General features: G+C 39.2%; 20 protein-coding genes, 1 long non-coding RNA gene and 1 pseudogene across 26 annotated transcripts; 11 read left to right on the top strand and 11 right to left on the bottom strand.

Moving 5' to 3' along the window:
- Positions 1–15,941: 15,941 nt before the first annotated feature.
- On the top strand, positions 15,942–17,200 carry LOC135946386 (uncharacterized; annotated as a pseudogene).
- An 18,341-nt stretch (positions 17,201–35,541) lies between these two features.
- Positions 35,542–45,831, bottom strand: LOC135946385 (uncharacterized). Its single transcript, XM_065494596.1, is given in 5 exon segments — positions 35,542–35,988; positions 38,226–38,480; positions 39,777–40,148; positions 40,714–41,160; positions 45,754–45,831. Coding segments are annotated over 5 exon segments (1,599 nt in total).
- Positions 45,832–51,652: 5,821 nt separating this feature from the next.
- On the top strand, positions 51,653–76,729 carry LOC135945839 (neurogenic differentiation factor 1-like). The gene is made up of 3 exons (XM_065493749.1): positions 51,653–51,763; positions 51,828–51,954; positions 76,388–76,729. The coding sequence occupies exons 2-3, from the start codon at positions 51,833–51,835 to the stop codon at positions 76,716–76,718; spliced, it is 453 nt and encodes a 150-aa protein (XP_065349821.1). The 5' UTR covers positions 51,653–51,763; positions 51,828–51,832; the 3' UTR covers positions 76,719–76,729.
- Positions 76,214–88,556, bottom strand: LOC135945837 (uncharacterized). The gene is made up of 12 exons (XM_065493747.1): positions 88,324–88,556; positions 84,281–84,371; positions 84,039–84,201; positions 82,827–83,008; positions 82,605–82,769; positions 82,304–82,552; positions 80,823–81,018; positions 80,612–80,770; positions 80,400–80,541; positions 78,841–79,075; positions 78,524–78,664; positions 76,214–76,913 (listed from the first exon to the last, which is right to left on the bottom strand). Exons 1-12 carry the CDS (start codon positions 88,441–88,443, stop codon positions 76,852–76,854), a joined length of 1,905 nt encoding a protein of 634 aa, XP_065349819.1. The 5' UTR covers positions 88,444–88,556; the 3' UTR covers positions 76,214–76,851.
- LOC135945838 (T-cell immunomodulatory protein) lies at positions 84,787–88,324 on the bottom strand. The gene is made up of 2 exons (XM_065493748.1): positions 87,037–88,324; positions 84,787–85,601 (listed from the first exon to the last, which is right to left on the bottom strand). The coding sequence occupies exons 1-2, from the start codon at positions 88,273–88,275 to the stop codon at positions 85,116–85,118; spliced, it is 1,725 nt and encodes a 574-aa protein (XP_065349820.1). The 5' UTR covers positions 88,276–88,324; the 3' UTR covers positions 84,787–85,115.
- A 669-nt stretch (positions 88,557–89,225) lies between the features above and the next one.
- Ubr3 (Ubr3 ubiquitin ligase) lies at positions 89,226–115,447 on the top strand. Of its 2 annotated transcripts, XR_010575433.1 has the most exons (25): positions 89,226–89,857; positions 89,912–90,125; positions 91,035–91,169; positions 91,288–91,523; positions 92,797–92,930; positions 92,994–93,228; positions 95,761–95,940; positions 96,193–96,419; positions 97,249–97,401; positions 103,587–103,768; positions 103,895–104,174; positions 104,242–104,408; positions 104,467–104,707; positions 104,814–105,039; positions 105,160–105,350; positions 105,730–106,147; positions 106,760–107,037; positions 107,096–107,241; positions 107,533–107,909; positions 108,176–108,367; positions 108,777–109,250; positions 109,961–110,220; positions 110,712–110,851; positions 110,911–111,214; positions 111,299–115,447. XR_010575433.1 is itself a non-coding variant. In XM_065493271.1 (24 exons), the coding sequence occupies exons 1-24, from the start codon at positions 89,644–89,646 to the stop codon at positions 111,026–111,028; spliced, it is 5,418 nt and encodes a 1,805-aa protein (XP_065349343.1). In that variant the 5' UTR covers positions 89,226–89,643; the 3' UTR covers positions 111,029–115,447. The 2 variants fall into 2 exon arrangements, 1 of the variants encoding a protein (XP_065349343.1); XM_065493271.1 differs by having other exon boundaries at positions 110,911–115,447.
- On the bottom strand, positions 97,539–100,299 carry orion. The gene is made up of 7 exons (XM_065493272.1): positions 99,773–100,299; positions 99,328–99,469; positions 99,021–99,271; positions 98,676–98,953; positions 98,515–98,611; positions 98,053–98,414; positions 97,539–97,887 (listed from the first exon to the last, which is right to left on the bottom strand). Exons 1-7 carry the CDS (start codon positions 100,277–100,279, stop codon positions 97,623–97,625), a joined length of 1,902 nt encoding a protein of 633 aa, XP_065349344.1. The 5' UTR covers positions 100,280–100,299; the 3' UTR covers positions 97,539–97,622.
- A 708-nt stretch (positions 115,448–116,155) lies between the features above and the next one.
- On the bottom strand, positions 116,156–117,205 carry LOC135945436 (small ubiquitin-related modifier-like). Its single transcript, XM_065493124.1, has 5 exons — positions 117,056–117,205; positions 116,873–116,941; positions 116,737–116,814; positions 116,609–116,680; positions 116,156–116,553 (listed from the first exon to the last, which is right to left on the bottom strand). The coding sequence occupies exons 1-5, from the start codon at positions 117,068–117,070 to the stop codon at positions 116,488–116,490; spliced, it is 300 nt and encodes a 99-aa protein (XP_065349196.1). The 5' UTR covers positions 117,071–117,205; the 3' UTR covers positions 116,156–116,487.
- Positions 117,206–117,835: 630 nt separating this feature from the next.
- On the top strand, positions 117,836–128,403 carry LOC135945487 (forkhead box protein J2-like). 2 transcript variants are annotated; one of them, XM_065493216.1, is made up of 6 exons: positions 117,836–117,940; positions 118,477–118,709; positions 118,863–118,986; positions 119,048–119,203; positions 119,263–119,310; positions 123,230–128,403. In XM_065493216.1, the coding sequence occupies exons 2-6, from the start codon at positions 118,552–118,554 to the stop codon at positions 123,872–123,874; spliced, it is 1,131 nt and encodes a 376-aa protein (XP_065349288.1). In that variant the 5' UTR covers positions 117,836–117,940; positions 118,477–118,551; the 3' UTR covers positions 123,875–128,403. The 2 variants fall into 2 exon arrangements, with proteins under 2 accessions (XP_065349288.1, XP_065349289.1); XM_065493217.1 differs by lacking the exon at positions 119,263–119,310.
- A 1,256-nt stretch (positions 128,404–129,659) lies between these two features.
- LOC135946055 (phosphotriesterase-related protein) lies at positions 129,660–133,044 on the top strand. The gene is made up of 6 exons (XM_065494093.1): positions 129,660–129,830; positions 130,158–130,338; positions 130,402–130,592; positions 130,820–130,981; positions 132,021–132,403; positions 132,724–133,044. The coding sequence occupies exons 1-6, from the start codon at positions 129,797–129,799 to the stop codon at positions 132,889–132,891; spliced, it is 1,119 nt and encodes a 372-aa protein (XP_065350165.1). The 5' UTR covers positions 129,660–129,796; the 3' UTR covers positions 132,892–133,044.
- A 621-nt stretch (positions 133,045–133,665) lies between these two features.
- On the top strand, positions 133,666–140,364 carry LOC135946054 (tRNA endonuclease ANKZF1-like). The gene is made up of 11 exons (XM_065494092.1): positions 133,666–133,881; positions 134,285–134,527; positions 134,586–134,758; positions 135,543–135,657; positions 135,719–135,873; positions 136,886–137,108; positions 137,512–137,880; positions 138,246–138,453; positions 138,627–138,768; positions 139,099–139,305; positions 139,951–140,364. Exons 1-11 carry the CDS (start codon positions 133,725–133,727, stop codon positions 140,116–140,118), a joined length of 2,160 nt encoding a protein of 719 aa, XP_065350164.1. The 5' UTR covers positions 133,666–133,724; the 3' UTR covers positions 140,119–140,364.
- A 3,843-nt stretch (positions 140,365–144,207) lies between these two features.
- Myo31DF (Unconventional myosin ID) lies at positions 144,208–156,848 on the top strand. 2 transcript variants are annotated; one of them, XM_065493358.1, is made up of 14 exons: positions 144,208–144,376; positions 152,028–152,134; positions 152,196–152,391; positions 152,615–152,834; positions 153,054–153,269; positions 153,324–153,732; positions 153,794–153,963; positions 154,028–154,137; positions 154,194–154,491; positions 154,569–154,996; positions 155,052–155,072; positions 155,137–155,458; positions 155,515–155,804; positions 156,193–156,848. In XM_065493358.1, exons 1-14 carry the CDS (start codon positions 144,288–144,290, stop codon positions 156,389–156,391), a joined length of 3,075 nt encoding a protein of 1,024 aa, XP_065349430.1. In that variant the 5' UTR covers positions 144,208–144,287; the 3' UTR covers positions 156,392–156,848. The 2 variants fall into 2 exon arrangements, with proteins under 2 accessions (XP_065349430.1, XP_065349431.1); XM_065493359.1 differs by lacking the exon at positions 155,052–155,072.
- A 304-nt stretch (positions 156,849–157,152) lies between these two features.
- Positions 157,153–159,453, top strand: LOC135946384 (tektin-B1). Its single transcript, XM_065494595.1, has 6 exons — positions 157,153–157,364; positions 157,711–157,930; positions 157,986–158,200; positions 158,439–158,661; positions 158,771–158,997; positions 159,043–159,453. Exons 1-6 carry the CDS (start codon positions 157,153–157,155, stop codon positions 159,200–159,202), a joined length of 1,257 nt encoding a protein of 418 aa, XP_065350667.1. The 3' UTR covers positions 159,203–159,453.
- A 751-nt stretch (positions 159,454–160,204) lies between these two features.
- On the bottom strand, positions 160,205–161,232 carry LOC135945153 (transmembrane protein 170A). The gene is made up of 4 exons (XM_065492622.1): positions 161,074–161,232; positions 160,854–160,961; positions 160,691–160,796; positions 160,205–160,604 (listed from the first exon to the last, which is right to left on the bottom strand). The coding sequence occupies exons 2-4, from the start codon at positions 160,888–160,890 to the stop codon at positions 160,409–160,411; spliced, it is 339 nt and encodes a 112-aa protein (XP_065348694.1). The 5' UTR covers positions 160,891–160,961; positions 161,074–161,232; the 3' UTR covers positions 160,205–160,408.
- A 250-nt stretch (positions 161,233–161,482) lies between these two features.
- nonC (serine/threonine-protein kinase Smg1) lies at positions 161,483–185,163 on the top strand. The gene is made up of 46 exons (XM_065492621.1): positions 161,483–161,638; positions 161,954–162,090; positions 162,142–162,280; positions 162,416–162,698; positions 162,897–162,978; positions 163,033–163,080; positions 163,229–163,360; positions 163,417–163,587; positions 163,847–163,920; positions 163,978–164,135; positions 164,191–164,336; positions 164,463–164,638; positions 165,272–165,574; positions 165,630–165,753; positions 165,894–166,118; positions 166,168–166,332; positions 166,387–166,508; positions 167,011–167,216; positions 167,269–167,618; positions 168,019–168,357; positions 168,407–168,588; positions 168,645–168,831; positions 168,892–168,983; positions 169,039–169,218; positions 169,695–169,945; positions 170,001–170,323; positions 171,108–171,495; positions 171,880–172,061; positions 172,425–172,805; positions 173,406–173,717; positions 174,072–174,590; positions 174,818–174,937; positions 174,987–175,122; positions 175,182–175,320; positions 175,662–175,938; positions 176,396–176,548; positions 177,459–177,890; positions 178,377–178,616; positions 178,679–178,864; positions 178,920–179,171; positions 180,203–180,719; positions 182,063–182,226; positions 182,359–182,835; positions 183,755–183,914; positions 183,982–184,122; positions 184,549–185,163. Exons 2-46 carry the CDS (start codon positions 161,974–161,976, stop codon positions 184,737–184,739), a joined length of 9,942 nt encoding a protein of 3,313 aa, XP_065348693.1. The 5' UTR covers positions 161,483–161,638; positions 161,954–161,973; the 3' UTR covers positions 184,740–185,163.
- A 5,542-nt stretch (positions 185,164–190,705) lies between these two features.
- Positions 190,706–191,723, top strand: LOC135946383 (gastrula zinc finger protein XlCGF8.2DB-like). The gene is made up of 2 exons (XM_065494594.1): positions 190,706–191,554; positions 191,628–191,723. Exons 1-2 carry the CDS (start codon positions 190,706–190,708, stop codon positions 191,721–191,723), a joined length of 945 nt encoding a protein of 314 aa, XP_065350666.1.
- Positions 191,724–216,569: 24,846 nt separating this feature from the next.
- On the top strand, positions 216,570–217,073 carry LOC135946382 (gastrula zinc finger protein XlCGF58.1-like). Its single transcript, XM_065494591.1, has one exon. The coding sequence runs from the start codon at positions 216,570–216,572 to the stop codon at positions 217,071–217,073; it is 504 nt and encodes a 167-aa protein (XP_065350663.1).
- Positions 217,074–251,148: 34,075 nt separating this feature from the next.
- LOC135946050 (uncharacterized) lies at positions 251,149–256,872 on the bottom strand. Of its 2 annotated transcripts, none has more exons than XM_065494082.1 (6): positions 256,822–256,872; positions 256,599–256,666; positions 255,143–255,249; positions 254,729–254,930; positions 254,550–254,675; positions 251,149–251,394 (listed from the first exon to the last, which is right to left on the bottom strand). In XM_065494082.1, exons 1-6 carry the CDS (start codon positions 256,862–256,864, stop codon positions 251,212–251,214), a joined length of 729 nt encoding a protein of 242 aa, XP_065350154.1. In that variant the 5' UTR covers positions 256,865–256,872; the 3' UTR covers positions 251,149–251,211. The 2 variants fall into 2 exon arrangements, with proteins under 2 accessions (XP_065350154.1, XP_065350155.1); XM_065494083.1 differs by lacking the exon at positions 251,149–251,394 and adding an exon at positions 254,261–254,495.
- Positions 256,873–264,431: 7,559 nt separating this feature from the next.
- Positions 264,432–265,348, bottom strand: LOC135944868 (uncharacterized). Its single transcript, XR_010575377.1, has 4 exons — positions 265,232–265,348; positions 264,922–265,123; positions 264,744–264,869; positions 264,432–264,685 (listed from the first exon to the last, which is right to left on the bottom strand). It is a non-coding gene; the product is annotated as an uncharacterized LOC135944868 (long non-coding RNA).
- A 3,456-nt stretch (positions 265,349–268,804) lies between these two features.
- On the bottom strand, positions 268,805–271,481 carry LOC135946839 (uncharacterized). 2 transcript variants are annotated; one of them, XR_010575546.1, is made up of 5 exons: positions 271,405–271,481; positions 271,155–271,219; positions 269,287–269,660; positions 269,106–269,231; positions 268,805–269,049 (listed from the first exon to the last, which is right to left on the bottom strand). XR_010575546.1 is itself a non-coding variant. In XM_065495258.1 (5 exons), the coding sequence occupies exons 1-5, from the start codon at positions 271,457–271,459 to the stop codon at positions 268,867–268,869; spliced, it is 603 nt and encodes a 200-aa protein (XP_065351330.1). In that variant the 5' UTR covers positions 271,460–271,475; the 3' UTR covers positions 268,805–268,866. The 2 variants fall into 2 exon arrangements, 1 of the variants encoding a protein (XP_065351330.1); XM_065495258.1 differs by having other exon boundaries at positions 269,287–269,460; positions 271,405–271,475.
- Positions 271,482–273,055: 1,574 nt separating this feature from the next.
- Positions 273,056–274,764, bottom strand: LOC135944870 (uncharacterized). The gene is made up of 6 exons (XM_065492077.1): positions 274,709–274,764; positions 274,493–274,554; positions 273,813–273,919; positions 273,533–273,734; positions 273,355–273,480; positions 273,056–273,298 (listed from the first exon to the last, which is right to left on the bottom strand). Exons 1-6 carry the CDS (start codon positions 274,761–274,763, stop codon positions 273,107–273,109), a joined length of 744 nt encoding a protein of 247 aa, XP_065348149.1. The 5' UTR covers position 274,764; the 3' UTR covers positions 273,056–273,106.
- A 3,142-nt stretch (positions 274,765–277,906) lies between these two features.
- Positions 277,907–279,635, bottom strand: LOC135947203 (uncharacterized). The gene is made up of 6 exons (XM_065495866.1): positions 279,575–279,635; positions 279,333–279,397; positions 278,709–278,815; positions 278,403–278,604; positions 278,219–278,344; positions 277,907–278,168 (listed from the first exon to the last, which is right to left on the bottom strand). The coding sequence occupies exons 1-6, from the start codon at positions 279,633–279,635 to the stop codon at positions 277,977–277,979; spliced, it is 753 nt and encodes a 250-aa protein (XP_065351938.1). The 3' UTR covers positions 277,907–277,976.
- Positions 279,636–284,551: the final 4,916 nt, after the last annotated feature.

Below are 284,551 nucleotides of genomic sequence, written 5' to 3'. Positions count from 1 at the left end.
CCGATCGGGTCGAATTCGGTCTTAAAATGTTCGGAGATATATTCCGCATCGACTATAGAGCCATTTTTTTGAATTTTTTGCCCAGGTCCGAAGTTATGCCTGCCGAAAGGTACGGAAAGGAAAATGGGCAAAATTTGCCCGTTTAATAACTTGAATTGGTGGTTGTCTAGATAGATCTAGATAGATATTATAGCCAAAACACAGAATTTAACTTGTGTTGCCTCCAGCCCCAGTTCCAACACGGAAAATCCACTAAAAAATTATGGGCCGCGACAGCCACAAACGTGGGCCGCTTGACAGTCTTGGCAATATTGGACGGTCTGGGCAGCCCACTTTTGCAATGCAGTGGGCTTTTCGGAAAAAAATGTGGGTTTTGCGAACCCTGATCTTATCAGCGTTTGCCAATTTTTCAACGCGCAAAAATGCGTAAAAAAAACAGCTGAAAAAACCTACCAGTTTTTTAGTTTTTCCTCATTTTTCCAAATTTAACACAAAAAAGTCTTATTTAGCGCCAAAAAAAAACAGAAATTTGGAAAATTACGACGAGAGATAAGATTTTCGACCTTTTGGTGAAACCAGAAGCCATTTAAATGATTTGTAGGAATCTCCATCTTTTTCATCCATCATGAGAATTTTTGATTTTCCATCAATGGATTAGACTGCATGTGTGTTTCGGAAAAGTGCGCAAAATTGCTGGAAAATTCCACTTTGCAATTCAGTGGATTTTTCCGGAAAATGCGGTTTTTGTGCATTTTTTACCCTGGATAATAAGAGAAGAACAAAGAGAGAGCAAACATTCGTCGCGGATTTATAATAAGCGTAGATTTGTAACGACAATGCATGATGTCGATCTGTTGAGCAGGTCGCGTGCGCATCGAATGCTACTTCTGGCCTCCTTTGTAAGTGTATAACAGGTGCCTGAGCAGTGCTTCCAAGTAGTGTGGAACAACCTGTCACCGAATCTGTGCATTGAACCAGAACTCTAGTGCATTCAAACAAAAAGTGAGCCAAATTTTCCTTGCCAAATACTGAATTTACTGACTCCTTTTCTTATTTCCCTCTGTTATAAAAAAAAATAAATAAATGTTTTGTATTTTTATCTGTTGTGTTCTGAATGTGGGGAGAAGTGGAGCATATTTGCTCTACTGATCCGCATTAAAATCCCTTTGAAAATAAAAAAAGGTAATTTTTAGAAACACGGCGGCACACGCTATAAGGAAGAGACCACCAACAACCTTTAAGCCACCCTTGGGTGATAGATATGAATGAATGTAGTAGTCTCTGAATAAAGTGGTTTTCTTTATTAACCTTTTCTTTGTATAAGCAATAGTAGAGTTATTTGAGCAGCTCTCCCAGTCGGAGCAAGAGAGCAGGTTCTTTACCCGAAATGCTCAAATGCACGATACCTCAAAGGGTTGAGTGGGTTTCCAAAGGCTTTGTTATGTACAAACATTTCAATTAAAAATCTTGGTGCGGGGAGGCGAAAAAAGGCCACATATTTGGGCACAAGCTCCGCCGCGGCCACTCGGGCCCCTTTTCATCCGCTTTGGTGGTGTTATTGATACTACCCAGAGAGCTCATAGATGATCACGGCCAGTTCTAAAGAAAATCAACCCTTTAAATGTTACCGACGTATGTTTTTCATGTACTTTTGACCAAGAGTGCCCCAAAATTTAATTTCTCGAATTTTTCTGGTTACGCCCTCTTTTTTGAGCAAACGAAATTAATTGCTTCCGGAATATGAAAAGTTATGAAAATTTTATAGTAAGAAGATAAAGAGTCTTGTAAGATTTTTTTATTTTTTTTTTTTTAAAAATTGCAGATTTTTGAAATGGATCTGTGTTTAGCTTTACTAAAATTCACCAGTTCATAGCAGCGTCAAAAACTGCCTAAATTCAGAAAGCTGATTAAATTTCCAGATTTTTTCCTTTTGAACCGAATTTTCGCAAAAAAACCGACTGAAAATTTCAGCTGGCCGCTAAAGAACGTTTAATTTGTTTCATTTTTTTTGGGGGGGGGAATCAAAATACCCAAAATAAAGTTAATTTTTTTAAGAATCATCTAAAAATACCAGCCCGTTGGCTCGCATTGTTCAGCGGCACTCTCAGGAGTGTCAAAGCAATGAGAGGTATTTGAGCAGTTCGGAGATCTAATACTGGCTACCCAATGTCAGAAATGGTAAAAAGTGGTTAGTTTAGTGACTCGAATTGCTCAAATTGCTCAACGGGCTGCTTTGCACCTTTCCAGCATGCGTGATTTGGCTTCACGGGACGAATGCCTAGCGTTTCAATGCAGTCCTCGGTGCGGAGGCAAGAGGCCCATGAGTGGGCTGGGTCCCTGTGCGGCCTGGGGCGCCCATTCAATCCGTTCGAGGTGTTATTGGGACCCGGGTTTCAGCATTCGTGCTAGCACAGTGCGGTCCCTTCCCCCTCCTCGGACAGGGATAAAAAGAGCAAAAAAAATGTATTTTTCATTTAAATAATTTCTATGATTTTCTGAGGCATGCTCGGACCCTTATTGCTATCGGAGACTGCGTAAAATACAAAGAAAATCTTATTAATTTTCAAGTACGGATTTATTGTTTACCACATGCGAAAATTTCAAATTTTTCAGACAGTGAAAACATAATTAAAATGATAACTGGGCGAAGTTGAGTTGCGCGCCGGCCATCTTCTGTATGAGATCCAGAAGCGAAAGCGTGAAACACGCCCCTCTGTTGGTTTGTTGGCCAGCAGCGCTGGGCGCTGACCAATCAGATGGTTTTTGCCAATTTTCTCCTTAATGTACAGTGCAAGACTCGTTCTCCCACCAATATATACTCAATAATAGTGGAGAAAATAGATCATCGCGACACACGCGCTCTACTAAATCTTTTACTAAAGCAAATTTCGAATAGCTTTTTATTTCCAATCAGCACTGACTGGTGAATATTACGCTTTCAGAAATAATCGGGAATTTGAATATTTCGGGACATTTATTTTAAATATTTTTGTGAATAATCAAAATTTTATTACGATAAAAATGCGTATTTGTTAAGGAAAAAATATAATAATTTTTGATTTTTCTCTCGTGCCACATTGACCCGTGATTGCGTGAAAAAGTTAATCATGTTCTGTACGAACATGGTGCACAACAATATTTCAACGATGGCCAATGCAGGCATAACATTGTTCGAGTGTGGTATAAATTTCAGGCAGGACGACATGCGCATAGACGAGCAGAAAATGTATACGATATAAATTACGTATTTTAATATTTTCTTCAAGTGAAATGTGTTATTAATAAAAAACAATAAGACATTTCACCCTCTGAATAGCAATGTGATTGAAAATAATTGGATGCAACGAATATAATTGAACTTATGCAACCTGTGCTGCATTTTTGGGGGTTTACTGCTGCAAAAGTTCCAGTCATCCCTTGTATTTATTGGAGTGAAAAGTTATCAGAAAAAATCCAGGGGTGCACTTGTCGTTCAGGAGAAATCGCCTGTTTATTTATCAGGGAGGTGACCGGGAAAAATTGAGGCATTGTGGAGAAATTGAGGGCACACGTGTTCGGCCAGGGTTGAATGAGAAGGGGAGGGAGCAAGGCTTTGAAAAGAGAGCCACACGCTTCCTCACCCGCTCAGCAACTTTTCGAATAAAATGCTCTTTCCAGACTCTGAGCATTTTTGCTGTCGCACGCGTTATATTTTGAAGATTAATTATTTTTAATTCAAATTTGATAAAAGTTGCCCAATTTGGAACACATTAAAAACTAGAGAAAATTCACTCCTTTGCCCTGATATATTTTGCAATGTGAATATCAAATTCAGACATTAGTAAATTCAATTATTTAAATGAGAAAAAATATTTTGCCGATTTTTTTATTGCTGCATTCGCTAGAACTTATGATCCTGAGTTTAATTGTGTTTGTTTGATTGAATTTGAGCTAACAGAAGGCAAGTTATAAGCTTCAATAGGTTGGGATGAATTTTGTACTTTTGGTTATTTCTAATATTTTATTAAATCACACGCTTTATTTCTGGTTTCATGAACATGACAGCCAATTACCCCAACATGAAATCTAAAGTAAGGGCTTGTTGCACTTGCTGGTGCATTAGAAAGCGTTCTTAAAATACGCGCACAATGGTCGTCTTTGTGTTGTGCCGCGCGTATCGCCTCTCTGTCCCACACGTGTGAGACATCCTAGAATTTTATTCTAAATCTATCTATTTAATTTCACCTCAATAAATGCACTTTTATAAAAAAATTATGCATTTTTGACGATTTTTTTGTCATATGGCAACCATTTAAAATTATTCTTGAGCCACAAAAGTCTGGTATGTTTATAGAAAAATTTTGTTTGAAAAGGTCAGGTTTGTGGTAATTACCATGTTTTAAATAAACTTAATTTCGATTTTGCAGCCAACGCCTTCTTTTAGTTAGAGAGGGGTCGCGGAGACGGGTTTTTGGTCCCGCCCCTGTCCCGTTCCAGAGAAAATAATCCCGTCCCTGTCCCATTTTTGTTTTTCGGGTTCGTCCCTGTCCCGTCCCTGTCCCTGTTAGCTCTTAACCTTGTCCCTCTTTAGTCCCGCCCCCTCAACCCCTTATACCAGATTCGTAAATTTTCAAAATTTTACTTTTTTATTTTTAAAATTGGTCATTTTTGTCAGTAAATAAAAATTGTATACATTTATATGTAAATTGTAACCTCGCAGGAGTGCTCAATTTTAAAAATAGGTCGGTGGAGACAGTTAATTTTCACTAGTCCTGGTCGCAGTAAAATTGCTCAACAACCACCCAAATTTTATCTGTCGAATTGATTGTTGCCCTTTTCTTGCAAACAAGGAAATTCGCGTTCGGTTGTTGAAAGTTGCGCCATTTTCCACGACCAGGGAAATTAATTGCTTCCACGGTTCCCAAAAACCTGAATTAATTTTTTCGGAAGAAGCCAACGCATTACAAAAAAATGTTTTGCTTTTTTTCCTGCAATTTTGAGCATTTGTCAGAAACACTTGCATTTTTGTAGAAGATTAAATATTCTCACGATGGATGACCAAATATTGGGATCTTACAAAACCTTTAAAAAAATCAGTGGTTCAGAGTTCGCCAATTTTGCAATGCGCTAAAATGCACCACTGGATTTTTTGCGCACATAAAAGTTAAAAAACCACCAGTTCTGGGTTTTTTACATTTTTTTTACTTTACCCCGAAAAGGTCACATTTTGCGCTAAAAAAGGTTGGAAATTTTGGAAAATTGCGATTTATGTTACAATTGTCTGTCTTTTGTGGAAACCAGTGGCATTTTAATGAATTTTAAAAATCCCATTTTTTGACCATCCATCATGTGAATTTTTATTTTCAATAAAAATGCATGTTTTTCGGAAAAAAATACATAAAAACCCATAAAAAAGTTAATGCAACGCAGTAGGATTTTTCTGTAAAAATGCGGGTTCTTGCGAACGCTGTACTGGTCACCAAGAAACCAAAAACTTTAACTCTCCATTCAACATTTTCCAAAATATTAACTTTTTTGGCACGGAATATTTAACTTTTTTGAGGTTAAATTCAAAAAAATTCGTATAAAACCAAAATTATTAGTGTTTTCTAGCTGCTTTTTTGCGCAAAAAACCAGTGGTGCATTTTTGCGTATTGCAAATTTGGCGAACTCTGATTGCTTCCTTTCCTCCTCAGACTGACAAACAGAGAATCTTTGGCCTTTTAATTTTAATGCTGCCATTTCTGCCGATAAAACTGTCCCTCGTCGCGCTGCAGTTTGTCCCTGTCCCGAAATTCAAAATTCGTCCCGTCCCTCAGGGAATCCATCAGGGACGGGACGGGAATCCCGTAATCCCTGTCCCTGGTCCCCTCTCTACTTTTACTGACGCGTTAAAGTAACTGCAAGAAAATTTGACGCAAAATTGGCGATAATTATATTAAATAACTTTGGTCTCGATAGACTTAAGAAGCTCATTTTTTCAATACTTGAATTTTTTATTTTTTAGAGCATGATGTGCTAAGAAAATCTATCCCTCCATTGGCAAAACTTGGCAAAAAGTTCAGAAAATTAAATAATTGTTCGAAAAAATTCATGATTATTAACAAAAATTAATATCTTTTGGTATTTTTCAAAAAATGTTTCAAAATTTGCAATTTGAGCGGAGATATGAAATATTGAAAATCAACCACTCATGAAATTTTTAAACGCCTCTAAGCATTAGTAGACGTTCACGCTGGTTTTTAGCTCCACAGACATTCCGTATGAAAAAATGGTTTAACTCACATAATTTAAAATCTGTAAGCTTTGGAGGCACGAATCATTGAAACTTGGCTTCGAAACTCTTAAAACTTAATTTATTTTCTGACAATCATTTTTCTAATTTTAACATTTCAGGCATAACACGCCAAAAGCAGATAATTTATAATACATAAATGGCAATTTTATTTAATAATTTAATTCTGATAATTAACAACGCTGCAAGCTGCAACGTCTCTCAAATGCTTCGATGCTACAACTTTCAGCACGTGTGCGTATGAGAGAGGGTTTTGCAACCCTGTGCGCCCAGCAAAAACATGTTGCTGGCAGGGAGTGGAAAAATAGTTATTTATAAATAAATATGGCTGCCAAATATGTGCTTCAGAGTGCTTTGAAAATAGAACGCAATACAGGAACAAGCACCCTTTGGGGAGCGGATTCTAAGAAGTTCCGGAAACAGACCGCCGCGCTGAGGGGTTTAGGATTATTTTTAATAATGACTGCATTCCAGTAGAACAAATTGAAAAAAATAACAAACAATAACACCAACAAATAAAAGGAGTTTCTTTAAGCTCGATCTAAAGGGCTGAGCTTGCGTGCACATTTGAAAAGAGGACAAAAATAGGGTGCATTTTGCTTCTGCACAAACACCCCTGACACGCAATTGCATAATATACTGTCGAACAATATTACAAAAATTTAATGGCGAAATACGGCTTTTAAAATGGACTCTTTCCAACTAGAGGGAGGGGTTATCTGGTGACAATTATTCGTCCACAGTGATTGGTCACATGTTTGTGCGTACAAAAATTGTTACAACACATTTCAAGCGTCATTCCTCATAAGCGATATCAGATCATTATGATATTGCTGCATTATTATACTCACGAACAAAAGAACCACAGAATAATGAAGTTAACACGCACCGATTTTATACACACTTAAACGCATATTTTTTGCCACGATGTGAGGATAAAAACAACCACAGCAAAACTTTAATTAATTGTGCCATGTGCCATGTTAATAAAAACCACAAAATGAGCAAACACGGTCCGACAGCAGAAGCATATTTTACCGAAGCGAAAAGGTGGATTACGCTTGCACTTGAAGCACTAATCAAATAACGTGATAGACTATTTAGGAGATCAAAAAGTATAACATGATGAGCATTACACAGGACCAAATTAATATAACAAATTTCGTATTAAAGTCAACCAAAACTAGAGTGTATTTCAATACCGAACTTTTGTATTGTCTGGAACTTTTCTTGACGAAACTGGTATTGTTCCGGTATTGTTTCTGAAAGGAATATTTAAAATTTGCTTGTCTTGTATTGTTTTTCAAACCTTCTTGTTTAGGTATTGCTTTTCTGAAAAAAAATCTTGTTTCGGTATTGTTTTTTTTTTTTTGGAAAAATTCCTGTTTTTGTGATTTTTTCTGAAAGACATCTTTTTTAAGTCTTATATTACCAAACCATGCTTTGGAATTTTAATAAAATTGTTATTTTGCTTGATTATATATATTTTAAAATTGAAAGTAGAGAGGAGACCAGGGACAGAGAGAAAAAGACTTTCAATCGCGAAATTGGCCATAATTACGTTGCTGAAGTTAATATGTTAACGCGGACAAGACTTACAAAATAAAAGATAAATTCTTACTGTGACTGGCAAGGCAAAAGAGGGGCAACTAGTAGGCAGAGGCGCAGGAGAGATGATGTTCAGCAGAGGCCAGCAAACCGTCTGCGGACCGAGCCGGCGAAAGCTCGAAGCTCGGGGGGGGGGGGGGGGTGTTACACCGCTTGGGGTGTCACGTGCTAGTTAGAGCTAAAATACGGTTAATTATGAAAGGGCATTATATTGTGCACAAAAAGTAAAAAAGTCTTTCTGCCTGCCCGAATGTCAATGCATACCTTCAAGGCAACCCCCTCCCCCACGAGCATAGAATGTTATTGTTATATGCTGTCATGTACCTGCCTGATGGATCGCTTCTAGGCAGGGGTTGTTTTTTATAATAAACAATACTACCCATCAAAGTTGAGACCACCGTGGAGCTGGCTTTGGGCAAACAGAGTATTTTAACAGAACATTTTTCATCTTTCTGGGTATATATCTTTAATTACTGCGTCGATAAAAAAACGGAGCGAGTTTCATCTGTGGTTATAGTGGCAATCGGACCAAAAGTTTAAACACCATAAAAATGGAAGGAAATGGAGGGTTTCGTCCTTAGGGAGGGTCCTTTGAGGGTGGTTGTGGCCTATAAATAATGCTACTTTAAATGAAATAAATTAAATTACCACTGTTTTTGCGCAAGAAAACAGCTGGAAAAATCCCAACAGATTTGGCTTTTCCCGCATTTTTCCATATTCAACCCAAAAAAAGTCACATTTTGCGACAAAACCTTTGGAAAATTACGACGAGAGTTATTAAGGTTTTCGGTCTTTTGGTGAAACCAGAGCTTTTAATACTGATTTTTAAAAAATCCCTATTTTTGGTCAACCATTATGGGAGTTTTTGATCATTAGAATGCACGAGTTTCGAAAAAATGTGCAAAATTGCAGAACGCCCCGCAAAAAATCAGATTTTTGGAATGCAGTGGATTTTTACCGGAAAAATCGGGTTTTTGCGAACCCTGGTGACAACTAACTGTGACAAAAGTGTATAAGTGAGACAATTAAGCTCACAAACGCCACACCCTCCGTTTGAGAGCGTTCGAGGGTTATTAGCCCACATGCACATATTGGGGTTGTTCAGCACAAGATGGCGTGGTGATTCACAATTGAAAAATTGGTCTGCTGGATGGTCAAGGTTGCATACCTTCGCATGCCGACCGCGCTTGTGTATAGCTTAACAGTGGCACGATTCTGGGGGAGCGAGAAAACTCACGATCTTCTCTTCAATTCTCACCCACAAAACATCCATCGTCGAACATAAAGCGAGGGAGAATTTTCTAAAATCTTAAATTCTTGTGTGTTAATTCTCTCTTGTCCTACTGACGAACCAGCAGCATTATTAAAGGAGCTATAAACCGAACTGAATATTAAATTATTATTTTAAAGGCTCGTTAAGGAGTAGCTTCTTTCTGTCTTAAGCTCAATATTTCAATATAAATTTAGGGCTCGCTGAGGAGCACCCTTTAACTGCCTTAAAGCTCATAGAAAATTACCTAGATTGATAACCGCTGCACATCCTGCTTATTCTCGGCTTTTGGCCTCGCGTGGCTCTCGACGTAATAATCAAGATCAAGTAGGACAAGAGAGAATTAACACACAAGAATTTAAGATTTTAGAAAATTGGTTGAGTTTGGTTTATTGGTTCTAAATGGCTCTAACAGAAAAGAAAGACTTGCGATCGCCAAGTTGGCCGTAAATTAAGTTACTGAGGTTGAATTTAGCGTGGGCGAGACTTAGACAAATAAAGGGGAACGGTTTTTTTTTGCTCTTTTTTATCCCTGTCCGAGGACCGGGAAGGGCGCGCACTGCACTAGCACGAATGCTGAAACCCGGGTCCCAATAACACCGCGAACGGATAACATAGGCGCACTGGGCCGCACAGGGACCCAGACCACTGAAGGGCCACTTTCCTCCGCACCGAGGACTGCATTGAAACGCTAGACATTCGTCCCGTGAAGCTAAATCACGCATGCTGGAAAGATGCAAAGCAGCCCGTTGAGCAATTTGAGCATTTCGAGTCACTCTCTGACGCATTGGGTAGCCAGTATTAGATCTCCGAATTGCTCAAATACCTCTCATTGCTTTGACACTCCTGAGAGTGCCTTAACAATGCGAGCCAACGGGCTGGTTTTATTACATTTTAAATTTATTTAAATTCAACCAACAACTGAGGGGGAAAATCGACGGTTGAACTAACTTCCGGAATGTCTGAGTTGTGTGCAGTATTTTTTCATTAACTCTTACATCAACAAAAAGCGATTGCAGTGCAGCCCGTTTCAGACTTTTAAAAAAGCGCTATTATATTGGTTTTACAGCTGGAGCAGAAAGCAATGTACGTGTATTATATTTGTGTTTTCTCTGAACACCAAAATCGCCATCAAAATACTTAACACTCAGCAAATTCTATTGGTAAATTTTGTCAACAGAGGTACAATAAATTCCAAAATTGAAAGGAACCCTCCACGTTTTGTCGGTCTTTTTTTAAAGCAAATCTTGCATACTAAACTTTCCCTTGAAATTTCAGCAAAAGGCGTCAAGCTGACGCGGCCCCCCACGCGGCTGTGCCATTATTCAAGTTTCAAGGAGGAATATGCAAGAGAGGAATACAAAATTATTCTCCCGCTGTAAGGCATGGCCTTTAAATAATTGAATTCACATACAATTTTACAAAGCTTTTTAGAAACATGTTGAAGATGAGTCTTCAAATTAAATTCTTGGTCAACTAGCACTCCTAAATACTTTTTTTGCAACAGTTTCCTGCAGTTACAACCAATATTGTCGTGAGTCGTGAGTTATTGTGGCACAAACTTTTGGGGGCCCCCTCGCGATCTGCTCGTCGGGCAGTGTGCTAGCTGCGGCCGCTCGTCGGTGTGTGGGCGTGCGGCTGGCTGATCGTCGGCTGTTGCTGCTGCGGCTTGGCGCGCGCTTGTCACACCACCCCCGAGCTTCAAGGCAGCTTTCACCGGCTCGGTCCGCTGACGGTTTCCTGGCCTCTGCCTATTAGTTGCCCCTCTTTTGCCTTGCCAGCCACAGAGTAAGAATTCATCTTTTATTTTCAAAGTCTCGCCCGCGTAACTTAACTTCAGTAACGTAATTATGGCCAATTTCGCGATTGAAAGGTTTTTTCTCTCTATTAGAGTCACTCTGAATAATAAACCAAACAACCTAATTTCTAAGCCCAATTCTCCGCTGTTTGTCTTGGTATAGTGTAACCGCGATTTTCTCTGAAATTCCGCATTTCCCCAACAAAAAGACTCTGGCTGTCCGATAGATCTCGATGAGAGGATTCCAAATCATGTGAGAAAACATAGTCAAGCACTGTAAATTTCGGAGAAAATTGGCAAAAACAATCTGATTTGTCAGCGCCCAGCGCTGCTGGCCAACAGAGGGGGGCGTTTCACGCCTCGCTTCTGGTTGCATTACAGAAGGTGGCCGGCGCGCAACTCAATTATCATTTTAATTACGTTTTCATTATCAGAAAAATTTGAAATTTTCGCACATGGTAACCAATGAGTCTGTCCTTGAAAATCAATAAAAAATTTATTTATATTATACGCAGTCTATGATAGCCATAAGGGTCCGAGTTTGCCTTTGAAAATCATTAAAATTATTAAAATGAAAGAAACATTTTTTCTGAGGTGATTCTTGAATAAATTAACTTAATTTTGGGTATTTTGATTTTTCCCGAAACAATTTTAAACGTTCTTTAACGGGCATCTAAAATTTTCAGACGAATATTTTTCGAAAATTTTATATTTGAGAAAATTTTGCTGAGTGAGGGAAAACTGGAAATTTAATCAGCTTTCTGAATTTAGGCAGTATTTAACGCTATTATGAACTAGTGAATTTTAATGAAGCCAAACACAGACCCCTTTTGAAAATCTGCAATTTTTGAAAATATAATATACTTTTTCCTTGTATAGTTGCTGAACAAGACAACTCTTTACGAATCAAATACATGCCATTCGATGCAGATTTGGCCCAAAAATCGTGGGACGTCGTGGAACAAAACGAAAATTCTACAACAAAGGCCGACAGATACAGATACAGTCGCATGGTCTATTTAATCGGAAAATAAAATACCGTATGAGCGTGTCAAGAGTTTTTTTTTACGATCCAAAAGATACAATCTACGCAATTATGAAGCTAATTTTCGGGGGTAAAATTTTACCACAGAAAAATACAGTCAATAAGTAAAAATACGGCATTTTGTCTGCTTGTAAGCTGGAGAGTTCCGTTCAGAGCGAGAGCGCGTTCCCATCTCGGAGGGGTAGTTTTGAACCTGAAACTCTCCCTCCATTCTCCCCTAAGGGCGCCCAAATAGTTAACATCGATGGCATCGGAACCAATATTTATTGATCGTAATGTCGTCAGGTAAAACCCACCTTTATCTCTGCTTGCAACAGATATCTTTAATTACTGCGTCAATAAAAAAAAACGGAGCGAGTTTCATCTGTGGTTATAGTGGCAATCGGACCAAAAGTTTAAACACCATAAAAATGGAAGGAAATCGAGGGTTTCGTCCTTAGGGAGGGTCCTTTGGGGGTGGTTGTGGCCTATAAATAATGCTACTTTAAATAAAATAAATTAAATAACCTCTGTTTTTTGCGCAAGAAAACAGCTGGAAAAAACCCAACAGATTTGGCTTTTCCCGCATTTTTCCATATTTAACCCAAAAAAAGTCACATTTTGCGACAAAACCTTTGGAAAATTACGACGAGAGTTATTTAAGGTTTTCGGTCTTTTGGTGAAACCAGAGCTTCTAATACTGATTTTTAAAAATCCCTATTTTTGGTCAACCATTATGGGAGTTTTTGATCATTCATTAGAATGCACGAGTCTCGAAAAAATGTGCAAAATTGCAGAACGCCCCGCAAAAAATCAGATTTTTGCAATGCAGTGGATTTTTACCGGAAAAATCGGGTTTTTGCGAACCCTGGTGACAAACAACTAACTGTGACAAAAGTGTATAACTGAGACAATTACTAAGCTCACAAACGCCACACCCTCCGTTTGAGAGCGTTCGAGGATTATTAGCCCACATGCACATATTGGGGTTGTTCAGCACAAGATGGCGTGGTGATTCACAATTGAAAAATTGGTCTGCTGGATGGTCAAGGTTGCATACCTTCGCATGCCGACCGCGCTTTTGTATGCTTGACAATGGCACGATACTGGGGGAGCGAGAAAACTCACGATCTGCTCTTCAATTCTCACCCACAAAACATCCATCGTCGAACATAAAGCGAGGGAGAATTTTCTAAAATCTTAAATTCTTGTGTGTTAATTCTCTCTTGTCCTACTGACGAACCAGCAGCATTATTAAAGGAGCTATAAACCGAACTGAATATTAAATTATTATTTTAAAGGCTCGTTAAGGAGTAGCTTCTTTCTGTCTTAAGCTCAATATTTCAATATAAATTTAGGGCTCGCTGAGGAGCACCCTTTAACTGCCTTAAAGCTCATAGAAAATTACCTAGATTGATAACCGCTGCACATCCTGCTTATTCTCGGCTTTTGGCCTCGCGTGGCTCTCGACGTAATAATCAAGATCAAGTAGGACAAGAGAGAATTAACACACAAGAGTTGAATATTTTAGAAAATTGGTTGAGTTTGGTTTATTGGTTCTAAATGGCTCTAACAGAAAAGAAAGACTTGCGACCGCGAAGTTGGCCGTAAATTAAATTACTGACGTGCCAAACAAAGCTCGCTGCCGCGGCGGCCGCCTCTCACGCTCATTCGTCTTTCGTGTTAAATATTGCTATTTCTCTCTTAATTCCTTCGGCGGCCCTTAGGCCCAAGCTAGCTCAATTGGACTAGGTTTCTCGCTAACAATTTGAAAAATCCCGAGCAGATTTTGATTATTCAACGTCGAGATTTTAGAAAATTGGTTGAGTTTGGTTTATTGGTTATAAATGGCTCTAACAGAAAAGAAATACTTGCGATCGCGAAGTTGGCCGTAATATAAGTTACTGAGGTTGAATTTAGTGTGGGCGAGACTTAGACAAATAAAGGGGAACGTTTTTATTACATTTTAAATTTATTTATATTCAACCAACAACTGAGGGGGAAAATCGACGGTTGAACTAACTTCCGGAATGTCTCAGTTGTGTGCAGTATTTTTTCATTAACTCTTACATCAACAAAAAGCGATTGCAGTGCAGCCCGTTTCAGAATTTTAAAAAAGCGCTATTATATTGGTTTCACAGCTGGAGCAGAAAGCAGTGTACGTGTATTATATTTGTGTTTTCTCTGAACACCAAAATCGCCATCAAAATATTTATCACTCAGCAAATTCTATTGGTATATTTTGTCAACAGAGGTATAATAAATTCCAAAATTGAAAGAAACCCTCCACGTTTTGTCGGTCTTTTTTAAAGCAAATCTTGCATAATAAACTTTCCCTTGAAATTTCAGCAAAAGGCGTCAAGCTGACGCGACCCCCCACGCGGCTATGCCATTATTCAAGTTTCAAGGAGGAATATGCAAGAGAGGAATACAAAATTATTCTCCCGCTGTAAGGCATGGCCTTTAAATAATTGAATTCACATACAATTTTACAAAGCTTTTTAGAAACATGTTGAATATGAAACTTTAAATTAAATTCTTGGTCAACTAGCACTCCTAAATACTTTTTTTGCAACAGTTTCCTGCAGTTACAACCAATATTGTCGTGAGTCGTGAGTTATTGTGGCACAAACTTTTAGGGGCCCCCTCGCGATCTGCTTGCCGGGCGGCGTGCTAGCTGCGGCCGCTCGTCGGTGTGTGTGCGTGCGGCTGGCTGAAGCCGCGCCTGCCAGCCAGCCACCAATAATTTTTATTTTTATCATTTTTTCATTTCACAAGTTAAAAAATTTCGCGCCGTGCTCTGATTCATGGAAATTTATTCTTAAGTGGTCCATACTCAATAAGTCGATTGTCTTAAAGAGGAATGATAGTGAATATCCCTGTAAATCCTTTAAGACACATATTATTACAGATTAGTTCCTAAGAATCATGGATGGTTAAAAAATAAATAGGGAAGCACTGTCAATTTTCGAAAAGATCGGCCTCGTAGTTAGCATTGTTTTAAATGGAGAATTTTCAACGGTATAGTGTAACCGCGATTTTCTCTGAAATTCCGCATTTCCCCAACAAAAAGACTCTGGCTGTCCGATAGATCTCGATGAGAGGATTCCAAATCATGTGAGAAAACATAGTCAAGCACTGTAAATTTCGGAGAAAATTGGCAAAAACAATCTGATTTGTCAGCGCCCAGCGCTGCTGGACAACAGAAAAGGGGAGCGTTTCATGCTGTCGCTTCTGGTTCTAATACTGAAGATGATGCAACTTAACTTCGCTCAATTATCAACGCAACTTTTATAGCTGTCAGCAGGGCCGATTTCTCGCGAGTTCTGAGCCTGAGCTTAGCCATAACTACGGAAAGGCTTTGACTGCCTTATTTAGCAAGTCAATAAAGGAAAGAAGGGTCGGTGGTCCATACCTTTGGCGGTTTATTGATGTAAGAGAGATGCGCTTTGAGTATTACACTGCAGCTACCCAAGGGATGAGCAGGGGAGAGAGCAAGATGTCTTGTCCGGTACGCCGCTAGCAGAAATAAGAGAGATAGAGAGAGTCTTCGCGGGTCTGTGAGCGAGCGCTCCCCTCCATGGTGGGGGGGGGGGGTGGTTTTATGGCCTGAGACTCTCCCTCCACGCTCCCCTTTGGGTGCCTGAACATTTTACATTGATTGCCTCGTTACAAATATTATTGATCGTAATATCGTCAGGTAAAACCCTGACAATAGCTTACCAGGGTTCCCCACTTTTGCACTGTGCAAAAATTAACCACTGCTTTTGCGTCCACCAGTTTTAGGTTTCTCTGCATTTTTCCGAAAACCCCCAAAAAGGTCATAATAAAATATGACCCAAAAAGTATTTCGCGTCAAACGCCAACGACCACATTGGTTAGACACTGGCCTCGAGCTCGGCAGAGAAGGCTGCGTAGTACGTGCTTGGCTCAAACTCAACGTGTCTTTCATCTCTCGCTCCCAAGAATGGGCGTGTCCTGGGGGGCCGGCCGGGACAATGCTCTCTGCTCTCGCGGTACCACCAAGGTGGACAGCTGGTGGCGTTGGCTTTTTTGGCACTGCTTCTGCACTTGCGATGATGACGGACCCAACTCAGACAGGTGAGCATATTTATTTTTTTTTAATTCATGGTGAGAACAATTTTTAATTCCAGATACTTCAGTCTGCGTCCGTCCCTGGCTAACGTTTCGGCCGGCTATACTACGCGGTTATAGGAATGCGTTTCGTCAAGCTGAAGCGAGTGGTGCACGTGCAGGTGCGTAATAATTAAAAAAAGGGTGGAAAATCCTGCCGGGACGAATTCAATCAGTCAACTAAATAATTTCTTAATAATTTCAGGTTCGTCAGGCGCGAGTGGGGCCCAGGGGCGTGGTGGAGGCGGCTTCTGCGGAGTGGCTGCCGCTGGAGGCATTCGACGTGGCGGCGACGGCGCCGGTACGCGACTACCACAAAATGGATTACGAACAACGCTCCATGGACCTCGACGACCTGACGGCGCCGCCGGGCTACGTGTTAACCGGAGTCAGGTTCAGGCGCATCGGCACCCACCTCAACCCCGAGATCCTCGCCACGCCCATGGACATGGCCGCCGGCACGCTCAACGCCGACGCCAGCCTTTGGATCGGCAACGACAACACCGACGCCGCCGTCGACGAACCTCGCACCGGAGTCCCACTCACGCTGCCGGACGTGTCCACCAGGTGATTAAGAGAATTTTTTTTTAATTATATTGGTTATTCAAATTCATCGCAAATAATTTTTCAATCATATATCTTAGACCTTGTGAAGGCTTTTAATTTCAGAAAATCAAATATTGAGAATCGAATTTATTTTAAAATAATTAAATTAAAGTGAAATTATTTTAAAATTCTGACAGGCCTGTGGCATTGTCCGAGCCGGACTCGAAGCACGATCAGTTCGTCACTTTCACGCATACGGACGTTAGCAAGGACGCGGCGCAGACAACAGTACCGTTTCTGGACGCGCAGCCGGTGGCACCGGAGCCGCCGGTGCTGCTGTCCGGCGCCGGAATTTACCACAAGGGCCGCAGAGGCTACGGCGGTTTTGTCGGCCTTCGGCTGATCACCTACGACTTCAGTGATCTCCTCGGCGCCAATCGCACCGACGCTCCGCTCAACTGACTGCTACCATTTTTCCATAATTTAACCGCGCGTAATTAATTGTAAATATAGATTAATAAAATATTTTGTAAGGAAAGACAATAAGTCCCTGACTTTCAATTGAATATCAAAAAGTAAACAGCCCGGATGATATTACTTTCGGTTGTTGAACGGATTTTAGGGTCAAAGCATGAAAAACCAAGTTTCACATTCGACAGAAAACGAAAGTGAAATTCCCTTACCTGGGTGCGGAGCGGGTGCGTCATGATGAGCTTCAGGGTATCACTTGAAGGCATGATTTCGTGGAGTTGTGCCCCCTGCTTCAATGCCTGGCATAAAAACGCGGCGTAGAATCGGTGCAGGGGCCAGTGGAACGAAATTTGCAGGCTGTTGATCTGTAACAATTCAATCGGGATAAATTAATGACAATATATATAATATATATTCAAATTAAAATTTGATTGATTCATTTAACAAGCAATATTAACTTGAGACATATTTGGCTATTATTTCTGCGCAGTAGACTTCATAGATAAATTTGTTTGAAATAAATTTTAAAACAATACGTGATGCAAACAACACATTCCAGCCATTTGGAGCGAGTCAAAAAATTAAGATAAATGATATGAAAGGCGGAATTGAGTGTAATTATTTCTAGGTGCGATTAACATCGCAATTGACAACGACAGGCAAAATTACAACTCATGCTCTGGCGGGTTTAATGCGCGAAATAATTGCCAGGTGTTGAAGATTGCGTTGCCAGGCGCAGAAAATCCAGCGCTGGCAAGACGGCAATCTGCGTTTTTCTGTCGCACAGCAGTTATAACCGAAGCTCACAAGAACAGCGGATGATCATCTGTGCTTTTCATGGAATATTTGAAACAGGAAAATTAAGGTTTGCACTGTTTAAGACAAATAAAAACTCAATAATTTAACAGATGCAAATAACAGTTAATTTTTAAAACCTCTGCTCAACCCAATAACACCCCTGAGTGGCCGCAGAGGCGCAGAGGGGCTTGGGCCCAATTTGGCCATCTTTTTGCCTCCTCCCACAAGACAATTGTCCGTAAAACCAACCTGTTGGGCTATTTGAGCATCTCAAGACACTTAAATAACCGTCTTTTGCAATCTCTGACATTGGGCAGCCAGTATTAAACCCTCGAACTGCTCAAATATCTCCAACGAGCCTCGGAAACAAATTACAAGAAATTGGGCATGGGGCTTACTTCGGAGTCGACAGTGAATCCTATTGCAGCTTTTAATAATCTTACCTTGCATCAAGGAGAGAAGGTCCAGCCACTCACTCAAAAGATTTGGATCCTCCAAGAATGTGAACGCAACGTCCTTGTGAGAGAGGACGTTGTTCAAATCGGACACAAGCGGCCAGTAGCAGTGGTCCTTCATCACCCGCGTTTCGCAATCAATCACTTTATGTGGGTTTTGTTTTCCCTCTGTCAACAAAAATTATGAATGTTATTTTAGTTCAAAGAATTCAAATTATCTGAGGACATTTTACTTGGCATGTAAATTTTATTCCAATTCGTGTCGAGGTGAAAATTTATGAAGGATTTGTATTTTTAATTAATTAATTAATTATGCATTAAAAAGAATAACAGAACCAATTGTTTAAAACCTGACGATGTAGGCGCCACCTTTTCACCCACTATCACCTTTTGTAAAACGCGACCCCTCTGAGCGCTAGCGAGCGGCAAGGAGCCGGAGGAGATCATTGTAAGCTAGGCCGTCGCAAGCGGTAGTCGTCGTTTCTGATAATAAATAATCAAGTGCTCAAATGATGAGAGTTGTATAATTGTTTGAGATCACCTGAAGGAAAGTAAGTTGACTTAAAGCAATTCATTTAAATAACGTAAATCTCCGTGTTTGAGCACTGTCCGTCTGACAGTGACGGAGTTAGCCATTTGAAATTCCTCTCCTTTTTTAAAATTAGTTTATAGAACAACAAGTACAAAATATTAATTCTTCGGGGGATATTGTAGTGACTGGTCTCGCCGCGAATCGATATTCTTAACAAGATATATGAGGCTGAATAGAAGCAAGCAAGGCAGCTTTTGACAATATTTGTCGTGACACAAATCACTACGCACAAAACAATTTCAGGGAAATCTGCTTCCTCAGAGGGAAAACCTGACAAAGGGCGGCTTTTAGGTTGTGCGTGGCCATGAATATGCAATTTTTTCTAGTAGCATGCCGGCGTGTTTCAAAGAGTTATTTTATTATTTCTGCCTTCCTTTCTTAAGAGTTTTTTCACGCTCTCAATAATAACCTCAGGAATCGGGCAACCATGTGCCGCAGGGGAGAGAATATGAAACGAAATATCATGGCTTTAGCAGGGGGGTCGGTCACCTGAATAGGCAATTCTTCCATTAGCTGAGTAGCGTCTATCGGGAATCGGGAGTGAATAACATGACCTTAAAATGTACCCTGGTGTGTTCAAGAACATGATTTATTTTTCATATTGCATCATGGGTAAAATTATAGCTCAAAATTTGACGCATACGAGGGAGTTGACCGCCAATAAATTGCGTAATCAGTAAAAGAATAAAAAGAAAGCTGAATTGATTCAAGAAGTGCTCTAGAATTTTTCGGAACTTTTTAACAAATAAAAAAACATGACAAGCGAAATTGAATTTTTATGGCAAAAGTTCAAGCTCAGATTTACCCTTTTTAATATTATTAATAAGATTAAAATCATCTCTAATGTTTTCCAAAAAGTTAATTTATTTTTAAAATATTTCAGTAAAAAATTTACCAGAATTCAAGAAAACCAAATTGCTAGATTTTTTTGCCCCTCATTGTCGCTTTATAAAATAACCATTACATATTTAAATATTAGTCATATTATTATTTTGAAAATAACTAGTTTTGACTTTTCTTGAGGGATGAGAGCCACTGAACCCCTTCCTTTCCTCGAACAAAAATTTCTTGACAAGAAAGGAACAATTATAGACTTTGTAGAGCTTTTGAGTGAGCACGGTCAAGGATTCGGGCGATATTTTTCTTCAGGAGAAAAAATATGAAGCCTTTATTTTGGAGGATGATCTGGAGGAGTGGACAAGAGTGTGATTAATGGTCAACACAAGAAGAGCAAAACCTCAACCAACCCTTGCTGCTGTTCAGCCTAAAATACCGAATTGAGGCGATTGAGGTGCATGCGGTGGTAGTCTCTCTAAATTCGTAGGATAAAGGGAGCGCGGGAAATATAGCCATTGCATTCAATAAATAGTTTTGCGGGGGTGGAATAAAGAAGACAAGTGCAGCAGGTCCAGGGTTATATTGTGCCGGTTATATATGTTTTGATCAACGCACACCTGCAGTCTGTTAGTGTAGTTTGAGGGAATTGTGCAAGCATTTTTCGGTGATGTTACGAAAAAAAAATCCAACAAATGTACCCCACAATTTTATGCATTTACGCTGCTCGTAAATCTTTAGCCCTAAATTAAACAAAGTAAACAATTCATTCTAAAAAAAGCAAAAGTTTAAGCTAAGTTTGTTGCAAGAAAGGTGAGAAATGAGGAAATTTAATAGTATGTACTTTTAGGAAATCACCATTTTTTAAGACTTCCCGCGGCTGTAGCTAAAGGGGTTTATCGGCATTTCAAAGAAAATTTATTACTTTTAAAGTTTCCATTGACATTAGTTGCATTTCTCTTGTTTCCCCCGTGAGCGACATTCCTTGGCATTTGTCGCTTCAATAGCAAAACAATAAAGTAAAATAAAGCTTTGTAGAGTGAATATAGCTTTTGAGAGTTGATAAATTGAAGGTTCATAAAAGGGATTGAAAAGTTTTTGTAGAGAAATGCGTCAAGAAATATTTTCGAGCTCGAGAGAAGGAAAAACTCGCAACACCTAACGCGATTTTTTAATCAATCAGGCTGAAAATTAGAGCACTGTGCGGTTGCGGTTGTGGTACAAAAAAACCGCAAACCGCACACCACAACCGCAGATGCGGTCATAATTTTGCGGTTGCGGTTTTGTTTTTGCGGTTGTTGTGGAACCGCAAAAAACCGCAAATCTTAAGAATCAAAATTTACCATTTTTATTCTGCGACTGTTTTTTATGTATTAGTATTAAGTCAGGGTTCGCCAAGTTTACAATGCGCAAAAATGCAGCATTTTTTTTAACCAGTCGGATTACATACCGCGATTTTTTCTCATTTTCCAGCAAGTAAATTATAAAATTAGAATTAAAATCATAAAAAACAATATTAATTTTCAAGGGAACGCTGCAAAACATCGTCGAAATGTCTTCAAGGAAGATAGAACAGTAGATGTGTAACGCTGTTGTAATATCTGGGAATAGGCATTTTATAACAATACAAAAATATAAAAAAACTCCTTTCTTTCAATAAATTACGTGTTAAATATAATATCAAGCCAATCAACTTCTACAACACGTTATTGATGCATCATAAATGCAATTATGGGCTTCTTTTAGTGGACGCAAGTTGATTGGATCAAGAGCCGCCACTGAAATGTGTGCCCGCAATAAAGAACCAGGTCAAAATTTTCAGAATGACGTTATTTTTAAGATATGTTGATAAATATTTCATAAATTAATATAAATTACATTTTTCCACTTTTTGGGTTCTTTGAACCTCCAAATCTCAGGTTCTAACCATTAGAATATTGCAAAAATTTCCCATCGTTAGACTCGCCTTGACCTCCGCTAAACAGCCAAAGTGCGTTTAGGGGGAGTTTACCCTCATCCCCTTTCAACCCCATTGCTACAATTTTAATAAAAAAAATTAACCTGCTTCCATTTGCATCGACTTGGTTTCAAAACATTTAAAATCATCCTATATTCCTTCTGAATTACCAACCCTTGAATTCAACCAAAAATAAAAAAAATGTTTTTAATAAAATATAAAATAATAAAATTATCCAGAGCTATAAAATGTTATTCTTTTTCGAGGGGTTTGAGGGGTGGAGGGTAAGAACCCCTTAACACTTCAGCTGCTCAGGGGAGGACAAGACCATGAGTCTAATGGTGGGAAGTTTTTGCAATTATGAATGGTTAAAAACCGAGATTTGGAGTTGCACGCAGAAAAATAATGAAATTTAAAGCCTTGCCAAAACAAAACTATTTTGTTCTATTACATTAAATAAATTGCGGTTTTGCGGTAATATTGCGGTTACCGCAACTGCGGTTTTGGTCAAGACCGATGCGGTTGTGGTGCGGTTGCGGTTTTTGATTTTAAAAAATGCGGTTACCATATGGTAATAAAAGTTGACACCGCGGTGCTCTACTGAAAATGTGAAAATACTAAACTACATAAACTGACCTCGGCAGTTAATGGCGCTGTCGATGTGGAGGTCTCCCAGCATGTGTCTGAGGCCAATGATCATGACGTGCAGCAAGTGGTACTCCTTGGTCATTTTCTTGGCGAAATTTTCGTTGGAGAAGACCTGCACACTGACGTGAACGACCCTGTTGGAAAGAGGGTCAGGTTCGGCGCTTCGCGCAAGAATCACAGCAATTCGACTATAATGAATTATGAACGCCTCTGTCATCGCCTCCTAAAGGGGAAAAAGGGTAGAAATTTGTTATTTTACGATTCATGATGATGAATGAAGACGCACCTTGAACACCGCGTCCGTAAAGAGATTGAGAAGCAGACACTATTCTCTGTGGGAATTCCATCTTCACGATCCAGAAGTTGAGTTCCTCAAGGAACGTCAAGTGCCCCTGACGTTCGAGCTTCTGCCTCATTGCTGAAACATACGGAGGGAGAGTTGTCGTTAATGATCTAATTTAATAACATTCAAGGTAAATTTAGTTGACAATGAATGAGGATCTCTCTAACACGGAAAAACCACGCTACTTCCGCGCTAGTGCGTTCAAACACACATTTAAAAAAGCAGATAAAATGCGAATGATTTTATTAACCTCAACCACATAAATGTTGTAGCTAATCGCTGATTAGGTACAAATTAGCCGACAAACTCGATTCGCTATTTTCTATTCAATATTTTTTGCCTGATAAATATGCTGAATACTTTCTTAAGTGTAAAATAATTCAATTGAAAACTGTCAGAACAGAAAAATGTTAATGCCATGATCGTCTAATTATGAGACAGTAGCCAGAATTATTACATATTACATCACACTTTTTATTGGCTGATGAAACAATTGGAAAATTCATAAACGACTGCCTGATATTTCACACTTTCACTTTCAAAGTTTTTCGGGGCGTACGAATCGCATATTTTTTATGCGCAAGCCTATTTTATAGTTGATAACTTGATAATTAAACTAAACTCTTAATAAATATGAATGTTTAGGGTTGTGCAAAACCGGTTAGCGATTATTTGTTCTTTTGCGTTTATGATGTCCGGACTATCAAATGAGTACGAATCATCAATTTTTTTAGCATTTTGACAGATTTTCAAAATCGATTATTTCATCCAAACCGACTATTTGTCGATTGACACCCATTTAAAGAGGAATGATACTGCAAAAGCCTGGAAATGCTTGTTGCCAATGCATAAACTCATCCCTTAGGAGTCAGTTAAAGCCTAAATTGATCTAAGAAGTACTGTAATTTTTTTGAGAAAATTGGCTGGAAAGTTTTAGCATGCTTTTCAAATGGTAATGGCTGTCTCCTTACTTGAAATCCGATTTAATTTCAAAGCCAAGAGTTTCCCCAATAAATTAGACAGATCTCGCCGAGAGGAATCGAAATATGCCAAGAAAATATGTTCAAGCACTGTACATTTTGGAGAAAATTGGCAAAATTTGAATTTTTATTGAAAATTGTAAATTGTTGAACAAATTGTTAATCGATCAATTGTTTATGGCATCCAACACTTAAAATAATTTTCAATTGTTGCCCAGTATCATTCCACTTTAAAGCGCTTATAGTCTGATTTTGAAAAAAAATGGAGATTTTCTCGATTTTCTCATTATTTCGTCAAAAAACCGCTCAGCGCGATTCAATGTTTTAAGCAGCAGAGAGAATGCCAAAACCAATTTATCAAAGAATAATTGATTAATACCATTTTTTTAATTCTAAAACGGGATGCACTGCTCCCTCCATTTCAGTTTTTTTTTAAATTTACCGATTAAGATAGATTAATAACGTTGTTTTACATTCTGAAACGGGGTGCACTGCACCCCATTTCAGTTTTTTTTATATATAATACTGAGTATTCTTGAATAATTTTTTTTTTTTGCTCTTTTTATCCCTGTCCGAGGACCGGAGGACCGGGAAGGGCGGGCACTGCACTAGCACGAATGCTGAATTCCGAGTGCCAATAACACCGCGAACGGATTGAATGGGCGCACCAGGCCGCACAGGGACCCAGCCCACTCAAGGGCCACTTGCCTCCGCACCGAGGACTGCATTGAAACGCTAGACATTCGTCCCGTGAAGCCAAATCACGCATGCTGCAAAGGTGCAAACCAGCCCGTCGAGCAATTTGAGCAATTCGAGTCACTAAACTAACCACTTTTTGCCATTTCTGACATTGGGTAGCCATGCAGTATTAGATCTCCGAACTGCTCTAATACCTCTCATTGCTTTGACACTCCTGAGAATGCCTTAACAATGCGAGCCAACGGGCTGGTTCAGTAGCCTTTTTTAAATAAAAATATTTGTAATCTTTAGCGGACTGTTAAGTTCTACTTTAACTAACACTCAATCGATGATTTTTAAATGTATTTTGACGTACATATAAAATTAATTAAAATTATTAAATTTTAACTGTCTAAAATACTTAAAACACGTGTACAACATTCCACAAGAGCTAATATTGATCTAAAAATTAAAAATGCTTTCATCAAAATTTTATCAAATTTGGTATCCTTAACCTAATCCTTTTGCTTAAAAAAATTGATTTTTTGCCTTTAGGATCATATGAAACCTATTATTTGATAGATTATTTGCCTAGAAACCTATTATAAAACCGATTATTTGCATCTAAATTTCCGACTGTAATAATCGTAATAATCGACTATTTTTGCACATCCCTATTTATTTTCATCGCTATACTCCAAAGGCAAATATTAACTAAAAATATAAAACCCTCTCCTGGCATGGCCAAGTTTCGCGAATTTTTCAAAGAGTTTACGGCACCTTAAAAAACTTACAAAAATTTAGAAGCGTAACCCCAGAGAAAATAAGAGTGCAACTTGTTAAGAGCTTAATCCTGCCCCATTTTGACTATGGCGATATTGTGTGTTGTAATCTCAGTACCTGTCAATTAAATAAGCTACAAATACTGCAGAATAATGTAATTCGTTAAATTTATAATGTTAAACGTGGCCAAAAACTGTCTGATCTCTATAAAAAATGTCAAATATTAAATGTAGTCGATAGGAGAAATCTGCACGTGTTAGTGCAGACACACAGATATTGTAAGCGAATTTTTGTATTTAAAGTAGCATTATATTTAGGCCACCACCACCCTCGAAAGACCCTCCCTAAAGACGGAACCCTGATGCCACACTCCTCCTCTTCCCACCATTTTAACTTAGGGCACAGTTGCCGCGGGTCACAGTTGCCTGTCACTCGTTTTTATTGTGAGCGTGAAAAACTTTTAAGAAAGGAAGGCAGAAATAATAAAATAACTTTTTGAAACACGCCGGCACGCTATTAGGAAAAATTATGTAATCATGGCCACCCACAACCTAAAAGCCGCCCTTTGTCAGGTTTTCCCTCTGAGGAAGCAGATTTCCCTGAAATAGTTTTGTGCGTAATGATTTGTGTCACGACAAATATTGTCAAAAGCTGCCTTGCTTACTTCTATTCGGCCTCATACATCTTGAAAGAATATCGATTCGCGGCGAGATCAGATATTCTTTTTATTGCATAGTTAATTAATTAATTAGAAATACATACAACTCCATCATAAATTTTCACCTCGATACGAATTGGAATAAAATTTACATGCAAAGTAAAATTTCCTCAGATAATTTGTATTCTCTGAACCAAAATAACATTGACAATTTTTGTTGACAGAGGGAAAACAAAACCCACATAAAGTGATTGATTGCGAAACGCGGGTGATGAAGGACCACTGCTACTGGCCGCTTGTGTCCGATTTGAACAACGTCCTCTCTCACAAGGACGTTGCGTTCACATTCTTGGAGGATCCAAATCTTTTGAGTGGCTGGACCTTCTCTCCTTGATGCAAGGTAAGATTATTGAGGGATTCGAACGGGTTAAAAAGCACTTTAATGTTCAGCCTGTCCACTTGTGTGTTTCTGGCTAGTAAAATGTGCTAAATCAAAGCAAGGGACCAAAGTTGAAGCTCGCACTTATTGCTAGCGACTCCATTTTGGGAAGTTGTGACATTCTTTAAAAATTATTTTAAGCTTGAAATAATAAAAAGTTTGCAAATTGATTTAAATTTTGAGATGTATGTGATCTAAAATCTGTTACTTTTTGAAAATGCTTGTTGCCAATGCATAAACTCGTCCCTTAGGATTCAGTTAAAGCCTTAATTGACATAAGAAGCGCTGCAATTTTTTGAGAAAATTGGCTGGAAAGTGACCGCGCTTCTCAAATGGTAATGGCTGTCTCCTTACTTGAAATCCGATTTATTTTCAAAAGCAAGAGTTTCCCCAATAAGTGGCATGCATCGTTGGACAGATCTCGACGAGAGGAATCGAAATGTGCCAAGAAAATGTTTTCGAGCACTCTAAATTTTGGAGAAAATTGGCAAAATTTGAATTTTAACTGTAGGAATGTCCTTTTTTATTATTGCAAATTGTTGAACAAATTGTTTATCGGTCAATTGTTTAAGGCATCCAACAATTTAAATAATTTTCAATTGTTGCCCAGTATCATTCCACTTTAATGGCAAACAAATCGCGTACAAATACTATAGATTGTAGTCTAAGTCTAGATCTTTGCTTTTTTCGGCAAACTCGTAATTAACTTTTGTATCAACAATTGTGATTTTTATCTTGTGTAAAATAATCATTGCTTTAATTGTATTAGGGAGCGAATTAATGAGAAAAAATGCAATTTTATACCGACTTTGGTCTTCTCGTACAAGCCCGCGTCGATTCATTCAAGAGTGCGGCCGGATTTTATTTTGCGTCAGATCGATCTATTTTTTCGTTTCTAATTGGCGTAAACGCTTTGGTCTTGAAAAAATATAGTTCAATTCTTAGTTTAGAAATTAATTGAACATGAACAATTTTCCGCTAAACTGATTATAAACCGAGATATTAATTAAAAACACCAATTTTACAATATTTAAAATATTAAATCAACTTAAAATACGACAGTTGATTAACTAGTAAAAATATATTGCCTTCATTGGTCTGGAAATTACCAATGTCAAAAGAATATTTTGATCTAAATGTTACCATTTTTTATTTTAACTTCGAACGCAAGAATATCAGTTCCTTCCTGATATTTTTACGGTTCAGATGTCGCCATTCCACTGCGTTTTACAAAAAATATAAATAAATGTATACTCAATTATCGTTTCCTATGATTGCTAACTTTTTAAGAACGATTTTAATTTAGAATACTGGTGTACGGCACAAATTTTCCCGCGCTTGATATTCGATTTTTGTGGATGAGAATCCAAGTGCGGTGCTTTCGTGATTTTTCACGCACCCCCAGCATCGCGCCAGTCAATGCATTATTGTCAAGCACACAAAAGCGGTCGGCTGCAAAGGAAAAGTTTGACTTGCGAGCGACTTTTTTAATTGTGAAGCAGCGCGCCCACTTTTGATGCACAGCCTAAATATGTGCACGGGCTAAACACCCTGGATCGGAGGGTGCTGCGGTGCAAGCTCGTCTCGCGGTCTCATTTGAAGCGAGTGAACGGCAACTGTGACTCGCGGCAATCGTGCCCAAAGTAAAATTTTCAGAATTTAATTAACTAGGAGCAGACTCGATTGTCATGTTATTATCTTGATCTCAACACACACATTTTGAATATATACGATGCGAATTAAGCAGGAAATCAACGATATTGTAAGCAAATTTTTGTATTTAAAGTAGCATTATATTTAGGCCACCACCACCACCCTCGAAAGACCCTCCCTAAAGACGAAACCCTGATGCCACACTCCTCCTCTTCCCACCATTTTAACTTAGGGCACAGTTGCCGTGGGTCACAGTTGCCTGTCACTCGTATGGGAGTGTGCTATAGTATGATATTTACGTTTCAATCGTGTGTGTTTACCTTGCATAACGTTACAAAAATTGCACTCGACTTTTTTACATTTTGAGGTATACGGAAAAACCAAAATAAAATATCATTCATATTTATTAAGAGTTTAGTTTATTATCAAGTATAAAACAGGCTTGCGCATAGTAAATATGCGATTCGTACGCTCCGAAAAACGTTAAAAGTGAAAGTATGAAATATCATACATTTATTTATGATCTATATACAAGTCGTTTATAAATTTTCCAATTTTTTCATCAGCAAGTAAAATGCGTGATGTAGTAATAATTCTGATTATGTACTGTATAATAATTATACGGTCATGGCATTAACATTTTTCTGTTCTGAAAGTTTTCAATTCAATTATTTTACACTTAAACATTCAGCATAGTTAGGAAGGCAAAAAATATTGAATACAAAATAACGAATCGAGTATGTCGGCTAATTTGAACCTAATCAGCGATCAACTACAAAATTTTTGAGGTTGAGGTGAATAAATCTTTTGATTTGAAAATATATTTGATGTTTTTACACTATTCTAAATACTCTAGGAATTATAAATGCTATTCCTGGTTAATAGCTTTGTAGTTTAGATTGGCGACTCCTCCATGACAGCATGTACTCTTGTCTCTTTTTATAAATTGCGCATGGTCATCTGTCATTTGTAACATTGATACAAAGTTAAATGTCCAAAATTTTCCCATCATCAAGGTTTTCAAAGAACGACCGTTCAAGAAGGCATGTTCAATCTGAGCCTGCAGTTTTGGCTCGTGAAGATACCAACAGCCCCTGCTAAAATAAAACCAAGCGAAATTTGTTGATGGCTTCGGCAGTGAGCCAACAACATACTTGTCAGGCTCTCTTATGAAACCCTTTGGGTATGGTTCCCGACACAACGCACAGTTGAGCGATACAAATGCTACTCCCATGGCACAAGTGAAACAGAATACGTGGCTGCAGGGAAGTCTCACGGGCAACTCAACATTTGAGAGGCAAATCGAACAATCGTCCAATTTTTCAGAGCAGGCGGCTGGGCTTGATTTGTCTGCATCTGCACTGTCTCCGATGCCAACTGCTGGGATGTTGGAGCAAAGTTTTTTCGCGTTCATTTCTTCCAAGAGTTTATGACAAAGCGGAACTTTAACCGTGACATTAGAATTTAATGAGTCAATTGCTTCGGTAATTCTGGTGTTATTTTTATCGCTGCCTGGTGCGAGGTTTTCCAAGTCTAAATCAATGACTGACTCGTTTGTGTCTTCGCTTGCGTTGCTGCTTGTTTCGTTTGTGTCTTCGCTTGTGTTGCTGCTTGTTTCATCATCACTGGATGAGTCTGAGTCGCTGGAGCTTGATTCTTCGTTGTCACTGCCTGAATCAGAATGAATCGATTCGATATTTTGCACGTTCAGAATCTCATTAATGCTGGCAAAATCGGAATCAAGTAGCACATTATTTGACTCTGTGGTGCCCGAATCTGAAACACGGTCACACGAAACAATTTCACTATCAAGGTTATATGCAAGATTGTTATTTTCTCCTAGATTACTAGCTGTATCAGAGGAGTCGCTCGATGCTTCATTGTCTCCAAAGTTACGTTCACTGATAACTACGGAGTAATTGGCTGAATCAGAGTCAATATTGCTTTCGGGGAAATTGTCATTTGCAGAAATTTCTAATCCACCAGTGTACGCATCTTGTCCACTTTCACAAGCGTCCTTTTCATTCTCCATGCTGTCAAATTTGATAGCTATTGATCTATGGCACCAGATGTGGGATGTTTTCCGTTGCCCGCTCTGAAACAGATCCCATTCAAAATTTAATTAATTTCAGTTGTAAATAGTTTTTCTTCTTTAGGAGGCATAGTTCTCCCCAATAGTGAGCGACACTTATTTATCTGAGCCTACTTATATAATATTTAATTTCAGGTTACACCCTATGAAACGCCTCTAACAACAGTAACATTCAGGATGGGCAAATAAAGTCGGTAAAAATTGACAATTACCCTTAATCCTATCGCGAAATCGTCCTGTTCAATAAATCGTCGGTCTTAATTTATTCTGTAAATTGGCTCTGTAAAATAAAATGTATAAAACAAAAGAATATGTGTGAAATATATGAAATATTTAATAAAACGCGAAGGCTTTTCAATATCTTTGTGGCGGACTTGCCCGACGCCGTGAAAAACTGCACCTTGGTGCAGTACGCTGACGATGCAACCATCTATAAAAATATTGCAACACAAGAGGAAGCTGACGAATTTCAGGGCGATCTCAACAATATTGATATATGGTGTGCAAACAATGGCATGGAACTGAACGCGAAGAAATGTAAAATTATAGACATAACGCGCGCGCGACTGCCCCTTCAATTCGAATACACCCTCGGTGACACACCGCTGCAATACGTGGACTCACAACGGATGCTCGGCGTGCACATCGCGCGTGATCTCCGCTGGCGAATGCACACAGACATCGTGCGAGCAAGAGCGGCGCAGCGCCTTAGTTTTGCAGCGCGCAATTTGCGAGGGTGTACGCCGCGTGTAAAGAGAATTGCATACCTGACCATGGTAAAGCCAGTTATGACCTTCGGCCTTCCCGCCTGGCACCCAACGACGCAGGAAAACATCACCAAGTTAAGCAGAGTGCAAAACAGGGCGATGCACTTTGTTTACGGAAAAATCCTGCCAGAGCCGAAGTTGCAAAAAGTGGTGCCTTTCGACATGCACCTGCAGCACACTGACCTCGTGTTCTTTCATAGATGCCGGAGCGGACACACTGATTTTGATGTTAGAGCGAGAATCATCCAGGGGCGCGCACTGCGAGGTGACAGCATGGCACATCCCCGCCTTCAGCCGCCCCCCGCGAGGACAGCTTTTGGCCGAAGTGCCTTTTCATACAGGGTCTGTAAACCCTGGAACGACCTGCCACCGTTGTTGAAAGACTGCGACGCGTCAAGATTTCCCTCCCTGTGCGAGCAGTACTTGTGGTGTAAATTTTAATGTGTTGTGATGTGATACTTGACTTATTGATATTTAGTGCGGCACGTGACAACGTCGTTACAATTTATTGTTTCGGTCGGTTTTGCAGTTCCTGCTTGTTCACTTTTGCCATTGTTCATGTGACTTAATTTAAATTGACTTATGTAATGTACATGAATAAAGAAACAGATATATAAGGAACCAACGAAAAATAAAACCGTCCAAATTTACAAAAATCGTCTAAAACTGGCTATTTTGCTCCTAGAAAAAGTCTAAAAATAGTCGACCATTTTGGCCAAAACTTCGTCTAAAATTCACAGCCCTAGAAATCACTCTCTGCCAAACTCGTGAGTTTAAGTCTCCCACACTACTTGCCCGTTGTAAACATGTGGAAAAAAACAAGTGATTCGAGGCATCCGCGCCATGAGCCAAATGGAAAACATTGCCGATGGTATTGTGAGTGAGCAATGGTTTCGCCAAACTTTTGCAATGAATTAAAACAAAAATCATACTATTGGGACCCGGGGGTTTCAGCATTCGTGCTAGTGCAGTGCGCGCCCTTCCCGCTCCGAGAGGCCAGGGATAAAAAGAGAAAAAAAATAAATGCGCACTGTTTGCCAGAGATGAAAAGCAGGTACAGCCGATTGTACAAAAGGCTGCCATGGGTCTGGTTTTCTGATGGGTGGTTTTCCTCGAAAACCCTCCCCTCTGCCTCTATAGCGCGATCCATCAAACGGCAGGGAGTCCATTCAGGCACAAAATAACAATATAACATTCTCTGCTCGCGGGGGGCAGGCCATAAAAGAAGGTGCATACTTGTGAACAATAACATACAGAGGTTTCCCCTTTGGACCCGAGAAGAATCCTAAGCAAATCGTTTTCCTAAATATGGCAGAATTAATTAATTTTTATGATATGCTATTCTCTTCGATTCTGGTTGGACTGTAAGCCAATTTTGTCCTCTAGCCCGTGAAACTTCTAAATAGTAAGCAAAATACTGCCCAGCAGTATGATGATTGAATCTATCATTATTGGGGTTTATATGATTAAATTTTACTTAAAAATAAAAAATAAATCTGACGGAATCTACTCCTGTACGCCGGGCGGGGCACGGCGCCGCAACTGGAAATGAATCGCGGATAATTAGCTGTAGTTTAGCTCTAATAATCGTTAGGTTTCGGCGACGCCTTAAAACAAGGCTCTATTTCCGGATGGGTCGGAGGAATTGTCTGTATCTTTAGTCTCTTTGGGAAAATTATTAGCTTTTGGCCACCGTCCGCACCCGGTAAATGAAAGGACTTGTTATAATATCATGCTTACGCAACGCAAATTGTACTTACACGACTGCTGCTAAAGAATTGCTCTTGAGAGAGAACTGAAACCACTGATGTTCGGGGAAGGAATGACTCCGTGAAGGGAGGAGATGCACTGCACTGATGACGCTGGCGGGCCGAGGGCATCTCTGGCCGCTGCTTATTGGTCAATCACATTTTCATTGATGCACATTGCCAACGTTCGTGAAACCCCGTCGAGTGAAGCGTGTATAGGCAACCTGACAAACCTTCTTGCAACACATCATAACCAGAGATGCGCCTACAGATTAGAGGCGCGGCCGCCACGGCATAAGCAAATATGATTTTTTTAATGAAAACCAACGATCCTGTACACACCGCTTTGACTTGTTAGAGAGCAGAGCTAGATTACTTTTGCTGCAAACCAAAAATTTCATAATTACGGTGCTAATTGGCGTAGAATAATCGAATTTGATTTCTTTGATTTATTTTGGATTTAGGATTTTTTTAGTTATATTCAGAACTAAGCTTAACCCAACAGGAGCAGAGATATTAATTAATTGCGTTATATTTACAACAATTTGAATATCAAATCATATAAAATAGACTGTGAGCGGTTTGATAAAAAATTTGTTTCTTTAAATACATAGCACAATATTGTTGTCTGTTATCAGCTTAATTTTTTTAAAAGTTCACCTAATTTTAATCAATCAATTTAACCTTGAATATTTTTTTGGATTAGTGCAAAACAAAATATTTAGAGATTAAAAATTGTTTTAATTATTCATGAGTTAACAAACATATTTTTAAGCTTTTAAGCCAATTGCAAATCCTAATTGCAAGCTTCTATTTCTGAATTTGAATTGGGACTTTGGTGCGGCGTAATACTTCCACGGTTTCTTAAAACGAGAGGCTACCGTGGTGAAGCCGATGCATGCGATGGTTTAATCTTGACCGGTCTTCATTAAATAACCTCCGCAATGCCAATTTTCCAAAAAATATTGTTTACCAATAGAACCGCTTTCGGTAAAACCGAAATTAATTCAAATAACCCAAATAACACAAGACAATATTAAAAAGGGATCTAATTATTTCCACAGAGGCTCTCAGAGAACTTAAAGTAATCTTTCAACCAATTCATTTCATATTATTTAATCAATTAAATTAAAGATATCATATTAATAATTAATGCTATGAATTATAATTCAATATTTGCCAGTGCTTCATGAAATGAAAAATAAACTTTGTATGGGATAGATACCAACGCAGGGGGAAGCACTCTGCCACATATTCAAAGTTAATAAAAAAATTTAAGAGTTCGCGCTAAGCAGAGCGCCGATGATACACTCGAGGGTGTCATGATGTTCAGTTGATATCTCGCTGTGCACCAAGGAAGTTGATTTTATTTCAACTGAGCATCATTTTCCTTTTTTTTTGCTCTTTTTATCTCTGTCCGAGGACCGGAGGACCGGGAAGGGCGCGCACTGCACTGGCACGAATGCTGAATTCCGAGTGCGAATAACACCGCGAACGGATAACATGGGCGCATCGGGCCGCACAGGGACCCAACCCACTCAAGGGTCACTTGCCTCCGCACCGAGGACTGCATTGAAACGCTAGACATTTGTACCGTGAAGCCAAATCACGCATGCTGGAAAGGTGCAAACCAGCCCGTTGAGCTATTTGAGCATTTCGAGTCACTAAACCAACCACTTTTTGCCATCTCTGACATTGGGTAGCCAGTATTTTAGATCTCCGAACTGCTCAAATACCGCCCATTGCTGCATGACACTCCTGAGAGTGCCTTAACAATGCGAGCCAACGGGCTGGTACAAATTTATCCTATATCATTTCAAATTTTACAAATTGCTAGGAAATTTCCTTTTGTCAAATCGATTTAATTCCTCCTCTGCTACACTCCGAACAAATGCCAACCAAACGTGGAAGAATATTAACCTCTGGAGAGCTCAACGCCCGCAACAATTTTGTTATTTCACTTTTAGGTGCCAAGAGAGACGAATAAGGACGAAAAAATTCACATTTTTGTAGCTGGTACGTTTCTCATTTTTTCTTTGGCAGAGAGAGATGATTAAAAAATATTCATTCGTTTCAAAGTTAAGGGTTTCTAGAAAAAGAGGAAAGCACTCTTTTACCATGGACTACTCCTGTTTTCAACTCTTTTCGCTGACTTCCACCTCGGATACTAACCGGAAGAGAAAATTATCAATAAAAATTCCTGAGCAACCCTGCTTTTTATTGCAATTTAAAACATTACATACTTTTCCCCTGTATAGTTGCTGAACAAGACATTGGGGACGAGTCAAATACATATCATTCGATGCAGATTTGGCCCAAAAATCGTGGGACGTTGTGGAACAAAACGAAAATTCTACAACAGAGGCCGACAGATACAGTCGCATGGTACATTTAATCGGAAAATAAAATACCGTATGAGCGTGTCAAGAGTTTGTTTTTACGATCCAAAAGATACAATCTACGCAATTATGAAGCTAATTTTCTGGGGTAAAATTTTACCACAGAAAAATACAGTCAATAAGTAAAAATACGGCATTTTGTCTGCTTGTAATATTGTTTGTATTTCACAAGCTTTCAGAATATGTTTAGTTTTAATCCACATTAAAAACTTACAAATCTCAATACAGTATTCAAGAGGAAATTTCAGATCCTCTTCCTCTTATAATGTTTAAATTGACACATCAAATAATGGTTTTAAAACAAATTCATCAAAAACTGTATTTTTAAAATAATATTTAAGTCGGTGAAATAGTCAAATTGAAATATTTTGACCACATATATCCGATGAAATGGAACAATAAAAAAGTCAAGAATTCTACAAGTTTCCTTGCCAGGAATTTGGCATTCAATTGAGATATAAAATGAGTATGTTTTATTTTTTGGATAAATAATTATCTAATTTTGTGCTTCTTGACACCAAAAACTTTAAAATCATTTGTTAAAGAGGAAAAATTGTTAACTTTTTCCCAGAGTCAACCAAAAAAAAAAAACTCAATTGAAGCGACCCTTTTTCATCTTAGCAGCCTTGACGAATTCGCCTGCACTGAGTGGTTTCGAAGTCGAAGAATCAGCCGCACCTTCAGGCAGGCCGAGTGCGAGCAGCTGTCCAAAGTCGTAGGTGACGACGCGGAGGCCGACGAATCCGGCAGAGCCCTTGGCGCCCCTGTGCACCGTGCCGGCGCCAGAGAGCAGCACCGGCGGCCGAGGCGCCACCGACTGCGCGTCCACGAATGGCACCGTCGACTGAGCGGCGTCCGAGTACACGTCCGAGTGTTCGAAGTAGAGGAAGCGGTCTGAGTCGAGGTGGGCCCGGCTGCGCCACGCGGCCCTCGAAGGCAGGTCCAGGGACGGAAGCTCCAGACGCGTTCGCGGCAGTTGCACGGCGCTCGCCGTGTTGTCGTTGCCGAACCAGATCGACATGCTCGCGCTCAGGATTCCCTGAAAAACAATTTTCACTTTTAACAAACTTTTCTCAGATGGTTCAATTGACAAATTGGAAAATTTTAAATTGAAAATTATTTAAATTGTTAGATGTCATAAAAAATTTGTTCAACAATTTGCAATAATAAAAAAGGACCTTTGTACATTAAAAATTCAAATTTTGCCGATTTTCTCCAAAATGTAGAGTGGTTGAACATATTTTCTTGGCATATTCCGATTCCTCTCGTCGAGATCTGTCCAACGGTGTATGCCACTTATTGGGGAAACTCTTGCTTTTGAAATTAAATCGGATTTCAAGTAAGGAGACAGCCATTACCATTTAAAAAGCACGGTAACTTTCCAGCCAATTTTCTCGAAAAATTACAGCGCTTCTTATGTCAATTTAGGCTTTAACTGAATCATAAGGGGCGAATTTATGCATTGGCAACAAGCATTTTCCAGGCTTTTGCAGTATCATTCCTGGACCAATTCTTCGTAGTAGTGGAAAAATACAATTTGAATTGTTGGATACAATAAACAACTTGTTCTACAATTTGCAATAATAAAAAATGGACTTTGCTACTGTAATAATTAAATTTTCCAAAATTTACAGTGCTTGACCCCATTTTCTTGCAGATTTTGATTCCTCTCGTCGAGATCTGTCCAACAGCGTTTTAGGGAAATGCTTTGTTGTGAAATAAAATAGGATTTCAAGTAAGGAGACAGTCCTCGCCATTTAAAAAGCAAGTTAATTTTGCAGCCGCATTTCTCAAAAAATTTACACGGCTGCTTAGGTCAATTTTGGCTTCAACGCTACAAAAAGGGATGAGTTCATGCAGTGAAAACAAGGATTTCCAAGATCGATTTATCATACGTGTCGTTGAAGAAATTATTAGCAAATTTTCCCATTTATCACTGATACTTTTTTACTAAGATTAAAATTGACCCAAATTGATCTCCAATTTTTTATGAATTTAATTGGACCTCAGATTTTAATCTAGGGTGAAATCTGGCGTAGAACTGTTATCGATCAATTTTACCATCGCCAAAAAATGCTGGAGTTTTCCGCGGCACAAATTAAATATTGTAAGGCTCGATAAGAGGTTTTCCAGACACTGAAATATGGCGCTACATTTATTTGCATTTTTCAAACGACTTTTTTATTTTAGAAAATCAGCGATAACTCCGTTCTTATGATTTATGATAGCTACAGAGATAGAAATGCGGTAAGAAACAAAAAAACTTGTGGAAACATCCTCTAAAAGTTTTCAGTTTGGATCAAAGTATTTATTGGATTTTTATTCATGGGTTTTTCCGTAACACATGCATTTTTATTGAAGATAAAAAACTCTCATGATGAATGACCAAAAAAGGGAGTACAATAAAATCAGTTTAAAAGCCCAACATTTTAAACTCTTTCTGTCATCATCGCATTTTTATGGCGCAAAATGTGACCTTTTCGCGGTTGAATTTGGAAAAAAGGCGAAGAAAAAAATCCAAAATTGGTTGTTTTTCCCAGCTGGTGATTAGTGCTTTGGCGAACCCTGATAATAATACCACCAATAATTTTGACAGATCAGTATAAATAGCAGAGAACGGCGTCCTCATTTTGGGTCTACAACATTTATCTCAAGAGTTCCAACAGCAAAGCATTGCTTCGCGTTAAATAAATGCAAAGGAAACATTTGCAAATCTAAGATTGATTTTATAATTATGGAAATATTGACCACATCTATGCAAGAGAAATTATTTTCAAAAAGTAAAATAATCAAAATTAATACAATTAAAACCATTTTAGCTTCTAGACGTGCACAGACCTAGCCAAGTGCATAGGCAAAGAATGGCATTTCACATATGCTGCGTAGATTGCACGAACAGGAACTGTGTTGTATGAACACTCCCTGTCGTGAAAATCTACAAAAAAATTTAATTTTATGGAATCGTAATGTAAAAGACTAATTATTTTGTGTAAATGGGAATTATTTTTTTTTAATTTTATTTCAGCAAAACCATCCAAAAATTTCAAGTTGAAATTAGAAATTTATTCCTCGGTATGTACATTGAGATTTCATTTTTCCATATTTATATTTAAGTAACTAGGTGATGCCACATTCTAACAACCTGAAATAAAAATAAAAATACCACCCGAGGACGTTGCTTCTAAATTTTAACTTGAAAATATCTCCAGTTTATAACTTGCTATTTTTGATAAATTTTTCAGTAAAGAATTGAATTAAGAAAAAATTCTCATCTACCTGCCGCAGGTCGATGGGCGTCACCCTGATTTCAGGATTGAGGTGGGTGCCGATGCGCCGGAAGCGGATGCCCGTGAGCACGTATCCGGGCGGCGCCACCAACACGTCGAGGTCGAAGGCGCGATCAAAGAAGCCCATTTGGTGGAAGTCGACGTTCTTTTTTGCACTCTCCAAGCTGAACGCCTCGACTGGCGCCCACTCCGCACTGCTCACGTTGACCAACAGCCCTGAAACCTCCACCTTAGCCTGCTGTACCTGAAACCAAAAATTTTTTGTTCGGTTTTTTGTATTGCAATCAATTTATTAAAAACAAAAGGGGCGGCGAGCCGTCGGAAAAATCGTGAAAAGTGGACCCGGGACCGATCTCAGGGTGGAGAGGACCCTGAAAAAGGTAGTCAGGGTAAGTCAGGTGGTAGGGCTCGTTGAGACTATTCGTTTGAGACCTCGTGACTAACATCCATTAATCTGTCGAATTTTATTAAAAATAAAAACATTTTCGGATGTGCACTTTCCGGGAAACCGAAAAAAAATGAAATTTAATTTTTCTACGTGCGCCAATAACCTCAAAATCGGTTGCCAGACCAGCGTCAGGCCTGCATTTGCGGTGGAACAGCGAAGATCGCAGTCTGGATCCCTCTGCGGGAAAAGTGGCGAATTTTCAATTTCCCATTATGAGAAACGTGAAAAAAACACGTTTTAAAATCTTAAAATTAAGATGGAGCCGGGGGTTTTGATTGGATCGGCTCGTAATTGGTCTCGAAATGATTCCAGATCAAATTCACATTAGGTTTTTTCGCATTTTTGTCCTGGACCGAAGATATGTCTATTTGGAGGTCAAAATAATGAGTCGAAAAACATGCAAAATCCCACTTCTGTAGAAAAAAACCTTGAGAAACGATAAATTGTGACAAAAATTTTACAAAATGATCTTCATTCGATGCATAGCAAAGATGTCTAGGCGTTAAACACAATTAAAATCTTTTTCGAGGTGAAATGAAAATTTCGAGTTCTCCGAAATTTAAAAATTAATAAAATCCCAGTAATTCTAAAAAAATCGGATGTTGGAAAACCGCATACGGAGGGGACTTGCACCACCGAGGGGCATCGATTTTTATAACAACCGTGTGTCTAAGGCCCATAGGGCCCCCACTGGACCCCGAAAACCAAAATTTAGTAATGTCACTAAATGTTTTTTCACATTATAAAATTAATAACTCGGCTCCTATAGGTCGTACATCCAAAAGCCAATGTTTGTTGGACTCGTGCTGAAATTCCACGTCGAATGGATTATAAAGTGATCCCCATTCTTCCCCGCAGCTCAAAAAGCCCCCACAAAAAATGCCCTGAAAAGTAATTTTTTTACTTTTCCGAAAAAATTTTCAAACCGAAGCGTGTTAAGTATTTGAAGCTGTCCACAAATATTTTTTAAAAATTTTTTTCCTTCTTGAAATAATTAAAATTGGTAACGAAATCTTTTTAAAGATTAAACTTTAAAATTAATTATAAAAACTGTTCTTAAATAAATCATAGTAAAAGAACGGCTTTCCTCACCTGGAGGTGGAGGACCCTGTTGAGCTTAACGATCCTAACTCCAATGACGACAAAACCGGCGTCGACGTCGGACACGGCGGGCCTCAAGCTGAAGTGCCTGTCCGAGTAGGGTCCGTCCTCGTCGCACACGCAGAAGCAGTAGCTGCACTTCTTGAGCAGCAGCAACTGGTACCAACTATTTAGAAGCACGGCCGGCGTAGAGCACTTGGGCACCGAGCCTCTCGTGTCCGAGAACACGAGCCGGTCGTAACGCCGGTGGCGCTGCTCGGACAGACACACGCTGCCGGACATGCCCAGCGGCTCGCACTTGACCACCTTGCCTCTGCACAAACGCTGTCTGTAACACAACTCGGCATCGCTGCAGCTGAAGACCTGGATGGATTATTTAATTGTATCAGATTTCACTGATTTACGATTATTTGAAATAAATAATTGCTTTAGTAAAGCGATCAGAAAGTTGAATTTTATTTTATGTTAGCATTAAATTTATTTTAAATAATTTTATTTTTTGGTGTTCTATGTCATAGGTGGAACAGAAATTATTGCTAAAATTATTATATTTAAAAAAAGTAAATCACATTAAAGAATAACAAAACAATACCTTTATAAATAAATAAAAAGTTATTAACTCTCTTTCCTTTCTAACAGCGGGGTCCAGATGTGCGATAAAATTGGTTCGCACTGCGCAGATCCAAGATGCCGTCTGAATTTTGGAAACAAAAAGCTCTCTTCGGATTGCCGTACGAGTGTCAAGAGTTTGTTTTCACGATCCAAAAGACAAATGCAAATTATGTCACAGTGTTAACCAAAATTTGCTTCTTTTTGCGCATTTTCACGTGACCGTTACTCCACCAGACGCCATATCTGCGCGTCGCACGAATCTGGCCCCCGCTGCTATCTCATATAAAAATGTTCCAAAATCATGATTATTGTCCACCTTAGTGTAGGTGTAATATCCACAGGTGCTCGTGCACGCCTGATCAGAGTTGAGGTCGCGCTCGTTCTGCACGTAACCCTGCAGCAGCTCGGTCAGCTGGACGAAGGTCTCGTTTTCCACGTGTTTCTCAGGGTCGCATCGCCACACTTGGCGACCAGAAGTCTTCATCGCCGCGATCGTCGCCGCCACCTTTTCCATCGATCTCTGCTCCGTCGTCTCGCGTAGCAACTCTTCCTCCGCGTGAAAAGTCTCTGGAAAATTATTATTACCTAATTTTCTTATTTTTATTCAAGAAAAGTGTATACCATTCGTGAAATAGCGTTGCAAAGTGAGCGAGTACTGCATCATTGCGTATCCTTTGAGCTCGGCAAGAGCGACCAGCGTGTATATGTTGTGAATCACCTGTTGCGGCGACATTCGCAAGTTGCACACGATGCTCTCGTAATTCTACAACAATGCAATGGAAAAATAAAAGTAATTATTTTTGTGTCGAGCAAGTACATGCAGTGCATGATTAAATTTCTATACGATTTGAATTTGAGAGAGGAAGAACGGGAAAAACTTAAACATTCAAATTTTTTTCCATTGCCTGAAAACTACAATTCAAATTGAAACAAAGAGTAGGAAGTAAAGTTTGGTTTGGAAGTGGAAAAGAAAGTGGGTTTTCCCGAAAATGAAAAAAATAATTTTTCTGAGATTGTTCTCGAATAAATTAACTAATTTTTTGGTATTTCGATTTTTCCTAAAAAAAAATTGAAGGTTCTCTGACAACCAGTTGGAATTTTCAGACGAATTTTGTGAGAAAAATGTTGCTGAATATAAAAAACTGGAAATTAAAATCAGCTTTCTGAATATCTTAACGATATTAAAATGGTATAAAAACTAGAGAAGTAGTATAAATTAAGCCTCAAGTCGATTTTCTCTGCTCTATTTCCGGTTCTTGTCGCTGGGGCCACTCCATCAATTGACCTTCTCCGCTACGTACGCTTTTATCTTTTGCAACTTTTCTAATTATGTTGTAGTTGGCTTTACTGTTCTTTCACCTGACAGGCCTTAAAAAATTCACTCTGTGTTGCAAGAAGGTATGTCAGGTTGCCTAATATATACATTTCACTCGCAGGGGTTTCACGATTTTCGGCAATGTGCATGAATGAAACGTGACTGACCAATAAACGCAGCGGCCAGCGCGATGCCCGCAGCCCCCAGCGTGTCAGTGCCGTCTCTCCCGGATTCATTCTTCCAGCGGACTTCGGAGATTTCAGTTTTCTCTCTCAAGTGCAACACTATGGCTTCAGCTTTGTAAGTAAAATTTATTGCGTATAGCGTGTAATCATGATATATCAAGCCCTTTTATTTACCGCGTATGCACAGAGTGGCCAAAAGCTAATAATTTTCCCAAAGAGACCAAAGATACTATAACCATTCCTCCGACCCATTATTTTAAGGTGCCACGCCAACCAATCGATTATTGTAGAGCTAAAATATAGCTTATTATATCCGCGGTTAATTTCCAGTTGAAGCGCCCTTACCGCGCCCGGCACTCGGACTAGATTCCGTCGGATTTATTTTATTTTAAAATAAAATTTAATCATACAAACCCCAATAATTATAAATTCGACTATCAAACTGGGCATTATTTTTTCTTGCGTACTGTTAAGAAGTTTTACGAGCTAGAGGATTAAATTGGCTCACTGATCAAGCAGAATTGACGAGAATAGCATCATAAAAATTAAGTCTGCCATTTATTTGGCTGACTCCACATGGAGTCAGTAAAAATGGGAAACTTCTGTTGGGAAAGGCATTTTACAGTGCACAGCAAGTATAAACGTCCTTGTGCCTGCTAAAGCACCCTCCCTCCCGCGAGCAAAGAATGTTATTGTTATTTGCCCCCATGCCCCATGAATGGACTTCCTGTTTATCTGAAGGTTCTCGCTAGGCACGGGATGGGGGGTTTCAAGGGAAACAATATAATCCATCAAACCAGAGACCCAAAAGGCAGCCGTTTTTTTTCAAGAATTGCTTGCAGTGTGCAAGCGTTTCTACCCAATTTCCTTGCTTTCCAAGCTCTCTCTTGTCCTTTCTCTAAAGCGCTTTTTTTCGCTTTTTCTTCTCGCTCTAGCCGCTTTTTTCCAAAAGTTGCTTGCAGTGCTTGCTTTTTTCCAAATTTTCAAAATTGGTTGAAAGCAGGGAAGTGCGGGTGCATTACCTGCTATAAAAAACAAGCCATAATAGAGGGGAATTGCAGCAGCAGCTGAAGACAAAAAAAAAGAGGGGAACAATACTCTTTTTTCCACTTTTTACTATCATACACTTTTGTTAGATAATAAATAAATATAAGTAAAATAATAAATTTATTGTTTGATAAAAAAAGCAAAAAATGTAAGATATAAAGCGTGTAAAAAGGGTGTATTTTCGAGCAAGAAAATTGCCGAAAGCCAAAAAAGCAACTAATAATGACTAAAAAAGCAGCCGCGAAACCCCATAGAAAAGTAAGAAACAGTATGCACCGTATACGCGTCATCCAGCCAGCCACAGAAATAAGCATTTTTGTTCTTGATATTGGGCGCCTGGTCATGGCGTCTCTAAGCAAGGTCACTAACAGGCCAGAGAGGGTGTTACAACAATTTCACTGAGCCTTATGTATTTTATTGTCAAGTATTCATTCCGATAAAAAAACTCATTCAATTAGTTTACTCCGTTCCTACTTGCATATCAGTTATTTCAATAGTGTTCAAGAGTCAATGATTTTGAGGGAAATGAGGGAAAAAACTACACACAACTCAGACATTCCGGAAGCTATAGTTCAACCGTCGATTTTCCCCCTCAGTTGTTGGTTGAATTTAAATAAATTTAAAATGTAATAAAACCGTTCCCCTTTATTTGTCTAAGTCTCGCCTACGCTAAATTCAACCTCAGTAACTTATATTACGGCCAACTTCACGATCGCAAGTCTTTCTTTTCTGTTAGAGCCATTCAGAACTGTGGTGGCTCTGACTCTCTCTGACTCTCTCCCACACTTTGTGCTAGTGCGCCCTGTGCTCGTGTGACTTCTCACCCCCACTTAAGATGGTGCTGAAAACCTCCAGAAGTTTCCCCCATATCTCCTATCTCAAAATGTACTTAAATTAACAACATTAATTAGCTGACTAATTGTGTCCTCAATTCATCGATATTACAATTTAGAAGTTGCGCGAGCCAGGGTGCACTAGCACAAAGTGTGGGAGAGAGTCAGAGCCACCACAGAACCAATAAACCAAACTCAACCAATTTTCTAAAATCTTAAATTCTTGTGTGTTAATTCTCTCTTGTCCTACTTGATCTTGATTATTACGTCGAGAGCCACGCGAGGCCACAAGCCGAGAATAAGCAGGATGTGCAGCGGTTATCAATCTAGGAAATTTTCTATGAGCTTTAAAACAGTTAAAGGATGATCCTCGTCCTGCGGCCAGAGTTAAAGCCTGCGGACGCGAAAGATAATTTGTATTTTCACGTTGACAAATAAACAGTTGTCCGCCCAAACAAAGTTGCGCGAATCTTTTTAAATAAATTTATTAACGGCAATGAATGAATTGTTTTGTTTTTATTTCAGACAGTCCCAATTTTTCGTATTTAAATCAGTCCAATTGTCACAGTTACACAAGAAGGCCAAAAATAACACTGGTTTAATTTAAAATATAAAAATCTGAAACACATAACACGCAGCACATAATATAGGAATGGACCCTGCACAAATATTTGCTGCTTTATCTTGATTGTACATCAACATAGATTTTCGTTGCCTCGAAAGACACTCTGTGTGGAAATTGCTGTCAATCTCACTATACAGATCTGGAAAAATTAAAGCGTTGAACATTGAACCTAATCATTCGTGATTTGGTGCTCATCACAAGCATTTTAATTGCATCGCGTCTCGATAAAAACCTTTGTGCACCCGAATCTCGAGTTGTATTGGTCTTATTTACAAAAAATACGTACCATTTGACTCGTCTTGAAGTGAACTAAGGAACTGAGTTGGTCTGAAGAAGACAATTACTCGTCAACGTCGTGCTAATGTGTTGAAACTTTGAAACGGACGAAAAATGCTAAATTTCCCGTTATTAAGGGAGTTAAAAGGGGGGTTGTGGGATGGCGGGTCTCATACCGCCCCTTTAGTACACTTGGGGACGTCGAGGCGAGTCTAACAGTATGCGGTTTTCTTAAAATCAGATGATTGGAAGTTGATATTTGGTCGATCATCGTTTTTTACTTATCAAAACCTCAAAAACAAGGGTTTTCGAAGTTTTCATTTTTTTTTTTATTAAATAAACGAAGCAAAACACTATTCCAAATTTTAACGTATATGACTTATTTTTGTGCTTTAAAAAATGGCTATGAAAAAAATAAAAAATTTCAATACATTCCTTTTCAAATTTTGAGTTTAAAATCAAAAAACAATTTTGATGACCGTGGCCTTTGACCTACCACTTTGAAATCTGCATAAAAGTTGTTTGCCTTGTTAAGGAGAGTTAAATGGTTTTTTAATTTTTGTTCTAGGACCACCCTGAGCAAAGTTACGAAGTGCTAAAAATTCTCAGATTTTTCTTTGATCGACCGCAAAACCCGCAGAAACCGGAAAGTCGGAGTTTTCTCATTTGTTTTGTCGGTCAATTAAGGCAAAAAAGCTTATGCACAAAATTTGTCTTCAGATTCTATCTACCCCTGGACAACAATTTGTTACTTTTTAACAGTTTTTAACGCTACTATCAACTGGTTAATTTTAATGAAGACCAAACACATACAGACCTATTTCGAAAATCCACAATTTAAAAAAAAAAATAGGAAAAACTTTCAAGTCTCAAAAGTACTATTTTTTATCTTCTCATCATTAAATTTTCATAATTTTTCTACCCCCGGAAGCAATTAATTTCCCATTTTTTACTTATTAACCGGTAAAATTCGAAAAATTGGATTTTGGGGCACTTTTAGTCAGAAGTAAATGAAATAAATTGGTTGCTAAGGGTTAAATTTTTCATGTAAATTAAAACATCATTAAAAATGTACCTGGACGGCCCTGAGAACGAGCTGGAGGATGCCCTCCCTGCCGTGCGTTTCGACGGTGTCGAGGAGGTCGTGGTGCATGACCTGCAGTTGCTCGGAAAGCGAGCCGGGCCCGTGCGAGAGCACGTCCTGCGCAAATCGGCGCAGCGTGTGCTCCGACCAGCCGCTGCCTTTCATGAGACTCGACATCTTCCTGAACATGGCGTCCACCTCGTGCACGGCGGTCACCATCCTGTCCAGTCGCAGACCGAACCGCAGCTGACCAGGCAGACGCTGCTGTGCCACGTGCAAAGCCTGCAATTATGCAATTTTATTAATTATAAATAATCGCATTTTTCTGTTTCGAAATAGACAAATTATTGGATGATTCAAATTTTAAAATAAAAGTGGATCGATGCAGGGTGACAATTGAAAATTATTTCAATGTTGGATGCGATAAAACATTATTTGTCCTAATCAAAAAATAAGGATCTTGCTACAGTAAAATTTCCAATTTTTCCAATTTTCTCCGAAATTTCCAACGCTTGACCACATTTTCTTGGTGTATTTCGATTCCTCTGGTCAAAATCTGTCCAAAAGCGTGTGAAAACTTTTAGGGAAACTCTTTTTTAGTGAAATAAAATAGAATTGCAAGTAAGGAGACAGTCCTCGACAGTTGAAAATTCAAAAGCGCATGATAACTTTGAAAACATTTTTCTAAAAAAATTATTCGACTACTTGGGTCAATTTTGGCTTCAACTGAATCCTATAATGAATCAGTACATGCATAGGCAACAAGGACTTTCCAGGATTTTGGAGTCTGGAGTTTATTGTTTGCGAAAATTAGCAGCAATTTGTCTCATCAGGACTGAGCGGAACAGTTAAATTTCAGATTGCCGAATTTCTCGAAAAATTAAACGGTTTTCGATGATTTTTCGTTTTTATTCAATCCCTCTCATCCCGATCTATCCAATGGTGTGTGAAATTTGAGCTAAATTTCTTTTCTGGGGAAACAAATAATTATGGTTTCCATGGAGACAATTTATGCTCGCCGCTTGGTTGGCATGCAAACCTTTGATCTGATTTTCTCCAAAGATAAAAATGGCAACTTAGTAAGTTTAAGGGAAATTCCAAAATTGATTTTTTTATCCTGTGGAGCAACGAAAGTCAGCTGCTGACTGACAGAGAGCTAGGAAAAAATTTAAAACCTCGAAAAATCCAAATTTTCATCGAAAATAATCGAATTTTGCAAGTGGAACCGATATTAGAGGTCATTTTTTGAAGCTAAAATCATTGAAAATAATTTCAACCCCCCAAAAAGTGATGTCATATGTAAGAAAATTGTGATGGGGAAATTTTAAATATTAAAAAACCATATTTCATCTAAAATTATCACCACAAATTAATTTCCAAGCTTCAGATAATTTATTTAACTTTATAAATAAATTCGGGAAATAAAGATTAGCATTCTCTTGCAACAAAAACCAATGTGAAAATCTATAAAATGTAGATAAATAATTAAAAAATGTCTGAACATACCATCAAGCACTGAATTGAACCGAAAAGTGAACATGAATTTTATTTCTTTCCATACCAGCACCCTCACCCTGACTGTTGCAGAATGCTAATAATTTATTTTTATTTTAAAAATTAATTTTTGGTACTTCTTTTATGACATGGACATTTTCTCCTCGATTTTTAATTTTTTAAGTGCGAGAGTTAATTCAGATCTATTTAGATTTAACGAATTTTATTCTGTTTAAAATTTTGTATTTGAATTTAATATTCGACCTGCAAGTTCTTCTCGACCTGCTGCAGTTCGCGGTTGACGTCTCGACTGAGCTCGTCCATGCCTTCGAGGATGCGCTGGGTGAAACTGTGTATTTCCCAGGCGAGCAGCTCGGTCGTGGTGCGCCGGCGGCGGGGCCTGGCGTCAGGGTGCTGCGCCCTGAACTCGGTGCTGGGCGCGGCAGCCTCGGTCACCGGCGCGCGGCTGCTTCGCAGGTCGGTCAGGTGGTTGCGCAGCTGCCTGATGCGCTCGACCACGCTGAACGGGACAGCCGGACGCTCGTCCTGCGCGGACAAGGCCAAAAAGAGCGACGCGAACACCAGCAACACGGCTCTCATCGCGGCCACGATCCAAACTCGACTGCCTGCGTCACGGAATGAGATGACACACACACATGCACTCTTGGGTTCTATGATCTTTATCTACCCCTCGTACCTCTCAAAGCCCTGAGTCGGTTTTTTATTTCGTGTCGGCAAGATAATTCGAGCCTTTTCTTTTCTGGCAGGTGCAAAAGTGGGAATGATGCACTCGCCCCTCTCGGGATTTTTTTAACGACAATAAAATCATCTTGAGAAAATCACTCCTCTATTGAAATTAAAGATTTTTTTAAATTTTGGTGTAGCTAAATGCCGCAAACACCGATTACACACATGTTCTTCGTGTGTTTTTTTTTTATTATTAAAGTGCATCAGAATTTAATTCAAAACATCTCTAAAAATAATACTCTGTCCAAAATGCAATTACATTTTTGTTTCGGATACTAAACTAGCATTAAATCATGAAAATTTGTAAAATCTTAAATTTATTTAGAAATTTGTATTTTTTTCTCAAATATATTAATAGATAATTAAGGAATAAATAGATAATATTTTTGACATCTTAAATTTAAACAATAATTTCAATGAAAATTAAATCATTCTCCGGATATTGTGTATATTATTGTGTGAAATGCTGTGAGTGAGATGCTGCTGATTGCAGGATTTTCTACCTGCTGCGACCGCTTTTACTTTCGTCAGACAAGCAACGGCCGCGGGGAGCGACCTCTAGACGCACAATTATTTCAGGATATTGAACCAAAGCACCTAAAGTGGATTGATACAGGGTGAAAATTGAAAATTATTTGGATTATTGAATGCATTAAGCAGTTGATCGATAAAGAATTTGTTCTAATCAAAAATGAACCAATTACTACATTTAAAGTTCAAATTATGCAAATTTTCCCCAAAACTTCCAGCGCTTGAACATATTTTCTTGTCAGATTTCGATTCCTCTCGTCGAGATCTGTTCAACAGCGTGCGAAACGCTTTGTTGTGAAATAAAATAGGATTTCAACTATAAAGAGACAGTCCTCGCTATTTGAAAAGCATGCTATTTTTGCAACCACTTTAGTTTATGCATTGGAAACAAGGAATTTCCAGGATTTCCTCTATAAACAATTTAAGATTTTTTTAACCGATTTTTTCATTTTCACAGTGTCGTGATATGACTCAGTCTCATTCGCCCTGGCTTTCTTTCGCCCTGCAGATGAAACGGCTGCCACCCAAGAGCCACACCGTTTTATGTATAAAATTGGCCGTTATTTATTTATTTTTCCTTCAACGCGAAGCGAGCACTGTGTAACTTAAAATAGCGGTTGCGCCCCCCAAACTGTATTCCTCCAATCCCTGACTGGCACGTGACACCCCAAGCGGTGTCACATCCACCCCTTCCCCCGAGCTTCGAGGCAACTCTCGCCGGCTCAGATCGGAGACGGTTTCCTGACCAAGTGACCACTGCCGAGCAGCATCACTCCTGCCTTCCACCAGTTAACGGCCCTTTTTGCCTTGCCAGTTACAGTAAGAATTTTCCTTTTTATTTGTCTAATTATCACCCGCGCTAAATTCAATCTCAGTAACTTAAATAACGGCCAACTTCGCGATCGCAAGTCTTTCTTTTCTGTTAGAGCCATTTAGAACCAATAAACCAAGCTCAACCAATTTTCTAAAATCGTAAATTCTTGTGTGTTAATTCTCTCTTGTCCTACTGACGAACCAGCAGCATTATTAAAGGAGCTATAAACCGAACTGAATATTTATTTATTACTTTAAAGGCTCATTTCAATATTTCAATATTAATTCAAGGCTCGCTGAGAAGCACCCTTTAACTGTCTTAAAGCTCATAGAAAATTACCTAGATTGATAACCGCTGCACATCCTGCTTATTCTCGGCTTGTGGCCTCGCGTGGCTCTCGACGCTGAATAATCAAGATATGTGCTCGGGATTTTACAAATTGATAGCGAGAAACCTAGTCCAATTGAGCGTGCTTGGGCCTAAGGACCGCCGAAAGAATTAAGAGAGAAGTAGCAATATTTAACACGAAAGACGAACGAGCGTGAGAGGCGGCCGCCGCGGCAGCGAGCTCTGCGTTTGGCACTTCAGGAGGCCTCCCAGTTCTGCAAGCTGTAAGTTAGAGGGTCGGAGGGCACTAATAATATTCTCTGGTTTCTCTGTGTTGCAGCCATTCGCGACCCACAGGGTTGCAGCAATTGTACATTGATGTAGCCTTGTTCGCATCTTAAAAGAATTTTAATATCGATTATCACGATTGCGAATTGCTCTTGGTTTAATGTATCAGAAAATGGCTCGTAAAAAAATCAATCTAAAAAAGTACCCCTAAATCACCTTTAAACCACAAATATTTTAGCCAGGCTCAGCTAGCCCGCCCGCCCGTTTTTAATTAAACTTTAGCAATGATTTCATCAATATCAAATTAATTACAATAAATTGCTAAAATAATTCAATTAATTTTAATTTTTGCGTTAACCCTGTAAACGCGGCCCAGTTGGGCGACGGCGCAGTCCTAGAAATGGTAGCAAAAATATATTGTTATAGATATTTTTTGTAGCCGCAACTTAAAAATTTAATATCTTCTGAAGAAATGCACGGGGCTCCAAAAATGCTAAAAATTGCAAAACACGCCAGTAATAGAATTTTATTAATTGCAAAAAAATTGTTTTTTTTCTGAAAAAATGTGATATGTTACAAAACCTGGAGTTACCTTGTTGTTAAAAAATTTCAACAGACTATTAGATAAAAGTTTGCGATATAAATTTAAAATTAAATTAATAATGAATGAATGAAATCTTTTATCAGACACAAAAGGTGTACATGAGACATAATATACATAATTAAATCACAGATCAACGCTCGATTTTGCTTTGGCGGCTTGGCACAGCGTCAAATTGTTCTTATCGCATTCGAGGAAATGGCAGAAACTGATTGCTTTATCACAGAATTTGCTCTCACAGTCAGCCTCACTCGCGCAGGAGTGATAATAGGTCAATTTTTACAAATCAAATAGTGAAAACCGTGACAAGCGTGTCTGTTAATAAAAATATATCCCTTTCAATTAGGTAGATCTCAGAGGCCTTAAAATCCTGGTTAGCCATGAACCTTTTAAATGAGTCAGTCTCCGGCAGTGTAAATCTAGTTTGCAATTCTTTTACAAATAAATCAGTGTCTGCTAATTTGTATGTCAGCCTGGATTTCATTAATTCTGATACGGAAAGAGCTCTTTTTAGGAATCTTGGTCATTTGTGAGTGCAAATTCTAATTAATAATGTGACCGTAAATACAAACGACAAGATTTCAAGCAGATTTTTCGCACAACATTTTGGCCAACAAAAATTCCGGATCAGTAAAACGCCTTTGATTTAAAGAACCACGCCACCCGCTTCGAAGCTTTGTACGACGGCACAGTTTCCCCTGACCGCCAGGCGTACTCCTCCAATCCTCTCCAAACAAATTATAATTAAAACAAAATTTCGTCGCTTCTAATTCCAAAATGGTTTAAAAAGATTTAGTAAGCAAATAAGAATCTACCCTTTTGGGGTGGTGGTGTCACTTGTCGCGGGTGCAGACGGCTGTCAGGTGCGTGTTTCGGCTCTAATTGCTGGCCAAATATTGGAAGAAGCGCGTTGTTTGCACAGATCAGTGCTATCTGGGTGGGTGTCTCGCGGGGCACGTGCCATTACACCCTGATAACGCTGCCGCGGCATATGGCGGGCGGGCGAGTGCCAACCCCGAAAGCCAGAGAGTTGTGTCAATATATAGCATTCAGCGATAAGCGTTTTCACCCCTTTGGCCGGCCGGCGCTAACAAACAGCAAATACAGATGCGGCCAGCCCTCGGCGTTGAACGCATCTGTGTCGACGAAACGAAAAGGAGAGCAGACAGCCAGGCACCTGTTGCACGGCACGCGCGCAGGTGAGTGACTCGGTTTTCCACGCGCCGGGGTTTCTCTCACAATCAGTCGGCGCGATGCTTTCAGGACGCATGGAGCAGCACGGAGCAGGAGTTAGGACGAACGGAAAGCTCCGCACCAGGAGGAGCAAGGCCAACGCCCGCGAGAGGCACAGGATGCACGCCCTCAACGCAGCCCTCGACAGACTACGCAGGTATGCACCGGGGGTTTTCTCCCTAGAGACACTAGAGAGAATTTTCTTCGTAAATCGGATTAAAATCTGATTTTTTTTTCGTCGGCTTGGCTGCCGGCTGGCTTGCTTTTAAAGAATGCATAACTCAAGAGTCGCAACTTAAAGAGGAATGATACTGCAAAATCCTGGAAAATGCCTGGTGCCAATGCATAAACTCATCCCTTAGGATTCAGTTAAAGCCTAAATTGACCTAAGGAGCGCTGTAATTTGTTGAGAAAATTGGCTGGAAAGTTACCGTGCTTTTCAAATGGTAATGGCTGTCTCCTTACTTGAAATCCGATTTAATTTCAAAACCAAGAGTTTCCCCAATAAGTGGCATACACCGTTGGACAGATCTCGACGAGAGGAATCGGAATATGCCAAGAAAAAATGTTCACGCACTTTAAATTTTGGAGGAAATTGGCAAAATTTGAATTTATAATGTAGGAAGGTCCTTTTTTATTATTGCAAATTGTTTGTGGCATCCAACAATTCAAATAATTTCAATTGTTGCCCTGAAAAATTCTACTTTAAGTGTAACAGTAACACGCTCTAAACTGTAGAGATCGCCAAAAGCAGCATTTTTTTTTAAAAAAAAAACGCTGCATTGCATAAAACTTTTCTGTTTTTTTACGCACTTTTGCAAATTGTTACGAAACACGTGCATTTTTAATGGCGATAAAAATTTTTCATGATGCTGGACGACCAAATAATATAGGGATTTTCACAATTTCGGTAAACGAGCTGCTGATTTGAAAGAAAAATGAAACACTAGGCGGTCGCCATATTTTCTAAAATTCCTTTTTCTGTGCAAAATGTGACCTTTTTAGGTTTATTTTTCTCGGAAAAATGCAGAAAATCCTAAAACTGGGGGTTTTCTAGCTGGTTTTATTAAGAAAAAAAAACTCGTGGTCCATTTTTGAGCATTGTAAAATTGGCTTAGCCTTAATTGGTAACAGATCGAAATTCCCGTGCCTATCAGGTTTTGATTTGATGTCTCGAGTCTCGATATTTAACAATAAACAATAAAGGAAATAAAATAGGTCTACAATTTGAACTAAAAACACAATAATGAATGATAAAAGAAGGGTGGTGGTCATTTCCATTCCGTTTTTTTATTATCCTGGCAATAAAAGCGGCGATGTACAATACAACACATAGTGGCTACCCAAGGGAAGAGCAGGGGGAGAGGAGGAAAGGTGGCTCATACTGACCGGTCAGCTGGAGAGTTCCGTTCAGAGCGAGAGCGCGTTCCTCTCTCGGAGGGGTAGTTTTAAACCTGAGACTCCCTCCATTCTCTCCTTTGGGTGCCCAAATAGTTAACATCGATGGCATCGGAACCAATATTTATTGATCGTAATGTCGTCAGGTAAAACCCATCTTTTATCTCTGCTTGCAACATATATCTTTAATTACTGCGTCGATAAAAAAACGGAGCGAGTTTCATCTGTGGTTATGTGGCAATCGGACCAAAAGTTTAAACACCATAAAAATGGAAGGAAATGGAGGGTTTCGTCCTTAGGGAGGGTCCTTTGAGGGTGGTTGTGGCCTATAAATAATGCTACTTTAAATAAAATAAATTAAATTACCACTGTTTTTGCGCAAGAAAACAGCTGGAAAAATCCCAACAGATTTGGGTTCTCCCGCATTTTTCCAAATTTAACCCGAAAAAAGTCACATTTTGCGCCAAACATTTTAGAAAATTACGACGAGAGTTATTTAAGGTTTTCGGTCTTTTGGTGAAACCAGAGCTTCTAATACTGATTTTTAAAAATCCCTATTTTTGGTCAACCATTATGGGAGTTTTTGATCTTTCATTAGAATGCACGAGTTTCGAAAAAATCAGATTTTTGCAATGCAGTGGATTTTTACCGGAAAATTTGGGTTTTTGCGAACCCTGGTGACAACTAACTGTGACAAGTGTATAAGTTTTTTTTAAAGAAATATATTTATTTTGAAAGCTACAGAAGTCCAGCCAATTCCGGAGAATTAACGGCTGATGCTTATTCTGCTACACAAGAGGCAGCATAATTTTAGTACATTAGTGTGCAAATAACATCAATAAATTATTTTTTAATGCAGTGTCGTCATTGAGAGTCCATTCGATTTTTAATAAGCCACTTTTTGATGTTTCGCTTCACAACACATTTGTCAGTTAAATTTTTAAGTTCACTTGGTAACATGTTCCAAAGTCTTGGTAAGATACATTCAGATGTTCGGTTAAAATATTTGTTCACATGCATTGGTTCCACAACTGGGGCAGAAAGCAATATTCGAGTATTATACTGGTGTGTTCTCTGAACACCAAAATCGCCATCAAAATATTTAACACTCAGTAAATTCAGCTGGTAAGTGAGACAATTATTAAGCTCACAAACGCCACACCCTCCGTTAGAGAGCGTTCGAGGCCCATGCACATATTATTCGTTCGTGCCGCAGAAAAAGTCCGATCTCCAACTTGCCACTTTGTAGCAAAAGTCCGACGGACTTTTTCACCAATGGTAAAATTGTCCGATCAAAGGTATTCCAAATTTTACAAGAGTTAATAAAAACTTAACAGCCAAGTTACATTTTGTTTATCCATGGTATTCCTTCAAGATTTTGTTATTTTAAACCTTCATTTTCATAATGTGACTGTAATTTATTACTCTTACATTTACTAATAAATCAAAGGTTTTTGAGTCACTTGATAGATTTTGGAGGTGGTAGAACACATTTTCAGCATAAAAAAACTCCTGTCGGAAGTTGCATTCGGACAATTTTACCTTTGGCGAAAAAGTCCGTCGGACTTTTGCTACAAAGTTGCTAGTTGGAGATCGGACTTTTTTCCGCGGCATGAACGATATTGGGGTTGTTCAGCACAAGATGGCGTGGTGATTCACAATTGAAAAATTGGTCTGCTGGATGGTCAAGGTTGCATACCTTCGCATGCCGACCGCGCTTGTGTATTAACAGTGGCACGATACTGGGGGGAGCAAGAAAAATCTCGAACTGCTCTTAAATTCTCATCCACAAAACATCCATCATCGAACATAAAGCGAGGGAGAATTTTCTAAAATCTTAAATTCTTGTGTGTTAATTCTCTCTTGTCCTATACTGAACTGACGAACCAGCAGCATTATTGAAGGAGCTATAAACCGAACTGAATATTTAGTTATTAATTTTAGAATAGAATAGAATTTTATTAAACGCCAACGGCGTACAACTATTTCCAGCATTTATATGAGGCTTCTTTGGTTAAAGTCAAAGGTTTCAGAGGACAATCAAGAATATGGTACATACTATACAGATCAGCATTACAATAACTACATTTACATTTGTCAGTAGCATCCAGGTGAAAACAAGAATTTATGCAAATAAGAAAATGATATCCATGAAAAGAATATCTGGTTAACATGCAACGATCCTTACAATTCGTTTTCTTCCAATCGGTATTTAACATTGCGGGAGTATAATAGAATTTTGGATCAATATTTTGCTTTTTAATATTCATATTACTTACAAACTTGACAAAAGCTTCGGAACAAGTGAGAGAGAATTTTGATTTTAGCTCATTTACGAATAGGTCGGTCTGTACAAGTTCATAAACTAATCTAGAACGCATTCGTTTATCAACGCCCAGCGCCTTTTTAAAGAATCTAGATTTAGCACTTTCTAATTTATTGTTTTCATTTAAATTTAAATATGGCCATGTAGTGGTTGCGGAGCCGAGCTCCCACTCCTTTTTCATTTTTAGTCTAGGGTATTGTTATTCATGATTGTTAGAAATTCGTTAATGCAACAGAGAGAGAGATTTTTAATTTAAATTAGTTTTCGCCGGACACACGAGCCAACAAGTCGCATCTTAAGTGTTCCGAGCGTTTAATTGTGAAGGACCCGGCTCAATCGGGTAAATTCTTTTCTAATTTTAAATTGTTCTTCAAGACGAATCTCTTAAAATTGTCAATTCTAAAGTCGTTTATCAATTTTGTTTAAAAGTCCTTGTATTCTGTTAGACTAAGTCGCCAAGTGACTGACGTTTATAAAAGAGAAGAATTCGTTGAAAATCCCGCAAGGTTTAATTTCCACCTCCTACCCCCCAAAGCCATATAGCTTCAATACCGTAGACAGGCGAGATTGCTAAATTAAATAACTTTGTGGCCGTATCAATAGAGGACTTTCACAGATTTTTTATTTTTAATGTTGCGAAAATAGAGGCCTTAACCCTTCGATCAATGTGTTGACTAAAACAAGTGCCAGATGCTTGAAAAGTTACGCCTAGATAGTTGACTGAAGAGGAAAATTTTAAGTTATTTTCAGATTCCCGTGATTTTTCAATTTTACTAAATCTACCAAGACCTTTATTTCTAAATTTTATAATTTGACATTTATCCCAATTTAAATGTAGAGACATTTTGCCTAAATAGGTTTTAATATCGCGAATGAGATCTTGGAAAACGAGCAAATTTTCACTATACAAAACAATATCGTCCGCATACATTATTGCCTTAACATCAGGATAGTCTACTAGCAGATCGTTGAAGTCGCTGATGGCAAAAATGAACAAAAAAGGGGATAAACTGCCTCCTTGTTTAACACCGTTACTCTGAATGATTTTCTTAGAAGTTGTGATCCCATTGTCGATTTGTAAAAAATTTATATCTAAAATGTCAGCCATTAAATTTAATTCATGAAAAGTTAACTTCTTACTATCGATAATTTTGCGGTAAATGTATTTTCGATCAATGTGGGATCAAAAGCTTTTTTCATGTCAAGAAATAGACCATAAAGAGGCTTTCTGTTTGTGTTCTAAAGGCTCTAACAGAAAAGAAAGACTTGCGATCGCGAAGTTGGACATAATTTAAGTTACTGACGTTGAATTTTGCGTGGGCGAGACTTACACAAATAAAGAGGAACGGTTTTATTACATTTTAAATTTATTTTAATTCAACCAACAACTGAGAGGGAAAATCGACGGTTGAACTAACTTCCGGAATGTCTGAGTTTTGTGCAGTATTTTTCAATAGCTCTTGCATCAACAAAAAGCTATTGCATGCAGTGCAGCCAGTTTCGGATTTTTTTTTAAACGCTATTATATTGGTTTCACAGCTGGAGCAGGAAGCAGTGTGTTTTCTCTGAACACCAACATTGCCATCAAAATATTTAACACTCAGCAAATTCTATTGTTATATTTTGTCAACAGAGGTATAATAAATTCCAAAAGTGAAAGAAACCCTCCACGTTTTGTCAGTCTTTTTTAAAGCATATCTTTATAAAATACTTTCACTTGGAACTTCAACAAAAGGCGTCAAGCTGACGCGGCCCCCCACGCGGCTATGCCATTGTTCAAGTTTCAAGGAGGAATATGCAAGAAAGGAATAAAAAACTATTCTCTCCCTGTAAGGCATTGCCTTTAAATAATTGAATTCACATACAATTTTACGAAGCTTTTTAGAAACATGTTGAATATTTGAGTCTGAAAATTAAATTCTTGGTCAACTAGCACTCCTAAATACTTTTTTTGCGACAGTTCCCTGCAGCTACAACCAATATTGTCGTGAGTCGTGAGTTATTGTGGCACAAACTTTTGGGGGCCCCCTCGCGATCTGCTCGCCGGGCGGCGTGCTAGCTGCGGCCGCTCGTCGGTGTGTGCGTGCGCGGGCGGGCCGGCAGGCTGCACGTCGGCTGCTGCTGCTGGGGCCTGGCGCGCGCTATAGATCGTATTCAAAAAAGGTTTTTCTGTTCCTGTCCTGACCTGTTCCCGGAAAAAATTTCCTGTTCTGTCCTGTTCCAAATTTGGATTTCCGGTCTTGTCTTGTTCCTGTTTTTTTCCCTTAAATTTAATTCCATTGAACAAAATGGTTTTTTATTAATTTTTACGCCTTGTTTGTTTTCTTTTAATTATTTGAAACTTTCCGTTCAGACAGATTTTCGAAGTTTTTGAATTGTGTCTATTGGTAGTTATATAATTTCTAATTCCCCTGAATGAACTAAACGGAAAAGTATTATGCAACCCGCACAGAATTTAGTATTCAACAAAGATTTCAAAAAGTGCTTAAAATGAAAAAATTGCAGAACACCCCGAAAAAAGGTTATTTTTGATGCAGTAGATTGCTTTGGTAAAAAGCTTGTTTTGTTCAAACACCACTGACTATGATTTTGAAAAGTTGTGCTTTTTAAAAAAAATATAGAGCAAAATTTTTAATAATTTTTAGGCTAAATGTTTAGTTACATGAAAGAAAGTAAGCGTTGCAAAGCAGTATCAAAAATTAAAAGTTGTGCATTCTTTATATGAGATATTTGATATAAAAGAACAAGAATGGAATAAAATTGTTTTGAAGCAAAATTCCTGTCCTGAATATTTTCCTGTCCTGCCGGAATTCCAGGAAAAAGCAGGAATTCTTGTTTCCTGTTTCCATTTCCTGTCTTGGAATACGCTCTTTTGGAGCTGCAAAGATCCAAAGAATTCGAAAAATTTCATGTTTTTTTAAATTTTTTAATTGGAATTTCAAAGAGAGTTAACACCACTCTGAAAATGAAGAAATTATCAGCCTTTTTTATATCTTCAGGCCATAATTATTTTTATTGTTAAAAAAGACCGGAATTTTTTGATAAATAAATGGAAATCTTGTCCGGTCCTGTTCCGGATAAAATACTTCCGGTTTCGTGTGAAACACCGGAACATGACAAGATTCCGGTTCCGGTTTCTTGTCTTGGAATGCGCTCTATTTTCAAGCGTGACACCTGTGTGCTGTAAATCGTGCAATTCGTACACAGAAACATCGTCAACTCCCGGGCTTTTGTTTTTATTAAGAGTAGCAATGATCGCAGCACCTATTTGCGTGTGTGTCGCTCTCTGGAGCCGCATATGATGCTCTGCTGTTCTGCTGGTGACCTCTTGTTCTTGGTGCAGTTTTCTTGTGGTTGCTTATTGTTGAAAACAATGATTGTCTGCTTCACTTGAATGTACTTTTCCAAGTGCAAGTTTTTTAGCAGGCGCGTCTGCAAAGTGCTTGCTAAAGCCACATAGAATTGCGGGCAAATCTTAAGTACGAGTCATGTATCGCAAAATTGTATCTTCGAGAGAGTCGGCTGTTCGGCCCAAAAGACAATTATTTAACTTAGTCCACGTTAATTTAATGTCGCACCTTGACACGATTTAAAAACTTTTAGGTTATAATTTTTCTCTTCGAGTTTAAGTTTTTGCTTGACTTTAATACGAAATTTGTTATAATAATTTTTGGTCCTGTATAATGTTTGTCTTGTTACTTTGATTTCCTAAGTAATCTATCACGTTATTCAAGTGCAAGCGTAATCCACATTTTCGCTTTGGCAAAATATGCTTCTGCTGTCGGACCGTGTTTGCTCATTTTGTGCTTTTTACTAACATGGCACAATTAATTAAAGTTTTGCTGTGGTTGTTTTTATCCTCACATCGTGACAAAAAATATGTGTATGCATTGCGTTAAAATCAGTGCGTGTTAACTTCATTACTCTGCGGTGCTTTTGTTCGTGAGTATAATAATGCAGCAATAACATAATGATCTGATATCGCTTATGAGGAATGACGCTTGAAATGTGTTGTAACAATTTTTGTACGCACAACGCACAAGCATGTGACCAATCACTGTGGACGAATAATTGTCACCAGATAACGCCTCCCTCTAGTTGGAAAGAGTCCATTTTAAAAGCTGTATTGCGCCATTGAATTTTGTAATATTGTTCGACAATATTATGCAATTGCGTGTCAGGGGTGTTTGTACAGTAACAAAATGCACCCTATTTTTGTCCTCTTTTCAAATGTGCACGCAAGATCATCCCTTTAGATCGAGCTTAAAGAAATTCCTTTTATTTGTTGTTGTTATTGTTTGTTATTTTTTTCAATTTGTTCTACTGGAATGCAGTCATTATTAAAAATAATCCTAAACCCCTCAGCGCGGTGGTCTGTTTCCGGAACTTCTTATAATCCGCTCCCCAAAGGGTGCTTGTTCCTGTATTGCGTTCTATTTTCAAAGCACTCTGAAGCACATATTTGGCAGCCATATTTATTTATAAATAACTATTTTTCCACTCCCTGCCAGCAACATGTTTTTGCTGGGCGCACAGGGTTGCAAAACCCTCTCTCATACGCACACGTGCTGAAAGTTGCAACATAGAAGCATTTGAGAGACGTTGCAGCTTGCAGCGTTGTTAATTATCAGAATTAAATTATTAAAAAAAATTGCCATTTATGTATTATAAATTATCTGCTTTTGGCGTGTTATGCCTGAAATATTAAAATTAGAAAAATGATTCTCTTATCTGAAACTAAATTTTGTTTTAAGTTTCGAAGCCAAGTTTCAATGATTCGTGCCTCCAAAGCTTACATATTTTAAATTATGTGAGTTAAAACATTTTTTCACACGGAATATCTGCGGAACTAAAAACCAAAAACCAACGTGAACGTCTACTAGTGCTTAGAGGCGTTTAAAAATTTCATGAGTTGTTGATTTTCAATATTTCATATCTCCACTCCAATTGCAAATTTTGAAACATTTTTTGAAAAATAACAAAAGACATAAATTATTGTTAATAATCATGAATTTTTTCGAACAATTATTAATTTTCTGAACTTTTTGCCAATTTTTGAAAATGGAGGGATAGATTTTCTTAGCACATCATGCTCTAAAAAATATAAAATTCGAGTATTGAAAAAATTAGCTTCTCTATTTTGCGTCAAATTTTCTTGCAGTTACTTTAACGCGTCAGTAAAAGTAGAGAGGGGACCAGGGACAGGGATTACGGGATTCCCGTCCCGTCCCTGATGGATTCCCTGAGGGACGGGACGAATTTTGAATTTCGGGACAGGGACAAACTACAGCAGGACGAGGGACAGTTTTATCGGCAGCAATGGCAGCATTAAAATTAAAAGGCCAAAGATTCTCAGTTTGTCAGTCTGAGGAGGAACGGAAGCAATCAGAGTTCGCCAAATTTGCAATACGGAAAAATGCACCACTGGTTTTTTGCGCAAAAAGGCAGCTGGAAAACACTAATTTTGGTTTTATACGAATTTTTCCGAATTTAACCTCAAAAAAGTTAAATATTCCGTGCCAAAAAGTCAATATTTTGGAAAATGTTGAATGGAGAGTTAAAGTTTTTGGTATCTTGGTGACCAGCACAGCGTTCGCAAGAACCCGCATTTTTACAGTAAAATCCCACTGCATTGCACAAACTTTTTTACAGGTTTTTATGTATTTTTTCCGAAAAACATGCATTTTTATTGAAAATAAAAAATTCACATGGTGGATGACCAAAAAATGGGATTTTTAAAATTCAGTAAAATGCCACTGGTTTCCACAAAGACAGACGATTGTAACATAAATCGCAAGTTTCCAAAATTTCCAACCTTTTTTAGCGCAAAATGTGACCTTTTCGGGGTAAAGTAAAAAAATGTAGAAAACCCAGAACTGGTGGGTTTTTTAACTCTTATGTGCGCAAAAAAATCCAGTGGTGCATTTTAGCGCATTGCAAAATTGGCGAACTCTGAACCACTGGCTTTTATACAGATTTTGTAAAATCCCAATATTTGGTCATCCATCGTGAGAATATTTTATCTTCTACAAAAAATGCACGTGTTTCTGACAAATGCTCAAAATTGCAGGAAAAAAAGCAAAACATTTTTTTTGTAATGCGTTGGCTTCTTCCGAAAAAATTCAGGTTTTTGGGAACCGTGGAAGCAATTATTTCCCTGGTCGTGGAAAATGGCGCAACTTTCAACAACCGAACGCGAATTTCCTTGTTGCAAGAAAAGGGCAACAATCAATTCGACAAATAAAATTTGGGTGGTTGTTGAGCAATGCGCAATTTATTTACTGCGACCAGGACTAGTGAAAATTCATTGTCTCCACCGACCTATTTTTAAAATTGAGCACTCCTTCGAGGTTACAATTTACATGTAAATGTATACAATTTTTACTTACTGACAAAAATGACCAATTTTAAAAGTTCAGTAAAATTTTGAAAACTCACGAATCTGGTATAAGGGGTTGAGGGGGCGGGACTAAACAGGGACAAGGTTAAGAGCTAACAGGGACAGGGACGAACCCGAAAAACAAAAATGGGACAGGGACGGGATTATTTTCTCTGGGACGGGACAGGGGCGGGACCAAAAATCCGTCCCGGGTCCCCTCTCTAACTAAAAGAAGGCGTTGGCTGCAAAATCAAATTTAAGTTTATTTAAAACATGGTAATTACCACAAACTTGACCTTTTCAAACACAATTTTCTTATAAACATACCAGACTTTTGTGGCTCAAGAATAATTTTAAATGGTTGCCATATGACAAAAAATCGTCAAAAATGCATATTTTTTTTTATAAAAGTGCATTTATTGAGGTGAAATTAAATAGATAAATTTACAATAAAATTCTAGGATGTCTCACACGTGTGGGACCGAGAGGCGATACGCGCGGCCCAACACAAAGACGACCATTGTGCGCGTATTTTAAGAACGCTTTCTAATGCACCAGCAAGTGCAACAAGCCCTTACTTTAGATTTCATGTTGGGGTAATTGGTTGTCATGTTCATCAAACCAGAAATAAAGCGTGTGATTTAATAAAATATTAGAAATAACCAAAAGTACAAAATTCACCCCAACCTATTGAGGCTTATATCTTGCCTTCTGTTAGCCCAAATTCAATCAAACAAACACAATTAAACTCAGGATCATAAGTTCTAGCGAATGCAGCAATAAAAAAATCGGCAAAATATTTTTTCTCATTTAAATAATTAAATTTATTAATGTCAGAATTTGATATTCACATTGCAAAATATATCAGGACAAAGAAGTGAATTTTCTCTATTTTTTAATGTTTTCCAAAATTAGCCAACTTTTATCAAATTTGAATTAAAAATAATTAATCTCCAAAATAAAGCGCGCGACTGCGAAATGTTCAGAATCTGGAAAGAGCATTTTATTCGAAAAGTTGCAGAGCGGGCGAGGAAGCATGCGGCCTATTGTCTCTTTTTCAAAGCCTTGCTCCCTCCCCTTCTCATTCAACCCTGGCTGAACACATGTATGTATGTGTTCTCTCTGCCTCAATGCCTCAATTTTTCACGGTCACCACCCTCCTCCCTGATAAATAAACAGGCGATTTCTCCTGAACGACAAGTGCATCCCTGGATTTTTTCTGATAACTTTAGACTCCAATAAATACAAGGAATGACTGGAACTTTTGCAACAGTAAACCCCCAAAAATGCAGCTCAGGTTGCATAAGTTCAATTATATCCGTTGCACCCAATTATTTTCAATCACGTTGCTATTCAGAGGGTGAAATGTCATAATGTTTTTTATTAATAACACATTTCACTTGAAGAAAATGTTAAAATACGTAATTTATATCGTATACATTTTCTGCTCGTCTATGCATGTCGTCCTGCCTGAAATATATACCACACTTGAGCAATGTTACGCCTGCATTGACCATCGTTAAAATATTGTTCGTACAGGAACATGCATGATTAACTTTTTCGCGCAATCACGGGTCAATGCGGCACGAGTTAAAAATCACATATTATTAATTTTTTCCTTATAAAATACGCTTTTTTACCGTAGTAAAATTTTGATTTATCACTGAAATATTTAAAATAAATGTCCCGAAATAATATTCAAATATCCGATTATTGCTGAAAGCGTAATATTCGCCGGTGAGTGCTAATTGGAAATAAAAAGCTTTTGTAAAAGATTTAGTAGAGCGCGTGTGTCGCGATGATCTATTTTCTCCACTATTATTGAGTATTTTATTGGTGGGAGAACGAGTCTTGCACTGTACATTACGGAGAAAATTGGCAAAAACCATCTGATTGGTCAGCGCCCAGCGCTGCTGGCCAACAGACCAACAGAGGGGCGTGTTTCACGCTGTCGCTTCTGGTTCTAATACAAAAGATGGCCGGCGCGCAACTCAACTTCGCTCAATTATCATTTTAATTATGTTTTCACTGTCTGAAAATTTTGAAATTTTCGCATGTGGTAAACAATAAATCCGTTCTTGAAAATCAATAAAATTTTCTTTGCATTTTACGCAGTCTCCCATAGCCATAAAAGGGTCCGAGCATGCCTCTGAAAATCATAGAAATTATTTAAATGATTCTTAAAAAGTTAACTTTATTTTAGGTATTTTGATTTTCCCCCCCCCCAAAAAAATAAAACAAAATAAACGTTCTTTAGCGGCCAGCTGAAATTTTCAGACGATTTTTTAGTAAATTTCAGAAAATTCGGTTCAAAAGGAAAAAATCTGGAAATTTAATCAGCTTTCTGAATTTAGGCAGTTTTTTACGCTGGTGAATTTTAATGAAGCTAAACACAGATCCATTTCGAAAATCTGCAATTTAAAAAAATTAAAAATCTTGCAAGACTCAAAAGTGTTATTTTTTATCTTCTTTTACTTTCAAATTTCATAATTTTTCTTTTCCCCGGAAGCAATTAATTTCGTTTGCTCAAAAAAGAAGGCGTAACCAGAAAAATTCGAGAAATTAGATTTTGGGGCACTCTTGGTCAGAAGTACATGAAAAACATACGTCGGTAACATTTAAAGGGTTGATTTTATTTAGACTTGCCATGATCATCTCTGTGAGCTCTCTGGGTAGTATCAATATCACCGGAGCGGATTAAAAGGGGCCCGAGTGGCCGCGGCGGAGCTTGTGCCCAAATATGTGGCCTTCTTTTCGCCTCCCCGAACAAAGATTTTTAATTGAAATGTTTGTACATAATAAAGCCTTTGGAAACCCACTCAACCATTTGAGTTATCGTGCATTTGAGCATTTCGGGTAAAGCACCTGCTCTCTTGCTCCGACTGGGAAAACTGCTCAAATAACTCTACTATTGCTTATACAAAGAAAAGGTTAATAAAGAAAACCACTTTATTCAGAGACTACTACATTCATTCATATCTATCACCCAGGGTGCCTTAAAGGTTGTTGGTGGTCTCTTCCTTATAGCGTGCTGGCGTGTTTCTAAAAATGTCCTTTTTGTTTTAGATTCAAAGGGATTTTATTGCGCATCAGAGCAACTATGCTCCACCGTCTCCCCACATTCAGAACACAACAGATAAAAATACAAAACATTTATTTTTGTTACTTTTTTATAACAGAGGGAAATAAGAAAATGAGTCAGTAAATTCAGTATTTGGCAAGGAAAATTTGGCTCACTTTTTGTTTGAATCATGCACTAGAGTTCTGGTTCAATGCACAGATTCGGTGACAGGTTGTTCCACACTACTTGGAAGCACTGCTCAGGCACCTGTTACACTTACAAAGGGGGCCAGTAGTCGCATTCGATGCGCACGCGACCTGCCCAATAGATCGACATCATGCATTGTCGTTACAAATCTACGCTTATTATATATCCGCGACGAATGTTTGCTCTCTCTTGGTTCTTCTCTTATGTTATCCAGGGTAAAAAATGCACAAAAACCGCATTTTCCGGAAAAATCCACTGAATTGCAAAGTGGAATTTTCCAGCAATTTTGCGCACTTTTCCGAAACACACATATGCATTCCAATGGAAAATCAAAAATTCTCATGATGGATGAAAAAGATGAAGATTCCTACAAAGTCAGGGAACGATTGTGTCGATTGTGCATGAGTCGTCATGAAAGAAGCCAGTGCGGCAACAGTTGATCTCCTTTTAACGAAAACACGATAAGCGCTGCTTATAGACCTGCGAGCCCTACAAAACCAAGAGGAGAGAGCATTGAGCGGGTAGTGCAGCCACCACGCAATTTAATTTCATGTAATATTTAAGACAATTTTTGGTATTTTTCCTTACGATCACAGGAGAGGATCGCTAGAGCAAACAATCCGCATATTGTACCATTGCCTGACTTAAGTATAAAATTATTTTCAATGCGACAAAATGTCAAGGGACTTCTTGTGAAACTATGAGTTTTTTTTAACTGCTCAGATGCTTGATTTCGGCAAAATTGAATACAAATTTGCCTAATAAAATCAAAACCAATTATTTTGGCATTTCATATTATATTGCTTTTTAATTGAAAACAAAATAAAAATTTGAAGCGTTAGATTAACATAATAAAAAATATTGCTAGGTGCGTAAGAATTTTATTACTTACTCTCCAATTCAATAGAAACCACGCGGTTTAAACATGGGCTAGAGAGTGCAAAATAATTCATAACTTGTGCAACCTGAGCTGCGTCTGGGGGTGCACTGCTGCATATTTATGTTCAATTCACTCCGATGAATTTAAGGAAATAAAAATACATATGCGATTTGAAGCACAAAATACGGCGAGGCAGTGATTGCTCGTCGTCGTCGCTCAAGCCCTGTACGCTCAATTTTCAATTTTTAACAATCAGGCTCGCTGTGCTCTCTGTTGTGATATTAAAATATTTTTAATTAAAATTCTCTCAAAGCATACCAATTCAGAAGGGCAGCAAAATATAAAGAAAAATCTATCCGTTTGCTAGTGAAAAATTTTTAATATTAAATTTAAATTAGAATATATATCAGAAATTTATTTACTTCATAATAAAAAAATTGGTTCATGTTCAGTGCATTCGCTAGAACATACATTTTTGAGTGTTTAGTTGTAACTCTGGTAAAAAAGACCCAACAAAAGCGGAAATTTAAACTCCAACACGAGTGGTTAATCTGAATTTAAGATTTCATTTAATCTAACAAAGATTTTAAAGGTTCCGATTTATTCCCAAAGGAAATATGATGGTCCAATAAATTATTATCAAACATTTGGTCATATATATGAGCAGAAAATATCCAAAAGGGCCAGCTTCGCCTGCTGCATAATTCTTATCCCTCATACCGGGAAAAAAGTTAAAGAATTAAGGCAGCAACCAGCAGTTGAGGACTAAAAGATGCGCTCGATGCGAAGGATAGTGGAAATACACTTGTCCCATTGACAGCTTTACAAAACGTTTTGTATACGTCTCCTCTGTCCAGTCAATTCTCCCATTTATCAAGCCCCTTGCACATGCAGTGAGTTAAAGTGAGAACCCATGCGCACTGAACAAAGAAAGCAGAATTCTTAACAAAAAGCCAAGAGGATAAAGCAGCAGCCGCACCACTACATAATACAATTTCATTTAATAATTAAGACACTTTTTGGATTACAAATGAAGTGATTTCAAAAAGAGTAGCATATTTAGAATGAGTAAAAAATATGTTCATTTTGGTGCCAGTTTCAAACGAATGCAATGAATTTATCAAGAAGGCAGCGGCTGACATTGACCTCGGAGGAGGCTAAAACTACTTAAAGTTGTTAGCAAATGAAATTCCAATCCCTAATTTTCTAAAATGGTGTCAATCGAACAGTTTGTTGCTCAACAGTTTCTCTTGTTCCTCCCATTTTCAGTGTGATTTCAATTAATTTTGAGTCTATAAGCAAAATGCTTTAGAAAGTGACACCTGAACTTTGTTCGTACACATTACAGCTATTTCTTAAAATATTTATATTTTATTACATGAGTCAGAACAGCAATTATATTGACTTCAAAATAATAAATTAGGATTTCATCGAAAAAATCCATAATAACTTTGAGATAGAGAATTTAGATTTTAATCGTATTTGTAAAACATCATTTTATTCAATGAAATAAAGAACGAGTCAATGAGCAAATATGATTTTTTTAATGCAAACCAACGATCCTGTACACACCGCTTTGACTTGTTAGAGAGCAGAGCTAGATTACTTTTGCTGCAAACCAAAAATTTCATAATTCCGGTGCTAATTGGCGTAGAATCTTCGAATTTGATTTATTTGCTTTATTTTGGATTTTTTTAGTTATATTCAGCACCAAGCTTAACCCAACAGGAGCAGAGATATTAATTAATTACGTTATATTTACAACAATTGAAACATAAAATGTGAGCGGTTTGATAAAAAATTTGTTTCTTTAAATAGCACAGTATTATTGCTGTCTGTTATCAGCTTATTTTTTTAAAAGTTCACCTAATTTTAATCAATCAATTTAATATTTGAAAAGTGCGACCACTCGAGGTTGTTTTCATGTTGAATTTAATTAAAACCAGGCTTCATCCTCGTTGTCAATTAAAGAGAAATTCGTCTTCTTTATTTCTCGACCAGTTTCGACGTCATCAAGTACGTCCTAATCATGAGTTACAATTACAATCCAATACAATGGCGTGAGAGATTTCTATGCGGGCGCGCGTTTGATGGCTGGTCCTGTGCAGGAGGGTGACGGGCGTCTGCTGCCACCTCCGGTGAGAACTCTTTTCGGTCAGCGAGCCTTTTCATTCAGGATCGCTAGGCTATGGAATAGTTTGCCTCAGCCACTTCAAGATCGGCAATTTTCACATTTCCCATCGGAGCTAAAAGATTTTTTGTGGCGGGAGTTTTAACGTGTTTGTGAGTGTTTTTTAGCTTAGGCTGTGTACGACTCGACGATTCTTTGATTGCCGACGTTTCAGTGACCTGATCACTTTGTACATGGCCTTTTTACTCTTTTTGATATATGTAAATGACATAGCAGAGAAATAAACTATTAATTAACAAACAATGCAATAATATCACATCTAAAATCATATAAATTCCATACAATTCTTAAAAACACCTATTCATGAGGCACTTGACGCAAGCTCCAAAGACCAAAAGTAACAAATTCTAAGCCACCCCTTTGTTAAATAACACGCACATCTCACAGGTGGTAGGGAACCTTTTTGTTCCGTGAGCTAAATTTTCCCCTTTCAGCGCGTAAAATATTTTTCCACACATCACAAAGCAGGTGGCTTGGGTTACTAATAACGTTTTCTGAGCATTCCATTGCAACCGCCTCCAAAACTACCCTCTTCCACAAATTTGTTTCTTGCTTCAAAATTTCCACATTCTTCCAATCAAACGTATGTCCTTTTTCCTGTGCATGCCGCGCTAACTGGAGACCATTGTGAGATGTGCGTGTTATTTAACAAAGCGGTGGCTTAGAATTTGTTACTTTTGGTCTTTGGAGCTTGCGTCAAGTGCCTCATGAATAGGTAGGTGTTTTTAAGAATTGTATGGAATTTATATGATTTTAGATGTAATATTATTGCATTGTTTGTATTTGATTGTAATTGTAACTCATGATTAGGACGTACTTGATGACGTCGAAACTGGTCGAGAAATAAAGAAGACGAATTTCTCTTTAATTGACAACGAGGATGAAGCCTGGTTTTAATTATATTCAACAATCAATTTAACCTTGAATATTTTTTTGGATTAGTGCAAAACAAAATATTTACAGATTAAAAATTGTTTTAATTATTCATAAGTAACAAACACATTTTTAAGCTTTTAAGCCAATTGCAAATAAATAACCACCACGATGCCAAACTGAAGGTCAATTTTCCAAAAAATGTTTTCTACCGATAGAACCGCTTTCGGTAAAACCGATATTAATTCAAATAACCCAAAAAAAGGGATCTAACTATTTCCACAGAGGCTCTCAGAGAACTTAAAGAAATCTTTGAACCAATCAATTTCATATTATTTAATCAATTAAATTAAAGATATCATATTAATAATTAGTGCTATGAATTATAATTCAATATTTGCCAGTGCTTCATGAAATGAAAAATAAACTTTGTATGGGATAACCAATGCAGGGGGATGCACTCTGCTACACATTATTCAAAGTTAACAAGCGCTTCGCACTTGAGCTCCGAGTTGGGGGCCAACTCGGGGGCGGGGGCCAACTCGGATTCGCCCCCAAACCAGTCCGCGGGCGGCACCGTCGGGCGGCGGCGGCGCGCTGGCGCCGGAAACGCCGAGAAGGCCGGCTCTGAGAGATATCGGCGCGGCCACCCTGAGAAAGGTCGCCGGGGCGGTTGGGGGGTGCGCGCGCCGGCGAGACGCCTCCGGGGAGGAGTCGCGCGGTCGTCGGGTGGGAAGCACCGTGGCACTCTGTTTCGAGGGTTATAGGTCGGGGGACCCTGAGAAAGGTCGGCCGGTCGCTGCAAGTTAAAGCGCTCGGCGGGCACTTTCGAATGAGGGGTCGCGGTCGACGCTGCGGCGAATACTCGAATTTCGGCAAAAAATGATTTAAATTGTGTCTTTTGCGCCGGGCGAAATGCGGCTGCAGTGCACGCTGCGCCGCTCTCGCGAATTCGAAACGCACTTGCACGCACTCTAAATGAGACGAAGGAAGCGAAATGAGTCGTTGCCGCCGGCAAAATAGCGCAGTAAAAGTGCTCATGGTGGGCGACCTGAGGAAGGTTGGTGGTTCGAAGTGCGGCTAGTCAACGCAATGCAGCGTCAAACTTGCTGGAAAACGCCGAAATCGCGATTAAATTCGGCCTGCGAAAGGGTCTCAGGTCGGGGACCCTGGGGAAGGTCGTTTGGGCACGGCAGGTTGAAGCGCTCAGCGAGCACTTTCGAATGAGGGGTCGCGGTCGACCCTACGGCGAAAACTCGAATTTTGGCAAAAATAAATCTGTGTGGCTCGGTGCCGCGCCGCACGCTCCTTCTGCCGTGCACGCGTTCCTCATCCCCCCGCCCCCGCCCCTTGCGGCCGCCCCCTGTCGATGGGTATTGTATAAGTAGGTTCCATCTGTTATAAAACTTCCCAAAAAATATCAAACACTTGATATTTTTTAATGAAATGAAAATCATCATTTTTCGCCAAAAGTCTACAACAGACATACGTATAATAAATGAATCACATATCAATGCTCGTTTTTTGCTTTGGCGAGATATTTTAATAATATTAAATTATATCTAACTTAATCTGTAATTTTGTAGAATAAATCTTTTTAGCGTTTCTATCTAGAGGAATTGACTACATTTACATATAGTGGGAGTGCTAAAATGTCATGTCAATTAGCGATAAGGTTTAAAAGAAGAACGTTTCAAAATTTCCTGATTATGAGTTATGTGATGAATACAGCACACTAAAACCACTCTGCTCTCCGCTACCTAAAAAGAGCGGGCAATTACGCGGCGGTGCAGTCTTTGAAGCACTGCTGGAAATTTGTTTATAAATAAGTCGTTTGCCGCTGAGACGCTGCATGCTTCAATTTCTTACTCGTAATTAACAGCAAAACTTAAAAATCTCATAAATAATTAAATAATTCAAAACACTCGTGACTAAAAGAAGATTCTCATCTGAGTGATTTAATGTTTAAAATCAATATTGCAATTACAATGCAAGTTGAACTGAAAAATTAAGCACTTTTCACTCTGTGATAATAATTTTAAAATATTCTATCAGCTTATTTTTAAACTCGGCTATGGCCGAGGCAAATTGTAATGCTGTCCCGTGCACCCCCGCAGCTCACACATGTGTGGTCAATGAATCGTGCTGCAGGGTGCACTCTTTTGTTAGCGCTTGCCTTTGCTTTAAAAGGAGCCTTACACACAGTTGCCGCTCTAGCTCCTTTCATGACGACTCGCATGCACAATCGTTCCCTGACAAATCGTTACGGGAAAAGTGCATGGTACTTCTTGATGATACCACTTTTTATAATAAGAATTAAATCCCTTTTTAGAAATCAAATTTAAAAATTATTGTAAACTGTAGATTACCAAAGATATTTGTTGATATCTTGGTCACCTTGATAAGTAGTGCAAGTTGCCAATTAGAGCGAATATGAAAGCAATTAAATGGAAGCCCGACGAGATCCTCTCTAAAACCCCTACCATCAATAAACCCTCCCTGATCTATACTCCTCCTACTTCCCCCATCTTTAGGACGTTTACATTTCATGCAGAAAGGTTCTCTGACCACTCCATGCATTCTTATCGGAGATCATAAATTCTCATGATATAGATGACCAAAATTATTGATTTTAAAAAATCAGTGTTAAATTAGCCACTGGTTTCACAAAAATACCGAAAATTTTAAATCTCAACGCAATTTTCTAAAATATCTGAATTTTCCGAAGCAAAATCTGACTCATTTTGGGTTAAATTTGGAAAAACCCAAAACTGGTGGGCCGTTTTTTTGCGCACAAAAAACAGTGGTGCATTTTTGCGCGTTGAAAAATTGCAAAAATTGCAAAATCGGCAAACGCTTATTAGATAACCTAAAATTTTTGTTCATATTCCACCATGGGTAACACTAAAGCTCAAAATTTGACGCGTACGAGCGCATTGACTGCCAGTAAATTACGTAGCCTGTAAAATAATAAAAAGAAAGCTGAATTGATTCGAAGTGATCCAGAATTTTCCTGAACATTGTGACAAATAAAAAACATAACTTTCCAAAAAACTTGACAAGCGAAATCGAATTTTTATGGCAAAAGTCCAAGCTGAGATTTACCCTTTTTAATATTAATAAAATTAAAATTACCTGTGACGTTTTCCAAAAAAGTTAAAATTTATTTTTAAAATGCTTCAGTAAAAGATTTACCAGAATGGCGTGAGTTCTTGCCCCTCATTGTCGCTTTAGAATAACCATGCGCGTGGTATTCAGCAGCAAAAAGATTAACACTCAAACAAGTATGACAATGACCATTGACCATTGAGCTTCCGCGGCAAGTATAAAGAGCAAAGAGAATATCTCAAAGCTGATAAGCTCCTCTATATATGATTAGAGGAGGATAAGCCCCTTTTCAAGCTCTTCCTCGCAGGTTAGCGTTTGGCAGGCGCCGACAAAAAGGTGCCGCCTCTTTTGATCAAATTTTGAGCCAGCCGCAGCCGTTAGTTGTTGCGAGCACTTTAGCTGGTCAGTGGAGATTGAGATGAGTCTAACGGTTGGTAGTTTTTTTTTGCTCTTTTGATCCCTGTCCTTGGAGCGGGAATGGCGCGCACTGCACTAACACGAATGCTGAAACCCTGGTGCGGAATAACACCGCGAACGGATTGAATGGGCGCACCAGGCCGCACATTTCAGGGACCCAGCCCACTCAAGCGCCTCTTGCCTCCGCACCGAGGACTGCATTGAAACGCTAGACATTCGTTCCGTGAAGCCAAATCACGCATGCTGGAAAGATGCAAAGCAGCCCGTTGAGCAATTTGAGCAGTTCGAGTCACTAAACTAACCACTTTTTGCCATCTCTGACATTGGGTAGCCAGTATTAGATCTCCGAATTGCTCAAATACCTCTCATTGCTTTGACACTCCTGAGAGTGCCGCTGAACAATGCGAGCCAACGGGCTGGTTGCAATTCTGATAATTAGAACCCGAGATTTGGAGGTGCAAATAACCCCAAAAATTCGAAAAATGCCTTGTTTTTTTATTTTTTTTTTTCAAAACTAATTATAAAACAAGTCTAAAATTTTCAACCTGCTTTTTTGCTGCTGCAAGATTTCTTCTTATTATTTTTAACTGACAAAAAAAACGAAAATATTTGTGGTGTTTATACCTGTCCAGTTTAAATGTTTCTGGTTCCGCGTGAAAAACCGGAAAAAGATCGGATTCTGGTTCCCTGTATAGGAAGGAATTATGATGCGCAGTATTTTCCTATATTATGAATTTTATTAAAGTTGATGATGTTGGCTGCGTGTGTGGACTGCGACTTATTGTGGTAGATGGGACGACATCGGAAATTAGTAGACTGGGCTGCGTGGCTGAATGTGTAGTGGTAGTGAGGCTCGGAGAGTGGGACGGAATAAAGACTCGGGACGCGTCCGAGTGGGTTCGTCAGGGACTTCGGTGAAGCGGGGCGCAGCATCCGAAGTGTGGTACCGCTGAAGCCCAGGCGTGCGATCGACAACATCGGGGACGGAAGCTACATCGTCTCGCTGCGATGGCGATCTTACGTCTTACAGGGTCCTCGTCCAGTTTGTCCTCAGGGTTGGCCCGGTCGTCTAGGCTGCTGCAGGAATTCTCTATCTTTTGAATTGGGTCGCGTCGGTTTATATATGATCGTCAAACAATGTGATTTGTCTGTTGTGTGAATTTATGTGTTGAAGAATGGTCATTGTTTGACGGAATATGTAGGTACCCTGCAGGTTCAACCTGAAAACCGGAAAAAGACCGGATTCCGGTTCCCTGCATACGATCTTTTTGACTGATATAGAAAGTGCAAATAAGTTAATTAATTCGTGAAACCTAATAACCCTCTTAAAAAACAATTTTGGGAAAAATTGCTAGAAAAATTCAATTCACAGAAACGTGATTTATTTGAGAGTTGGAGCCGCGCCGCGAGCCACGCCGTTAGCCAGAAGCAGTCTATTTGAGGCGAGCCGCTGGAAGATTAGGCGGATTATTAACTCAGGTTTATCCATCAGCCGAAAAAAATGAGTCTCTAGAGATTTTATCTTGGTCGCATCTGAAAGGAAGCTGATGGATGTTTGTGCAGGTGCAATGAAATGGAAAATAGGAATGAGATTAATGGCCGCTCTCACAAAAAAGGCGATCTCAACACTTTGTTGATTTTTCCGGCTCACTGAGCCCCCGTGGACTTTTTTCCTAGAATTTCCCGTTGAATTTCCCAGTGTTACAAACCCTTCGTACAGGTGCACAGGATATTGCGTAATTCGGGGTTGTTATATTGTTTGGGGATGAAGTATTGTCAAACGCATTTTTGTGCAGAGGATGCGACGCTTGCGGTCGTCTTGACATATCATTCCAAAGCTCTCTCCGATTTAACGCATTTATGCTGCTCAAAAATTGTTACCTCTTAAGTAGTCTAACTTTGAATTATAGAGAGTTTAAAATAGGTTTAAAAAATAATGAACAAATGATTAAAACTATTGGATGTGTCTCTGTCATGCCATCCTTCTCTACGAAATTATTGACGAAAGTGTGATTTTTATTTAAATCCTTTTAAAGCCACAACTTGTAGAGGAAGAATAAACAATAGTATTTTATAAAGAAAAAATCTGTTAACGATAAATCATTAAAAATATGAACAAAAATGTACAATTTATCAATTTTCTTGTCTTTATTTAATTGATTTCAAAGTAGTAAACTCAATAAATCTAATAAAGAGTGAACTGAATTTAATTTTACCGGCAACAACTTAATATTTTACAGAATTTCTACGCCAACTCAATAATGACAAATAGGTCGGAAGGGTTGCTTTTGCTTATCACCCGGTTTTTACCGCTCAATGTGTATCAATGTTTTGTGAATGAATTTAATTCATTTTTCCACTGTGAAAATTTAAATAAGCGCTCGAAGTGGTCAAAATTTCCTCTGCTGTGCACATTTTATCTTTTAAAGAGGAATGATACTGCAAAAGCCTGGAAAATGCTTGTTGCCAATGCATAAACTCGTCCAATAAATTGCGCCGCGCGTACAACGAGTTCATTCATCAAGTATTATGATTCGATTGAGAACCATTTATCTTGTTGAATCTCGAAAGATATTTGACCAGGAAAATGGGAATTGGGAAAATTCTTGTTTGAGAGAAAATGCGCATCGATCATCGTGACACTGTCACGTATTTTTTATTGTGGCCTGCTATGTACTGTATTTTTCAACAAGCAGGCAAAAATAAAATTTAAGTTTAGTTTGTGAAAAAGGCATGATACTGCAAAAGCCTGGAAAATGCTTGTTGCCAATGCAATAAAAACTCATCCCTTAGGATTCAGTTAAAGCCTAAATTGACCTAAGGAGCGCTGTAATTTTTTTTTTTTAGAAAATTGGCTGGAAAGTTAGCGTGCTTTTCAAATGGTAATGGCTGTCTCCTTACTTGAAATCCGATTTAATTTCAAAACCAAGAGTTTCCCAATAAGTGGCATACACAATTGGACAGATCTCGACGAGAGGAATCGGAATATGCCGAGAAAATATGTTCAAGCACTGCACATTTTGGAGAAAAATTTGCAAATTTTGAATTTTTACTGTAGGAAGGTCCTTTTTATTATTGCAAATTGTTGAACAAATTGTTTCTCGATTAATTATTTATGGCATCCAACAATTTAAATAATTTTCAATTGTTGCCCTGCATCATTCCACTTTAAATTGCCTTCAAAAATTGATCTCTGACAATTTATCGAGTCGAGGTCAGGAGAAAATTATTTAAAACTGAGGTGCAAAAAATATTGACCGCAAGAAACTGGTAAAAATTGAATAAAATATCGGCTTTTAACACTGCACAATTTTAATGCGGGTATTTGGCAACCCTGCAAATCGGCATTTGGCATGGTTTGTTACTCTTTTATCTCTACTTGCGACGGTTATCTTTAATTGCGCTGTCAATAAAATAACGTATTATTTGATACCAAAGTACCAGAAATCAATAAAATATGTCATTTTAGGAAATTATCAAGAATCCGAAGTTGAAAAATTACCAGGGGTCATAAAACTTAAATTTTCCTCACCCCCATAAACAACATTTTGGACATTTTTAATTAAAACACGAATATTATTGGTATACAAAACATTTTATTGTAAAAAATGCACTTCATCTTAATCACTTCACACTTCACAAAGAAAATAACAGTCTCGTCAGTTCATAGAACTGCTGGTCCATTTCACAGATCAAAACACTTCTTTCAAATGCAGCTTTATTGAACAAAAACCGTTAAATTTGTTTCAGTTGCATGCCGGTGCAGTGCAAGTCTCACAAGCTGTCCAAGATCGAGACGCTGCGTCTGGCGCGCAACTACATCGTGGCGCTCTGGGCGGTGGTGCAGGGCGCCGACGACCCGCTGACATTCGCACGCACCCTTTCGCAGGGCATCAGTCAGTCAACGTGCAACCTGATTGCCAATTCGCTGCACGCCAGCCTGCGACACCTGCGCCTCAACGACCGGGAGGACGCCCCCCTGCTCATTGTCAGCAGTCTTGATGAGCCGCAGGACAAGCAGGATTTGCCCGCGCCCTTCTGCGCCAACCCTTTGGACGCCTTCATGTACGACTGGTCGTGATCTATTTTTGTTTTTAATAGGAATACAGCCGAATATCTAGTCAGCATGTTTTCTAGTTGTTTAGCGAAATGTACAGATATTTTCTGATGTGAATAATAAAATTGAAATTGGAAAAATTGAATTGTTGGTATGCCTAAAACGTCTCTTCTTCCATCATCTCGTTGCAAAACACACACCGTGGTTCAGCATCAAAATCTGTAAGAAAAAAAATCATTTTGTAAATTGAAAGTCTGCATTATTATTGATTTGCAGAGTTGCACGCTTGTAATTTAGTAATCCGCGCAAGGCCGATTTGAGCGCGCGTGTTAGGCACAAACGATTGTTACCCGACTACAGGGTTCAATTAATTCTGTCTACCTGGCTAAATTAAAGTCATCGCTCAAACACGAATTGTTGGGAAGCTTAAATTCCACGCAGCGCAACACCCACAGACTAATAAACAAATTTTTAGAAATTTTAGCTTTCAGAAACAAACAAATAGCTCAATTTGCTAAATTTTGACAGCAGCAAACGTTTGAAAATTTCCAAATTTTTATAAAATTTTCAACAATAAATTGAAACGTTTTTTAGCTGCCAAAATTGAAATTTTAAATTTAATTTCGTCAAAAACAGTGGGCGTAACCGTAAAAAATCTTGATATGAAACATTTTCGCTCTTTATTAATCTTCAAATTTTAAAAATTTCTTGTCAAATGTGAAGTTTGCGTTGCAAAACTATTGTAAGTCTAATAAATTATAGATTATTATTCCTCAAAAAGTTGATTTCAAAATTTAAAGGTTCCTGAACGGCCACTTGAAATTTTCAAACGAATTTTGTGCGAAACTAGTAGGAAAAAAGCTCAGTAGGAAAAAAATTGGAAATTTAATCAGCTTGCTGAATGTAGGCTGTTTTTGACTGGTGAATTTTAAAATCCGCAATTTAGAAGAAAATAAAAATAAACTTCCAAGACTCAAAAGTCCTACTTTTTATCTGTCCACTACTAAATTTTCAGTTTTCCTCAACCCGCGGAAGCTATTAATTTCCTTTGCTCAAGAAAAGGGCGTGGCGTAACCGGTAATTTTCTAAAAATTGAATTTGGGCCACTTTTGGTCAGAAGTATAACTATAAAATATGTTCATTTAGAAGAAAAATTGGCATAAAAATGGCGTGAAAATAATCTTCCAAAAATTCTAACCAATATTTCAATAAAATGGAATAAAAATATAAACAAAAATAAATAAAAACACTAAAATCACTTCACCAACATAGTCAGTAAAAGTACCTCAATTGTTGAATTCCCACCGAGAGAGTTAAGAAATGCACATGTGACTGTTCGACCGCTGCAAGGCAATAATTGCGTAATATGTTACCGTGCAGCGACGAGGGCGGAGCAAATGTAACCTGCACGGCGCTCCCCCACACGCGCGAAGGTAATAACCCGCCGTGCAGGTTGCATACCCTGCACGGCGCTCCCCATAAGTCAAAAATTTAGCCACAATCGGTTTTACAGGAAAAATGATTGAAATTTTAGTTTTAAAAAACGCACAGAAATGTATTGAAAAAAATTCAAAAGCAGAAAAATCACCCAGAAAATTAAATTAAATTCTTTTAAGTGAAATTTAAGGTTGAAGAGCTAGGAGTATCATCCAGTTTAAAATTTATTACTCTAGATTAGATATATTTTAAATTAAAAAACACTTCACATTTGTAAATAGATTTAACCTTGGTAAACATATAACCAATTCAAGGAGGCAGTGTTCTGGACAAATTTACAGATTCTAGAAGAGCTAGGAAATTATTAAACATAGAGTTGATTTGGTACTTACAAGGATTGAGGAGGCAGCACTGATGGCAAGTTTGACAGATCCTGTAAGGTGTTTCACAGCATTGCGTCATGGTGAGGCAGCATCTGGGCAGCGTGTGCCCACGCACACACTTCATCTCCATCAGTTCTGGGGTAATCACATGTGCACACATGGTCAAGGAAATTAAATTGGAAAATGCCTGATTTTCAAAGAACGTGAGACGCAAAAATTATTGTTAAAAATGTTTCATACACTGATTTTATAGAAATCATAGTAATTATTTCGTTCCTTATAGTTATTCGAATTAAAATTTGGCTTTGAAAAGGTGAAAAGGATATCATCAGCGCAGATGGTGCACTTCTCAACCGCTTCAATTTTGGGAAGGTTGTTGATGATCTCCATTTCTTGGCTAGTGAATATCCAGGGGTTTCCTGAACGCAGATTTTTCAGGAAACACGTCATCAGTTGCAGACTAACAAGCTCGGCGAGCGTTGGCTCCTCCGGCACGTGAGTCACTCGTTTTAAGAAGCTGTGGGCTAGAATACTCTTGTCCAGTTTGTCCAAGGCTCGTTTCTGCAAACATCAAATTCAAGTTAAAGTCTAATGAGATTTTATTTTAATTTTTGGTAGCAGATTTTCTTCAAAATCCGCCTGTTGCATATATAGTGTTCGAAGCCGTCAAAAGATGGCGCCACCCTATACTTTCGTAATAAATTTATTTTTAAGGAGAGAAAAAAAGAGAGAATATTAAGTGTAGAATACACAGTGGCAGGATTGAGTCTGAAATCGCAGTGGAAGTGCCTTAAAATTAAATTAATACGAAAATAGACAGCGGTGCCATTTGTTGGCGGCTTCAAACACTAAGTAAGGGTTTATAGTGTTTATACAACTGGTCAATTCCACAAAATGTCCTTCATTTAAAACCTATCCGAGATGGCTAGGCGGCATTACCGGCTAAACCTTGGGTCATGGTTAAATAAATTTTGGCGTCTTCTCGCCACTACTTTGAATTTCAACCTAGTGGTCAAAGACAACCGAATAGCTATAAACCGGAGATTTTCCATAAGCGTATATATGTTAAATTTTAGCACCGAAAACCGATTTTCTCCGATGGAAAACCGGAGGTTGGGACGTTGGGAGAACAATTAAGCAGCTGTGTATCGCGCCAGGTGGCAGTGAAAAGGTGCACCTTCCCTCCCACAGCATCTTCATCCTCGCACGACAGCAGTCGAAAAAAAATGTTCTTGTTCTCTCTCAGGCTTTGTGATTTCGGGCGAGAAAATTATAAAAGAGCTATTTCTTATGGGGGTAAGCTGTAATAAATATTTCTATTCGAATGTCATGTTTTCATTGTTAAAGTTATTTATTGTTTATAATTTAAATTTTTTATTGCCCTTTTTATCCCTTACTACATAAAATAAGACGCATTTCTGTCGCGGCTCGTCGATCCCACAGAATATTTGAGTTTTTTCCAAAATTCAGGCATCCAAAAAATTGTAGTAATTCGAAATATGGTCAGATATTGGAAATCCGCACACGGGAGAACATGACTTAGCCAAGGGGCATCGACTGGTGATAGAATCAACCTCTTAAAGCCCATAGGGCCCCGGCTAGGCTCCAGAAACCACAATTTTGTAATGTCCAAATCAATTTAAATTCACCTATGGGCTGGAGGGTGAGTTTGACTTCATTTCGGTTCATTTGGCATCAAAAGGCGTCAATTGGCCGATTTGGCGCCAAAATTCGCGTGTTTTTGGAGTTTTTTTTTATAACACGGGAAGCGGTTGGGTCGCGGAGCTTCGAAAAACGTTGTTGTCAGCGGATTTTTTTTTAATAAAAACCCTCACGTGACGCATAATAGTATTTGAAGAAGTAAAAAAAAAAAATTTGTCCTTACCAATCGGGCAACCTCGTCCTCTTGCTCCTGCATTACCGCAGTTTCAAGACTCACTGCTAGCAACTTCCTGTGCAAAACAGGGATTTTCTCCACCAGTTCAATGCGCTCTTTGTCTTGCCAGTAAGCCACTCCACCAGTGAGTCTGAAATTTAAAATTTAATATAAAACAAAAAAATCATTTCTGAAACATTTTTTTTTCATTTTTAAAGAACCTGATAATTTCAAATATGTCCCATATCCGGGAAAACTGCAGCTTTTCCACAGACTCGAGGCTTCCGAGCAGCGGCCACACCCTCTCAGCGCTGCTGAACGTGAAGAAAGTGAGGGTCGTCGGATCTCTCAGCAGCAAATGATCGTGAAGGGCAAAAACACTGGAATTTAATTAATAAAGAAATCGATTAAGAAATTATTTCTCTTTTATACCTCTGGGTCACGGCGTAAATGATCCGATTGCGCGAGACAGCGATGCCGTGAGTGTTAACGTAGCTTGAGTTGAGTTTGTGATTCAGCGGGTGCGATATGAACTCGATCGACGATTTGCTCGGCATAAGTGTCACCATTTCTATCGAGCCGCAGAGATGCGAGATCAAAAACTTGTTGTCCTTGATGTGAATCAGTCCTGAAAATAGAAAATCAAAAGCTTTAGAAACAGTTGTAAAGCAAATAATAATTTAAATAAAGTAAAAAATAATTTCCATGCGTTTAAAGAGGAATGATACTGCAAAAGCCTGGAAAATGCTTGTTGCCAATGCATAAACTCGTCCCTTAGAATTCAGTTAAAGTCTAAATTGAACTAAGAAGTACTGTAATTTGTTGATAAAATTGGCTGGAAAGTTAGCGTGCTTTTCAAATGGTAATGGCTGTCTCTTACTTGAAATCCAATTTAATTTAAAAAAATCGGCAAAATTTGATTTTTTACTGTAGGAAGGTCCTTCTTTATTTATGGAAATAGTTTATCGATCAATTGTTTATGCGCTTATGTGCATAATATTGCAGCACCTTATTGGTATATTATACCAATAAGGTAATGTTTGAGTGAATAAGGTGCGCTCGCCGCGCGTTTGTACAACATTTTGTTTCTATAGGTAAAGAGTCTCTTCAAATTTCTTTAGTGTGGTTTTCTTGTGCTTGAAAATATATACAATTGAGCGTGTGCTTCTTGTCGTTGAAAAATGCATTGTGATTTAGCAAGAATCCAAAATAATTGACCTCACACACACACAGCAAAAACTCTGCTGTGAAAGTAGAAGAAAATAATCTATTTGTCAGAATGAAAAGAAAGCGACGTATTTTTATCAAATTCTAAAGAATGCATGCTTTCTTGTTTACGCGTACTGCGACGTTACTTGTGATCAAGCAGGGATATGCAAATAATAGATTTATTGGCAAAGAAATAAACGACTATCAAATTATCATAATCGGTCCCATGTCAGATAATCGATTTCCCAGGCATATAATTAAGTCAGTGTGTGCAGTCTTTTCAATAATTTGGGCATATTTTTTTGGAAGTCAAAAAAGGGGTGTTGCGGTTTATTAAAAACACAAAATTCTATCCATTTTTGGCGCAAACTATTTTTTTATAAAGCCCTGAAGTGGACGCAAGACTCGGAGTGGTCATGGTGGGACCGTCGAGCGGCCCACGAATTGAGGGCGAAGGCGGGGATTGATCCATAGTCTTGTTGCAAATTATGTTAAATTATTGGTCGAGAGAGATTGATATTTAAAGTAGAAATTTACAGGATGACAATTAAGAGCATTAGGTTTTTTGTCTTGGTGAAAACAGTGCAGGGTGATTAAACAGAGACAAGGTTAAGAGCTAACAGGGACAGAAGCGGGATTTTTTTCTGGGATGGGACCAAAAACCCGTCCCGGTTGCCCTCTCAAGTTAAAGTGCCTTGAAATACCTGAAACTCCAAGACTGCCAAAGTTCTTGGCCCCAATTTGCTTGGCGTCTCCGTCCTCGTTGACAGCGGCGGCGACCAAGCAGCTGCCTTTCACCACGACCACGAAGCAGCAGCCTTCAGGTTGAATAGAGACGCTCAGGGATGAATCAACAGCAATGTCGTCTTCGTGCGGCCACAGCTCGGAAATATTCCCACTCGAAGTATTCACCAGGTACACTTTTCCATTATTCTCTCCAACAATCAGGCGTTCTGCAATTTGAGAAAATTAATTTAAGTAAAATTTCAGGAGCAAATAATCAACCTTTCCAGAAAGAAAGGTGGGAAATCCTCGAAATGCACTTGAGCTCAATGCAATGCTGCATTTCAGCACCGACTGAGTCGATCTTCCACATAACCACCGAGCCATCCGCGTAGGCTATCCACAAGAACGGCTCCTCAGAGTTCTCCATCTCGGCCCAACAGAGAGCTAAAATTAGGAAACAAATAATCAATTGAGTGAGAATAACGGGTTAAAATCTATTACCAGTGGCCAACAGCTGATTGATTCTGGATTTTAAAAGCTGGAAGCTGAGCTCCGATTGTGTCCAATTTTGAGAGACGACTGCACGCCGTACTTCCGTAATGTCGCACAGCTCCAGCCAGTTCTGCATTTTACTGCAGTGGACGTAAACGCCTCCTGAACTCGATCGCACAGCAAGCACGCAACTGCAAAGAAAAATTACAGAAGAATATTATTTATATTTTATATTGCGGTCGTGGGTTATTTATTTATCATTTTTTTCAAAAGCTAATACACAAGTTGAGTAGAAGCCGCCAACAGATGGCACCTATGTATACTTTAAATTTTAAAGTCACTTCCGCTGCAATTTAAGACTTAATCCTGCTACTGTGTATTCTGCTTCTAGAATTATTTCTTTAGACGTGCTGAAAACAAAAATCAGTCCAGCCACTCGTCGTAGAAACGTCGGAAAAGATTTTATATTTAAAAAAATAGTTTTTCACGATTCTACGGCGATTGGCTAAGCAAATTTGGGTTTTCAGCACGTCAAAAGAAAATATATTAAGAGAAGAAATCACAGCGGCAGGATTGAGTCTGAAATCACAGCAGAATTAAGTGCTCCGAGACTGCCCAGAAAAGGGCATTTAATACTTTGATAGCACCCCCACAACATTCTGAAGGAGCCACCTTTACCCCCACTATCACCTTATGTAAAACGCGAGCCCTCTGCGCGGTAGCGAGTGGGGAGGAGATCATTGTAAGCTAGGCCGTCGCGAGCGGCGGTCGTCGTCGTTTCTGATAATAAATACTAAAATGATAAGAGGAGTTGTGTAATTGTTTGAGATCACCTGAAGGAAAGTAAGTCGACTTAAAGCAATTCATTTAAATAACGTAAATCTCCGTATTTGAGCACTGTCCGTCTGACAGTGACGGAGTTCGAGGACACCGCATGTCGACCGCGAGATCGACCAAGGCGAGTGGCCGGCACTGGGTGCCGCAGACTGGCCGAAAGAGTCCAAATTCAGTTTAATCGTGGGAACTCCCCCGCAGCCCAAAGCAGAACAGGCTAATAGATCTGGTCGCTGGCTCCTCAAGCCGCGCCAGATATAGTAACGCGGAGCGCAAATTCCCCTAAATTGCACTAAATTAACGTTAATTTTTCCCGTCTACATTTTAAGCGTGCAAAATTTTTAATTTAAATCGCCTATAATCATGCAAAAAAATAATTTTGGTTACCTTTCGAGTCCAGGAATCCGATTTGGTGACCATTCTGCCTGCAACGGATACGGTGGTTGGTTTTCTGTCTGTTTGACACCCCTGAAGAGTAGAGGGTCCAGCATCATCTCATAGACGTCCCATTTTTCATCTGTGGTCTGGAACAGTTCATCTGCATCGAGACCTGAAAGATGAGAATAATTTTTGACACACATAATCTCAATTAATTTTTGTTGATTTTAATATTTGTGTATTATTTTAACCTGTGTAGTGCGTTGGATACTCATTCTTCACTTCGACCAGGCTGGACAGCAACTGCAGTTCTTTCGCTCCGGAGCAGGTCTTGGACGGCGTCTGGTGAAAAATTCGAATCAGGTTCCAGAATGGAATATTTTTACAGTAAAATATCTAAAAATATGTTTGGTGTCGAGGAATAAAAAACTCTTTATTAAGGTTCAAGTGAGATATGATTTATTTAAATAGACTTAACATAGTTTAATTACAAATCACAGTGCAGACTAAAAGCAAATAAAGGGTTCAAATCTTACATGTCAGCCTTACTTGGTACAACAATGCGATTCAAAGTCTTTCACATCACGAAAAAAAATTAAACTTCATGAATTTTCGAAGCAAACTGTTCACTTTGGCTCATTTTTCAAAGGAATTATGTGTGTTTTGAGAGAAACTAAGAAAATTGCAAGCTTTGGGTTAATTAATAATTTTTTTTTTAATTCGCTTGATCGAGAAGTTAAAAGTCCAGAACCACAAACAAATGGCACCAATTTTGCGGCTTAGTGATGCAAATTCTAATTTAATTGAGCTACGAAATGTTTAATTAAACGTGCTGAAAATCAAAATCGGTTCTTTCAGATTGTTTTACTGATTTTTAACTTAAACTAAACCAAATTTTGGGTTTAAACACGTCATAATGGGAAGTCTTTTACGCCAAGGACGGTCATTGGCTTTCCCAATTTAGTTTAAAAATTTATTCACCTAAAAAAAATTATCTGAGCAGAGCCAAAGACTTGTAACGAAAAATCAGCGTCTCAAAACACAAATAATTCACGCGAAGCGGCAAGACACGAGTATGCCGTGAAATCACATGGCATCAAAATGAAAGCGGTGCGCCTCTTGCAGCTTCTCCAACCGATCCTCTCGCTTCTCCTTGAGGTGCAGCCCACCGATGATGAGGACATTGAGGACACAGGTGCCGAGCAGCACGGCCATGGTCTCGAGAATAGTGCGGCTGGGCGTGACAAAGAGTTGCATGCGCCAGTGCTGTTGGGGCTGCGTGGCTGGCGGCGGCACAACTACCATCTGCGAATTAGGGATCACCAGCAGCCAGTCCCGCGTGTGGCCCGCGTAGCCGGTGGTCATGCGGTCCACGAAGTTGGGCGTCCGGCCCAGTCCGAAGATCGAGTAGGGCAGTTGGAGGGCGAAGTGGGCGCTCTGCGACAGCTGCGCCGCGCAACCGTAACGCTCTGATCCGTCCTGCGTTACTGTGAAGTACGAGATGCGCGGACCGGCCAGGTTCGTGCCGTACGAAAGGGACCCGGATGCGCCAAGGCCCGTCAGCACCATCACCTAGAATAAGAGAGCGAAATTAGTAATGTTTTCTGCATTTCTTCTTATTTGCAAGGAAAGCGAACCGTTTATTTTTAAAATTCAAATGTTTAAAAATGCAGTGCAGAGGTAAAAAGTTTAAATTAATTTAAAATTAAATTAAATTAAATTAAATTTTAACCATTTTCTTGCAGACAATGTTTTTATAATAGCTCATGACCTCAAATTTTTGGAGAAAATGGCAATTTAAAAGAAAAAATCTGCACAGTAGAGGAAATTTTGACCACTCTGACCGCAAATTTTAGATTTTCAAACGAGAAATATGGAATAATTTAATAAATGCATTTCTTGCGCAAGAAATAGTTAAAAATTGAGTAGTAAAAAGCGAATTTCCCGTTATGAGTCACCAGAAAGAAATATGTACGGTCAAAAAATTGCCAATCGGAACGTCTGCAGTCCTTTGCAGCGTCAAATAGATCGATTTAGGACCGCGATTAATTTGCTGATTTTTCATAACGGTAAAGTTCTTTAGGGAAGATAATAGAAATTTTCATTTCCTGTATTGCTTTTCAAAATAAAAGAACATTCCATAATTTATTATTGTCACGCGTTCAAATTACCAAACAATTTACTCCTGCCTCTTTATCATACCAAATCGTTTAAAATATTTGAAAAATAAAAACACAATATCACAGCAAATAAGCAATTTATATTCAAAATATTATTATTTTATAGATAGAAAATTATCAAAATGAAACTTGTTTTTAAAGGGCTGAACAATCGTCAACATAATAATAGTTGCTATTAACTAAAAGCATTTGAAACGCAAGATTTATTAAGGATTTAACATTTATTTAATGCTAGCCCTGTGGATAAAGTTGATCAATCATTTGAAAAATTGACTGCAGCTCATTTTGAGTTGCTAAAAGAAAATTTTGCCGCAGTAAAATGATAAATTTTTGGCCCATAAAAAGATTTTGAGGCAAATACCTCAGTGCAGTAGTTTTGCAAATTTTTGTCAGGAAAAGTTACCTGAAATCTGATATTTTATTGATATGGGACAACGAATCTTTGTCTTAATTTGTCAAAATAAGAGGACACTTTCAAAATTGTATTTTCTTATCTGTGGTATATGAGTGCTTTTGGTAGTTTTAGAGATAATTTAAGAAATAGAAGAATGACTAGATTTCGATTTTTAAGGACAGTGAAAACTGAAATCAATCTATTGCTGAAATTAAATCGTATATTTTTAAGTTGAGGTTTGAAAAATTGCTGATGTTAAAATTTAAAAATAATAAAAATTGAACATTAATAATATTTTGAATACTGTGCCACATGACGAAATTAATATTCAGAATTTAGACAAAGCAATTAACCAACATTAAATCGTACAAAAATTAAAATTCAATTATCATTAGGATTTGATTTAAATGCGGCTGGACTAAATTATTTATACCTTCATGAAATTGGCATCGTAGTCAAGTCCATTCTTGAAGGCCTTCATGGCCGTGGAGCCGTTGGCGGCGCGCCGTACGAGCAGGACGTCCAGGACGCCCTTCTGGTAGAAATCAAAAAAGGCGCCGGCGACTGTGTCGTTGGCGGCGCCGAGCGAGCGCCACTGAACGGCAAACGAGCGTCCGTCGGCGACCTCCACGTTCTCCAGGATGACCGTGCGGACGGTGTCCCTGCAGCTGAGGGTGGCCAGCAGGTCAGGGTAGCCGTCCAGGTTGAAGTCCCCGGCCCTCAGGGTGATCACGTCCGTGTACTTGCGTCCGTCCGGCCGCACGAAGCCCCACGCGTTGCCCTGCGGATCCTTGAGGTCGGGCCGCAAATCGCGCCACCTGACGCCGTCGTGCACGAACAGGGTGCTGTTGTCGGCGCAGTGGGCGTGGCCGCCGAAGCACACCGGCAGCACCAGCTGCAGCCTCTCGTCCAGCGAGGCGTCCACGAACACGTTCTGTCCGGCCGCCTCGGCGTCCACGCCTGCGGGGTAGCGGATGGTGCGGTTGAAGCGGAAGCCCTCGCCGCCGCCCACGCCGCGCCACACCTCCAGGCCCTCGTCGGTGGTGAGCACCAGGTCGGACACGAAGTCGCCGTCCAGGTCGAGGAAGGAGTGCGAGTGCGGATAGCGCAGGGGGGCGAGCCTCTCGCCGTCCATGCGCTGGACAGTGGGGGCCGTGCGGTTCGGGCCGAAGATCCAGAAGACCCGCTCTTTGTGCGGATTCTGCCCGAAGAGGTCCGAGATCATGTCGTCGTTGACGTCCAGCACGAGCGGCTGGTCCCACGTGACGGCCAGCGGCTGCTGCTCGTCCGGACAGAGGAGGCTGTTCTCGGCGCCCCACAGCACGTAGACCGAGGTGTTGCCCTTCTCTTGCGTCGTGGTGACCAGCAGGTCCATCTTGGCGTCGCCGTCGAAGTCGCCAGGCACCACGCTGGTCACCTTGCGCTCGAAGCGGCACGTCAGGTTGGACGCGCTCATCACCGGCTCCTTGGGGCCCGCCAGCAGCACTCTGACGGTGCGCCCGTCGTCGCTGATGACCAAAATGTCCGTTAACTTGTCCGAGTTGAAGTCGCCGAACGCGGCCGGCACGTTGCCGCGGCTCGCGTTGCCGAAGATGGCCTCGGTGATGTCGTTGGCCGCCGACAGACGCGCCAGGAACAAAAGAAACACCGCCACAGCGCGCAGACACGACATTATTTATGTATTTTTGCTTAAAATTCTCTGTCTCTCGGTTTAACCTACCACGACGTGTACGCCCTTGCGAGTCACCACGGCGATTTTATCGTCCGAAGACCACTTGAGGTTGTTCTTCGCGTCAGACAGCCCCGCCAACTTCAGGCAGCCCAGCTGCTCATATTCCATTGATGGAAATTAAATTCGACCTTCCTTGTTTGCAGCTGAAATATATAAGCGATGCGAATGACCTTTACGAAATATTCAGAGAATAAATACAGCAAAAACAACAGACTAGCGTTTTAGACAATGCTACCACCAACACAATGACGAAACAAGAACGAATAATAAGCCATTACTTGGATTTAAATGCATACAACAGTCAGTTTGTTCTCAACAGTGAATTTGACAGATTTTTAAATAATTTCGGATAGTATTTCCAGCTAATTTGAAAAAAATACTCAATGTCAGGCGTTGTGATCCCTTTCTCAAGTTGGTAGTTGGTACACGCCCCTCGATGTTTCGTGGCTTTAGCCCCACCCACGTTCATATCCCACGAAGAGGAGGATACGACAGCAATTCACGTGCAAGTTTCCCCGCTATTCTCACGTTGCTTTTTATCGCCCTGTTGCCAATGGCAAACTGGATGAATTCGCTGTCCATTAAGTGTGCATCTGACCCAGGAATGTCGTCCGGTGGTGGAATACTCTCTTGGAAACATGGACACAACATTAACACTGTTGTACTACCATAGTATTCCGTCAACAGCAGGACAGGCACGACGGCCTATTTTCCCTATTTGCACTGTTTCGTTCCCGTAGCAACAGGGCGGTAGATAAAACGTGCGTATAACGATACACACCAGAAACACTGTCGTATCCTTTTGCCTCTTACTCCTACCCCCCCGACATAATTTTTTGGCTGCGCCAGCGCCGCCTGCCTCACAACTGCGAAAGTTTGAAATACAATGACGGAGCAGACGAAGCTTGAGTGTTAGTAGTGCTCACTGTCACGAAGGAATAAGAGGATCCAACTGCCCCAGCGGCGGACTAAATTACACCTCCATTTCCTTCAGATCAGTCACGGTCGGCACAGATCGAAATGCCTAAAAAATGTTCACCGATCTTTCGTTCGTGAGTCTAGTCGACTAGTTACGGGCGAGCCACATTTGCCGTGTTGAACGCGGAATGTTGATTACTGCTTGCAGCCTGCGATTTTCAAAACGCCTGGATACGCATCCCTTAGTGCGCCTAAGAGTCCGTTACCTGCCGAGCACAAAGTGATATCCGTGTGATACATAGTGAGAGTCCGTGTGATAGCGACGAAGGCCTCGTTTGCCTGGTTTGCCTGAACTTTCAAGTCCAAGTGACATTTTAAATTTCTTCAGCCATGGCTGTACCATCTGACGTGGAAGAACTAATGAGTTTGGGCAAAGAGGAGGCATCTCGCTTTCTGGCAGATGAGTGCCATGAAGGAAATACGGCGAGACTGTTCGCTGTTATTGATGTAGTGCTGACGTTTAAAAGACCCTTCGGCGATACGATCGCGTGGTGCAGAAGTCTCGTGTGTTGTGGCGACGATGTAGAAAACTTCAAAAAACAACGTGAGTACTTGCTTATATATTTTTCCCAACCCTGATTTTAACGTGCCCCCGCAGTTAAAGAATTCGACGACGGCAAAATTTGCGGCCTAGTCTGGACAGCGGACTACGTCGCCTTCAGATGCAGAACGTGCAGCATCTCACCGTGCATGAGTCTTTGCGAACCCTGCTTCCGATTGGGCGACCACACAAACCACGACTGGAATTTTTTCTTCAGTCAGGCCGGCGGAGCATGCGATTGCGGTGATGTTTACGTGATGAAAGAGTCGGGGTAAATATATAACCTACCCTTCTGATGGCGCCACCGTAGACTTTCGATTTTAAGGCACTTCCGCTGCGATTTCAGACTCAATCTAGCTACTGTGCATTCTTAAATTAATTTGCTATTTTTTGACGTGCTGAAAACCAAAATCGGTTCAGCCAATCGCCGTAGAATCGTGAAAAACTATTTTTTGAAATAAAAAAATCTTTTCCAACGTTTCTACGGCGAATGGCTGAACCGATTTTGGTTTTCAGCACGTCAAAAAATAGCAAATTAATTAAAAAAAGTTAAATAGCTAGATTGAGTCTGAAATCGCAGCGGAAATGCCTTAAAACCGCTTAAAACAAAATTTTTAAAAAAGTCTGTGGTCGCGCCATATGTTGGTTAATAACTAAGGGTTTATGCAACTGGTCAATTTGTCAGTTATTTTATTAGTAGCAAATTTATTTCACTTGGGTTTTCTGATGATAACTATGGAAATCCATTATTAACCTTAAAACCTCAAACGTGCCTTGCAAGATATCAGAAAGCGTCCTAAAAAAGGACCATTTATTTACTTTTCGCAACGTATAACAGAGATGCAGAATGCGTTGCCATCAGATCTATAAAATTTAAGGTCGCCAAACGCATTGGGGAGCAACTGCCACGTGCGCTAAGATTTTCTTCGGATAAAAAATTAAAAATATAAAAAATTCCTGTGTCATCTCGATTTATATATTTTTTTTATATTTCTATCATTACGAGCTTCTTTCGTCAGATAATAGTCACATTAAAATTCCAAAATTATCAGAAATTCATTCCTCGAGATAAACTGATTGTTATTATGGGCAATTAATAGTTTTTTTTTGTTTTTAATATTTATTTTCTAGCTTTTCTTAATCCATATTGAGAACGGTTATTTATTTATTTCATTTTCAGCTTCTGCAAGGACCATGGACATCATGCAGGGGATAAAAACGGTACAAAGTCAGTGCCAAAAAAATTGATCTGCGTTGCCGAGGCAATAATGCCAAAACTCATCCTGTGGCTCATTCAGCTACTCCGGCTACACAAGTGAGACAAAATCTACAAAAATTGAAACCCTATTAATATGTCAATTAAAACAAAGAGTGTTTTCTTATCACTCATTTTTAATTTGAAAGCGATATTCATGCGAGCCGTATTTTTATAGCAACACACCTGACGCCAAGCCCGCTATAGACAAGTTCATTGAATTTCTGCATGAGTTGAGCAGTATGGGATCTGTGATGCGACGAGTGATGGCTGCCGCACTTATCGACCAGGCAGTCTACAAGCACCTGGTCGATCCTGACAGAGAAGACAACGAATTGCTCCGACAGAGTCACCAAGGCTACCTGGAAGCCGTCCACTCGCTTCCCTTCCCTGAAGTACCTCCCAGATTTCAAGGTAGGAAAAGTCTGCAAAAATTTTGGCTAGCCGCAAAAATGCATGTTTTAGGGTATATGAATTATTCCATTTTCTTATCATCAAAATTGATTGGTCAGAGAAATTTTTATTTAAATGTTGTTTGCTTGGAATTAAAATTTGATAGCTTTATGCAAAAATTGCTCGCTTCTCAAATGGCGAGGAGTGTCTAATTTTTTTACACGTCAATGAGTTATCCTAAAAGCTTTTGGCCAAAATTTGGAGAAAATTTAAATTTCCTTTTTAAAGTTTTGAAATTTGTAGAACAGATTTTTTATTGCTTATATCAATTCAAATAATCTCTAATTCGCTTGAACCCGATTTTTTAACTCATCTTATTGCTTGAGCGCGCCTAGACCCGATATTCAGGGCACGAGTGCGCCCGCCCACGGTGTCAAAAACAATTTTAAAAATTTTCTTTTATTTTCAATGCATTTAAATATCCACGGTATTTAAAATTAACTCATATTCTGCAAAATAAATCTGACTTGCGGTAATTTTGCCCACCCCGACCGCAAATTTCCTAATTTTCATTACTTTTTGCTGCCTTAATTTTTAAAAAAAAATACTTTTCAAAATTTTTTGAAGTCGAAGTTAGAAAATTATTGAAAACTGAGGTGCAAACATTGCCTGCTAGAATCTGGTTAAAAATAAACAAAAAAATTCTTTTGCGTAGTTCTCATTGTAGTAATTCGTCTTTTATTCATGTCTCGTGGTTTAGTAATTAAGATCAAGATCAGGACCAAGATCAGGACTGTGAAATTACTTAGATAATCAACAATCACAAATACAATAAATGATCATAACAATAAAAACATCAGATTCAAATACAAACAATTATTACACTTACCCCGTAGTTCGGGTCTTATTAATTCGAGATCAAATTTTCTAGAACATTCTCGCACGAAAACTCATCCTAGCCGGAGAGAGAATATTGTGTTGCGACTGCTGTCGTGCGAGGCTTAAGGTGCAGTGGGGAGAAGGTGCAGTAAGGGTGCACTGTTTGTTGCACTCCTTTGTACTGCCACCTGGCGATACATACAGGTTAAATGCAAAGTAGTAGGACAGTAGTGGCGAGAAGGCGCCACAAACCAATATAATAATACACTCCATTTCTTTTAAAAAATGTGGATTCGAACGGACTCGCGTGGTTTTTATTCCGTGTTAGAGAAATCCTCATTCATTATCATCTAAATTTACCTTAAATATTATTAAATTAGATCATTAACGACAACTCTCCCTCCCTATGTTTCAGCAATGAGGCAGAAGCTCGAACGTAAGGTGCACTTGACGTTCCTTGAGGAACTCAACTTCTGGATCGTGAAGATGGAATTCCCACAGAGAATAGTGTGTCTGCTTCTCAATCTATTTACAGACGCGGTGTTCAAGGTGCGTCTTCATTCATCATCATGAATCGTAAAATAACAAATTTCTACCCTTTTTCCTTTTTAGGAGGCGATGACAGAGGCGTTCATAATTCATTATAGTCGAATTGCTGTGATTCTTGCGCGAAGCGCCGAACCCGACCCTCTCTCCAACAGGGTCGTTCACGTCAGTGTGCAGGTCTTCTCCAACGAAAATTTCGCCAAGAAAATGACCAAGGAGTACCACTTGCTGCACGTCATGATTATTGGTCTTAGACACATGCTGGGAGACCTCCACATCGACAGCGCCATCAACTACCGAGGTCAGTTTATGCAGTTTAGTATTTTCACATTTTCAGCCTGATTAATTAAAAAATCGCGTTAGGTGTTGCGAGCTTTTCCTTCTCTCGAGCTCGAAAATATTTCCTGGTGCATTTCTCTACAAAAACTTTTCAACCCCTTTTATGAACCTTCAATTTATCAACTCTCAACAAAAGCTATATTCACTCTACAAAGCTTTATTTTACTTTGTTGTTTTGCTATTGAAGCGACAAATGCCAAGGAATGTCGCTCACGGGGGAAACAAGAGAAATGCAACTAATGTCAATGGAAACTTTAAAAGTAATAAATTTTCTTTGAAATGCCGATAAACCCCTTTAGTTACAGCCGCGGGAAGTCTTAAAAAATGGTGATTTCCTAAAAGTACTATTAAATTCCTCATTTCTCATCTTTGTTGCAACAAACTTAGCTTAAACTTTTGTTTTTTTTAGGATGAATTGTTTACTTTGTTTCATTTCAATTGGAGCCAACAATATAGACAAAAATACTTGTTCAGGCCTTTTAGGGATAAAGATTTACGAGCAGCGTAAATTCGTAGTCTTGAGGGATATATATTATATTGGATTTATTTTTTTTCGTAACATCACGGACCGGTCGTCCATCTAATGCTTGCACAATTCCCTCAAACAACACTCACATTTTGCAGGTGGTGTACGTTGATCAAAACATATAGTGCACAATAACCCTGCACCTGCTGCATTATTTGTCTTCTTTATACCACCCCCGCAAAACTATTTATTGAATGCAATGGCTATATTTCCCGCGCTCCCTTTATCCTACGAATTTACGAATCCCATTTCTACCACCGCATGCACCTCAATCGCCTCAATTCGGTATTTTTGGCTGAACAGTAGCAAGGGTTGGTTGAGGTTTTGCTCTTCTTGTGTTGACCATTAATCACACTCTTGTCCACTCCTTCAGATCATCCTCCAAAATAAAGGCTTCATATTTTTTCTCCTGAAGAAAAATATCGCCCGAATCCTTCACCGTACTCACTCAAAGCTCTACAAAGTCTATAATTGTTCCTTTCTTGTCAAGAAATTTTTATTCGAGGAAAGGGAGGGGTTCAGTGGCTCTCATCCCTCAAGAAAAGTCAAAACTATTTATTTTCAAAATAATAATATGACTAATATTTAATGGTTATTTTATAAAGCGACAATGAGGGGTAAAAAATCTAGCAATTTGGTTTTCTTCAATTCTGGTAAATTTTTTACTGAAATATTTTAAAAATAAATTAACTTTTTGGAAAACATTAGAGATGATTTTAATCTTATTATTAATAATAATAAAAAGGGTAAATCTGAGCTTGAACTTTTGCCATAAAAATTCAATTTCGCTTGTCATGTTTTTTTATTTGCTAAAAAGTTCCGAAAAATTCTAGAGCACTTGAATCAATTCAGCTTTCTTTTTATTCTTTTACTGATTACGCAATTTATTGGCGGTCAACTCCCTCGTATGCGTCAAATTTTGAGCTATAATTTTACCCATGATGCAATATGAAAAATAAATCATGTTCTTGAACACACCAGGGTACATTTTAAGGTCATGTTATTCACTCCCGATTCCCGATAGACGCTACTCAGCTAATGGAAGAATTGCCTATTCAGGTGACCGACCCCCCTGCTAAAGCCATGATATTTCGTTTCATATTCTCTCCCCTGCGGCACATGCTTGCCCGATTCCTGAGGCTATTATTGAGAGCGTGAAAAAACTTTTAAGAAAGGAAGGCAGAAATAATAAAATAACTTTTTGAAACACGCCGGAACGCTTTTAGGAAAAATTGCATATTCATGGCCACCCACAACCTAAAAGCCGCCCTTTGTCAGGGTTTCCCCTCTGAGGAAGCAGGTCTCCCTGAAATTGTTTTGTGCGTAATGATTTGTGTCACGACAAATATTGTCAAAAGCGTCCTTGCTTGCTTCTATTCAGCCTCATATATCTTGTTAAGAATATCGATTCGCGGCGAGACCAGTCACTGCAATATCCCCCGAAGAATTAATATTTTGTACTTGTTGTTCTATAAACTAATTTTAAAAAAGGAGAGGAATTTCAAATGGCTAACTCCGTCACTGTCAGACGGACAATGCTCAAACACGGAGATTTACGTTATTTAAATGAATTGCTTTAAGTCAACTTACTTTCCTTCAGGTGATCTCAAACAATTACACAACTCCTCTTATCATTTGAGTATTTATTATCAGAAACGACGCCCGCCGCTCGCGACGGCCTAGCTTACAATGATCTCCTCCGGCTCCTTGCCGCTCGCTAGCGCTCAGAGGGGTCGCGTTTTACAAAAGGTGATAGTGGGGGAAAAGGTGGCGCCTACATTGTCGGGAATTGAACAATTGGTTCTGTTATTCTTTTTAATGCATAATTAATTAATTATTTAAAAATACAAATCCTTCATAAATTTTCACCTCGACACGAATTGGAATAAAATGTACATGCAAAGTAAAATGTCCTCAGATAATTTGAATTCTTTGAACTAAAATAACATTCATAATTTTTGTTGACAGAGGGAAAACAAAACCCACATAAAGTGATTGATTGCGAAACGCGGGTGATGAAGGACCACTGCTACTGGCCGCTTGTGTCCGATTTGAACAACGTCCTCTCTCACAAGGACGTTGCGTTCACATTCTTGGAGGATCCAAATCTTTTGAGTGAGTGGCTGGACCTTCTCTCCTTGATGCAAGGTAAGATTATTGAGGGATTCGAACGGGTTAAAAAGCACTTTAATGTTCAGCCTGTCCACTTATGTGTTTCTGGCTAGTAAAATGTGCTAAATCGAAGCAAGGGACCAAAGTTGAAGCTCGCACTTATTGCTAGCGACTACGTTTTGGGAAGTTGTGACATTCTTTAAAAATTATATTATGCTTGAAACAATAAATAGTTTGCTAATTGATTTAAATTTTGAGATGTGATCTAAAATCTGTCACTTTTTGCAGGAATGAACTTGAACAAGCGAGAGATGGAAAGACACGTTGAGTTTGAGCCAAGCACGTATTACGCAGCCTTCTCTGCCGAGCTCGAGGCCAGTGCCTACCCAATGTGGTCGTTGGTGTCGCACCTCACCGACGCAGGAGATATCGACCTGACAAAAAGAGTGCTCAGGAGCTGTCTGGACGCCTTGGAGAGGTGGTTCGCAGCAATAGGACTCACTGTCGACTCCGAAGTAAGCCCCATTTCGTGTAATTTGTTTCCCTGAACTTTTAAAAAGCCCGTTGGAGATATTTGAGCAGTTCAGGGGTTTAATACTGGCTGCCCAATGTCAGAGATTGCAAAAGATGGTTAGTTAAGTGTCTTGAGATGCTCAAATAGCCCAACAGGTTGGTTTTACAGACAATTGTCTTGTGGGAGGAGGCAAAAAGATGGCCAAATTGGGCCCAAGCCCCTTTGCGCCTCTGCGGCCACTCAGGGGTGTTATTGGGTTGAGCAGAGGTTTTAAAAATTAACTGTTATTTGCATCTGTTAAATTATTGAGTTTTTATTTGCATCAAACAGTGCAAACCTTAATTTTCCTGTTTCGAATATTCCATGAAAAGCACAGATGATCATCCGCTGTTCTTGTGAGCTTTGGTTATAACTGCTGTGCGACAGAAAAACGCAGATTGCCGTCTTGCCAGCGCTGGATTTTTTGCGCCTGGCAACGCAATCTTCAACACCTGGCAATTATTTCGCGCATTAAACCCGCCAGAGCATGAGTTGTAATTTTGCCTGTCGTTGTCAATTGCGATGTTAATCGCACCTAGAAATAATTACACTCAATTCCGCCTTTCATATCATTTATCTTAATTTTTTGACTCGCTTCAAATGGCTGGAATGTGTTGTTTGCATCACGTATTGTTTTAAAATTTCTTTTAAACAAATTTATCTATGAAGTCTACTGCGCAGAAAAAATAGCCAATTATATCTCAAGTTAATATTGCTTGTTAAATGAATCAATCAAATTTTAATTTGAATATATAAATTGTCATTAATTTATCCCGATTGAATTGTTACAGATCGACAGCCTGCAAATGTCGTTCCACTGGCCCCTGCACCGATTCTACGCCGCGTTTTTATGCCAGGCATTGAAGCAGGGGGCACAACTCCACGAAATCATGCCTTCAAGTGATACCCTGAAGCTCATCATGACGCACCCGCTCCGCACCCAGGTAAGGGAATTTCACTTTCGTTTTCTGTCGAATGTGAAACTTGGTTTTTCATGCTTTGACCCTAAAATCCGTTCAACAACCGAAAGTAATATCATCCGGGCTGTTTACTTTTTGGTATTCAATTGAAAGTCAGGGACTTATTGTCTTTCCTTACAAAATATTTTATTAATCTATATTTACAATTAATTACGCGCGGTTAAATTATGGAAAAATGGTAGCAGTCAGTTGAGCGGAGCGTCGGTGCGATTGGCGCCGAGGAGATCACTGAAGTCGTAGGTGATCAGCCGAAGGCCGACAAAACCGCCGTAGCCTCTGCGGCCCTTGTGGTAAATTCCGGCGCCGGACAGCAGCACCGGCGGCTCCGGTGCCACCGGCTGCGCGTCCAGAAACGGTACTGTTGTCTGCGCCGCGTCCTTGCTAACATCCGTATGCGTGAAAGTTACGAACTGATCGTGCTTCGAGTCCGGCTCGGACAATGCCACAGACCTGTCAGAATTTCAAAATTAATTTAACTTTAATTTAATTTTATTTTTAATATTAGATTCTTTTCATATACTAAAAAGCCTTAACAGGGTGTAAATTATATAATTGAAAAATTAGTTACAATAAACTTAAATAACCAATATAATTAAAATAATTTCTCTTAATCACCTGGTGGGCACATCCGGCAGCGTGAGTGGGACTCCGGTGCGAGGTTCGTCGACGGCGGCGTCGGTGTTGTCGTTGCCGATCCAAAGGCTGGCGTCGGCGTTGAGCGTGCCGGCGGCCATGTCCATGGGCGTGGCGAGGATCTCGGGGTTGAGGTGGGTGCCGATGCGCCTGAACCTGACTCCGGTTAGCACGTAGCCCGGCGGCGCCGTCAGGTCGTCGAGGTCCATGGAGCGTTGTTCGTAATCCATTTTGTGGTAGTCGCGTCCCGGCGCCGTCGCCGCCACGTCGAATGCCTCCAGCGGCAGCCACTCCGCAGAAGCCGCCTCCACCACGCCCCTGGGCCCCACTCGCGCCTGACGAACCTGAAATTATTTAAGAAATTATTTAGTTGACTGATTGAATTGGTCCCTTTGCGCCGGATGTCTCACCCATTCTAGTTTAATTTTTTTAATTATTACGCACCTGCACGTGCACCACTCTCTTCAGCTTGACGAAACGCATTCCTATAACCGCGTAGCCAGCGGAAACGTTAGCCAGGGACGGACGCAGACTAATGTATCTGGAATTAAAAAAATTATTTAATTTTTTTGTGTCAACATGAATTAAAAAATAAATATTCCCACCTGTCTGAGTTGGGTCCGTCATCATCGCAAGTGCAGAAGCAGTAGGAGCAGTGCCAAAAGAGCCAACGCCACCAGCTGTCCACCTTGGTGGTACCGCGGGAGCAGTGTCCCGGCCGGCCCAGGACACGCCCATTCTCAAACTCGATATAGTCGTAACGCCGACTTGGCTGCTCGGAAGGGCAGACCCAACTATCAGAGTCGACGAACTGACAGTCGAACACGCGTCCGGCGCACTTTCGTTGCTTGCTACAATACTGGTTGTGGTAGCAACCGTGTACCTGAAATCATAATCAGAAATGTGGATTTAATTACAACAAAAAATTATCTTGACTTGGCTTTGCTCACCTTGGCGTAGGTGTAGTAAGCGCAGTTTTCGCCGCAGGAGGCCTTGGGATTGAGGTCCACTTCGTTCTGCACATAACCCTGTAGCAGCTCGGTCAGCTGGACGTAGGTCTCGTTTTCGACGTGCTGCTTGGGGTCGCAGCGCCACACGAATCGGCTGGCCTCTTTCATGGCCTCGCTGGCCGCCGCGGCTTTTTCTGCCGATCGCAGTTCAGTCTTGGCTTGCAGCAGCTCCGCCTCACGCGTGAAATTTCCTGCAATTTTCCTCAGTTAAATTTTAATTTAAAAATTTCTGTTATTTATTGTTTACCCTTTTCGTACTGCTTGAGAATCATCCACGAGAATTGCATCAGCGCGTATCCTCTGAGCTCAGCGAGTGCCACCAGGTTGTACAGATTGTAGATAAGTTGCTGCGGCGACTGCTCCAGGGCACACACTTTACTTCCCGACTCCTGCAACAACAAAGACCGAAAGCTGATTCACGCCGCCGCTCACTCTCGCCAAACGGAACTGAGTTTTCGTCATTCTAGCTCTGCGATAACCCGACTTCTGTTTCACTTCAGGGTCAAACTGTACCGAGCGTAATGTGCTATCAGTTTCCTCGCTGCTGATCGCTCCAATTACGCCATTTCTAAATTTAAATCTGGCCGAAGTAAAAATTCCGATTTAATTCTGTAATTTTGTTCAAAGGATCAATTAAAGAAATCTAGCACAACGCAGTTTGGAAACAATCACGCTTGTAACGGTTTGTTCACCTCGGTCGCGGCCTCGGCCACACCCTTGAAGAGTCCCTTTGCGTCCGGCCGGACGACCACCTCGTGCAGCCTTAGCATTGCCGCGTCGATTGCCTTGTCGGACTGCTTGGGAGCGGCCACGGCGGCCGCCGTGTCTTCCAGGCCGTCGCCGGCGCCGCGGAACACGTCGCGCACCTTCTGGTACCACGCGTCGGTCGTCCGCACTTCGGACAGGGCGCTCGCCCACGGCCAGAGACCGTCCAACATGAGCTGGACGCCCGTCGCGGCGTCCGGCAACGGCTGAGCGTCAACGCGGGACAACTCGTCGTCCACGGACTGGAAGGCTTTGGTCACATCGCGCACTGAGAAGCTCGGCTCGGATTCCGATCGACGCCGCAGGTCGGACACAGTGTCCAGCAGCTGACGGCGCGCTTCTGCCACGGACACGTCAGTCGTACGCGGCAGCAGCGAACCGGACGCAACTCCAAACGCGAGAAGCAGCGCCAGTAACACACGTTGCCACTCCATCGCTACTCTTCACCGACTGACTGACAACTCGCTCGCTGGTTCGCTCTCCCCGCACTTTCTATATCGATATTTCTGTATCGATACCCCTTCTTTAAACCCGTTTTAATTCTCTGGGTTTTGAACCTTATTTTGGTTTGGAAAATTTAAACATCGCTGCTGTATATTAATCTATTATTTTCATTGGAACAATATTTCGTCATTTTTAATTATTCACGTCTCTTTTATTTATTTATTTATTTATTTAACTTAGTATCGATATCGTTTTTTCTCGCACATGCGTAGCCTCTCTCGCTGTCGGCAAGGTCGGTGCGTTGTTTCTCATGTCATTATATTTATATATGTTGACGGAAATTAGTGTCGTTAATCAGAGGGATGGAAATGGAAACTCGTGATTCAACCCGATGATAAGTGAAATAATCAATCTACTGTAATTACCAAGAACTGATTGGGAAACCTCAACTCACGCAATGACTACATTTTCTATAGAAAACCATTCCGTTATATAAAATTCTTAGAATGCGTAGAAAAATTCGGGCGACACAACATTTCATTTTCTTGCTTTGCGAGCGATTCGCTTTGCACGCATTCCTTCCGACCTAGTCAATTGTTGGTCAACGATCTGATTGAGAGCAATAAAATGCAGTTAGACTCGATTGCTGGCGCGTGACTCACTCCGGGGACGAGCTAATACATATTAGTTTGCCAGCCGTTCTTTCTTCTTCTCCTGCGCGGCTGCTCTCGGTATAAATTTCGCAACAACCGCGTCCTGACTAATCGAAAACCTAGAATAATTGCCATGTTTGCATTGTTCGGACACAGTTTCTCTTCTCGCGGCCTGAATATAGTGGCTCGCCAGCCAGAGGAAAGTCGTCGCCGCCGCCGTCTCTCTCTCTCTCGATAATCGTGGCCGCGTGTGTAATATTCATAAAAAATACGTGCGCCACGAGGAGCAGTTTCTTTCACTCGTTGAGTACGCTCACGTGACCCGCAGCATCCTGTGCTTTTGATACGGCCACGGATATTTGAACCGAATTCTCTTCCGCCGCAGATTTACATTACAATAAAATCAATGTTTCACTTTCAAACGCTCTGAGGCCGAATTTGCTGGTCAAACGCAGTCTGTGAACTCGAGATAAACTTAATGACCGCGCACTGTGCGTCAGAAAAACGCCAATTAAAGTTCTTCTGTAAAGAGCTGACGCAGTGTTGTCGTTTTGCAAGGTCGCGCGCTTCGCGGAAAGCATTTCAACGCAGCAGCTCTGACTTTTCCGAGAGCACAACTGTTCTAAAGCGTATTAAACGGCTCTCGGGGGATATCAGATGCATTATTTGTAATGTAGCGTCGAGCCAGACCGATTGTTACACTGTTCAAGGCCGAATTCGTCACGCCACCCCTGCTTTCAGAGCCTCGCTCCAACGCTTTTGCTCAATTCTAAATTCGGTGTGTTTGGTGTTTGGTGACAGCAGCTGTTGTCGTAATTGGCTAGAAAAAGCACCGTCTTTTTGTTTCAAATAGTCGAGTCAGGGCTGCGAAGTCTAAGCCGACTTGTTTTTATTACCGTTTCGGTGGTTTGAATGTGAAATGAGCGCAAAAAGTATCTAACATTAAAGGCAAGGACTTTCAGATGAGCTTCCTTTCACTCAAAATCAATTGGTTGAGTCGTAAACTGGTGGCGTATTAATGGACTTAATAAAGTAACGTGGTTTTCTTGGATAAACAAGAAAGCCAAAAAATTAAATTAAAACAAAAATCCTTCCTGTCGTTTCTCTCGCAATTGGCTGTTCATGTAAAAGAAAATGATTAGTGGTGCCATCTGTTGACCGCTTTCAAAAAAACATTGATCGTCGTTACCTTTACGGCCTTGCGAAAAAGGTCTAGAAGTCCAGCGTCCAGCCCTTTGGCAGCCGGCTGTCCGAGGAGGGCGTGGTGCAAACTTGCGAGCTTGCTGCGGACGGAGCCGTGTCCGTGGGACACAACAGAATGAGCCAAGTCCTCCAAGGTGTGCCTCTCGATCTGGCCTTTGGTGTAGTGCGCCATCTGCCGGAAAAGGCCGTCCACGTGTCCGACCGTGTCCAGCAGCGCGTCCAGGCGCCGATGCGAGCGCACCAGCGTCGGTAGGCTGAGGTGCGCGGACGCCACGGACTCGGCAGCCGCTTCGGAACGGCTCGCCGCTGCGTCCACCTGGACACTGAGTCGCTCGACGCTGTTCAAAAGATGTTGCTCCTTGGCGTCCGACTCCTCGTACACCTCCACTGCCTTGGCCACCTCCTTTCCCAGGTCCCGCACCAAAGAGATCACCTGAATTAAAAATTTCGGTAATATTAAATTGATTTTAATAAAATTATTTCAATAAGACAGCTAGTATTTTTATTAAAAAGACATATTTTAAACATCTCCCATGAAATTTTGCACCTGACCCTAATTAAAAAAATCAACCTGAAAAGCTTAAAAATTAGAAAATTAAATATTCCGTGCCTGTAGAGTGAGTCGGACCTCTTCGACGGCCGCGTGGCCGCCCTCGGAGGCGGCCAGTAGCAGCAGAACGGTGACGATCAGCGCCATGCGTGTTGTGCGCCCACCGACTGCAGCCCGCGTTGGCAGCAAGCGGTCTTCAGGCGCGGCCGGCGTGGCCACGTGACCGAGGCCGAAGCACAACGACCTGCTCATTCGCGGATTCAGTTCTTTCTTTCCTCCGGGCGGAAGCTGCTGAGAATCAGAAAACAGATGCTGAAGTGAAAGAAAGGGCGCCTGATTGCGGCCGAAATTTTAAATCGTCGTATTTAATTTAATTTAAATTTTGTTGCTCCTAACCTGGCTGATGCAAATTACTTAGACATTTAGGGATCGAATTTTGCAATGATTGTTTTATTTTTATGGAGAGGACATATTCAGCAAACGGCATTGACAAATTAAATGAATTCAGAGAGGCCTCTCGGAGTGGAAATTTTTTTATTATTAAATTAAAAATTATTTAAACACAATTTCAGCGAGGAGGAATGTCTAAACATTCCTCATCTAAAAAAATAGTTGAATTTAGGACAAAATGCGGAGACCCGAGCATTTCGCACGTGTGTGTATTAACAGTGAGTCAGGGAGATAGGCCCGTTTGTTTTGAACCATGAATCATGACTAAATATGGACTGGCTTTTTCCCCGTTTGCTTTTACTCTTTCATCGCTGCCGGAAAATTAGAACAAAAATAATAAAACTTTGCTCTCAAAGTCAACATATATTTAATCTTAATAAATTCAGTTTGTTGTGAATAAATAGATCTTTGGTAACGGAATGTTTCTTTTATGTCCTGCAGGTCGCTTACTACGAAATAGTGAACAACCTCTGGGTGCGAAACGGATTGCAGATCAAGGGCCAAGCCATGACATACGCCCAGTGCAACTTCTGCAATTCTATGGTGGACGCAGACATATTTTTGCTGCAAGTTTGCGCCTCCCAGCTCGATCCCTCGACTGTTCTGGAGATATTTCTCAAAAAGTAAGTACAGTTTTTGTTAGTCTAGAATAAAATTATTGCTCCTAAAATGTTACCATTTTTATAATTGCAGCACAGCATTATTTATTCAGCAAACTGATTAGTATAATTATGTGAATTTCTTTACAGCTTCCGTGTGCACGAGTGGCTTAGTCTGTCGCCGAAAAAGGAGAACGACATCTTCACACAAAGCGACGAACACCGAGTGATGATGGAGGGCTTCTTCACCTTCCTCGGCATCGTGTTTTGCACTCGGGCATCACTGCGTCCGTCCGACGACGAGTCGTCGCAGCGAGAGTTGGTCACTCTGCTCTGCATGGGCGATAAAACGCACAGCCAGCTGATGGACCTGATGCCAGAACGCTGCATCTCCAATACTTGCAAGGACTTGGAGAGCGAAATTGTCCTGGTGAGATACAATAAAGAGAAGAATGAAATAATTTAATATCAATCAACTTTATTTCGTTCATGTGCAGATTGCGGAGTATAAAGAGCCAGTCGCGGATCCGAGTGGAGCCTTACAGCACGGAATTTTCACCCCAAAGGCATTTGTGTGGGAAGACAAATTCGACCCCCTGCACATCGCCCTCAGAGCCATCCAGAAAAAAGATGTCCAGACTGCTATGGACAATTTTACTAAATAGTAGGAACCATTTTATCTCAAATATTCACAGTATTTTTAAACCATTCAATTTTCGCAGTACGGAGCAGACTTATAAAATTAAAAATCCGTGGCCGCCGTACCGTCTGCCGCAAGCATTTCCTGAACTTTTCCTTGACCCGCGCGTACTCGTGGGGAGTAAAACAATGCACGCCACCCTCTTCGCATCGATGTTCCACGCTCTTAAATCGGAAAATATTCCAGAACATATACTTTCTCTAGTTATTTTTATTTTGGAAATGGCTGTCGAACATGCGATGGCGCAAAAATCCGGTAACGAGGTATGTAGTTTGCAATTTGATTTATCCACGAGATATTTTTGTTGTGTCGACAGAAATCAAACATAATATTGCTCAGATACTAATTTCTGCACCTTTTATTTCGCAGATTTGTCAGCAATTTACTCAGCCGTCGGGGGTAGTCTTCGACCTCGACGTAAAGAACTGGTTCCAAACTGATAATCTTTCAGCCAACTTAAAAACATATATCGAATACGTTGTAATACCTGAGGTAGTCCCACCAGGCATAGTGAGTGTCGTTAGCGATTGCCGCGACACCGAAATGCTCGCCCTCGACAATGCTCCTGAATGCCACATGGCCGTCGTTCCTGCTGGTAATGCTAAATTCAAAATCATTTCTTGAGGCTGTTAGGAAAAATTTACCCCTTGATTTTTTTTTAAACTAAATAGTTTAAATTTCTAATAGGTTCTAATTACCAAATTAATGTGTTTAGGCTATTCGCACTTCGGGGCCGGGGCTGGAGACGAGCTTGTTCCAGTGACGGCAATGAAGGTGTTCAATCCACCTGAGCCTACTTCCAAGATGAGAGCGCTGGTGGCAGCTGAGTCCAGCCAGAACATGATTGTTGATGTTGCTTCTTCTTCTTCTTCCTCTTCTTCTTCGGAAGAAGAAGCTAGAGCACTGGTTCGTGTTTCACAATTACTTATTTCATTAGAAAAATCATATCTTTTTTGAGGGGCATAAATTGGTATTTTTTATATCGGTTCTATGTTAAATGTTAAATTTAAAATATTAAAATTTAAGGTAGGATGTGTTTTATACTAGAATTATTTTATTTTATAAATTCTAAATTCCCTAATTTTTGGCGTTTTTCGAACACTGATTTTTTTCCATCTATGAGAGTTTTTAATCTTCAATTTACATGCCAATGGTTCGGAAAATTGCAGAAAAAACCGCAATGCAGTGTTTTTTATTCGGGAAAAAAATGCGAGTTTTGGCGAACATGCTTAAAATGTCACAACTCAATTTTAATCGAATAAATGGTTAAAACCAATCTCAACAGCCTCCAAAAGAAAAGTTCAAGTCGGTGCGTGTGGGCGAAAACATGCTGACGATACTGCTGAAGCTTCTATCACGCGCTAGCGGCAAGAGCGACTCTTTCAACCCAGACGACTGCAAACCTCAATCAAGGGGGCCGGACGAAAAGCCGCACCCGGCCAGCGACAGCCGCGTCGGTGACATGGCCTTTCACATCGAGAAAGTGCTGCACAAGATTTGCAAGCTGGACCCCTCGTGCCGGGACTTCATCCTGCAGATGAAGCGCAAGTTGTGGCCTGAAGAGGCGAGGCAGAAAGCCACCGAGGAAGAACATAGGAAAGAACGCGCAATTTTAGCCCAAAAGCGTCGCTCAAAGATGTTGGAAGAATTGGCCAAAAGTTCTCAAAAGTTTAAGCAAATAGTAGAAGAATCGGCCCCAACAGGTGAGAAATTCATATTTCAAATTGAATTATTGCATTATTCACTTAAATGTCGTGTTTTGGAAATTTGCCGCTAAAAAGCAGCTTCCTCGGATTATTTGTTCTAAAGAAATATCCGATTTGGCCCCAGATTTGTGGTCGGAACGTCTCAATGAAGATGGCACCACCGTATACTTTAGTGATAAATTTAATTTTCCAACTCTAAATCATTTCCGACGTTTGAACGGCTGGATTGATTTTGGTTTTCAGCTCGTAAAAAGAAAGCAAATTAAGTGAAGAATGTTAAGTAGAAGGATGGAGTGTGAAATCGCAGCGGATGTGCTTTAAAATTAAATTTATTATAAAAGTATATGGTGGCGCCATCTGTTGGACGCTTCAAACACTAAGTAAGGGTTTATGCAACTGGTGAATTTCTAAAACAATTTATCTCTGATAATTTTTAAAGTCGAGATCATTATTAGAAAATTATTGAAAACAATGTCTGCGAGCAACTGTGCTGTTTTTTTCACTGCACTGCATTTTTTTAAAATTGTACCAAATTAATTAATGAATTAAAAAATGCGGGTTAATTGCAACTCTATGTCTATTAATATTTTTTACTTTCTTGTTGCACAGAAGAAGACATGGAGTTAGATCAGCAGACATCAAGCGCGAATCTGTACATTTGCACGATTTGCTCAAAAACAAGTGCAAGCACAGAAGAGGAGCCGATGGGCCTAGTTGCTTTAGTGCAAACCACCATAGCTCTGGGATTCAGTAAGAATTGCAACGCTAAGCAGGACAGCCTGCCTTTGTGCGAAGAAGAATGCGCCGCCCTACAAAAATCCTTGGGGAACAACTTGATGAAGGACTTCGGCAACCGCTTTGAACAGCTTAAATCGATCTTTGGTTCCGTGAGTACCACTTTTTAGTTTCAATAAATCAAAACTCCTTTTGTCAATAAAATTGCAGGAATGCGAATTGACCATGGACTTGAGAGGCAAGGGCGGTGTGCACGTGCTGACTTGCGGCCACCACATCCACGTTAAATGCCTCAGGGAATACCTCGACTCGTTAAAGGCGTCCACTAACAAGCCTACCAATTTAAATATAGAGAAGTAAGTTTGTTGCACTATTGAATTTAAATGAGATCAAAACATCTACATCTCCCTGTGATAAGAAAAATCCTTTCTTTCTTATTATGCGAGGGCATATTTCTACAAAAATGTGTATTAATTCACCATTTGTCCGAAGCAGCATCTCCGTTCTTGCATTTGACAATTTTTTGTGCTGCAGAAATTTGGTCCAAATTTCCGCGGCACAAACAGTTTCCTTTCGGGCAACTTGTTGAATGAAAGACCCAAATTATCAACAAGTCGTTTAACCCTTGAATTTTATTTCTATTTCAGAGGCGAGTTCGCGTGTCCATTGTGCCGTCAGCTGTGCAACACAGTTGTGCCATTGGCAGTGGAGTCTGATGAGAACTATCTGAAAGATTCGCTCAGGGTGTCGAAGTCTGTCGAAATCTCGATGTATTTGCAGGACATTCCGCCCGTGCCGGAGAGGAAAAGCGCGATGGACGATGCCATGCAGCGCGCAATGCATGACGTGATAAACTGCTCGAGTGAAACCTGGAACTTAGCGAAACTGGACGAGCCGTCGCTCTTGGCTTTGACAAATTCGGCGCTGCGCACCAATCTCGAAATCCAAGTTGCTCAGCGAGGCGACACCCTGCGCATGCCTGACGAATCCGACAGTGCCGCTGAGGCGAGGAGAGCTTGCTTTGGTGAGTAGTAATTCGACACTGAAACGTGCTCTTTACTTAATTCTCCTTATTAAATTAATCGAGCCGCGGAAATATTTCTGATCCGTGCCCCGCCCATCGTTCTTTGTCGCACGCAACATCAGTCAGATGATCAGAGTGAAGTTAGCTCCACTTCAATTGGCCGACTCGTGTGGGACGTTTTTTTTATCAACGATCACTTTTAATTTATTTTTTAACTTCCAGAAAAATTCCAGGAAATTCTATAAATCCAATTTCTCTCTTTTCAGTTCCATTCATGCAGGTGCTATCACATTGCACGAAAACCGTGGCAACCAGTCCTGTGTGGCCTGTTTGGCACAGAGTGGCCGGTCTGGATCCCATGGTCGGACACTTGCATAATGGAGTTCCTATCCTGCTGAGAAACCCAACTGCCCTTCTGGTGCAGTTTCTTCTGCTGCTTCCCCCGCGTCTTGAGCAATGTAAGTAGTTGTCCTTATGAATTAACCAACCCTGAAGCAGGGTTCCGAGTTTTATCTACCAGGGTTAAACCAGGTTAAAAAACCCGAGCCTTTTGGGTTTTTCATTTCTCCGAAATTTACGGTGCTTGGCTATGTTTTCTCACATGATTTGGAATCCTCTCATCGAGATCTATCGGACAGCCAGAGTCTTTTTTGGGGAAATGCGGAAGTTCAGCGAAAACCGCGACTGAAAAAATCCTTTGAGAATTCTCCGTTTAAAAGAATGCTAACTTTGAGGCCGATTTTCTCTAAATTTTACACCGTTACCTATGTATTTTTTTAACTGTTCATGATCCTTAGGACCTAATTTAGGATTTTGCGGGGAAATTCACGATCAATCCTCTTTAAAAATTTGTCGTGGTGATTTCAGCACACTTCACTTGCATCATCAGGGCGTTGTACAACCTGCAGTACTTCGAGTGCCTGTTGCAACTGTTGTGCTCGCTGTCCATGGAGGAGATATCGAGCTTCAATTTTAATATGGCTGGGTGGTCGTCGGACTTGACGACCCTCTATGGTTGCGCATCGCTGCTGATGTTCCATTTCCCCCCAGACTGCGGCCTGTTGAACAACACGGCGAAGCGCTTCTCTGACAAAATCTCGCATCTCTCAGACTTGGAGGCAGAGGTGCAGAAGCTTTGCCTGCCCTTCCTGCGCGTAGCCGCCCTGCTGCGCCACGACCTCTACAGACAGCCCATTCCGGAGATTCCCCCTGGAACTGGCGGCTTCGTCCAACTCGTCCATTTCCTCGAACTCTGCACGAACAGCATGAATCTCGACACGTTCAACGCAGCCACTGCTCTCAATTGGGAGCATCATGTTAATCCCCCCGTCCGTGTCATGGGTAAGTGTATTTTTGTTTCTTTTTGGATTGCATTATTTGCTTACCACCCGGTTTTTTTCACCACTGGTTTTTACCACTCAATTTTTACCAATTTCTTGCGCGAGAATTGCAAGAAATGAAATTTTCCTGTTTTTCTTCTGTGAAAATCTAAAATTTCGGTCGGACAGCTTAAAATACCCTCTTTACTGCAGATTTTTTCAGTTTAATTAGTAAATTATTGAAAAATGAAGTGAAAATATTGCCTGCAAGAAAAACAACCGCAATTTACCACTGCCCTTTATTTTTTTTATTTAAATGCGGGTTTTTTGCAACTCTGGCCGCCATTGAAGAGGTGTCGAAAATTAGAAAGTGTAGGAGAAAAAAATGTATTTCGTTAAGCACTATACAACGGGAGTTTGGGGGGTGTCAGGGGCGGACGGGGTCGCTTTTTGGACCATTCAACGCAGAATTTTACGCAAATTGCAACAAGCATTGGATTTTGACTCTACGCCGCATAGAAGCCGAGTTATAAACTTTTAAATGTGGAAAAACAAATTAGTTCGACTTTTGGTTAAAGTCAAAATTTTCTGAAAATTTAAATTACGCTTGATAGCTAATTTTTGCTTCAGGCTAATCGGTTTCAAGGTTTCACACTACTTTCGGCCACTCTTCGAATTATTTCAGTTTGATAAAAATATTTATGAATTCAATTTTTATCTTAAATTTCTCAGAATGGCTCCATGAGTTGTTGACTCTGGTGTTCGAGGGCAAGTCTGAGATGCGCGACCTGGTGCACCAACACAAGCTGTGGAACCCTCCGCGCCTGCTGCAGATGCCGATTACATACGACCCAGTGTTTCAATTCTATCACAAGAGGGAGTGCACTACGTGCGGTACGGTGCCACACGAGTTGAGTCTCTGCCTTTTCTGCGCCAAGACCATCTGTCTGAAAGGACCCTGCTGCAAAAAAACTAAATTCGAAACCGTCGAGGTACGTAACTCGAATGCTTAAAGAGGAATGATACTGCAAAAGCCTGGAAAACGCTTGTTGCCAATGCATAAACTCGTCCCTTAGGATTCAGTTAAAGCCTAATTTGACCTAAGAAGCACAGTAATTTTTTGAGAAAATTGGCTGGAAAGTTACCATGCTTTTCAAATGGTACTGGCTGTCTCCTTACTTGAAATGCGATTTAATTTCAAAACCAAGAGTTTCCCCAATACACCGTTGGACAGATCTCGACGAGAGGAATCGAAATATGCCAAGAAAATATGTTCAAGAACTTTAAATTTTGGAGAAAATTGGCAAATTTGAATTTTTACTCTAGGAAGTTCCTTTTTATTATTGCAAATTGCTGAACAAATTGTTTATGGCATCCAAGAATTCAAATAATTTTGCATTGTTGCCCTGTATCATTCCACTTTAATTTTTCACTGATTTAAAACGTTTAAATTTTGTTCCTAAATTGTGATATTTGGTTTCAGCATTCGTTTACATGCGGCGGTGGTACCGGCATCTTCCTAGTCGTTCCCTCTTCCTACATCATCGTCGTCCGAGGGAGCCGTGCGTGCCTCTGGGGCTCGGTTTACCTAGACACCTACGGAGAGGAGGATCGCGATCTGAAGTACGTTTCCTTTAATTTTTTTATTCCCACCTTTTAACCCATTTATTTAACTCCTTTAGGAGAGGGAGACCCTTATACTTGAGTGAAGCGCGGATGAACCTCCTGGAACAGCAGTGGTTGATGCACAAGTTTGACCACATTAACAAGAAGTGGGTGTATCATCGAGATTCGCTATGAAGACTCAGGTTTACGAGTGGCTGGCAATCAATTCTCACCAACCTCTCCTCCCCCTATGCGACTGATTACACGATAAGATGCAAATCAGACATTAACTCTACGTCGCTCTTGCTCAACTCTTTTAACCACAGAATTAATGAAGAAAATAAATATTTGAAAAATGCGACCACTCGAGATTGTTTTCATGTTGAATATAAAGAAAACCAGGCTTCATCCTCGCTGTCAAAAAAAAGGAATAATGACAATGAATTTCTCTTTTTTGACAACGAGGATGAAGCCTGGTCATTATATTCAACAAGAAAATAAATGTTGTAAAAATAGTGTACGATTCTCCCAATAGAGTGACGTGTTTCCGGAACTCTTCGACTGTATAGTGCGGGTTGCCAACAGACGCTATAGTTTAGCCCAGTCCAGTGATTAGTGCAGAGGCAAACCGCGACAGAGTCCGTCACTTATACTGTATATAACTTTAAATTCGTCCTGGTCCCGGCATAATTGTGCAACGTTCAACAAACACCCAAATTTTCACTGACGAATTGATCGCTCACCTTTTCTTACAAGGAAAATCACGTTTGGTTGTTGAAAGTTGCGCAATTTTACCAGGACGAATTGTAAGAACTGACCTGTCGGAATCTTCTAATTGCGCAGCGACAAACGTACAACCTGAAATGTGAAAGTACGATTTCTTTGTACGTAATACCAGATCTAGTTTTTGTCACCAGCTAAAATAGGTTTAGTTAGTATTATTTTGTCAAAACGCTTACAACAGATGACGCAACATAATGCTAACTGAGGAAATTGATCCTTTCGGTGTGCGTTCTTTCTCTGTTAATCATATTAATTTCTCATCATTGTGCTTTGTGATTCTTCTGAAGGTAAATTGAATTCATCGCTATTTGACAGGCTATTTTGATAGGCTCTTATTAGCAGGGTTCGCAAAAACCCGCATTTTTCCGGAAAAAACCACTGCATTGCAAAAAACTGTTTTTTGCGGGTTTTTCTGCAATTTTGCGCATTTTTCTAAAACTCATGCATTCTTATGGGAAATAAAAAATTCTCATGATCCGGATGACCAAAAGTAGGATTTTTCAAAATCCCCAAAATCAGTATTAGATTCCTTCAAGAGACAGAAAATTTTAACTCTACACGTAATTTTATGAAATTTCATACTGATTTGGAGCAAAAATTGACTATTTTTGGGATAAATTCGGAAAAATCCAGCCGTTTTTTTGCGCATTGCAAAATTGGCGAACCCTGCTTATTAGTCGTCAGATATATATTTATTCCTGCAAACGCATAGTACTCAACGTTTTCAAAGCAGTATTTGAAAATTCCCAATATGTATGGAAAAGTCACAGTTTTCGCCGCCGAGTTACAGTTTTCGCAACCCCTACTTTAACGTGGGATTGTCATTATCACTGGCGAGATGTGTAACCCGGCAGAAACTGTAACTTTACCATATTTTTTTTTGCTCTTTTTATCCCTGTCCTCGGACCGGGAAGTGCGCGCACTGCACTGGCACGAATGCTGAATTCCGGGTCCCAATAACACCGCGAACGGATTGAATGGGCGCACCAGGCCGCACAGGGACCCAGCCCACTCAAGGGCCTCTTGCCTCCGCACCGAGGACTTTTTTGAAACGCTAGACATTTGTCCCCTGACGCTAAATCACGCATGCTGGAAAGGTGCAAACCAGCCCGTGGAGCAATTTGAGCATTTCGAGTCACTAAACTAACCACTTTTTACCTTTTCTGACATTGGGCAGCCAGTATTAGATCTCCGAACTGCTCAAATACCTCCCCCATGGCTTTGACACTCCTGAGAGTGCCGCTGAACAATGCGAGCCAACGGGCTGGTTTTAAAAATGCACAGTCGGTACTTTCGTTAAACTTTATAAATTAAATGTGTAAAGACAAGCCAGACTGCTCTGACTATTATTCTATTTTTAGTCACATTCGTGGACTTTGTACCGTGCTTGTTAACCAAAAGTCCCGCTCTTGCTCATTGTTGAAATTAATTTAATCGTTGATTGGGCAGTCAATTAATAATTTGTATTCGTCGCGACTGTGATTGTACAGAAAAAATGTATCCTTCGATTAAAATCATGTTGAGAACATGACGAAGTGTGTGTAGCCAGTTGCCAGCATCCCCAACCAAAAGGGTAGATTTTCCATTTTTTCGCTGATGAACAACTTTAGCAAAAATTGAAATCCCTTTTGTTGGGGATACTGGCAATGGGCGCTGCCGCAGCCGCAGCATGTCAATCAAAGGTAAATTGTATGGCCAAAATTTCCACCCCGCTGTGAAGAAAACCCACTATTTATTGCACGTAAACTTGCACTTGAATTTCGTTTGAATTTCGTTGCTCATCTATATCTACATTAATTTATCGTTTGAACTCGCTGCTGAGTTTTGAAAACACTACTTGAGCGGCTAACATGTGGCCCGAGTGGCTGCAGAGAAACTGTGGCCTTTTTATGAACATAAAAATTTAACGGCCCCTGTACATACCAGCCCGTTGAGCTAGTTGAGCATTTCGAGACACCCCAACTCCCCTGCTTTATAACACATCTGGGAATGTCTTAACAATGCGAGCCAGCGGGATAATTTTTGTTGCGAAATTGCGTTAACGCATCTTTGGCTTAAATATTCGTAGGTTACTTTAGAATTTTGGCGAGAATATTTTGAAATGCTGGATAATTTTTAGAGAGAGAAAGAAAATGAAAGATGAAATTTCAGAATGGATTTTTTCTCTCAAATTTCATGTATACACCCAATGCTTACACATATTTATGGTACTGAAAATATTTTTCAGCAAAGGAGATTATTGTTAATCGCACATTTAAAATATAATTTTGTATATATACTTGGTTAAAAACAATTTCATGTTTTAACGTAATTGATGTAGTAGTGGCGATTACCAGTGAGGTCCAACAAAGGGTTGAATTATGATTGGGATAATTTTACTGTTGTTGGAGGTATTCACCGCTACCACAGCAATCTAAATGCGCTGTGACTCTGCACCAGTTTTTAGGCGAGTGATCTCTCAAAAACAGGTAGCACCAAACTTCATAATTTATTTCCAAAAAAATGAAAGCGCAGTAAGTAAATTTCAGTGGGTTTCACAAAATTAAAAAGAGAAATTCGTCCTGGTCCCGGTAAAATTGCGCAACGCTCAACAAACAGCCAAATTTTCATTGCCGAATTGATTTTTGACCTTTTCTTGCAACAAGGAAATTCTCGTTTGGTTGTTGAAAGTTGCGCAATTTTACCGGGACCAGGACGAATTCATGAAATCTTTATAGTTTTTGGTTTTTTGCACCGCTAAATCTTAAGTTCTGAATGTCAGAATTTTGAAAACTAAACCCACCGTTGGACTTGTCACAACTTCCCTTTTTATAATATTATTATTTAGTTTTAATGGGGTTGAAAGGGGCACCCCTAAACACTCTTGCTGGATAGGGGAGGTCGAGACGAGTCCAACGGAGGTTAGTTCTTGCAATTTTGATTTTTAGATCTCGAGTTTTGGAGGTTGAAAAGTTCAAAATTATAAAAAATTTCATGTTTTTTTTTAATTTTGGAAGAGGAATTTCTCTAAACCAAAATTAACACTGCGGGTCTGCAGCACATAACCAAAACTTAATTTTCCAACTTGGAAGTTGCCGAGATGATTCCGTTAAAGTGCTAGAAAAACGCGCTTTGATGACTGTTTTTGAGACTCATTTCGTCATTTAACTGGTCGCCATAAAATAAGGCAAAAAGTAAACATCAGAAACTGACCACACTACTAACACTAGTTGTTACGATTATATGTACACATATTGTATTAATTAACCTTAGATTGTAATTAATGCAACGTTTTTTACGGCATATTTAATATGATAATTCTAGTTTGCATAAGAAACTGATTTCAATTATTCGACGGTGGTAATGCCGCGCAATCGTCTCATTTTAAAGAGGATTGATACTGCAAAATCCGGGAAAATGCTTGTTGCCAATGCAACTCTTCCCTTAGGATTCAGTTGAAGCCTAAATTGACCCTAGAAGAACTGAAATATTTTGAGAAAATTGGCTGGAAAGTTAGCGTGCTTTTCAAATGGCAATGGCTGTCTCCTTACTTGAAATCCGATTTGATTTCAAAACCAAGAGTTTCCCCAATAAGTGGCATACACAGTTGGACAGATCGCGACGAGGGGAATCGGAATAGGACAGGAAAATGTTTTCAAGCGCTGTAAATTTTGGAGATAATAGGCAATAATTTATGAATTGGTTTTGTAAGGTTCTTTTTTATTATTGTAAAATAATGTAAAAATAATATTCAATTGTTGCCCTGTATCATATTACTTTAATCGAAAAATATTTTGTAACCACGAATAGTACGAATAAACGTATTGTTAGGTACAATGGAAATAACTTAAATGTTTTTTGTTTAATTAAACCAACGAGTCCCCTTAACTATAAAAACGAGGATCAATTAATGTAATTAGAATTAAATGTCGGCATTGCTTGAGTATCATGCCAAAATCAAAAGCGGAAAAAATTAAAATCCAATTTTTGTTAATTGGTATATAAAATATATTGTATTTTTTCTAGACGAATCGATGGTGGGCAATTTTAAATTTCCGAAAGGCCTCGTAATTACTACAAAAATCTCTTTTCCGGCCATGGAAACGTAATTAAAATAAGTGATTACTTTTAAATCATTTTTGTTTTTGTGAACTGAAAAATCTAATTTATTTTTATCTTTAATTTTTTAAATAACATATATTTAGGGCAGTAAATATAAAAATGAAATTTTAATTTAATAAATATATTTTCGGCTGTAGGGGGCGAGCTGAACTAAAAAATAAGTCGTTATTAAGTGAAAAATTTCAACAAACAATTTTACAATTGATAAATCATATCAATTTAATTTTGTTTTTTAATAATACTAGCCGTTCGATTCGGAATGTATGAAAATTCTTTGAAGAATTTACAGAAGAATCAGTATTTAACGAATTATTATTAAAATTAATGCACCAGAAAAAATTAACTTGAGGAATTTTTGGTTGATTTGCATTTGATATCAACTTAGGTACGTGAAATTATCTGATGTTGTTTGATCGTTTATTTAATTAAACCAGCGAGTTCCCTTAACTATAAAAACGAGGACCAATTTATTTATTTAATTAGAATACAATGTCGGCATTGCTCGAGTGTCATGCCAAAATCAAAATCTGCTTTAAGAGAACATAGATCATTAGAGACATTAAACGTAATGCAAGTCTTGGGCTGATTTTAGAGTAGAAACTGCACTTGGATTTTTTGGTATGGAAATTTGTGGGAATTTTGAGAAACACTGTGAAGTGTGAGTCGTCTTGAATCAGCGTAATTATAAATAGACACTTAGTCCGGCTGTATTCCTCGGCCGAAATCTCTTTCCTGCCTGAGGAGAAGCACAACACCAGCTTTTTGCCGTTTCAAGCCAGCCTGCCGCCAGTCTGCTCTTGGTACACCTCGATCACATCATCATTCTCCATCTCGAGCTGAAGACAGAGCATAAATGTCGGCGTTGAAAACATTCAAAAAATTCAAACGCACCTGCTTCGGAGTCTCGTCGTCATTGATTCTCCTGCCATCAAACAAAAATCTAAGCGATGTGACAGGTACACCCTGAAATAAATTGTTTCAAAATCGTGGAAGCCTCGTGACCAACAAAAACAACGTACCACTCGTTCACTGTAGGATTTCTTCAGCTTGCCCATCTGAGTGGTCATCTTCACCCTGAAGTGGATTTCGTTCGAGTCCTGTACAAAAATGACGCGATTAAATTATGCAACAACGAGGAAATAATGCTGCACTCACGTTGCCGACGACTTTGAGCTTGATGTACTCGGAGTTTCCGTCGCCGGGACCGGCGTCGGGTTTGTTATCCTACAACACAACACACACACATGCTTAATGCCGATTCCTGCTATTTAACGCAAATAGGCCGCGATGCCGCCTATAATCGGGCGACGATTCTCGGCTTTTTCAACGTAAATTTACCTGGTTGTCTGCCATGGCTGTGAGGACGCCGTAAATGAAGCTAAGAAGGCTTAGAAGCGAGTTGGCTGTGGCTGCAGCACGAGTTTGTATTGTACTAATAGGATGAGATCCAAGATGGCGCGTTACTTGCCCGCCTCTTTCTGTTTCCGATTGCTGCCACCGCGACTTGTACGCACGCGTACTGTTTGCTGACCAACCAATTTAGGAGGTCCTTTCAGACGCGCCAAATTTGAAATTAAGGGTATTTTCGCATTACGATGTTAATCGCAATCAAAAAAGTCATTACTTTGCAGGATTATTTTCAAATTTCTCATTCAATGAGTATTAAGTACAGGAATTTCCAAGAAATCATGGACTTATCTTGTATTTAGGAAAAATAGGGTTCAAGGTCACGCGAAAGTTACATCTGCGCGTAGTAGTGTGCGCAGAGGATAATCATAGGGTCATTAGATAGTAGGCTGTTTTACAACTTAATTAGCAAGCAATATTTCCTTTTGATCTGAACAATTTCACTGCAAATTAATACAAAATACTCCAAAATCTTTTGACGCGCCTGACAAACGCTGAGAATTTTTATTTTTACGACAAGAAAATGCACATTTCAAGATGTCTACGTCCCCCTGCTTAAGATTTTCATCTATATTTTTCAAATTTGACCTATATTCGTTCACCAGCAACAACAATTTTTCATTAAGAGTCGAAATTCGCGAATATTAAGACGTATTCTGCGTTCATGCATTTTTCCTCTTTGGCAACTTTCGAATTTGGCGCTGATATTTGTTAGTTAGCCTGTGCGTCTCAGAGGGCTCTGGTTGCGATACGTGGCTTCCATCAGTAGGAGTTCATCAGCTGTCACAATTTTCGCAATGAATCCTGATTTCGAAGGTAAATACGCCAATTGCAACCGTGAAACACGCGATTACTCGATAAAAGCGTGTGAAACACCACATTTACGAATCGAGCTACGCATTTTTGGCCCGTCAAAAGGCGGTGGAAGGCGAAAACTGTTGTTTATTTACATCTGAAAAATCTTGTGGTTCTTTGTTTTCTTTCGACACGACGAACGCGAGGGTCGCTTTTAGCCCGTTTCCCGGGCCAATACGGGACGGAAATCGAGATGAGATGGCAATCTAGTAAACTCGAACTCGAAATAAGCCCATTTCGATTAATTTTTCGCCGCGTCTCGCGCCGCACGAGGTTTTAAAAAACGGAACTGTCGCCTCCTAATCTGCGGCTGGCGATTCACAAAGCAGCGTGACCGCGAATTTGGGCTGATTAAACGGGGAAAACTGCCTCCTAGCTTCCTTCCTGGAGTCCTAGAGCAAGTTTCTGTCATTTTCAAATCGTTAATTCGCTGCACTTGGCTCCCAACGCTGGCGACCCACATTCCAACCTTAATAACAAAAGTTTGTCCTTCTCAGGTCGGGATTTATGAGGACTGCCAGGCACTGCTGCTATCCTTACATGCGTGATTGTTGCCTAACATGTGATACGAGATGGCCGAACTGGACCGTAGCCTGACAGCGATCGACTGGCTGCCTTGCCTCAACGCTCAGCGAGCCGCGGCTCCGGACGCGATAGCGCCCAACAACGCCATCAAAGACGCAGCCTCCTCCTCACCTACCAGGGCCAAAGATGGAAAACCTCCTTACAGGTTGCTCTCCAATTTTTTTAAAGAGATAAATTGTCGTCATTCGGGCAGGAATAATTTTTGTTCGGCCCGTTAGACGATCAATTCTTAAAATTTAATTAATTTAGGTTAATTTCTGAGGATTTAAAATAATTAACAGCGGTTTTTGTGTTTCAGTTACGCGAGTTTGATTCGGCTTGCGATCGGCAATGCACCAAAACAGAAAATGACTTTGTCTGAGATCTATCAGTTCATCATCGACCATTTCCCCTACTACAGAGAGGCAGGAACTGGTTGGAAAGTAGGGTTTTCTTCTCTCTTCCTGTCCCCCCGGCTTGAACTAATATTCTCTGTCCTTTCAGAATTCGATAAGGCATAATTTGTCTTTGAACAAATGCTTCACCAAAGTTCCTCGTTCTAAGGACGACCCCGGCAAGGGTAGTTATTGGGCGATCGATTACAATTACAGCCAAGACGATGGCTTTTCCAAGAAGAAAAAGAACTCCCAGCTAATGAGAGTGAGTTTGCTTTTGAGGTGTTGGAATATTTTTCTTTCAATGTGAACGAATTTCTTTAGACGAATTCAGATGGCAAACCCAAGGAGCGGCGCCAAAAAAGGGCAAAAGTATATATTGATTTTTTCTATTTTTCTGCTGGAAATTCAGGCGTTAAATTTTATTGCGAGCAAACCACCCCTATAATTATTAATGGCATCAAACGTGTGCACTAACGTGAACTAAATAGACAAAACCACCCGCCAGTATTTTTCAAAGTACAATTTTTCTTGATAAAAATCAAATTCGATTTAAATATCAAATTCTTTTTATTACCCATAGTGTTTGAAGCCGCCAACAGATTGCTCAACCATAGGCTTTCTTAAAAAACAGTTTTAAGGCACTTCCGCTGCGATTTCAGACTCAATCCTGCTGCTGTGCATTCTTAATTATAATTATATGCTTTCTTTTGACGTGCTAGAAACGAATATTAGTCCAGCCATTCGCTATAAAATCATCGTAAAATATTTTATATTCCAAAAATAATAATGGTTCTCACGATTCTAAGGCGAATGACTTAACCGATTTTAGTTTTCAGCACGTTATAAGAGAGCATATGAAGTGAAGTATGAGTCTGAAATTGCAGCGGAAGTGCCTTAAAACTAAATTTTTAAGGAAGTCTATATTTGCGCCATCTGTTTGCGGCTTCAAACTGTAAGGGTTTTACAACTGGTCAATTATTATGATTTTTTTCTAGACAAATCGATAAAATTGGTCATTTTAAATTTCTGAAGAACCACATTTTTACACAAAGGTCCCTTAGGGCCAAGGAAACGTAATGAAAATTTGTATTTTTACTACAAAACATTTTTAATTTATTGAAACTGATAAATCTAATATTTTTAACCTCTTAATTATTTTAAAAAACAAAAATATTTAGGACGCAGTTATTATAAATTTTCATTTATTTAATTAATATTAGGTCTTCGGTAGTAAGCTAACCAATTATTAAGTGGTCCTTGAGGAAAGACCAATAGAACTGGAAAAAAATTGAAAAATGGGGTAAATTATAAATTAATTATTTTTATTTTGTGTCAGTGTTAATATACACTTACTTGGCGTTTGATTTTGAATTTGTGTGATAATTCTTATTAACAGAAAAATCAGTTCGCGACAGTATTTATCGAATTATTATTATAATTAATGCACTAACAAAATGAACTTGAAGAATTTGTTTACACTACCAAGTCGACTCGCACTATTGGCGAACTGTGCTGCGAACGTTGCTTTTAAATTGGGTTGATACAGGGCTAAAATTTACAATAATTATGAAAGACCCTTGCTTCAGTAAAAATTCTTTTTTTTAATTTCTTAAAAATTTCCTGTGCTTTGCCACATTTTCTTGGCAGATTTTGAATCCTCGCGTTGAGATCTGTCCAACAGCATAGTAAATCTTCTTTGTTGCGAAATAAATTAAGATTTTAAATGAGTAGACAGTCCTCACCGTTTGAAAAGTTTCGCAGGCCCTTTTCAAAAATTTACAATGCTACTTTGGTCAATTTTGACTCAGTTTAGTTCTATCAGGGAAGAGTTGAATTGCCAACAAGAGTTTTCAACCCTCTTTAAGTCGGACGTCAAAGTAAAAATGCTGATATAGAAACTAAGGGTAACAAAATTCGTTTTTCCATTTTCCACCAAGAAAACGGCTGGATTTTTTAAATTTTGTTTCATTTGTTGAGCGATTTTTGCCACTTAAAATTGTGTTAAGGGAAAAGCGGCTGGCACACAACCAGATTATGCTATTTACACTTGCACCGTGTATATAGCAAGGGACCAACGATGTGCACGTGTAAATGGTGACGAGGACTGTCTCCTTACTTTAAATCTGCTTTTATTTCTCAATAAAGAGTTTCCCTAAAAAAGGTCATAAGCTGTTGGACAGATCTCGACCAGAGGAATCGAAATACGCCATGAAATTGTGGCCAAGCGCCAGAAATTCTGGAGAAAATTTGAAAATTTTGAATTTTTATTGCCGCAAGCTCCTTTTTTACTGTGGCAACTTTTTTATCGATCAACTGCTTCTTATTGAATTATTATTGGTTTTTGCACGGGAAAATCGTTAAATTCATAGCCTGTTTTGTTAAGACGGACACGTTATCTTCCTTCGCATCAAATCAGATTATATAATCTTGCATCTCTCGCTTGACGCTTGACACTTGACCTTCTTGTTGACAAATTGTACCCACATTTTTTCCTTTCAAATATCGAACACATGGCTAATGGAGTAGTCCCTTATGCGGATTAGGGAAGAGCTTGTTTGCTACTGGAACTCTTCTGGGCCCATCAATTATATTTTCTTTTCAATCCTCAATGGGAGATGACCTGCACAACCCAGCATGGCCTGTTTTGATCATCTTTAAATTCCAACAATGGAAATTAAATGACGCAGAACTGCATTTATCATTTTACAATCGGTTGCAGCGATCCTTTTTTCTTTTTATCCCTGCCTGCTGGTAAGGAATTCGGATTTATTTTATTTTTCCTCTAATTATGCTACAAAATCTATTTCCTGCTGGTTTGGTGCATTCACTGGCACCTGCGCAGGTGTAAATCCAAATTTATTTCTTTTTAATATAAATTTTCAAGTATGCTTTAATGTAATAACTTAATATGCATGATTTTTTGTCTTGTTTTTTTTTGCTCTTTTTATCCGTGTCCTCGGAGCGGGAAGGGCGCGCACTGCACTAGCACGAATGCTGAATTCCGAGTGCCTTGGTCGATCTCGCGGTCGACAGGCGGTGTCCTCAAACTCCGTCACTGTCAAATATGGAGCTTTACGTATTAAACTAATTGTTCCAAGTAAACTTACTGTCATTCAAGATATCTCGGACAATTACAATTTGAGCACTTGAATTTATTTAATCAGAAACGGCGACCGCCGCCTGCGACGGCCTGGCTAACAATAACCTCCTCCGGCTAGCGCACAGAGGGGTCGCGTTACACATAAGGTGATAGTGGAGGAAAAGGTGGCTCCTACAAATTACTCGGCTGCGTGGGATTTTTAAAACACCACGACTGGACTTCTTGATGCGTGCTTGTAGCTTTAAATCAGTTCACACAAAAATATTAGCTTCAAATATATCCGAAATTGTTGTCTCCAGGAAGCACAAAATTTAGGGGTTGTTTAGTGAACAAGAGTGAACATGGTCAATTATTTATCAATTCACCCAAGTAATTTGTTAAGAATGGAAGTTTCGTATAAATGCTTACTTCTAAATCGCTAAAAACCTAATCTTCAAAAGGTCATGATTATTACCGCTTTAGAGCATGTGTAATGGATTGTTGTTTGCGCCAATCTAAAGGACTAACAACTTCATAATTTTTGTCGGTGACAGTTTCATTTACCAACTGTTTTAAAATTAATAGAAACAAACTTGGAATTTAAACATCATCAATTGAACATGATTTTTGTATGTAAAAGAAGTTTAATTTGAAATTAATAAAATATTTTCAATGAAAATTTACCGTACTTGTTTGGTTAAGGAAGCGAATTTAAAAAAAAATGCGATTTGACCAATTATTGCAGAACCAGCCACCTTCTGGAATTTTTCCAAATTAAAATTTTTAATTCTTAATTTACAAAACCTCGTACGCACAAACGGGTTAAAATAGTAGAGCTTTCATTGCCAACAGTTGAGAATATTTTGCATTGTTGGCTATCTGTTATTCGTGACTTTTGTTTATGGAATTTGGCATCTGTATCTCTACAATGAGCAATAATCGAATCAGCTAAATTCTCTTGAAATTGAAAACATTGCCTGCAAGATGCAAGAAACTGGTAAAAATTATAAAAACGCATTTTACCACTACCCTGGATTTAAAAAATGCGGTTTTTTTTGCAATCCTGCGAAAAATTCAAGAATTTTCTTCTATGAAAATGCATGTTCGGGGAAATAAAATGGATTATTCTCCATTTATCTGTGAAACTTTATTTTAAATTTGAATATTGACAACAAATAATTAATGCAATGTTTTATTTTGACTGTTTAGGCATCGCCGTACAGTCCCGAGTGCAGCAGCAACAGCAGCGACTTCAGCCAGCAGCAGCTGAAGGCAGGCCTGCCGCTAGAGCCGCTGAAGAGCGAGTGGGGTCCGCCGCAGCCGCCCCCGCCGCCGCACCAGTGGCCACCCCCGCCGGACGCGGCCGCCGCGCCGATGATGCCGATGAACGGATGGCGCGGCGGCGAGTGCGGTCCGCGGGTGCCGCTGGGCCCGCCGTGCCCCCTGCCGCCCCAGCAGCAGCAGCACTACCCGCAGGAGGAGCTGGGGGGGCCGCGGCCCCCGATGGGCTCGGACCAGGCGGCCGCCTACAGCCTCGGCGTGTCGGACCCGAGCGAGCTCTCGGCCGTCATCACCGGCATGCTGACCCAGTTCGGCGTGCACCCCGCCGCCCCCGGGGGCGGCGCCGGCGGCGAGCTGCCCGACGTGGTGCCCACGCACCCCCAGCACTACCCCCAACAGCAGCAGCAGCAGCTCGACTGCCACTTAAAACAGGAGTACTACGAGTACGCGCCCGCGCACCACCACCAGCAGCACCAACAGCAGCAACAACACGCGCGGGTCGTGCACCACGAGGCGGCCGGCCCTTACGACAGGCAGCACGAGGACGCCTTCAACTGGGACAAGCTCATCTAGACCCCCACGCGTCAGCCCCACGCCCCCTCGGAGTAGCACGCTAGCGGTAGCAGCGGCCCTTCCCGAATAACACCCGTTTCGTGTTCTGGCGTCCCCAACCTGGTCCTGGTTGAAAGGGTTTCCGCTCCTCCCTCGTCAGGGCTCTCAATCCACCCGCTTTTAAAGATGCTGGGATGTTAAAAGTGCAATATTTTGTGTAGGCGTCTGATTGAACGTTTCCCAAGCTCTGTCGACGGAGGAATCATTACTGGAATGGGATTTTTATTGATTTCACTCTGTCATTTAGACGTTATATCAAGTCAAACTTTTATCAGCTTAGCCAAAAACATTTTATTCATTTTTCTGAAAACAAATCGTTTATGTCGAGGAAAAAAGTCCAATCTCCAACTGGTCCCGATTAGGGATGTTCCCTTCGACTTTGGCACCGGGGATTTTGGTATTAATGGCGGTATTTAACGAAGTTTCTGAGCTCACCAATCGATTCCTGAGGGTCGAATCAGGTAAAATGGATGTTGTTTTCGATCTAAAAGTCCAACACGACGCCAAAAAATATACTCTTTACGTAATTTGCCCCTCAGGAATCGATTGGTGTGTTCAGAATCTTTGTCATAGACGGTCTTTAAAAATACCAGATTTTTTATGTACGTGTAACCGAAATTCTCGGCATCGAAACAGCCAAAATCGGGGGGCGTAACCGAGGAAATACAATATGGGGGAGAACATGGTGGTTCGCCGCTCAAAGGGGGCGTGGTGCGCTGCCATATTGTATTCCCTCGGTTACGCCCCTCGATTTTGGCTGTTTCAACGCTGATCATTGCAGTTTCACGCTCATCACCCGATCAAAGTAAACACAGTCAGGGAATTTTGAGATCAGACTTTTTCCGCGGCACGAACGAAATTCGAAAAAACATTGGTGCTGCTTAAAATCGATAATATCCCATTCAAAGCCAACTCGATGATGTGATAATTATTTGTAACTCTATCGAAACAATGGAGAATGGCTCTCTTCCGACAATTCACCCCATGACAAAGTAAAAACGGGAAACCCCCTCGATCCAGGCCTTGTCGCTGCGCCAGAAGGGAAGTTAGGACAAGTTGGCATGCCTTAATAACATTATTACTTAGCGTTGATTATATATTGATGAAGTACAATCGTTAGAGTACACTGTTGAATTGCAAAGGATCTGTTTGAGTTTCATGTGATTGGGTTGTGATGTTGAGTGCAGTCGAAGGCTTGCTTAGCGAAACAGAAAAAGAAAAAGAAGGAACTGCGTCAGTTCTGATCAGGCATTTGATTGATGCAAATGACAAACAAAAAATGAAACACATGCAGGAAGGATTTAAGAGGATGAGCTGTATCGTGAGATATACGCACGCAAATTTCGACGATTCGGTTTTTTAAGTTGTTTCTTTTTGTAAGCTGGTCTGTGTTTTAGGTTTAAAGTTCGAGCACCTTGTAAATTTTCTATTATCGGCATAATTTTACGGAAAAGTCGGTTCAAACTCCCTCGGTTCGTTGATTTTCCGTCGCGCAGGGGAGCAACTTGAAGTTCAAAGGGTGGATCGATACAAATTTTGCGTTCGAGTACGTTAAGTTGTAAGGCTCCGATCGTTTGATACCTGAACAACACACACTTTTATCAGTGAACAGTACAAAGATGTGCCGTGTTAGCAAAACTTGTGTTTTTTTTTGTTTCTTTCTTTTTGTCGTCGTGTCTTTTGCTTTATTCTTCTCTAATTAATGTTACGATTCCCTTAAGTTTTGCGAGTGGATGAACTGAGAGTTGCTCAAACAGTTTACTTCTTTTAGAGCTGGAATACTCGCCACCCCCTGTCCCGTGCCCCTCCCCGTCTTACCCCCCGAACATCTGATTTTATTACGATGATATAGAATTATTATACCTATCTATATATGATTTAACAAAAGATTGAGATTTAGTTCTAGACCGCAGGTCCAAAGGCTGATATTGTACTACTATTTAAGGAGAATGGGCCTGACCTGATACCTCATTGTGTCCCCCCTTGTTTTTTTTTGTAACTACTGCCAAGCCCGCCACGCAATATATATACCCCCACGCTCTTTGGTTAACGGACATTATTCGAGAGATTCGTCAAACAAACAAACCAACTAACTCACTCACTCAACCGGGCAGCCGGGATTTCTTCCATGCGTCCAGATTTACGAAAACCAAGCGGAAACATCCCTGTCCAGCTAAAAAATCATTTTTCGCAGCACTTCCTGTCCGAGGACGGGGACTAGTGTGGGAAAAAACAAAAACGACCCCTGAAGTCTCCTCTTGAGTTATTTTTATTAAATTTCTCCACCTCCCAGAGCTTAAGAGTCCTTTGGTCTTTTTTCAAATAAAATCACCTCCTGTCCGAGGACGGGGACTAGTGTGTTAAAATCAATAATGCGAACTAAATCGTGCTTTTAACTTGCTTTATTGTATTGAGGAAGGAGATCCAATGTGTTTTAACTTGTGCCCGTCAAGCGCGCTTTCAACATAAAAACGTTGTGTTGAAATTTTTATGGTGGCAGCGACTAGTTTTCGGAATAATTATCTTTTCCGTTCTGGCCTGTCAGCAGCCATGTCAATTTCCGTTTCACCGCTTTGGTTTTTAATTTTTTAATATTATTGTGAAAATCAGGACGCATTTTGGAATTTCCCAGGTGCCGTGGTGGCCCCGCCCCGCTGCACACAATCACATTCTGCGATCGAGACTGTGTTCCAAGACCTAACGACCAAAAATATACACTTTTGTTGATCGAGTCGCGAGTTTCTCGAGGCAGTCTTGAGACGAATTAATTAATTTGAGCGCGAATTTATGTATACCTTCTATGTTGATATTTTACTGAGTCACAGAGGACCGACCGGAAGGTATCGAAGAGACATAATTATGCTTACAAACAACAACATTATTTTATTTCAGTGGCTAGTCATATTACATTATTTTCTATGCTCCCGGTAGACCTCTTTTGTTTTGTTGGTTTTTCGCCACGCCAGACTGCTAAGTACCTTTTTAATTAATTTACAGTAAATAAATGCGCTCCGATGATTAAATGTTCACTCAGCTCGACAGGAATTTATCAGCTGCCAATACTTAAGTCAGTACAAACTCGTTTGTCGTCCGCAATTTTCCCCCCTTTTGAGAAAAAAAAAGATCAACCATTTGCAACTTTTTTAATACTTTCAATTTTAACACCATCATTTTTTGCTTCTCGCGGTTCAGTTTATGAATTTATTATGATAATAATATTTTATTACAATTATTATTTCTACGATAATATGTTTACTGTATAGATTTATTTTATTAAATATCGCGTATACGGGTTTAGTACTTTATACACATACACGATTCTTTTTCGTCTCTCTCATCAATGCAGGTGTCATAATTGTTTAGTTGTTACTTAAAATATACATTATTTCGTCCGCAACTCAGCACCTATCCCCTCCCCTCCTCTCTCTCACTCAGTATTAAAACAACAACAACACGCGAGTCGAAGTGTGCGAACGGAAATTTCTCGTCTTTTTTTCCTTTCGGTTAATTCTCTCCCACTAATTGTATGTAAAAAAGAAATTCGCGCGCGAATAGTTAAAGTTAGGATTTAGCGGTACTTAAAAGATAAAACGCGCGAGAGAACGGTGGGTTGTTAATGGTTTATAGATTAGAAATGAAGTTGCTTTGCCAGCCGCGAAAGAAGATGAAGAAGAGATTGTTATTTGTTGGGACATTCGATGGAGGAACGAACTTCTTTCTGAAACAATTAACAACTGTGATACAACAACACGTGGTTTAGTTTTTTTCACCAGGCTTTGTAAATTTCCGCTGAAAGCCCTGATAGCGTTTGTATGTCGTTCATTCTGCCCCCACTCTAAACATGTAAGAAGACAGGAATTTCAATCTGATAATTATACGTGCAATTAGTAAAAAAAGAGGAAATGGAAATTACTGTCACACACACTCGTTTTGTATCAAAATAATGCAATTGTATAACTATCTGTGCAAAAGTTCCGCCGAATTGGCACTCTTTCACTTTTGTTACTTTAGAAATGTGACGCACGGGGATTTTTCTTGACAAACAAACCTAAAAACATCCGGAAAATTTTAAAACAAGGTGAATTTTCTGTTATGAAAGCGAGTTATGCGCTGTTGAAAAGCGATCTATTTCACGCGGCGGAGGATTATGGACGTTCTGATTGGCCGGCGGCGTTATATGCTCATCCACAGTCCTCCGCGGCGCGAAATAGATCGCTTTTCGACAGCGCATAGCTCGCTGACCACTAAACACTGGAAACTCGCCTCTGAGGGAATGAAACTAATGCGTTTTTTCACTGCAATTGGTCGTATTTAAATTAAAAATCCGTTGTTTTAAGGCGTTAATGAGAGAAAAATTCCCTGTGCAAAAGTGCTGTCGCTTGTGGGACCAGTCCTTGCTTCGGCAGAGCAACAGCAATAATTAAAATAAACCATACAAATATGATTATATTATTATTATAATTATCGTAATGCGAATACTTAATTAAAACGGAATACCGCGCAGTCTAGGTGGTATTTGATCTAGATGATTTAAGAGAAAATAATCTGCAGGTGCCTTCTCGATAGGCTACAATCGCGACTGACAAGTGTAGACCAAAAACTGATGTTGAATTCCAACAGGCACATACACACTTACACACACACACACATTAAATTAATTAATTAAACACACACGCGTTGTTCTGGAATTAAAACTTAAAAGGAATAAAAAAATAAAAAATAAACAAGTTCTCACGCACTCGAGCAAACTGGATAAGAAATTTTTAAAACTAATTCACACGCACGAGTTGTGAAAGTGTACTTAATTATCCACGAGAGCAGCGAGAAATGAAAATAAGTTAATTCGAGACGATCCAAGGATGATTGTGTGGAATCAATTTGTATAATATAATATATACTTTATTGCCAAAGCTTCTATTGTTATGATAATTGAACAAATTACTTAATTGATGATGATGATGATTTTTGTAGCGCATGTTGAGCATCGGACACTGTACCATATTGTTTCTTCCGTTTCTTCTTTCACAAAAATAAACAAACAAACAAAATGTGCAATACACCTGTCCTATTCAATACGGATAATAATTCAGTCTCTTTGCTTGAAAATTAATTAATATATCTCTATTGTGTCGTGAAATTGAGTTTAGGTTTTATAGAAATATTTTCTATTGTTAAACAGGAGCGCGTGCTTGAGGGAAAATTAATTAATTGATTGTTGCATCAAGAAGCGTTACACAGCGGTTATTACAATTATTATTATTAATTCATCTTCTTGGTGTTATTCATGAATATGAACATAATGAATGATCTGTTTTGCACGAATTGTTTATTATAAATGTGTTTTAATAAAGATAACTTTGGTATTTATAAAATGAGATGCGTCTTTTTTCATTTCAAGTCAAATGCATCTACCTTTCTTTGTTTTCCGAGCTCAAATATTGCAGAGGTGGGAAATAAGATACGGAATAATCAGCAAGAGCATAAATAATTCATCTTTGGAATTGCTGAGGTCATTTTACTGAAGGAAAAATACTAATTTTAAAAAGATAATTTTTTTAAAAGCCCTAATTAATGGAACGATCTGTTTGTTTTCCACTTTTTTTTTTAATATTTTTATCTTGACGAGCTTGTTTTTAGTTTTCACGGCCCCCACGAACTTACTTGCTTATATAGTTTTGTTCGAGAGATACAGTGGCTCTCCCACTCAGTTCTGTTATTCAATCATTAGTATGCACAGATGTGAAATTGTCGGGTGGGGAGATAATAAAAAGAGAGTTGCTCCGTTGCACTCGTCGCGCATCTGCGTGATAATTCGAGAAGTGAAGAGTAAAGCTGCTCTCCTTCGGCAAACAACACAGATAAGAAAGCAATCATATAATAAGCATGTCGACCGGCAAGAAGTTCACCGTCCAAACAGGTACGCTCTTAAATTAATTTGTAATTTGGAGATGAATTATTCATATTCAAACTACGTAGTTGCAGCGAATCAATTCAATAATATTTGAATATTCCTTTTAAATTTAATCTAGCTGAGTGATTTTATCAAACAAAAAAAAAATCCAAAGATTATTGTGCAAAACAACAACACCAGATTGAAGAAAGAATTTTATTTCGTGATTAATAATATCTTTTCAATTCAATTTCCAAATTTGCTCCAACAAATTTTTACTAAAAATAAAAAGCACCTTGATTTTATTTTAACCAAATAATAGGTGTAATTGCCTAATAAATAATTTTTCCCCAGTTTTGGGGCAGGTGAATGTCAAGGACCTGGGTCACACGCTGACCCACGAGCACGTGAGCGCCACCGTGGCCGAAAAGCCTGAAGTTTTTTACAGGCGGGCACCGGAAAATGTCGCCAAACTGCCCAATTTCGACGACAAAAGCATCCACCTGGGAAATGCCGGACTCGTTCGGCAATATCCGTAAGTCGGAACCAGACGAGATTTTTTTCAACTTAATAATAATTTAATTAAAATGCGTTGCAGGTACAGCAACTTCTTTAACATGGAATTCCAGAACGACAGTTCGAACCAAGCCGTGTTGGAAGACCTGAAGGTTTTCAAGAGCAGCGGCGGCGGCACAATCGTGGAAAACACCTGTCACGGCATCGGCAGGAACTCCGCCTTCATGGTGAAAGCCAGCAAGGAAACTGGAGTCAACATCGTTGCAGGAACAGGTCCAAAGTAAAACCATTTACTAGAAAATGAATTTTTAAACTTTTTACTGGAATTCATATTAATTTTATTTCCCTTTTTTTAGAGTGGCTAATTTTACATTGTCTTAAAAAGTAACTAAAAATAAAAAATAAATTTTGTGTCAGTCACTCTATTAAAAAATGCGTAATTCACTTGCTTTATATTCTATTGTGTTCTTATTTTTATTTCGGTTTGTCATTCGATTTAGGCTTCTACGTGCAGTTGGCCTTTGGAAGCGACTCGATTTTGAGCAGTTCCGTCGAGCAGCTGGCCAGCATCATGAGAGACGAGTTGACTGTCGGCGTTCCTGAAGCACCAGACGTCAAATGCGGGGTCATCGCGGAAATCGGCAGCGTTTGGCCCATAACATGTGAGATGCACTTCCAAAATATAAATTTTCACCACTATTAATTTTACTTTTGTGCAGCTGGAATTTAGAAAAATTAATTATTATTAAAAATTTTTATTTTGGTCAATTTTTACAATGGGAGACGAGACATTTCTTTAAAATAGTTCAATTTTTTTCAATTGTCAAAGATAATTTTAGTTCGATTTCCAGGCTCAAAAAATATTAGCGAAGGAATAAAAAATTTTAAACATTGGAAAATCCCCTTGAGATAAAATAATTATGGAGCCTTAGAAAATGCTAGATATTTTGATATTTTTTAATTATAAACAGTAATTATTAGAAAATTAATTAGAAAATATTTAATTTAAATTAAATTATTTCTGAATTGAATTTAAAACAAATAAAGGTCTTTACAGGGTCAGGTACTCGGCTAGATTGTCAAATATTGCCTTCCTCTTGCATTAAAAATATTAATTGGTTTGCGGAAAATAATAAATGGTTTTAGCACTATATCTGCATATAATTTAATTTAAATAAATTCTTTTTCTTTCAATTTTAAGACCGTTATTGACGAAGTTTCTGAGCCCACCAATCGATTCCTAAGGGTCAAAACTAGGTAAAAATGGTATTTTTTCCAACAGAAAAGTCGAGCGCGACTTGCGAACTTTTTTCCCGCCAAAACAACATGAATGCGAGAAGTGCGCATGCGTCAGAGCCGGTTTGAGCACTTGCAGAAGGATGGCCACCTCTACGAATGACTTCTTTGTCACATCCAGCCAGCTCTGACGCATGCGCACTTCTCGCATTCATGTTGTTTTGGCGGGAAAAAAAGTTCGCACGTCGCGCTCGGCTTTTCGGTCGGAAAAAAGACCCACTTTACCTAATTCGACCCTAAAAAATCGATTGGTGGGCTCAGAAACTTCGTCAAAGAGGGTTTTAAAGAATTTTTGTGTAATTTCATGCAAGCTATAATCAATAAATTGATTTAATTATTTGTCATTCAATCGTTTTGCAAACCTAATTTAATTTATTAACAATTTTTTAATCTCTCTGTCAACAGCTTTCGAAAAGAGGGCGATCGAGGCTGCAGCCGTGGTGCAAGCGGAGCTGGGGGTTGGAGTTTCGTTCCACCCTGGTCGCGACAGTGGTGCACCAGAGGAAATCGCGAGGATTTATCTGGAGGCAGGCGGCGACCGGCACAAGGGCGTTTTGTCCCACCTCGACCGCACGCTGCACACCAAGGAGGACTTGCTGAGTTTCGCCGACACCGGATTCTACTGCCAATTCGACCTGTTCGGCATGGAGACGTCGCTCTATCAGCTCAACCAGCAGGTCGACATGCCGTCCGATGCCGAACGCGTCAACCGAATCAAGTGGCTCGTCGAAGATGGACGCGCAGACAAGATTACCGTCGCCCATGACGTACACACCAAGCACAGGCTCGTTAGTTTATTTTTAATTATTTTTTTGCACTCGTGTAAATATAATTCTGAATTGAAGCACCTTGAATTTATTAAAAAAAACATGATTTTATTATTAAAATTAAAATTCAAGAAAGAGTGAATTTTAATGGCAATAAAATTGGAATATATAATTTTCTAACGAAATAAACACTGGTAAAGAGAGGGTGAAAATTATTCATGAATAAATAAAAACACAAACAGACAGGAGAGGAGTGGACGAATAAACAAATTGCCTCTCATTGTCAGAGTCAATTGAACTCTTTGAATTCCTTCTCGTCACCGCTTCTTTGTTTGTTTCAGATGAAATATGGAGGGCACGGCTACAGCCACATCCTCCTCAACGTGGTCCCGCAAATGAGGACCAAGGGGCTGACTGACGAGGTCATTCAGGGCATTTTAATCAAGAACCCGCAGAAATGGCTCGGCGTTGATCCCGACTACCAGCCAAGGTCCATCACGGTGCTTTGAATAAAAATAATTAAAAAAGGTCCTGAAGCGAGAAAATATAAATTACTACTGAAAATAAAATGTATATGAGTGTAATTTAATCAGGAGATTTTCTTTTGTGACTTTTAAAAAATTGTATAAGTATTTAATAAATTTGAGATATATAGTGCATAATTAATATTGTTTTGTTGTTAGTGATTTAAGTTCAGTCCTCTAGGGGAGAGGGAGAGGATGGTAAAAAACGAGAACAATCATTCAACGAGTTCATTTTTTTTATTTAAATGACCGGACCAAAAAAAACAGGGGATGCATAGTTGTTTGTTCAGGAGAAATCGCATGTTTTTGTTACTTGGGATTTGACGGTGAAAAATGTAGATGCTTTTTGTATTGAGACCAACCACTGTGTGAGGACCATATGTGTTCGGTCACAGAGGGCTCGGATAAGAATTAACAATAATAAGAAGAGAAAAATAGGCAAAAATAGGCGAATTTTTCTGCCTGGGATATTCTTCTTTGATCGCTTTTTGTCAATAATGCTCCAAATCACTTGTAATGTTAGAAACAAACCAAGTAAAACCTGTAATTTTTAATGTTTCAGCAATACATCCCGCGCGATAAAATTCTTTCCCGAAATTCTTCGCGCCTTTACTCCCTTCCTTTATTTACACGTCTTCATCTCCGGCCACGCCCCTTGGGTAGCAGCTGTTTGCGTTTTGTACACACGACTGCAGTGCTTTCGCTTTCAATCTGTTTGTCCTGTTTATGTAGTCTCCGTCGAAAATGGTCGAAAGCAACTAGTTCTCGTATTTTGGGAAAGTTTCTCCGGACTTCTTAAGCAGTGTCATTAGTCAGCGATGAACAGGGTGGATGATGAGACGTCTCGGCCGAAGAGGTACGAGATCTGCCGAATTTTCGACAACGCGGATGTCAGCAAAGTGCTGAATAAATTGCGGCTGGCTGAGTGCATGAAGGCAGAAGCTTCTTACATCGAGGACCAGCCCCTTGTGCAAGGTAATTTCTCGCACAAAACAAGAAAACAAACAGCATTGAATTATTAACAACACAATTATTCGGATTTCAAGATTTTCTAATAATTGTCGTAAGGTGTCTGGTGTTATTTTTATCGAATTGCCGCAGCCGCATCGCCTGATTTTTAATTTTTACTTCTTTCAATAATGAGAAAATTATAATTACAAATTAAATAATGAATCATTTAAGGAAGATTATGTTCATTTTTGAACGGTTTAAAACTAATTTAGCTGTCATCTTTTATTTTATAGTGGTAGTAAAATTTTATTTCATTTTTAATGGAATATTTACCAAAATACCTTTATCAAGTTCATAATTTTAAATCTTTCAGGCTTTTTTGCAAACAAAAAATCCAATGAATTAAACTAATCCTCTTTTCTTTCAGCTGCTGCATCGCCAGAGGTAGACTTGCAGATTCCAGTCGTACCTGACACGACGCCCTGTTCGCTCTGCAAGGTGACGTTTGAGACGCAATTTGAGCACCGAGAGCACTATAAAAATGCCTGGCACCTGTACAACCTTAAACTCGGGCTCAAGAACCTGAAAGGTGTGACGGAGGAGGAGTTTAATGAGCTCACCGCCAAGCGCAATGAGCGTAATAAGCTCAATGATGACAGAAATAATGACGGTTTGTTGCTTCAAATTTTCATTATTGCTATTTCAATGATTGAAGTGTATTTAATCAGATCCAGCCGATGATGTGTCGAGCATTTCCGGCTCGGAAACTTCCTTGTCGTCCTCTGAAAAGGATTCTGCGGATGCCGAGCTGACCAGGACAGTGAGACACGCCAAAGTCTTCTTTGTCAATTCGGAAAACAAAATTCTGTCATTATATCGCTGCATTCTCCATGGAAAAGAGGTATATTTAACGTATTTAATATTCAATTTGTAGCATGACAATTACTATTCAACTAGAGCAGGATAAGGGACATTAAATGTTGGTCAGGAGACTTCGTTTATCAGCTTAATCACGCGTTTTAAATAGGGTGTTGAGGAAAATCAAAGTCCAGCAGTGTTAGAACAATTTTTAGAACGCTTTTTCTGAACTTCCGGTGGTCAAGTTTCAAAAATAAAAGGCGCTTTGGATTTTTCTCGTATTATGCAAGGTTTACAGGTCATATTCTTAAAGTTTTACTGCTTTCGAAGCTTATGAGTCATTTTGTTAAAGAAAAAATATATGAAAAGTCTTAAAAACAGTATTTACAAAAACTCGCTTCTTTTCGTGACCGATTTTTCACGCCATCCTCCACCGGACGCGTCGCCCCCGCTGTTTAAAAAGAAGTTCCAAAAGCAAGAGAAAATTTGAATGTCATATTTTTACATTGGATTTTAAAATTAGCTTTGACGCAAATAATAATTATTTAATTTTAGGAATTTTCGTTATTATTTTAAATTTAGTTAAAGAATAGGCTTAACCCTGAGGCTTTGCGAAACGGACTCAAGAAATGAATTTTCTGGGAAGAGAGATAATTACAATATTTTTAAATTTACGGAATAGCAAAGGTTCAGAAAAACAACAATAAATAAATAAGTTTTTTCAAATTGTGTAGTCTCTTAATAAATAAATAAATCTAAACTCCAAAATATTATCAATATTTAACCACTATCAACAACACTTCTTAATAATAATTTTATTTCCCCAGGATGTACCGAGCTCAAACGAGGCGCTTTACGAGCTGGCGCAGACGTGTCAGACCAGATCAAAGTGGGCCGTGATTCTGCTGGGCGGAGGACACTTCGCAGCCGCCATCTTTGATGGTAAGTCCGTCCAGCATCCAAATTCGAAGCTATATTGATTCTCTTTGGGTGGCAAAATTAGGCAACAAGACCGTGCTGCACAAAACCTTCCACAGCTACACGGTGCGCGCGAAACAGGGCGGCTCGCAGTCGGCCCGCGATGGAAAGAGCGGCACAAACCATCCTAAGTCTGCAGGTGCCAGCCTCCGCAGGTACAACGAGCAAGCTCTCAGACAGGTAAATAAAATAATTGGTCATAATAATATTTTTATTAAAACTGTTGGTTATTATGGGCACTTCAGGCGGCAAAATTGACCAAAAGCGTTGGAAAAGCCGCAAAAATGGTCCTCAGGTCGCGCAATCTGAGGAAGGTCAGGTACGCGCAATGGTAAAATTCAACGCCGATTATTAATATCGCCAAAAGTGCTAGAAAGTACCGAAAAAGCATTAAAAACCGGCCTCGGAGCAGATCTCAGGTCAGGGTACCCTGTAAAAGGTCGTTTGAGTACTGCAGGTCAAAGCCGCGTCCAAAACCTGTCTGATGAGGGGTCGTGGTCGACGATCAGACGAGCGGCTGAATTTTAACAAAAATAAAACTAATTTTCCCTGTAAACATTACACGCCTTGCAAAGAGAAAAAACCGAAAAATGTTAATTTTAATTTTTCTATGGGCACGAAAAATCTGAAAGTTGGTTTGCTTGCCGGTGGTGGTCCATTGCGTGTGGTAAAGTTGGTAAAACTTTAAAAATTCGCTCCGTTTGTAAAAAATGGCGAATTTTAGATTTTCTATGTTATCCTTATTGAGAAAGTGCAAAAACTACGTTTCTCAAAGTTAAAATTCTATCTCCTCCTAGGATTTTTATCGAATCGGCTTGTACAGTATTTGGTCTTAAAATGATTCCAGATAAATTCTGCGTTTATTGAGGAGCTATTTCTTTCGAATTTTTGCCCTGGACCGGAGATATGGGCAGCGGAAGTCAAAAAATTTTGAAAAAAAAAACGTAAAATCCAAAAATTTCACTACTGCATAAAATCAACGGCTCATTCAAAATTGATTAAAATCTCTCAAAGTGTTCTTTATTCGTTTCATTAAAATAAAATATCAAAAGTATTGGTTACAGAAGAATTATTCGTTTTTTTCCTATTTTTTTAATTTTTGCATTTTTAAATGTATATATTTAGATGGCATGTTAAAACAATAGTGTGTGATGTATATTCTTGTAAAACTGATCAAATTAATTATCTTCAGCACATCATTGACATCATGGGAGCGTGGAAGGAGGAGCTATCCTCGTGCGACTCGATCTTCCTGCGCGCCGTCAGCCACAACCGCAACTTCGTGTTCACCGGGAAGAATTCAATTCTGCAAAAGAACGATCCAAGGATCAAATCGATTCCGTTCCCAACGAGAAGAGCCACCTTTAAAGAAGTCACTCGCGTCCACGAAATCCTAAGTTCGATCGAGATTTACGGTACGAGGTGAAACATAATTAATTTTTTAACTGGGAAATTTTAATGTCATTTCGCTTTCAGGGCGCAATTATGATGTTAGTCCAATTTATTTACTAATTTGTAGACCAAAGGACCAACAAACTGAAAAAATTGCTTAATATTTTATAAAATGAAGACAGAGCTCAGAGTTGTGATCCAAATAAATCAGTCAATTTTAAATTAAATTCAAATTATTAAAAACAAATGTAAAAATTATATTTTCTAGACCTTTGTTCAATTTTTAGGATTACAAAAAACGTAGATAAAAGGGAAAAAACGTATTTTATTTTTAGTAGTTTCTGAAAAAAAATCTTCCTATTTTCTGATTTATTTCCATATTAATTCGTATAAATTAAAAATGTAATCAATTTGTACTTCCCTTAGGCGATGCTGAAGACTTCCTGGACAACTTTCCCGACGCGCCGAAAGCCTCGAGCAAAAAGCCAGAAAAGCCGTTGCCGAGCGAAACCCCCGAAGAACCAAAACCAAAGCGGGGAATCGAGCGGGACAGATCGCGTGACCCTCCAGAAAGGCCGCTGCCCGAGCTGGTGGAGCAGATGGCCGTGTCCTCCTCATCTGAAGAGGATGATGGCGATGAGGATGAAATGATCGAGACGCAACAGGTGTTCGACTGCACCGAGGATTTGCAGGAGTTCGGCGACGACGTGCCTGACAAAGAGCGGCAGAGGCCGAAGAGAAGGCCAAAGAAGAAGAAGAAGAAAGTAGTGGAGAAGGAAAAAGATGAAAGCGCTGGTAATTATAGAGATGAAAATGGTATTTTTTGATTTACTTTTATTGACAGGTGGTATATTTTTTCATGACGCATTAAAATGGCGGAAATATTTCTCATTTTACTGTTCTTATCTACCTGAAGCTCTTGCATGAACGCTGAGACTAATTCATAGAAATAAGGTCAATACAACATAACAACAATATTTTTATTTATTTTATTAAATTGGTATGTTTTTTTAAATTAATAAAAATCTGAAGTAATATATGTATTGTTTGTAACTTATTTATTTGTATTATATGTTTAGTAGTAGAATAATTTTAAATAAACAAGGTATGTTTGCTGCGAGGAAAATGTTCTGTATTCCAATTTTGTGGAAAAATTACAGTTGCCGAAGCGTTCAGCGAGAGCGGCATAGTTTGGAAGACGCTTTTGTTTACTTCGAGGCACGACACGACGGTGATGCAGGACATTTTGAGAAGCAAGTCTGACGTGGACGAGGAGGAGTTTCTGCTCATTCTGCACGGCCCGATCGACACTAGGGGAAATAATCTGCTGCATGAGGCAGCCAACCAGGGTCTCTTGGACAGAGTCAGGTTCGTCTATCACCATTTCCTAGTCAGAAAGAGAACAATTTTGGTAAATTACAGAAAAAAGAGAAATTTTGATAAACTTAGGGCCTAGAGCGAATTTTATGACAGTTGATATAAAAAAGTAAAATCTACCCTGGCATATGGTTCTAAAAATAATATAATTTTTGTTAATTAAGGTTGCTGCTTGAGTGTGGCTTGGATCCAAGTGTGCCTAATAAGGAAGGAAAAGTTCCTTATCGAGTGGCGAAAGACAACGACACCAGGAAAATCTTCCGTCGGTTCCAGGCTGACTTTCCCGACAAATACAATTATGCGAAGGTAGCAATTAAATTAATTCTGATCGAAATTTAAATTATCTTGAATATTAAAGCCAAATGATTGGTTCAGAACCAAAACTGTTGAAGCTTTATTTTGCAAAATTTAGGAAAAATTGTCAGCTGCAGATTAATTAAATTTTAAAATTTCTTTAACCCCTAAAATCCAAAAAAGGGATTCGGGAAATAAATCGTCCTCCAAATCAAAAGCAAGTAAAATCGTGAAAATGAGAAGAAATTTGGCTTTTAAATTGATTTTAATTTGAGACTAAAAAAAATCTTGTTTGATTTAATCACTTCTTTTGGCTCTCCGGTTTAAATAATTTAATTTCAGGCTCACGTGCCAGGACCTCTGACTGATGAGATCGAATTGAGAGAAAACGAAATGCAGGCTGAAATCAAAAAGGCGAAGAGAAACGCCAAGAAGGAAAAGCTGGCTGAAAAGAAAAAGGCTGAGGAGGAAAAGCGGAAGGAGGAAGAAGGGCTGAGGAAGGAACTCGAGGCGCAGGAACGATTTGCAAAGCTCAGCGACAGGGAGAAGGTTTGTTTGACAATTTTGGTCGTGCCTTTTATCTCAATCAGTGGCTGGAATTTAAATTGATTGGCAATAAATTGTATACGTTTGATTTTAAGGTACTTTCTACTGCGATTTAAGACTCAATCCATTCTGCTTCTAGAATTAATTCTTTAGACGTCAAGAAACCTAAAATCAACTGAGCAGATCGCTTTAGAACTGTAGAAAAAGTATTTTTAGAAATTTATAAAATATTTTCCAACGCTTCTACGGCGAATGGCTGGACTGATTTTTATTTTCAGAATGTTTAAAGATATACTTCTAGAGGAAGTATGCACAGCAGCAGGATTATTAAGTCTGAAATCGCATCGAAAGTGACTTAAAATTAAATTGAATTAAAAGGACACGATTTTTGTTGTTGTAAATATTTAAAAAAAAAATTTAAGCTGCTTTTGTGCTGGGAAAAATGAATGAAATTAATTGGAAATTGTAAAATGGGAGGTAAAAATGCTGTTTATTTGAAAAATCAGGATTAATGTCCTGATATTTATTGCCTTCTGCCCTCCATTATGTCACTCTCGTGTTGAATCTCCTTATAATTCTCCTTTTGAAATTCTAAAATATAACAAATTTGCTTGTTATTTCATTTAATTATTGATTTTTCTTTTTTAGTGCGCTCTGGCGGCAGAAAAGCGGTTGTTGGCTTCAGGCGTCCAAGTGACTTTGCGGTGCTTCAGGTGCGGCAGCGACATTTCCGGAAAAGTGCCCTTCAGCTACCAGACGTACCAGTTTTGCTCAATGGACTGCTTGAAAAAGCACCGCCTCCAGTCAAAATCCTGATTTCAAACTAATAAATTTTTGTTTTTAACGTTGACAAAAAAACCATTTGCTCTTTTAATGATTGCATTCAAGTGAGGTGAAGCGCTGCGGCGCGAATAATCAGTTCTGTGTATTCGCTCAGTGAAGCGTTTCATTGGTGACTTGCCGGCAGGTGCGAATAGTTTCTCAAGCGTCTCTTGTTCTCCTCTGACGTCTTCGATTACTGAGAGAAAGAAATAATAAAGATTGCTGCTAAGTGCTTGCGTACGCTCTTATTTTTTTATCTTGTTATCGCTGTCTATCAACACTCGCATTTTTTAGTTAGCTCTCTGCGCCTTATCTAATAAGAGTAATTGAGTTGGCAAAGTCTTAAATGATTTTGAATATTACAACCAAATCCAAAACTATTGTAGCTTTTGTTGCAAATTTTAGGAAAAATCGTCAGCTGCAGCTTGATAAAAAAAATTAAAATTAATTTGATCCCTAAAATAATTCACGCTTTGACCGGTTTGAAGTTGAAGGCATGCTAGAAGCTCTAGAATTTTAATAGAAATTGGACTAGTTAGGAGCTAAGAAATTATTCGATTCATGTGGGTTCAATTGATAGAACAAAAAAGGTGAAATATCCCAACAAATATGTTTTATTTTTGTTTTACAATTTTACAGATTAGAGGAGCAGAAAAATTATCAACTTCAAAGTATTTTTATCCCTGAAAAAAAATTAAATTTTATTAAGAATTTAAACAGAAATGTAAGATTGTTCGGAAAAGCCATTTAAATTGAAATCATATCAGAAACTGTCTAAAAATATCCAAAAATTTTGCGAATAAAATTCCCGGCCCTATACAGAGGAAGCCACGCATTAAATTCGCATCCCGCTCCAGCACATAATTCGAATCATTTGCAATTTTATGCAAATTTCTAGCCTTGACTGTCAGCATAATATCAAAAATTAAACTCCCACGGAGAGAAACAATTAAAGCGCTCCACGACGAGACGGAATTATATACGTGGGATTTCCTCATTGTCTGTGCTCTCTGTTCTCTTGTTTTATTTTTTTTTTTTTTTTGAGTGGTGAGAGATTCCCCTAGGCCTATGCTGCTGCTGACCTGATTGACGACAGCGAGTCGCGATTCTCGTATATTATTTTGTGCGAGATTAAGAGTCGGAGACAGTAGTAAGGCTTGATTGCGTGATGTGTAATTCACAAATCACAGCGCTGCGCTTTGATTGCAACGTGATTTGACCGAGGAAGCAGCGCCGTCAGACTGCACGCTTATATTTTGCTCGAGAAAAGCAGCGACAGACACGCGACACTGTCACTATCGGAATACTTTTCCTCTTCCGGATAATGCTTACATAAAACTCTACGTTTTAACATGACAATTTATCATTAAATTCAAAATGTGATAAACTTAAACTGCAGCCAGCTTTAAAAATAATCAGATTTGTGTTTTCCTTATACATAAATATCTAGTTCTTGACTGATAAAAAAATAAATTAAAATTAAAAGTGTCCTTTTATTTGTTATAAAAGGCAAGTGGCCCTTGAGTGGGCTGGGTCCCTGTGCGGCCTGGTGCGCCCATGTTATCCATTCGCGGTGTTATTGGGACCCGGGTTTCAGCATTCGTGCTAGTGCAGTGCGCGCCCTTCCCGGTCCTCCGGTCCTCGGACAGGGATAAAAAGAGCAAAAAAAAAAAAAAAAAAAAAAAAAATAAAAAAACTAAAGTCATTATTAACACGTGATAACTGTTATCAAACCCAGATAATGTCGGACAATGAATAACTACTGTCAACGCAGACACTCGTCACAAAAGATAATTTTAAATTGCAGGCACGCGCCATTATTTCTTCACGTTTTTACGATATCAACCCGAGCCTTCCAAGTTGCGTGACAAATGCATGATAAACTGATTTGAAAATAATACAGAGATATAAGGCCGGGAGGGAGTGCAAACAGAGAGGTTTTACTTTCGAAACCTCCAGCGGCACTCTCAGTCAATTATGTTTCCGAGCAACCACCTGCTAGTTCCTTTGCTCCTGATACGCTGTCTGCTCCGTTCGGCTGACTATAAACTGCGCATGCAAGCACGAAACAAGTGGGAAGGAATTAAATAAATGATATAGCACTCGGACGGGGACCTCTCTCTCTTTATATAGTGTGCTGTTATTTGTTAGATATTGTTAATTGTAAAATTCTGTTCTGCATAAATTAACAATAATTTATTTGAATAAAAAATTTAAGTTTTTTTAATTTCAATCAAAACCCTATTTTAAAATAATGTTTGCACGGTGTTTTGCATTTTCCCATTTGAATATTTTTAATTTGCATTCATCCCACCTGATGATTGTTGATTAAAATTTTAAATTTTGTTTATATATGTAGCAACTATTTTCTATAGGGCAAAATTAAGATAATAATTTAAGTTATGGACGCATTATTTCTTTTGCAATCGATTGCGGCTAGTTTATTTGAAACATTTTGTCTGAATTTTAAATTTGGCGAGTTAAAAATTGATTTTAAGTATAGAGATGCTTCCAGGTCTGGGGATTTTCAATTTTTGTCGTTTATCCATTTTTATTTTTTAATGTTTGTTGAGGTCTCGTAATTCTTAGGTTTCGCGAAATAATTTAAGGTATCTTTCCCTAAACACAGGGTGAAATTTGAAAAAAGAGCCTGCCCGAAACCAGAAAATCATAATCATAAAGCTGGAACCACAAACTTTGCACCAAATAATGGCAAAAATTTCAATTTCTAGAATTTTTTAGTTTATTTTGTAAATTTTTTAAGTATAGGGAACTCCTTGAATTTTTTTTAAGTGTAGGCCAAAATGTTGTTCCAAAAGAGAATATAACAGTCCTAGATATTTTTTTGAAGGTGAAATCTGCTGTTTTTATTGAATCAAGGAAGGGTCAAAGGTTGAAATAAAACGGTATTCGTCATTTTATTATTTCTGGAATTTTTTCTGACGTTTACCCATGCTTTAGGTCACCCCTGAGGTCAGACAAGACCATCAGAACAAGTAAAAATCGAACCCTGGCGTCAGGGTGTCCTCGAGAATTGATATTTTATTAAATTCCCCAAATGTGGGCAATTTAAGGACTCCTGCCGGGCTCTGTATTGGTTCGATTCGCAAGATCTGAACACCGTTGGAACGGCAAAAAGTGGAGAGCTTTCAGAATACTCTGCAATTTGACCTTTTGGAGCACCTTTTTGCTAATCAGGGACGAGATTTTAGGTAACGTCAAAGCGTTTCCTGAGCAGTGATAGTTTCCAAAAAAGAAAATAATAATAATAATTTTATTTAAAATCAAATGTGTGACAAAATTGGTTCACACTGCGCAGATCCAAGATGGCGTCAGAATGTGGGAAATAAAAAGCTCTCTTTGGATTGCCGTACGAGAGTCAAGAGTTTGTTTTTACGATCCAAAAGACACAATTAGTTAAGAGTAATGCAAATTATACGTCACAATATTGACGAAAACTTGCTTCTTTTCGCGCATTTTCACGTGACCGTGTTTTCGCGCAATACTCCAACGGACGCCATATCTGCGCGTCGCACGAATCTGGACCCCGCTGATTTTACTTTTTATTTTCCCCTATATAGTCAAAAAATAAAGAAAAATCCGCTAGATATTTTCTTAATCTTCAACAAATATTAAAATTTATTTTTTTAGGCCATTGTTCATTTCCAGAAAATATATTTTTTTTAAAATTGTACGTCCGTTTCCTTTTTTAAAATCAACATACCCCTTAAATAAATACAATTTCGTCCCTTATCATAAGTTTTAAAGTACAAAAATACATTTTCCCATGTGTTCAAACAAAAATAAAACCCGCGGGGAGACCTCCCACGCTAAAAACGTGCGTGAACCGAAAACAGAGCGAGCGAGAAAGCGTCGGCGTTGCGTCACGGCTTGGGCATTTATATTATATATTTTTCTCCTCCAGCTCCAGCAGTCGCGGAGAGAGAGAAAAGTAAAAAACGGCGGCGAGGAGGCGCTGTCGGCTGCGGCGGCGAGCGCGCAAGGTTGCTCGCTTCGAGATTGTCTGCCGGAATTAACAGACAAGACGCGCGGTTAGTCACAGTCAGTCTTGCTGTTGCTGCGGCCGTGGTGGACACAGACGGACGCGCGCGGACAGGACAAAGGACGGGACAGCGAGCGGTCGTCTGCGCAAGGACAGCACCATGGTGGGCCACGACGGGGTCGGCATCGGCGACTTCGTCCTGCTCGAGGTCATCGACAAGGACCACTTTATGCAGAATTTGGAAAAGAGGTAGGTGTGCACCGCCCGGCAACAACAGGTGCCGAAAATCCCAATTTTTCGGGGGGTTAAACTCCAAAATTAATTTAGACCGCAGTTAATTGGAAATTAATTTTTAAAAATAAATTTAACGCTGGTAAATATTTTTAAAACTTGATTTTATTTTAATTACCTTCAGAAAATGTTGAAATTATTAAGCAGGGTGACCTGTAGCGACCCTGTTTGACGGAATAATTCATATTTTTTCCGTTGGCTCGGCCTTCGCTTCGCCCGAGCCAGCTGCTTGCTGCGCGCCGATCAATTGTCAGGTCGCCCGCACCTTGGCTCAGGGTGTGGTGGCGGGGAGAGAAGAAAATCATCATTTATTTCCAAAAGGATAAAAAAGGCAGGCAACGACCTCTGCCTGTGTGTGTAATTGTGACGCGAATACCTGATGAGAGCGAGCGAGCGCTTTTTGCTTTTCGTGCCTTTCGCATTTTATTTGTTGACTTTAGTTTGCACGAGAAGTTGCTCAAGCGCAGCGCGCGATTTATATAATTATTTACATTGGCCTTATCTAGAGCAACACACTAACTGCCTTCTTTTTGCTCTCCCACAATTATGCAAGCAGTAAAGTTGTTATGGCAAACAAAATTTAATCGAATGTACATATTTTAACGAGGAAATATTTTTAGTGAGAAAGTGGGAAACGCGTGTGTGCGTTTTGTTTGCGTTCGACGAGCGCGCTGAGCAGATTATAAGTTATATTTTTGTCGGTTGTGGCTTCCTCTCAAGTGCAACTCGTCGTCCTATCGCTGACACACACTCTCCCAGCGCAATATTTATGGCGAGCAAACGGAAATTTTGACGTCAAATCACACAAACATTAATAATACTTTTCCTTCCTATACTATCGGCATTCTGGCTTTGCTATTTTTGAAAAAAATCAATTTCTATTGGATTGAAAATATTTTAATAAAATTTATTTAGTTCCGCCTGGGGAGAATAGCATGTTGATAATTTTTTCTAATATTTCAAGCACACAATCGTGCAATTTGAGGATAATCAAGCCGTTCTAAACGTACAAATCATCCGCTAAATTAATGCAATTTCTTTGAAATTAAATTTTGTAACCAGGATTTTTAAGAAAATAATGTTTTTAGACGTTTTAAAGTGGAATGATACAGGGCAACAATTAAAAATTAGTTGAGTTGTTAGATGCCATACACAATTGATCGATAAACAATTTGTTCAACAATTTGCATTAATAAAAAAAGACCGCTTCCTACAGTAAAAATTCAAATTTTGCCAATTTTCTCCAAAATTTTCAGTGCTTGAACATATTTTCTTGGCATATTCCGATTCGTCTCGTCGAGATCTGTCCAATTGTGTATGCCACTTATTGGGCAAACTCTTGGTTTTGAAATTAAATCGAATTTCAAGTAAGGAGACAGCCATTACCATTTGAAAAGCACGCTAACTTTCCAGCCAATTTTCTTAAAAAATTACAGTGCTTCTTAGGTCAATTTAGGCTTCAACTGAATCCCAAGGGTCAAGTTTAAGCATTTTCCAGGCTTTTGCATTATCATTCCTCTTTAAAACAGCTAAATTTCGATTTAGGGGAAATAATAAATTCTGTATACTCAATAAATCACAGAACAGCTGGTATCAGCTGTTCGTTTTCTTGTTTTGGACAGCTTTGAAAATATATTTTTGTATAAAACATTTAAAGAAATCACGAGGAGCAATAGAAAACAATTATTTTTCCTGCGATAAAAAGGTTTTAAGTCATAGATAGGCAGTTGCGATCATTCCTCATTCTAGACGAATCAATCTCAAAGTCGGAGCCAAAATAAAGTAGAATAATTCTTGTTGTTGACACCAGTATCTTAATTAAATAAAGTGGATGCTGTAATATTCATTTCTTAAATTGCCGCAGATAATTTGCAAAAAATAATGCCAATTTCACAGCTGATAAAATATTATCCAGTTTTTTTACTGTTTGTAATTCAGTTTTCGGCATATTAACGACTAAAATATATATTTTAAATAAAACTCTAATAAACTTTATTTAAACATGAAGCTCAAAATTTGTTATTTATTGAATTTCAATTATTTCTAAATAAAAAATAAATGAAACAAATGATCAATTCATTTATTTATTAATAACTTTTTATCCTCCTCTTCTCAGATTTTTTGGTAAAATTTGCATTGATCTTCTTTGACTGTAAAATACTGTCAATTTTTGAGCTTCTGCGTCTCTTGAAAAACATTTATTGAAAATTATAGCAGTCGATCGTTTACAACGTCCTCTGCAGCTATGAAATTAATAAAATTCTGCTCTCAATGAGGCCCAGAAAATTCAAATTGATTGCTAATTGTAAGTAAGAATTCACTTAAAAACCTAAATTGACCTAGAATTTTTAATAAGAGCGAGTTTGAATTTCAAATAATTGTATTTCAATGGAAATTTTCTTCTTTTCATATATTTAAAATTTCATTTAATTCAATTTTAAGTCAAACACAACCGCTTTTGATGTTAATGCTCATCATCTGCCTTTGACATTTGAGCAACGAGTAAACTGGCGGGTGGAAGCCACTCAACCGCCGGCTCTCTCAGTCATTCAGTCAGTCAGGCAGTCGCTCATCCGCTTAAAATGTGTAACAACCTAGCTTTTTTCGCCATTGCCGATGCTGCTGTCGTCAAAGGTAAAAAAAACATGGAAATAATAATAAAAAAAAACTAGCAACGAGCGATGATTCATCCTTCCAGCGCCGGCAGACGCGTTGATATTCATCGTTTTATGTTTTACGCCGACCCTTTCTTCCCACAACTATATCTAATTGTTCGGCTCGCACGCAACCACTTTTTTCACATGTTTGCATTTTTAGTTTTTTCCTTGGGAAAAGAAACAAAAATAAATAAGCTGGGTGATAAATAATCTCACGATTGTTTAGAGAAAATTCTTGTATGACACTTTCTGACAGAAGCGAAAATTATAATTAGACTTCTTGAGGGAATTTAAACAGGATGCTTATTAGAAGGAATTTTATATTAAAAATGGGGAAATGTTTGAAAAATGGTCATGTTCTTGAACAAAAAGAAGCTTTATTATTTATAAAATCAATTTAAAAATTAAAAAAGAAGTGGGAAATACATCTAACTCATTTTAGTACAATGATTAATTTAAAAAGTAAGGTTTTTGTACTCTTCACACTCTAAAGATTTTTATTTTAATTTTGAATCGTTTGAGTAATTTTCTTGTAAACACTGATGGAAAAGTAATATTTGGTTTATAAGCTCTAAAGATGTCTAATTTGGTAAAAAATTTAACTCTGGACAGCATTTTTCTCACTTATATGCTTTCTTTAGAGGTTAAAAATTTGTCTTCGTATTTCGAGAAACCAGAAATTGTATTAACAACTAAGAATTAAAATTATAAATTATGCAAGCTTTAAAAATTCCAATATTTTTAATTATTTAATTAAAAAAAATTAACTTTAAATTTAAATTTTTAGTTAAATCCCTTTCTTTCCCTAATAAAATATTCCTGTTCTTGAAAAAAGGCTTCTATTCGATTGATTTTACCAAGAATTATATAAATTCCATCACTATTTTTCAAATTTCGAAATTTGTGTCCCCGAAAGACCATTTATTTCTTGATAGTATTTTTTTACTCCAGTTAGCTTTCCTGGATTCAAATATATGATCTCAAAAACCTAAGGAATGAAACCAAACTCCATTATTATTTGGGACTTTTTTCGCGATTTGACCCGCAGCACCGCGTCAGGGTCGAACCCTTTAGAATTTCATGGTAATGCACGGCAGAGCGGCTTTAAGTTGAATTTAAATTTAAAAAATTGGTAGCAGTATTGTACGAGCTACATTTTGGTTCCAAAAATTAAAAATAGAAGGGGGAAATCATCCTGAAAAATTGAATTTTCCAAAAAAGATCGTGAAAAAGGCACGCCCCCTTTCGCAGGCAGCAAAGCTAAAATTTTCCTTTTTTCTTTAAAAATAAACTTCAATTCAAAACTTCAAAATTTGAAGAGATTCATTGTACTGAAATTTAATCTTAAACAACCTTTTATTATTATATGACTGTTATTTTATTATTTTTCAATTAGTTTATAAATCTTTTCATCTAGATTTGTTGAATATTTTTATGTAATATTTAAAATAAAATATATTTATTTTAAATAAAACCCCTTTTCAACCTCATAAAATTAAAAACTTGAATTTTCAAAGATTTTAGCTCGCTTTCAGTCTACTACTCCCTAATATAATGCTTGGAGAAAAACCTGAATTCTCAGCATTGCTGCGGTGAAACAACAATTCGCTGGAGCTCGATCTCAGGGTCGATCGTCATTACACTCAGGGCGCAGCGGATGAGTCATAATTTCGCAGCCGAGCGCGCGGCAAAAGGAGCGTCGCGCGCGCTCGCATTCATTACCATAAAACACATTTCGGGCCGTCACAAATACTATTTTTTTGTCTTTCCAGAGCAGCAGCCGGCGGCATTTTCGCGCTGCTTTCTCCGAAATGTTTATGCCAAAGTTGGGAAATTATTGTCAGCACAGCGCGGCGGTGAACGCTTCAGCTAACAAAGCATAATTGGCTGATAATGGCCTACTTCGGTGACTCACAAACGAAGCTCAGTCATACAAATCCTCCGCCGCCGCGGATAAGATAAATATCACTTATTCAATATGCATATTCGGTGCGGCTTTTAATGATAAAATCACGTCTGCTTATCGCTCTCTGGCCTGCTTTTCCGAGCAATTTCAAAGGTGAATTGGTCCGAGAGAAAGATTAAAAAACTAAAAAATTGCTCTGAGTGAGATAATTCTCGATTTAAAAATAAGGATGGGAAATTTACCTTTTATCAGAAGTATTTGGAAGGGATATTTATTTAATTATTTAAAAAAATGTAAAATTAGACATGTTTGAAAAGCCTTAAAATATTTTAATAAATTTTTTCTTTTTTCTCTGGCAATTAACAAATTTTTCCCTCTCGAATTTATTTTTTTATTTCGTTTGGACGACGAGCAGCAGATTTCACGAGTCAAATTACAGCTCGTCTTATGTGGTCATCGCGGCGATTGCATTTTTTAGTGCGGTGAGAGCCAAGCGACTAAACGAGCCGCGGCGCGCAGCTGAAAGAAAACTCTCGCTGATAAACTCTCGTGCTCTCGAGGCTTGGAAAGCATTAACAAGAGACGACAATTAGCCACGCGCGCTCACGAGACGACAGACAAATCGACCGACCGCGGGCCAATAAACGATACTGACAAGATTGATTTGTGTAGAAAGTTCAATCAATGAGGCTCAACAAAAATTTCTTCCAGGCAACAACCACGGAATTAATTAATTTTTTCGATTTAACTTCGAAATTAATTTTAGGATATGATTTTTAAATAGAATTGAAGCATTTTTTATGACGAGTCTCTCTTTTTCCGAGCTTGGCAGGCGTCTGCTAAAATATAAATTGGGATTATAGAGCGTTTTTGCTAGGATGGAAACCGCAAATTATAACTGCACGATGAAAAAGGTGGACGGACACGCACTTAGCCAACCATATCGCGAGCCCAACTAAAATGATAAGAGCAGAGGCCCCAATAATCACACTCACCGTGCCAAACGAGAGAAAAAAAAATCCATACCAGTAGCACTTCAATAATCTTTTAGAGTCTCTGTGGTTTTTTACTGTGTGCTATTGAACCTTGTTAAAAATAGCAGTCAGTGAAATGAATTATTTTTATTTTCGGTGGTTCTGCTCTCTCTGGGAGTCTGGGTGAAAGGCTGCTTGCAATGAATGGAAAACAATTATAGGGAAAAGAAAGGATTTTCACGCCTGCTGCGATTATCATTAGTGTCGGCGGGCGATCATCGCATCCTCATCATCATCATCAGTCAGCGCAGATGGAAAATTAGATGTTCTCGCGGCGGTGTCGAATTCCTGAATTCCGACCGATTCGCGTGCGAGATAGATAGCTATAGTATAGTCAAACATTTTTGCTCGAAAGCCGCTTACTCGGCCGTTGATAATTTTGTGCGGCTTCTCCGCTTTGTTCTCGGCCACCGATGTGTCCGATTATCTACTGTTTCTATAGATAAAAACACAGAAAAGGCACGACACCTAGGGCGTTGCTGGATTTATTTTCATTGATTAATTTCTGCGTAATTTTTGAGCTCGCTTTCCGGGAGGCGTTGGTGGAGCATATGTGACAGCATGATGAAAAATCGGTTTATGCTGTACCAAGCAAGAGAGGCTATTTTTAGACACTCTTCTGGCCTCTTTCCCTCTAAAATATTCACTGGAAGCATCGGCGAATTACTCAAATTCACGCCGGATAGAATGAATGTTTTGTTTTAAATTTGCGTTGATGCTAAAACAGGATGTTTAATTTTTAAGAGCTAAAAATAACACTTGAATTTAATGTTAAATAATATAATTTAGAGGATTTTTTTAATTTTCTCTAAATTAAATATTTTGGGCTGTGGAATACGCTTCAACTTGACAAAATTGAAGAAAAAAAATGCAAAAAAGAATTTTAAAATGAATCAGAATTTTTTTATTAAGAGGGCAACAATTTAAAATAATAATTTTAGGCTTCAACTAGAAATGTGTTGATTGTATTAAATAATTATTTGTTCTAAAATGAGTAAAAAATTCATATTTTGCCAAATTTATAGAAAATTCACAGCGCATTGCCACATTTTCTTGGCAGATTTCGATTCCTCTGGTCGAGATCTGTCCAACAGCGTTTCAGGGAAACTCTTTGTTAGTGAAATTAAATCAAATTTCAAGTAAGGAGACATTCCTCGCCATGCTAATTTTGCAGACACTTTTCTCAAAAATTTACCCGACTCTTTAGATAAATTTTGGCTTTAATTTAATCCTTTTCAGGATCACCAGTAAAGAATTTCGACGATTTTGCCGAATCAAAAGCATTTTTAATTTAACTAATTGAGTTCTTGCGGTTTTAAATTTACTTTTCCTTAAAAAAAACCCTCACATAAATTAACAATTGGTCGAGCCTCGAAAAGTCTTGACACGAATTATATCACGTACCATGCGCCCTATTTGCAAATGTATTTTGCAACTCCGTGATAATTATAATATTATTTGTTTGCAATTGCCGAATGGATCGATTTTGGTGCGTGTGCAATGACAAACCGAACCGCCGCTTTTACTTTATCCGATTAGTCATACAATAGGGCAGCCAGTGAATCATTGGCTCAATGAAAACTGGTAAAGTGCTCGCGGTGCACTGAGTGAGCACGCATCTGCTGGCCGTCGCACGCGTTGTTGCTGCGGCCTTTCTCGCTTGCATTGAAATTCTTTTCAACTTGCGTATGCACGACGCGTGCTAAAATAGGAGTATGTTATGTGCTTATTACCACAGTGACATCACACACTTGGGCGCGGGGAAAAAGTAGAAGGATTGAAATGAGAGTTAAAATGTTTAAAGAAATTAAAATGGCTCATTTTTGAGAAAATAATTATCCTGGGGCGTTTGACCAATTAACATTCAACTTTTATTAGAGATGGTAAACTTTAAATTATTTTATCTCTTTTTATTTCGCAAATAATGTTGACAAAATCGTAAAAAGTTTGGAATTTGGCGTATAAATTATTAAATATTTTAATTAACTATTTATGCTTTATTAATTTCACAGATTTTCTGGAGGATGCATTTACACGTATATTGGAGAAGTCTGCGTATCGGTGAACCCGTACCGGACAGTCAACATTTACGACCAAGAGCAAGTAAACAAATACAAAGGTAAATTAATTACAAAAAATGTCATTTAATAAATTTTTAAATTATTTCTGTATTTTCTCAGGTCGCGAGATCTTTGAAAACCCGCCTCACATCTTCGCCATCGCTGACTCTGCCCACAAAGTGATGAAACAACAGGGCAGGGACACGTGCATCGTCATCAGCGGAGAGTCGGGCAGTGGAAAAACCGAGGCTTCAAAAATTATCATGAAGTACATCGCAGCCGTCACCAACGCCGGCGGGCAACAAGAAATCGAAAGGTTTGTAATTATTAATAAATTTAAAAAAATGAATAAAACCCTTTTATCTAAATGTTCAATGACCTGCTCTGTTAAAAGTACAAACAAAACATTTTTCTCGCCAAGAGTGACAAAAAAGAAAGTGTCAGCTAACCTAAATGAAACCCTTTTATTCCTATATGTCTTTAATTTGTTGTACACGCGATGTAAAATTTGCACAACTGGCGTCTTTTGTGTTGAACAGGGTGAAAAATGTGCTGCTGCAGTCGAACGCGATATTGGAGACGTTCGGCAACGCCAAGACCAACAGAAACGACAATTCGTCGCGCTTCGGCAAGTACATGGACATCAATTTCGACTTCAAGGGCGACCCTGTTGGCGGAAACATCTCCAATTACCTCCTAGAGAAATCGAGGGTCATTTACCAACAGCCTGGAGAGAGGAACTTCCACTCATTTTACCAAGTACGATTTTTTTAGAATTATTGTGTAATTTCATTTTATTTTTTATGTTTAAGAGATTAAATAGATTTTAAATTGAATATTATCTCTCAAAAGAATTAATATTTATGGTGTATGAATCCAATCATATTAAAAGTTAAAATTAAATAGGCTTCTCTTGATCACCGACTTTTAATAAATTCATCTTTATAAATTAGAACAATTTTTTTTTAATTATTTCAGTTGTTGTTCGGCGCCTCTGACTCTGACCTGAGCAAATTGCGGCTGAAGAACAAGGTGGACAATTATTTCTACGTGAACCAGGGCAACGCCGCCAGCGTCCGCTCCATCAGTGACAGGAGCGACTACAAGGCCACGCAGTCCGCCTTCCGCACCCTCGCCTTCTCTGACCACGAAATCGACACCATCTGGAGGATCGTCGCCGCCATCCTCCACCTGGTTAGATGTCATCTTATGAATTATTCAGCAATTTAAAAATATTAAAAAATTCAGGGCAACGTGAAGTTCCGCCCGGACAACGAGTCTGTGAAGCTGGACGACCCGGGTGTGTTGGACACGATTTCGGGGCTGCTCTCTGTGACGAACCAGGAACTGCGGCGGGCGCTCTGCGAACGGGTGATCGCGGCCAAGGGCGAGGTGATGGCCAAGACGCACAACGAGGCGCAGGCCAACTACGGCCGCGACGCCTTCGCCAAGGCCGTCTACGACAGACTCTTCTCGTGGATCGTGCAGAAGGTGAACCGAGCCATCAACCTGAAGGACGAGGAGAGCAGCAGGTACCGCCAGAAGACCACGGTCATCGGCGTGCTCGACATCTACGGCTTCGAGATCTTCGACGTCAACAGCTTTGAGCAGTTTTGCATCAACTACTGCAATGAGAAGCTGCAGCAGCTCTTTATCGGTACTTTATTTAATTTCATTTACTAAAAGGACATTATTTAACCTAAAATTGTCGTTTACAGAGCTGGTGTTGAAGCAGGAGCAGGAGGAGTACCAGAGAGAAGGCATCCAGTGGCAGAACATCGACTACTTCAACAACCAGATCATCTGCGACCTGGTCGAGCAGTCCCACAAGGGAATCATCGCCATTTTGGACGAGGCCTGTCTCAACGTAGGAAAAGTCACTGACGAGGTTTGTGAATTATATTCAACCAAACAAGAAAATAATGTTTTACATCAACAATATTATTATTCAGATGTTGGTTGAAGCCATGGACCAAAAACTGGCCTCGCATAACCACTACTCAAGCAGGCAACTAAAGCCGATGGAAAAGGACCTGAAACACAAGGAAGACTTCCGCATCAGGTGCTGTTTGACTTACAAAAATCCTGCTAGAACCCTAAATCTCAACTTCATTGCAGTCATTACGCCGGAAAAGTGACGTACAACATCAACGGCTTCCTGGACAAGAACCGCGACGCGTTGTTCCAGGACTTCAAACGGCTTCTGTACAGCTCGAGCAACCCAACGGTCAAGGAAATGTGGCCCGAAGGCGCCATGGACATCTTCCAGACCACCAAGAGGCCTCTGACTGCGGGAACCTTGTTCAAGAACTCGATGATCGCGCTGGTCAAGAACCTGGCCTCCAAGGAGCCCTACTACGTCCGATGCATCAAGCCCAACGAGAACAAATCACCCGTCCAGTTCGATAAAGAACAGGTACGTGCCAGGACAAAAAAAGAAATGACTTCCAGTATGAGAATGTGTTAAAAAAAACCTCTGATTTTCCCCCGCAGGTTCTGCATCAGGTGAACTACCTGGGTCTGATCGAAAACGTTCGCGTGCGTCGTGCCGGCTTCGCTTATCGTCAGCGGTACGACCTGTTCCTGCGGCGCTACAAGATGATCAGCCAGTACACGTGGCCCAACTTCCGCAGCGGCAACGACAAGGACGGCGTCAAGGTGTTGATGGACGAGCAGGGCTACAGCGACGACGTCAAGTACGGCAAGACCAAAATCTTCATCCGCTCGCCGCGCACGCTCTTCTCGCTGGAGCAGAAGCGCAGCCGCATGATCCCTGGCATCGTGATCCTGCTGCAGAAGCAGTGGCGCGGCGCCATCTGCAGGCGCAGGTACAAGAAGATGAAGGCCGCCCTGACCATCATGAGGGTCTACCGCCTCTACAAGATGCGCTCCTACTTCCAGGCTCTTCAGGCTATCTTCTTGTGAGTATTAATTTTTTTTAAGGTGTTTTTAACCTGAAATAACTATCGTGTTAAGCAACCCTGAGGATAACTACTGGTAAAAATCTACTTATAACCCTGATTTTTTGGAATTTTGGACATAAATTTGAATTTTTCTGAAGGAACGTGTCGTCACGGAGAGACTTTGGAAAGTCCCTGCGCTGGCCCAATCCGCCGCTTGTGCTCAGGAAGGGTGTGAAGAACCTGAAGGCCATTCACGAGAGATGGAGGGCTTGGATGATCATCAAGAGGATTCCCCAGGAAGACTGGCCTCAAGTCAGATACAAGGTGAAGGCATGCGACGCCCTGAGCAACAAGAGGTCCTACTACGGCCTCAGCAGAAGGTGGGAGGGTAACTACCTGGCCCTGAACAATGAGAATTCGGACTCGGTGCAGTACAACCACACCATCAACAACATCAAGAACAAAGACAAGTTCAAAAAGGTTGGTAAATCCCGAAACAGAATTATTTGGAGATTTTTTAAATTGGATTCTCCCAGGTGCTGTTTTCATCCTTCATCAAGAAGACCAACCGTTTCAACAAGAGCGCGGACCGTGCATTGCTGGTGACCGACACGGGTGTCTACAAACTGGACGCGAAAAAGCTGAACTTGATGAAGCGAGTCCTCTCGATCCAGGAGATCACGGGCGTGAGTTGCAGCCCAGGAACTGACCAGCTCATCGCCATCCACTCGAGTCTGGGCAACGACCTGGTCGTCGCCCTTGAGCCCAGGGACAATCAGGACAGGGTTGGCGAACTCGTCGGTGTCATTTGCCACAGATACTTCGAGTAAGTCGAAAAATTTAAATTTAAACAGCGGAGGCAAATGCTGTGCGATAAAATTGGTTTGCACTGCGCAGATCCAAGATGGCGTCTGAACGTGGGGAGCAAAAACCTCTCTTTGGATTGCCGTGCGAGTGTCACGAGTTTGTTTTTACGATGAAAAAGACAATTAGTGCAATTATGTCTCAATATGTCACAATATTGACCAAAACTTGCTTCTTTTTGACATTTTCACGTGACAGTTTTTTCGCGCCATACTCCACAGGATGCCATATCTGCGCATCGCACGAATCTGGTCCCCGCTGAATTTAAAAAAATATATTTAAAAACTAAACTAAAGGAAAATGTTTCAAAATGACATTTTTTAATAAAAAAATGAATTAATTTGTTTCAGGGTGTGCGGGCGAGACCTGAACGTGAATGTAAACATGCACTTCCAGTGCAAACTGGGCAACAAGAGTCGCAGCGTGAAAATCGAACTGTCGAACGAGGCCCAGAGCGGCATGTTCAAGAAGGACGGCCAAAACGTCTTGTACCTGCTGCCCCTGCAGAACTCCAACAACTTGATTAACACGAAGCAGGCGATGCAGTAACACATTGAAAATGTCGGTGCCACCTGCGTATAGATTATTTCATACACACACACACTGCAAACACAGTATTCCGGTTGAGAATCAACTGACGTGCCAGTCTCGCCTCCGAAGGGAAAAGCCGGGCTTTTACCTCCAACGCGTTAACCACAGAAACACAAACACGATTAATTATTTTTACCACGCAGTCACATCAGTTATGACTATTACCATTTTTAGCCTTTTTAATGGACCTTTCGAAATCTGTGATAAGTGTCTTTTTGTGTCATGTCGAAAGCTTAGGGAGATGTGCATTTAAATGCTATTATTTTATGTGTATATGTTTGTTCACTCGTTAGGAGCCGACGCACAGTTTCAGCTGAGAAAGCGCCTTTTTACGTAGGGTTCCCTTCGATAACAATCAATATGTATATTTATTTCCCTGTTCTTTTCATACAATAAATTTGTATATTAAACCGAATGAGCAACGACTGTTTTATTGAAAAATAATTCTCAAATCGCGGGGAAAAGGTATGCAACCTGCACTGAACAGATGTTTGGCGGTGCAGTTTTCTTCCACCGCAAGGCGAGAGTGTCAGAAAAATAAAATGAGAAGTATTTTTAAAATGTTACGAAAACTAAAAATATTTCTCGCTGGAATTAATAATAATTTCAAGGGATTTTGTGGGTTTTCCCATCAATTAATCCAGAAATCGATCAATAAAATGCGTAGCTATGGTTTCGCAAACAAAGCAGGAAACGCGGAGAGGAACTAAAAATTAATTATGTCTTTATACGCCCTGGAAAAAGGGGACAAGGGCTGCCAAAGGGTGACCCTGAACGACTGGAAATGCAGGAACGAGCAGAGTCTCAACACGAGCGACAAACTGATGTCCGTGTCTGCCTTGGAGCGGGAGGACGCCTCGATTCTCCGCTCTGCGGCTCGAATCCAAACCAAGTGGGACCGCTACCAAAACGAAAAACTCCTGTCCGATAGGTAAAATAAATCGTTGAATTTGTCACAAAGACAAGTGGAGCACAAATCATTTTTTAATTTTATTTATGAAAAAATTGCAAGAAATAAATATTGATTGGCAGAATATGCTATGCGCAAAGGGTATAATTAATTAATTTTCAAAGGTAAAATAGAAATAAAACACCTTTGAAAACACAATGAATATTTTTGCAAAGTTTTCATGAATTTTAAACCAGCTTGTAAAAAGCAAAATTAATTTGTTTTATTTAATTTTATAATTTTAAAACAATTTAATCAGGCTCTTCTCTGCCTACTATTTCAAATGTAAAAAAACCTAGAATTTATCATAATTCCGCGTCAAAAATAGGGTGTCGTTGGTTCAAGAGTGGCTAAGGACCTTGGAGCGGAGCCACGCGGCCGCCGAGCACGAGAGGATGGCGCTCTCCGAGGTGAAAAAGTACCTGGAGACGTACCTTAATGAGGCCCTGTTGCCACCCCTGGACGTCATAGCCCAGTGCCTGTACCTCAGGGACCAAAGACGCCCTGACGAGCTCACTGTCGACCCTGTTACGGCTCGACTAAAGGACGTGAGAAGAGGAAATTAGATTCCTATAGTTTAATTAATTTTTTTAATTATTTTAGGAGCTGCAAACGTACGAGACGCATAAGGGAATTTTGTCTGCTCTCAACGCCGACGCCTGGAGCATGGTCGATTCCCTGAGTACCCTGATCGACAGCCTCCGCTTCAACATCAGCGAGCAGACGACCGCGTTGGACATTGACACAAATATGCTGGCCCTCACCACCGATTCTCCTGGACTGGCACGACGCCCTGAGCCGGATCGAGTCCCGCCAAAGTAAAAAATTTAATACTTAGAGGATTTTGAGATTAATTTCAATTTTTTTATAGTAGATTTAGTAAGATGATTTTCTAAATAAATTTTTTCTAGGCTCAATTGGTCTAAAAAATCTCTAAATTAGGAAATTAAAAAAAGATCCCGATCAATGTGGTTCTTTCGATTTATAAATTGAAATAAGTTGAATTGGAATAATTGCTTTTTTCATGATTTTAAACAAATTGAATTTGGGTATCAGGAGTTCAGCACCGGAGAGTTGGCTGTTTCACTGCCAGGAGCTGGTGGAGAAGCAGGGTAAAGAGTGTCAGCAGTCGCGGGCGCTCAGGGAGACCATGCTCAGGGCCGTGGAGGACGCGCGGAACGCCAATTGGGCCCGCCAGGACGAAACGTGCGCCAGCTTCAGGCAGCGTGTCCACGAGATCAAAATCGCCATCGACAGGCTCAAGAGGCAAACAGAAATGGTCTTTATAATTAATTGAATTAATTTATAAGAGTGCTGATTCCTGCAATCAATAAAAAAATTAAATCTGAATTTTTTCAGGTAAATTTTAACATTTTAATTTAAACCAGATTCTGGCGGAAATGGAAAAGCTGGACGAAGAAATCCACCAGCTGGAGCAAGCCGACGAGTCTCTGGAGCTGCCTCGCGCACTTTGCGAAACGAGACACGAAGGCCGCACGAGCAGACCCGCCGGGCCGCAAAGGTGCCAGGACGAGCCTCAGGAGAATCTGGCAGTCGAGAGCGCCACCCTGGCCCTGTCGCAGGCGAAATTGCAGCAGCGGACCGAATACGCCAGGTGAGGAGAAATTTTGAGAATTTTTTAAAATTAATTTCGGGAAAGGTCGGCGTACGAGTCGCTGCGGACGCAACTGTCCAAAGTGGAGTTGGACATGGAGGACAAGAACCGCGCCCTGGCCCTTGAAATGCGCTGCCTGGCCAGCAGGTCGCAGCTCGGACACGCTGAGGAGCAGGTCACCCAGTCGCACTCGTCCCAACTTTAATTTCAAGCTGTTTTATTGTAATAGGATATTTTGTTCAAAAGAAAGAAGAAAATTCACCAAAAAATCCTTGCGAAAAATTTGCAGAGGAGTTATTCCATTTAAAAACAGAATTGTGTGAATTTAGTATGGAATTAAATTATTTTTATTGCAATGAAATAAAAATCCCCTGCAATTGAGATCAAAGGTTTAGGAAAATTCTCGAAAATTTTAGGAGCGTTTGGAGTAACCCTCATTTGATCAAGAAAAAAATGAAAAAAATTGCAGATTAGAGTAAATTTGTGATTTTTTTTTTGGTTTAAGATCTAGAATCCAACCAGGAGTTTGAATGCGTTTTAACATTTTAAAAATAAATATACCAATTAAACATAACAGTAAAAATGTTTTTGTGTAATTAATGAATTTTAAAGCAACCGAGCTAGTATTTATTTTTACTGTAAATTATTGTATTTTTAAAATATTTCTGGTTTTAGCAATCTAAAAAAAATATTAAAAGCCGAGCGATTCTTATAAACCTAAATTAAAGAAGGAAAAATTAATCTTTTTTATGTGGGGTTTTTAATTTCCGTGTAAATATAAATTACTATTCTTTCGTCACAAACGCAGGGCCCAGAACTAGAGTAAGAGTGTCCAAAACAAAAAACGTGCAATATTTTCTTTGGTTTTAAATCTATAAATATAAAAAAACTGTCGATTGGGTCAAAAAATATGGTTTGATAGCCTTAGTTTATCTGCTTCTAGATTAATTATAAAATAGTCGATCAACACTTCTTAATAATTAAAAAAAGGAAATTTTGATGACGTCACCAGTAGCTAGTGACGTCACTAATCCTTGTTACATAACTGACAATTTAAGAGGTTTTACAAGTTCTTTTAATTTCCTAAAGTAATTAGAATCTCTTAAAAAAATAACTGCTTAAGTTTTAACGATTTTTTCTTATCGATTTCCTCCGCTGACCATAAAACCCAGAAAATCAAGTGATTTCGTATGAAGAAAAATTCACGTTTTAACTTAACGGCCGCTTAATTTAATATAATTATATCATTTGTACGCACATTCAAATATAGGAAAAATAAACAATGTTATTAATGACTCGGAATAGTGTGTGTGTGTATGCATCGTAGCAGTAATTGGCAATGATGGCGTGAACAACAGTCTTGACCCAACGAAATGAGCATGCTTATTGTCTGGCGCATCCTTTGGTCCGGTCAGAGGGTGGCCAGGATCCGAGTGACGCCGATGCCGGCGGCCAACGCCGTCTGGCCCACGCCCCACACGAGCGCGTGCCACTCGAGCATGGTGATGTTGGCGGCGCAGTACACGAACGAGATCACCGCCGAGTTCACAGCGCCGGTTGTCACCGGACTAGATATGCCCATTAGCAACAGCAGCAGAGGGAAAAATCTGCCACACACGAAAAAAAATCAGTCATATGGATTCCTCGAGGATTGATTTTTATCCGGTGCAAGGCCGAAAAATCCAACACTTACTTTCCTATTCGGTGCCTCCTGAGGATGGCAAACGAAATCGCCGCTGCGGCGATGTGTATTACGACTGAAGACAGTAAAGCCCACAGGAATATTTGGTACCACATCTCTGAAAGGAAATTTTAATCGATAATTTTGCAGTAATAAAAAATTCTCCTTTACGCACCTCCAAATGTGTAGAGAGTGTCGTGCAGTGGCTTCATATTTCAGTTGTTGTCGTCTCAAATGCGTTTCGACTTGGGTTTTTTCATTTTTGGCTGTTTGTCGAGTTCGCCTGGAAAGAAGACAGATCGTGGTCAAGCAGCATGCGACCATTTTCCGCGAAAATGGACGGAAAAGCTCGCGAATCGCGTCGTCTCGTCGCTAATCGTGCGTAAAATGCTTACCGGCGTTCGATTAGAGGGTTAATTGACCACAGGTGTCCATCACGGCGGGAATATTGCTCTTTTTCTGTCCGAATTCCTCAGGAGACGGTCCTGCCCGAGTTCATCACACAGCTTTTCGAACTGCGCGCGCTTTTTCAGCAAATCATCGACCATCGATATCACATAGTGAATGGTGGCTAACTTCATTCAGTCGGCAGTAAATGAGAGTGGGAGAATGATTGCTTGAAATAACAACAGAGCGCAGCACTAACCAATCATAGGCTTGAATTTTTGAAAACACGAATTTTGATTGGCTGTGAATTTCGGGCAACAGGAAGCTGGCATCTGTTATTGGGTGCAGATCTAATTTTTTCCTCCTGTTTTCATCACGAAAGAGAGCACATGGTGGTAGATGTTTCAGAAGAGAAGAGATATCCTGACCAGGTGTAAACAGAACTTGCTAAAGTAAGTGTTGCAGCTATTTCTGCAAATCCTTGCGAATTATCACTCATTGCAGTTCGGCATGGTTTTTCATCTGACCACTCTCTGGCTTTATTCCACCTTTACTTATTGGACGTGAAATTAGGTAACATTGCCTAACATTAAACGATCGTTTTGGTGTTTGTTTTGAATTTTTGATTGCTTAACAGACCGGCATTCATTCGATTTCAAGAGAAATTAAGTACAAAAAATTAAAGGTGCTCCTCTAAGCAGCTAATTAAGATTTTCTGGATTGTTTTTGTTTACTATTTCTCTCAGAATAATATAAAATTAAAATGATTAGTTTTTAAAAACAAGGAAAATTATGAATAACAAAAGAAACACAAAAGCTTTCGAAAATTATTACCTAACTTTATTAATTCAATTATATTAATTAAAATAAACCCTCACAAATTTGTAGATTTGGACGCTGTACACAAAATGGACAGTGACGATAACCAGGACGTTTCTGCAGAACCCAGCATGGGTTTGGCCAGAGGAATGCTGGAAATACCGACCCTCGTTATTCGGAACAGTGGCGAGGAGAGCTCAAACAGGGTTTGCATTTTTAATTTCACTCGAATCTATTTATTGCAACGTTTGTTACAGAAAGTTCTCCGGAACCAAAAGAGAGAGAACCTGAAACCGGTTCGACAGGTGGAAAAACAACGTCCGCCTCGGCCCTCGGGCAAAGGCTACCGCAAGGACGGAGACTCGTCCAAGAACAAGATCAAGGAGCGGACCAAAGGTAGCACTCAGATTCAGAAATATGATATGAATGTGTTAATAGTAAGTGGATGAAGACCAAAAGAAGTGTTTTCATTTTTTTATACCTTGATTTTCGCCAACTCGCCCTCTTAATCCACACTTCTCGTCCTTTCAGACGGCTATCTCACCTCTATGCTGCCGGAAGACTGCCGCATTTCGACCCTCCTGCGACGCATGAACCAAGAGCACAACATGGAAGCCTTCTTCAGCATCACCAGCACGCTTCAGGAGGCGATCGTGGCGCCAGAGAACGCCAGATACATCCACAAGGCGCACGAGGTCATCACCGAGTCGCTCTTGGAGACGCTGCAGAATGGACCGACCGCGGACGCCAGGGCCGAGGGTGCCAAGTGTCTCGGCATCTACGCCCACAGCGTCGACACTGAAGGAAGACGAACGTGAGTTATTAGTGCTTTTGGATGGAAATTATAAAAGGTTTAAAATGTGTTGAAGGCCTCAAAAATTCTTCCTAACGGGAAAACTCGAAACATTCTTTTGTTCACAAGTAAATTAATTTAAGCCTCTGTATTGGCATTTTAGAACACAGAACCAAATTCGCCGTCCATTACTAATATTATTAATTTCTCATTGTGCAGGTTCTTCGACTGGTTGTTCGGAGCGTACCACAAAGAGAAAAGAGACGATGTCAAGATATCTTTAATGAACTCCTTGCACCACGTAATTCTCCAAGTTGACAATTCTACGATTTTTCTAAAAATACTTCTATTTCAGATGTTCATTTTGGAGAAAAATGTTCAAAAACTGAAGAACAAGGTCGAGGTAAGCAAATCATGCAAAATTTTAAAAATAAACCAGACAATTGTAATTTCACAGGAACAATTTGAACACTTTATTCTGGTATATCTTAATTTAACTTAATTTCCCCTCCTGTTCATCATGTCAAACACAAAATGTATTGGTTTCCCAGATTCAGGACCTTGTGAAAAAGCTGCACACGCTTCTGGAGGCTGCCGCCGACCCGAAAGTGTTGTGTGCCATCCTCGAAGCGATTCTGCTCATCGACGCGTCTCATGTGATGGCCATCAAGGAATTTTTCTCTGTGAGGAAATCGTGTTATCTGTCTTGGAGATTCCGTGAACGATTAAAATATTTCAGGACATTGTGGACCTTCTGGTCGGGTGGCATGTGGACATCGAACAGCCAGATTGGGTCATCGACCTCGCCTCAAACGGACTGATCAAGCTGCACCGTTACTGGGTCATGCAAAGTCAGTTCACTGAGGGTCTGCTCACCCAATTTCTTGAAGACATGGAGGCGTACAAAGACGTAAAGATGTTTTTATTTAAATATAAAAAAAGTAAAGTAAAGAATAGAGTCTCTGCTAATTTAACAGATTTCATTTGGCAAGCTGAAAATCAAAATCGTGAAAGAAACTAAAACAAACATCTTTGTAAACACACAAAATATATTTTTATCTGCTTAAAATAAAATTAAAAATTAATCTCACGACCATTTCCTCAGTATTTTTAGTTTCATTGCGAAAATCCCAACATTTACTAATAAACACCATTATTTTATTTCATAGGACCTGATAGCTGCCTTGGAGACCGCAGATTATTCACCTTCAATTTGCAGAGCGTCTTTAAAACTGACTATTAAGTATGATTTAAAAAAATATATTTAAAAACAAAGCAATACAAACCACGTTTAACTCAGGGTTTTCAACACGGTGACCCTCGGCTTGGGCGAGGATGCCAAACCGGAAAATGGGTCTGCCATTAGCGCCAAATATTGGAGCGTTGGTTTGAACCGAGTTTTGAACCTCGTGCTTGCCATCAAAAAGTGGGAAAATGAAGAGGCGATTGTCGTCACTGGTAAGCCGCATTCCCTGTTCTTTGTTTAATTCTGATGGTTTATTTTTTTATAAAGCGAACAACACTGTCTGCATTGTGCTCGACATCATTGGAAAGGAGTGCTGGAGCTCGCTGCTGCACTCGTTCATCAAGAAGCAGCTTCAATTCATCTCCTCCTGCGCCACGTCCACCATTATTTCCTACTGTGAAACGATTTCAAAGGTAAAACTGCTGATTACTTTGTGGCTGAAAGCTTTCCACTTACGTGCCTAGTCTTTCATTCATGTTTAATTCTTTTTAGTCTTGGGTTTTTAGCTTCAGACTGATTGATTGGATTTTTCTTTACAGACCGTGAGAATTTGCGGAGATAGCTTGCCCGTTGAAATAACAGGGGAGCTGCTTGGACCGGAGTCGCAGCTGCACGAAATCAGAAATGGCGGCGAGAAACAAACCTTGGCTCTGATCGGTATCTACCACAGCTTGCTCGGCCTCAAGAATGTACCTGTCTTGGAGGAAACCTACAGGTAGCCACTTTATCTACATATCTATTCCTTAATAAAAAATATGAGCAGGAAGTCTTGATAAAATTTAACTCATAATATTGACCAATTTACATCTGGGGCTTTTAAAAAAAATCCTGAGCCCACTGGAGAATTAAATTAAAGCTAAGAATAAAAAATTTAACTTTTCTATTGTTGCAACACTAAAAAATTGCTGAAAACTAGAAAAATAGTCAAATTTTCAAAATCCAAACTAGTAGAACTCGTCAAAGGGCATCTAATGAGATGTTTTGAAACCTCGCAAGGCCCAAAGGGTCTGACCCAAGCCCCAAAAACTGAATACCACTCTTTGCCGATAATTTTATACATAAGGATAGGGGGTCTCAAAAATGCAGTATTTCCTTTTTTGCGTTCAAAAACAGCTAAAAAACGCATTTTTTACATTTCTGCATTTTTATTACTTAAAGCCTTGGGTAAAATAGTGGGTTTTATTGGGTTTTTGCCTGGAAAAAACCGGATCGGTTAAAACTGGGTGGGGAAAATTCAGAACCCTGTCCTTTTTATCATAATTCTAACAGTTTGCACCGTTTTATGAAATTCAAATCCATTTTTAATATCAAGAAAGCCCTACTCATTCCCGTGTTTAAATTGTTTCAGCCTGATTCTGCGAGACCTGTATAAAGGGTTCAAGGCGTTGGTGCCTGGCGTGGAGCCGTTCGCGCAGTACTACTCTGATGCTGACTTTGCTGACTACAAAGCTGAAGAAGCTGAGATGGCGGTGCTTTTCCTGCTCACGACTCTAATAAAAATATATATCAACAACTCCATAATGGGCATATGGGCTCTAAAGCCGAACGTGATGGATTTGCTGGCCAATAGCCTCATCCCGAATTGTTACAAAAACGTGTCGTCCACCGTCCAGTACTTGCTGCTCGTCATCATGAACTGTCATTGCAAAAAGTAATTATTAGATTTTTAATATCATCTCGAGCAGTTTTTATTTTGTTTATTTCAGGTACAAACACTTCTTGTCCAGATCAAGTCTGGTCATATCAGGATCGTCGCATTTTGAGAAAGACAGTCCCACCACGGGCCATTTTACGCTTGTTTTGAGAACTTTGACAGACGTTCTCAACGAGGTATTTATTTTTAATTTGAATTAAAATTAAAAAAGAAAATTAGCCTATTGCTCTTCTCAGCTCAGAATTATTTAATTTATGAGTTTCAACCAATCATCATTAGCAATTCAAACAAATTTCTTAACTGTTCTTCTGTGCAGACGAACAGCTCCAGCCAGGAAATCGTGCTGCTGTGCCTGCAATGGAGCAAGGATCTAATCATAGAGGCTAAATCTTGCATCGACAAGCTTCTCGTCAATGACGTTTTCTTGGGCCTGATAAATGAGATCATCTCCGCAGGCACAACCGTCCAAAATGAAGTGGCCGTCGCCGTTGCTGGATGCCTGACGAATTTCTTGCAAATCCTGCCAAGCTCTAAGCTCATGGTATAAATCATTAAAATTATATTAAACACACAGTCTCATTCTGGCCTAGCAGGACAAGATGATGAAGGACATCGTCCGTCTGTGCATTTTGCACCTCAACTCGCTGGATCCGCTTGTGAAGGCTTGTTACCACCAAGTCTTCCTCCTCTGTCCCTGGACCTTTTCTCTAGAGGTCATTGAAAATCCTGATAACGCCCCAAACAGCAGTGCTAAGGTTTTTTAAATTCGGCTTTTTCACTCTTTGATCATTTTCACAGTTTAATTTCAGTATGGCTTGCATTTGGTGGAAAAGGTCAGGAAAATCCACCACATTCGCAGCAACCCCAGCGATCTGAAGAGCTACCAGTTCTCACACATCATGTCCTACTTGCTCCATGGATCGCAGCAAAAGTACGTCGAGTTAAATCAGTTTTACCTTCAACAAAGAGAAATCACTTTAAAAAAATTGTTTTTAAGAGATGTATTAAAGTAGGATAAACCCCCACCGTTTTTAATTGGTAATTTTATAAATTTTGCATTATTCTTTGTCTGATTTAATGTAGCTTATTTACTTGAGAAGCTTGAGAACAAAAACTGTTCCTAATGTTTGATTTGATTATGCCTTGTCTTATTTTTAAAATTAGAAAAGGTGGTTTTATTGGATGCTAATTTTTTTAACATATTACAAAGGCTAAATTAAATCACTTGCGTGGCTAAAAATGAAATAGAAAAATTATTTGGTGCCTATCCTAAAAAATTTGCTTCCCTCAGGTTTTTTGACCTAGGATTTCCAGTCATTTGTTAGACCATGCATAATATTTATATTTTCGTTTCTTTTTTATTAAAAAATTGACAAATTTAAGAACACTGGTTAAAAGAAGACTAGAATTTAATACAATTAATTATTTCACAGTATTCAGTGTCTGATTGACACTCTGAACCTGAGTTTGATCTCAACTGCGAACCAAGGCGACGAGATCGAAAAGTTGCGCATTGCTGGCAGCAACTCGAGCAAGGCCCTGTGGAAGTGGGCAACCTGGCAGGCGGCTCAGTTCACCATCAATTCCAAGCTCAGGACGCCGCTGGGAAAGCCACAGGAAACGTTTTCCGCCATAGAGAGTAAGTTTTCAAAACTAAACCACTTTTTAAACCATTCATCTCCTCTTTTCAGACGCGATAAAGAGCCTGGCGCGGGAGTTTGACTGCGACAAGTCATCAGAGGTTTGTTCAACCTCGAAAACGACCGTTGGGAACATGACGCAGGCCCGCCTTCTCATCGACTTCGCGTGCGACCTCGACAAGTGCATCTATAGCGCGTCCGAGGGCTGCGCCGTCGCCATTCCCATGCCTTCCAAGCCCGTTCGTCTGTTCTTCTACACGAATAGGTCCGTTTGCGCCGAATGGGTGTCTCGCATCCGCTGGGCCACGGTCGTGGTGGCCATCCACTCCGGAATGCCGCATGTGGCCGTTCGAAATGGCTTTGAATTATTGCGAGAGCTCACTTCCCAACAGCAACTACCGGTTAGTATCCACAACCTAAATATTTTTATATTTATCTGGTAAAGATTTTTGAAATCTTATAGCAGTTAGTAATTAGAGTTTAAAAAAATGTTACTTTAGGATTTTATTCAAATTAAAATAATTATAATTAAGCTCAAAATATCTCTACAATACATAAAATCCTCTTCTAAAAATCAACCTTGTTTCAAAAACCCCCCAAAATACAAAATCTCTGGGAACAAATATTTCAGCTTGAGAAATAATATCTCTGAGGCACAAAAATTGACTTAAAATTCCAACTTTTGGTAGAAAAAAACTCGACTAGTTTCCCTAATTCTAATCTAATGTTTGAAGTTAATTTTAAATTGTTTATATCAATTTTGTAAACCCTGGCTGTATTAATTAATTTTGTAATTTGCAGCAAATGGAAATCGAGAAGGCGACAATTCTGCTGACAAACGCGCTGCTGCAGCTGAACGAGCCGGAAGCGCTGCAGGGTCTGTACAGGTGGTGCAGCGAAAAGACCCGGCTGCGACTGCCCTGGGTCAAAGCAGCAACACTCCAAGCTGCCGGGAGGTACGAGGAAGCCATCCAGGAGTACTCGCAGAAGGAGGAGGCACACCAAGACCCTCTTCCCGTGTACCAATTGTCTTTCAAGGCCGATCAGCTGAGCGAGTGTCTGATGCACGAGTCAGAATGGAGCCAGCTGGCTTCTCTCAAGGAGGAGTACAGTAAAATCAGCGGCCGCTACGACACTCTGGTAAAATTCATACTCCTTTCTTAAGAGTGTTTATTTATATTTCCTTTAGATTTCAAGCTCAATGACCCTGGAAACGATCAAGAGACTAAGCGATTTCGGACAGCTGGAAGAGGACCGTGTCGAAAAAATCGATTTTGACCTGCGAAAACCGAATTTGGTGGTGACGCAGGTGCTTGAAGAGTATACCAATGTTTTGATCGACTTGCAAACCCCCGAGAGGACTAAATACAGGTACCTAAAAAGCTTTCCCTAGGAATTTAATGATTATTCTCACCCTTTTTCCTTAGTAAAATACCTTCGATCACTAGCCAGTGCAACAAGGCTCTGCAGGATTTGCTTGAGGAAGGCTTGAGAGGAAACTCTATGCGGATTTGTCAGGATGTGGTCATCTTGCAGCAAGTTGGCCAGGCCATCTCGAGCTTTGCCAAAGACGACGGTGACAACTCGTCGCACTTCTACAATCCCTTCCTTCTTGTAATATTTTCACGCTAAAGATTTATAATATGCACGTTTAAATTTCCCGTTTTCTTTCAGAATTCGCAAAACATGAGTGCGGAAGTGATGGGAAAGGCGCTTTACTGGAACAATCTCTTCCAGATGATCCATCAAGACCCTGAAATCGCCTCGTGAGTTTTCACAGCGTTAATTTTATCTAACTGCATCGAGTTTATTATTTCTTAGGACGTACCTGACTGCAAGCCGGACTGCCAGAAAGTCAGGGAATTTCAGCAGAGCAAAACTACTGCTCGCGGAATACTGGAGGATGGCCAGAGACTCCAACGTTGCCGAGTTTGATAGTCTCGTGCCTGACGCTGGCGTTGACTTCAAAGCGGAAAAAGAGACGGCGAAATTATTTTATTGGTAAATACAGTCAGTTTTTCTTATAGAGAATTAATTAGTTGGATAGTATAAAATTGAACACAGGGTTGCAAAAAAAACGCATTTTTTAAAATTCAGTGCAGTGCTAAAGAGATTTTTTCAATTTTTTCAATTATTTTCTAATTATTAGCTCATGACCTCGACTTCAAAAATTATTAGGGGGGTAAATTTTTGGAGAAATTGAGGCAGAAAATGACAATTTAAAGGGAAAAAGCTGCACAGTAGAGGAAATTTTGACCACTCCAACCGCAAATTTAGATTTCCACTGGGGAAATATGGAAAAAATTCATTTCTTGCATTTCTTGCTCAAGAAATTAATAAAAATTGAATAGTAAAAAACCCCTGTTTGAACACAACTCCAAGATTTGAAACGTTAGATAAGCATTTCCCAGATTTTTCTCGATTTAATTTAAAAAATTATTTTCCCCCGGTTATTTTCATTGTTATTGTGTCTGTAGTGTCAACAGAAAGTCCGACGCGATTGAGTCTCTGTCCAAGAGCGTGAAGCAGTTTGCAAACAAGGCTCTAAACTGCGGCGACGTGGAGACCAAGTTGGCCGCTTCGGAGCTGGCGCTGAGTCTGGCTAAAAAACTGGCCAAGTCTGCGGTCGCCGAGAAGCACGCGTCTGACGGCTCCGCGCTGGCCGATCTCATCCAATGGTCAGACCAGCGTTCCGTCTGCCTCATGGAACTTGGCGTGCAGGTTTCTGGTAAGTGGGATTTAGTAATTTTAGATTTAATTTATCAAAAATTCATGTTGTGTAGACGCGATCGGAGACTCGTTCTCGCGGCAGCTGTACCAGGTGGCGTTGGAGACGTGCCCTGAAAACGCCAAGGCGTGGTGCCAGTTCGCCGCGTGGAGCTACAGGCAGGGCCGCAAAGCGCTCGACTTTGAGGAGGACGGCGGCGCCGTCGCCATGCCCTCCGAGTCGGACCGCCGCAAGCTGGCGGCCATCCTGGGCGTTGGGCCCAACGAGAATCTGGTCGCCTCCATCCTGGCTATCCTCTACGAGCGCAGGAAGACCGAACTTGATGACAACCAGCTCAGCTGCATCTTGAAAAACATGCTGGCTACCAGGGTTGAGGAGGTAAAGTGCTTTTTTAATTTTTTTTTTTTTAAATGATAATTTAGAAGGAGATTTGCTGTTTTAGAATGAATTCAAGATTTTACAAAATAAAATATTGTACTTAAATTCGGGAGGAATCGTCAGGAATATTGTTTGAGGAAGAAACACATTTTTATTTTCAATTATTTATATTAGTTTGCTTTTATCACCTAAAAGCATTTGTCAAAAAATATTTTTCAGAGATGATCTCAAATAAATTACCTTAATTTTGGGTATTTTGATTTTTTCCAAAATATTTTGAAGGTTCTCTAACGGCCAGTTGAAATTACAGACAAATTTTGTGCGAAAATAGTAAATTTGAGAAAAATTTGCGCAATAGGAAAAAAACTGGAAATTTAATCCATTTTCAGAATATAGTCAGTTTTTGAAACTAATATGAACTCGTGAATTTAAATCAGGCCAAACACAGACCCCTTTAAAAAAATCTGCAATTTTAAAAAAATAAAAATTAAATTTGAAGACTCAAAAGTACTATTATTATTTTTTATCTTAAATTTTCATATTTTTTTCACCCAGAAGCAATTAATTTTTTTTGCTTTTTTAATTTTCTTTTGCTTAACCGGTACAATTGGAATTTTTTTATTTAGGGGCACATTTGGTAAGAAGTATATGACAAAATTGGTCGGTTTTAGGGTTAAATTTTCACGTAATAACATTTTTTTAAATAAAATCATTTCACTTTAATTCCCCTCTAAATTTCCTAAATAAAAAACACCAAATCACATCCCACATCCCTTTGTTTCAGGTGGACAAGCGAGTGTCCCAGATCGTGTCGTTCTGGAGCCAGAACTCAAAGAGTCACCTGTTCTACCAGTCTGCCGTGGTGGCCTACTTCCGCTTCCTGCAGCTGAACGGGGAGGCTGCCCAAGCCGAGTCAGCACTGACCGCAACCCTGCGGCTGCTGCGTCTGATCGTGAAGCATGCCACCTCGTTCCAGGACGCGCTGGAGCAGGGTCTCGCCACCACGCCCACTGCGCCCTGGAAGGGAATCATTCCACAGCTCTTCTCCAGACTCAACCACCCTGAGTCGTTCGTGCGGAGGCGCCTTTCCGAACTGCTCTGCCGTCTCGCCTCCGACGCGCCGCACCTCATCCTCTTCCCCGCCGTCGTTGGATGCACCACCGCCAGCAAAGGTAAAAAAAGGAAAACACTTCGCTAATTGACTTGGTATGTGTTTTCACGGAAAATTATTAATTTTAAATGGTTTTAAAGGTATTAAAACATTTTTTAATAATTTTCTTCGTATTTTAACAAAATTAATATCGGCGGAAATTAATCTTGCTTAAACAATTTTATTTATATTTATATCTTCGGGAAGTTAAAATAAATATCAGAAAGATTTTTCTCTAAATATGGCGGAAGTGTCGAATAATCATGAATTTATTGACTCAATATTAACCCTTGATTAAATTTCTGTACTTGAAAAGGTACAAGCAAATAAAATTATTAAACGAGAATTTTGTAGAAATTTCTTACCTTTGGGAAGGTTTATTGAAAGCGTTGTCTCATGTTTGCAGGTCCCCTGAAGAACGATAACCTGATGGAATCGTTCGTGCAGGACGATGAAGACGACACGGACGAGGATTCAGAGGAGGAGATGGAAGAGCCTGAGGACGAAAGCCAGAACTCGGTTCTGCGAAGCTGCTTCCTCGCCATGGTGGACACGCTGAGTCAGCTGGCGCCGGCCAGCATCAATCAGGTAAAAGCTGTTAACATAAATCTAATTTTTTAGGGTTTTTAGAAAAATCGAATTATAAATCGAGAGCAGTTTTTGGCTTTTTTTATTAACCATTTCAAAAATACGTTTTAAAAAGAACAAAATATAATTTTTTGGTGAGTTCAAAGAAAACAAGAAAAGGATAAAATTTACATGAGAAAAGGGGAGAAACCAGGTGGTAAAAAAGAAACCCTGCATTTTTTTAAGAATTTTTTTCTAATTTATAAGTATTTTTCCTGGTCACATTTATGGTTTACGAACCTCGCATTTCCTGATCAGGAATGTGAGTCAACTACTGAAATTCCAATGCTAATTTTCACAATTTCGGCCCATTTCCATTCCTAGGTTCGTCTGTTGGTGTCAGAGCTGCGTCGCATCACGGTTTTGTGGGACGAACTGTGGCTGGGCTGTCTGAACCAGCACCAGCAGGACGTGACGCGGCGGCTGTACCAGCTGGACGCGGAGCAAAAGAAGCTCAAGGAGAACACCAGCCTGGACGAGGCGAGCAAGACGCGGCTGATGCGCCAGAAGTACGACATCGTGATGAAGCCGGTCGTGATCGTGCTCGAGCGGCTGGCCACGTTGACCAGCGTGCCGCCAGAGACGCCGCACGAACGCTCCTTCCAGCTGATGCACATGGACAGCATCGTCAGGGCGCTCGACGCCCTCAAGAATCCGCCCGCCGACGAGGAAATCAAACCCCAACAGTGCTGGCAAAGATTTAAGGTTGGAAATTTTTTTGCTTTGTGTGAAGAGATTTTTTCTGCTCTTTTTTCTCGTGAAAAAATTAATGAAAATAATATTTAATTTAGCCAGATAGCCTGTAGTTGCACTTGCACTGAATATTTTCTTTATTTTATAATTTACTCAGGTTAAATGGAATATTTTTTTAAATCTCATTTTCTATAGATTTTTTTTAAATAAGATGAGCCGCTCAAAATTAGTTACAAGACAGTTTAAAACTATTGAGGAAATTTTAAAGGTGCTATATACTATTGTTCTTTTTATATATTACTTGGAAATTTAAAAAATGATTTTTTTTTAAAAAATTCTTTAGCAAAAGGTATTCTTTGTAATGTCAATTTAAAATTAGGTCAAATGCCTGATATAAAAAAACACCAAATTTAATGTCATCGGTTGAGGTCACCATTTTTTTATATTTAACGCGTTTTTTGTTGATTTCAATTTTTTAAAAATTATCCAACAATTTTAGAAAATTATCCAGCCCAGATTTTCATTTTCTAACGCTGCGATGCTGTATCAAGATTTTTACTCCCTCTTTAAATTCACTATTTTATTTTCAAACAAATAATTTCCCTTTTTTAGGCGTTGCACGCGGAGTTGGTGCGTCAGTCACAGAAGAAGTCCCCACAGACCTTGAAGTTGAGCGAGATCAGTCCCAGTTTGGCGGGCTTGCGGAACTCTGCGATCACAATGCCGGGCGTGAGCGAGCCGACGGCCACCATCGCCGGCATTGAGAACACCGTCTCCATCCTGCCGACCAAGACGCGGCCCAAAAAGCTGGCCATGCGCGGTTCCGACGGACGCGTCTACGTCTTCCTCTTCAAGGGTCTCGAAGACCTGCACCTCGACGAACGCATCATGCAGTTCCTCACCATCACTAACACCATGCTACAGGTTTGAACGAATAAATAATTGAATACTTGTTGGAATGAAAGATCGAAGAAGAAAGCTGCATAGTCCATTTTAATTATATTATGTAAAAAACCAGGCAATTTCTGCCGGCATAAATTGGTTGGAAAAAATGGCTAATGTTAATTACAGAAATACTGTTATTTTATTTTTTGAGGTAGAATTTACAATTTAAATTTTTTTTAATTCAAGGTGGAGATATTTTTCATGCTTGAATTATTATATTTTCTCTTTTTTATTTTTTTAATCAGTCTGTTCGGGTTAAATTTACATGTAATATCATTTTAATAAACTTCCAATCGATCCGCTTTAAATAAATTCTACAATTTTATTTTTTAGGCAAAAGACAAACAAGGCTGCGGCGAGTACCACGCGTGTCACTACTCCGTGGTGCCGTTGGGCAACCGCTCCGGCCTGATCAGCTGGGTGGACGGCGTGCAGCCGGTGTTCAGTCTGTACAAACGGTGGCAGATGCGCGAGGCGAGCGCCCGGCAGCTGCGCCAACAGCAGCAGCAGCAGCAGGTGGCGCCCAGCGGCGCCCAGCCCTTGGTGCCGCGCCCCTCGGAACTCTTCTACAACAAGTTGCAACCGCTGCTGACCGAGCACAACGTCCCCCTGGAAAATCGCAAGGAGTGGCCGCACGCCGTGCTGCGTCAGGTGCTGCTCGCCCTGATGAACGAGACGCCGAGCGACCTGCTCGCCAAGGAACTGTGGTGCGCCAGCGCCGACTCCAGCCATTGGTGGCGCGTCACCAAGAACTACGCCCGGTCGGTCGCTGTCATGTCCGTTATCGGTTATATTATCGGACTGGGTGACCGGCACCTTGACAATTTGCTTGTCAACCTTTCTACTGGAGAAGTAAGTCCTGTTTAGTTGAGATTTTTTTAAATTAAAAAAAAAATGCTGTTTATTAATTATTACAAGCGCTTTACGCTTGCGTGTGTTGTTTTAATGAAAAGAGTTGGCTGCGGCGTTGGAAAATTCGTGATCTCAGGGTGGGTTACCATCAAGGTGCCCCAATTGCCGCCTTATTTTTTAACCTTTTAGTTGAATTTAATTAATTTTCTTGAATAATGTCCAACCAGATTGTGCACATCGACTACAACGTGTGCTTCGAAAAGGGCCAAACACTGCGCGTTCCTGAAAAGGTACCCTTCAGGATGACGCCTAACCTTCAAACAGCCCTCGGAGTGACCGGCGTCGAGGTAAGGCCCGTTTTTACTCCTCCTTCAATTCTAAAAACCAAATTTTCAGGGAATTTTCCGGCTCAGCTGCGAGCACGTTTTGCGAACGATGAAGTACGGGCGCGAAACGCTTTTAACTCTGCTTGAAGCTTTCGTATACGATCCTCTCATCGACTGGACACCTGAAAATGAAGCTGGATACACTGGTAAATCCGATTGGATAAAATTAGAATTGATTTTTGACGTTTGAATTTCTGATTTTTAGGGGCTGTATTTGACGGCTTGAGTCAGCGAGTAGAAAATGACGTGGCTCGGCCAAGCAGACGCGAGCTTGAAAGGGAAGCAGCCCTGGGCATGCTCTCCGTCAGGGTCACTGAGATGAGAGAGGCCTGGAATAGTAACAAGTAAGGCACAAATTTTATGACTAATTGGAAAAATTAATTTTTTATTAAAATTTGAAAACTAAACTAATAAATAATTGTGAAATTTGTTTTGATTAAAAAGTCTAAATCAATGCTTTAAATTAATTTATGTTTTAATTAAATAGTTCAATTGAAATAAATATTGTCAGTAAAATCACAAAAATTCAAATCTAAATTTTCTTCAAGAAATAAAAAAAATAATAAATAGTTTACCAGATTTTTGTCCACGGAAAGTGACCTGATTTTAAATATTCTAACCATGGAAAAAACTGCTAGAAATTTCCTTGCAAAAAAATTAAAATTTCTTGTCATTTTGCTTTCAGGGAGGAGTTGCAGGAGACGCGGGCGCGGCTGGCCGACAAGCTGCAGAGCTGGATGGTGGTGTGCCTGGAGGTGCAGCGCATGCAGAAATCGGTGCAGGAGGCGCACCATCAGATGGCCGTGCTGAAGGAGGCGGGCGCCGTCGGACCCAACCACTCGATTTACAGCCTCCATGAGCGACACGTCAACTACTTGCGCGTCCAGGGCGCCCTCACAAAAGTCGAGACGTTGCTCAAGAAGACCCTCGACGATGCCAACAACAACATAAACAATGTTCAGGTCAGTCAATATTAATTTCAGAAATTAAAAAGAAAAAATGATAAGGGATTAATTTTTGGTGAAAATTTTTAATTTGTGTAGCCTTTGAAGAAAAGAACCAAAATTTTAAAAATAGTGATAAAAATTATTTGCTCAATTTAGAATGTGCTTATAGGCTAAATTTGACGAGACAGATCGATCAGTGAGTCTTTTTTACATTTGGAGGAAAATTTAAAATTTTATCCAGAAAATTATGTTAAAATTTAAAACTAAATCACACATTGGCTCTAGAAAATTCAGAAAAAATGTATTGGTTACAAATTGGTAAATTTAAAATTTGCATCCCTATTTTTTGTACTAAATTTTTCTTTCAAAATCGGATTTAATTTAATTAAAACTGCATTTTCCCCTTCTTACATTGCTCATTGGTTTTAAAAAGTAAATTTTAAATCAAATTGGTATGTGATTGTGGTTTTAGCTTGCTGTGGTTGCGATCAAGACCAAGGGAGACACCCGAGCGTGGCTTTCGGAATTGCAGGCAATCAGTAAGCTCAACCTCAAGAGCCAGGACATCTTTGATCTGGTCAAGCAGTTCCTGGTTTCCGCAGGCCAATCGTCAATTTCGGAACAGGTAAAATTTCTTGAATTTTTGTGGCTTCTTTAAGGCGTATTTTAGTTCTGAAATTTTGATTTACAGTCAAATATATATATTTAAAACCCTAAGATATTGATTTCTTGCAACGAAAGACGCGTAAAAATTCCAAATGTGTTTTAGACACAAAAATGAGATTGGAAATAAATCTTTTTTAACCCCTATAAATATATTCAAATTTTCAGTTTTACATTTATCTATATTATGGTGCTGCATGGCTATTTTGCCTTATAAATTTACCTATAAATAACATTTATCAACATAAATTTTTATAGAATAATAAATTAACTTTCTGCAGATTATTGTCTAAAAGGAAGACAGAAAAAAGTCAGTTATGCAATATCTCCAATTGACTTTAAGTTGAGCTAGATGAATTTAAATTTATTGAAAAGAAATGCCTTTAATTGGAAAATTAAAATTTATTTCAAAAAATATAATTAAAGAATTTATTTGAACTGATCGGAATAATTTAATTGAAAATTCATTTAAAATTTAAAATTAAAGAAATTAGCTAAGTTAATTTAAAAAGTTCAAGACGTTTAAAAATATAATGTTCCAAACATGCCTGCGATTTTGTGAATTTTTTTAAACTCCTGCGTTTTTAAACTATTAAAAAAGTGATTTTTGCAAAATCTGTTTAAAAAAGCCACTGGTTTCACCAAAAGACCAAAAGTATTAAATCAATAGTAATTTTCTTAAATATCTATCTGACTCTTATGGCACGAAATGTCAAATTTTCAGGTTTAAATTCGGGAAAAAAATGTGAAAACCCCCTAAACTTATGTTTTTTTTCTATCTGATTTATTGCGCATTGGAAATTTGGTCAACCCCTCTCTTTTTCTCCTTATTTTTATTAATAATAATTATTATTATTATTTAATTTTCGCAGTGCGATCGGATGGAGCGTCAGTTTGGTTTGACAGTGCAGCAGATGCAGAACTCAGTGCGTGCCAATCTGGATATGCTGGAAGATTTCGGGCAATTGTCATCCCTGTTCACGCAGAGCCAGCTGAAGTGCCACATCACAGCACTGCACGCGCAGCTCGCCGAGTCGCTGCTGAAGAACCTGAGCGTGGAGCAGTGCCGGTCGGTGGCGGCCAAACTCAAGGAGCACGTCGCCGAGCGCCGCCCCAAACATGAGACGGAGGCCCTCCTCATCAGCAACCAGGCGCAGCTGCAGGTCGCCATCAGCCACGTGAACAATGATTATATTGAACTGATGAAGAGGAGCAAGGTCGAGATCGGCTCCCCCAAGATCGCTGAACAGCTGTTCGCCCTCGCCTCGGAAGATCCAAAAACTTTAACTGTGGCTGTTATTCACGTAAGTCTCTGTTTTATCTGACTTCTCAAGAGAAATTAGGTTTTTAATTTTTGCTTTTAGCAAGAATATTTATTTGGTAAATTTTATAATTTTTCCTCTTGATCAGAGTTGAACAGGGTTCGCAAAAAATGTATTTTTCTGAAAAAAAGCCCGTTATGCGTCCTTAAAGTGCCAGCACGTGCAAATTTAATGAAATCGATTGCTTGAGGGCTGCCCTGACGCCAGGGTTCGATCTAAAATGACCTCAAGGGAGAATAAAGTTATTTTCTACTTGCAAAAATGATCCAATCGTACAATTTTAATTTTCTTAATAAACAACAGAACTATAAAATGTATGCAATACTTTTGCTATTCCAAAATTACTTACTTTTGAACTAAAAATATGTGGTTCGAATTTAAATATGTTGGCATTCTAGTCTCTAATCTAAAGTTTATCTGTATTTTTTCATGTACTCTTAATTACAATTTTAATTCAACTCCTTGTAGAACTTGTTAACGCTGAACGCGAACATCCTGGCCGTGGAGTCGGCAGCAACCAACACAGGAGAGAGTCTGGTCGACCTGACTCTGCACGAGGGAGAGTGGTTCCTGGACCGAATGATCCAGATCAGCGAGCTGACGGTTGAGCTCACGCACTTCCTCACCGCCGCCAATCCGGAGTCGGAGGAGCTGGCGAATGCCATCGCGTGTCTCAACACCAGCAAGGACGTCTACTGCGACTTGCAGGTGAGGAAAATACAAAAGAATTTCATTTCTTAAATTAATTAAATTTTTTTGTGGACATCAAGGCTCTGATTTCGATGACAAACACAATCATTGCTCCCGAAATGTCGAACGCGCTGACAACCGAAGAGCCGTCAGTCCTCAGGATCTTCAACGGACTGAAAGAGCTGATCAATTCCGTTGACTGGACTCTGGCGGAAGTCGTGGAGAAACTCGAGACGAACATGAAATTCATCTCCTTGGAACTGCCGGTACGGGTTTTGAATTTAATACCCTGGGAAATATATTAAAAAATAATTTTTGCAGCCTCCACACTCGGTAGCGCAGGAGGAATGTCTGCGCCTGAGGAATGGCTTCGCCAATCTGCTGCACCAGGAACGCAGCGACGAGCTGAGCGCCGGCCAGAAGCTGCTTATGGGCTTCAGCGGATTGTTCGAGCGCCTCGAGAGGGACTCCATCAGGCTGCTGGACTCGCTCAAGAGTATCGACATGCCCCCCGCCTGGCCTAAGTTTGACCAGTACGCCATGGCTAGAAGTCTTACCGACAAGAGGGTAAAGGTGGGTAAAAAAATCACCCTGGCCCATCGACGCCTTTCGGTGCCTAATGAAGCGTTATGAAGTCAAAACTGCCCTCCACCACATAGGAGAATTAAAAAAATCAAAAGAAAAAAGGGGCTTTTGGGCTGGAGGGGGCGCACGGGGGCGGATTCTGAGTCCATTCGATGCAGAATTTTACCACGAGTCCAACAAGCATTGGTTTTTTACTTTACAGCCCATAGGAGCCGAGTTATTGATTTTTAAAGGTTGAAAAACGTGATTTGGACATTACAAATTTTTTGCTTTCGGGACCCAGCGGGGGCCCTGTGGGCCGAAGGCCAATGATTCTGGCACCAGCTGACGCCCCTTGGTTGGGCACGTCGTCCCATGTGTGGTTTTCCAAAATCGGATCGTTTTTAGAAACATTGCGATTTTTTAAATGTCTAATTTTTGGGAAAACTGATATCGTTCTAAAATTCTTTCTCCTGAACCCGATTTTTCCTATCCACCATAGATAGGTATCGATTGAAAAACATCTTTTGGTATTTTATAGAAAGGTAATAAACTAGTTTTTCTTTTAAAAAGGGAATTTGTCGTTTTTTCACGTGTTTTTCGATAAATTTTGGCTTCCAGTCGCTAATCATTGTCTAGCAAACGGGGACCTAAAATGGATTTCAAACTATTCCATCGCATTTTTTAGTCCAACTCCAGTCTGGATACACATTTTAAGCTTTCTTGCGGCCTTAAAAAGAATTTAATTTTATTTTATTTCCGTTTTCGCCTTCTCTACGTGCAAATCGCAAATGATTTTTTTTAAATTCAACGGGTTGATGGATTTTCAGTCATGACACCTTAAATAAAAGGTCTCGCCGAGCCCTACCACCTGACCTAATCTGATGACCTTTTTTCAGGGTACTCCACCCTGAGACCGGTCCTAAGGCCACTTTTTGAGGTTTTTTTTAGAAAAAAATTGAAAAATTGTCCCGTAATTTGTAAATCTACTGTTTATTTTGTAAATTTGCTTGATTTTGTTCTCTTTTGGTCATTTTTAGCAGTGGGCAATGCGAGGAGAGGACTCGCTGTTAGTCTTCCAGGACATCTGCCTGTTGAAGATGCTGCAGGTGATGATGGACGTTTTCGGGCTGGCGCACAAGTCTGCCGAGTTTGTGCACGGGCGTCGGGAGGTGGACGTGTTGCACCTGATGAGCAACGACTTCCTGGTGCAGCCGGTGAAGCGCTACTGCGCCGAATTCGTGCGGCGCCAGCTGCTGGGTCTGCAGCCCGAATCCGTGGCGTTGGTCGCGTGCACGGCCCTCGAGCACGCGCTGCACGTCGACCTGACCGAGGTGTTTGATCAGGGAACTATCAGCCTGGAGAAGGTTTGCGAGGAGCAGGTGTCCGGCGAGGCCCACCAGGCGGCCGTGGCCCTCGTAGCAGATTTCTGCAAGGATTGGAAGAAGGACCGGGCGGCCGTGGCGCTCAACAAGCTCACCGACGCCACCAACACGCACCTCAAGCAGCTCAAGCTCAAGAAGAAGGCCCACGCCTGGATCAACGACTTCTACTCCGGTAAGAGAAATTATTTTTTACGTCAGCTGATTAAATTTTAAAAGTTCCAATCTGATAGTACACAACTGCCGAAAATTTTATTCTAGTTGAGGGACGCCCTTCGCAGGGCAGGGTCGGATGTCCTGTGAAAATTTAGGAACCAAACCTGTTCTCTATCTACCGTTGTAAAAACAATTGGGAGTGTTGCGAATTTTGTGCGTCTTGGGGAGGCGTATTTTCAAGTCAAACCGAAACCGGACCATAGGTGAATTAAAATAAAAATGAAAACAAAAATATTAAAATGGTGCAGATTTTAGAGCCGACGGCGGAAAACCGGCAAAGGACGCAGAATTTCACGGCGAGTCTGTTAAACTTTGGTTTTTTACTTTGGTTTTAGGAGCCGAGTTATTAATTTTTAAAGTTAAAAAAAAACGAATGATGACACTACTTGCCAATTTTTGTTTTCGGGGTTCAGGCGGGGCCCTACAATCCGGACGGCATCAATTCTATCACCAATCGACGCCCCTAGGTTAGGCGTGTTCGCCCGTGTTCAGTTTTCCAAAATCGGACCATTTTTCGAATTTTAATGAATTTATTTCTTCTGAATTTCCGAAAACGTCGAAATTTCCATACTCTTCCTCCAGTCAAGGACATAAATTTAAAAAATGGCTGCTCATTCGACGTGAAATTTATCTGAGAACGTTCTAAGACCAAATACGAGCCGATCCAATGAATATAAAAGGCTGGAGATAATTTTTAAGTTTGAAAAATGGGATTTTTTTACTTTCTACAAAAAAATAACAAGGGAAAACGAAAATTTTCGTGATTTTTTTCCAAATAAAGCAAACGTACAGAGTTTTACCGACTATACCGCACGCAAATGACTGCAGTCGGTCTTAAAACCAAGTTTCAGATTTTTTGCGCCCATAGAAAAATTAAAACTAATTTTTTAACGGTTTTTCTGCATCGCGAAACGCGTAATGTTCACAGGCGAAAATGGTTTTATTTTTATTAAAATTCAGCCGTTCGTCTGATCGTCTACTACGACCCCTCATCGGACATGTCTTTGATTGGGCTTTTACCTGGGATACCCTTACGACCTTTTTCAGGGTATCCCGCGACCTGAGATCCGCTACTAATGCTTTTTTCAGTATTTTCAAGCACATTTGGCGATACTCGTCAATGATTTTTTACCCTTGCCTATCACCAGCCTTCCTCAGGTCGCGTGACCTGAGATCCGGCCCCGGACGGATTTTTTACGGGTTTACCAACGCCGTCGCTTATTTTTTGATCAATTTGGCCACCATTGATTAAAATCACAGGTTAGAATCGCCCTAAACAATGGAATTTATGTACTATTTTAGGCCAAACACAAACAACCTTCACCAAAAATCTGGGCAAGGCACTGTTGGCGTTAGTCAGCCTGCAGCCGGACTTGGCGGAGGTGGCGGAGCAGCACAAGGCGCTGGTCGACAACATTGCACAGAGGCTCAAATGGGCTGCTGGCGCCAATCCAACAATAGCAGAGGTATTTCTCGTTAATTAATATAAATTGTTATTAATTAAATTAAAAGGGCTATTTTATTTTACGCTTTTTTAAACAAAAAATGATATGAATTTAATCAAAACTGCCAAGTTATCAAGAAATGTTTATTTTCAGGTACTCTCGGTGTTCAAAGACCTGAGTTCGAGCCGCACGGAGTTGCTGAGCCGTCTTCAGGTGCTGTCGGCGGACGTGCAGTCGGCGAGCTCGGGAATTCTGCACCTGGAGAGCATGCGCAGCAGCAACAGCCCGGAAGTGAACGCGGCGAACAGCGCGCTGCTGCAACTGCTTGCCCAGTGCGAGCAGAACCTGGCGACGGTGGAGGCGGCCGGACCGTACTCGCTGACGCTGGTGGAAAAGCGGCTGGCGCTGCTGCTCGGCGGACAGCCCGTCGACGCCGCCTGGCTCCGCTCCGCGGAGGCGCAGGTTGCCGCGCAGGTCGTCAGCAACACGACGCAGCTCGCCACTGACAAGACCAGACAGATCGCAGCCTTTTCCGAGATCAAAAGCTGCACGGCAGAACTGAGGATCGTCCTGCAGAACCATCACTCCCTCATGAGCGGCGTCCGACCGCTCCTCAAAACACTAGCAAAGGTCAGTAATCTTACAAACCTACAGAAAATACATTTTTGTACGTCCCAAACGATTTCCTAGGGTTGAAATAGGAAGGGAAAAATTATTTTTCCGATTGAAAAACATTTTATAGCGTGCTAGCAGAGGCGCAAAGCAAAACGCACGTTTCTATGGCGCGCGCAACGTTTGAATCTTTAATTTTTTACTGCGCATGCGTCACCCCTCTGACGTCACAGCTGTTCTTCGTGCTTGGCATTGGAAGCTGATAGAGCTGTGACGTCAGAGGGGATACGCATGCGCAGTTTTCAATCGAAAAAATAATTTTTCCCTCCAATTTCGACCCTCAGGAATCGATAGGAACGTACAAAAATGTGGTTTATGTCGATTTTGAAGGTAAACCTTAAAAGAAAATTGAGAAAAATTATTTCTTATGTAAAATTGAGGAAAAAGCTTAAAATTTTCCATGTTACCGTTTAACTTTTTTATAAATTCGGCTCAAAAATTAATCTAGCGGCGAGAATAAATTTTCTCCTTGTTGTAAAATCACGATTTTCTTCAAAATTCAGGGAAATTCTCCTCATAATTCGCACACCATGAGACAGATCGCGACTAGAGGGATCGAAATCATGCAAAAAATTATTGTCAAACTTTAATTTTTCGCAAAATGTTATTAATTGTTTGCCTGGAAAGCTCTACTTTAAAATGCCTGATAAGGAGAGGAAATTAAACAAAAAAAATAATTGTTTCCTGCTGACTATCTTGCAAAGTTTGAAATTAGATTACTGTTTTGAGTGACATGACATGAATTAAAATAACTGACCTGCCGTTTTTACAACAGCATTAATTTATTTACCTTCTATCTTATCTCCTTGCTGGTTTTCCTGCTGTCTACCACCTTCATAATATGTTTATAAACCTGTATTCCTTTCTGTCCTTTTAGCCGGGCGAAGGGCGAGAGACGCTAGGCAAATACATTTCACATTACAAAAACTTTTCGGAAGAGATCTCGGCCGTGGTGCAGTGCCTGGGCATGGAGGAACTCGAGCCCAACCAAATCAAAGTTCTGCTGCACCAGCTCGGCGCCTTGGAACAAGCAATCGGTATGCTCAATTAATTAAATCTAATTAACAAATAAATGCTTGACTATATTGTTTAATTTGTTTTTAGACGAGGTTTACAGCGGCCTGATGGACGTGTCAGCCTTGTGCCAGTGCGAGCAGCTTGAAAAACGGTCACCAACTGAAAATCACGATGCTGTCCACTCGTCCAACCAAGATATACCTTCTAACGCTGATAACAAACAAAAAGGTACGCTTAATATTACTTAAATAGATTCAAATCAGACAAAATTAGGCTCTGTCTCATTTGCAAAAATTTTCATTTGTGTTCAAAGTAATTAAAACAATAAACATACTCAATATTTGTAATAAAATTACCGCCAATGACCATGACCTTAATTATTGTGTTCATTCGGTTTGGCCCGACAAGAGAAATCAAAAGCACTTCTTCTCAACTTTGAAATTTGACCACTAGGAGATGAGATTCTGCGATTTAAACAACAAAAATTTCCCGTAAAACTAAAAAACGAAAATTTTGTCAGTTCATTTTTTTATTTTCATATTATTTTGCTTGAAATTGAGCCTTAACTGTCCTCCCTTTCGTAAGATAATCGATTCCAAATCATCTCTTAGAGCTTACATAGTAGCATTTAAATTTAAATTAATTTTTTCGCAGCTCCGCAAGAACGCAACGCATTCGCGATGGGCGTTTTGCGTCGAGTGAAGGCCAAGTTGGAAGGTCGGGACGTGGAGCCGGCCGCGGGGAAGGCGATGACAGTGCAGGAGCAGGTGGGCATGATCATCAGCCAGTCGACCAGCCTGGACAACCTGTGCCAGCACTACGAGGGGTGGACGCCGTGGGTGTGAGCGCTTTTGGGGCTCGGGCGTCACCCGCTCGCATTTGAAGGCTTGATTCAACACTTGAGAAACAAAAGGCAGGCATCGAGAGGTCTCGACGGCCACCGCTGTTTGCAAACAGCACCGGCCGCTCGCTCGAGAGCACCCCCGCACACACAGTTGGGGGTGCACACCCTCTCCTCGCAGCCCTGGAGCGAATTTCACGCGTCCTGCGAGGAGAAACCCACTTTTAATTCCATTTTCCCCTCGAAATCCCAACATTTTGCCCGTTGGACACATCTTGGTGTTTTCTGCGGGCCGCTTTTATCTCATCTTTCACCGCGTACCATCGTTTTCCTTTTAGAAACGAGAATTTTGCGTGTAGCTGTCGTAGTTAGAAATGTGTTGAATCTTCTCTCTGTTCTGTTTGGATCAATAAAAAATATGAGTCAAAGTCGCCCTGATTTTATTTCATCGCACACCTGATGGGAAATTTAATCAAGAATAAATTTAAATCTTCTCCCCAATGCATTAGGGAGGCCATTCTCAAGCATTTTTTGTTGGTTCAGAAATAAAAATAAATTAAACATGACTTGAGATTTAAGGTTATGCTTGGGAAAAGAATAAAAACGAACACCAAGAATTTAAAAATGATCACGGCCCAAATCCACCCTCGTTAATCCTCTAACGAGTAAATAACGAAGTCCAACAAATATATATAAATTAGTATGTATGGTGTTCATTGAATGCCTTTGATAAAGATTAAGAAATTTAAATCTGGAATTATTTAGTAAGAAAGGTGTATAAGATGGTATTTTCTATACTTTTTTAATTCTAAAAAATAAATTAAATGGCCATCCATTTTATTAAAGCATTTCTAGACCAACTAATTATGATGAATTGTCATTTTACTATGTATTATGCCAGTTAAGCTATTCACAAACCAGCCCGTTGGCTCGCATTGTTGAGGAATTCTCGGGAGTTTCAAAGAAATGAGATATATTTGAGCAGTTTGGAGATCTAATGCTGGCTACCGTCAATGTCAGATGGCAAAAAAGTGGTTGGTTTAGTCACTCGAAATGCTCAAATAGCTCAACGGGCTGGGAGGCGCACCTTTCCAGCGGCTTAAGGGACGAATAATGTCTGGCGTTTCAATTATAAAGACCTCGGTGCGGGGAGACGAAAAGATGCGACCACATATATCTAAATTAACATATATTTATTAAGTAATTTTATTATCTAAAATACATCTCAAAATGTCAAGTAAAAAAATAGAGAGTGCGTATAAAATTATGTCATCTCTTTCGATAAAGTCGAATGCTTAATATTTTAATTCATCAACATGAGGAAAGGCTGATTTGATTTCGGCAATCAATTGGTCTTGTAACAAGCTTGTGGCAACCCTGTTAAAGAACCTATGCACTTTGAAGCGTTTCAGATTCATCAGAACCTCTTTCTGGGCAATCCGGGAAAAGAGGGCTTCCTTATCACCAAGATCTAAGTTGAAGATCCTGATTTCAAAATCCTCTAACTGTGGCGCTGTCAGCAAACTCGAAACATCCACGAACGTATTACTGAAATAAAGTTTTATTTTTTAATTGTAAAAATGTTCTGCTGTTATATTATAATCAAGACTCTTTTTAATATTAAGAGGATAATGCAAAATATGGACATACACTTCTAAATTAAGAGTAAATTCCAGATTCTCAGTTTTGTTATGCATAGTTCTTGACAAAATTAAGTATTCTTACCCCGTATTGAACCACATAAAATATTTTAAATGGTTGATGAACGAAATGGGAACGTTATAGCTGGGCATGCTCAAGTTTTGCAGCAAGAACCACTCGAGGTTGCGGCACCAGCCAAAGACTTTTTCCAAGGTCAACCCTGCTGCTATATTTGAGCGACTGGTGTCATCCGATGCAATGGCCAACCGACTCAAAAGGTGTCCATTTCCCTCGAGGAAACATTCCAACGCGTGCGTTTTATGTTCCCAGCACCGGAAAACGGCGGATCTCAGCTTCGGCAAATGTGGGAAACGGTCAAGTTTGAGCTCATCCTTGAAATTTTCGCAGAAAATCTGTATATTTAGAAGAGATTTATTATTTATCATTTTGTCAGCCAAGAGAAAATAATTTTACCGTGAGTTTTGTTGCGTGGGGCTGCGTCTTCAAGAATTCTAGGTCTTCCACGCTCTCTGGTCTGCCAAATATGTGATAATGCGGGCCAGGGCCTAAATCATGGTACTTGGGTCTAGACAAATCCTTGTCTAACGTGACTGAGATGTTTCCAGAAGGACGAAATCCGATGGTGTGAAATAAAAAGCCGTCGTTGAGGAAATCGATTTTTTGCTCGCCTTCCAACCTAAGGTGCAAAACTTGAATGACCTGCAGGCCTTTGCAGTTCTTCACAATTTCCTTTAATTCAGAGTGCAGGACGGTGCCTCGTAAGATTTTAAGCTCTGACAGATTATTCAAATTGCTGAACGATGCGATTTCATCACGACAAAGCCGCGAATCTAGTCCAGAGTGGTTCATTTTTAATTCTTGCAGATTTGGAGCTTTTTCAGCGAGTAGTTGGAGAACCTTGAGGGGTTTAAAGATGAGTCGCAGAGAAATGAAATTTTACTCCCGTCTAACCTTCAAGAAAGGAAATTCGGCGTCTGCAGTGCTTGAAGTCGTCTTTAGATTTAAATTGAACATTTTCTTCAGTCCACTTGTTTCAATTGATTTAGTTTCGCGACTCAAGAGGCTTGGAAAAGCCAACCATGATTTTTTAGTGCTGATGCTCAAACTGTCGTCACTCCAAACCAACCTATTAAACAATTCTTCTAGAACCATCTGCCTTGGATCGGGAGCTAGAAAATAAGTATTATAAAATATTTCACAAATATATAATAGGTTGCATTTAAAATGGAGTTCAAATCATTCTTGAATTAATTTTTTTTAATTAGAAAATTATTTTAAAGATAAAAATATATCGTTAAATTCATTTTTTTTTCATAGAAAAAGAGTTGAGCACGGTTTTTGCACTGCCAAAATCAAACTGCGCAAAATCTTCTTTGAAGTTAAATCCTTTTTCGCTTACCTAATTTTGTGGTCAAATTTTCGCCATAACTGTTGATATTGTCAACGATTGTCTTGACAGCCGTTTCCACCAAGCTCTTCGGATTTTTAATGTCCGACTGAAAGCATAAGTGTCCATTAAGTACATATAATTCTAAACGAGAGTTGCGAAGCTGGAAAATTATCAAGCAGAAACAAAGTATTGCAAATTCTAGAACAAAATTTTTATCAATTAATTGCTTCTTGCATTAAATAATTCAAATAATTTTCAATTATAGCAGCCCCTATTATGAAAAATGCTCCTTCTCGTGTGTGTGTCACGCGCATTTATCTGGGAATATATTGAAGACGAAACGAGCGTGCCGACCGTTTGTAAGCAAAATGATGTGCCGATTACGGACATCTTACCCTCTCTCCACGCTCGAGTAGGGCCGAGGAATCAAAATACTCAAATTACAGTCCAAAGTGTATTCAAAAACACCATAAGAATTGAAAGAAAAAGAGTTAATTTACCATGTTTGACGGGAAAATGCGGAGCGCTGTTATTAACACGTGTTCTCCTGCGAGCTGCAGATGATCGAAGCATATGACTGCGGCTAGTTACGAATGCCACATCCCCTTCGGAGGGGGTGCGTGGCGCTAGTTGGAAGGTTATTCAGAGGGTTGCCAGCTGATAAGGCAAAATAAAGAAAAAGGTTTCAGAGGAAGGTTCTTAACAAGAGCAAACAATCTAAAAAGGGTTTTATTTAAACGCAGAGATATAATTAGTCTAACTATTTATGGTCTCAACTATTTATTTGCCATAATTAGATTTCAATACCGACACCATATTGAATGAATAAAATGTTTGGCTTTTTGTTTAACTCCACTGCAAACCAAAGAGATATATTGAATAATTTTTATTCATTTTATAATATAATTATATATTTTAATGCTCTTTTAATTTATTTGATGTTTTATAAGGAATTTATAATGATCTACGCACGATTTTAATTCAGTTTTTGCAATTGAGATAGCAGTAATTTATGCTTTATAGTTGGAAAAATGTTAGGATTACATACTTGGTATAAAGATAAATAATGAGCAGAACATGTGAGCATGCATATCTTTTTATTTCAGTCTAGGTCTCTAAAAATCATCATTTTGACAATACAAAGCGCGCGGCCATAGGAAGCTATTCTAACTATACTGATTTGTTCGCGTGTTTTATGTCTGTTTTTATACATATAAAATAATTCTACTTACGATAGGGATTTAAAGAATTTAAAATCAACTTCGATCCATTTTTGGTAGATTGGCTCCTGATTGTTCAAGTTCCTGCTTCCCATGTTTAAATTATCCAAGTCGATAATCACTTCCGATCTACTAGCTGCGAAACGAACGCTTTCATAAATATTATAAATTAAAGGAATATCAGCCGTGCTGCGTTCGTAGCAGCGACGAATATTATGGATGACTCGCTCCACATTTGCGACGTGTTTTCAAAATTCTACAATACGTTTCCCTCCAGTGTGAAATTTTTTAAATTCCATCACGATAGATGGAAAGTGTTTTTAGAGAAATCCTTAAAAATTGTGTGCAACGACGGAGCGGAACTGTGTTTGTTTGTTTATTCTCACTGTGCATAATCTTGAAACAAATTTCGGAATAAGCTGAGCATTTTAATTTTTAATCATCCTTTCTAAAGCAATAAATAAAACTCAATAAAATTAGCTAAATAATAAATCTGATTATTTCCTGTTCAAATAAAGAATGCAACCCGCACAGAAAGACTGCTTAGCGGAACAGTATCGGTTGAAGAGCAAGGCAGGCAAGCCAATTAATACCATGATTAATGTACGTAAGCTCCACCTCACACACCACGTTGACCGAGTTGAAGTGCAGCAGCTCAAGGTGGGACGCGGCCTTCAGCTTTAGCAGAGGGGACACGTCAGGTACCCTGGACAGCGACAGGCTCCGCACCGACGGCACCAGACCACACACCTGCACATTTTGAGCAATATTTTATATTTAATATGCAAATAAACACTAAATTTAAACAAAATAATGATAAATGTCCCGTGGAAACACCATAGAAACCTTTTCAATGACTGCCAGATTTTTATTTTAGTCCTAAATTATAATTAAGTCTGTAAATTTAGACGATCGGCTATATTTTTCTGAGATTCCAATCCAATGACCGCGCTAATCAAGCAATTTTAAGCAATCCAAACTTAATTTTAAAATGTCTACAACCATCTAAATTGACTCAAAATATGTAGGAAAGTTTCGCTTCTTCTTTCTTTAGCCTGTAGGGGTGAGCTTTGAGCACGGGAGGTAACTTTTTCTCCCCTCCCGTCGCAGCAGCGAATGTCAAACTCAATTTCCCTGCAGCAGCCAAGCAGTGCAAGCGCATCAATTAATTCTCAGAGCGCGGTCTCACGATTTAAGGTATTTATTTTTTATCAGCGATATAAAATGCAGTTCATTCTATTTGATAAAATTTATGTGATTATTGAAATATTTTTTTATTGTGAATTACAGTTCCTGCAACACGAGTGAATTGTAAAGCTTTGAGAACGTGTGTTGGCTGCAATAATTTGAACCTGCACTCAGGGTGAGCTTATTTTGTTGATATCTTAAATTTGTTTAAATGTGAGCTATTGATTAATTTTTAGATGAAAATGCATATTTTCGTTTATTAAAATTGAGCTAAAGTTAACGTGCTATTCAAGTTATTTATGAAATGTTGAAATTTTCCAGATCCAATATATCTGACCACCAAAGGAAATTGCTGGGAGTTTTTGAATTTCAAGCAGCGGAACATTTCCCCCCACAAGCCATACAAAACCCGCGGCAGGGAGGCCAAAGCTCATAATCAGTTGCAGCTCCTGAGGCTATGGATGAGCTGCCGGAAAGGCTAACAAGGGATTAAAGGTGGAAGAGCCGAAAATGAGGCCTCGAAAGGTGCTGCTGCGTGTTGGCGTTGATAGAACGCCGCTTTTCGTTTGCTCAGAGTGCAAAATAATGGCCTTCCCAGACAAAGATCTGCTTGAACAACATGTTTGTCTAAAACAATCAGTTGCTTCCCCTGAGGCTGAGGCTATGGAAGATGCTGATGTTGCACATTATGGCCAAAGGCTGTTCGGTTGCCAACAGTGCAACATGGAATTCCCAAACAACCTTCTGCTTCAACAACATCTTCAGGATTCTCACGAACTCTCTAAGTATATATGTGACATTTGCGGTGCGGTATTCAACTACAAATCAAGCCTGGGGAGGCACAAGAAGGTTCACAACTCTGAGTGGCCGTTCATCTGTTCGGATTGCAGTAAGGGATTCAACTACAAATCAAGCTTGGTCAGACACATGAAGGAGCACAACCCTGGGCGGTCTGAGCACGTCTGTCCAAAATGCGGCAAAACCTTCAAACGAAATTACGCCTTGCATCGTCACTCACGCATCCACAAAACCGAGAGAAATGAGTCGGAAAAGAAGAACGCAGCCAACTCAATATCCAACACGGACAAAGATTTGCTAAAGCAAAATCGGATTTCTTATGAAATCAAGTCATCAATCTGTGAAACTTGCGGCAAAAGATTCGAGTTCAAATCACAATTGAAAAGGCACAAGAAGACCGCCCATAGCCTTGAGCGGCCATTCAACTGTTTGGTGTGCAATAAGGGATTTAAGCGCACGGACAACCTGAAGCAGCACTTAGTCATTCACTCAGGTGAGAACAAGCATGTCTGTCCTGAATGTGGCAAGGCCTTCACCCAAAAAGGAAACATGATCCGACATGTACGCCAGAGGCACCCGTCACATCAAAAGAAATAAATGGGAAAAATTAACAATGCAGCCAATTCAACTTTAGCATCCGCAATTCATGGTTATGGAGATCGTGCCGTCAGCGGCCACACCCTCACCCACCGACGACCCCTCAATTGATAAACGTCTGCCAAAGCGATGAAGTCCGACTTTTTTCATCAAACACAAATAATCAAATCAAGAAACAAATAAACTGAAGTCGAGTTAGCGAGAAAGTTTGTCTATTGTTGGTGAAATTTGTAAACAAGACAATCTTCTTAACGAATCTTTGATACTATATTAAATACCAATCTCCACACTAGACATAAATTCATGCATTTTCATTTTCAAATAAAATCACAGAATGAACAACATGCTCGGTGTCTGGGCGAATCAAAGAATGAAGCATGACGGCATTAATTTTGTTTCCATTATCATGAGAAAAACAGTGTACTGAGGAAACCCTAGTGTTTCAAGCTGCCAATAGATGGCACCAGCGTATACTCGATATTAAGGCACCTCCGCTGTGATTCCAGACTCAATCCAGTCGCTTTTAGAATCATTATTTCTTTAAAAGTACTGAAAACAAAAATCAGTTCAGCCATTCGCTATGTAGAAACGATGGAAAATTTTTTTATTTAAAAAAATAGTATTTCACGATTCTACGGCGATTGGCTGAACCGATTTTGGTTTTCAGCAAGTCAAAAAAAAAAAAACAGTGACAAAAAGTCAAGAACTAGACTTCTGCTTTTCTTCTTACATATTAGCATTTAAATTTAAAGTAACATGTGTTATTTTTTATCAAATTTATTACTTCCTGAAATGGGGAAGGAAAATGCAAATCTTTTCAGAATATTAGAATGACTGTTACACTATAATATTCAAAGTGGAAATAAGAAAACCATTTCCGCGCTGCTCCGTCAGTAAATCAAATTAACAGAATAGATCCGAAAATTTCGATAAGTAATTCTATTTCCATCATAAACTGACTATATCTGACTATATACAAATAAGTACAACCGCGACGCTGCTCGCTTGAGAGCACACCGCCGCACACACAGTTGGGGGTGCACACCCTCTCCTCGCAGCCCTGGAGCGAATTTCGCGCGTCCTACGAGGAGCAACCTTCTTTTAATTCCATTTTCCCCTCCATCTCAAAATATTTTGCCCGTTTGACACATCTTTTAGCGTTTTCTGCGGGCCGCTTTTATCTCAATTTTTGAAGCGCATTATCGGTCTCTTTTTTAGCAGCGAGAACTGTGCGTGTTAGCTGCCGTAATTAGAAATGTGCTGAGTCTTCTCTCAGTTCTGTTTGGATCAATAAAAAACTGCGTCTTAATAGCCGCCCTGATTTTATTTTCACGCACGCACATTGTAGGAAATTTAATCGAAAATAAAAATTTGAATCTTCTCCAACTCTCTAGGGAAGCCATTCTCAAGCATTTTTTGTTGGTTCAAAAATAAAAATAATTTACACATAATATGACTTGCGATTTGAGGTTATGATTGGGAAAAGAATACAAATCAACACCAAGAACACTAATTAAAATTTATTACGGCTCAAATTTAACCTCGTAATTCATCTAATTCCAACTTTCCAATAAATATATCAACTAAGTATCTTTTTGGAAGTCAAATCTGCAATAGTCAGATTGATTTTTGGGAATATTAAAGGCAACATGGCGTGGAGATTTTAATTTGAGAAAATTTGACTAAAAAATTAATTTCATGACTAAAATTCTGAGAGTACCAGGCGGAGAACATTTATTGTGTTATTGACAAATAAAATTTTCTGATCGAAAAATTCTAACTAAACGAAATCCACAAAAGGAGTTTCACTTGTCAAGTTCTGGCGGAAAAGAGCGATGTTCGCAGATGGCCAATAAGATTGGTCACAGCCGAAACCAAAAGGTAAGCCTTGTACCTGGCCACCAATCGCTAGCACTGGATTCCAACCAAATGAATGATCTGGACCATTTATAAAGAAGACCTATAAAACATTCCGTTTGATCATTGCAAAATATATATATTTTTATCGCGCAAACCTGGCACAAGTCAGTAAATCCACTGCTATCCACGCAAATATAGGTCATTGTTGCGGGGTCTGAGGCCGAAGCGGTCGCGCAGTCGGTTTTGCTCATCACAGGGACAGTCACCTTCTTCAAGACAGGCTGTAAATATTTACAAAGGTGAATAACAACAAATAGCGAACACTCTGAAAATTCATACCGATGTTTCATAGAAAAAAATTAGCTGGGCGTCAGGGACGGTGGCCGTCAGGTTGTTGAAGTCACTTTCCCGGAGGGGACTAACGCAATTCATTCATATGATATTTTTAGTATGATTTTTTTAATTCTATTCATCCATTTAAATATGTATATAAAAGATCACATTTTCAAATGTGAAGCTGGTGTGACACTCTTTGGCCTGTTACTGACCTTAGAGGCGCCGTGACCAGGCACCAATATCGACAGTCAAGAGCTCCGTATATTTTACAGAATTGGCATTTATTCTTTTGAGCGTGAGACGAGCACTGTTTAACTGTAACGTGATTGTCGCGCCCTTAGCGCACCACTGGCTGACGCGTAAAACTGGCAGCCAAATGCACCCTCTCCCCCGAGTTATCGGAGAGGCTGCATTTGGGCTTCCTCTGAGATGGTTTTCCGACCTCTGCCGAGCATCTTCTCGCGTACGCGCCAGCCAGCCACAGTAATAAGTAAGCATTTTGTCAAAGTCTCGTCTGCGTTTTAATAATTAACGCAACGGAAAATATGGCCAATATCGCGATTGAAAGCATTTTTGTAATTGTTAGAGTCACTTACGTTTCAATAAAAACACATCATAAATCATTGTTTTACAGCAGTTAAACGGCGGTGTATAATTTCTACTTTTCCATTTATTTTGATAAATACCGAGAATTCAAAGATGATAACGTAATTAATAAAAAAGGAGACTAAATTTGTCGATCAGTTTGCAATTTTCAAAGCTTGCTAATATTTAGAGGAACTGTACTATTCATTTGAGTTTGGGAGTTGCTGAGAATATTCGGTCACGCGCGGTCTAGCCAGGCCAGCAAGACGCAGATTTTATTTTAAGGATTCCGGACTGCTCACAGACAGAAGGCAATTAATATTTTTAAAGTCTCAAAATTATATTAACTCGCTGCCGCGCCTGACAATGAGCAGCCGAGTTAATAATAATTATGACCGATTGTAGGCATTTTATTATTTAGCTGAGTTGAATAATATAGTTCAGTGGACCAGAGTTTAAGGAGAGAGTGATTTTATTGTTGGAAGCATAAATTCAAGGAAAATCATTGGTTCGGGTAAAATCCCCCTTGGTTTATTAGGGTTGCTACAGACTCTAGGACGCGCGCGGGAGAACTCTACGTTTTGGAAAAATTTGATGGACTTAAAATAAAGCGATGCTCAATTTTCTCCAATATCTGCGTTAAAATAAAAACTCCTTTTACATTGTTTGCTCTAACGTCAACAACCTTCCTCTTTAACCTTTTTCTTTCGCCTTCCCTGGCAGCTGGCAACCCTGTTAAACGCCTCTCAACTAGCTCCACCCTCCACAAGTGCATCGTACATCACTCTTCGATCTGCAGCCCGCTACAGAGCACGACTTAAGAACAGCGCTCAGCATTTCCTCTCCAAAAAATGGTAAATTAACTTATTTCCTCTCAATTTTTCTGGTGATTTGAATGCATTTGGGACTGTTACTTGTATGAAGATTGTTCCCTCGGCCCAACTCGAGCGTGGGGAATAAGTACATGTCCGTAATCTGTTAATCAATTTGGTCACAACGCACACGCGGCCGCACTATCGCGTTTCGTCTGTATTTTTTTTTATAAAATCTAGCCTGATGCGTGAACTTGGTAAGGGGCATCAATTGAATATTATTTGTATTTTGAGCAGTAAATTAATTTTCTATATAGTAAAAAACTGACCAAGGTAAAGTAGAAATTCAAAATTAACAAAACTCGCGCGTTTGCCCTTTGCAATGGTCACGAAAACACCTGCCAGCGGCGGCGGTGGCGAGCGTCTCGTGATCAGAGTGGCTGTTTTAGTCGATGTGTGTGAAATGCTCTTCCGCGGAATCATTTTTGCGCGCTAAAACTGACCCGCCAAAACGCGGGAGGCTGTCGGCCGGCTTCGACACCCAAAATAAAATCAACTCTGACTTTGAAAGGTGCTGTTGCTGCGGGCTTTTCATCTGGCTGGCTGGCACATCCCTGACAAAATTTTTATTCCCTAAAACACTTCTCAAGGAAACGACTCGCCGCTTTCAGGCCGATTTGGCTGCAATCACAATGCGCCAGAGGCACGGCGAAGGAGAGCCTTTTGTGTTACGCTCGCAGCCTTCACCGCTGCGATGCAGGCAAAGAGTCTCGGGTGCATCTCCCTTCACGAGCGGTTGAGCCTGCACTTGTTGCTTTTTGAGCGAGTTAAATAACATCTCAAACTCAACTATTTCCAGAGGGATTAATTAAAATTCAATTTAAACAAAACTAGTAGAACTATTTTAAAATAATGCTTAGATAATATTTTGTAACCAAATATTAAAAAAAATGAATGAATTTATTATTAAACGCATATATGCGTGCGACACTAATCCTACACAATCAATTCTTACAAGTCTTTGCTGCTGTTCTTAAACTAATTCTTTTTACATTGGCTGCGTCGGTCGTTGTCTTCCGCTTAAATAATTTTTCCACCATCGCGCATTTCCTTTGAAACCCCCGCCGCGTCAAAACACCCTCAGGTAGCGCGTCAGCTATACCTGGGTGTCGGCTGCTTACTCGCACTGAGGTGTTATTCTCCTTTGGGATAATTTCACAATAGGCAAAGAGCGCGCTTGCATTCCTTCCTTTTTCGTTTCGCAAGCTACATGTGGCTGCACACACGCACGATTTCTCTTTTTTGAACAATTAAACTCTCATGAATCTCGGCTCTTTGACGCTTCTAAATTGCTACTAAAATACACATCAAGTACATATAAAAAACTATGCAGACATGAGTGACCAGTCGGGTTTCGATTGAGAACGAAATTTCAGCTTCACCCGCGACTCAAACTGCACCGTCAGGCCAATTTTAAAAGTTAATCGGTGGTTCTTGGGTAGCGGCCGGCGGCCACGCGCCGCGTCTTGGGTCTTGGAGCAGTTCAACTAGAGCTGTTTCACGATATAAAGAAATATTTAGTCTAGCTAGAAATATAAGCGATGAATTATTTTACGTCCTTTGATTAACGTGAATTTTAGACCATTGAATTTTTTATAAGCTCTAAATCATAGCGGTAGCATCGATACTGAGCACGAATCATGCAGTTCTTTGCTGTTTGAACCATTCTTAAAATCGTCTAAAAGTGCCAAAACCATCTTAAACCGTCTAAAACCGACTATTCTGACTATATCATGGTAAAAAATCTTGAAAATTATATTATTTTATTAAATATGAAACATTAATTAATATTTTTGTCTCAAATGCTGAAAATAAAAGTGGCTGCGCGCAAAGAAATAAGAATGTTTCAAATATCGTTATTTTTACAAGTCCAAATCTCGGCATCTAATTATCAGAAATTCGGAAACCACCGTTGGACCCGTGTTGACCTGCTCTGACGAGCTGAAATCTTAAAATACTTAATTGTACACTTGTGCTTTCAGCCGGTCATTTATAATCCGAAGAGCTTGGCGGAATTGACTTTCAAGACAATTGTCGACAATGTCCACTGTTATGGAGAAAATTTGTCTAGAAAATTAGGTGAGCGAAAGTGAATTTTGCATGAAAAACTGCGTAGCAAGTATTATTATTGTTTGATTTTGATACAGGTAAATGCAAAAAATATTTTTGAAATATAATTTTCTAATTATACTTGTGCTTATAGTATAATTTTCAATTTTGATAAAAATTATAGTAACAAACTTCCATAAAAAACTCTTTGATTTGAATTCCCCCTTTAAAATTTTGCTTTTCATGTTTCTGAATTTTTTTACACGATTTCTAGCCCCAGAGCCGAGGCAAATGGTTTTGGAAGATTTGTTAAAGAAGAACTATGGGGGTGGCTCTGAGAACATCCCCAATAAAGCTTGGTTGGCTTTTCCAAGCCTTTTAAGCCGCGAAACCAAACTAATTGATACCGAAGCACTCGCTTTTATGTTCGGCCGCAACGAAAATGTGACTCATCCAAGATGGAACTCTGAATTTCCATTATTGGAGGTAAGACAGAAGTAAAATTTCATTTTCTTGAACACTCAATTTAACATAAAATTAAACCCCTCAAGGTTCTTCAACACCTCGCCGTGAGAGCCCCTAATCTACAAGAGCTCAAAATAAATCACGATTCTCTACAAAATTGTCGGCTTGGTCGTGAAGAAATTGCATCGCTTAGCCATTTGAAAAATCTGTCAAAACTTGTTATATCTGAATCCTTCGTCCTGCTGTCAGAACTAAAGAAAATAGTGAAGGATTGCAGAAGCTTGCAGGACGTTGAAGTTTCCAGACTAAAACTGAATGGCGAGAAAAAAGTCGATTTCTTTGACAACGGCTTTTTATATCACGAAGTCCAATTTTGTTCCCGTTTTATCTCAATCAGATTAGACAAGGATGTGCCAAGAACTGAGCACCACTTTGTAGGCCCTGGCCCGCATTATCACTTGGTTTGTTTGGACATGGGACGAAACCTAGAATTCTTGGAGACGCAGCCCCACGCGACAGCATTGTCGGTAAGAATGTTTCCTCTTGGCTGACTACATAATAAATTATACATCTCTTCTAAATATACAGATGCACAACTACAAATTACTGACAGAGTTGAAAGTTGTTCGGTTCCCGCGTTTGCCGAAGCTGAGATCCGCCACATTCACTGGCTGCGAATATCAAACGCACGCAGTCAGAATTTTCCTCGAGGAAAATGGACACCTTTTGAGACGGTTGACCATTAAACCGTTATGGTTCAGTCGCTTCGGCATAATGGCAGAGTTGACCCTTGAAAAGATCTTTGGCTGGTGCAGCAACCTTGAGTGGCTCTCACTGGAATACATGAGCTTGTCCAGCTACAATGTGCCCATTGGCTGCTTGAGCCAATTAAAATGGTTTAGATGCTTCGATTCACGGTGAGAATACCTTTTTTCCAGAGAACTGAAATACTCTCAATTTAAGGGTTAGGGCCATAGATTCTTGAACCATTAAATTGAAGGTATTTTCCATAAACGAAGTAATAAAAATAGAAAAGAAGAAACATTTCTAAAATTAAAAAATATTTGATTTCAGTGATAAGCGCGTGGATATCTCCAGCTTGCTGTCAGCGCCGCAGTTAGAAGGTTTTGAAATCAAGGTCTGCAACTTGGATCTTGGCGATAAAGAAACCCTCTTTTCGCGAATTGCTCAGAAAGAGATTTTGATTAATCTCAAACGCTACAAAATTGATACGTTTCCGAAAGAGGACGCCACGGACTTGTTGGAAGACCAACTGATTGCCGCCATCAAATCAGCTAATCCTGATGTTCAGGAAAATCATATTTCGTGATTGCACACGCGGGATTCTTTTTCTGTGTCAGTTTTCACACACAGCTATTAATTAGTTTTTAGCTAAACCCTCTCCCCCCGAGTTATCGGGGAGGCTGCATTTGGACTTACCCTCATGCAGACGGATTTTCTGCAGAGTGTAGCAACCAGTCAGTATAAGCATTTTTTTCAAAGCTTCGTCTACGTTTTAATAATTAATGTAATAGTAAAATGGCCAATTTCGCGATTGAAAGCCTTTTGATAATTGTTAGAGACGTTTAAGTTTCAATAAACCACATTATTTCAAACTTACATCGCTGTATATAATTTCTACTTTTCCATTTGAGAGTTCAAAGATAATAACGTAATTAATAAAAAGGAGATAAATTAGTCAATCAGTTTGCAATTTTGATAGTTTGCTAATTTTTGGAGAGACTGCTGGACTATTTATTTGAGTTTAGAAGTTGCTGAGAATATTTAGTCGCGCGCTCTTGCCAGCTAGGCCAGCAAGACGCAGATATTTTATTCTAAGGATTTCGGACTATGCTACATAGGCAGGGGGGCAATTAATATTTCTAAAGTCTCATAATTATTCCAACTCGCTGCCGCGCATGAGTTGGTATTAATTATGGCCGATTAATTGTTTGCATTGTTAATCAGCCGAGTTGGATTATGCAGTTCAGTCGATCACAGTTTAAGGAGAGTGATTTTATTGTTGGAAGCATAGTTAGAGAGAGCAAAATAAATATTTATTCCCAGAAACATCAACCCATTTAGTGCAGAATTCGAGATTTGATGCTCATCAAGCATTTTATTGCATCCATCTCGATAAAAAAAACATTGTGCACCCGAATCTCAGGTTGTGGTGGTCCTGTTTACAAAATATTAGTTCCGTTTGTTATTAAAAACCAATAAAAACAAAAAAACTGAAAGAGAGCATTTATTTTTGTTTCCAGGTTATATCATACTTCAAATCTCAAGTCATTTTAATTTTTTTTTAATTTCTGCACCAACAAAAAATGAGAATGGCTTCCCTAGAGAATTAAAGAAGATCAAAATTTATTTTTAATTAAATTTCCCATCATGCGTACATGCATACGTTATTATCAAAGTATTAGCTATGTGGTTGAAAGGGTATGGTGGTAAGCACTCCCTACATATAAACACTTAGTGGTTACTGGAGGTCGAGACGAGTCTAACGGCGGGTAGTTTTTACCGTTTTTACAATTCTGATGGTTAAACCCCGGAGATTTAAGAGTTGCAAAATAAAGAACGAAATATGAATAATTTCCATCTCTAGGGAAGCCATTCTCAAGCATTTTTTGTAGTGCAGAAATTAAAAAAAAATAAAATTACTTGAGATTTGAAGTATATGATATAACCTGGAAACAAAAATAAATGCTCTCTTTCAGTTTTTTGTTTTTATTGGTTTTTAATAACAAACGGAACTAATATTTTGTAAACAGGACCACCACAACCTGAGATTCGGGTGCACAATGTTTTTTTTTTATCGAGATGGATGCAATAAAATGCTTGATGAGCATCAAATCTCGAATTCTGCACTAAATGGGTTGATGTTTCTGGGAAGCTAAAAGCCAAATATCAAATATGGATATTTGGGGTCTCCATTTCTGTTGTCAGTGTCTCGGAAGTGGTTAAATTACACTTTTCCGCACAAAAATGAATACAAAATAAACGCGCTTGGAATGGGGTGTGTATTAGGGGTTGAATGGGATTGCATCTTTTAATCCCGAAAGGAATTTCAGGTCCAGTTGAGTGGTGTGCTGTTTATTTTATAATTGTGACGAGATTTGTAGTGCAGAATTCGAGATTTGATGCTCATCAAGCATTTTATTGCATCCATCACGATAAAAAAAACATTGTGCACCCGAATCTCAGGTTGTGGTGGTCCTATTTACAAAATATTAGTTCCGTTTGACTCGTCTTTGAGTGAACTAAGTAACTGAATTGGTTTGAAGAAGACAATTACTCGTCAACGTCATGCTAAGGTGTTGAAGAGGACGAAAAAAATGCTAAATTTCCCGTTATTGAGGGTGTTAAAAGGGGGTAGGGGGTTGGTGGGTGTCATACCCCTTTAATGCACTTGGGGATGTCGAGAGGAGTCTAACGGTATTCGGTTTTTGAAATTCGGATGACTAGAAGTCGAGATTTGGCCAATCATCCAGAATTTTATTGCATCGCGTTTAGAATAAAAATCTTTGTGCACCCGAATCTCGGATTGTAGTGGTCCTATTAACAAAAATTAAGTACCTTTTGACTCGACTTGAAGTGAACTAAGTAACTGAATTGGTTTGAAGAAGACAATTACTCGTCAACGTCATGCTAAGGTGTTGAAGAGGACGAAAAAATGCTAAATTTCCCGTTATTGAGGGGGTTAAAAGGGGGTAGGGGGTTGGTGGGTGTCATACCCCTTTAATGCACTTGGGGATGTTGAGAGGAGTCTAACGGTATGCGGTTTTTGAAATTCGGATGACTAGAAGTCGAGATTTGGCCAATCATCCAGAATTTTATTGCATCGCGTTTAGAATAAAAATCTTTGTGCACCCGAATCTCGGATTGTAGTGGTCCTATTAACAAAAATTAAGTACCTTTTGACTCGACTTGAAGTGAACTAAGTAACTGAATTGGTTTGAAGAAGACAATTACTCGTCAACGTCGTGCTAAGGTGTTGAAACAGACGAAAAATTCTAAGTTTCACGTTATTGAGGGGGTTAAAAGGGGGTTGGGGGTTGGTGGGTCTTATACCCCTTTAGTGCACTTAGGGACGTCGAGAGGAGTCTAACGGTATGCGGTTTTTGAAATTCGTATGACTAGAAGTCGACATTTGGTCAATCGTCGTTTTTTACCAACCTCGAAAACCAAGGGTTTTCGAAGTTTTCATTTTTTATTAAAAAAATGAGGCAAAACGCTATTCCAAATTTTAACGTTTTTAGCTTAATTTTTTGTGTTCTACAAAATGGGTATGAAAAAAATTAAAAATTTCAATATATTCATTTTCAAATTTGAGTTAAAATTCAAAAAATAATTGTTATGACCTTGACCTTTGACCTAACACTTTGAGGTCAATGTAAAAGTTGTTTGCCTTGTAGAGACGCGTTTACGGGATTTTTAATTTTTGTTCTAGGACTATCCTGTGCAAAGTTATCAAGTACTCAAAATTCCCAGTTTTTGACATTTGAACGCCCGCAAAACCCGCAAAAATTGGAAAGTCGGAGTTTTCTCAATTGTTTTGTAGTACAATTACGGCAAAATTAACGCAAACAAAATTTCATCAAAATCCATCGAGCCCTGGACAGAAATTTGTTGCTTTGACTGAATATGGCTCATATAACATTTTTTGCATTTTTGGCTTTAGAAAGTGGTTCTCTGAGCTGATAGGGATGTTTCGTTCGACCGGGCATTTGGTATTAAAAAATCTTGTTAAGATTTACCTCCACCTCAAACACCACGTTGACCGAGTTGAAGTGCAGCAGCTCTAGGTTGGACACGGCCTTCAGCTTTAGCAGAGGGAACACGTCAGGCACTCTGCTGGACAGCGACGGACTCCGTACCGACGGCACCAGACCACACACCTGCACATTTTGGGCAATATTTTCAATTTAATATGCAAATAAACACTAAAATTTAAACAAAATAATGATAAATAGCCCGTGGAAACACCATAGAAACCTTTTCAATGTCTGCCAGATTTTTATTTTAGTCCAAAATTATAATAAAATCTGTGAATTTAGACGATCGGCTATATTTTTCTGAGATTCCAATCCAATGACCGCTAATCAAGCAATTTTAATCCGAATCCGAACTTAATTTAAAAATGTCTACAACCATCTAAATTGACTCAAAATATGCAGAATAGTTTCGCTTCTTCTTTCTTTAGCCTGTAGGGGTGGACTTTGAGCACGGGAGGTAACTATTTCTCCCCTCCCGTCGCAGCAGCGAATGTCAAACTCAATTTCCCTGCAGCAGCCAAGCAGTGCAAGCGCATCAATTAATTCTCAGAGCAGCCTCCAGTTTTGAGGTATTTTTATCAGCGATATAAAATGCAGTTCATTCTATTTGATAAAATTATGTGATTATTGAAATATTTTTTATTGTGAATTGCAGTTCCTGCAGCAGGAGTGAATTGTAATGATTTGAGCACGTGTGTTGGCTGCAATAATTTGAACCTGGACTCAGGGTGAGCTTACTTTGTTTTAAATTTGATTAAATGTGAGCTATTATTGATGAATTTTTAGATGAAAATGCACATTTTCTGTTATTAATATTGAGCTAAAGTTAACGTTGTAATGGTAATTTGTGCTATTCAAGTTATTTATGAAATGTTGAAAATTTCCAGATCCAATATATCTGACCGCGGACAAAGAAATTGCTGGGAGTTTTTGAATTTCACGCAGCCGAACATCTCATCCCCACAAGCCCGTGTGTATCGTATACAACAAAGCAAAATTCTCTTCAAGGAGAAGAGAGCTAACGATCATTTGCTTCCCCTGAGGCTATGGAAGAGGCTGATGATGCACATTATGGCCAAAGGCTGTTCGGTTGCCAAGAGTGCAACTTGGAATTCCCAAACAACCATCTGCTTAGACAACATCTTCAGGATTCTCACGAACTCTCTAAGTATATATGTGACATTTGCGGTGCGGTATTCAACTACGAAAGAAACTTGAAGAGTCACAAGATGGATCACAACTCTGAGTTCGTCTGTTGGGATTGCAACAAGGGATTCAACAACAAATCAAGCTTGGTCAGACACATGAAGGAGCACAACCCTGAGCGGTCTGAGCACGTCTGTCCAAAATGCGGCAAAACCTTCAAACAAAATTACGCCTTGCAAATACACTCACGCATCCACACAACCGCCGAGCGAAATGAGTTGGAAAAGAAGCTAAAGCAAAATCTGAGTTCTTATGAAATCGAGACATTAATCTGTGAGACTTGCGGCAAAAGATTCAAGTGCAAATCAGTTTTGGAAAGGCACAAGAAGACCGCCCATAGCCTTGAGCGGCCGTTCAACTGTTTGGTGTGCGATAAGGGATTTAAGCGCAGGGACATCCTGAGGCAGCACTTAGTCATTCACACGTCAGATGAGAACAAGCACGTCTGTCCTGAATGTGGCAAGGTCTTCAACCAAAAAGGAGCAATGGTCCAACATGTACGCAAGTGGCACCCATCCCATCAAAAGAAATAATTGGGAAAAAATGATCATCGCAGCCAATTCAACTTAGTATCCGCAATTCCATGGTTATGGAGATCGTGCCGTCAGCGGCCACACCCTCACCCACCGACGAACCCTCAATTGAAAAACGTCTGCCAAAGCGATGAAGTCCGACTTTTTTCATCAAACAAAAATAATCAAATCAAGAAACAAGAGAACTTTTCAGTCGAATTAGCATGAAAGTATGTCTATTGTTGGTGAAATTTGTGAACAAGACAATCTTTTTAACGAATTTTGATTACTAGTAAATTCCAATCTCCACACTAGACATAAATTTATGCATTTTCATTTTCAAATAAAATCACAGAATGAACAACATGCTCGGTGTCTGGGCGAATCAAAGAATGAAGCATGACGGCATTAATTTTGTTTCCATTATCATGAGAACAAACAGCGCACTGAGGAAACCCTAGTGTTTCAAGCTGCCAATAGATGGCACCAGCGTATACTCGATTTTAAGGCACCTCCGCTGTGATTCCAAACTCAATCCAGTCGCTTTTAGAATCATTATTTCTTTAAAAGTGCTGAAAACAAAAATCTGTTTAGCCATTCGCTGTAGAAACGACGGAAAATATTTTTATTTAAAAAAAAAATATTTCACGATTCTACGGCGATTGGCTGAACTGATTTTAGTTTTCAGCACTTCAAAAAAAAGCAGTGACAAAAAGTCAAGAACTAGACTTCTGCTTTTCTTCTTACATATTAGCATTTAAATTTAAAGTTACATGTGTTATTTTTTTATCAAATTTATTACTCCCTGAAATGGGGAAGGAAAATGCAAATCTTTTCAGAATATTAGAATGACTGTTACAAAATAATATTCAAAGTGGAAAGAAAAACCATTACCGCGCTGCTCCGTGAGTAAATTAAATTAACAGAATAGATCCGAAAATTTCGATAAGTAATTCTATTTCCATCATAAACTGACTCTGACTATATACAAATAAGTACAACCGCGACGCTCGCTAGAGAGCACCCACGCTTACACAGTTGGGGGTGCACACCCTCTCCTCGCAGCCCTGAAGCGAATTTCACGCGTCCTACGAGGATCAACCCACTTTTAATTCCATTTTCCCCTCCATCTCAAAACATTTTGCCCGTTTGACACATCTTTTAGCGTTTTCTGCGGGCCGCTTTTATCTCATTTTTTGACGCGCATTATCGGTCTCTTTTTTAGCAGAGTACCAGGCGGAGAACATTTATTGTGTTATTGTCAAATAAAATTTTCTGATCGGAAAATTCTAACTAAACGAAAACAACAACAGGAATTTCACTTGTCAAGTTCTGGCGGAAAAGAGCGATGTTCGCAGATGGCCAATAAGATTGGTCACAGCCGAAACCATAAGGTAAGCCTTGTACCTGGCCACCAATCGCTAGCACTGGATTCCAACCAAATGAATGATCTGGACCATTTAAAAAGAAGACCTATAAAACATTCCGTTTGATCATTGCAAAAAATTTATATTTTTATCGCGAAAATCGAGCAAAAGTCAGTAAATCCACTGCTATCCACGCAAATATATGTCATTGTTGCGGGGTCTGAGGCCAAAGCGGTCGCGCAGTCGGTTTTGCTCATCACAGGGACAGTCACCTTCTTCAAGACAGGCTGTAATAATATTTACAAAGGTGAATAACAACAAATAGCGATCACTCTGAAAATTCATACCGATGTTTCATAGAAAAAAATTAGTTGGGCGTCAGGGACGGTGGCCGTCAGGTTGTTGAAGTCACTTTTCCGGAGTGGATTAACGCAATTCATTTCATATGGTATTTTTAGTATGATTTTTTAATTCTATTCATCCATTTAAATATGTATATAAAAGATCACATTTTCAAATGTGAAGCTGGTGTGACACTCTTCGGCCTGTTACTGACCTTAGAGGCGCCATGACCAGGCGCCAATATCGACAGTCAAGAGCTCCGTATATTTTACAGAATTGGCATTTATTTTGGAAGCGTGAGACGAGCACTGTTTAACTGTAACGTGATTTTCGCGCCCTCAGCGGACGATTTGTCTGAACCAACCACTGGCTGCCGCGTAAACTGGCAGCCAAATGCACCCTCTACCCCGAGTGATCGGAGAGGCTGCATTTGGGCTTCCTCTGAGATGGTTATCGACCTCTGCCGAGCAACACCTAGCGTACGCGCCAGCCAGCCACAGAAATTAAGTAAGCATTTTTGTCAGCGTTTTAATAACTAACGTAACGGTAAATTATATGGCCAATATCGCGATTGAAAATCTTTTTATAATTGTTAGAGTCACTTTTACGTTTCAATAAAAACACATCACAAATCATTGTTTTACAGCAGTTAAACGGCGGTGTATAATTTCTACTTTTCCATTTATTTTGATAAATACAGAGCATTCAAAGATAATAACGTAATTAATAAAAAGGAGATTAAATTAGTGAATCAGTTTGCAATTTTCAAAGTTTGCTAATTTTTAGAGGAACTGGACTATTCATTTGAGTTTGGAAGTTGCTGAGAATATTCGGTCACGCGCGCTCTTGCCAGGCCAGCAAGACGCAGATTTTGTTTTAAGGATTTCGGAATGCTCACAGGCAGAGGAGCAATTAATTAAGTCTCAAAATTATATCAACTCGCTGCCGCGCCTGACAATGAGCAGCCGAGTTAATAATAATTATGACAGATTGTAGGCATTATTATTTAGCCGAGTTGAATAATATAGTTCAGTGGACCAGAGTTTAAGGAGAGAGTGATTTTATTGTTGGAAGCATAAATTCAAGGAAAATCATTGGTTCGGGTAAAATCCCCCTTGGTTTATTAGGGTTGCTACAGACTCTAGGACGCGCGCGGGAGAACTCTACGTTTTGGAAAAATTTGATGGACTTAAAATAAAGCGATGCTCAATTTTCTCCAATATCTGCGTTAAAATAAAAACTCCTTTCACATTGTTTGCTCTAACGTCAAAAGCCTTCCCCTTTAACCTTTTTCTATCGCCTTAGCAGCTGGAAACCCTGTCAATAGCCTCCCTACTAGCTCCACCCTCCACAAGTCGCGCATCGTGCTTCAAACCTCGATCTGCAGCTCGCTACAGAGCACGACTTAAGAGCAGCGCTCAGCAATTCCTCTCAACAAAATGGTAATTTAACTCATTTTCTCTCAACTTTTCTGGTGTTTTGAATGCATTTGGGACTGTTACTTGTATAATGATTGTTTCCTCGGCCCAACTAGAGTGTGGGAAGAGAGTAAATGTCCGCAATCTTGTTAATCAATTTGGTCACAACGCACACGCGGTCGCACTAACAGGTTTCGCCTGCATTTTTTTCATAAAATCTAGCCTGATGCGTGAATTTGGTATAGGGCAGCTATTGAATATTATTTATATTTTGAACGGTAAATAATTTTCAACCATAAAAAATGACCTAGCCACAGTAGAAATCCAAAATTAACAAAACGCGCGCGTTAGCCCTTTGCAATTGCAACGAAAACCCCTGCCAGCGGCGGCGGTGGCGAGCGTCTCGTGATCAGAGTGGCTGTTTTAGTCGATGTGTGAATGCTCTTCCGCGGAATCATTTTTGCGCGCTAAAACTGACCCGCCAAAACGCGGGAGGCTGTCGGCTGGCTTCGACACCCAAAATGAAAGCAACCGACTTTGAAAAGTGCTTTTGCTGCGGACATTTCATCTGGCCGGCCGGTACATCACTGACAAAATTTTTATTCCCTAAAACACCCCTCAAGGAAGCGACTCGCCGCTTTTAGGCCGATTCGGCTGCAATCACAATGCGCCAGGTGCACGGCGAAGAAGAGCCTTTTGTGTTCCGCGCTCACATCAGACTTCACCGCTGCGATGCAGGCAAAGAGTCACGGGTGCATCTCCCTTCTCGAGCGGTTGAGCCTGCACTTGTTGCTATTCGATCGAGTTAAATAAAATCTCAAATTCAACTATTTCAAGATGGATTATATACAATTAATTTAAACAAAACTAGTAGAACTATTTTGAAATAATGCTTAGATAATATTTTGTAACCAAATATTGAAAAAATAAAATCGATTCGTAATTAATGTTACCTAGAAAAATATTTATATTTATAATTTAGGGACATATGTATTTATAAAATTACGATCGCAATTTAATCAAATGGTCTTAATAAGTCATTTTCGTGTGAGGAGATTTGAATTCAACTGGAATTTAGTGGGAAGTTTAAATTTAAGTAAACTGTGAAACACACGTTATTCAAAATTGGCTGCGTCGGTCGTTGTCTTCCGCTTGAATAATTTTTCCACCAACGCGCATTTCTTTTGAACCGGCGAGACCGCCGCCGCGTCAAAACACCCTCAGGTAGCGCATCAGCTATATCTGGGTGTCGGCTGCTTGCTCGCACAGAGATGTTATTCTCCTTTGGGATAATTTAAAGGGCGCGCTTACATTCCTTCCTTATTCGTTTCGCAAGCTACATGTGGCTGCTCACACGCACGATTTCTCTTTTTTGAACAATTAAACTCTCATAAATCTTGGCTCTTTGACGCTTCTGCATTGCTACTAAAATACACATCAGGAACATATCAAAAATTTTGCAGACATGAGTGACCGGTCGGGTTTCGATTGAGAACGAAATTTCAGCTTCACCCGCGACTCTAACTGCACCGTCAGGCCAATTTTAAAAATTAATCGGTGGTTCTTGGGTAGCGGCCGGCGGCCACGCGCCGTGCCTTGGGTCTTGGAGCAGTTCAAGTAGAGCAGTTTCACGATAAAAAGGAAGATTTAGTCTAGAAATAAAGGCGATGAATTATTTTACGTGAATTTTAGACCATCGAATTTTTTCTAAGCTCTAAATCATAGCGGCAACATCAATAATGAGCACGAACCATTCTTAAAATCGTCTAAAAGTGCCAAAACCATCTCAAACCGTCTAAAACTGACTATTCTGACCATATCATGGTTAAAAATCTTGAAAATTATAGTATTTAATTAAATATGAAATATTAATTAATATTTTTGGTCTTAAATGCTGAAAATAAAAGTGGGCGCGCGCAAAGAAATAAGAATGTTTCAATTATCGTTATTTTTTAATTCCAAATCTCGGCATCTAATTATCAGAAATTCGGAAACCACCGTTGGACCCGTGTTGACCTGCTCTGACGAGCTGAAATCTTAAAATACTTAATTGTACACTTGTGCTTTCAGCCGGTCATTAATAATCCGAAGAGCTTGGTGGAGACAACTATCAAGACAATCGACGAAAATGTCCTCATTTATGGCGAAAATTTGACTACCCAATTAGGTAAGAGAGAAAGGATTTTACATAAAAAAACTGCGTAGCAAGAATTAAATTGTTTGATTTTGAAACAGATAAGTGCAAAAAATCATGTTTTGCAATCTTCTGTGTATTATGTTTTTGAAATATAATTTTCTAATTAGTTATCCTTATATAGTATAATTTTCAATTTTGATAAAAATTATGGTAAAAAAACTTGCATAAAAAACTCTTTGATTTGAATTCCCCCTTTAAAATGCTGCTTTTCATGTTTCTGAATTTTTTACACGATTTCTAGCCCCTGAGCCGAGGCAAATGGTTTTGGAAAATTTGTTGAAGAAGGTCCGTCGGGGTGGCTTTGAGAACATCCACGATAAAGCTTGGTTGGCTTTTCCAAGCCTTTTAAGCCGCGAAACCAAACTAATTGATACCAAAGCACTCGCTTTTATGTTCGGCCGCAACGAAAATGTGACTCATCCAAGATGGAACTCTGAATTTCCATTATTGGAGGTAAGACAGAAGTAAAATTTCATTTTCTTGAACACTCATTTTAACATATAATTAAACCCCTCAAGGTTCTTCAACACCTCGCCGTGAGAGCCCCTAATCTACAACAGCTTAAAATAGATCACCTTTTTCAAGGAAATGGTCGGCTTGGTCGTGAAGAAATTGCATCGCTTAGCCATTTGAAAAATCTGTCAAGACTTCGTATTTCTAATTGCATCGTCCTGCACTCAGAACTAAAGGAAATAGTGAAGAATTGCAGAAGCTTGCAGGACGTTGAAGTTTTCGAACTAGAGCTGGATGGCGAACAAAAAGTCGATTTCTTTGACGACGGCTTTTTATATCACCACATCCACTTTGGTTATCTTGATATCGCAATCAGATTAAAAAAGAACTTGACAAGAACTGAGCACCTCGTTCTAGGCCCTGGCCCGCATTATCACTTCGTTTGTTTGGACATGGGACGAAACCTAGAATTCTTGGAGACGCAGCCCCACGCGACAGCATTCACGGTAAGAATGTTTTCTCTTGGCCGACTACATAATAAATTATACATCTCTTCTAAATATACAGATGGGCTGCACCAAATTCGAGAAGAAGTTAAAAGTTGTTCGGTTCCCGCGTTTTCCGAAGCTGAGATCCGCCACATTCACTGGCTGCGAATATCAAACGCACGCATTCAGAACTTTCCTCGAGGAAAATGGACACCTGTTGAGATGGTTGACCATTACACCGGAATTGTTCAGTGGCTCTGGCATGATAGCAGAGACCCTTGAAAAGATCTTTGGCTGGTGCAGCAACCTTGAGTGGCTCTCACTGGAATACGTGAGCTTGTCCAGCTACAATGTGCCCGTTGGCTGCTTGAGCCAATTAAAAGGGTTTAGATGCGTCAATTCAGGGTGAGAATTCCTTTTTTCCAGAGAATTCAAATACTCTCAATTTAAGGGTTAGGGCCAGAGATTCTTGAACCCTTAAATTGATGGTATTTTCCATAGAATATAAAAGAAGAATCATTTCTAAAATTAAATAATATTTGATTTCAGTGATAAGCGCGTGGATATCTCCAGCTTGCTGTCAGCGCCGCAGTTAGAAGGTTTTGAAATCAAGGTCCGCAACTTGGATCTTGGCGATAAAGAAACCCTCTTTTCGCGAATTGCTCAGAAAGAGATTCTGATTGATCTAAAACGCTACAAAATTGATACGTATCCGAAAAGAAACGCCACGGACTTGTTGGAAGACCAACTGATCGCCGCCATCAAATCAGCTAATCCTGATGTTCAGGAAAATTATATTTCGTGATTGCACACGCGGGCTCCTTTTTCTGTGTCAGTTTTCACACACAGCTATTAGTTTTTAGCTAAACCCTCTCCCCCAGCCCCCCCGAGTTATCGGGGAGGCTGCATTTGGACTTACCCTCATGCAGACGGATTTTCGATCTATGCCGAGTGTAGCAACCACCATGCGTGCCAACCAGTCAGTATAAGCAATACTTTCAAAGCCTCGTCTACGTTTTAATAATTAATGTAATAGTAAAAGGGCCAATTTCGCGATTGAAAGCATTTTGATAATTGTTAGAGTCATTTAAGTTTCAATAAACCACATTATTTCAAACTTACATCGCTTTATATAATTTCTACTTTTCCATTTGAGAGTTCAAAGATAATAACGTAATTAATAAAAAGGAGATAAATTAGTTAATCTGTTTGCAATTTTGATAGTTTGCTAATTTTTGGAGAAACTGCTGGACTATTTATTTGAGTTTAGAAGTTGCTGAGGATATTTAGTCGCGCGCTCTTGCCAGGCCAGCGACACGCAGATGTTTTATTCTAAGGATTTCGGACTATGCTCACATAGGCAGGGAGGCAATTAATATTTCTAACGTCTCATAATTATTCCAACTCGTTGCCGCGCATGAGTTGGAATTAATTATGACCGATTAATTGTTTGCATTGTTAATCAGCCGAGTTGAATTATGCAGTTGAGTGGATCACAGTTTAAGGAGAGTGATTTTATTGTTGGAAACATAGTTAGAGAGAGCAAAATAAATATATAATTGTTATAAGGCAGAATTAGTAATATTGAGGAGAGGTTTTTGAGAATGGCTTGGCCCAGCAGCAGATAGAAAGAGCGAATGGAGAGTGCTCGGCACGTCGGTCAGCCGCCCCAGCTCTGCGTGGACTACAGGGAGAGAAGCAGGCATAACATTTTTCGTGGTGTTAAAGAGTAAAAGAGAGAAGGTGTACACAGTAGTTTTACCAATTTTGTTATGCTCAAGAACCCGTGATTTTGAATTGCAAATAAGTAATAAACATAATGAACAAAAAAACTTGATTTAAATTATTCATATATTATTTCGTTCTTTATTTTCCAACTCTAAATATCCGGGGTTTAACCATCAGATTTGTAAACACGGTAAAAACTACCCACCGTTAGACTCATATCGACCTCCAGTAACCACTAAGTGTTTAGGGAGTGCTTACCACCATCCCCTTTCATGATATATTGAAAAAGATGAGCCCGGCGTCAGGGATGGCGGTCGTTACATTTTTAAAGTCACTTTCACGGAGAGGATACTTTGCTCCACCAAATTTGGGGTTCGAACCACGCCAAACTGGTCAGTCAGTGTGAAATTATAAACGCTGTGAAATTTAAAAGTCACAGCCACACAGTTGAATAATTTTGATTGCAAACTGCAATCAACTTTAATGATAAAAATATATTGAATTTAAGGAACTCGTCATACCTCAGATAGGGTGCCTGTATGTAGAAAGAATAATAGCACGATTTTACTACTGACCGCCATTCCAGGATAAGTGAACTCATCAAGTGAGCCAGTATAAAAAAAAGATGAATCCGAACCTGCGTTTTAACATAGATCGTTAAAAACAATTTATTTAACAATATTGATGCGATGATTGAGTTTTTGCTATCGCTGCCGCCGTGTTCAAAATTTCAGAAGCCAAAAAATGGACATCAGCCTAGCGAAGCATCTACTTCGCAGCTTAAGGTTTTGCAACACGAATGAAAAGCAAAAATTAATAATCGTTTTGCAAGCCTCTCAGGCCACACAGACGACATATGTAAATTAGGAATTCATTTAGACAAGAAATCAATAAACAGATAGAGAAAACAAATTTTAATGAGTTTGACGATCGTTGCGTGAGTAAAAGTAGAAGATAAACAAATTTTTATAGGTTTTTGGCTTAAAGGAATCTTGTCTAAAGGTGTTTGAGTTGTGTTTGCTAGCTTTTAAAGCTCTGATTTTTTTTTGCTTTTTTATTTTTTCACGACTATTCCCAAAAGAGCTCTCAATCAGATTAAAAAATGACCTTACCACGTGTGGGAACTCGGTCGGACTTGCGTCCGTAACCACACTGCTTGATCCTCCTGCCCACCAACCACTGCAATCTGAAACAAAAGGTAAATTAGAAAAGTTCCGTTTTGATTTGATGAAGTTCAGACATAAACAAATAAAGTTTAGAGATTAAAAACCTCTATAGAAGGTTTAATCATATCTTAAAGTGTTTTCTCTTTTGCAATAAATATCATTTAGCCAGTTTAGAAAAGAAACGAAATGCAAATAATCATACTTGAGAAAAAAGGGCAGCAAAGAAAGAAGCCGACGAGAAGCATGTTGGACAGCATTTTGAGGGACAACATAACCAAATTAGCATTTCCACCTGCTTTTATAAAGAACGCAATCTCAAAGGGAAGCAATATAGTTTTAAGCGGTATGACTTTTGCCAATCAAATATGGTGGATTGCGGTAGAGGTTTTCTAGTTCCAACTGCGTGAAGTAATTTTATTACTTACACTCATAAGTAGCAGGAAAATGGATTCGTGTATTTTTCAACTGCTGCTGCTATGAATTTCAGGATGATGTAAATAACTGCATGTATACATTTTGTTTTTTTTTAATGGTTTATTAAACGCAAAATATGCGTGCGACACTCTACATCTAAAGGTTAATCAATTTTTACACATTTTTGCTGCTTCTCTCAAAGTAAGTTTTCTTGCTGTACACTTTTGGATATGATATTTTTCACAAGTCTCGCCACAGAACTTACATCTACAATCATAATTAGGCTCATAGTGAAACGTTGCATTATTACAGAAAATATAGTGATATCCACGACAAGCAAATCTTGCAAAAATATGTCTATCAGGAAAATCAGGGCCACGCCAGTTGTCATTAATCATAGTTTCAGTCTCAAAAAACTCAGAACAAATTAAAAGTCTATTTGTTTTCTTTTCTTCACAGAACTTTATATACACATCAGTCTCTGGTAGATTAAATCTAACTTTTAAGTCAGTTACATATAAATTAGAATCTTTCGCAATCAATTCATAAACATAACGAGATCTATTATATACTTAGAAATTCCAAGCACTTTTTTAAAATAGCGAGTTTTCACTCTTTCTAGATTTACAAAATCCATATTAGTTAGATGTGGCCAGATAATTTCAATTCCATATGAGGCTGTTGGCGAGATTTTAAGGTCGAAGAGTTTAACCGCAGTATTGATAGAAAGCCTGTTTAAATTTTTAATGCTATAAGTAGCCATTAAAGCTGCTCGCACTCTTTTTTCTACATGTCTCGAAAAGGACGTGCCCGAGGTTTGGATACATTTTGGTATACATTTTGTGTTGAATGATTTGTATAAATGTGTTTAATGTACAATGGCAAATCAAATTTTTAAACCTTTATTTCAAAGTCACAAATTTTATTTCTAAACCACCAGCAACGCGAGTCAATTTTCCAGAAAAATAAATAGGATTAGCTGATAAAATTCAGATTTTTGTTGGACGAGCGCAGTCTGAGCGTCCCTCCGCGGTGGATCCGGGCGAACAGTTTCAGCAGCTGGATCTCCTTCTCGGTGGTGCACGGGTACTTGTTGTTGTTCATACACACCTCCCTCAGGGTTGGCGAGACGGCAATAATGAACCTGGAAATAAAAATAATTGCTCTATTTCCGTTTTGTTGGTTTTTATTGGTTTTGAATAACAATAGATGATGATATTTGAAACATAACGAGTGTTGCAATAATGGCTCAACAATTAATGCGAAAAAAATTGAATATTTTCTTGGGATTAAATAGCAAAATTGCCGCTGACAAAGCGAAATGGCATTTAAGATTTTTGAGTTGACAAGTTACATTGTTGAAATTAAAGTAAATCTTTACAGGCCAGCAACAAATAACATTTTTTGCATTGTTGGCTTTAAGAAGTAGTGGTTCTTTGAGCTGATATAGGGATGTTTCGTTCGACCGGGCATTTGGTATTAAAAAATCTAGTTAAGATTTCCCTCCACCTCAAACACCACGTTGACCGAGTTGAAGTGCAGCAGCTCTAGGTTGGACACGGCCTTCAGCTTTATCAGAGGGAACACGTCAGGTATCCTGGACAGCGACGAGCGACAGGCTCCGCACCGACGGCACCAGACCACACACCTGCACATTTTGGTCAATTTTTTCAATTTAATATCCAAATAAAAAATAAAATAAACAAAATAATGATAAATAGCCCGTGGAAACACCATAGAAACCTTTTCAATGACGGTCAGATTTTTATTTTAGTCCTAAATTATAATTAAATAAGTCAGTGAATTTAGACGATCGGCTATATTTTTCTGAGATTCCAATCCAATGACCGCTAATCAAGCAATTTTAAGCAATCCGAACTTAATTTAAAAATGTCTACAACCATCTAAATTGACTTAAAATATGTAGAAAAGTTTCGCTTCTTCTTTCTTTAGCCTGTAGGGGTGAGCTTTGAGCACGGGAGGTAACTTTTTCTCCCCTCCCGTCGCAGCAGCGAATGTCAAACTCAATTACCCTGCAGCAGCCAAGCAGTGCAAGCGCATCAATTAATTCTCAGTGCAGTCTCCATTTTTGAGGTATTTTTATCAGCGATATAAAATGCAGTTCATTCTATTTGATAAAATTTATGTGATTATTGAAATATTTTTTTTTGTGAATTGCAGTTCCTGCAACACGAGTGAATTGTAAAGCTTTGAGCACGTGTGTTGGCTGCAATAATTTGAACCTGGACTCAGGGTGAGCAAACTTTGTTGTATCTTAAATTTGTTTAAATGTGAGCTATTGATGAATTTTAGATGAAAATGCACATTTTCTGTTGTTAAAATTGAGCTAAAGTAATTTGTGCTATTCAAGTTATTTATGAAATGTTGAAATTTACCAGATCCAATATATCTGACCGCGGACAAAGAAATTGCTAGGAGTTTTTGAATTTCACGCAGCCGAACATCTCATCCCCCCACAAGCCCGTGTGCATCGTATACAACAAAGCAAAATTCTCTTCGGGGAGAAGAGAGCTAACGATCATTTGCTTCCCCTGAGGCTATGGAAGAGGCTGATGTTGCACATTATGGCCAAAGGATGTTCGGTTGCCAAGAGTGCAACTTGGAATTCCCAAACAACCATCTGCTTAGACAACATCTTCTGGATTCTCACGAACTCTCTAAGTATATATGTGACATTTGCGGTGCGGTATTCAACTACAAAGGAAGCTTGAAGAGTCACAAGATGGATCACAACTCTGAGTTCGTCTGTTCGGATTGCAATAAGGGATTCAACTTCAAATCAAGCTTGGTCAGACACATGAAGGAGCACAACCCTGAGCGGTCTGAGTACGTCTGTTCAAAATGCGGCAAAGCCTTCAAACGAAATTACGTCTTGCGTATACACTCACGCATCCACACAACCGCCGAGAGAAATGAGTTGGAAAAGAAGCTAAAGCAAAATCTGAGTTCTTATGAAATCGAGACATTAATCTGTGAGACTTGCGGCAAAAGATTCAAGTGCAAATCACTTTTGGAAAGGCACAAGGAGGTCCATAGCCTTGAGTTGCCGTTCAAATGTTTGGTGTGCAATAAGGGATTTAAGCGCAGGGGCACCCTAAAGCGGCACTTAGTCAGTCACTCAGGTGAGAAGAAGCACGTCTGTCCTGAATGTGGCAAGGCCTTCACCCAAAAAGGAAGCATGGACCGACATGCACGCAATGGGCACCCGTCACATCCAAAGAAATAAATGGGAAAAAATTAACAATGCAGCCAATTCAACTTTAGCATCCGCATCTCATGGTTATGGAGATCGTGCCCTCAGCGGACAAACCCTCAACCACCGACGACCCCTCAATTGATAAACGTCTACCAAAGCGATGAAATTCAACTTTGGTCGCAGCCGAAACCATAAGGTAAGCCTTGTACCTGGCCACCAATCGCTAGCACTGGATTCCAACCAAATGAATGATCTGGACCATTTATAAAGAAGACCTATAAAACATTCCGTTTGATCATTGCAAATATATATATTTTTATCGCGAAAACCTGGCACAAGTCAGTAAATCCACTGCTATCCACGCAAATATAGGTCATTGTTGCGGGGTCTGAGGCCGAAGCAGTCGCGCAGTCGGTTTTGCTCATCATGTGTACAGTCACCTTCTTCAAGACAGGCTGTAAACATTTACAAAGGTGAATAACAACAAATAGCGAAAATTCATACCGATGTTTCATAGAAAAAATTAGCTGGGCGTCAGGGACGGCGGCCGTCAGGTTGTTGAAGTCACTTCACGGAGTGGATACGTTGCTCCACGAAAATTTCCTACATACTTTGAAATATGCATACTGGTCATTGACGATTGATCCGTGTTTGACGGGGGTTCGAACACTCCAAACTGGTCAGTGATTGTGAAATTATAAGAGCTGCTGTGTAGTTAAAATGTCAAATCATTTCCACACAGTTGAATAATTTTGATTGCAAGCTGCAATCTCAACCTCAATCATATCTATTGAATTTCAGAAATTCATACTTTAATTCGCCTTCCGGTAAAAAGCTTTTCCTGATGTTGAGGAAAATCATATTTCGTGATTGCGCACACGCGGGCTTCTTTATCTGTGTCAATTTTCCGACTTCTACTAGTTTTTAACGCAATTCATTTCATATATGATATTTTCAGTATGATGTTTTAATTCTATTCATCCATTTAAATATGTATATAAAAGATCACATTTTCAAATGTGAAGCTGGTGCGACACTCTTTGGCCTGTTACTGACCTTAGAGGCGCCATGACCAGGCGCCAATATCGACAGTCAAGAGCTCCGTATATTTTACAGAGTTGGCATTTATTTTGGAAGCGTGAGACGAGCACTGTTTAACTGTAACGTGATTTTCACGCCCTCAGCGGACGATTTGTCTGAACCAACCACTGGCTGCCGCGTAAAACTGGCGGCCAAATATGCACCCTCCCCCGAGTGATCGGAGAGGCTGCATTTGGGCTTCCTCGGAGATGGTTTTCCGACCTCTGCCGTGCAACAATAACTAGCGTACGCGCCAGCCAGCCACAGTAATTATAAGCATTTTTTTCAAAGTCTCGTCTGCATTTTGATAATTGACGTAACGGAAAATATGGCCAATATCGCTATTGAAAGCCTTTTTGTAATTACTTACGTTTCAATAACAACACATCATACATCATTGTTTTACAGCAGTTAAACGGCGGTGTATAATTTCTACTTTTCCATTTATTTTGATAAATACAGAGCATTCAAAGATAATAACGTAATTAATAAAAAGGAGATTAAATTAGTCAATCAGTTTGCAATTTTCAAAGTTTGCTAATATTTAGAGGAACTGGACTATTCATTTGAGTTTGGAAGTTGCTGAGAATATTCGGTCACGCGCGCTCTTGCCAGGCCAGCAAGACGCAGATATTTTATTCTAAGGATTTCGGACTGCTCACAGGCAGAGGAGCAATTAATGAAGTCTCAAAATTATATTAACTCGCTGCCGCGCCTGACAATGAGCAGCCGAGTTGGTAATAATTATGACCGATTGTCGGCATTATTATTTAGCTGAGTTGAATAATAAAGTTCAGTGGACCAAAATTTAAGGAGAGAGTGATTTTATTGTTGGAAGCATAAATCATTGGTTCGGGTAAAATCCCTCTTGGTTTATTAGGGTTGCCACAGACTCTAGGACGCGCGCGGGAGAACTCTCCGTTTTGGAAAAATTTGATGGACTTAAAATAAAGCGATGCTCAATTTTCTCTCAATATCTGCGTTAAAATAAAAACTCCTTTCACATTGTTTGCTCTAACGTCAAAAGCCTTCCCCTTTAACCTTTTTCTATCGCCTTAGCAGCTGGAAACCCTGTCAATAGCCTCCCTACTAGCTCCACCCTCCACAAGTCGCGCATCGTGCTTCAAACCTCGATCTGCAGCTCGCTACAGAGCACGACTTAAGAACAGCGATCAGCATTATTTTTTCCTCTTCAAATATGGTAAATTGACTCATTTTCTCTCAATTTTTCTGGTGTTTTGAATGCATTTGGGACTGTTACTTGTATAATGATTGTTCCCTCGGCCCAACTCGAGCGTGGGGAGAGAGTAAATATCCGTAATCTGTTAATCAATTTGGTCACAACGCACATGCGGCCGCACTATCGCGTTTCGCCTGCATTTTTTTCATAAAATCTAGCCTGATGCGTGAATTTGGTATAGGGCAACAATTGAATATTATTTGTATTTTGAGCAGTAAGTACATTTTCTATATGAAAAAATTACCTAGCTAAAGTAGAAATTCAAAATTAACAAAACGCGCGCGTTTCCCCTTTGAAATTGCAACGAAAACACCTGCCAGCGGCGGCGGCGGCGAGCGTCTCGTGATCAGAGTGGCTGTTTTAGTCGATGTGTGTGAATGCTCTTCCGCGGAATCATTTTTGCGCGCTAAAACTGACCCCGCCAAAACGCGGGAGGCTGTCGGCCGGCTTCAACGCCCAAAATGAAAGCAACCGTCTTTGAAAGGTGCTGTTGCTACGGGCATTTCATCTGGCCGGCCGGTACATCGCTGACAAAATTTTTTATTCCCCAAAACACCCCTCAAGGAAGCGACTCGCCGCTTTTAGGCCGATTTGGCTGCAATCACAATGTGCCAGGTGCACGGCGAAGAAGAGCCTTTTGTGTTCCGCTCGCAGCCTTTTCACCGCTGCGATGCAGGCAAAGAGTCACGGGTGCATCTCCCTTCTCGAGCGGTTGAGCCTGCACTTTGCTGCACTGCTTTTCGATCAAGTTAAATAAAATCTCAAACTCAACTATTTCCAGAGCGATTAATTAAAATTCAATTTAAACAAAACTAGTAGAACTATTTTAAAATAATGCTAAGATAATATTGTGTTACCAAATATTAAAAAAGTTGATTCGTAATTAATTTTTCGCAGAGAAATATATTTATAATTTTGGGATATATTTGTAAATTCATACGATCGAATTTTAATCAATTGGTGTTAATACGTCATTTTCGTGTGAGGAGATTTGATTTCAACGGAAATTTAGTGGGAAGTTTGAGTTTTAGGTAAACTGTGAATCACACGTTATTCAAAATTGGCTGCGTCGGTCGTTGTCTTCCGCTTGAATAATTTTTCCACCAACGCGCATTTCTTTTGAACCGGCGAGACCTCCGCCGCGTCAAAACACCCTCAGGTAGCGCGTCAGTTACATACCTGGGTGTCGGCTGCTTGCTCGCACAGAGGTGTTATTCTCCCTTGGGATAATTTCACAACAGGCAAAGAGCGCGCTTACATTCCTTCCTTATTCGTTTCGCAAGCTACATGCGGCTGCTCACATGCACGATTCCTCTTATTTGAACAATTAAACTCTCATGAATCTCGGCTCTTTGACGCTTCTAAATTGCTACTAAAATACACATCAAGTACATATCAAAAAACTATGCAGACATGAGTGACCGGTCAGGTTTCGATTGAGAACGAAATTTCAGCTTCGCCCGCGACTCTAACTGCACCGTCAGGCCAATTTTAAAAATTAATCGGTGGTTCTTGGGTAGCGGCCGGCGGCCACGCGCCGTGCCCTTGGGTCTTGGAGCAGTTCAAGTAGAGCAGTTTCACGATATAAAGAAATATTTAGTCTAGAAATAAAAGCGATGAATTGTTTTACGTAATTTAATTATCGTGAATTTCAGACCATTGTTTTTTTCTGAGCTTTAAATCATAGCGGCAGCATCAAATGAGCACGAATTATGCAGTTCTTTGCTGTTTGAACCATTCTTAAAATCGTCTAAATGTGCCAAAACCATCTCAAACCGTCTAAAACCGACTATTCTGATTATATCATGGTAAAAAATCTTGATAATTATAGTATTTAATTAAATATGAAATATTAATTTTTTTGTTCTTAAATGTTGAAAATAAAAGTGTCTGTACGCCAAGAAAGAGGTATGTTTCAAATATTGTTATTTTTACAAGTCCAAATCTCGGCATCTAATCATCAAAAATTCGAAAACCCACTGTTGCGGCCGTGTTGACCTGCTCTGACGAGCTGAAATCTTAAAAAACTTAATTGTACACTTGTGCTTTCAGCCGGTCATTAATAATCCGAAGAGCTTGGCGGAATTGACTTTCAAGACAATTGTCGACAATGTCCACTGCTATGGAGAAAATTTGTCCAGAAAATTAGGTGAGCGAAAATTAATTTTGCATGAAAAACTGCGTAGCAAGTATTAAATTGTTTGATTTTGAAACAGATAAGTGCAAAATAATGTTTTGCAATCTTTTCTGTAAAATGTTTTAGAAATACAATTTTCTAATTAGTTGTTCTTATTGTAAAATTTTCAATTTTGATAAAATTTATAGGATAAAACTTGCATAACAAACTCTTTGATTTGAATTCTCCATTTAAAATCCTGCTTTTCATGTTTCTGAATTTTTATACACGATTTCTAGCCCCTGAACCGAGGCAAATGGTTTTGGAAGAGTTGTTAAAGAAGACCCCAATTGGTCATTTTAGGAACATCACCGATAAAACTTGGTTGGCTTTTCCAAGCTTTTTAAGCCGCGAAACCAAACTAATTGATACCAAAGCACTCGCTTTTATGTTCGGCCTCAACGAATCTCATCCAAGTTCGGACTCAAAATTTCCATTATTGGAGGTAAGACAAAAGTAAAATTTCATTTTCTTAAAACCCCTCTTTAACATAATATATAATTAAACCCCTCAAGGTTCTTCAACACCTCGCCGTGAGAGCCCCTAATCTACAAGAGCTTAAAATAGATCACCTTTTTCAAGGAAATGGTTGGCTTGGTCGTGAAGAAATTGCATCGCTTAGCCATTTGAAAAATCTGTCAAGACTTCGTATTTCTAATTGCATCGTCCTGCACTCAGAACTAAAGGAAATAGTGAAGAATTGCAGAAGCTTGCAGGACGTTGAAGTTTTCAGACTAAAACTGAATATCGACCAAAAAATCTATTTCTTTGACGACGGCTTTTTATATCACGAAATCCGATTTGGTTCTCGTGATATCAAAATCAGATTAGACAAGAATTTGCCAAGAACTGAGCACCACTTTGTAGACCCTGGCCCGCATTATCACTTCGTTTGTTTTCCAACGGGCATGAAAAACTTAGAATTCCTGGAGACGCAGCCCCACGCGACAGCATTCACGGTAAGAATGTTTTCTCCTTGGCCGACTACATAATAAATTATACATCTCTTCTAAATATACAGATGGGCTGCACCAAATTCGAGAAGAAGTTAAAAGTTGTTCGGTTCCCGCGTTTTCCGAAGCTGAGATCCGCCACATTCACTGGCTGCGAATATCAAAATCTTGCATTCAGAACTTTCCTCGAGGAAAATGGACACCTTTTGAGACGGTTGACCATTAAACCGGAATTGTTCAGTGGCTCCGGCATGATAGCAGAGACCCTTGAAAAGATCTTTGGCTGGTGCAGCAACCTTGAGTGGCTCTCACTGGAATACGTGAGCTTGTCCAGCTACAATGTGCCCATTGACCGCTTGAGCCAATTAAAAGGGTTTAGATGCTTCGATTCAGGGTGAGAATTCCTTTTTTCCAGAGAACTATAATACTCTCAATTTAAGGGTTAGGGCCAAAGATTCTTGAGCCCTTAAATTGAAGGTATTTTCCAAAAACTTCGAAGCAATAAAAATATAAAAGAAGAAACATTTCTAAAATTAAATAATATTTGATTTCAGTGATATGCGCGTGGATATCTCCAGCTTGCTGTCAGCGCCGCAGTTAGAACGTTTTGAAATCAAGGTCCGCAACTTGGATCTTGGCGATAAAGAAATTCTCTTTTCGCAAATTGCTCAGAAAGAGATTCTGATTAATCTCAAACGCTACAAATTTGATACGTTTCTGAAAAGAAACGCCACAGACTTTTTGGAAGGCCAACTGATTGCCGCCATCAAATCAGCTAATCCTGATGTTCAGGAAATTCATATCTCTCCCCCGAGTTATCGGGGAGGCTGCATTTAGGCTTACCTACATGCATTTTCGATCTATGCCGAGTGTAGCAACCACCATGCGCGCCAACCAGTCAGTATAAGCATTTTTTTTCAAAGCTTCGTCTACGTTTTAATAATTAATGTAATAGTAAAAGGGCCAATTTCGCGATTGAAAGCATTTTGATAATTGTTAGAGTCATTTAAGTTTCAATAAACCACATTATTTCAAACTTACATGGCTGTATTTAATTTCTACTTTTCCATTTGATAGTTCAAAGATAATAACGTAATTAATAAAAAGGAGATAAATTAGTTAATCTGTTTGCAATTTTGATAGTTTGCTAATTTTTGGAGAGACTGCTGGACTATTTATTTGAGTTTAGAAGTTGCTGAGGATATTTAGTCGCGCGCTCTTGCCAGGCCAGCAAGACGCAGATATTTTATTCTAAGGATTTCGGACTATGCTCACATAGGCAGGGAGGCAATTAATATTTCTAACGTCTCATAATTATTCCAACTCGTTGCCGCGCATGAGTTGGAATTAATTATGACCGATTAATTGTTTGCATTGTTAATCAGCCGAGTTGAAATATGCAGTTGAGTGGATCACAGTTTAAGGAGAGTGACTTTATTGTTGGAAACATAGTTAGAGAGAGCAAAATAAATATATAATTAGTATAAGGCAGAGTTAGTAATATTGAGGAGAGGCTTTTGAGAATGGCTTGGCCCAGCAGCAGATATAGAGAGAGCGATGGAGTGCTCGGCACGTCGGTCAGCCGCCCCAGCTCTGCGTGGACTACAGGGAGGGAAGCAGGCATAACATTTTTCGTGGTGTTAAAGAGTAAAAGAGAGAAGGTGTACACAGTATAGTTTTACCAATTTTGTTATGCTCAAGAACCCGTGATTTTGAAGTGCAAATAAGTAATTAACATAATGAACAAAAAAACTTGAGTTAAATTATTCATATTTCGTTCTTTATTTTGCAACTCTAAACATCCGGGGTTTAACCATCAGCTAGAATTGTAAAGACGGTAAAAACTACCCGCAGTTAGACTCGTCTCGACCTCCAGTAACCACTAAGTGTTTATAGGGAGTGCGCGCTTACCACCACCCCCTTTCAACCACATATTAGCTAATACTTTGATAATTACGTATGCATGTACGCATGATGGGAAATTTAATCAAAAATAAATTTTGATCTTCTCCAATTCTCTAGGGAAGCCATTCTCAAGCATTTTTGTTGGTGCAGAAATTAAAAAACTTCTAAAATGACTTGAGATTTTAGGTAGAATACAAATCAACACCAAGAATGCTAATTAAAATTTATTACGGCTCAAATCCACCCTCGTAATTCCTCTAAAGGAGTAAATAACAAATTCCAACTTCCAAGAAATATAGATAAATAATTATCAATGGTCGGTAGGAAGTCAAATATGCCAAAAATCAGATTAATTTTTAGGAATAGCAAAGAGAGATGTCCACAACAAAGCGTGGAAATTTTTATAATTATTTTTATTTGAAGAAAAAGGGAAAGAAATTCATGTACTGACTGAAAAGCAGAGATTACAAGGCAGAGAAAATTTATTGTGTTGACAAATAATATTTTCTGATCGGAAATATCTCTAACTAAAAGATATCCACAGCAGGAATTTCAGTAATCAAATCTTGGCGGAAAAGAGCGATGTTCTTAAATGCCCAATAAGATTTGTGTCAGTCGGCACTTATTGGTAAGGCTTGTACCTGACCACCAATCGCTAGCACTGGATTCCAAGCAGATTGGTACTCTTCAGAAGTAAAATGAAAGACCTGTAAAATGTTCCGTTTCATCTTTGCAAAAAAATGTATTTTTATCGCGCAAACCGGGCACAAGTCAGTAAAGCCACTGACATCCACGCAAATCATATATAGATATTTGCTGTGGGATCCAAGCCCATAGCAGTCGCGCAGTCGGTTTCGTTCATCACAGGGACAGCCACCTTTCTCTCAGGACCGGCTGTAAATATTTAGAAAGGTGTGCGTATGACAACAAACCGAATACTGAAATATTCATAACGATGTTATATTGAAAAAGATTAGCCCGGCGTCAGGGATGGCGGTCGTCACATTTTTAAAGTCACTTTCACGGAGCGGATACTTTGTAAATAATAATATAAAGTTCCGTTAGAAATAAATTTTCATAAATTAAAAATTAAAACCTATTCTGCTTTCAAGAGAGGTTAACGCAATAGAATTAACAATTTATCGTCAAAATGTTAGTACAAAAATTAAACGTGCATTAATTTATTTTCTTGCGAAATTCTTCACAAGGGAAAAAAGCTCACCTACTTTTATAGTTTTTGAGTCGTTTGGGCAGGTTGCTGAAAAAGTAAGTTGGAACGTTTTCTCAGGGCTGTACTCCTTTACGTCAATGAGTAGCAACCTGTAAGTAACAGAGGAAATATAAATCATGGACACAAATAACATCAAAATAATTTTATAAATTATTCAGAAAATATGTAAAAATTTATTTCATGCAAAAAATATTCTAATGGTCTAGTGCCTTTATTTATCATTATTTTATAAAACAAAAACCTAGTAAGTTGCATCAAATGCTTAATTGAGTTTTTACTTTGGCCAGACTTTGGCGGCTTATCGGGCAACTTTGGCTGATTGCTGGTACAACCCCTTTTTATCAAACATCGGTTTTGTGCGCATATCAATAGCCAGCAACCTTCCGACAGAGATTTTAGCGCCGATTAAATATTTGAGCTAAATCGCGCGCAGGCGGGCAGAGCGTAGGCGGGTGGCGGACAATAATCACATCCCGTTGGGCCTGCTCTCTTTTGGGCAGGGAGGGGGGGGGGAGATTCCGACAGCGCAATTAATAAAAACACGGGGGTTTTTTACCTTCTCGTCAGGGTAGGGTCCCAGGGTCGGCCGGTCAGGGTTCAGACAAGAGCGTAGCTGGGTCTGCTGCCGGGCCGCGGTCGCTCCGCGATGTGCAACCCGCGGGTGCGATGAGCGGCAAAACGAAACCTTCTTTCTTCTCCTTTCTGTTCAGGGCAAAGCTCAAAATAATTTTTAAGTGCGATTGGTGAAAAGTTCTTACCTTGAAGAGAAGCCTGGCGTTGTATGCTCTTCTGCGGAACCATTTTTTTGCGCGCTAAAACTGATCCAGCAAAACGCGGGAGGCTGTCGGCCAGCTCCGATACACACTTCGTGTAACTCAATGAAAGCAACTGACTTGAATGGTGCTGTAGTTGCATCCTGCCGGCCGGTACATCCCTGACAAAATTTTCATTCCTTCAAACACCCCTCAATAAGGTGGGTGCCCGTTTCTAGGCTGATTGTTAGGCATGCAGTCACAATGCGCCAGATGCGCGGCGAAACAGAGCCTTTTGTTCCGTTCTCGGCTTTCACCACCCGCTGCGATGCAGGCGAGCTGACCAAGAGCCGCACGAAGTGAAAAGTGCATCTCCCTTCTCGAGCCCTATTCGAGTTAAATTTTATCTGAAAATCAACTGTTTCCAGAGTGGTTAATTAAAATTCAATTTAAATATATGACTAGTAGAACTGTTTCGATAAAATGCCCAAATATTATTGTGTGACCAAATATTAAAAAATAAGGGCATAGAATTTGTCAAGAGGGCAGCGGCTGACCTTGACCTCGGAGGTGGTTGAAAATATTATTAGTCCTTTCCAAATTCGAATTGAAAATCAAATTGACGAAAATGATGTTAATCCAATAGATTATTGCAAAGATATTAAGCCCGACAGCTTTTCATGTTAATCCCGATTTTTTAGTATTTTTAATTAATTTTTAGTTGAGTAGCATAAGGATTGGGAAAACAACACATGAATTTTGTTCCCACATATTTGTGCTGTTCGCAAAATTTTTTATGCTTTATTGAATCTACTAAAACAGCCAATAATTTCACTTAAAAAAATTTAATTCAAAATATAATTAAAAAGTTTGACCTTTTTTCGATAAAATCGATAGGAACTTTTTGATAGAGAATTTTGATATAAATCTTGTGTGAAAATAACACCTAAATCAATATGATAGTGAACGAGGAAATTGGGCAAAATTGATATTTTGAATAAAACCAACGCTCTCGCGCAAGCCGCTTTGCTCTCACTCAAGAGCAGACACAGATTTTTACTTCAAAATCTAAAAATTCGTAACTCCGGTGTTAATTAACGTAGACACTTCGAATTTGAAACATTTTATTTCACTTTATATTCTTAACGTTTTAAGTTATTTTCAACATTTAGCTAAATCCAACAGGAGCGAAGATAATAATAAAAAACGTCATTTTTAAAATATTATTTTAAGAAAAAGTCAATCCAAATGGAGCAAGAGTGGTTTGACAACATTACATGTTAACTTAAATTGTTACAATTTTTGTATGAATGAAGCAATTTTTTTCTTCAAATATTTCAAATTTTAATGAATTATTCAAACTTTGAATCCGATTTTGATAAGTACCAAGCGCAATAAATAACATTTAAAATTCACCTTTAATTTCGTTAAACGATACACTTATTTTTAAGCTATAGTGTAGGGTTGAAACCTTAATTGCGAGCTTCTTTTTCTAAATTATAAGTAAATTTTTAGTGCGCGGCGTGTCTATTTGCCGCGCCTGGCTGCACGTTTCACGAGAATAAGAGGCTGCCGCGCGCGCGTGCAGCAATTGCATTGGTCAACACGATGGAAATTTTTTTAAATTAAAAAATCAAACCGATTAAACTGCTTTCGGTAAATCCGGCATTTCAAATAGCAATCAAGATTGTATTATTGAAGGGATTGCCTGCTGCTATTTGTTTCCATGCAGATTGCCAGCAAATTGAACGCTAGAAATTAGAAATCCCGTTCGTAAAATTAAATCAGGCATGCTGGAAAGGTGCACAGCAACAAAAAAGCAAGTCGTAAATTTTGAAAATTTCACCAACGAAAGCATTACTGCGGTAATGAAGCTAATTCAGAATTTTCCTTTGGAAAATAAAATTTTGTCTTACGCAACTCGGCTCCTACTAAATTCTCATAAATAGGGCGCTGGACAGAACCTTAATTATGTTGATTTTAATGAAACACTAAAATTTAACCAACGAAGAAAATCATCTTACTTCTTCATCAACAGATTTAATTTATTCCCAATTGCTCAAACTATAAATAGAAATAATATTCAAAATGAGATTACGAGTATTAGAATTAATCATATATAATATTTTTTAATCAATCGTAAAATCACTCATTGCCAGAGTTTTTAAAATCTTAAAATCCTGAACTTGGAGTTTTGGTCGACTTGATTTTTTTCTTTTAGTCTCTTTTGTTGCGAGGAGGCTATTTGACCCTCTTCCCTCGCCTGGCATCCCGCTGTTACCGTGCTTTGTTCATGTAGCGCGAACACATGTGCCGTCTTGAGAAACCCAACCTCGCCGCCCTCACGCCCTGTAATATTAAAAAGAGAGATCGAAGCGACGGACGGCAACACTAACGCATCCTACAGGCCATAATTTCGAACCATCTTAAAATTTAACACTCCTTTACACCCTCATACTGACTGGCAATATAGACATATCTGTGGCGCAACACTGCAACGCAGGTTGCATAGTTCCGGGTTTGTTTCTTTCTTTAAAATTTAAATCATTTTAATCTTTTTGTATTAATACATATATTATATAATTTGACTGAATTCTTTAAAATGGCATTAAAGTAAAACATTCTTGGTATGTGTACATATTTATTATAGTAAATTAAAAAAAAGTAAAATGAAATAAATATTAAACTTTAAATTGAATTTAATTATCAAATTTATATAGATAAACTTTTTAATATAATAATATATTTTATAGAATCACAATTTCGATACCAAAATTGAAATATGATAACTAAATGAGCATTTAAACAAATACTGTAGGTGTGTGTTTGCCAAATATGCATATTTTGATGCACTCAACACTAAAATTGTATGGAAAATTTTTTGAACAGTATTTTTCTCTTCGACATATTGATTTTACTGATCTTAAATAGAATATGATTTATTAACACAATTCATAATACACGTGAAGTGCTGTATTAGCATATCATTTACACACTGCGCGCTGAGCCGTGTGTGGTACGTGCGTGTATTACACTCTCGCAGCCAGTTTGCTTAATACTAAGTTTTATCCAATTCTTAAATCCAGTTTAGAGGGTTTTTACCAATTTTTATCCTTTATGTATAAATCCCATTTAGTGAAAAATCGGGGATCCGTCTAGATCTGGCGTTTAGTGCAGTACAAATCCATATTTAAGGACGTTTTACAGGTTTATTCCCATATTACACCAAATTTAATCCCCCGAGTGATCGGAGAGGCAGTGCATTTGTGCTTCCTCTGATATGGTTTTCCGACCTCTGCCGTGCAACAATAATTAGCGTATGCGCCAGCCAGCCACAGAAATTAAGTAAGCATTTTTGTCAAAGTCTCGTCTGCATTTTAATAACTAACGTAACGGTAAATTATATGGCCAATATCGCTATTGAAAGCATTTTTATAATTGTTAGAGTCACTTTTACGTTTCAATAAAAATACATCATAAATCATTGTTTAACAGCAGTTAAACGGCGGTGTATAATTTCTAATTTTCCATTCATTTTGATAAATATAGAGCATTCAAAGATAATAACGTAATTAATAAAAAGGAGATTAAATTAGTGAATCAGTTTGCAATTTTCAAAGTTTGCTAATATTTAGAGAAACTGGACTATTCATTTAAGTTTGGAAGTTGCTGAGAATATTCAGTCACGCGCGGTCTTGCCAGGCCAGCAAGACGCAGATATTTTATTTTAAGGATTTCGGACTGCTCACAGGTAGAGCGGCAATTAATATTTTTAAAGTCTCAAAATTATATCACCTCGCTGCCGCGCCTGACAATGAGCAGCCGAGTTGGTAATAATTATAACAATATAATTATAATTTAGCCCAGTTGAATAATATAGTTCAGTAGACCAGAGTTCAAGGAGAGAGTGATTTTATTGTTGGAAGCATAAATTCAAGGAAAATCATTGGTTCGGGTAAAATCCCCCTTGGTTTATTAGGGTTGCCACAGACTCTAGGATGAGCGCGGGAAAACTCCGTTTTGGAGAAATTTGATGGACATAAAATAAAGCGATGCTCAATTTTCTCTCAATATCTGCGTTAAAATAAAAACTCCTTTCACATTGTTTGCTCTAACGTCAAAAGCCTTCCCCTTTAACCTTTTTCTATCGCCTTAGCAGCTGGAAACCCTGTCAATAGCCTCCCTACTAGCTCCACCCTCCACAAGTCGCGCATCGTGCTTCAAACCTCGATCTGCAGCTCGCTACAGAGCACGACTTAAGAGCAGCGCTCAGCAATTCCTCTCAACAAAATGGTAATTTAACTCATTTTCTCTCAATTTTTCTGGTGTTTTGAATGCATTTGGGACTGTTACTTGTATGATGATTGTTCCCTCGGCCCAACTCGAGCGTAAGAAGAGAGTAAATGTCCGCAATCTGTTAATCAATTTGGTCACAACGCACACGCGGTCGCACTAACGCGTTTCGCCTGCATTTTTTTCATAAAATCTAGCCTGATGCGTGAACTTGGTATGGGGCAAAAATTCAATATTATTTGCAATTTGAACGGTAAATAATTTTCAACCATAAAAAATGACCTAGTTACAGTAGAAATTCAAAATTAACAAAACGCGCGCGTTTCCCCTTTGAAATTGCAACGAAAACACCTGCCAGCGGCGGCGGCGGCGAGCGTCTCGTGATCAGAGTGGCTGTTTTAGTCGATGTGTGTGAATGCTCTTCCGCGGAATCATTTTTGCGCGCTAAAACTGACCCGCCAAAACGCGGGAGGCTGTCGGCCGGCTTCAACGCCCAAAATGAAAGCAACTCTGACTTTGAATTGTGCATTTATCTGGCCGGCCGCTACATCCATGACAAAATTTTTATTCCCCAAAACACCCCTCAAGGAAGCGACTCGCCGCTTTAGGGCGATTCGGCTGATATCACAAAGCGCCAGGTGCACGGCGAAGAAGAGCCTTTTGTGTTCCGCGCTCACATCAGCCTTCACCGCTGCGATGCAGTGCATCTTCCTTCTCGAGTGGTTGAGCCAGCACTTGTTGCTATTCGATCGAGTTAAATAACATCTCAAACTCAACTATTTCCAGAGGGATTAATTAAAATTCAATTTAAATAAGACTAGTAGAACTATTTTAAAATAATGCTTAGATATTATTTTGTAACCAAATATTAAAAAAATAAAATGAATGAATTTATTATTAAACGCATATATGAGTGCGACACTAATCCTACACAATCAATTCTTACAAGTCTTTGCTGCTGTTCTTAAACTAATTCTTTATACATTGGCTGCATCGGTCGTTGTCTTCCACTTAAATAATTTTTCCACCGACGCGCATTTCTTTTGAACCGGCGAGAACCCCGCCGCGTCAAAACACCCTCAGGTAGCGCGTCAGCTATACCTGCTTGACAGCTGCTTGCTCGCACAGAGATGTTATTCTACTTTGGGATAATTTCACAACAGGCAAAGAGCGCGCTTGCATTCCTTCCTTATTCGTTTCGCAAGCTACATGTGGCTGCTCACACGCACGATTTCTCTTTTTTGAACAATTGAACTCTCATGAATCTCGGCTCTTTGACGCTTCTGCATTGCTACTAAAATCAACATTAGGAACATATCAAAAATTATGCAGGCATGAGTGACCGGTCGGGTTTCGATTGAGAACGAAATTTCAGCTTCACCCGCGACTCAAACTGCACCGTCAGGCCAATTTTAAAAATTAATCGGTGGTTCTTGGGTACCGGCCGCCGAAAGAAAAGAATTAGTATAGAAATAATAGAAAAGAAATATATTTTACGTTCTTAAATTAACGTGAATTTTAGACCATTGATTTTTTTCTGAGCTTTAAATCTTAGCAACAGCATCAAATGAGCACGAATTATGCACTTCTTTGCTGTTTGAACCATTCTTAAAATCGTCTATTCTGACCATATCATGGTAAAAATCTTAGTAGTAAAAATTATAGTATTTAATTAAATAAGAAACATTAATTAATATTTTTGGTCTCAAAAACTTTCAAAATAAAAGTGGGCGCGCGCAAAGAAATAAGAATGTTTCAAATATCGTTATTTTTACAAGTCCAAATCTCGGCATATAATCATCAGAAATTCGGAAACCACTTTTGGACCTGTGTTGATCTGATACGACGAGCTGAAATCTTAAAATACTTAATTGTACACTTGTGGTTTCAGTCGGTCATTAATAATCCGAAGGGCTTGGCGGAATTAACTTTCAAGACAATTGTCGACAATGTCCACTGCTATGGAGAAAATTTGTCCAGAAAATTAGGTGAGCGAAAATTAATTTTGCATGAAAAACTGCGTAGCAAGTATTATATTGTTTGATTTTGAAACAGGTAAGTGCAAAATCATATTTTGCAATCTTTTCTGTAAAATATTTTTGAAATAAAATTTTCTAAATAGTTATCCTTTTATAGTATAATTTTCAATTTTGATAAAAATTATAGTAACAAACTTACATAAAAAACTCTTTGATTTGAATTCCCCCTTTAAAATGCTGCTTTTCATGTTTCTGAATTTTTTTTACATGAGGAAGGATCCATATTAAGTGAACCCCTGTTTGGCAAGTGGTCTTCAGATCTTGATGAAATTCGGTGGAGATGATGCCCTAGGGAACCTAAGTTAAACCCTAAAATATTAGGTCAAAATTCCAAAAATTGTTCATTTTACAGGGGTTCAAAATTTGAGATTTTTGAAAAAGGTGATGTTTTCGGCGATTTGTAACTTGGACTCTGTTTATAGAAAACACAAAAATTAGGTATCCAAAATATTTTACGTTTGATGCCAAACAACTTTCCCACGATGACCAACTTCGTAGGTCAAAGGTCAAGGTCACTAAATTGGGGTCAAACTTTTCAAAAAAATCCCACATACCCAAGTACATAAAATTTGGGAAATTCAAAATAGCCAAAATGTGCCTCATATCCATGGTAACAACATATAAAAAATTGGCGATACGTTTTTTTTTCGTTTTCGAGATATTTTGAATTGAGTGTTTAAAATCGATGTTTTCCGAGTCTTCTGATCATCAATAAAAACACGTTTTCCGCTTAATCTCAGCTTCTATGGGTCCGATTTACAAAAACCGCACACCGTTTGATACGTAATGACCTCCCCTAGGTAATGCAAGTGATCATAAGGGTGCCCACCCCCTTCAAACCCTTAACCACCCCCTGGAAATCCGAAAAATTAATTTTTTCATATTTTTAACCTCTATCTCGACAAATTAAGCGTGACACCAATCAAGTATGTCGCAAAATAGTTACAATAATAAATATTATTATTTTCTTTGTAGAGGAAACCTTAAAAAAAATAAAATTGCTAATATGAAGATATTAAAAAAATTATTTAGGTTTATTTTAAAATAGCATTATATTTGGTTTTAGTTTATTTAAAATAACTTGATTAAACTTTATTTATTAATATTTTAAAAATAAATTAATAAATGCAACCAATTCAAATATCTGAAATTGCACACCATATGCACCAAATTATGATGGTTCTACATTTTGTATTGGTTGCATTTATTTATAATAATAAAAGAACAGTGTGAAATATTAAATTTATTTTTAAAATATTAATAAATAAAGTTTAATCAAGTTATTTTAAATAAACTAAAACCAAATATAATGCTATTTTAAAATAAACCTAAATAATTTTTTTAATATCTTCATATTAGCAATTTTATTTTTTTTAAGGTTTCCTCTACAAAGAAAATAATAATATTTATTATTGTAACTATTTTGCGACATACTTGATTGGTGTCACGCTTAATTTGTCGAGATAGAGGTTAAAAATATGAAAAAATTAATTTTTCGGATTTCCAGGGGGTGGTTAAGGGTTTGAAGGGGGTGGGCACCCTTATGATCACTTGCATTACCTAGGGGAGGTCATTACGTATCAAACGGTGTGCGGTTTTTGTAAATCGGACCCATAGAAGCTGAGATTAAGCGGAAAACGTGTTTTTATTGATGATCAGAAGACTCGGAAAACATCGATTTTAAACACTCAATTCAAAATATCTCGAAAACGAAAAAAAAACGTATCGCCAATTTTTTATATGTTGTTACCATGGATATGAGGCACATTTTGGCTATTTTGAATTTCCCAAATTTTATGTACTTGGGTATGTGGGATTTTTTTGAAAAGTTTGACCCCAATTTAGTGACCTTGACCTTTGACCTACGAAGTTGGTCATCGTGGGAAAGTTGTTTGGCATCAAACGTAAAATATTTTGGATACCTAATTTTTGTGTTTTCTATAAACAGAGTCCAAGTTACAAATCGCCGAAAACATCACCTTTTTCAAAAATCTCAAATTTTGAACCCCTGTAAAATGAACAATTTTTGGAATTTTGACCTAATATTTTAGGGTTTAACTTAGGTTCCCTAGGGCATCATCTCCACCGAATTTCATCAAGATCTGAAGACCACTTGCCAAACAGGGGTTCACTTAATATGGATCCTTCCATGATTTCTAGCCCCTGAGCCGAGGCAAATGGTTTTGGAAGATTTGATAAAGAAGGTCCATCAGGGTGGCAATGTGAACATCAGCGATAACGCTTAGTTAGCTTTTCCAAGCCTTTTCAGCCGCGAAACCAAACTAATTGATACCAAAGCACTCGCTTTTCTGTTCGGCCGCAACGAAAATAAGACTTGTAGAAGACGGAACTCAAAATTTCCTTTATCGAAGGTAAGACAAAAGTAAAGTTTCATTTTCTTGAACACTCATTTTAACATATAATTAAACCCCTCAAGGTTCTTGAACACCTCGCCGTGAGAGCCCCTAATCTACAACAGCTTAAAATAGATCACCCCTTTCAAGGAAATGGTCGGGTTGGTCGTAAAGAAATTGCATCACTTAGCCATTTGAACAATCTGTCAAAACTTGTTATATCTGAATCCTTCGTCCTGCTGTCAGAACTAAAGAAAATAGTGAAGGATTGCAGAAGCTTGCAGGACGTTGAAGTTTTCAGACTAAAACTGAATGGCGAGAAAAAAGTCGATTTCTTTGACGACGGCTTTTTATATCACGAATTCCGATTTGGTTTTCTTGATATCGCAATCAGATTAGACAAGAATTTGACAAGAACTCAGTACCTCGTTCTAGGCCCTGGCCCCCATTATCACTTGGTTTGTTTTGACATGGGACGAAACCTAGAATTATTGGAGACGCAGCCCCACGCGACAGCATTCACGGTAAGAATGTTTCCTCTTGGCTGACTACATAATAAATTATACATCTCTTCTAAATATACAGATGGGCTGCACCAAATTCGAGAAGAAGTTAAAAAATGTTCGGTTCCCGCGTTTTCCGAAGCTGAGATCCGCCACATTCATTGGCAGCGAATATCAAATGCACGCATTCAGAGTTTTCCTCAAGGAAAATGGACACCTTTTGAGATGGTTGACCATTACACCGGAATTGTTCAGATGCTCCGGCATGATAGCAGAGACCCTTGAAAAAATCTTTGGCTGGTGCAGCAACCTTGAGTGGTTCTCACTGGAATACGTGAGCTTGTCCCGCTACAATGTGCCCATTGGCTGCTTGAGCCAATTAAAAGGGTTTAGATGCTTCCATTTAGGGTGAGAATACCTTTTTTCCAGATAAATATAATACTCTCAATTTAACGGTTAGAGCCAGAGATTCTTGAACCCTTAAATTGAAGGTATTTTCCATAAAATATAAAAGAAGAATCATTTCTAAAATTAAATAATATTTGATTTCAGTGATAAGCGCGTGGATATCTCCAGCTTGCTGTCAGCGCCGCAGTTAGAACGTTTTGTAATCAAGATCTACAACTTGGATCTTGGCGATAAAGAAGCCTTCTTTTCGCGAATTGCTCAGAAAGAGATTTTGATTAATCTAAAACGCTACCAAATTGATACATATCCGAAAGAGGACGCCACGGACTTTTTGGAAGACCAACTGATCGCCGCCATCAAATCAGCTAATCCTGATGTTCAGGAAAATTATATTTCGTGATTGCACACGCGGGCTCCTTTTTTTGTGTCAGTTTTCACACACAGCTATTAGTTTTTAGCTAAACCCTCTCCCCCCGAGTTATCGGGGAGGCTGTGCATTTGGACTTACCCACATGCATTTTAGATCTCTGCCGAGTGTAGCAACCAGTCAGTACGAGCATTTTTTTTCAAAGCTTCGTCTACGTTTTAATAATTCATGTAATAGTAAAAGGGCCAATTTCGCGATTGAAAGCATTTTGATAATTGTTAGAGTAATTTAAGTTTCAATAAACCACATTATTTCAAACTTACATGGCTGTATATAATTTCTACTTTTCCATTTGAGAGTTCAAAGATAATAACGTAATTAATAAAAAGGAGATAAATTAGTCAATCAGTTTGCAATTTTGATAGTTTGCTAATTTTTGGAGAAACTGCTGGACTATTTATTTGAGTTTAGAAGTTGCTTACGGCTCAAATCCACCTTCGTAACTCCTCTAAAGGAGTAAATAACATATTCCAACTTCCAAGGACAGCATGTTGTGGGCATCTTTTAACCATGATGGCATTTCCACCTGCTTTTACACAAAACGCAGTCTCAGAGGGGAAATATCATAGTATCTTTTACAAGCTGCAAGTTTCGAACATTCAAGGAGCAAATAATACTTTTTAATTTTTTTCTGTTCCGCTTTTGATATAATTCCATTTAAATTTAATTAATTGGTATTTTTTATCTGCCCTTACTCCTTCCTTTGCAGAAACGCAGAAATGTGAAAGAAAGAAAAACCTTTATCAGAATATCAAAATAGCTTTTCTAAAAGATAATCAAAATGTAAAAAATTCGTGCCGCTCCGTGAGTGGCTCAAATTAACAGTTCCAAAATATCGACGAAAAAACTGACACCGAATGTAGTATGTATCCGCTGACATGGACAGCACAGAAGCAACGCTACAATTATTCCTGATTCGATCGTCTTAAAAAAATTTATCCTCCGATGAAAACTCCTTCATGGCGCAATTTGATTAATTTTTATTTTAACCACTCTGTTAAGCTCTTTTTCCCTTCAAATTTATACGACGACCTCATTTCACTGGCCTTTTTTCTGCTATCTCCCCTTTTTCTCTGCAGCAGCCAGGAAGTGAACCGCTTGCCCAGTGCGAGCAGAACCGACCAGAACCTACTGGCGACGCTGGTGGAAAGGCGGCTGGCGTTGCTCTTTGTCCACAGTGGACAGCGGCCTTGCTCCGCTCCGCGCAGACACGCGGCTCGCAACTGACAAGACCAGACAGATCGCCGCCTTTTCTGAGAATATAAGCTGCACGGCAGAACTTGAGGCTCGTCCTGCAGAACTCCCTTGCGAGCAAAGCACTAGCAATTCGTAGAAAAATTTAAGAAGCATCTATTTTAATATGCATTCACTAGGAAATATTATTTTTTATTTTGCTAACTTACCATCCTACAGAGTTTGAAATTAGATTGCCGTTTTCTGTGCATTATCCACCATGAATTAAAATAAATGCCATTTGGTCAACATTAATTTATTTAACTTCTATATCTAATCTCCTTGCTTGTTTTCCTGCAGTGTACGCCATTCACATAAACATATTTAATTATTTTCCTTTCTTTCCTTTCAGCCGGATGAAGGAAGAGAGACGCTAAAAAAGGAAGTACATTTCATAAATTAAAAAAAAAACCTTACGGAAAGAGATCTCGGCCGTGGTGCGGTGCTAAACCACATCAAAGTGTGCTGCTGCACCTGCTCGGCGCCTTGGAACAAGCAATAGATACGCTCAATTTAATCAAATCTAATTAAAAATGCCTGACTACGATGTTTAATTTGGTTTACATCGGCCTGATGGACGTGTCAGCTTTGTGCCAGTGCGAGCAGCTTGGAAAACAGCCGCAAAAACTGAAAATCGCGATGCTCTTGTGTAACTTGTGTGTAACGGCGGAGCTGAACTGTGTTTGCTTGTTTATTCTCACTGTGCATAATGTTGAAACGAATTTCGGGACAAACTGAGCATTATTTCAATTTTTAATCATCCTTTCAAAAGCAATAAATAAAACTCAATAAAATTAGCCAATAAATAATTAATCCAGATTATTTCCTGTTCAAATAAAGAATGCAACCCGCACAGAAAGACTGCTTAGCGGAACAGTATCGGTTGAAGAGCAAGGCAGACAAGCCAAATACCATAATTATTCATGTACGTAAATAAGTTTAATGTGGGGAAATTTGAAAAAGAAAATTCAGGGCTTGAAAAGGGGTGCGGCTATCTAGGGGAGGTCATGACAAGTTGAACGGTGTGCAGTTTTTGCGAGTCTGATGCTTGGAAGTCGAAATTTGATTAATAAATAAATAAAAAAAAAACAGTGAGTCTCGGGTTTTAAGAGTCGCATACACAAAAATTGGATACGGTTCAACTCGTCTTCACGTACCAGAATGCACTGAAGTGGTTATAGGTTGATAAACACTTAATTCCGCTGTGCAGTGAATTGCAAACAATAATTGGTAGGAAATTTATGCAAAAATAAATTTGAATCTTCATTCTCAAGCGATTTTAATGTCATATTACTCCGTTTGTCGGTGAAGAAGTCAATACAAACTAAAAATGACTTCAGCTTAGAGTTTGCAATTGAAAAAAGCAAACAATTTTACTCAAAGAACGCAAATATTATTCAGCTAAAATTAATTACGGCCAAAATCACCCCCGCACATCTTCTAACCAAGAGGTAAATAGCAAATTCCAACTTTTTCCAAGATAAATTTAAATAATAATCTACATTCGAAAGGAAGTTGCATCTACCCGAAATCATGGATTTTTAAATTTAATGGTTAACGCGCGTTATTGGGCTCGAATTTAGAAGTTTGGAAAAGCTTGTTACCATTGAACAATTTTGTTATAATAATTTTAAAATGGCGAAAAACGATTCAGCAGCCACTTTAGACATTTTTTTTTAAATCGTGAATAATAATTCGTGTGAGAAAAATCAAATATTGATTTCAGTTGTTCTGCATCCATAAACCCTTTCGAATAATTTCAGGAATATCAATTAGACATCTCGGCCACAAACAGTATTTTTTTAGAAAGGGAAATATATCAAAAATCATTCAGAAAAAGCAGAGATTATACCAGGCGGAGAAAATTTGTTGTGTTGACAAATAATAATTTCTGATCGAAAAATTTTAACTAAACGATATCCACAACAGGAAGTTCGGCAGTCAAATTCTGGCGGTAAACAGCGATGCTCGCAGATGGCCAAATTGGTCCTATGCAGCCGACAGTTATAGGATTAGGTAAGCCTTGTACCTGGCCACCAATCGCTAGCAATGGCATCCAAGTAGCTGTGTAGTCTTCAGAATAGAAGATCTGGAAAAAATTCCGTTTGAACTTTGCAAAAAAAAATAAATTATATATTTTTTTATCGCGCAAACCTGGCACATTATGTTACTAAAGCCGCTGCTATCCACGCAAATATCGGTAAGTGCTTCGATGGTCGTGCCCCTAGCGGTTGCGCAGTCGGTTTTGCTCATCACAGGGACAGTCACCTTTCTCAGGACCGGCTTAAAAATATTTACAAACGTTTATAACAACAAACCGAACACTCTGACAAATTCATACCGATGTTTTATTGAAAAAAATCAAGTGAGCGTCAGGGACGGCGGTGGTCAGGTCGTTAAAGTCACTTTCACGGAGCGGATAGGTTGCTCCACCAAATTTCCTACATACTTTGAAATATGTAAACTGGTCATTGACGATTGATCCGTTTTTGACAGAGGTTCGAACCACGCCAAACTGGTCAGTTATTGTGAAATAATTATAGTAGCTGTGAAGTTAAAATGTCAAGTCATTTCCACACAGTTGAATAATTTTGAGTGCAAACTGCAATCAACTTCAATGATAAAAATATATTGAATTTAAGGAACACTCATACCTGAAAATGGCTGCCGGGAAAGTGACTAGCACGAATTTACCACTGACCACCAATCCAGGATAAGTCAATTCATCAGGTGAGCCAGTATTAAAAAGGTGAATCCGAACCTGCGTTTTAACATAGGCGGGGAAATACAATTTATTTAACAAAACTGATGCGTTGTGTCGGCCATGATTGAGTATTCAACGTGTTCAAAATTTCAGAATCCAAATGGACATCAGCATAATTATATTTAAAGTTCACTACGCAGTTAATGTTTTCTAACACGAACGAAAAGCAAATTAATAATCGTTTTGCAAGCTTCTCAGGCCACACAGACGTCATACGTCATATAAATTTGGAATTTATATTTAGACAAGAAATCATAAACAGATAGAGAAAACAAATTTCAATGAGTTTGACGATGGCTGCGTGATGAACAAATTTTTATAGTTGTGTTTGCTAGTTTTTAAAGCTCTGATTTTTTTGCTTTTTTATCTTGTCACGACCATTCTCAAAAGGGCCCAGATTAAAAAATGTCCTTACCACGTAGGGGAACTCAGTCGGACTTGCGTCCGTAACCACTACTGCTTGATCCTGCCCACCAACCACTGCAATTGGAAATAAAAGGTAAATCAGAAAAGTGGCGTTTTGATTGGATGAAATCTAGTCATGAACAAATAAAATTTAGAGATTAAAAAACCTCTATAGAAGGTTTAATAATATCTTAAAATGTTTTCTCTTTTGCAATAACAAATTAGTTAGTTTTGATTTAGAAAAGAAACGAAATGCAAATAATTATACTTGAGGAAAAAGGGCAGCAAAGAAAGAAGCCGACGAGAAGCACGTTGGACAGCATTTTGAGGGACAATGTAACCAAACTAGCATTTCCTCCTGCTTTTATAAAGAACGCAATCTCAAAGGGAAGCAATATAATAGCTTTAACAAATGGCACAAGTGACAAACAGTCAAGAACTGGACACGCTATTATATCTTCTGCTTTTCCGCTTCTGACATATTAGCATTTATATTCAACTTTAAAATGTGTTATTTTTTATCAAATTTATTACTCCCTGAAATGGGGAACGAAAATGCAAAACTTTCCAGAATATTCGAATAACTGTTACAAAATAATATTCAAAGTGGAAATAAGAAAACCATTTCCGCACTGCTCCGTGAGTAGTTCAAATTAACAGAATAGATCAGAAAATTTCGATAAGTATTAGTCTATTTCCATCATCAACTGACTCTGACTATATACAAATAAGTGTGGCTTTACAGAGTACAACGCAATGGCACGCATCACCGAGGGCCGCGTGCACCGCGGCGACGACCCGCTGCACCCGCGGCTGCAACAGCCTCCAGCGCGCACCGAGCTCGGCCAAAATGCTTTTGATTATCGAGTCGTTGCGGAGTGGAACGCTGCACCACCTGCCATGAAGGACTGTTCAGCGGCACAGTTTCCAGCATGTGAGTGCGATTTTTTAAAGTGTTACTCCTCTAGTATAGGCCAATACCGGCTTTGCCCTGCTGGGTAAAGTTTTAACAAGATGTTTGCCAGGTATTCTGCCTTTTCTCACATGTTTTTTTTATAAATCTGACGACTTTATTTAAACTAAACCGACGCTCGATTTCCTGATTCATCTTCAAAAAATCGCAATTCAGTGGAAACTCCTTTATGTCAATAGCTGACTCGATCATAATTCCATTTTAATTTTGACCGCACTGTGTTTAATTTTCTTTCTCTATAAAAACACACGACGACCTAATTTCTCATTTTTTCTATTATCTCCCCTTTTTTCACTGCAGCAGCGAGGAAGTGAACGCGGCGAACCGCGCACTTCTTGCCCAGTGCGAGCAGAACCTGAGCTGGTGGAAAAGCGGCTGGCGCTGCTGCTCGGCGGACAGCCCGTCGACGCCGCCTGGCTTTGCTCCGCGGAGGCGCAGCTCGCCGCCCAGGTCGTCAGCAACACGACGCAAGTAGCCACTGACAAGACCAGACAGATCGCGGCGCGCCTTCTCTGCAACTCGGGCTCATCCTCCAGAACCATATTTAGCCGCGCACAAAGAGCAAAACAACGTCTCGCGCACACTTTTTATTTAATTTTTTACTTTCGTGATTTACGCCGGAATTTAAACTGTAACCCTAAATGTTTTGCATATTTATTTCTTTCAAAATAAACGAGCTTTCCAGTGGGATGTTAAAATTTTTACCTCAATCTGTTTAAATAATTGCTCCGCGCGCAGAAAAATGATGAGTCTAACATTGGTTGGCTCGCATTGTTAAGGCACTCTCAGAGGAGTGTCAAAGCAATGTGAGGTATTTGAGCAGTTCGGAGATCTAATACTGGCTACCAAATGTCCAGAGATGGCAAAAAGTGGTTAGTTTAGTGACTCGAAATGCTCAAATTGCTCAACGGGCTGGTTTGCACCTTTCCAACATGCGTGATTTGGCTTCACGGGACGAATGTCTAGCGTTTCAATGCAGTCCTCGGAGCGGAGGCAAGTGGCCCTTCAGTGGGCTGGGTCCCTGAAATGTGCGGCCCAGTGCGCCCATGTTATCCGTTCGCGGTGTTATTGGGACCCGGGTTTCAGCATTCCTGCTAGTGCAGTGCGCGCCCTTCCACCTCCCCGGACAGGGATAAAAAGAGAAAAAAACAGTAGTAAGCAGCTTTTGAAATTAAAGACGCTTATAGAACCTGAATGGTGATGAAAATATTACCAAAAATTGAAAATTACATGATTTAAATTTTCAAAAAACACTAAATTTCAGCACACCAGGTTAAAATCAGTTCAATAATAAAAAAATACCTCAGGCGTGTGATCGCATTGAGTTTTAGGTAAGACACTCGTGTCGCTTCGGCTGCTGCAGGGCTTTTGAGTAGGACCGCCGCTGCAGCGACGAGTGCGGAGCAAAAGTGACCTGCCGAGCAGGTTGCATACGCTGACAGGCAGTCCCCAAAGGTGTTTTCTCGAAAACGAAAGCAATAACGAGTCTGGAATTTCCACACAATTCAAACGTGGATTTGAACTACTTTTGAACGGCTTTTGTTGTATTTAATAAAATTCCATTTTGCTCTAAGTAATTATAAACAATAAAAATTGCTCAATATCTGTCGTAAATTATATCCTAAGGACCTTAGCGCTCTTGAGGCTCGCGGGCGTCTACTCGCGCTCGCATTTGAAGGCTTGATTCAACACTCCAGACACAAAAGGCAGGCATCGAGAGGTCTCGACGGCCACCGCTGTTTGCAAACAGCACCGGCCGCTCGCTCGAGAGCACCCCCGCTCACTCATTGGGGGTGCACACCCTCTCCTCGCAGCCCTGGAGCGAATTTCACGCGTCCTGCGAGGAGAAACCCACTTTTAATTCCATTTTCCCCTCGAAATCCCAACATTTTGCCCGTTGGACACATCTTGGCGTTTTCTGCGGGCTGCTTTTATCTCATCTTTCGCCGCGCATCAACGTTTTCTTTTTATCTATACAAGAATTATGCGTGTAGCTGTCGTAGTTAGAAAAATGTGTTGAATCTTCTCTCTGTTCTGTTTGGATCAATAAAAACTATGAGTCTTAGCCGCCCTGATTTTATTTTCATGCATATTATGATGGGAATTTCAAACAAAAAATAAATTTGAATCTTCATTCTCAAGGGAATTATATTGAGAGTCATGACGAAAATGCAGAGATTACCACGCGGAGAAAATTTATTGTGTTGACAAATAATAATTTCTGATCGGAAAATTCTTTTCACTAAACGATATCCACAACAGGAAGTTCGGCAGTCAAATTCTGGCGGATAAGAGCGATGTTCGTAGTTGGCCAATAAGAGCTTCTGCAGCTGCCACTAAAAGGTATTCCTTGTACCTGGCCACCAATCGCTAGCAATGGAATCCAAGTACCTCTGTACTCTTCAGAATTAAAATAGAAGACCTGTAAAACATTCCGTTTGATCTTTGCAAAAAAAATATATTTTTTATCGCGCAAACCGGGCAAATTTTGTCAGCTAAGCCGCTGCTATCCACGCAAATTTCGATGGTCGTGCCCCTAGCGGTAGCGCAGTCGGTTTTGCTCATCACAGGGACAGTCACCTTTCTCAGGACCGGCTTAAAAATATTAACAAACGTTTATAACGACAACCGAACACTCTGAAAAATTCATACCGATGTTTTATTGAAAAAAATCAAGTGAGCGTCAGGGACGGCGGTCGTCAGGTTGTTGAAGTCACTTTCCCGGAGCGGATATGTTGCTCCACCAAATTTATTACATACTTTGAAATATGTAAACCGGCCAGCGACGATTGATCCGTTTTTGACAGGGGTTCGAACCACGCCAAACTGGTCAGTGATTGTGAAATTATTGGAGCTGTGAAGTTAAAATGTCAAGTCATTTCCACACAGTTGAATAATTTTGATTGCAAACTGCAATCAACTTCAATGATAAAAATATATTGAATTTAAGGAACACTCATACCTGAAAATGGCTGCCCTGAGAGTGACTAGCACGAATTTACCACTGACCACCATTCCAGGATAAGTCATATCAGTAAATGAGCCAGTAGTAAAAAGGTGAATCCGAACCTGCGTTTTAACATAGATGGTTAAAAACAATTTATTTAACAAAACTGATGCGTTGTGTCGGCCATGATTGAGTTTTCGCCGTTTTCAAAATTTCAGAATCCAAAGAGACATCAGCATAATTATATTTAAAGTTCACCACGCAGTTTAATGTTTTCCAACACGAACGAAAAGCAAATTAACAATCGATTTGCAAGCTTCTCAGGCCACACAGACGTCATATAAATTTGGAATTCATAATATTATTTTAGACAAGAAAACTGTAAACAGATAGAGAAAACAAATTTTAATGAGTTTGACGATCTCTGCGTGATGAAAAAATTTTTATAGATGTGATTGCTAGTTTTTAAAGCTCTGATTTTTTTGCTTTTTTATCTTGTCCCGACAATTCTCAACAGGGCCCAGATTAAAAAATGTCCTTACCACGTAGGGGAACTCAGTCGGACTTGCGTCCGTAACCACTTCTGCTTGATCCTCCTGCCCACCAACAACTGCAATTGGAAATAAAAGGTAAATCAGAAGAGTGGCGTTTTGATTTGATGAAATCTTGACACGAACAAATATAATTTAGAGATTAAAAAACCTCTATAGAAGGTTTAATAATATCTTAAAATGTTTTCTCTTTTGCAAAAACAATTTAGTTAGTTTAGATTTAGAAAAGAAACGAAATGAAAATATTCATACTTGAGAAAAATGGGCAGCAAAGAAAGAAGCCGACGAGAAGCATGTTGGACAGCATTTTGAGGGACAATGTAACCAAACTAGCATTTCCACCTGCTTTTATAAAGAACGCAATCTCAAAGGGAAGCAATATAATATCTTTAACAAATGGCACAAGTGACAAACAGTCAAGAACTGGACACGCTATTATCTTCTGCTTTTCCGCTTCTGACATATTAGCATTTATATTTAAAAGTTACATGTGTTATTTTTTATCAAATTTTTTACTCCCTGAAATGGGGAACGAAAATGCAAAACTTTCCAGAATATTCGAATAGCTGTTACAATATTATATTCCAAGTGGAAATAAGAAATCCATTTCCACGCTGCTCCGTGAGTAGTTCAAATTAACAGAATAGATCAGAAAATTTCGATAAGTATAACTCTATTTCCATCATCAACTGACTCTGACTATATACAAATAAGTGTGGCCTTACAGAGTACAACGCAATGGCGCGCATCACCGAGGGCCGCGTGCACCGCGGCGACGACCCGCTGCACCCGCGGCTGCAACAGCCACCAGCGCGCACCGAGCTCGGCCAAAATGCGTTTGATTATCGAGTCGTTGCGGAGTGGAACGCTTCACCACCTGCCGTGAAGGACTGTTCAGCGGCACAGTTTCCAGCATGTGAGTGCGATTTTTTAAAGTGTTACTCCTCTAGTATAGGCCAATACCGGCTTTGCCCTCCTTTTAACAAGATGTTTGCCAGCTATTCTGCCTTTTATCACATGTTTTTTTATAAATCTGACGACTTTAAATAACATGAATGTATTTTTTTGACCAAAGTGTGAGAATAAACAAATAAACATAAACAAAACCGTGGCCCCTCGCTCGAGAGCACCCCCAGTCACACAATTGGGGGGTGCAAACCCTCTCCTCGCAGCCCTGAAGCGAATTTCACGCGTCTTACGAGGAGCAACCCACTTTTAATTCCATTTTCCCCCTCGAACTCCCAACATTTTGCCCGTTGGACACATCTTGGCGTTTTCTGCGGGCCGCTTTTATCTCATCTTCATTTTCCTTTTTGGCAACGAGAATTTTGCGTGTATAGCTGTCGTAGATAGAAATGTGTTTGAGTCTTCTCTCTGTTCTGGTTGAAAATCAATAAAAAACGAGTCTTAACCGCCTTGCTTTTATTTTCACTCACATATGATAGGAAATTTAATCAAAATTGAATTTGAATCTGCTCCAATTCCCTAGGGAGACCGTTCTCAAGCATTGTTTGTTGGTGGAGAATTTAAAAATAATTAAAAATCACGAGATTTGAGGTCATATGATTGAGAAAATAATACAAATCAACAAATTAAAATTAATTACGGCCATAATCCACCCACGTAATTCCTCTAAGGGTTAAATAACAAATTATTGCATCCAAGAAATATATAGAAATAATTGTCAAAGATACATTTTTATAACTATTTTCATTTTAAGAAAAAAGGAAAGAAATTCATGTACTGACTGAACAGCTGAGATTTTGGCAACGAGAATTTTGTGTGTATATCTGTCGTGGTTAGAAAAAATGTGTTGAATCTTCTCTCCGTTCTGTTTGGATCAATAAAAACTATGAGTCTTAGTCGCCCTGATTTTTTTTCACGCACGCACATTGTAGGAAATTTAATCGAAAAAAATTGAATCTTCATTCTCAAGTGAATTTTGTGTCAGATATTATTCTGTTTGTCAGTGAAGGACTCAAGATAAACTAAAAATGACTTCAGAGTTTAGGTTATGATTGGGAAAAGCATACAATTCAACCCAAGGAACACAAATTTAATTATGCTAAAATTATTCACTGCCAAAAACCACCCTTTTATAAAAACTCTAAGGGGTAGATAACTAATCCAAAATCAGATTGAAAATAAAAACCAAATGCTGAACATAATTGGGCTTGAATTTATTTTGAAAACGCTTATTAATGGCATTCAAAAATTTGTTTTCTTTTATTTCACATATTTTGACATGTTTGAAAAATAGTGAAGAACGACTCAACAGTCTCTCATTTAGATGAAAAAATGAAATGGCAAAGAATTTCCAAAATATATTCTTGGGAGAAAAAAGAAATATTGATTTCAGTTTTTCTGCAGCCAAAACCCCTATAGTACGATAAATAACCCTTTCGGATAATTTCATAATTATCAAAGAGATCTCGACAATAAAGCGTGGAGATTTTAATATTAATTTATTTTTAGAAAAAGGGAAAGGTATTAAATGTGTCATGACTAAAAAGCTGAGATTACAATGCAGAGAAAATTTATTGTGCTGCCAAATAATATTTTCTGATCGGAAAAGCTTGATTTAAACGATATCCACAACAGGAATTTCACTAGTCAAATTCTGGCGGACAACAGCGAGGTTTCCGAGTTCCCAATAAGATACGTTGCAGGCGAAATTTAAAGAATAGCCTTGTACTTGGCCACCAATCGCTAGCAATGAATACCAAAAAGATGCGGAATCTGCATTATAGAAGACCTGTAAAACACTGCGTTTGATCATTGCAAAAAATTATATTTTTATCGCGCAAACCGGGCACAAGTCAGTAAATCCACTGGTATCCACGCACATATAGGAACTTGTTGCGGGGTTCGAGTTTGTAGCGGTAGCGCAGGCAGTTTTGTTCATCACAGGGACAGTCACCTTTCTCAGGACCGTCTGTAAATATTTACAAGGTGTAGAAGAAAAAATTGGAAACTGAAAAAATTAATACCGATGTTGCGTTGTAAAAAATTAGCTGAGCGTCAGGGATGGCGGTGGTCAGGTTGTTGAAGTCACTTTCCCGGAGCGGATATGTTGCTCCACCAAATTTCCTACATACTTTGAAATATGTAAACCGGCCAGCGACGATTGATCCGCTTTTGACAGGGGTTCGAGCCACGCCAAACTGGTCAGTCATTGTGAAATTATAGATGCTGTGAAGTTAAAATGTCAAGTCATTTCCACACAGTTGAATAATTTTGATTGCAAACTGCAATCAACCTCAATCATAAAATATATTGAATTTAAGGAACACTCATACCTGAAAACGGCTGCCGGGAAAGTGACTAGCACGAATTTGCTACTGACCACCATTCCAGGAAAAGTGAACTCATCAAGTGAGCCAGTAATAAAAAGATGAATCCGAACCTGCGTTTTAACATAGGCGATGAAATACAATTTATTTAACAAAACTGGTGCATTGTGTCGGCCATGATTGAGTTTTCGCCGTGTTCAAAATTTCAGAATCCAAATGGACATCAGCATAATTATATTTAAAGTTCACTACGCAGTTAATGTTTTCTAACACGAACGAAAAGCAAATTAATAATCGTTTTGCAAGCTTCTCAGGCCAAACAGCGTCATTTACGTCATATAAATTTGGAATTCATATTATTTTTGACAAAAAACTATAAACAGATAGAGAAAACAAATTTCAATGAGTTTGACGATCGCTGCGTGATGAACAAATTTTTATAGTTGTGTTTGCTAGTTTTTAAAGCTCTGATTTTTTTGTTTTTTTATCTTGTCACGACTCACGACCATTCTCAAAAGGGCCCAGATTAAAAAATCTCCTTACCACGTAGGGGAACTCAGTCGGACTTGCGTCCGTAACCTTTACTGCTTCATCCTGCCCACCAACCACTGCAATCGGAAATAAAAGGTAAATCAGAAAAGTGGCGTTTCGATTTGATGAAATCTAGACAGGAACAAATAAAATTTAGAGATTAAAAAACCTCTATAGAAGGTTTAATAATATCTTAAAATGTTTTCTCTTTGCAATAACAATTTAGTTAGTTTAGTTTTAGAAAAGAAACGAAATGCAAATAATCATACTTGAGGAAAAAGGGCAGCAAAGAAAGAAGCCGACGAGAAGCACGTTGGACAGCATTTTGAGGGACAATGTAACCAAACTAGCATTTCCACCTGCTTTTATAAAGAACGCAATCTCAAAGGGAAGCAATATAATAGCTTTAACAAATGGCACAAGTGACAAACAGTCAAGAACTGGACACGCTATTATCTTCTGCTTTTCCGCTTCTGACATATTAGCTTTTGAATTTGACGTTAAAATGTGTTTTTTTTTATCAAATTTATTACTCCCTGATATGGGGAAGGAAAATGCAAATCTTTCCAGAATATTCGAATAACTGTTACAATATAATATTCCAAGTGGAAATAAGAAAACCATTTCCACGCTGCTCCGTGAGTAGTTCAAATTAACAGAATAGATCCGAAAATTTCGATAAGTATAATTATATTTCCATCATCAACGGACTCTGACTATTTACAAATAAGTAAAACTGCGGCCCCTCGCTCGAGAGCACCCCCAGTCACACAATTGAGGGTGCAAACCCTCTCCTCGCAGCGCTGGAGCGAATTTCACGCGTCCTACGAGGAGCAACCTTCTTTTTATCCCATTTTCCCCGTGGAACTCCCAACATTTTGCCCGTTGGATTCATCTTGGCGTTTTCTGCGAGCCGCTTTTACCTCATTTTTTGACGCGCATTATCGGTTTCTTTTTTAGCAGCGAGAACTGTACGTGTTAGCTGCCGTAGTTAGAAATGTGTTTTCTCTCTGTTCTGTTTGGATAAAAAAACTGAGTCTTATATTGTTAGCTGCTCTGCTTTTATTTTCATTCACAAACGAGATGGGAAATTTAATCTAAAAATAAATTTATTCTTCTCTGGACCAAGGCAAACATCGGGAAGATGGCTAGAACCCAAAACAAAGCCCTCCACTTCATCTATGGTCGCCACGTCCCGCCGCCGCAAAACCAGAAAATGCTGTCCGTCCCAGCCCAGCTGATGTATAACGACCTGCTCCTCTTCAATAAGAGTCTCTGCGGCCTCACAGACTACAACGCAATGGCACGCATCAGCTTGGGCCGCGTGCACCGCGGCGACGACCCGCTGCATCCGCGGCTGCAACAGCCACCAGCGCGCACCGATCTCGGCCAGTGTGTGTTTGATTTTCGAGTTGTCGCTTTTTGGAATGCTGCACCACCCGCATTGAAAGACTGTACGGCGGCACAGTTTCCTTCCAAGTGTAAGGCGTATGTGAGTGCGTGTTTCTAGTGCAGCTTAATTCCCCTCCTTTCAAGGCCCATTCCGGCTCTGCCCTCCCGGGTAGAGTTTTAGCGAGATGTTTGCCAGGAATGGTGCCTTTTCTCACTATGTGCTTTTTTAAATTATATTGACAAACTGTTTTTTAACATGAATGTAAATTTTACGGTGAGAATAAACAATCAATCAATTTTTCAATTCTCTAGGGAGGCGATTCTCAAGCATTTCTTGTTGGTCCAGAAATCATAATAAATTAAACATATATGAGATTTTAGATTTGAGGTTATGATTGAGAAAAGAATACAAATCAACGCCAATTAATTAATTAAAATTGATTACGGCTCAAATCCACCCTCGAAATTCCTCTAAGGAGTAAATAACAAAATCCAACTTTCCAATAAATATATCAACTAGTATCTACGGTCCGTATTGGTCAAATCTGCCATGATCGGATTGATTTTTTGGAATATTAAAGGCAACATGACGTGGAGATTTTAATTTAAGAAAATTTGACAAAAGAAATCAGTTTCACGACTAAAATTCTGAGAGTACCAGGCGGAGAACATTTATTGTGTTATTGACAAATAAAATTTTCTGATCGGAAAAATCTAACTAAACGAAAATATCCACAACAGGAATTTCACTTGTCAAGTTCTGGAGGAAAAGAGCGATGTCCGTACATTTCCAATAAGATTGGTCGCAGCCGAAACCAAAAGGTAAGCCTTGTACCTGGCCACCAATCGCTAGCACTGGATTCCAACCAAATGAATGATCTGGACCATTTAAAAAGAAGACCTATAAAACATTCCGTTTGATCATTGCAAAAAATTATATTTTTATCGCGCAAACCTGGCACAAGTCAGTAAATCCACTGCTATCCACGCAAATATAGGTCATTGTTGCGGGGTCTGAGGCCGAAACGGTCGCGCAGTCGGTTTTGCTCATCACAGGGACAGTCACCTTCTTTAAGACAGGCTGTAAATATTTACAAAGGTGAATAACAACAAATAGCGAACACTCTGAAAATTCATACCGATGTTTCATAGAAAAAAATTAGCTGGGTGTCAGGGACGGCGGCCGTCAGGTTGTTAAAGTCACTTTCGCGGAGTGGATATGTTGCTCCTTGAAATTTGTTACATAAACTGGTCCTTGACGGTTGATCCGTTTTTTACAGGGGTTCGAACAACATCAAACTGGTCACTGATTGTGAAATTAAAACGTCTGTGAAGATTAAAATATGTCAAGTCATTTGCAAGCTGCAATCAACCTCAATGATTTATTGAAAATTTAAGAAACTCATTACTTGAATTGGCTTTCCGGTGTAAAGAGTAGCACAAACTGTCTGCTGACCACCAATCCAGGAAAAGTGATATCGGTAGTGAGGTCAGCGAGAAACATGTGAGACCTAACCTGCGTTTCAAAATAGGTGGTCAAAAACAATTCATGTTACCAACAAAGTGATGCAATATACGCCGGCCAGGATGAAACTTGCGCAACCCCGGCTGTCGCGTTCAAAATTTCAGAGGTCAATTGGGATGAGCATAAAATTTTTGGAAATCAGCATAAGGTGACTCAGTTTAAGGTTTTTCAACACGAACGAATAGCAAAATATTCGTTTTGCACGCTTCCCAAAAGTCACACAGACGAAATGTTAAAATTTAATTTGTAAAATTCATTAAATAAGAAATAAATAAACAGATAGACAATTAAGTATCAAAGCGAAACCCGAAATACTGAGATTGATAAAAAAAATGTGCTTACCACGTATGGGTACTCGGACGGACTTGCGTCCGTAACCACCACTGCTTGGCCCTGCTCAACAACCACTGCAATCGGAAACAATATTTGAATTAGAAAAGTGGCTGGTGTTCTGATTTAATGAAGTCTAGCCATTATAAGAAGTAATGTAAATGAGATTGTACAACTTCACGAGTTTTAACACGTACATGATTAATTTCTTAATTTTCCCTTGTAATATTAATAGCCAGTTTAGAAAATAAACATAAAAAATCATACTTAAGAAGAATGGGCAGCAGAGCAAGAAGCTGATGACAACCTTGTTGGACAGAATTTTGAGGGCCTCTTTGACCACAATAGCATTTCCTGCTTTTATAAACGCAGTCTCAAGGGGAGAAATTTTAATATCTTTTACAATCGGCAAAAGACACGAAATTAACATTCAAGAAGTAATTGCTTTTTTATCTTCAGCTTTTCCGCTTCTGATATGTTTACACAAGAATTTAAAGGTACTTATTGTGTTTTTTTACCATACTCTCATTACAAGCTTTACTTAAAAACTGAACTGAAATTTTTCAGAATATTAAAATGACTTTTAAGGAAATTATATTCAAAATAGAAAAAATACGCGCCGCTCCGTGATTAACAGATACAAAAATATCGATTTAAATGATAACTCACTATCCAAATAAGTATGTTTCCGATGAAATGGTCTGCACAGAACCGACGCTAGAATTCCTGACTCATCTTCAAAAAAAGCTATTTTGATGTGAAAGCTCCTCCATGTCAATAACTGATTTGATTTAAATTCCATTTTTATTTTGAACACCGTATAACTCTTATCTCTTCAAAATTATATTACGACCTTGCGGATAATATCGAGGAACCCATATTATGGAAAAACGTCTTTTGATTTCCCTCATCTTTTAACTGTCGTCTAATTAAGGTAGCGGCACAAGACTGTAATACAAATAATTCACGATCACAAATATTGCACATTAAATAATAAATATTTCACAATAATTTATCACAATGAATGACTTACCCTGAATGCTGGTCTGTTGTAATTATTATATTGCTGCTTCAAATATTTTTCCTCGCACGGAATTTCCTATTTGGAGTGAGAGGTTGACATGACCATCGTCCTGCGAGGTGGAAGGGTCAGTGCAGGTAACGCGCTTATCGCATAGCAGTTACACTGCCCTCTACCGATTTGGGAGAATATGAGTTTGACTTGCGCCAGTAAGTGCGGCGGCCATAACCTCATTTCGGCACCGGACACCGGATACTTTTCTACTATATGTAACGAGTAACAGTCAACTATATTTTTTACATCATATTAACTGACTCTGAATGTCTGAATACATAAAAGTAAAAACGTGGCCACTCGCTCTAGCTTGAGCACGCCCGCTCACTCAGTTGGGGGGTGCACACCCTCTCCTCGCAGCCCTGGAGAGAATTTCGCGCGTCCTTCAAGGACGAGCAACCACTTTTAATTCTATTTTCCTCTCCAATCTCCATCTCTTTACATTTTGCCCTTTTGACACATCTTGGCTTTTTCTGCCGGCCGCTTTTATCTCATCTTTGTTTTACTTTTTGGCAACGAGAATTACGCGTGTAGCTGTCGGAGTTAGAAATGTGCTGAGTCTTCTCTCTGTTCTGTTTTTATCAATAAAAACTATGAGTCTTGGTCGCCCTGATTTTTTTTCACGCACGCACATTGTAGGAAATTTAATCGAAAAAAATTGAATCTTCATTCTCAAGTGAATTTTGTGTCAGATATTATTCTGTTTGTCAGTGAAGGACTCAAGATAAACTAAAAATGACTTCAGAGTTTAGGTTATGATTGGGAAAAGCATACAATTCAACCCAAGGAACACAAATTTAACTATGCTAAAATTATTAATTACTAAAAAGCTGAGATTACAATGCAGAGAAAATTTATTGTACTGCCAAATAATATTTTCTGATCGGAAAAGCTTGATCTAAACGATATCCACAACAGGAATTTCACTAGTCAAATTCTGGCGGATAACAGCGAGGTTTCCGAATTCCCAATAAGATACGGTGCAGGCGAAATTTAAAGAATAGCCTTGTACTTGGCCACCAATCGCTAGCAATGAATACCAAAAAGATGCGGAATCTGCATTATAGAAGACCTGTAAAACATTGCGTTTGATCATTGCCAAAAATTATATTTTTATCGCGCAAACCGGGCACAAGTCAGTAAATCCACTGCTATCCACGCACATATCGGTCATTGTTGCGGAGCTCGAGTTTGTAGCGGTAGCGCAGGCAGTTTTGTTCATCACAGGGACAGTCACCTTTCTCAGGACCGTCTTTAAATATTTACAAGGTGTATAAGAAAAATCGGAAACTGAAAAATGTATACCGATGTTGCATTGTAAAAAATTATCTGAGCGTCAGGGATGGCGGTGGTCAGGTTGTTAAAGTCACTTTCACGGAGCGGATACTTTGCTCCACGAAATTTGTTACATACTTTGAAATATGTAAACCGGCCAGAGACGATTGATCCGTTTTTGACAGGGGTTCGAGCCACGCCAAACTGGTCAGTGATTGTGAAATTATAGGAGCTGAGAAGTTAAAATGTCAAGTCATTTCCACACAGTTGAATAATTTTAGTTTCAAAGTAATCTTTATTATGGTTCTGCAGGGCTATTTTGCCCCATACATTGCCATATCCAGACAAAATAATATCAGTTTGAACATAATTGTAAAGTAATTTTAATTGCAAACTGCAATCAACTTCAATGATAAAAATATATTGTATTTAAGGAACTCATACCTGACAATGGCTGACGCGAAAGTGAGTAGCACGAATTTACTACTGACCACCATTCCAGGATAAGTGATATCAAACGGGAAGCCAGGTTGAAAAAGGTGAAACCTGACCTGCGTTTTAACAGAGGTGGTAAAAAACAATTGATGCGATATGCCGGCTACGATTAAACTTTCGCAATCGTGGCTACCACGTTCAAAATTTCAGAAGTTAACCAGCCCGTTGGCTCGCATTGTTAAGGCACTCTCAGGAGTGTCAAAGCAATGAGAGGTATTTGAGCAGTTCGGAGATCTAATACTGGCTACCCAATGTCAGAGATGGCAAAAAGTGGTTGGTTTAGTGACTCGAATTGCTCAAATTGTTCAACGGGCTGGGAGGCGACTCGCTACTTGCTGCTTTGCACCTTTCCAGCATGCGTGATTTGGCTTCACGGGACGAATGTCTAGCGTTTAAAAAAAATTCCTCGGTGCGGAGACAAGTTTAGTGGCCCTTGAGTGGGCTGGGTCCCTGAAATGTGCGGCCTGGTGCGCCCATAATATCCGTTTGCGGTGTTATTCGCACTCGGAATTCAGCATTCGTGCTAGTGCAGTGCGCGCCCTTCCCGCTCCGAGGACAGGGATAAAAAGAGCAAAAAAAATTGTATGAGAAAGACGTTTTTGGAAATGAGCAAATGTATTTTAATTAAGGTGACTTCAGTTTAAGGATTTGCCAGGTCACAAATGTTTAAATTTAATTTTTTGTAATTAACTAAATAAGAAAGCAACAACCAGGAAAAAAACATTAAGTATCAAAAAGGTAAACGATCGTTTTGTGAGGCTGTGAGCAAATCAAAAGTGGAACATATTTTCATAGACATAGGTCGCTAAAATGCATGCTGTGTCGAAATGAATTCTTGAATCGTGTTTGAAAAGATCTAATTCAAAAGCATATTATTTTTTAATGTTAATATTAATGAAATAGAAATTAAAATACATGATCAAAATTGGAAAAGATGCCAAACGCGAAACAAACGTTGCAAAATGTAAAAATAATAGAAAGTATTCATCAAAAATAAAAAATGAAACTGAAAATTTCTGAAAAATTATTGATGGTTGGGAAAGCTGTATAATTTCTCCTGTTTATTTCGACAAGTATATAGGACTCAATCATAATTCGAATCGAAAAATTGAAGCGAAAAATACATTACCATTTTAATGAAAACGTTTTTTTGGAAATTCATCCATTTCTGATATTTAATATAATTGTTACTCATCTAGATCATATATAATTTTATGATTTCACATTTTTGTGATTGTTATATACATATTTAAACTAACAATTTGATCAATTCTCTAAAATTCAAATTAATTGCGCGAATCAATCCACTTTAAGCTTTAGATTGCTAAACATTCACCCTGTTTTTGTGCTATTTTATCCCGTTACGATGAATGCCGAAAGAACTGAGATTAAAAAACGTGCTTACCGCGTATGGGTACTCGGACGGATCTGCGTCCGTAACCACTACTGCTTGACCCTGCTCTACAACCGCAACTGCAATCGGAAACAAAATGCATATAAGTAAATTTGAAAAGTGGCCGGTGTTCTGATTTGATAAAGTCTAGCCATATAAACTAATAAAAATGATATTTTCTTAAATTTCCCTTGCAATAATAAAAAAAAACGAAACGAAATGCGAAAAACCATACTGAATAAAAATGGGCAGCAAAGCAAGAAGCTGATGGCAACCATTCTGAACAGCATCTTGACGGACAATATAACCAAATTAGCATTTCCACCTGCTTTTATACAAAACGCAGTCTCGTGGGGGAAATATTATAATATTTCATTACAATCTGCAAGTCACGGACTGTCAAGAAGCACTCCGACCTCTACTATCTATTTTTTTTCATTTTCTGCTTATCCGCTTTTGATAATATATTTATTTTTAAATTTAATGGGTTTTATTATCATTTCTCCTTCATGTGCTGTAAAGCTGAAGTGTGGAAGAAAAAAAGAAAAATTTACAGAGCATCAAAATGACTTTTAGAAAATGATAATAAAAATATAAATGAAGTCTGATTTGTGCTGTTGCGTACATCGCCATCAAAAAATAAAAGGCAAATTTTCTTCCCAGTCGCCTTCTCCATCGCAGCAGCGCGGAAATTTTTAAACTTAATCAGTGCTCGCTTGTCGTTTAAAGAAAAATAAAGGGCCAATTCATACATATAACACGCGGTGGTTGGTCACTTGTCAGTGCAGGTCAGAGTGTGTACAACAATGAAACTAAGTTAACTATTTCCGTGCTGCTCCACGTGTGGCTCAAGTTAACAGAAGAACAAAAAAAATTTCGATCAGTAAACCATTATTAATGACGCCGAATAAGTATAATGTTTCCGCTGACATGGACAACACAGATGAACCGGCGTTTTCATTACTAGAACGTTTAAAATTTTTTTGGGAAAAATCAAAATACCCAAAATTAAGTTAATTTATTCAAGAATCATCTCAGAAAAAAATGTTTCTTTTATTTTAATAATTTAAATGATTTTCAGAGGCAAACTCGGACCCTTATGGCTATCAGAGACTGCGTATAATATAAATAAATTTTTTATTGATTTTCAAGGACAGATTCCTTGGTTACCATGTGCGAAAATTTCTAATTTTTCTGATAATGGAAACGTAATTAAAATGATAATTGAGTTGCGCGCCAGCCACCTTCTGTAATGCAACCAGAAGCGACGGCGTGAAACGCCCCCCTCTGTTGGCCAGCAGCTCTGGGCGCTGACCAATCAGATTGTTTTTGCCAATTTTCTCCGAAATTTACATTGCTGCACTATGTTTTCTCACATGATTTGGAATCCTCTCATCGAGATCTATCGGACAGCCAGAGTCTTTTTTTGGGGAAATGCGGAATTTCAGAGAAAATCGTGATTACACAATTCCGTTGAAAATTCTCCATTTAAAACAATGCTCAGTTTGAGGCCGATTTTCTCGAAAATTTACAGTGCTGCCTATGTATTTTTTTAACTGTACATGATTTTTAGGACACAATCTGTATGTGTGTTAAAGGATTTTTCTCTATGTTTTTCTCCTACAAAAAACAGTGGATGAGAGGATTGTCATTATGAATTGTAAATTGAATTGGTGAACCCCATATTATGCAATCTTTTTGATCTAAAAAACGTCCCTTTTCATGGTTTGTGTATTTCACTAAAAATTTCATTATTATAAAATTCATTGAATTACTGTAGTATATAATTATATATAAAGTCTGTAAAATATGGATTTGAGTAAAAGCTGTCATGCGGTATTTAATTTGGAATGTTCAATCACAATTTTTTATTGAAAATGTTATTTATCGGGAAAAAACATTTTGCTCCATGAATTTTGAGTCAGTATAATTTCGCATCTCTGCTTGGAGAGCGCAGGCCTTACGGCATTTTATGCTTTTATGTATACAGGAAAAAAGAAACAACATTCGTTAGAAAAATGCTGAAAATTCCGGCGTTTATCTCATCTTTCGCCGCGCACCATCGGTTTCCTTTTTAGCAACGAGAATTCTGCGTGTAGCCGTCGCGTAGTTATAAATGTGTCGAGTCTTCTCTCTGTTCTGTTTGGATCAATAAAAAATAATGAGTCTTCTAGCCGCCCTGCTTTTAATTTCACGCAGACGTGATGGGAAATTGACATGACTAAAAATAAATTTGAGTCTTCAAGGAGGCCATATTCTCAAGTGATATTTGTGATATGATACTGTTTGTTGGTGAAAGAGCTCAGGATAAACTAAACATGACTTAAGATTTGAGTTAGTTATTGAAAAAAGCATACAAATGAACTCAAAAGAACGCAAATTTAATTCTGCTAAAATTAATTGCGGCCAAAAACCACCCCGGTAAACCTTTTAAGGGGCAAATAACAAATTCTATCATCTTCCAAGAAATATATAAATAATTATCTACGATCAGTTGGAAGTCAAATCTTCCCGAAATCAGATTGATAATCAGAGTTTATTTTCAAGCTTAATATGGTGTAATTTATTAGGCTTGAATTTAGAAGCTTGAAACAATTTGATTTAATGAAAATTGTAAAATGTGGTGAAGAACCATATTGAGCAGCCTCTTATTATTTAGACAAATAAATTTGAAATCAAGAAAAATTTCCCAAATATATTCGTGGGAGAAAAAAGGGGGAAAAAGGAAAAATTTCGATTGTTCTGCATCCTGCAAAAACCCTAGTATGAAAACCCTTTCGGATAATTTCAGGAATATCAAAGAGAGGCAACAAACCGCGGAAATTTTAATATGAGTTTTAGAAAGGGTAAGTTAATAATGTCATGATTTAAAAGCTGAGATTACAAGTAGGTAGAGAAAAATTTATTGGGATGACAAATAATATTTTCTGATCGGAAAAATTACTTTAACTAAATGATATCCACAACAGGAATTTCAGTAGTCAAATTCTGGCGGAAAGCAGCGATGTCCTTAAATACCCAAAAAGATCCACTGCAGCTGGTACCAAAAGGTAAGCTTCGTACCTGGCCACCAATCGCTAGCATCGGACTCCAAGAATATGAATATGATATAGTTGTGGTAAAGAAGACCTGTAAAACATTACGTTGAATCATTGCAAAAAATATATTTTAATCGCGCAAACCGAGCACAAGTCAGTAAAGCCACTTAAATCCACGCAAATATTGGTAATTGTTGCGGCGTCTGAGGCCGTAGCGGTAGCGCAGTCGGTTTTGCTCATCACAGGGACAGTCACCTTTCTCAGGACCGGCTTGAAATATTGAAAGGTGTATATGAAAGAATCGGAAACTGAAAAATGTATACCGATGATGCATTGTAAAAAATTAGCTGGGCGTCAGGGATGGCGGTCGTCAGGTCGTTAAAGTCACTCTCGCGGAGCGGATACGTTGCTCCTTCAAATTTGTTACATACTTTGAAGTACGCATATCGGTCATTGACGATTGGTTCGATTTTGACTGGGGATCGAACCACACCAAACTGGTCGGTCATTGTGAAATTGTAAGTACTGTAAAATTAAAAACAAAACTCATTATTTCCACATATTATTTTAATAACGTGCAATCAACCTCAAAATATATTTAATTTAAGGAACTCATACCTGAAAGTGATTGTCGATGTAAGGGCTAGCACGAATTTACCACTGACCACCATTCCAGGAAGGGTGTTATCGAAAGGCATGCCATTTAAAAAAGTGTGAATCCTAACCTGCATTAATTTTAACATGTGGTCAGAAACAATTTACATATATTAAAATATTATAAATTGATGCGATACGTCGGCCACGGTTGAATTTTCGCAATCGCGGCCTCTACGTTCAAAATTTCAGAAGCCAATTGAGATGAGCATGAATTATTTTTTGGAAATCAGCAACACGAACGAATATCAAAATTTTGCTAGCTTCCCAGATCACACGCAGACGCTCATCTAATACAAATTTATACTATTTTCTTTTGAAATATAAAATACTGGTGAAAATTGTTAACACTAACAGTTTTGCGAGAAAACAAAGCCAATCCCCAAAAATTGAGATTACAAAATGTGCTTACCACGTATGGGAACTCTGACGGACTTGCGTCCGTAACCACTGCCGCTTGGCCACCAACCACTGCAATCGGAAACAATATTTTTTAAATTAGCAAAGTGTTCTAGCTATAAAAGAATTAAAATGAGATTAAAAACTGCACGAGTTTTAAAATCGAAATTATTAATTTCTTAATTTTCCCTTGCAGAAATAAATAGCCAGTTTAGAAATGAACCGAAATGCGAAAAATCATACTTAGGAAAAATTTGCAGCAGAGCAAGAAACTGATGACAACCACTTTGGACAGCATTTTGAGAGGCAATATAACCAAACTGGCATGTCCACCTTCATTTATGCAAAACGCAGTTTTAGAGAGGAAATATTATGATATTTTAGTACAATCTAGTCACGAACAGTAAAAACTCTCTCTCTCTCTTATCTGTTATTTTTCATCACTTACTTCCTGTCCTGAAAAGCTTGAAATGTGGAAGAAAAAAGAAATCGTTCTCAGAATCTCTAAAATATTTTGCAAGTTATATTTACTAAAAATTTGAAACTATTTAACCATTTCCGCGCTGCTACACGTAATGATCATCACTTTAACAGCAGGTAATGACTCCGAATATAAGCGCGTATGTTTTCGCTGACATGGTCAGCACAAAACCGGCGTTTCCATTGCTTTCCCTCTGGTTCATATTTAAAAAAAAAAAACTCGATAATTATTCCGGTGCCCATATTCCTCAAAGTGAAAACTCCTTCATGGGAAGAACTCATTTGATTTATATTTTGATTCTATTTTTATTTCCACTCCTGTTTTTCTCTTCAAATATATATACGACGACCTCATTCCCACACCGGCCACTTTTCTACTATCTTTCGGCGAAGCGCGCGCTGCTTTCCCAGTGCGAGCAGAAACAGAACCTGCGGCGACGCTGGTGGAAAAGCTGCTGCTCGGTGGACGGCCCGTCGATGCCACCTGGCTCCGCTCCGCGGAGGCGCAGCTCGCCACTGACAAGACAGACAGATCGCCGCCTTTTCCGAGATTAAAAGCTGCACGGCAGAACTGAGGCTCATCCTTCCGATCGGAACCATTTCTCCTTCATGAGCAGCGTTCGGCCGCTCCTCAAAACTCTAGCAAAGCGGTCAGTTGACATATTGAATCAAAGATTCAAAGAAAATTTGAGAAAATCTTTTTTAACATATATATCACTCAGAGGAGGAAAAACAATTTTTATATTTTTTGCTTGGTTACCATCTTACAGAGTTTGAAATGAGATTACCATTTTCTGTGACATTATCCATGAATTAAATAAAATAACTGCTGGCCTGCTATTTGTCAACAGTAATTTATTTAACTTCTATATATCTCCTGCAGTGTACGCCATTCACATAAACATATTTATTTATTTTCCTTTCTTTCCTTTCAGCCACTGAAGGAAGAGAGACGCTAAAAAAGGAAGTACATTTCATAAATTAAAAAAAACCCTTACGGAAAGAGATCTCGGCCATTGTGCAGTGCCAAAACCACATTAAAGCGCTGCTGCACCAGCTCGGCGCCTTGGAACAAGCAATAAGTATGCTCAATTTAATTAAATCTAATCAAAAATGCCTGACTACGATGTTTAATTTGGTTTACAGCGGCCTGATGGATGTGTCAGCTTTGTGCCAGTGCGAGCAGCTTGAAAAACAGCCGCCAACTGAAAATCGCGAGATGCTGTCCACTCGTCCAACCAATGAGCAAAATTTTGAGCAGACAAAACAAGGCTTTATCTCATTACAAAAAGGGCACTGCGACCGACGTAAAAATCATTTTTCTATTAAATGCAGCTTCCTTAGGGTTTGTTCCATATTTCTACAGAAATTTCCACTCAAAAGGAAATTAACGTTTCTAAATGGTTATATTTATTTCTTTTTTCAAATAAGAGGTATTAGACTTCTCAGTTGTTTCTGGGACTAGGCCTATTTAAAAAATTTTTTTACGTGTTTTTAAATTAATGCAGAAATTACAATTAGTTGTAAATATTTTGTGACACTAATTTTGCATCTCTAATCGGAGGATGCAGGTCTTACGGTAATTTGCTATTTTATAAATAGAGGGAAAAATGTGTATATTTTAAAACAGCTCAGAATTTTAAATTTCGCTAATTATGCTAATTAAAAAAAGGGACGGAAGTTCTCAATCCTTATGGCCCAAATAAATTAAGAAATGCATTGGATATTTCTCATCATTTCCGACCGTTTGAGACCAAATTTAAGGTCAGTTGACTAGATCAAATTCGATTGGGCTCTCGACAAGTCAAATCCAAAAAGCGCTTCTAAATTTTGACGTTAGACCACGAGGAGATGAGATACCGCGATTTAAACAGCAAAAATGTCCCGCAAAAAATTAAGCTATTTACCTTTTATTTTTCCATTTCGTATTTGATATCGTTAATTTTGCTTGAAATGAGTCAAAACCATCCCACATTTTTTGAGAAAAGCGATTCCAAATCAGCTCACAATGAACAATTTAAAATAAAAAATGAAATTTTCGCAGCTCCGCAAGAACGCAACGCATTCGCGATGGGCGTTTTGCGTCGAGTGAAGGCCAAGTTGGAGGGCCGGGACGTGGAGCCGGCCGCGGGGATGCGATGACGGTGCAGGAGCAGGTGGGCATGATCATCAGCCAGTCGACCAGCCTGGACAACCTGTGCCAGCACTACGAGGGGTGGACGCCGTGGGTGTGAGCGCTTTTGGGGCTCGGGCGTCACCCGCTCGCATTTGAAGGCTTGATTCAACACTTGAGAAACAAAAGGCAGGCATCGAGAGGTCTCGATGGCCACCGCTGTTTGCAAACAGCACCGGCCGCTCGCTCGAGAGCACCCCCGCACACACAGTTGGGGGTGCACACCCTCTACTCGCAGCCCTGGAGCGAATTTCACGCGTCCTACGAGGAGAAACCACTTTTAATTCCATTTCCCCCCTCGAAATCCCAGCATTTTGGACACATCTTGGCGTTTTCTGCGGACCGCTTTTATCTCATCTTTCGCCGCGTACCATCGTTTTCTTTTTAGTAACGAGAATTTTGCGTGTAGCTGTTGTAGTTGGAAATGTGTTGAATCTTCTCTGTTCTGTTTGGATGAATAAAAACTATGAGTCTTAGTCGCCCTGATTTTATTTCCACGCACACTTGATGGGAAATTTTTTCAAAAACAAATTTGAATCTTCATTCTCAAAAGCGATTTTTGTCATTTTATGTTGTTTATTGGTGCAGGACTCAAGATAAACTAAAAATGTGTCTTCAGATTTGAGGTTATAAATGTTTGGGAAAAGCATACAATTCAATACAAAGAACGCAAATTTAATTCTGCTAAAATTATTCACGGCCCAAACCACCCCATTATAAATTTTGAGGGGTAGATATCTAATTCCAACTTCCAAGAAATATACAATTAATTATCTACGATCGGTGGTAGAGTGTTTGAAAACGCATATTGCCTTTAAAATATTTGTTTTAATAATTTTAAAATAATGAAGAACGATTCAGCAGCCTCTCATTTAGACAAAAAATTGAAATGATAAAAAAATTCCCAAATATGTTCTTGGGAGAAAAAGGAAATATTGATTTCAGTTTTTCTGCATACAAAAACGATAGATAACCCTTTCAGATAATTTCATTAATATCAAAGATATCTCGGCAACAAAGCGTAGAGATTTTAATATTAATTGATTTTCAGAAAAAGGGAAAGGTATTAAATGTGTCATGACTAAAAAGCTGAGATTACAAGGCAGAGAAAATTTATTGTGTTGACAAATAATATTTTCTGATCGGAAAAACTTTAACTAAAAGATATCCACTTCAGGAATTTCAGTAGTCAAATTCTGGCGGTAAACGGCGAGGTTTGCAAATTGCCAATAAGATCCGTTGCATGGGTCGCTATCGCTATCGTTATTAGAAGAAGGTAAGCCTTGTACCTGGCCACCAATCGCTAGCACTGGACCCCAAGCAGACACATATTCATCACTTTCATATGAGAAGACCTGTAAAAAATTGCTTTTGGTCATTGCAAACAAAAATACATATTTTAATCGCGCAAACCTGGCACAAGTCCGTAAAACCACTGACATCCACGCACATATTGGTAATGTTTGCGGCGTCTGAGGCCGTAGCGGTAGCGCAGTCGGTGTTGCTCATCACAGGGACAGTCACCTTTCTCAGGACCGGCTTTACAAAGGTGTATAAGTACAACAAATCGGAATCTCAGAAAAATTCATACCGATGTGATATTGTAGGAAAGTAGCTGCGCGTCAGGGATGGCGTCCGTCACATTTTTAAAGTCGCTTTCGCGGAGCGGATACTTTGCTCCACCAAATTTGTTACATACTTTGGAATATGTAAACCGGCCGTCTAAGATTGGTCCGATTTTGACATGTGGTCGAACGACGCCAAACTGGTCAGTGATTGTGAAATTCAAAGTGCTGTGAAGTTAAAATGCCAAGTAATTTCCACACAGTTGAATCATTTTGTTATCAAGGTGCAATCAACGTCAATCATACAAATATGTAGCATTTAAGAAACTCACGTACCTTACAAAGCTTGTCAGAAAAGGGATTAGCACGAATTTACTACTGACCACCATTCCAGGAAGGGTTATATCAAGAGCCAGGCCAGAGTAAAAAAGGTGAATCCGAACCTGCGTTTTTTACGGTAAAAAACAATTTAAATTATATGTAAAACAATTAATTGATGCAATATGCCGGCCATGATTAAACTTTCGCATAATCGCGGCAGCCGCATTGAACCATTGGCGATAACAATTTTTGCGATATGCCGACCATGATTGAATTTCCGTAATCGTTCAAAATTCCAGAAGTCAATGGGGAAGCAAGCATGCATTTTTTTAAATCAGCATGCATTTGCAACACGAATGCGTATCAAAATAATCATTTTGCAAGCTTCCCAGGTCACGCAGACGAAAAGTTTGAATTTAATTTGTAATTCATTTAATATGAGAAATACCGAAAGTAGTCGTGAGATTGAAAAATGTCCTTACCACGTAGGGGAACTCAGTCGGACTTGCGTCCGTAACCACTACTGCTTCATCCTGCCCACCAACCACTGCAATTGGAAATAAAAGGTAAATCAGAAGAGTGGCGTTTCGATTTGATGAAATCTAGACATGAACAAATAAAATTTAGAGATTAAAAAACCTCTATAGAAGGTTTAATAATATCTTAAAATGGGTTCTCTTTTGCAACAAATATCAATTAGCCAGTTTAGAAAAGAAACGAAATGCAAATAATCATACTTGAGGAAAAAGGGCAGCAAAGAAAGAAGCCGACGAGAAGCACGTTGGACAGCATTTTGAGGGACAATGTAACCAAACTAGCATTTCCACCTGCTTTTATAAAAAACGCAATCTCAAAGGGAAGCAATATAATATCTTTAACAAATGGCACAAGTGACAAACAGTCAAGAACTAGACACGCTATTATCTTCTGATTTTCCGCTTCTGACATATTAGCTTTTAAATTTGACGTTAAAATGTATTATTTTTTTATCAAATTTATTACTTCCTGAAATGGGGAACGAAAATGCAAAACTTTCCAGAATATTCGAATGACTGTTACAATATAATATTCCAAGTGGAAAGAAAAACCATTTCCACGCTGCTCCGTGAGTATATAGTTCAAATTAACAGTTTAGACACTTTTAATTCCATTTTCCCCTCCATATCAAAACATTTTGCCCTTTTGACACATCTTTTAGCGTTTTCTGCGGGCCGCTTTTATCTCATTTTTTGACGCGCATTATCGGTCTCTTTTTTAGCAGCGAGAACTGTGCGTGTTAGCTGCCGTAGTTAGAAATGTGCTGAGTCTTCTCTCAGTTCTGTTTGGATCAATAAAAAACTGCGTCTTAATAGCCGCCCTGATTTTATTTTCACGCACGCACATTGAAGGAAATTTAATCAAAATAAAAATTTGAATCTTCTCCAACTCTCTAGGCAGGCCATTCTCAAGCATTTTTTGTTGGTTCAGAAATAAAAATAAATTACACATATATGACTTGCGATTTGAGGTTATGATTGGGAAAAGAATACAAATCAACACTAAGAACGCTAATTAAAAATTATTGCGGCTCAAATTCAACCTCGTAATTAATCTAATTCCAACTTTCCAATAAAGTATCTTTTTGGAAGTCAAATCTGCCATTATCAGATTGATTTTTGGGAATATTAAAAGCAACATGGCGTGGAGATTAAATTTAAGAAAATTTGACAAAAAAATTAATTTCATGACTAAAATTTAACCAGCCCGTTGGCTCGCATTGTTAAGGCACTCTCAGGAGTGTCAAAGCAATGAGAGGTATTTGAGCAGTTCGGAGATCTAATACTGGCTACCCAAATGTCAGAGATGGCAAAAAGTGGTTAGTTTAGTGACTCGAAATGCTCAAATAGCTCAACGGGCTGGTTTGCACCTTTCCAGCATCCGTGATTTGGCTTCACGGGACGAATGTCTAGCGTTTCAAAGCAGTCCTCGGTGCGGAGGCAAGTGGCCCTTGAGTGGGCGGGGTCCCTGAAATGTGCGGCCTGGGGCGCCCATTCAATCCGTTCGCGGTGTTATTGGCACCCGGGTTTCAGCATTCGTGCTAGTGCAGTGCGCGCCCTTCCCGGTCCTCCGGTCCTCGGACAGGGATAAAAAGAGCAAAAAAAAAATAGTTTGGAAGATTTAGACAATATCAATTATGTTACAAACAGCAAAAAATTGCACGATTCGTGCTCATTTGATGGTCCCGCTCAGAAAAAAATAGTCAATCGTCTAAGTTTCACATCCCTGGTCATTTAGTTAAGTCAAATATCATCATGGGCATTTTGTGATAAATTTAGGATAATTTAAAAAATTAAAAAGTACGTGCTACAAAAAGTAATAAATTCTTTCATTTCATTAGAAAATTTTAAGAAGAGTCTAACAGCAAGCAGATTTTGAAAGACGCTTATAGAACCTGAATGGTGATGAAAATATTACCGATGATTTTAAATTTTCAAAAAAACACTAAATTTGAGCACACCAGGTTAAAATCACTAATAAAAAAAATACCTCAGGCGTGTGATCGCTTTGAGTTTTAGGTAAGACACTCGTGTCGCTTCGGCTGCTGCAGGGCTTTTGAGTAGGACCGCCGCTGCAGCGACGAGTGCGGAGCAAAAGTGACCTGCCGAGTAGGTTGCATACGCTGACAGGCAGTTCCCAAAGGTGTTTTCTCGAAAACGAAAGCAATAACGAGTCTGGAATTTCCACACAATTCAAACGTGGATTTGAACTACTTTTGAACGGCTTTTGTTGTATTTAATAAAACTTCATTTTGCTCTAAGTAATTATAAACAATAAAAATTGCTCAATATCTGTCGTAAATTATATCCTAACGACCATATAGCGCTTTTGAGGCTCGGGCGTCTACCCGCTCGCATTGGAAGGCTTGATTCAAAACTCCCAGAAACAAAAGGCAGGCATCGAGAGGTCTCGACGGCCACCGCTGTTTGCAAACAGCACCGGCCGCTCGCTCGAGAGCACCCCCGCTCACTCATTGGGGGGTGCACACCCTCTCCTCGCAGCCCTGGATCGAATTACACGCGTCCTACGAGGAGCAACCACTTTTAATTCCATTTCCCCCTCGAAATCCCATCATTTTGGACACATCTTGGCGTTTTCTGCGGGCCGCTTTTATCTCATCTTTCACCGCCGACGTTTCAGTGACCTGATCACTTTGTACATGTGCAAATGACATTGGAGAGTAATAAACAATTAATCAAAAAGGAAATCAGATTAAAAATACTAAATGTATTGTCAAACTTAATTAGGCTTGAATTTAGCAGTTTGAAAACGCATATATTGGCATTAAACAATTTATTGTTTCAATAATTGTAAAATAGTGAAGAATGATTCAGCAGCCTCATTAGACTAAAACCATTTGAAATTACGAAGAATTTCCAAAATCTTTGCAGAAGCAAATTTGTGTATCCAAAAGCCCTATTATATAGTGCGGCAATGATTTCAGGAATATCAAAAAGAGATCCCGGCTACAAAGCGTATGGAGATTGCAATATTAATTTATATTTATGGAAATTAAGGAAAGGTAATTCATGTCGTGACAAAAAGCCGAGATTTCCAGGCGAAGAAAATTTATTGTGTTGACAAATAATATTTTCTGATCGGAAAATCTTGTACTAGAAGATTTCCACTTCAGGAATTTCACTAGTCAAATTCTGGCGGAAAGGAGCGATGTCAAAAAATTCCCAAAGAGCTGTTTTACAGCCGGAATCACTTAAATAAATCCCTTGTAACTGGCTACCAATCGCTACCATTGGAATCCAAGTAAATGCCAATTCCTCAGTATCATAAAAGAGGACCTGTAAAACATTGATCATTGCAAAAATAATATATATTTTATTTTAATAGCGCGAACCGGGCACAAGTCAGTAAGGCCACTGCTATCCACGCAAAGTCCTGCAATTTTCGCGGCGTCCGGGTTTGTAGCGGCAGCGCAGGCGGTTTTGTTCATCACAGGGGCAGTCACCTTCTTTAAGACCGACTGTAAATATTACATTGTTTATAAGAACAAACCAGACACTCTGAAAAATTCATACCGATGTTTTATCGAAAAAAATTAGCTGAGCGTCAGGGACGGCGGTCGTCAGGTTGTTGAAGTCACTTTCGCGGAGCGGATACTTTGCTCCACGAAATTTGTTACATACTTTGAAATATGTAAACTGGCTACCGAGGACTGTTCCGTTTTTGACAGGGGTTCGAACCACGCCAAACTGGTCATCCATTTTGAAATTAAAAATTATGTGAAGTTAAAACGTGATCATTAATTTCCAACGCAGAATTTGTTGAATTTAAGGAACTCTTACTTAAAGGCGAATGGCGTTAAAAAGATTAGCACGTATTTACCACTGACCGCCACTGCTGGAGTGGTGATAAATTTAGAGACGCCGTTGGCAAAAAGAAAAATCCTGACCTTTAACATATATGAGGAAAAAATTACATAAAAATTGATGCGCTATATATGCCGGCCATGATTGAAATTCCACAATCGTGGCCGCCGTGTTCAAAATTTCAGTAGTCAATTGGGATGAGCAATCCTTTTTTTATTTTGGAAATCAGCAAGACAAGTGTATATTTTAAGGCGACTCAGTTTACGGTTTTTCAACACGAACGAATAGCAAAATATTCGTTTTGCAAGCTTCCCAAGTCACACAGACGAAACGTTTAAATTTAATTCGTAATTCATTAAATAAGAAACCAATAATAAAGTATCAAAGGTAAATTGAGTTTGGTTGTTGAGCTATGCGCAATTTTACCGGCAGCAGGACGATTGTTAAAATGCATGAACGAAAATGGAAAAGAATTATTACAAACGCAGAAAAAATTGCATGATGGCGCGAAACGAAAAATGAGTTGACGTTGCATAATGTAGGTATAAAATGAAAATATTGAATAAATAAATAAGGCAGGTTGTCGTTACACGATGTCTATTTAGTTACACGATGTCTGTGCAACGCAACAATTAAAGTACTGATAAATAAACATTTATCTTAACCTTTTAAATATTCTTTGAAGATTGGGAAAGAGCTAAAATTTCTCCGGTTTTACTCATTACGATTTTCTGGCAAATCCAAATTCAAAGTTTGCATGCAAATTAACAAAAGTTTAGCTCATTCGTCAAGAAGGGTTCATACATAATTCGAATCGAAAATCAAGCGCAAACAATATTGACAATTAAAGTAGAATGATACTGGGCAACAATTGAAAATTATTTAAATTGTTGAATGCCTTAAACAATTGACCGATAAACAATTTGTTCAACAATTTGCAATAGTAAAAAAGGACCTTCCTACAGAAAAAATTCGAATAGCAAAAAAAAATTCAAATTTTGCAAATTTTCTCCAAAATTTAGAGTGCTTGAACATATTTTCTTGGCATATTCCGATTCCTCTCGTCGAGATCTATTCAACGGTGTATTCCACTTATTGGGGAAACTCTTGGTTTTGAAATTAAATCGGATTTCAAGTAAGGAGACAGCCATTACCATTCGAAAAGCACGGTAACTTTCCAGCCAATTTTCTCAAAAAACTACAGTGCTTCTTAGGTCAATTTAGGCTTCAACTGAATCCTAAGGGAAGAGTTGCATTGGCAACAAGCATTTTCCAGGATTTTGCAGTATCAATCCTCTTTAAAAGAAAAGGTTTATTTATTTTTTACAAATTTGGCCAATTATGAATTTTAACATAGCTATTACCCTCTAGGTATTATAATTTAATAATTGCAAATCGTTGTGATCGTTATTTAAACTAACAATTTGATCAACTGCAAATTTTAGTCCATTTTATTTGATGTCTTGCGCGTATCAATCCAATTCAAACTTTAAATTGCTAAGCAGTGTCTCTCTTTTTTTTGCTATTTTATCACGTTACGGTCAAACCCGAAAACTGATATTAAAAAATGTTCTTACCACGTATGGGTACTCGGACGGATCTGCGTCCGTGACCACTACTGCTTGACCATGCTCGATAAACACTGCAATCGGAAATAATATTTAAGTTAGACAAGTGGCCGGTGTTCTGATTTGATGAAGTCTTGCTTTAAACGAATAAAAATGAGATTTTAAAACTCAACGAGCATGAATAATTATTATTTAATTTTCCCATGCTAAAACAACCACCCGCAGTTTTGAAAAGAATTGAAATTGCGAAAAATCATACTTAAGAAAAATGGGCAGCAAAGCAGGAAACCGAAGATGACCATGTTGGACAGCATTTTGAGAGCCTCTTTAACCACATCAGCAATTCCACCTGCTTTTATACAAAACGCAGTCTCAAGGGGAAAACATTTCAATATCTTTTACAATCTGCAAAAGTCACGAACAGTCGTGAAGAACTTGCTTTTTTATCTTCTGCTTTTCCGCTTCTGATATGTTTACATCTGAATTTAAAGGTACTTGTGTTTTTTTATCACTGTATAATTAAAAACTGAAATGGGGACAGAAAAAGCAAACCTTTTTCAGAATATTAAAACAACTTGTAAAGAAAATGATAATCAAAATGGAAAAATGCGCGCCGCTCCGTGAGTGGCTTAAATTAACAGATACAAATGTATTAATTTACACGACAAACTGACTCCGAAAAAGTATGTTTCCGCTGACACAGAACCTACGCTAGAATTCCTGACTCATCTTAAAAAAAACTATTTTGATGTCTTATCCTTCAGTGAAGACTGCTCCATGTCAAAAACTGATTTGATTAGAATTCAATTTTTTTTATTTTGAACACTATATATTTGATTCTTTTTTATGACGACCTCATTTCAGCACCGGCCACTTTTCTACTATGTAACGAGTAACCTAGTCAACCTATGTTTTATATATATATCATAGCCGACTCTGAATGCATAAAAGTAACACCGCGGCCACTTCGCTCGAGAGTTTTTTAGGCTCGGGCGTCTTCCCGATCGCAATTGAAGGCTTGATTCAACACTCCAGACACAAAAGGCAGGCATCGAGAGAGGTCTCGAGGGACACCGCTGTTTGCAAACAGCACCGGCCGCTCGCTCGAGAGCACCCCCGCTCACTCATTGGGGGGTGCACACCCTCTCCTTGCAGCCCTGGAGCGAATTTCACGCGTCCTACGAGGAGAAACCCACTTTTAATTACATTTTCCCCTCAATCTCGCAACATTTTGCCCATTTTCTGCGGGCCGCTTTTATCTCATCTTTCACCGCGTACCATCGTTTTCCCATCACGCACACATGATGGGAAATTTATTCCAAAATAAATTTCAATCTTCATTCTCAAAAGCGATTTTATGTTCTGTTTATTGGTGCAGGACTCAAGATAAACTAAAATATGTGTCTTCAGATTTGAGGCTATATATGTTTGGGAAAAGCATACAATTCAATACAAAGAACGCAAATTTAATTCTGCTAAAATTATTCACGGCCCAAACCACCCCTGTATAACTTTTAAGGGGTAGATAACTAATTCCAACTTCCAAGAAATATACAATTAATTATCTACGATCGGTGGTAGAGTGTTTGAAAACGCATATTGCCTTTTAAATATTGTTTTTTAATAATTTTAAAATAACGAAGAACGATTCAGCAGCCTCTCATTTAGACAAAATATTGAAATGGCAAACAAAAATCACAAACATGTTCCTGCGAGAAAAAGGAAATATTGATTTCAGTTTTTCTACCTCCAGAAACCCTATAGTACGATAGATAACCCTTTCGGATAATTTCATAAATATCAAAGATATCTCGGCCACAAAGCCTAGAGATTTTAATATTAATTGATTTTCAGAAAAAGGGAAAGGTATTAAATGTGTCATGACTAAAAAGCGATGATTACAAGGCAGAGAAAATTTATTGTGTTGACAAATAATATTTTCCGATCGGAAAAATCTCTTACTAAAAGATATCCACTTCAGGAATTTCAGTAGTCAAATTCTGGCGGTAAACTGCGAGGTTTGCAAATTGCCAATAAGATCCGTTGCATGAGTCTTCACCGCTATTAGAAGAAGGTAAGCCTTGTACCTGGCCACCAATCGCTAGCATTGGACCCCAAGCAGATTCATATGCTATACTTTTATAAGAGAAGACCTGTAAAACATTGCTTTTGATCATTGCAAAAAAATACATATTTTAATCGCGCAAACCTGGCACAAGTCCGTAAAACCACTGACATCCACGCACATATTGGTAATGTTTGCGGCGTCTGAGGCCGTAGCGGTAGCGCAGTCGGTGTTGCTCATCACAGGGACAGTCACCTTTCTCAGGACCGGCTTTACAAAGGTGTATAAGTACAAAAAATCGGAAACTCAGAAAAATTCATACCGATGTGATATTGAAAGAAAGGAGCTGCGCGTCAGGGATGGCGTCCGTCACATTTTTAAAGTCGCTTTCACGGAGCGGATACTTTGCTCCACGAAATTTGTTACATACTTTGGAATATGTAAACCGGCCGTCTAAGATTGGTCCGATTTTGACATGGGGTCGAACCTCGCCAAACTGGTCAGTCATTGTGAAATTATAGGAGCTGAGAAGTTAAAATGTCAAGTAATTTCCACACAGTTGAATCATTTTGTTATCAAGGTGCAATAAGAAACTCACGTACCTTAAAAAGCTTGTCGGAATAGTGGTTAGCACGAATTTACTGCTGACCACCATTCCAGGAAGGGTTATATCAAGAGGGACGCCAGGGTAAAAAACGTGAATCCGAACCTGCGTTTTTAACGGTAAAAAACAATTTGCATTATATGTAAAACAATTAATTGATGCAATATGCCGGCCATGATTAAACTTTCACATAATCGGCGTTCAAAATTTGAGATGCCAATTAGCATACGAGCATAGCTTTTTTGGACATCAGCACAGCGAAGCATTTTTTTAGTTTAAGGTTTTGAAAAAACGAACGAAAAGCAAATTAATAATCGTTTTGCAAACTTCTCAGGCCACACAGGCGACATTTAAATTTGGAATTCATTAGATAAGAAAGCAATAAAGAGAGAAAACAAGTTTCAATGGGTTAAACGGTCGAGCAATATGTATATAGAAGAGAAACATATTTTTCAAAGAGTTATGGCTGTTGAAAAGATTGCTTGAATTGACGAGTTTGCTTTAATTCTAAATCAAATGTTTATGCAAAATTGTCAAAATACATTATGAACAAAATGAAAAAAAAAAATTTGTTGCCCTTCGCGTATCAATCCAAATGAAGCGTTAGGTTGCTTCCCAGCCACCCTGTTTAGTTCCATTTTATCTCGTACTGGCCGATCCCGAAAAAATGTTACTTACCAAGTATGGATACTCGGACGGATCTGCGTCTGTAACCACTGCTTGACCCTGCACAACAACCACTGCAATCGGAAAGAATTAGGTTATTTTATGAAGTCTAATATGAATAAAATAATAAAAAAAGATATTGATAACCTCTACAGAGAAGGTTGATACATTTCTTAAAAAACAATTACCCAGCTTAGAATAATAGAAACAAATTGCAAGAAATCATACTTAAGAAAAATGAGCAGCATAGCACAACGCCGACGACAACTATTTTGGACAGCATCTTGAAGGCCTCTTTAACCACGATGGCATTTCCACCTGCTTTTATACAAAACGCAGTCTCAAAGGGGGAATATTATACGTAGTATCTTTTACAATCTGCAAGTTTCGAACAGTCGAGAAGCAATTGCTTTTTATCTTCTGCTTTTCCGCTTCTGATAAATTCCATTTAATGGTTTCTTATTTTTTATCACTTTTTCCTTTGCAGAAAATGTGAAAGAAAGACATACCTTTATCAGAATATCAAAAAAGCTTGTTGAAAAGATAATTAAGATGAAAAAAAATACGTGCCGCTCCGTGAGCGGTTCAAATTAACAGGTCCAAAATAAATCGATGAGTCAATTAATAACTGACTGCGAATTAGTATGTTTCCGCTGATATGGTCAGCACAGAACCAACGCTAGATTTCCTGATTCATTTTTAAAAAAATCGTAATAATTCCGACGTCTTTCTCCAGTGATGCAAATAACTGATTTGTTTATAATTCCATTTTAATTTTGACCACTGTTTCTCTTCTCAAAATTATGTGTCGACCTCATTTCAGCACCGGCCTTTTCACTGCAATCTCCCCTTTTTTCAAGAAGTGAACTCGACGAACTGCGCACTTCTTGCCCAGGGCGAGCAGAACCTGGCCATGAAGGTGGCAAAGCGGCTGGCGCTTTTATGCTCGGCGGGCAACCCGTCGACGCCGCCTTGCTCCGTTCCGCGGAGGCGCAGCTCGCAACTGACAAGACCAGACAGATCGCCGCCCTCTCCGAGATTAAAAGCTGCTCGGCAGAACTGAGACTCGTCCATGAGCAGAGTCCAACTGCTCCTGGAAACACTAGCAAAAGTAAAGATTCGTAGAAAATTCTAGAATTATCTATTTTAATATGCATTCACAAGGAAAGGAAACGCCATTCACATAAACATATTTAATTATTTTCCTTTCTTTCCTTTCAGCCGGATGAAGGAAGAGAGACGCTAAAAAAGGAAGTACATTTCATAAATTAAAAGAACCTTGCGGAAAGAGAACTCGGCCGTGGTGCGGTGCTACACCACATCAAATTGTGCTGCTGCACCTGCTCGGCGCCTTGGAACTTGGAACAAGCAATAGATACGCTCAATTTAATTAAATCTAGTTAAAAATGCCTGACTCCGATGTTTAATTTGGTTTACAGCGGCCTGATGGACGTGTCAGCTTTGTGCCAGTGCGAGCAGCTTGGAAAACAGCCGCCAACTGAAAACCGCGAAAAATGCTATCCACTCGTCCAATCGAGATTTAGTTTCTAACGCTGATAACAAACAAAAAGGTACGTCTAATATTGCTGACGATGAGCACAATTTTAACGCTTTATCTCATTGCAAAAATGGCACGGATTGATTAAATAAAAATCATGTAATTAAATGCAGCTTTCTAAGGTTCCTCATTCCATAATTCAACACGAATTTCTACTTAATAGTAAATTTACGTTTCTAATTGGTAAAATTTATTTTTTAAAATAAGAGGTATCAATTGCTAAAATTAGGAATATTTAAAACATTTTCTACTCGTTTTATTTTAGATTAATGCAGAACCGCATTCCTTTAATTTTGTGACAGTAATTTTGCATCTCCGATGGGCGCAGGTCTTACTGCCTTTTTTGCTCTTATATACAGCAAAATGAAACTAAAATTGATTTTAAAAATGCTGAATTTAAAATTTCACCAATGTTATTTTTTATGGATTCTTCTAGTCATGTCCAAACGAATGAGACAAAATTTGCGTTGGTCAAAGGTCATGACGGGTCATTTCATGAAATATTTTTCAATCAATTTTAAAAATAAAAAATATCAAAGTGCATTGAAAAGTAAGAAACTCTCTAACAGTTCAATAGGATTATTAAATTAAAACCCTTATAGAACCCTGAAATAAAAAAATGTTTTAAATTTTCAAAGTGGACTATAATTGAAAGTGGAAGCAACCATGAGAATAGAATTTCCAAGCATTGAAAAACTTTTTGAATTGGTAAATTTTCAAAGGTGATTAAATAATAAAAAATACTCAAAATTGTCATAAAATTACCCCTAATGATCGTGACCTTAAATATTGTGTTCATTGATTTGGCTAGACGAGAGAAATCCAAAGCACTTTTCAATTTTGACATTACACAACGAGGAGATGAGAGATATTGCGATTTAAACAACAAAAACTTTTCCAAAAAAAACGGAAATTTTAACAATTTTTTAAATTTTATATCATTTTGTTTATTTTGCTTGAAATTGAGCCTTAACTGTCGTCCCTTTTGTAAGATAAACGATTCCAAATCATCTCTTAAAGCTTACATAGTAGCATTTAAATTTAAAATAATTTTTTCGCAGCTCCGCAAGAACGCAATGCATTTGCGATGGGCGTGTTGCGTCGAGTGAAGTCCAAGTTGGAGGGCCGGGACGTGGAGCCGGCCGCGGGGAAGGCGATGACGGTGCAGGAGCAGGTGGGCATGATCATCAGCCAGTCGACCAGCCTGGACAACCTGTGCCAGCACTACGAGGGGTGGACGCCGTGGGTGTGAGAGCTTTTGGGGCTCGGGCGTCACCCGCTCGCATTTGAGCACTCCCAGACACAAAAGGCAGGCATCGAGAGGTCTCGACGGCCACCGCTGTCCGCAAACAGTGTTGAATCTTCTCTCTTCTTGGTGAAGGACTCGTGCAGATAAACTAAATCGACTTCAGATTTGAGTTGGGGATTGAAAAAAGCATACAACTCAATTCAAAGAACGCAAATTTCATTCTGCTAAAATTAATTACAATCCAAAACCACCCCGTAAATCCTGTGATGTGTAAATAACAATTATTCCAACTGCAAAGAAATATATGTAAATAAAAATCTACGATCGGTAGGAAGTTGAATCTGCGAAAATATGTTTTATTAATTTTAAAATTAATGGTAAATTACGATTCAGCAGCCTCTTATTTAGACCAAATTAAAATCGCGAAGATATATTCACATGGTAGGAATAGGAAATTTTGAATTTTGCTGTTCTGCATCCAAAAACCTAGTACGATAACCCTTTCAGATAATTAAAGGAATATCAAAGAGATATCTCAGCAACAAATCGTGCAGATTTTAATATAAAAATAGAATATAGAAATGAAGGGTAGATAAATTCATGGAATGATTTAAAAGCTGAGATTACCAGGCGGAGAAAATTATTTATTGTGTGTTGACAAATAATATTTTCTGATCGGAAAACCTTGACTAAACGATATCCACAACAGGAAGTTCGGCAGTCAAATTCTGGCGGAGAACAGCGAGGTTTCCAGATGACCAATAAGTAGTATCGTTGCAGCCTTTATCAGAAGGAAGGCCTTGTACCTGGCCACCAATCGCTAGCAATGGACTCCAACCAGTTATATAATCCATTGTTATGGTACCGTTGAAAATGAAGATCTGTAAAAATACGTGTTATCATTGCAAAAATTATATTAAATCGCACAAACCGAACACAAGTCAGTAAAGCCACTGGTATCCATGCAAATATAGGAATTTGTTGAGGGGTTCACTCCCTTAGCAGTAGCGCAGGCGGTTTTGTTCATCACAGGGATAGTCATCTTTCTCAGGACCGGCTTAAAAAAATTTACGAACGTTTATAAGAACAAATCGAACACTCTGACAAATTCATACCGATGTTTTATTGAAAAAAATCAGCTGAGCGTCAGGGACGGCGGTCGTCAGGTTGTTGAAGTCACTTTCACGGAGCGAATACTTTGCTCCACCAAATTTCCTACATACTTTGAAATATGTAGCCGCGCCTTTGAGGATTGTTCCGTTTTTGACTGGGGTTCGAACCACGCCAAACTGGTCAGTCATTGTGAAATTTGAAAATCTGTGAAGTTAAAGTGTAAAGTTATTCCCACACTGTTGATGAATAATCATGATTGCAATCAACCGCAAATCATAAAATATATTGAATTTAAGGAACTCTCATACCCAAACACAGCGGTCGATACGAAGGTTAGCACGAATTTACTACTGACCACCAGTCCAGGAGTAGTGATCTCGGTATGTGCGATAGGAATTAAGAGGTAAAACCTAACCTGCGTTTTAAAATAAGAGAGGTAAAATCAGTTACATATTTATATGTGTGCAACAATTGATGCGATAGACTTTTCGTGATTGCGGCAGCTGCGTTGAAAAGTCAAAAGTCCAATTGGGATGAGCAAGTCTTTTTTGGAAATCAGCATAATGTTTAATGTTTTGCAACACGAACGAATAGCGAAATGTTCGTGTTGCAAGCTTCCCAGGCCACACAGACGTAACGTTTAAATTTAATTTGTTAATTCACTAAATAGGAAAGCAGCATAAAAGAGAAAAATAATAAGTGTGATAGGTAAACGAAAGCAGAAGAAGATCATATTTTTCAAAGAGAAATGAAAATTTTTTATAATAATAATTTTATATTAAATCATTCAAGATTGGGAAAGATATACAATTTCTCCGGTTTTGCAATTTACGTTTCTGACAAAAGCAAATTCAATGTTTAACCAGTTCATCCTATTTTTTTTTATCTCGTTTCGGCCAATCCCAAAACTCTGAGATACAAAAATTCCTTACCACGTATGGGTACTCGGACGGCATTGCGTCAGTAATCACCACTGCTTGGCCCTGCTCTACAAGCACTGCAAAATCGGAAACGATATTTTAATTAGAAAAGTGTCCGTAGTAAAGTCTACCCATTAACTAATAAAATGAGATTAAAAAACTTCACGAGTTTAACATTATACACATTATTAATTTGTTCCCTTGAATTAATATTTAGCCAGTTTACAAAAGAAACGAAATGCGAAAAATCATACTTAAGAAAAATGGGCAGCAGAGCAAGAAGCCGAAGACAATAACCATGTTGGACATCAGCATTTTGAGGGCTTCCTTAACCACAGTCGCATTTCCACCTGGTTTTATACAAAAACGCTATCTCAAGGGGGAATATGGTATCTTTTACAATCTAAAAAGCCACGAACTTGTGAATAAACAATTGTTTTTTTTATCTTCTGCTTTTTCACTTCCGTTGCATTTACATTAAAATTTTAAGGTAAATAATTTATTTCTTATCACTTTATTGCTTCCTTTGCAGAAAAGCTGAAATGTGAAAGAACGAAAAACCTTTGTTTTCAGAATTTCAAAACAGATTATACAAAATGATAAATAAAATGGAAAAAATACGTGTCCCTCCGTTGGCTCGCATTGTTAAAAGGCATTCTGAGGAGTGTCAAAGCAATGTGAGGTATTTGAGCAGTTGGGAGATCTAATACTGGCTATTCAATGTCAGAGATGGCAAAAAAGTGGTTAGTTTAGTGACTCGAATTGCTCAAATTGCTCAACGGGCTGGGAGGCGCACCGGCGCCGACTCGCTACTTGCTGGTTTGCACCTTTCCAGCTTTTCATGCGTGATTTGGCTTCACGGGACGAATGTCTAGCGTTTCAATGCAGTCCTCGGTGCGGAGGCAAGTGGCCCTTGAGTGGGCTGGGTCCCTGAGATGTGCGGCCTGGTGCGCCCATTCAATCCGTTCGCGGTGTTATTCGCACTCGGAATTCAGCATTCGTGCCAGTGCAGTGCGCGCCCTTCCCGGTCCTCGGACAAGGGATAAAAAGAGCAAAAAAAATTGGCCTTAATTAACAAGTACAAAAATATCAATGAGTCATCAACCTGATTTAAATCATAACTGACTCCGAATTAGTATTTTCAGCACAGAACCAACGCTATAATTCTTGATTGAGTTTATCTTCAAAAATTGTATTTTGATGTCTTAAATCCTCCGGTGAAAACTCCTTTATATCAATAACTGATTTGATTAATTTTTATTTTGACCACTATTGTTTAACCCTTTTTCTCTTCAAAATTATTTGACGACCTCATTTCAGCACCGGCCTTTGTTCTGCTATCTCCCCTTTTTTCACTGCAGCAGTCAGGAAGTGAACCGCTTGCCCAGTGCGAGCAGAAACAGAAAACCTGGTGGCACTGCTGCTCGGCGGACGGCCCGGCTCCGCTCCGCGGAGGCGCAGGTCGCCACTGACAAGACCAGACAGATCGCTGCCTTTTCCGAGATTCAAAGCTGCACGGCAGAAATGAGGCTTGTCCTCCATAACCATCAGCGGCGTCCGACCGCGTCTCTCTGATCTGTTTGGATCAATAACAAAATAACTGAGAGTCTTTAATATAGCTGCTCGTCTGCTTTTATTTTCAAGCACTCTTGATGGGAAATTTAATCAAAAATATATTAAACTGGAATCTTCAAAATAATGTTCTACGATCAGTAGGAAGTCAAATCTGCCCAAAATCAGATGGAAAATACAAATTGTATTATTGTTTAATTTAATCGTGAACTTTATTAGGTTTGAATTTAATTTGAACAAACTTTCAAAAATTAATATCTCTTTTGCGATTAAGATTGTCTCAAATATATTCCTGGGAGAAATAGGAAATTTTGATTTATGTTATTCTGCATCCAAAAACCCTAGTACAATAACCCTTTCAGATAATTTCAGGAATATCAAAATGTCATTTCAAAAAGCCGAGATAACCAGGTGGAGAAAATTTATTGTGTTGACAAATAATATTTTCTGATGGGAAAATCTTTTCACTAAACGATATCCACAACAGGAATTTCACTAGTCAAATTCTGGCGGAAAACAGCGATGTTGTTTGCTGGCCAATAAGGTTCGTTGCAGCCTGTATTAGAAGGAAGGCCTTGTACCTGGCCACCAATAGCTAGCATTGGAAGCCACATCTCTATTTTTTCCGGACTTTGATTAATGAAGATCTGTAAAACATTGCGTTGTCTTCTGATCATTGCAAAACAAAAAATTAAATCGCGCAAACCGGGCACAAGTCGGTGAATCCACTGCTATCCACGCAAATATCGGTAAGTGTTGCGGGGGCCGAGTCCGTTGCGTTAGCGCAGTCGATTTGGTTCATCACAGGGACAGTCACCTTCTTTAAGACCGGCTGTAAATATTACATTGTTTATAAGAACAAACAAGACACTCTGAAAAATTAATACCGATGTTGCGTTGAAAAAAATTAGCTGAGCGTTAGGGATGGCGGTGGTCAGGTTGTTAAAGTCACTTTCCCGGAGTGGATACGTTGCTCCAACAAATTTCTTACATACTTTGAAATATGTATACAGGTCATCGACGATTGATCCGTTGCTGACAGGGGTCCGAAAAACGCCATACTGGTCAGTAATTGTGAAATTTGATATTCTGTGAAGTTAAAGTGTCAAGTTATTTCCACACTGTTGATGAATAATCATGATTGCAAGCTGCAATCAACCGCAAATCATAAAATATATTGAATTTAAGGAACTCATACCTAAAAGCGATTTCCTCTGTAAGGACAAGCACGAATCGACTACTGACCACCATTCCAGGAATGGTGCTACTTGCAGGGGGTACAGTCGTAAAAGCGTGAAACCTAACCTGCGTTTTAACAAAGGCGATCAAATAAACAATTTATTTATATGTACAACAATCGATGTGATAATTATGCTGGCCAGGATTAAACTTTCACAACCCCGGCTGCCGCGGTCAAAATTTCAGAAGTCAATTTTTTTTTGCTCTTTTTATCCCTGTCGGAGGACCGGAGGACCGGGAAGGGCGCGCACTGCACTAACACGAATGCTGAAACCCCGGTGCCAATAACACCGCGAACGGATAATATGGGCGCACCAGGCCGCACAGGGACCCAGCCCACTCAAGGGCCACTTGCCTCCGCACCGAGGACTGCATTGAAACGCTAGACATTCGTCCCGTGAAGCCAAATCACGCATGCTGGAAAGGTGCAAACCAGCAAGTAGCGAGTCGGCGCCGGTGCGCCTCCCAGCCCGTTGAGCAATTTGAGCAATTCGAGTCACTAAACTAACCACTTTTTGCCATCTCTGACATTGGGTAGCCAGTATTAGATCTCCGAACAGCTCAAATACCTCTCATTGCTTTGACACTCCTGTGAGTGCCGCTGAACAATGCGAGCCAACGGGCTGGTTATCAATTGGGACGAGCATGACATTTTTGGAAATCAGCAAGACAAGTATAATTTAAGGTTTTGCAACACGTACGAATAGCAAAATACTCGTTTGGCCAGCTTGCCAGGTCACACAGACGAAACGTTAAAATTTAATTTGCAAAATTCATTAAATAATTAAGTAAGCAATAAAGAGAGAAAGAGATAAAGTATATATTAATGGTTAAAGCAATCGTTATGTGAGCAAAGCAGAAAAGGAACGTATTTTTAAAATAGGTACGTGGCTGTGTAGAAATGATTTCTCGAATCGTGTTTGCGTTAGCTCTAATTCAAATATAGATAATTATTTTATTATTAATAATGAAATGGAAATTTGAATACAATAAAAATGGAAAGAATTGTCGATCGCGAAACAAAAAATGAGTCGACGTTGCTATGTGTAAATAAAATAAAAATTTTCAGCAAATAAAAAAGACTAACGAAAAATTTCAAAGTTTGCAAGCGAAAAAGAAGAGTTTAGTCTTCCTTTTGGAAAACAGGATTTATTTCGAAATTTACTTAGAATCGAAATTCAAGCGAAAAAAAATCATTGACACGTGTATTTTTTAGAAATTCGGCAAATTCTGAATTTTGATATAGCTGTTACTCTAGATCATCTAATTTGACTGTTGCAAATTGTTGTGATTGCAATTCAAACATAACAATTTGATCATATTATTCTTTAAATTGTTTCCATGCGCGTATCAATTCAGTTTATGCTTTAGATTGCTAACCAGTTATCCTTTTTTTTAGTTTTGCTATTTTCCCCGAAAGAACTGAGATTAAAAAATGTGCTTACCACGTATGGGAACTCGGACGGATTAGCGTCCGTGACCACCACTGCTTGACCCTGCTCAACAAACACTGCAATCGGAAAGGACAGGTAAATTTTAGAATAGTGGTGTTCTGAGATTTGATGAAGTTCTAGCCATTAACTAATAAAAATAGGACTAAAAAACTTCACGAGTTTTTACATCTATACGTAATTAATTTCACAATTTTCCCTTGCAATATTGATAGCCAGTTTTTTTTGCTCTTTTTATCCCTGTCCTCGGAGCGGGAAGGGCGCGCACTGCACTAGCACGAATGCTGAATTCCGAGTGCGAATAACACCGATTGAATGGGCGCACCAGGCCGCACATTTCAGGGACCCAGCCCACTGATGGGCCACTTGCCTCCGCACCGAGGACAGCATTGAAACGCTAGACATTCGTCCCGTGAAGCCAAATCACGCATGCTGCAAAGGTGCAAAGCAGCAAGTAGCGAGTCGGCGCCGGTGCGCCTCCCAGCCCGTTGAGCAATTTGAGCAATTCGAGTCACTAAACTACCACTTTTTCCATCTCTGGACATGGGTAGCCAGTATTAGATCTCAGAACTGCTCAAATACCTCCCCCATGGCTTTGACACTCCTGAGAGTGCCTTAACAATGCGAGCCAACGGGCTGGCCAGTTTAGAAAAGAAACGAAATACGAAAATCATACTTAGGAAAATTGGGCAGGAAAGCAATAAGAAGCCGAAGACAACCATGCTGGACAGCATCTTGACGGACAATATAACCAAACTAGCTTTTATACACCTGCTTTTATACTACAAAACGCAGTCTCAAGGGGGAAATATTATCATATCTTTTACAATCTACACGCCACGAACGGCCAAGAAGCTTTCTCTATTATCTATTTTTTAATATTTTTCTTCTCTTCCGCTTTTGATATATTTCCTTTTACTGGTTTGTTATTTTTTTATCATTTCTTTTCTGTGCTGAAAAGCTGAAACT

This window comes from Cloeon dipterum, chromosome X, assembly GCF_949628265.1.
Source record: "Cloeon dipterum chromosome X, ieCloDipt1.1, whole genome shotgun sequence".
Classification (NCBI taxonomy): domain Eukaryota; kingdom Metazoa; phylum Arthropoda; class Insecta; order Ephemeroptera; family Baetidae; genus Cloeon; species Cloeon dipterum.
Note: the sequence above shows the minus strand (reverse complement) of the source record. Positions and strands in the feature narration are given on the sequence as shown.

Bases quoted from the DNA above. Each gene is read 5' to 3' on its own strand.
- LOC135945436 (XM_065493124.1), bottom strand. The intron at 116,815-116,872 runs GTGAGTGCAGCA...ATTTTTGTACAG, and splicing joins AGCTCAAAGTCGTCGGCAAC to GACTCGAACGAAATCCACTT. The intron at 116,554-116,608 runs GTGCGTTTGAAT...CTCTGTCTTCAG, and splicing joins ACGACGAGACTCCGAAGCAG to CTCGAGATGGAGAATGATGA.
- LOC135946384 (XM_065494595.1), top strand. From the start codon at position 157,153: ATGTCTTTATACGCCCTGGAAAAAGGGGACAAGGGCTGCCAAAGGGTG. The intron at 157,931-157,985 runs GTGAGAAGAGGA...TAATTATTTTAG, and splicing joins TTACGGCTCGACTAAAGGAC to GAGCTGCAAACGTACGAGAC. The intron at 158,201-158,438 runs GTAAAAAATTTA...TTTGGGTATCAG, and splicing joins CCGGATCGAGTCCCGCCAAA to GAGTTCAGCACCGGAGAGTT.
- LOC135946382 (XM_065494591.1), top strand. From the start codon at position 216,570: ATGGATCACAACTCTGAGTTCGTCTGTTCGGATTGCAATAAGGGATTC.
- LOC135946054 (XM_065494092.1), top strand. From the start codon at position 133,725: ATGAACAGGGTGGATGATGAGACGTCTCGGCCGAAGAGGTACGAGATC. The intron at 134,528-134,585 runs GTTTGTTGCTTC...GTATTTAATCAG, and splicing joins TGATGACAGAAATAATGACG to ATCCAGCCGATGATGTGTCG. The intron at 138,454-138,626 runs GTTCGTCTATCA...TTGTTAATTAAG, and splicing joins GGTCTCTTGGACAGAGTCAG to GTTGCTGCTTGAGTGTGGCT.
- LOC135946839 (XM_065495258.1), bottom strand. From the start codon at position 271,459: ATGCTGTCCAACATGGTCATCTTCGGTTTCCTGCTTTGCTGCCCATTT. The intron at 271,220-271,404 runs GTATGATTTTTC...TTCCGATTGCAG, and splicing joins TTGCTGCCCATTTTTCTTAA to TGTTTATCGAGCATGGTCAA. The intron at 269,461-271,154 runs GTAAGAACATTT...ATGGATGACCAG, and splicing joins CGTCCGAGTACCCATACGTG to TTTGGCGTGGTTCGAACCCC.
- LOC135945837 (XM_065493747.1), bottom strand. From the start codon at position 88,443: ATGGAATATGAGCAGCTGGGCTGCCTGAAGTTGGCGGGGCTGTCTGAC. The intron at 81,019-82,303 runs GTATTTCAAGGC...TTCTATTTTCAG, and splicing joins TGGCAGTCTTGGAGTTTCAG to GACTGATTCACATCAAGGAC. The intron at 76,914-78,523 runs GTAAGTACCAAA...TTTTTCTTACAG, and splicing joins GTGCTGCCTCCTCAATCCTT to ATTTTGATGCTGAACCACGG.
- LOC135946050 (XM_065494082.1), bottom strand. From the start codon at position 256,864: ATGGTTGCCATCAGCTTCTTGCTTTGCTGCCCATTTTTATTCA. The intron at 255,250-256,598 runs GTAAGCACGTTT...GTTAAAACGCAG, and splicing joins CGTCCGAGTACCCATACGCG to GTCAGGTTTCACCTTTTTCA. The intron at 251,395-254,549 runs GTTTGCGCGATA...AATGTTTTATAG, and splicing joins GATTTACTGACTTGTGCCCG to GTCTTCTTTTTAAATGGTCC.
- LOC135945487 (XM_065493216.1), top strand. From the start codon at position 118,552: ATGGCCGAACTGGACCGTAGCCTGACAGCGATCGACTGGCTGCCTTGC. The intron at 118,987-119,047 runs GTAGGGTTTTCT...CTGTCCTTTCAG, and splicing joins AGGCAGGAACTGGTTGGAAA to AATTCGATAAGGCATAATTT. The intron at 119,204-119,262 runs GTGAGTTTGCTT...GAATTTCTTTAG, and splicing joins AGAACTCCCAGCTAATGAGA to ACGAATTCAGATGGCAAACC.
- LOC135945153 (XM_065492622.1), bottom strand. From the start codon at position 160,890: ATGAAGCCACTGCACGACACTCTCTACACATTTGGAG. The intron at 160,797-160,853 runs GTGCGTAAAGGA...ATTTCCTTTCAG, and splicing joins CACTCTCTACACATTTGGAG to AGATGTGGTACCAAATATTC. The intron at 160,605-160,690 runs GTAAGTGTTGGA...CGTGTGTGGCAG, and splicing joins AGGAGGCACCGAATAGGAAA to ATTTTTCCCTCTGCTGCTGT.
- nonC (XM_065492621.1), top strand. From the start codon at position 161,974: ATGGACAGTGACGATAACCAGGACGTTTCTGCAGAACCCAGCATGGGT. The intron at 169,219-169,694 runs GTAAATACAGTC...TTGTGTCTGTAG, and splicing joins ACGGCGAAATTATTTTATTG to TGTCAACAGAAAGTCCGACG. The intron at 175,939-176,395 runs GTCAGTCAATAT...TTGTGGTTTTAG, and splicing joins ACAACATAAACAATGTTCAG to CTTGCTGTGGTTGCGATCAA.
- Ubr3 (XM_065493271.1), top strand. From the start codon at position 89,644: ATGGCTGTACCATCTGACGTGGAAGAACTAATGAGTTTGGGCAAAGAG. The intron at 92,931-92,993 runs GTGCGTCTTCAT...TTTCCTTTTTAG, and splicing joins TTACAGACGCGGTGTTCAAG to GAGGCGATGACAGAGGCGTT. The intron at 109,251-109,960 runs GTAAGTGTATTT...TAAATTTCTCAG, and splicing joins TCCCCCCGTCCGTGTCATGG to AATGGCTCCATGAGTTGTTG.
- LOC135946383 (XM_065494594.1), top strand. From the start codon at position 190,706: ATGAGGCCTCGAAAGGTGCTGCTGCGTGTTGGCGTTGATAGAACGCCG. The intron at 191,555-191,627 runs GTACGCCAGAGG...ATTCAACTTTAG, and splicing joins AAGGAAACATGATCCGACAT to CATCCGCAATTCATGGTTAT.
- Myo31DF (XM_065493358.1), top strand. From the start codon at position 144,288: ATGGTGGGCCACGACGGGGTCGGCATCGGCGACTTCGTCCTGCTCGAG. The intron at 144,377-152,027 runs GTAGGTGTGCAC...TTAATTTCACAG, and splicing joins ATGCAGAATTTGGAAAAGAG to ATTTTCTGGAGGATGCATTT. The intron at 155,805-156,192 runs GTAAGTCGAAAA...AATTTGTTTCAG, and splicing joins ATTTGCCACAGATACTTCGA to GGTGTGCGGGCGAGACCTGA.
- LOC135945839 (XM_065493749.1), top strand. From the start codon at position 51,833: ATGGAGCAGCACGGAGCAGGAGTTAGGACGAACGGAAAGCTCCGCACC. The intron at 51,955-76,387 runs GTATGCACCGGG...AATTTGTTTCAG, and splicing joins GCCCTCGACAGACTACGCAG to TTGCATGCCGGTGCAGTGCA.
- LOC135946055 (XM_065494093.1), top strand. From the start codon at position 129,797: ATGTCGACCGGCAAGAAGTTCACCGTCCAAACAG. The intron at 130,593-130,819 runs GTCCAAAGTAAA...CATTCGATTTAG, and splicing joins CAACATCGTTGCAGGAACAG to GCTTCTACGTGCAGTTGGCC. The intron at 130,982-132,020 runs GTGAGATGCACT...CTCTGTCAACAG, and splicing joins CAGCGTTTGGCCCATAACAT to CTTTCGAAAAGAGGGCGATC.
- orion (XM_065493272.1), bottom strand. From the start codon at position 100,279: ATGGAGTGGCAACGTGTGTTACTGGCGCTGCTTCTCGCGTTTGGAGTT. The intron at 99,470-99,772 runs GTGAACAAACCG...TTGTTGTTGCAG, and splicing joins TGGCCGAGGCCGCGACCGAG to GAGTCGGGAAGTAAAGTGTG. The intron at 99,272-99,327 runs GTAAACAATAAA...GGAAAATTGCAG, and splicing joins TCTCAAGCAGTACGAAAAGG to GAAATTTCACGCGTGAGGCG.
- LOC135944870 (XM_065492077.1), bottom strand. From the start codon at position 274,763: ATGCTGTCCAAAATAGTTGTCGTCGGCGTTGTGCTATGCTGCTCATTT. The intron at 274,555-274,708 runs GTATGATTTCTT...TTCCGATTGCAG, and splicing joins ATGCTGCTCATTTTTCTTAA to TGGTTGTTGTGCAGGGTCAA. The intron at 273,299-273,354 runs GTTTGCGCGATT...AATGTTTTACAG, and splicing joins GTTTTACGGACTTGTGCCAG to GTCTTCTCTTATAAAAGTAT.
- LOC135945838 (XM_065493748.1), bottom strand. From the start codon at position 88,275: ATGTCGTGTCTGCGCGCTGTGGCGGTGTTTCTTTTGTTCCTGGCGCGT. The intron at 85,602-87,036 runs GTATAAATAATT...CTCTTATTCTAG, and splicing joins ACGATGCCAATTTCATGAAG to GTGATGGTGCTGACGGGCCT.
- LOC135947203 (XM_065495866.1), bottom strand. From the start codon at position 279,635: ATGCTGATGTCCAACATGGTTATTGTCTTCGGCTTCTTGCTCTGCTGC. The intron at 278,605-278,708 runs GTATGAGAGTTC...TTAACTTCACAG, and splicing joins GTATCGACCGCTGTGTTTGG to ATTTTCAAATTTCACAATGA. The intron at 278,169-278,218 runs GTTTGTGCGATT...GTATTTTTACAG, and splicing joins GCTTTACTGACTTGTGTTCG to ATCTTCATTTTCAACGGTAC.